The sequence below is a fragment of the Micromys minutus genome, assembly GCF_963924665.1.
Source record: "Micromys minutus genome assembly, chromosome: 2".
Lineage (NCBI taxonomy): Eukaryota > Metazoa > Chordata > Mammalia > Rodentia > Muridae > Micromys > Micromys minutus.
The window spans coordinates 84054214-84316199 of NC_137971.1; the positions used below are offsets into that span (position 1 = coordinate 84054214).

At 47.5% G+C, this 261986-nt stretch overlaps 3 protein-coding genes across 5 annotated transcripts in view; 1 reads left to right on the forward strand and 2 right to left on the reverse strand.

The window, feature by feature from the left end:
* Window positions 1-7540: 7540 nt before the first annotated feature.
* LOC308417683 (F-actin-monooxygenase MICAL2-like) lies at window positions 7541-56326 on the reverse strand (the record flags this gene model as incomplete). Its single annotated transcript, XM_080913019.1, has 13 exons — window positions 7541-7725; window positions 11396-11469; window positions 15854-15953; window positions 26572-26665; window positions 27665-27742; window positions 31097-31188; window positions 38243-39548; window positions 44073-44147; window positions 45215-45336; window positions 46049-46255; window positions 51716-51894; window positions 55247-55427; window positions 56248-56326. The coding sequence occupies 13 exons, from the start codon at window positions 56324-56326 to the stop codon at window positions 7541-7543; spliced, it is 2772 nt and encodes a 923-aa protein (XP_080769145.1).
* Window positions 56327-64624: 8298 nt separating this feature from the next.
* On the reverse strand, window positions 64625-188896 carry MICAL2 (microtubule associated monooxygenase, calponin and LIM domain containing 2). Of its 3 annotated transcripts, XM_080911586.1 has the most exons (29): window positions 188763-188896; window positions 179590-179668; window positions 145501-145851; window positions 144741-144877; window positions 144286-144623; window positions 113291-113498; window positions 109954-110070; window positions 107916-108017; window positions 106081-106236; window positions 102394-102494; window positions 98839-99096; window positions 97674-97789; window positions 96775-96901; window positions 96211-96301; window positions 95028-95175; window positions 93979-94178; window positions 93586-93692; window positions 87538-87606; window positions 84225-84368; window positions 82749-82874; window positions 81553-81771; window positions 81242-81343; window positions 79743-79868; window positions 73665-73772; window positions 72185-72371; window positions 70134-70222; window positions 68377-68479; window positions 65823-65878; window positions 64625-64870 (listed from the first exon to the last, which is right to left on the reverse strand). In XM_080911586.1, the coding sequence occupies exons 5-28, from the start codon at window positions 144547-144549 to the stop codon at window positions 65838-65840; spliced, it is 3309 nt and encodes a 1102-aa protein (XP_080767712.1). In that variant the 5' UTR covers window positions 144550-144623; window positions 144741-144877; window positions 145501-145851; window positions 179590-179668; window positions 188763-188896; the 3' UTR covers window positions 64625-64870; window positions 65823-65837. The 3 variants fall into 3 exon arrangements, with proteins under 3 accessions (XP_080767712.1, XP_080767713.1, XP_080767714.1); XM_080911587.1 differs by lacking the exon at window positions 73665-73772; XM_080911588.1 differs by lacking the exons at window positions 64625-64870; window positions 65823-65878; window positions 73665-73772; ... (2 more) ...; window positions 81553-81771; window positions 82749-82874 and having other exon boundaries at window positions 65888-68479.
* A 64284-nt stretch (window positions 188897-253180) lies between these two features.
* Window positions 253181-261986, forward strand: part of DKK3 (dickkopf WNT signaling pathway inhibitor 3) — a 40585-nt gene continuing 31779 nt past the window's right edge. The window contains exons 1-3 of the mRNA XM_080911395.1: window positions 253181-253243; window positions 253714-253949; window positions 260991-261128. Of these exons, the coding sequence (XP_080767521.1) occupies window positions 253737-253949; window positions 260991-261128 (351 nt within the window). The 5' untranslated portion in view covers window positions 253181-253243; window positions 253714-253736. The remainder of the gene's footprint in view (window positions 253244-253713; window positions 253950-260990; window positions 261129-261986) is intronic.

The following is a 261986-nucleotide window of genomic DNA, read 5'->3' on the forward strand; positions in this document are numbered from 1 at the left end:
AATTTGGCTAGGCTGGCCAGCCAGTGAGTCCCAGGGACTTACCTATCTCTACCTTCCCAGCACTGGGATTCAGGCACAGCCACCAAGCTTTTAAGGACAAAAAGGAAGTAGGTGTGGGTCACTGCCAGGCCAGTGTGGTGAGCAAGAACACATAGCCATGAAATATTGTGCTATTGTCGGTATGTGGTCTGTCATGAGACAAGAACTTGTCTTCCTTAGGGTTTATTGTATAATAGGGTCTCACACTGTGGCCTATCTGCTATCCCCTTTCCTCTGCCCCTTCTCAGATCAGTGTGACTTGGAAGCAGGATTTCTCTGTTGTGATAGAAATTGCTTCTTTTCATACCCCATCTCTGGACTTGGGCAGGCAGCAGGAGAAGGGAATGCCGGCACTAGGGTTTGCTGGAGAGATGCTAACGCTACTGAAGGCAGGGGCATTTCCTTTCATGGAGGAAAGCCAGATGGGTGTGAGATGGAACTAAGTGTGCAGGTGGCCTTTTTGGAAAATCCTGATGGGTGGGCTCAAAGCATTGCTGGCTCTCAGACAAGGATGGGGCAGGAGAGTCATCAGAGACCAGGCCAGAGATGACCCCAGAGCAGTTCATATGCAAATCATTTTGGGGGACAGTTCTGGAAGGAGTGTACCATCTGACCTGGGGTCCCCTACAGAAAACTGTCCCTTCTGACATGAGTCCCTTTCTGGCTCTGCTGTTGGGACTGAGACTCTGAATCTAACTACTAAGTTACGTGCGTGTCATTCTCATTTTTTAAACTTTTGAATTTGAGATTTATTTATGTTTTATGTATATGAGTGTTTTTGTACATGTATGTCTGTGTACCTTGTGCATGCCGGGTACCTATGGAGGCCATAGGAGGCCATCAGATTTCCCTAGAATTGGAGTTACAGATTTACAGATGGTTGTGAGCCACCATATGGGTGCTGAGACAAAAACCTCTGCAAAAGTAGTAACTGTCCTTAACCTCTGAGCTGTCTCTCCAGCCCTGCCATTCCCATTTAAAAACTAATGACTACATACAGCAGGAACCCTTGAGGGAGGCAGGAGGGAGGACCAGACATGTGTCACAGATGGAGACAGCAAGGACACACCAAGTTTCTGGGGCATTCAGTGAGCATCACTGAGCTGGAATGAAGAGTCCTAACTTAGCGGCCTCTCCCTTGGGAGCTGTGCTTAGAATGGATAAAGTCCATGAGGTGCTGGACTGTTTGAAACTTATTTTACTATGGTCTTGTTTGCACTCACATACATGCCAGAGCCACACACACACATACCTGTGCACGCATCAAATTACTGTGGGTATACTATTTATTCTTCTAGGATGGGGAAGGAGCTGAAGCCATGGGCCACCACTGCTCAGCACCAGGCTGTTGGCTCCGGTGTCACACGGGACCATGAGGGCTTCTCCAATGTCTTATATCTTCTCTTCATTCTGGAATGTCTTGCCTCTCTACACAGTCCTTTAAAAGTCTGTAAGAGCCATCTCTCCTCACCCTCAAACCCCAAACCCTCTCTCGGTTCCTCTCCTTTCCCATCCCTCTGTGCTCTTTAGCACCAGGATATGATCCTTCCGAATGTTTGTACTTATCATTGTATTTCATGGGGGAGGGGCGTGCAGCTGTGCATTCACGCAGGGATGCCACGGTGTCTTCCTCTAACGCCGTCAGCCTTGTTGCCGTGAGACAGGCTCTGTCACTGAATGTGAAATCTGCCCTTTTGGCTATGCCAGCTCTCTATCCCACAAGTACAGCCATGCCTGGCTTTTACATGGGTGCTGGGACTCAAACCCAGGTCTTCATGCTCACACAGCAAGCGCTCTTGCCCACTGAGTCACCCCTTCAGCACCCCTCTGGTACTGAAGAGGGTGTCTTGTGCATCCAGGCTGGCCTGGAACTCATCTTATGGCTCACCCCAAGCTCCCGACCCTCTTGTTTCCACCTCCCAGCTACTGGGACCACAGGTAAGGACCACCATGCCAGGTTAGGGCTGGCGCATGATTTCATGACACCTGCATCCTAACCCAGGTTCAGAGCTCCGTCAGCATGTGAGATAAACAAGAGTCATCTCCCTAGCCTAAGGGAGGGACATAGTCACTTGATATTGCTCTCTGCTAAGTTCACGCTAGAGAGCACAGTTCAGTTACAAACAAACCAACAATAGATATGGCAGCGTATTTTAAGTGAGCTCATGATTTATGTAGTATCCCGGGGAGCATGCTGGGCTGAGGGAAGCATAAAATACCGGCTTCAAGTGGCAGCTTGCTCTGTGTTCCCAGCTTTACCTTGACAGGGTGTGTGTTAGAATGCTGTTTAATAGGGCTGGAGAGAGATTCCCACCCAAACCAGGGAAAGTGCGGGTAACAAGAGGCAGGAGGCAGACTGGCATGCTGTGCAGGGCTGTGTGGCCCCCAGGTCTCTGCCCCAGACTCCTGACAGCTGAGTTGGGTTGTTTGAACCTGAACAATGGCGATTAGTTGAGAACCCGAGCCTCTCTCTGTGTCTCAGGCTCTTCCTCTGAAAATTCAGTCAATGCTTATCTTGATAAGTACTGCATTTTCAGAAGCAGACAGGATAAAACGTAGGGAGAGCTTATAGCACCCAACAGGTGGGACAAGCTGAATTCGATGGCTAAACGACTGGCTGTCATGATGGGAGTGGAGTGGGGGTGGGGGGTGAGGGATGGGGGTGGTCCAAGGGCTTTCCTGGTGAACTGTGTTGCAATGGCTTTTGCTTTTCCCCTCTCTCTCCCTCTTTCCCTCCCTCCCCCCTCTCTCCTCTTCTCCTCTTCCTCTCCCTCCACCACCACCTCTCACCCCCCTCCCCTCATCTTTCCCCTCCTTCCCCCACTCCACCCTCTTCTGCAAAAATGATCTGGGATAGGGAATGAGCCCAAATTACCCAGCCTGCCCCCCAAGGCTCGGGATGCTAGTTCAGGATCTGTAGCTAACAAGTATAGAAAGGCGGAGTCTGTCTGCAACCCAGAAACGTTGAGAAGGCACCTGGGCGCCCCCAGATTCCCAAACAAGGGCAGCCAAGTTCCTTCAGTGACTTCTGCCTCTTTACCTTACAGGTGAGCGCCTGCAAAGCACTGCTGACTGTGTGCATTCGCCATTGACAACCAATGAGAAAAACCAATGGTTTCAAACGGTGGGTCAGACAAAGCTTTCCCACGATGCAGGGGGCGGAACAGGGAGTGCCCCCAGGGCTGTGCGGTCAGTTTCCCTGGCTGTGGCCACTCAGGTATAACTGACATCCTATACGTTTACATGTGCTGAGGTGAAGAATAGAGACAAAACAAACGTGATCCTTAAAGACTGTGAGTGGGAGGAAGCAGCTAGCTCTGCTCAGAAGGGCGTGTCCCTGATGAATAAGTGCAATTCAAAACCAGCCTTCCCTGGGCAAAAAGATGAGAGGACAAGGCAGGCTGGGTAAGGATGGGCGCACCCCTCCCCTACAATGGGATTAAAAATAGCTTTCTTTGTTGGGAGAACACACCTGAGCTGAGCTCCCTCCACTTCCAACCAGAGGCCCAGCAGGTAAATCCCTCCAGGTGCCCAGTGTAATGAGAGGTCCCATGCTAATTCCCCGACTCCCACGTGAAATCAGGGCTTTGTCCGGGCTCTCCGAGAAGAAAGAGATGAAATGAACGCTACCCTCAGAGGGGCCGGGCAAGCCCACATGAATATGTTTTGATTCCTGAGACACAAAGCCATTTATCTGAGGGTTCATTTCGGTGCTTAGAGCCGTGCACATATGACACGTTTTCATTAACATGAATAGCCACCAATTGTCGCGGCAGATTAATCGTTCACGAGCGTGTCAGCATTGAGGTGAGATGATCAAGAGCAGGTGAAACAGGAGACCTTGCCCCACGTGAAACTTCTGAGGACAATCAGTGCCCCACACTGCATCTGCCCCTTACTCAGCCGCCCTCCAAAGCTCTCTCCATCTGAGCGGTGGGTGGAGCCACCCATCAGAGCGGACGGTGGAGCCCTGCCGCCTCTGCCCTGCTGAGGTGCTTTCTCTGATCAGCCGCCTGGGTGGGGCATGCTGCCATTTTCAGTTTGGAAGGAGAAGCCTATCAGTCTGACGATTGGGAAGAGAGACATCACTGAATTGTCATTCGCCGCCTCTCGCGCCCCGAAGTCCGGAATACATCCACTGCATCAGCTCATCCGAGTTGGCACCTACCACTTCCTTCCTCAGCGGTAATTAACATGCTGTAGTTCAGCATTGATTGATTCCAAGCAGCCTGCCGCTGCCAACAAGGAGGTCTAAAGAAAACGCTACAACCTGACAGGATTTTTCACAGCTTTAGTAACACGAATTTATTATTTCCAAACTACAGTAGTTGTAGAGAGAAGTCCTTATACTGAGGAGAGTAAATGAATTAAAAAAAAAATTTTTTTTTCTTTATGTTTTTCCTTGGGGATAGCAGTGGTTTCCTGAGTCATGTTTCTCTTTGGAGACGGAAAAGAAGGCAGGCAAGCCTCTTTCCTGCAGCCTAGCATCCAGCACCCCACAGGCATTCAGAGAATGCTGAAGAAGATGGACGGTTGGGGAGACCACACTTGAGAGCAAGTCTCGATCCAGCTTGGAGAAAATTCTGAGCTTGTGACTCTCAAAATCTGTCTGGCTTGATTCTGCAGCTGTGACAGTCTGTGACCTATGACCCAAGGCTGGAGCTTGGTGTCAGTTCATCCTGACTTTCTACCCTAAAGCTCAACACACACACACACACACACACACACACACGCACACACACAAGCCAAAACTAAACCAAACCAAAACAACCTCTTCAAGATGTGCCCTGTATATTTTGAGGGTCTGGACCATTACAGTAAGGAGGGAAGTCTTCTTAAGTAGCTCAACAACCACAGTATAATAGCCCAACAACAGGACCAAAAACCACCCTTTTCTGGCCATCTTGAAAGAATCCTTTTAATGCTAGTTATACCTACCAATTCTTTTTCACAGAGACAACCTAGGCACCATAAACTCAAACGTCCTCAGTTAAATACATATAGACATTAAGCAGTGTAGTTTCATCTCATTGGGAGAATGGAAACGGTATATATATTTTTCAGAATGATTCATCCTTGTACATCCAATATTCTCAATAAAAAAATTTTTTTTGAGACACGGTTTGTCTAACCCTGGCTGACATGGAACTCATTATGTAAATCTGGCTGTTCTTGAGACTCAAAAAATTCATCTGTCTCTGCCTCCTGAGTGCTGGGATCAAAGGTGTATGCCACCAGGCCAAAAAGGAAATACTACTTTTGTGATCTCAATATATGTCTGTTACTCTGCAAATCACTGCCTCAAACACTGAGGCATAATGTTGCTTATATGGTCATATTTTTGTTTTGAAAGGCCCTCTTCAAATGATAACCTAGGAGAATCAGAATCATGGGAAATCACATGACCCATGTCCACTAAACAGGAAAATAAATAAATACTAGCCAGAAGTGTCAGGCTTTGTAGGTAAGTAGACCAGTAAGAAAATGCTACCACTGTCCTCTCATAGTTGATTTGAATGCACTAGAAAACTTGATTCTAGAAAATAAATTTTTTTTAAGGGAAAAAAAGAAAGAAAGGAATAAAAGCAACCATTAGGGCCTTAGTGTCCCATAGAGGGTGGTACCTAACTACTCCTGAAAACACTGGATCACTGGGGGTCAGACAAGGTCTACATGCATCGAGATCTGGCTTATCCCCAGCCAGCTTGTCCATACAGACAGCATTTCAGATGGAAGTGATTAATAGGTGAACTTAGATTGAGAAAAACAAACAAACAAAAACCCAGTCACCATTTACAACCAACAGCTACAAAGCACCTCCGCTGACAAACGTTTAAGCAGTCATGGGAACGAGTGGCCACACACACACAGAGAACCCTCTGGTCTCCGCACTCTCTAGCAGCTTAACTCTTCTGAGGATCCCATAAAGGGAGAACAGTCGAATGCTCTACAACAATATATGTCACCACTCCAAATCCTGTCGCCTTTCATCCCTGTGTGCGCTGTCCAAATACCCAAGGAAGCCCAACATGCTTCCTTGGCATGCTCAAGCCACCCACGACTGTGTTTTGCACATTTTAAGTTTCTGTCTCTGTCTCCCTCCCTCAATCCCTCCCTCGCATGCTCTTGAGTGCACACACACACACACACACACACCCATGTATGCACATGATTCGATTTGGAGTTAGATAAATGGTGGGGCCACTGCCTGCCCTGGAAATCAGAACCGGTTTGTCTTTGTCACAAAGGCATGGGACACTTAAGAAGAGCACAGGTGAGTTTGGCGAAGCCCCTTCCCCTGGGGCCACGCTTTGTTTGTTTTTAGCAGACAGGTCTTGTTTTATCAATAAGTGAAAGCTTCCCTTCTGCCACCACCAACCTCCTCACTCGAAAAAGCACTTCAAAACCATTTGTTCCCTAAAAGCTCTTATTATGGCCCAGGGTTGGAAGCAGAGCACTGTGGGAACAGCAGGCTTCTCTAAGGCCGCGGATTTGGTGAAAACCTAGAATCCTGCTGGCACAGATTTAAAGTTTTATTTCCTTTTTTCTTTTTCAAAAAAAAAAATTAAATTAAGGCTCAAATGTTTTTGTTCAACCCTCGTTGCTTATGTATATTATATTAAGGCTTATAAATATACCTGGTAAATTAAATTCACCCTGGATTGAATTAACACCTGCTATATGAGTTATTGGCTTTATTTAATCAGTAATCTCAGGGTTTCTCCGCTTTCTCTGGAAACACAATTTAAATATTAAGCTAATCTCTAAACTGCTGCTGCTGTGGCCTGACATTTGGAAACTGGTCAGCCATGCAAAAAAGACAAATATGGTAGTATTAATGAAAAGGCATCTCTTAAAAGTCTTAAAGCATGTAACTCAATGAACAAAGAACTTTCCAGGGAGAAGACGGTGATGGGCATCTGCCTGGAGCAACTCCACTCAGGACTGGCCCTCGGGCACCGCCGAGTCCAAGGGTGTTCTCATGGCTCCATCAGAGTCTCTGGGAAAAATCCTTGGGGATCTGCAACAGATATAAGGCCTAAAAGGGATGGTTTGGTGTGTGTGTGTGTGTGTGTGTGTGTGTGTGTGTGTGTGTGTGTGAGAGAGAGAGAGAGAGAGAGAGAGAGAGAGAGAGAAAGAGAGAGAGAGTGTAAGAGAGTGTGTGTGTGTGTGAGTGTGTGTGTGTGAGTGTGAGTGTGTGTGTGTGTGTGTGTGTGTGAGTGAGTGTGTGTGTGTATGTGTATTTTGGTTTTTGGGTTTTTTGTTTTTTTGTTTTTGAGACAGGATCTTTTTGTATAACCAAGACTATCCTGGAACTCACAACACTCCTCTTGCTTCAGCTTTTCTCAGCAGGGATTACAGATGTGAGCTACCATATCAGCTCATATGAGGCAATATCATTATTTTTATTTTTATTTTTTTTAAGCAGTGGGGTCTAAATTCAGTGCCTGGGTGGGAAGGTGTGGTGTTCTCAGCTTTCTGGCTTCAGTGGAAGGGCACCTCAAGACCTACTGAGCTGACAGCCTCTGGAAAGTACAAAGTTTTCGAAGTGTTGGTCTTGGGTTCTTTCTTTGACACGCTGTTCCTCCAGGGAATCCACAAGCTTGTTTCTTTGCTCAATCACCTGTAGCATCTCCTCAAATATTTCTTGCTCCTCCTTTAGATCATTCTCATCTTTCTGGCCCTCTAAAGAAAAGAAGAATAATAAAAAAAAAAATCAATGCTTGAATAAGATTGGGGCCAAGGGAATTAGTTCTTAGTGTAGGAGTTCACAGTGGTTCCAGGTTTGTTGTGGCCTATGGTTACAAGAAAGTGAATTTAACACCAAGGTGCTACTCAAAAAGTCACAGAGAAAAGTAGGTGCTTTGTGTGGAAGTCAGTTCAGATTTCACCTTGAGAATGTGTGGACATTCTTGTGTGTGTGTGTGTGTGTGTGTGTGTGTGTATGTGTGTGTATATGTGTATGTTTGTATGTATGTGTGTATGTGTGTGTATATGTGTATGTTTGTATGTATGTGTGTATGTGTGTGTATGTTTGTATGTATGTGTGTGTATGTTTGTGTATATATGTGTGTATGTGTGTATATGTGTGTATGTATTGTGTATATGTGTGTATGTGTGTATATGTGTGTGTATGTGTGTATGTGTATGTATGTATGTGTGTATGTATATGTATATGTATTGTATGTGTGTATGTGTGTATATGTGTGTGTATTTGTGTATGTATGTGTGTATGTGTGTATGTATGTGTGTATGTATATGTATGTGTATGTGTATGTGTGTATGTGTGTATGTGTGTATGTGTGTATGTGTGCATGTATTGTGTATATGTGTGTATGTGTGTGTATGTATGTGTATATGTGTATGTATGTGTGTATGTGTGTATATGTATGTGTATATGTATGTGTGTATATATGTATATGTGTGTATGTATTGTGTATATGTGTGTATGTGTGTATATGTATGTGTATATGTGTATGTATGTGTGTATGTGTGTATATGTATGTGTATATGTGTGTATGTGTGTGTATATGTGTGTATGTGTGTATATGTGTGTGTATATGTGTGTGTATTTATGTATGTATGTGTGTATGTGTGTATGTATATGTATGTGTATGTGTGTATGTGTGTATGTGTGTATGTGTGTGTATATGTGTGTATGTATGTATGTGTATGTATGTTTGTGTGTATGTATATGTATATGTATATGTATGTGTGTGTATGTGTGTGTATATGTGTGTGTATATGTGTGTGTATGTATGTGTATTGTGTGTGTGTGTGTGTGTGTGTGTGTGTGTGTGTGTAGGGAGCAGGCACATGAGAGAAAGAGAACTTAAATGTAGCCACATCCTGTCAAGCTTCAACCTTCCCCCCTTCTGAGGAAGAAACTGAACAGAAAGCTATTTTCCTAAGCACACCAGAGCCGCAGCAAATCAAACTGCCATCGGGGCAGTGAGAGCAACACTTCTGTCATTTGTATATAATGAGAAGTTGTACCTTTTGTTTTGTTTTAAACATTCCATATACGTTTGTACGTGTGCATGTGCATGTGTGTGCACAATCTCCTGTATCCCAGGCTGGCCTCACACTTGGCAGATAGCTAAGACTGGTCTTGAATTCTTGGTTCTCCTGCTTCTCTGTCCAGTGACCTGGGATTACAGGCGAGCGCCACTATGGCTGACTTGTATACCTTTCTCAATAGTGCTATTTGGGTTTCTTAGACATACAAGTGGCTCAGCAGATAAAGATGCTTGCCACCAAGCATAATGGCCTTATTCAATTCCTAGGACCCACATAGTGGTAGGAGAGAAATGACTCCCACAAATTGTCCTCTGGATTCCACATAGGTTCTGTGAAATGCACGTTCCCTGTCCCCATGCATAAATAAATAAAAATGTAATTTTAAAAAAGATTTATTTATTTGTTATATGTAAGTGCCCTCTACACTGTCATTGTCTTCAGACACACCAGAAGAGGGCTTCAAACTCCATTATAGATGGTTATAAGCCACCACGTGGTTACTCAGAATTGAACTCAGGAACTCTGGAAGAGCAGTCAGTGGTCTTAATCACTGAGCCATCTCTCCAAATGTAATTTTAAAAACTATAATTAAAAAAATGTAATTAAAAAAAAGAAGGAATAGTCTGAGCCAGGTATGGTGGCACATGTTTGTAATCTCAGTACTTGAGAGGCTGGCAGGGGGCAGGGGGGGCTGCAGTTTTAGGCTAGCCTTAGCTACAGAGAGAGACTTTGTATTGGGAGTGCAGTAAATAATTTCCATGGGTGAAAGATGACTTTGTGGGCTCCTGCAAAATCAGAGCCAAACCTTCCCCTTGAGTTCATTATTTCTGTTTACTGAGACTTGGTTTTCAAATCTTAAACTGAGAGTAAAATACTTAACCCAAAATGAAGAGATCTGATATGTTATAGGCATGTCCAATACCTAACCCACCCAGTAAGGCTAGGATAATGCTGGTTTTGTGAGATCTAGAACTACCCTCGCTCCTTTAGACATGAAAGATGTCGGTGTAAGGAAGTCATCAGCAGCAGGGTGGGGGGGGGGTGTACACCTTTCATCCCAGCTCTTAGGGGGAAAAAGCGTGCGGGTCTCCAAGTTCAAAGCCAGCCTGCTCTACAGAGTGAGTTCAGGATGGCCAGGGCTACATGGGGAAACCCTGTCTCAAAAAACCAAAACAGAGGGAGAGAGGCAGGGGGAGGGGAGGGAGAGGGGGAGAGGGAGAAGAAGGGGGGAGAGGGGGGAGGGGAGAGAGGGAGATAGAACAAGCATGCACCTGGCCCACAAACCCACAGGTACATCACCAAGTGACTGCTCTTCTGGCTGGAGCCAATGAATTTATAAAGCTCTGGAGGGACAGCTGTCTCATACACAGATCCCTGTTACAGACCCACCCCATGACAGCAGGGAATATTCTTACTGCCATTTCTAGTGTCCAGCAAAGCCAGGCCTGACTTCCTTTGTTGCCCTCAACAACTTTTCCATCATCCTGAACTGTGATGACTGAGGTGACTACACGCTGAGCTCAACAAACCGCCCAGTGAGTAAGGGCTGGTCTTCGCCAAGTGCCCACCCACACTACCTTTGCAATAAATGTTTGCTAACTGAAGGGTTAACTAAGTAAATACATAGATTCTGCGCTTGCTGGGCATGGTGGTGCGTGCCTAGAACCCCAGCAGATGGGAAGCTGAGATGTATGGCTTTTATGTGAGAATTTCTCTCACAGGCTCATGCTTTTCAACATTTGGTCCCTACTGGGTGGCATTGTTTTGGAAGGTTTTTCTGGTATTTTGAGGGGTGGCGGGGACTTAATGAGATGCTGGGTCACTGTCAGGAGAGGTGAGGCTTACAGCTCTTCCCTGCTTCTTGTCAGATCCTGGCCTGCTAAAAGTTGGTATGTGCTTCGTGTTTCTCCCACCATAGACCCAGCCATCATGCCTTATGACCACGATGGATTGTATCCCCTCAAACTGTGAGACAGAAGAAACTTCTTCAGGCATTTGGTCACAGCCATGAGAAAGGTAATGGATATACAGAGACAAGGAGGCCAGCTTGGGATATGAAAGACTTCCTTAATAAAAAATAAACTTTAAAATTGAATTGATTTATTCCTAACATGTGGGATGAAGGAAATGTGACCCTCACAAGTCAGTGATGGCAACTGGGAATCTGCTGGGCCTCAGGATTGACAAGGAGCAGGCTGGCTTTATGTCTACCTCGGGCTCTCAGGCTGGTAGCTGTGCAAGGTAGAATGAATTCTTCACTCCTATCTGTAGCACGACTTGTTCAATTGTGAGGTGTGTGTGTCTTCAGCAGGGGCCACAAACATCCCATACTCACCATCCTTGAGCATTTTCTGTCGTAGTTTCTGCTCCAGTCTGCTCTGATGATCTTCTAGTTCTAGTTCTTGGGCCCTGAGTATGAGAAAATGTTCCATCCATTAACAGGAGAAGGTGCAGAAACATGAATGGAGGTCTCCACAGAGAGTGGCCAGCACAGCCTTGTTCCCCATTAAAATTGGCACCTTTTCATATGTCTAAACAGAAGGTACTGCCACTGCTGGGATCACCAGAGGTGTTCAGAAAGATGGCTGAAATGTGCTGGATTTCAGAGACCATGAGACAACTAGAGAGCTTGAAGGCCACCAAACGGCTCTTTAGGGTTTGCCTCTATGGGGAACAGCAGAGCACGGAATGGAGTTGAGTCCTCTTGGAAAGTCAGGTGAGAACCTGACTTTTGAGCCTGGGATGCTCCAACCATTTCCTACTACGTCAGTCACCAGATGCTGGTCCATGAATTGTTGGGGGGGGGGGGTGTCAAGAGGTGATAGTTTGGGTCACATGACCCTCAAGACTAGAGAAAGTAAAGGGTTGAGGGAGAAGCACTGAGGATCCCCCAAGAGCTTGACGGGCACAGAAACTAGAGGGTGAGGGAGAAGAGGGGGCTAGGGCCACTGCTCCTGGGTCACAGTGAGGCCAAGGATCAGGAATGGCCCCCTCCATTCCTTCTGTAGAAACTTTCTCTTCCAGACCTAACCTGTGTTTCCATGTGTCCTCGTGACAGTGTTGGTGTGACTCTACCTTGTTGTTGCCATTCGTTTTCTTACTTTGCTTCTTTGTTTTTGAGATGGGGCTTCATGTAGTGCAGGCTAGCCTCAAACTTGCTGTGTCACTAAGAATGACCTTGAACTTCTGCTCTTGCTGTCAACCTCCCCCCCCACATACACATATCTTTAGCCCAACATACAATGCTGGTACTTCCTTACTCCAACATACAATGCTGGTACTTCTTTACCCCAACCTACAATGCTGGCACTACACCTGTAGTGCTGGGGATTGAACCCAGGGCTTGGTGCATGCCAGGCAACCACTCTACCGGCTAAGCTATGTCTCCAGCCCTGATACTACTTTTACTCCTGTTTGGGCTAAAGTTCTACCTTATTACTGACACTGACCATCTCTGGGCCCTCCATAGAGGCTCAGAAGTGGTGGCAGCTCAGATGACAGGGAGAATTCTCTGCAGAAAGCTTAGTAACATGGAAGCTGCTATAGACTAAGCTTCAGTGTCGTGCTGAAGCCCTGTTGCTCCTGGGTGGTTGGCAGCCAATGGCTGAGCATCAGAGAGAGGTGAGCGCTGTCATGGTTGCCAGTCCTCTGATGGCTTGTCTCTGATGTTCCTGCACCTTGACTGAAACCCAGAGCTACATCACATCCGGAACTCCTCCTGCCCAAGTCTCCTTCCTCCTCTGTTTTTTATAAAGAATCAGAACTGGGGTCAGGGCCCAAGACTTTACCTCTACCCATCTCCTACTCTTTACCCTTTGGGTGTCATCCTCAAGGAACCCCACATACCACTTGTTAAAAAAGATGATGTCCTGGATTTTGGCACCAATGTTAGGGAAAAGATAAAGAGGGTGGGAGTGCAGGTAGAATTGGACCGTGGAGGTTTGGTGAGTCCTAGAAGTAAGGGGAATGCCCCTGAGGGAACCCATGTTGGGAATCCCTTCCCCCTAAGGGACCAGCCATACAACAGTATAGTACAGAACAGAGTTTATTCAGGTCATGGGGGAAGTTAAGAAGGTAGTAGAGGCAGAGAAAGCAAAGAAAGGAACAGAAAAGTAGAGGAGTAGAGGCCAGCCATGAGCACATGGGGGGGAGGGAATGGGGAGAGGAGGAGCAAGGGGGGGCAAGAGCACAAGAGAGCAAGAGAGAGTAAGAGAGAGAGGAGGGGCAAGCAGCCCCTTTTATAGTGTCAGGTAACTGGGGTGGAGCATACCTAGCTGTTGCCAGGTAACTGAGGGGTGGGGTTTACAGAATCCCAACCCCACTCATTCTGTCTTAACTTCACATCCTAAAGAGTCCGACTGGACATGTCAATATAAGACATCTCTCTTTGTTCGTACAGGTCTTTCTCCAACCAAAACCTATCCTCCAATATGCCTCTGTCCAGTGCACATACCCTGGTTGTCCTATTTGACTTCTTATGAAGGAGAAATATTCTCCTTGGCCAGTGTACTATAGAGAAGCTGCTGGCTCTGGCCTGCAGCCATAACTAGCCCCCTTCCTCCCAGAGATAGACTCTTGTCTCTGTCAGGGAACCCTTGATGGGCTTTCTTATTGCCACCACGCCTTGTGCTCACTTCTCTGCACCTCTCCAAATCTCCAAAGCGCTTCAATTCTAGGCTTGCATCTCCTTGCCAGGCTATGGCCTAGTTCTATAAAAATCAGATGAGTTCCTGGTATAAAGACGACGTTCTTGATACATCTCTTGGAAGGATTTTATAATGCAAACCTAGCCCCAAATGCAGACTATATAGCTGCACATAAGGACTTTGTAGTGAGGCAGATATGAACATGCTACTAAATTACTCTGAGGCTTATTATATTCATCAGCTAAACAATAGCCTAGAGGCAAATGATTGCTAGAGAGGATCCCCTGACCCTATGCCTGGCATTCCCTTCCACATGGATGGAGAGTTATGGCTGTAACTTTGGCCTCCTCCTCTAATCCATCCCAACTCTCAGGATGAGGATGTTCACCCTGCTTTTCCCTTCTCTCCCAGGCTCAGTCTACCTTCAGCAAGCATGTGTTCTCAATGCTTGGGTTTGCCTTGGATCTTAGTAAGATTTCATAGTGCTGACACCATTAATCCTTTAGGCTGCTGGTTCCTTGTTTGGTGGGAGGAGGGGCTGCCCTGTGTATTACAGGGAGAAAGCTTAACACCATTGGCTAGTTATCATTAGTTTTTCGGTCAGAGCCCCATGTGTGACAACCAAACACATTTTTCTGGTCATTGCTAAATAGCCTCTGGGGATATTGCTCCCCCAGCCTGAGATCCAAGGTCTAGGAAAAAGCCTTTCCTCTAAGGATTAAGCAGATCTACTTCCTTTTTAAAAAAGGATGTATTTGTTTTATTTATATGAGTATACTGTAGCTGTCAGACACACTAGAAGAGGGCATCGGATCCCATTATAGATGGTTGTGAGCCACCATGTGGTTGGGGGAGTTGAACTCAGGACCTGTGGAAGAGCAGTCAGTGCTCTTAACCACTGAGCCACCTCTCCGCCCCCACTTTCTTTTTTCATTAGGTAGACATAACCAATTCTGAGACTTGGCTACTGTAATGGGTTGAATAGGAAAGGCATGTCCACATCCTGAGCCCTGGAAATGGTGAATGTGATGTGTCTTAACAAGAGGTTTTTGCCGATGCAGTTAGGGACTTTGAGATGATCGATCACATTTGGAGTATATTATTGAGCTGAAAGCCCAATGAGAGAAGACTCTCTAAGAGACAGACACAGAAGAGACACAGCCACACAAGGAAGGCTGGGTAGGGACATAAGATGTCTGGTGACAGAGCTATTGCCAAAGAATGGTGGGAACCACAAGAAGTGGAAGAGGCAGGGAGGTAGTCCCTGCAAGAGCATCCGAGAGAATGGGGCTCCCTCAGCACCTCCGTGTGGACTTCTCACTTCCAGACTAAGGGAAAACGTGTTTATTGCTGTGAGTCATGTACTCCATCGTAACTAAGAAACCAGCTAGTCAGCCTGCCTGGGGTCTTACCCTCAGCTATTAGTCACTATTAACAATGAATGTAATATTTGAATGGCTTGCCTACTTCTCACCTGGGTCAGAATCCGGGCAGGGAAGAGTGAACCACCTCTAAAGTCCCAAGCTGACCTCTCAGGGGTGGAGTAAAAATGCAAACTCCCAGAATAATTCTAGAGCTCAGTGGTTTATACCCAGTACTTTTTCTCTCTCTCCAGAATGGTGGTGGGTATGGTCGTGCCCTTTGTCTGGTGCAGAACCGCATGATGAGTCGCCATCTTCTTTCTGAACATCTGAACAGGTCACCAGCCCTTTCTCCAGATGACACACAGACAAATCCAAGATAGCCAGGGTTCAGCCCTTCTTTTGTTAAAAGCACCAGGAAGTGGTCAGGCAGATTCCCCATCGTTCACACAGAGGGGCCAAGCACAGATTCCCCACTGATGGTGTGTGTGTGTGTGCGCGTGTATGCGTGTGACTGGAGCCCAGGAATGAACTGTCTGCCTTCTAGTCCTGACCTGCTACTGAAATCTGTTTTAGCCACTGAACTCCGTAGAGAGAGCAGACAACTAAAGAGACTCTCCACTAATGCCGGCATGATATGCAAGACACAAAAACACCAATTTGCCTCAATCACTGTTCCGTATGCACAAAGAAGAAAAACCCTGGGACTCCAGCCAAGGACGGTGAGCCACCCGCTCCTGCTACCCGGCTGTTAGCACTCACTGTCATCTGTGTTGCCTTACTTACATGATCAGGAGCTCCGACTCGTATCGCAGTAACTTATTCTTCTCCAGAACCAGCGTAAACCATTCCTGCAAAAGCTGGGCTTCGTCCTGTGTCCCTGAATCTGCTTAAGAAATCAATGGCAAATGGGTTAGATTGGCATTTCTCGCCCCATGATCAAACTGCTTCCGAGCCACTTTAGTGGGGCCATGTTTACGGCAAGCAGGGCTCAGCAGGAAGGAAGCTCCCGGCACCCTGTGGATGCCTCAAGGTTATGGGTATCGAAAATGAAACCCACCTGTGCCTGCTCTGGGGGGACAGTCCTGGGCACAGAGGGCATGACTACTTCAATGCCAAGGTTGCATACTCCTGGTGACTAAAGTCCTTACCTCAAAGGACTCATCTCCTGTCTACTAGTGTGTCCATGAAACTAATGTATGTTTCTGCATCAGAGAAGCCCTAGCTACCTCCGGGTGACCTTTGCTCTTCCTCTTCACCCTTCTGCAAATCAAACTCATAATGAGTGCCCAGGTGGGGAGTGGTCCCTTCCCAGACATTTGATTAAAGGCTGGTGATTGGCATTTTAATCCGCCCCCCCCACACCCAAAGAAAAGCCAAATGATGAAAAAATACAATTAGGATTGAATCTCATGAGAGATAAATTTGTATTCCTTTATTATTATAGCACAGATACTCCCTCTTATTGAACAGAGGCATGATTGTGTACCCTGTGTATGCCTGGTGCCCACAGAGACCAGAAGAGGTTAACAGATCCTCTGGAATTGCAGTTATAAACAATTGTTAGTTGCTGTGTGGTGCCAAAGGTCAAACTTGGGTTCTCTGGAAGAGTAGCCAGTACTTTTTAGTTATTGAGACCTCTCTCTAATGGTTTATACCAAAGTCAGGGGTTGAGTGATTGTTATATTAGCTATCTCAAGACATTTGGAGAGAGTTCTGTGTATCTACTGAAAAATATTACTGTCTGTTAAGTGACCAGATCTACTCAAAACACAAAGCAGCCTTCTGGAAATAGAGAGGAGGTGAAGAGACTCTCTCACCTTTGTTCTGTGATCCAGAGTTATACACTTGGTTTTTAAAAGCCCTGGTCATTGAAGTTCATATTCCTCACAAAGAAACTCTAGCTTCCCATGATAGAGATGGTATATGGCTGCTTCTTGTTTGGTTTAGGTAGTGAATCCTTTTCTAAATTCAGTTCCAGACTTTGTATGCATCTCTCTAAACACCACTTTGCTAAGCTGAATGTGGGAAGGAACACCCAATATCCCAGCACATGGAAGGCTGAGACAGGAAGATTGTCATGAGTTCAAAGCCAACACAAAAAGTTCCAGGCCAGTCTGGACTATGTACCAAGACACTGTCTCAGAAAATTAGCAACCAACCAATCAACTAACTAATAGAAATTAAATATCACCCTGTTTGTTTTTCTGTTATAGAAAAATCTTTTGACTACTTTACCCAACTGACAAGTTTCTATTTTAAAAACATCTCTGCATGTGTGAGTACATATGGGTGTGGTCTCTGCATGGGTGAGTACATATGCGTGTGGTTGCCCTAGGGGTCTAGAAGAGGAGCCTGAATGCCCTGTAGTTGAAGTTATAAATAGTTATGATGTGCACATTGGGAAATGAACTCCTGTGTCCTGCAAGAGTAGTTCATACTCTTAACCCTTCTTCTGTGGGGCACCTGTATACACACACACACACACACACACACACACACACAAAGTTTAAAATTAGTAAATTCTTTAAAAAGGAATCTAAATTCACAGCTCTTCTGCTTTATCATTTATCCAGAGTCAATTTCTTCTAGATGTTTGTTTAATGTTTCTATATTAAGAACCATTTTCCCCGATAGAGAAAATAGAAAAGCTGCGAGTTGGAAATGCTGTCTCTCCTTATCGTCTAACACGATACCATCTGCCACCAGCCCTGGGCTTCCCCTTCCTTGTCCCCAATCCAAAAGAAACAGCTTTAAAGCACTGTTTTACTGTTTGTAGAAAATCTTTCGGTTTTGTTTTTCAAATTCAGTCGCTCTGCTATACGGACCCGCCTGATCTACTTAGATTTTTAGATTTGTATCCTGGATGATTTGTCCCTATGTCCCTGCTTGTATTATTATGCCCTTCTGAAACTTCTGTCGTGGAGAGTGGAGACGTTCCCTAAATGTCACAGCGACGTCCTCCGACACGTGTGGGGCAAACACAAGAACTGAGCCTTTATCAGCAGAATAGTTGATGATCTTATTGGCTTTGGATCAATATTTTAAAGCCTCTGTTCTTTAATAGACAATGTCCCTTTGGGGAAATTTGTAGTTACAGCTTCTTGTAAAGGTTTACAGGTGTTGTGGTTTGAATATAAAATGTCCCTCAGAGGCTCACGTAGCTGAACACGTTTCCTCTAGATGTTTTGAGAGGTTGTAGAACCTGGTCGGCAAGGCTGGCTGGAGGAAGCGGTCACTGGGGGGCGGGCCTTGAGGCTCTACTTCCTGTTTTCTCTCTGCTTCCTGAATGTAGATTCAAAGTGACCAGTCTTCGCCTCTCAGCGGCCAGATCACCTCCTGTACAACAAGCGTGCCTTCCCCGCCATGATGCACTCAATCCCTCTGAAACTATAAATGCTTACGTTTATTTTGTCAAGGTATTTGATCATAGGAGAGTGACTAAGATACCGGGAAACCTGCTTTCTCAAAGTGTCAGGTACAGGGAGATCTGGTTTTTTGTTTTGTTTTGTTTTAAATTCCAGCAGTGCACTGAAGTGTTCGTCTCACAGTTTCCAGTTTCCGATTGTCCCCTCTCACATTCTGCCCTCGTGGGTCCTGTGAAGCACAGAGAGCGTTACTTCTCACTGTGGGTATAGTAGAGCGAGAAGGGCATGGACTTCCGGGTCAGTCAGGCTTGTGATAGTCTTCAAGTCCTCTCTTGTCTGCCTTGGTCTTTCCATGTTTTGAAACGAGGATGTTGACGATGCTACCTCATGTGTTGGTTAGAGATGCTAAATGAGACAGGCTCAGCACAATGTTCTGTACATAGTACCACTTTAGTGAATTGTCCCTTTGCAATACCCCCAGTCTGTCTCCCTGTGTCTAGGTGTACAGCTTCATCAGGGTTAGTTTTTATTCATCTTTAAAACTCAGCGAGGTGGTAAAACAAAACAAAACATAAAACTTTGTCTTCTAACAACTTGAAGCTACCATCAACTGCATCTTACTGATACTCCCTCCCTGTGCCCCTCCCCTGCTCATACAATGGAAATGCCCATAGTGGCATGGACCATCTACAAAGACATGAATGTATGGTGCCTATCCAGGTTCTTTGCTTTCCCATGTATACCATGCCACAGCCAAATCCCTTCCTCCTCAGAACAGTGACTCTTGACCTGGAGCAGCTAGAGGGCTGTGACCAGAAGGCAAAGTGGCTTCTGTCCACGAACAGGGCCTCTGTCAAGGCTCTTTGCTCCTGAACTCTTATCGTGGTTCTTCTTAGATACAGTAGAAAGATTCCACTTGCCATAGTGAAATCAATACATAGTGTCTGGATGTGATAGCCTCCCAGCTTTTGGGAGATAAAAACAAGAAGGTCACAGGTTCAAAGCCAGCCTCTGGGCTGCATGAGATTTTTGTTTGAAAAACCAAGCAACCAAAAAATCAACCAAACACACTAAAGATTAATACAAACCAATGTTCATTGTCATTTACATTGACCTAATTTTGCCCAAGTGTGCTCTAAAAACCACAGAGCAAATTATGTCATTCTCAACTGAAATTCAGTGACTCTCCACATCAACTTCAAGTGACCAAGCCTTGTTCTTTTAAATAATTAAACAAATGTACAATCTGTTTAAAGCCATGCTGGTTTTGTGTGTATTTTCTTCTTGAGGTACTGCCATTCCCCTGAGTGTGGATTGGTGTGTGTGTGTGTGTGTGTGTGTGTGTGTGTGTGTGTGTGTGTGTGTGTTCACCGAGGCTTGCTGGCATTAGAGTGGCTGTGGTGGAAAACCTTCCATGCACTGAGGGGGGGGGGCATCTTCCTCAGACTGCCTGTGGTTTCAGTCCTGCCCTTTGTACTCTGGTTTTTGTTTCTACACGGTAGGCAAGTGCTTTACCAATTTTACTGTGTCAACCCACGTGCTCTGACTTATCATGAGCTCTCAGCTCAGTTCACAAGGGATGGCTTCATAGAAGTCTCTTTTGGCCTCAGGCCCCAGTGTTTAGGGTATAACTGTCCCCCACAGCATACTTCAATAATGACCCACAGATGTTTGCTCTCGGGTTTGGGGCCTAAGTTCTATTGCTTAAAGACTTTTATAAAATCCCAAGTAGATATTACCCTTTTAATTACAATCACTTATGATTGTGTGCCCGCACACACCTGTGAGGGTCAGAAGATACTATGAGGGAGCCAGTTCTCTCCTTCCACCATGTGGGCCCTGGGGACAAAACTCAGATTGTCAGAACAAAATATGGTGGCAAGTATCTTAAGTCCCCCAAGCCAGCTCACTTGGCCATGGGTATTGAGGCTTTACAGATGATCTTTGCTTATATATTGAAAACCTCATATGGTTTTCCTTACTTAATTTTTAGCTTGGTGGCTATAAAAACCACACTGGATTGTCTCACTTTCCAATCAGTTGGATTCATGTTCCTTGAATTATTTTATCCTTTGGACCTCTGTCATATCTTTGTCTGCCCTGGTCATTTCTCCTACACTTATTTGTTTTATTAAAAAAAAAACAACTTAAGAAGAATATCTCAAAGAGGTCAGTGACCAACCTTTTGACATCATGACGGGATTGTTGTCATTTACATAGTTTACACTGGATGACTACGTGAGACACTCAACAAACAAGCAAACAACCGCCCGGCGTAAGTTTATGATTCGTGTTGGGCTGCATTTCTAGCTGTCCTCGGGCTCATGCAGACCATGGGCCATAAATTGGATCCCCCCCCCCTTGTCTCAGGATAGCCACTGAAGCTGGAAATGGAGGGGACATGCAACACATGGTTGCTGATATTTGCAAAGGAGGGAGGCTGTCTTCTGTGCCCTGTGGGCATATGCATGAGTGTGTCTCTGCCAAGGGTACAAAGCACAAGGTTTAAGCATCTTAAGCCCGGGCTTCTCCTGTGACTCTACAGGAAGAGAATCATGCACAGCTCAGAACCACACACTGTGCTGACTATACAATCCACTCAATTCTCTGTATAAAAAGTGATGTGCTCTTTATCCTGGGCTCCCTAGCTATGGCACTAGCTTTGATGTGTTATTGGAATGTACTGTCACACCCTGGGACCTGGGGACAGGCCTCTTGTGCCACCAAACTGCTCCTGCTGTGTGCAGGGTTAAAAAGCACAAGCCTTGCTTCTTAGAAGCATTGGACTTCAGCAATGGCTTCCATAGATTTGGGGAAAATCAGGCCACACCATTTGCTTGGTTCAGTAATTTTGGCTTTGAGTGACTCCTGGAAAACCTCTGTAAGAATCGGGTTCTTCTCTGACAATATCCTATTCGGATACAGGGTTAACACTACATTTGGCTCCACCCTTAAGGTCCACCTGTACTAGACAATCGTGGAGACTTCATTCCTCCCTTGATCTGCTCCCTGGAAGCACAGAACTCGGCCACGTGGGATGGCTGGCAGGGAGTGTAACGGACTCGCTGCTGTTCCATACAGAGACATGCAGAGGTTGTCCAAAGGACATCTGCTCCCCAGACCCCATTACCAAACGATGGCTGACTGTCAAACAGGCAGCTCTCCACACCACAGACTCTGTTTCAGTCAGTTGCTGTTGTGCTGGGAGTGACAATAAGAATCTACACTGGGGGCTGGAGAGTCGGTTCGATAGGTAGAAACACTTGTTATTTGGTGGCCAGAAACTCACAAGTGCCTATAACTTTAGCCCCAGCAAATCTAATTATCTCTTTTGACCTCCATAGGTACCTGTACACACACACACACACACACACACACACACACACACACACACACACACCTTAAAAGCCAAACCAAACCAAACCAAAAAAACAGGCGAGCTGATGTCACTTGTCTAACAACCTGATTTGGCACTAAAAAGCCATATGGTAGAAGGAGAGAACCAACTTCTGCAAGTTGCCTTCATTGTGCCATGACATGCTATAGCTTGTATGCCTTGCACATACATGAAATTTATTAGTACATCAATGTGATACAAAATTTCAAAATCTACATTGAAATCATTCTTCTTCTTGCCCCCTCCTTCTCTTTCCCCTTCCTTTTTTTTTTTTTTTTTTTTTTTTTTTTGTGAGATAGGTTTACCAAGGCTAGCCTTGAACTTCTCATCCTCCTACCTCAGCCCCTTGAGAGGATTACAGACTTGGGCACTAATCTTCCTTTAAGATTTGTATAGGTACAAGCATGTGTAATTTGTGGGTTATATGCATGTGAAAATCAGCTTAAGTTCATCTGGAGGGGAGAGTTAGTTATAAATGTATGTGAATGAATGGGTAAGGATATGGACTCAAGCTAAGGGAAGACCGGCCACCTGACTGGGTTTATGAGGATAAGAGAAACTCAAAAGGAAAGTGAAGAATTCATCCTTTTGAAGTTCTAAGATATGACAGGCCCGTTTATCAAATGCACCACTTAAATGATCCCTCCGTGTGTGTGTGTGTGTGTGTGTGTGTGTGTGTGTGTGTGTGTGTGTGTGTGCATGTATTGGGTCTTGGGGCTCACTAATATGGCTGAACTGACTGGTCAGCCAGCCCCAGGGCCCTCTTGCCTCTACCTCCCCAGTACCAGTATTGGGCTGCCACATCAAGAGTGTGGGGATTGAACTCTGGTCCTCATCTTCTTCTCCCTGCCCCACCCTTATCAGTTCCTCTTTTCTCTGTCTCTACCATCTCTAGAAGGAGGGTTTATTAGTCCCATTTTACAGATAGGAACATTTGACAGACTGGAAACTGCAGGATGCTGGTGATGTCGAGGTGCATTCAGGGACACCCGACTATCCCTGTGCTCTCTCCATAATCCTTTACTGGCCCAGAAAGTAGGAAATTGGGATTTCTTGGGTTCCTCAGCAGCAAAGATGAAAATCACGGAGTAGCAGACAAATTACTCCCCTCTTCTTGGCTGGGAGGGCCATGAAATCATTCATAATGTGTGTGCTGCTGCCCTCTGCTGGCAGCCTCTAACATCTGCACTGTCTTTGCTATCCCTGGGAAGGAGAAACTGGGGGCTGCTAGGCTGTGGGGAGACAGACCTCACTCACCCACCTTCCCTGAGAGTAAACCTTTCGTCCTCCGAGGCCCCACTTCTTCTGCATTTGATTTTACCTCTCTCCAGACGTGGTAAAACAGCTCAGACTCCACCAGGCTACCTAGATCTGCTTGGTAGTCTCTTGCAGGGGCATAGTGTGATCCTAGCATTTAATACTGTCTAGTGTCTCAACCCACACAAGTCCAAGTAGGTGACAAAGTCAGGTCTGACTGTTGACAGGAGGTGGGATGCAGGGCATCTGGGTCACTGAGTATGTGTGTGTGACTTGGGCATAGGGGATTATAGGGGTTCTGTGATGCCTTTGCCAAGATACCCACCACACGCATAGACATGTATGTCTTGATTTGACATCTGGGTAGATGGTTAGCTCTCAGCTTCACTGCTTTCTTTTCCTGAACAAATTGAGGGACGGGACCCTGTGCTGGGGTTGGGGGGACAACTCATTTCTGACCATTGAGGGACAAAAACTTAAAAGCGAAAATTACTGTCATGACAACAAAGAGCTCATTTCACTCAGAGTCAGGGTCCTTGGCCTGCACCCCCACCCTGCAGCCCTGCACAGTTCTCTAATTCAGTGGGCCTGATGAATAACTCCCAGGTACAAAAGACCCTTTGAGGATGCCCAGTCATTATAGAGGGGCCTCGCCTGTTACTCCTTGTTTGCAGGCCCGACTCTAAATTTGGTTATTCACAACCTTGATCGCTCAATATTATTGCCCAACTGTGATCATTGTCTAATTATCCTAATAATACCTATTAAATAGTTCTCATTAAATCACTAGAACGGGAGCAGCAGAGGCCAGCTCAAATACAACTTAACCCAATAAAGCATCGGTCATTCGCTGAGCAGCAGAGCAAACTCTTCAAGGGACTACATAGACCATGGAGCCACAGAGGGATAGGACCATTGATTGCACCAACAATAAGCTAGCGAGTCTTCATTTTGATGGCCTGGTTTGCAGTTTCCTCTCAGTTTCCTCTGAGGCTGGTCTCTGTGACCTGACTCTTCTTTCTTTCTTTCTTTCTTTCTTTCTTCTTTCTTCTTTCTTCTTTCTTTCTTTTCTTTTCTTTCTTTCTTTCTTCCTTTCTTTCTTTCTTTCTTTCTTTCTTTCTTTCTTTCTTTCTTTCTTTCTTTCTTTCTTTTGTTGCTAGCCCCTTGTTGGTTTCCATCTGTCACCTTCACAAGGGCATCTAGTGAGAAAAAGACCTATAAACCTAATAGGGTAATTAGTTTCCTGTGGAGAGAAAGGGAATGACCAGAATCCATCTTTTGGCTGGCCCCATTCACCTGTGACAACACTGAAAGCTGGCCTCGTTTCTGTAGGTATGGTTCCAAATAGCTTCCCCTTTGGAGACAGGAGGAGATGGTGAGAACAAGCTCTAAACCTTGGCTGTTCATAATTTAAAGTTTCTGGCAGTGAAGATGGCGGAGAAGATGGGTATTTCCTTTGTGGACAAGAATGTTCTGCAGAACATTGGGTAGCATCTGTTGATTGTCTCCAAGATGCCACGGGCACTTGAATTCTCAAAATGACCTGGTACTGTGAGGATTAGCTCACTTTCCTGGTGAGGGATCTCTGAGGTTGAGTGAGTCGTTTTCCAAGGACTATGCCCACCCAAAATAGGTAGCATGAAACCCAGGACCTCATCAAGAGCCTTAGGCAAGCACTGCCCCAGCCAAGTCACAGCCAAGTCACAGCCCTTCCCTACTCAGTCTTCATGAAGGGAAACAAATTCAAATACAGAGTTCATGTGTATGTGAGGGGGAAATCTCTCTCTCTCTCTCTCTCTCTCTCTTTCTCTCTCTCTCTCTCTCTCTCTCCCCTGTTTGTGTGTGTGTGTGTGTGTGTGTGTGTGTGTGTGTGTGTGTGTGTAGGCCAGAAGTCAACATTGGACCTCATTTCTCAGGTGCAGTCTACCTTGGTTTTTGGGTCTGGAGATGAACAGTTAAGCTAGGCTGGCTGGTCGGTGAGCCCCAGGGATTTGATCGTCCCCATTTGCCTCGGTCTGAGATTATAAGTGTGAGCCACCGCGCCTGTTGAGTTCTGGGGACCAAACTCGTGTTTTCACACCTGGCACCACAAGCCCCTGGTCAGCTGAATGACCTCCCTGTCCCAGCACAGGCTCTGTGACATCTGCAAGTCTCGGTTCCCACTGTGCCTCATATCGGCAATGCTTCAGTAACGGCACCTGAGACACACCCCCTTCGCTGGCTGCTTCTTTTCATTTCGTTTCCAGGTATCTCACTACAACATGAGGTTCCTAGAATGAATACTAGAGCTTATTTGAGTTGGAATGTTATCATACAAAACACCAAACAAGGGTGGTTCACTCCACCAGAATTCCTAAGAGGGGCTGGAGAGACACCAGTGACTCCATCCAAGATGTAAGGAACAGTCATCGTTGTAGCTAAGGGAGTCTGCTCCAGTTGATCCATTGCAGGCTTTCAGCAGAAGGAAATCTATGTGTGAGCCCGTTAAAAAAGGCACACACTGTGTTCTGGCTTCTGCTCCACTGTAAGCCCTGGCCTAGGACTTTTTTTTGAGAAATTGTGTGTGTGTGTGTGTGTGTGTGTGTGTGTGTGTGTGTGTGTGTGTGTGTGTTGTGTATGCTCCTGCACTTTCATGCATACAGAAGCCAGAAGTTGACATTGTGTCTCTTCCTGGTTCACTTTCTACTTTATTTCTTTGAGTCAAGATTTCTCATTGAACCCGTAGGTTATTATCTTAGCTACGCGGGTTGGCCAGCAGTGCCTGGGATCATCCTGTCTCAGCATCACCGGAACTAGGACTATAGATATGTGCTGCTGTGCCCAGATTTTAAAAGGATGCTGGGGACTTGAACCCAGGTCCTCATGCTTGCACAGCAAGAGCTTTACCCAATGAGACATCCCCTTAGAAACCAGGATTTGAACTCTGGGCTTTACCTCACAACACACATTGCTTGAACTTCATAACAAATATTCCTCCTGGATTTTTCACAGCCTCTGAGTTTCAAAGATCATTCATGCAGAGAGAAAGTTCAAAGGATGCCTGAGGGAGGGATTTCAGACCAAACCAGCCGTTTCATGTTTAAAGTGTGAGGCATGGGGCTAGAGAACTGACTCATCAGTTAAGATCAGTCGCTGTTTTTCCAAAGGACAAGGGGTTTGATTTCTAGCATCCACATGGCCCCTAGCAACCATCTGTAATTCCAGTTCCAGGGGAGAGACCCTCTTCTGACCTCTGTGAGCATTGCATTGAATGGTGCACAGACATACATGCAGGCATAAGACCCATATACACACAAAATAAAAATAAATACATCTTTTCCTAAAAAAGCATAAGGCAGTAGACTTAGTGCCATCTCTCTGGGTTGAGCTTTTCCCTGCAGGCGATGCATACCCTTCCTCAGTCTGCCCCACCATGTAAGTACAGTGCTACTCTCAGACTCTAGATCCAGACCTATACCCTGAGTGGTAGAGTGATACCCTACCTGCTTCTCCTCTCAGCACCTTCTCCAGCATCACGCCCTGGATCTCTGACATTCGCTGCCTCTCTTCCACCTCCTCTAGCTGTCTCTGGATGGCCTGTAAGACCAAGAGCACATGTCATGAGGGAGTTCTGTAGATGTGGGAGCATAGGAGGGGCTGAGCCTGCGACTAGCTGTCACCTGAGCTATTATTGCCCTGATTCACTTGGCAGAGAGGCTGAAGCTCCCCAGCTCTGGGGCTTGTTGCTTTTGTCCTCAGGATTAGTCACAGAGCACAGCATCTGTGTATGTGCAATTGATGTCCACAGAGGAGTCAAAACTGCCCACCATACTGGAGTCCTAGGTGAGAGGCTCCTGTGCTGGCCAAAGGGGCACAGTGGTGAAAGTGATAGAATGGTACATAGATTAACAGGTGTGATTGTTCTAAATCCTCATATGCTAATGCTAATGTGCAACTGTTCCTCAGACTAGGCTCGGAGTCCCTAGCAGTAAGGGACAATGTGTGCTGTGCCTTCTCATTTTATTCATCTGTGATAGTCAGACAGATCGGTGTGGACAGGTATGCTTGGAGCAAATCATCAAGTTGGGAAGTTTTAGGTACTTAGGCTTTCACCTAATCCTGAAATAGAGTCAGACCCCAGCAGAGACTGTCAAGGAGCTGGCCGATGACTTCCGTCCTCACTGAGGATAGACCAAGGTCACTGCTTTGGGGAATAAGAAGACAGCCGAGCCCATGTGCTACCCTCACCTTGCAGGGTATTAACCTTTGGATGGAAAGGTGGCTCAGATGGGCTGCTCATGCCAGAGCCCTACAGGGGACTGGGCCAGGACTTTCAGAATCCTCATGTTTGGTTCTCAGAGAAGGGCGGAGGCCTATCCCAAGCCCATCTCCCTGAGGGCAGGATGACTCCTGAAGGACTTTCATACCCTGGGGCTCCCACCATACCCTGGGGCTCCCACCATACCCTGGGGCTCCCACCATACCCTGGGGCTCCCACCATACCCTGGGGCTCCCACCATACCCTGGGGCTCCCACCATACCCTGGGGCTCCCACCATACTCTGGGGCTCCCACCTTTCCATATTTGCTTTCTGACCTGAGCCTTATGGAGTCTTTTCAATTCTTCTTGCTTAAGTACCGGCTTCTCCAGCCTCCTCCTTCTTCTTGGTGCCTTCTATACAAACCAACAGAAAAGGAAAATCATGACTAAGAAACAGGTAAAGTTTACCAACCCTCATAGCCTTCTGCCCTCTCCATACATGGCTCCAAGCCACTGCTCAGCTTCTAGCAGGAAGGACTCCAACGGGACTCTGTAGAGATGACAATGACCTGTGTCTGTACCATGTGAAACATGAATGGCACATCCACAAGTGGCATTGAGTTAAGCTGTGAAGATAAGATTTCATTTAAGTTTTGCATCAAAATTGTCACCACCACCACCACCACCACCACCACCATCATCATCATCATCATCATCAGCAGCAGCAGCAGCAGCAGCAGCAGCAGCAGCCCCAGAAACAGACTTATCCTTATTGAGACACGGTTACACAGTATATCCCTGACTGACCTGAGACTTGCTACGTGGACCAGGCTATTTTTGAACTCAGAGATCTACCTGCCTTTGCCTCCCAAGTGCTCCATCTCAGGGATGGAATTTTGTTCTTCTAGAATTTTTAGAATCCTTTAGATCTTTGGGGGGAAAGCTTGGCTTTTAGGTCCCAACATGGATCTTTATTTCTGGAGATGACCTCCAGGTAGACTGCTCAGGTTATGGCTTTTAACATGGGGGGGCGGGGCTCTGTTAATCAGCAAGGATCTTCAGAAGAAGCCTGGACCAGGGTGAGAGGTGCTGGGCCTCATGGGTGCTTTCTGCCCTGAGCCGATCTCACTCGGCCCACATGGAGATGTGGGTTGTTTATTTTACAAGCATCTCAGCACCATCCATCAAATGACCCCATGTTGTAAATTCTAGCATCTGTAAAGTATTGTGTGCCAGAAAAATGAACTAATTGTTTCACGGTGTCTCCTTTATTCCTCAGCTGGTGCATCTCTACAAATATGGACATCAAAATTTAGAAAGACAACCTGCCGGAATTGAAACAATTAGTAATGGGCAGAGCTATGAACTGAGCCCATGTATTTCCCCACAGACAATGCTGCCTTTCTTTATACCATATACTAGGCCATCAAGGACCACCCCACCCTCCGTGGTAGGGCTTATGGAGGTGTCACCTTCCTCAAAATGGGGACAATTGAATGCAAATTCTGGCATGTTGATTAATTTTCGGTGAACTTGATGCATTCTGGGGCATCTGGGAAGAGGAAACCTCAACTGAGAAAATGCTTCCAGCAGATGCCCTATAGGAGAGTCTGGAAGACATTTTTCCTGATTGATGATTGACATAGGATAGGACCCAGCTCACTGTGGGTAGTGCCACTCCTGGGCAGTTGGTACCGGATTGCGTAAGAAAACGTGCCGAGCAAGCCGGTAAGCAGTGTTTCTCCATGGCCTCTGCATCAGTTCCTGCCTCCAGGTCGGTGCTTTTAATTCTCGTCCCGACTGTCCTTCATGATAGATGGTAAGCTAGAAGCCGAGACAAACCCCTTCCTCCCCAAGTTGTTTTTGGTTATGGTGTTCATCACAGCAAACTAGGACATCTGGAGAGGGGCAGACCACATCAGTACCATTGCAGACTTCCAGAAGCATACCCCTCCTCACAGGGTTCAGCTCAGTGGCAGAGTGCTTGCTAAGCATGTGTGAAGTCCTGGATTTGATCCTCAATGTACACACGTGTGTGTGTGTGGGGGGGTGTTGAACAGAAGGTTGGGGCTAGAAACATATTTAAAGCATTTTCTAGCAAATACACAGGGACCCTTGTACATGCTTCTTTATTCTGTCCACTCCACAGTGATGCTGTAGAATGTCAAGGAAAGACGCTAAGGGCTGGGCAAGAAGATAGCCAGCACAGAGGAGGGAATTAGAATCAGCTGCCATAAGTCTCCTTCTTAGGCAACCTGCCTCCATCTTCCTGTGCACAGATTCATCTGCACAGGTTCTGTTGTGACCCTTGTCTGGGGACACATCTGAATGCAACCAAAGAAACAGAGAGCCCAGAGACCAAACGCCTTCCTTCTTTCCACTTGAAGGCTTTCTGGAAGAGGGGGGGCTCATCAGAATGGGGGTGATATGGGCATAATTTACCACCTTGCACTCTGAGGTGACAACTAGCCATGGGCTGGACCAGCAAGATGACAAGGAGCTGGTTGTGAGGTTCATTTGGGGTATTATGGACTTGATACTTCCTCAGGCCGGTGGTAGTCTAGTCTTTCTCCATGAGAGTAAAATCAGTGGGGGCTGGGATCTGTCTCATTTGAATATAGAATTAACCCAGGGTCATGTGAGGGGATGAGGGGCAGCAAGGAACCCCCAGAAATCAAGGTAACACAATTCACAAACAATCAATTTATGATGAGGATTCAATTAACTCATGAAGCCTACATAAAAAAAGAATCCTGCCCTCCCATCCTCCCATCTCTCTGTCTCTGTCTGTCTTTCTGTCTCTCTGTCTCTCTGTCTCTCTCTCTCTCTCTCTCTGTGTATGCATGCACACTCACTCGCTCACATGCACCTTAGAGAGTTGGAGAAACCTCCCACACGCACACAACTTGACTTAAACGGAAACCAAAGCTTCCCTTGCTAGATATAGAAAAGTCGAGTATGGATGCAGAAATTTGGTTCTTCCCTTCCCTCACTAGATCCTCTATGCTCCAAAAATATAAACAGCAGAACAGCGAGCTGCTCCTCGGTCCACCTCAGAAGCAGGTGAGGACCAGGCATTCAGCACTCCAGCCCTTCTAGTCCCATTGCTTGCAAAAACAATGGGCTTCCGTGGCAAACGTGTCTCTGTGTATTAGACATACGGACACATCTACAGACACGTGACATTGTGTTTTGTCTGCATTGGTATGAGAGCTCTGGAAAGTGCTCTCCAGATTTATTAACACCCACTAAGCAAAGGGGGTGGCTGCCTTCCCAGTGGCATGCAGGCTGCCCCGTCCACAGGAGGAGTGTTGGTGCGTCCCCATCTCTGTGTATCTGCATGACTTCGCTTCATAGCTCTGCATAAAATAAACATAACATTTTCCATGCAATCTGCCTCTAGTGCTTCTTAAATGAAGTTGTGCTTCCCTTGGGGAAATACACATCTGCTTGTTGAAATTTTTCAATGGTTTGCTTATTGGACCACATATTAAACCCACTTCAAGCACTGCATTTGCCAAATGGTTTCAAGTCAATATGTCTTCTTTTTTCCCCTTTCTCTGTGTGAGATGCTGGGGCTTTTGTCTTTAAGAAGACAAATCTTGGGGGGGGGGTGTTCCAGATATAAAGGAGGGCACTCGACGGATTGCAATGCGTCCTGAGCCTCTTTAGGACTTCTGCAGCTGGAGCCCACATTGGCTCTGATACCTGGATGGGTAAGGAGCCCCAGCCAGCTAAGGCACTGTATGGTGTTGCAAGTGATGTTACCTTTAACCCCGAGGAAAGTTGGGAATCAATGTCTTCTTCTGCAGAGGACGAGGTGGGAGAAGAGGTGGCTTCTGTCACTGGAGCTCCAGGACCTGAAACAAGAGCCGGAGAACTCACCAAACTGCTGGCTTCTTTTCCTGCTTCGAGCCTCACAGCTGCCTCCCCCCTCCCTCGCCCCATTTGCTTCCTGCGGCCCACCCCTCAGTGCACCTGCCAGGAGCTTGGGAAAGCAGTACCTCAGGCCCACTGAAAAGTTGGCCCTCCACGTTAATTACATTTCTGGATCCCTGCCAAGAGCTCTGCAGCTCTTCTCACATTCAAAACAAAGCAAAGCAAAACAAAACAAAACAAGGTATTATGCTGAAATCAAGAAAGTCCTTAAACACCCTTTACTGGGGGCAGGATCCTTGCCTACATCGCTTTTGAATCCGAAATCTATTATGAAAATGCATATCTGAAGTTAGCTGAGTTACCTAAACGATCCGGGTGAGGTTTGTTCTACAGAGTAATTGAATGCAAAAAAAAAAAAAAAAAAAAAAAGTCGGAGCCTGCTCTTAAACAAATCTCCCTTCTGCGGCTCACAGCATCTGGCACCCATTTTTACTACACGACATCTGCTCAGTGTAAAAGAGCTGGCGTCAGAATGTCTGGTCATAGAAAAAAAAAATCCCAAATGTAATCAGAAGCAAAAGGACCCTAAGCCTAAGGATTTTATCACATAGCCTCATGCAACATAAATATTTCATTAATTATGGCTAAACAAATGCCACTTTTATTTTCCTAACTTGCAGATATTATCACATCATGGAAGGGATGATTCAAATGCCAGGAAAAAGCAGTTTAAAGATAGGGACGGCCCAACAAAGCAGGGCCCATGGGGAGGCTAAAGCTGAGGAAGCCATGCCAAGCTCCAAACATGAACTGGATGGCCCAGGACCGGAACGCGCCCATATTGACCAAACACCTTTTGTGATCTGGCTGGGAATGAGGTGTGGTGGGCCTTCCAGGTGCCACGGGAGGCTTTCCATTTTCCCAGCAAGCACATCTGTCCCTGCACACACACCTGATGGTGTCCATGTTAATACCGGGATTAACCTTGCTGCTGGCTGCCCAGCAGAACCAGCAGTGATGGGAAGGCGTGCTACAGTGGCAGTTTGTGTCTGCATAGAACTGTGGAGTGGGTGGGGAGAAAGGAGGGAAGTAATTCCAAGTCAGCTAACATCCTCTCCAGCCTCCCTATAATTTTCAACTATTCACCCCAGTGGGAGCAGCCAAGTGTTACAAAATAAGGGTAATTTTAACCTTCAGCAACACATTTACATACACTGTTATTCGGAGCAAAATAATACAAAACATTCATAGAACAACCCAGCCTCTCAGGGGAGGGAGTTTGCTGTTTCCACTTTCATTTGCCAGATGGGAAAGCTCAGGTAAAGACAGAACCAGAGAGTGGCATCACTGAAAGTGGAGGTTCTGCTCTTGGGCAGAGATGCATCCAGCTTCTAGCCACTAAATTAGGGGCGGGGGTGGGGAGCCACTGAGTGCTCACTCAGTGTAGCAGCTGAGGAACCGATTTTACGCCCTACTGTCATGATTCCTACGTGCAGAATTACTGTGGAAGAGCAAAGACAATTAACCCAAGCCCCAGACAGTACCCGGTGTACGGGAGGTACCTATTGGGAACGGTTAGAATGTTTTGTTCACTACTTTTCTCATTGCGGTGACCATAGATCCGATACAGAACAACTTAAGGGCTGGAGATGAGCTGACACAGAACTTGTTTAGCGTGCAGGAGGCTCTGCATCAGATCCTCAGCACTGCCCTTGAGAGATGGGGGATGGGGGAACCACAACTTCAAGGTCATTTTTGGCTACATGGGGGGGGGGTTGAAGTCATTCCAGCTGAGACTGTCTAAAAAAAGAAAGAAGAAAGGAAGGAAGGAAGGAAGGAAGGAAGGAAGAAACAAAAGAAAAGAAAAGAAAAAGAAAAGCAATTTGAGGGAAGAAAGGGTTATTTTGCCCACAGCTTAAGGATGCTGTCCGTCATAGTGAGGAAGGTGTGTTGGAAGGCTGTTCACTCACCTCTCAGTGTAGTGGGGAGCAGAGAGAGAGATGAAGGCTGCCATGCACTCCTTGTTAGTCCCCTTTTATTTACCCGCTAGCTCAGCCCACTGATGGACCACCTTCAGGGTAGGTTTTCATTCCTCAGCTAACCCTCTCTAGAAACACCCTGACATTTCGTTGCTACTTCCTAATTTCGATACTGTTATTAATCACAATGTATATATTTTTGGAGATGGAGGGTTGACAGGGGAGTCATGACCCACAGGTTGAGAACCCCTGCTCTAATGCTTTCCCAGAGGGGCAATGCTCAGATTGTCCTTTGAGTAGCACACGCACTTGGGTGCTAGTAGCGATCACAGGGAGCTTTGACTTTGGTACCAGGGATAGACTAGCGGTGGAGTGACACTTATCAAAGACACACCCGAGAAGCAGAAAGCAAAGCCTTGGAAGGAACAGACTGATTTAAACACTATTCTCCTGTTTTTCAAACATTCTTTATTCCTCATTTAACATTAACAAAATAAAACCCAGGCACTTTGCAATATCATTCGTGAAGTCTATCAGTTTGTAAACAATGACTAGGTACACACACACACACACACACACACACACACACACTGGGGGGGGGGGGCGGAGGCACACAGATTAGTCTGATAAACAAGAGAAAATTCATCGATAAAAACAGACCCAGAAATGACTGATACAGTGAAATTAACAGTCAAGTATTTTAAATTATCATAAATATGCTGAATAAGTTAGAATACATTTAAGACACGAATACATTTAATAAAGTAGTAGTCTATAAAATGAACACTGCTATGGTTAACTACCTTCTTTCTTTCTTCATTTCATCTTTTCTCTTCCTTCCTCTTCCCTTTCTTTACTCCCCCTCCCTCCCTCCCCATCCTCCCTTCCTTCCTTCCTTTGGCTTGGTGCTGAGAATTAAGCCCAGGGGAATTAGACTTGTTCAGCTTGAGTACTATTGCAAAGCCACATCCTCAGCCCAGAAACTCACTCAAAGGAGCGAGGAATAGAATCAAATGCAGCTCACCAGAACTCGCAGGTGATGATGGAGGCTGGGGAGATGTTCAAAGGATATGACATTTCAGTTCAATTAGAAACAATATTAAGAGATCTATTATATAGTGTGGTGACTATTAGTGTTTGAATGGGAAATGTACCCCATAGGCCCTTGTGTTTGTACGGTTGATTCGAAGATGCTTTGGAACCTCTAGAAGGTAGAGCCTACTTGGAAGAAGAGGGCCACAGTGGTCATTGTTTCTGGCTCAAGTCACTCTGTTTCTTGCCTGTTGACATGATAAAAACATCAGCCGCTAGCCCCCACTGCCTGGCTAGACTCTGCTCTGAACAACTGTGTATTCCCTGCCATAAGAGCTCTAAAGAAGCACAAAACCCTGAGTTTGTATCCCCAGAACTCGCATAAAACCAGGTATATACATTTGTAATCCAGCGCTTCCAATGTGAGATGGGAGGCAGACACAGAATCCCTGAAGGTCTGAAGGCCAGCTAGCCTGGTGTACTCGGTGTGAAAAGCAACACAAAACAGAGATCCTAAAGCTGTAGAGACAACTCAGCAGTTAAAGGCACTGGCTGCTTTCCCAGAGGACTTGGGTTCAGCTCTTTAGTGCCCACGTGGCAGCTCACAAGTGTCTAACTCCAGCTCCATAGGCTCTGACCCCCTTTTTGGGTACTGCATGTACCCAAATACATGCACATATTTGTTGGCCCATATACATACATGCAAGCAAAACATGCACACACATAAAATAAGATTAAAATCCCAAAAGGTGCCCAGTTTTAAACAAGGCAGAGAATGAGGACCATCCCCCAATGTTGTTCTTCGATCTCCACTTGTGTGCCATGACTCTCTCAGAGGACCACATTCACATACATAATCATACCTCCCCCCCCACACACACTCACTCACTCACACACAGTGGGGGAGAGAATGAGGTAATAGGAAAGAAATATATTTTTGAACCCAAATGTTATAGAACCAAACCAATATAAAAACAACAGAAACAGCTCTAGTTAGGAGCGTTAGCTCTCCTCTTAGTGACTGGGAAGCTAGTGTAAGAGTTCCCACTAGGAGCATTTTTACACACATTTTAAAGATTAGTTTTTATTTTTATTTATATTATGCACAAATGCTCTGCTGAATGCACACCGGAATGGCAGAAGAGGGCATCGGATCCTGTATAAGCACCACTCGGGCGCTGGAACTGAACCCAGGACCTCTGGAAGAGCAACTAGTGCTCTTAACCACTGAGCCATCCCTCCAGTCCGAGCATGAAACACAGCACACTCCACACTATGGACACTCCACTCAACAACAGAATCCATAGAACAAAAACAACCTCCCACCCCATTGTGCATAGATGCTTCATTTTTTATTTATCTGTTGTTTGGTGTGTGTGTGTGTGTGTGTGTGTGTGTGTGTGTCCCATTGGTTTGGTTTGGCTTTTGAGACAGGGTATCAGTGCAGCCCAAGCTGGTCTCAGCCTTGAAGTCCTCCAGCCCAAGTACAGACTACAGGCATATGGTACCATGCTCTGGTATCTCCTAGACACCCGGACTGATGCTCTCACCTGTTTGGGATACTGCTACAGTGTGTGTGGGTGTGCAGGGCTATTGTGTGTTGACTCTGATTGCTTTGGGTATGTAAGTAGGTGTGCTACACCTGGATCTTATGGCAGCTCCCATTCCAGTGTTCAAGGGACCGTCATACTGAGTTCCCCAGCTCATTTATAATCCTGCTAATAGAAGGTCTCTTATGTTTTCCCCAACTCCATCCTCATTGGCCAGCATTTGCAGTTTCCTTGGTGGCTCTGATGACCAAGGTGAGAGGGAATTTTAGTTTTGACTGCATTTCCCCAATGGTTAAATACGTTGAACATTTTTGATGCATTTATTGGACATTTATTCATTTGCCCATTTGTTGGTTAGATTACTTGTTTGAGTGTTTAATGTTTTGAGTTCTTGATTCTGCTTATGAATATCTCCAATCAGATGAATAGTTGGCAAAGGTTTTCTTATACTGTTAAGAGGTTTTTTTTTTTGGGTTATGCAGGAGCTTTCTAATCAGATGAATAAATTCATCTTTATGAAAGGAGATTGAGTTCCCAGCTACTTTTTAAAGTTGTTTTTATTTAAAGATAAAGTCTCGCTATTAGCCCCAGCTTGCCTCAAACTCATACTCTTTTTTGCTTCTGATTCAGTCTTGTGATTATTAGGGTTGCAGGCATGCACAACTATACACCCTTTGGTTTTTAATAAGTGTATTATCTATCAAAAATATATTACATGGGGTTAGAGAGATTGGCCCAGTTAAAAACATTTCCTGTTGCTCTTGCAGAGGATCCAGGTTTGACTCCCAGGACCCACACAATGGCTCACAACCATTTGTAGCTCCAGTCCCAGGGGACCAAATAGCTTCTTCTGGCCTCTGTTGGCATCAGGCATACACACTGTATACAGATATACATGTAGGTAAAACATGTATATGCATAAGATAAAAAAATGAATAAATCTAAAAATTAAATATACATAAGCAATAAATAAAATTTGGTGGTGTGATTTTAAGAGAATTCTTGTATCTCAAGTTACCTATGCTTATTCCAAACTCCGCTGTAAATAAGTTCTCTTGTTAATTTATGCAGATGTTTAATTAGAGTGCAAACAAGATAATTAATTAATTGCTTGGAAACTGATTTTTCCCGGAGTTAAAAAAATTTTGAATTAGTTAAAAACATATAAAGAAAAACAGATTTTTTTAAAATACTGAAAATAATAGGATCACAGTTTGTTAGAAGCAATCAAATGAGCGACAAGAAGTCGCCATCTTGGGAGACAGCTCAGTGGGTGCTGTACAAATGTGAACACCTGGGTTAAAGTCCCCACATCAAAAGCTGCGCAGGGCTGTACCCACTCCTGCAATTCTGGCATTGTAGGGGAGTGGACAGGAGGATCATAGGCTTCTGGCTTCCAGCCTAGGTCCAGGTTTGGTGAGAGACCTGTCTTAAGGGAGTATGATGTCAGGGAGTAATCAACCAGGACACCTAGCAACCTCTTCTAGCTTAGACTGCACATAGATGCACACACATCAACAAACATGCACATGCACCACACATTCACATACCCATAGTGACAAAGAAAGAGATGCCATGTATGTGCTTAAACTATTCTTAAAGAAATACACTAAATTTTGGCAAAGTGCAGAAACATAACATGCTATGATTTTTGTTAGATATCTCTGTACTGTTTGATTACTCTGACTCTTTGGTATATTAATTAAATAATTAACAACAACCAGATTTAAATATAAAAGGTCTCTATTTTCATTGGTAATCAAACATACAGAAGAGTGGTTAGTAATCCAAAGGAAACAAAATTGTATATGTGTAAAAATGTCCAGTCCATCCATATGGGATAAATACATTCACCTACAAATATTTGCATATATAAAAATATTATATTGCATATATACTTATAAGTTAAACAGTCGAATGATGGTTCATTAAATGACAACATTGTCATAGAACATCCTTTCAAATCCCATTTATATAGACTCTGGTCATTTTATAATATCTAGAATATAAGGTTGATTTTTAAAAAATATACAATTGTATGTACATATCAGTAAAAATGTTCATATAGTCATACAGAAGGAAACTGGTAGGATTATTAATTTAACTCTCTATAATTTCATTTCTTTTTCAGATTTCTCTTACAAATTTTTCAAGTTTCCTTAACACTTCCCTTCAGTTACATTTCTTTTTGTGTGTGTTGGAGGAGGGAGGCACACATGTGGTGGTCTCAGGACAACTTGGGAGAGTAGGTATTCTTTCTCCAACCCTGCAGATCCTGGGGATGGAGCTCAGGTCGTCAGGCCTGGCAGAAAGAACCTTGAGACAAGCTGAGCCTTCTCACCAGAACCAATGCTTCACACTTTTGTCAGAATGAACTGGAGAAGTATATATCAAAGGGCGGTGTCTCTTAATCCAGTGAGATCACTAACTGCCCCGCATGCACTCTAGACTAGACTACTAGGAAAGTCACTTACGTGGATCTTGCCCTGTGGAAGAAGGATGTGCCACCTGCCCCATGGAGGTGCTGCCAAAAGGCTGTACCAGTTTCTCCAAGGATGGGACTCTGTTACCCAGTGGCCCTTTCTCCTTGGGGCTATTAAAGAGGTCCCCAATGTCCTTTCTTTGTTTGCATTCCTGGAGAAAACTCTCAAAGGATTTATCTTTGAGGCCAAGGGAGGGAGTATGTGAGGCTCCTTTCTTTGGACCGTGAGTGGCATCCTGCAAACTCACTTTCTCCAGGAGGGTAGGGACATCTTCAATCTTGCTGTGGGGTGGTAGGGATGTGGTTGCAAAGAACATCTTGGATGGACGGCTGGGCAAACTCCGGCTGCGGAGGATGGGGTCCGGAGGGCTAAGGTCTGAGGCCTGGGCAGCCTTAGATGTTGAAGAAGCCAGAGAGAAGAAGGCCGAAGCCTTCTTGGCCATATGTCTCCCTGGAGACTGCTGGTCCCCATCTTTACTAGAACCCAGTTTTCGGAGGCTAAAGGAACGAGTGAAATCATGTGGCTGGCCCCTAGGCAATGGTTTAGATTCTGGCTTAGGGCTGGTCTTCTTTCCAGCTTCAGAATTGGGGAGCAGAGACCTAAGGATGGCATTTGCAATGAGCTTCAAGGGTGACTTGGGTGGAGGCACTTCCCGTTCCTGAGGTGCCTTCACGGCTGGGGTATGCATCTCCCCGAGGGCCTTTTTCTGGGACAGCAGTTTTTCTTTCACAGCCTGAGAGAGGGTGGAGGAGCAGACTGGTTTCAGGCTTCTGCCTCGGCCATTCTCAGCACTTTCCTGGGAGAGCCGCCCCCCAGCCTTGTGCTCCTGGGAGTGGTCATTCCAGTCTAGTAACATGGTCTTCTGCTCCTCAGTGAGGACTAATTTCTTCAAGCCCAGCTTCCTTTGTTTGGACAGCTCTGGTCCATCTGTCTGTCCAGTCCTGGGATCTTCACTCAAGTCTCCTGGGTTCCTTGAAGCACCAAGAGCTGGGTTTTGATTGGTCAAATACTGGTCTTTCCCTGCAGTGGACGGAGAATCTTTGTGTATGTCTTTGGTATTTCCAAAAGCCTGTGCTGCCTGGCAGTCCTCTGAAGCTGAGATCTCCACAGGGCTTCTGAGGCCTTCTCCACCGGGGCTCACCAGGCAGTGTTCTGTGCTCTCAAGCATGGAGGTATGAGGCAGATACAGGGGAATTTCCTTTGCAACCCCTTGAGCCCTGGCACGTCTGAGGTAGATTGGAGTATGGCTGACATCATCTCTGGAGATCTTCGGAGAGTGGAGGTTGTAAGCTGGCACCTGTGGAGAGTGGGCAGAAATACTGGTTACTCAAAGCTCCTTGCCTTTGTTTGTCTGGGGAAGGTGTCAAAGCACACACCATTGGCTTTCCTTCTCCCGTTCCAAGATACTCAGCGTCAGAAGAAAGCTTTAGAAAGGTCACTCTTTGATCCAAGTGCTTGCAACTTGCTGGCATCTACCTGTAGTCCCTTAATATATTCTAATCAAAGACCACCCAAGGGTCTAAAACAGTGGTTCTCAACCTGTGGGTCACAACCCCTTGGGAGGGTTCACCTAAGACCAACAGAAAACACAGATGTTGACATTATGCTTTATAACAGTAGCAAAATTACAGTTATAAAGTAGCAATGACATAATTTTGTGGTTGGGGGAGTCAACCACCACACGAAGGACTGTATTACAGGTCCATGGCATCAGGAAGGTTGAGAACCACTGCTTTAGTGAAGCGTGTGGTCAGCTGGCTTTCCCATCTCCTGTGCAGGGACCTGGAGTGCACTTACCTGAGGAGGGGAATTATCTGTAGTATGTCCAGGTACACTGACTGAAGACAGTGAAGGTAGGGAAGATGAAGAAGAGGAAGATGGAGGAGGAGGAGGAGGAGGCTCCTTTGGAGGCGATGAAACTCTTTGGTTCATGAATGTTGTATCTATGAAGGAAATGACATATTCCATTGTTACCTTGTTTTCAGCATAAAAAGAGGAGACTGTGGGCGGATCCTCAGTCTTAGAAAGGAAGATGCTGGGGAAAGGCTCAGGGGTTCTTAGTGGCCATAGCTTGGGACTCAGCAGCAGGGCCCTGGAGAAGCCATGCAAGCTAGTGGTTCAGTGTCTGTAAGATCTCTCCCAGGAGATGAGAGCAGAACCCACAGAGTGCTTCTTGGAGACCGATATTCACTGCTAATGCTTCCCTGAAGTCATGGTGGGCAGGAGCTGGGATTGCGCTAAATCTCTCTGTCAATAAATCATGTTAAATTTCTTGCTACAAGATGTGAGACCATTAGCTGTAGGCATGGACAAGATAGAGGGCTTGGTCCTAATGAAATGGGCTCTTCCTCTCACACGAAGAAAGCCCCTAAAGGGCTCTCAGACAAGGTGGTTAGCTTGAGATTTTATGGGAACCCAAGGGAGGGACGTTATATTCATATCAACAGTTTGAATCACAGAATTAATGGGCCCTTGCCAAACTTCTGTGGCTTGGGGAATAGGCAGGAAGTAGTGTATCGCTTTAGAGGTATGTGAGAAAGGATGGTGGCTGACCTCTGGGGAGGAGCACAGTTTTGAACTGTGGGCAGCTAAAATCATCTGGTCCTGCAAGAGCAGGATTCTGACAATACATCCCGAGAGGTTATCTAGGCCCACGTATACTGACACTTCCTGTCCCTCTTCTCTTCCAACTCGGTAACCTTAAATCTGCAATATCAAATATTTTCTCTCCAGGATAGAGCATTTCAGATGACTTGTATTCAGCTAGATTCAGAAAAAGCACAGTCTTTCATGGGCAGCCTCTCTGCTTCAACCTCAGGCTATGACAAGCCTTTGTGGCCCACAGCAGCATTCCTTAGGTGCATCCTGGGACTGTGTGTCTCACTGGATTACTCTCTCACCCGGTACCCCAACTCCCTGCTTCAACTGGCTCAGGTGGCCCATTCAGATTTCTCTTTGGGGTGTCCAACCTCAGGTACTCAAAATATGCTTTTGTTACTCTGAGAAAACGTGAGGAACATAGTGACATAGAGTCAGGGATCTCTGGGGACACATATGTAAATGAAAAGCCAAGCCTAAGTGACCTCCACTTGAAAAGAGTTCCCTACATCATTCTAGGGCGGGGAGGCACTGGAGGGCTTGCAGCGTGCTTTCTTGCTCATTCTACACAAAGATGAACATGGTAGGCAGTGCATACCGGACGTGGGCTCTGAAAGGATGGTTGCTTTATACATGTGGTCCCTGGGCTCCCATAGGGTATCCCACCCTCGCCCCAGGATGTTTCTGAGGGAAAAGGTTACTGGGGAACATGGCTGCTGTGGAGGTGGGTAAGAGGGAGACCCTGGGAGAGAGGCCATCAGCTGCCAGGAACTGACACAAGGGAGGCGCTGGCCTCCAGCCCATTACCCACACCCCATCCCAGCCCACAACATAATGGTTCTGGCCTAAAAAGGCAAAACTTGTGAGTGAGTCGTTGTCTTGCTTCCTGCCCCCAGTTACTAAATTCCTGCCAAATTCCTTCTCCCCCTCTTTCTCGCCTCCTCAGTCTCCTCTCTCTGCCATCCGCTGAATCAGGCTCCTTAAGTAGCCTCCAAAGTCCCCTCAGCTCTACAAACTGTCCCTTTGTTCCTCTGAGGAGTCACAGGGAACCTTGTGACACAGAGTCAGGGACACCTTGAGCTACACACAAGCTAGACCGAAAAGCCTTGGGATCTATAAGTTCATGATGCAGAAGTCGCTCCCTCTCCTTCCCTTTATCCCAGGCTCCACCTTTGCTGCGAGGTCTCTGGTACGGGGTCCTGATACATTCTCTTAAAGTCAGAAGTTGTGGAGGGCTTGAGAAATAAGGCATTGCCCAAGGGCTAGGCATGACTCAAGTGAAAAGAGGCCCGCGAGGAGCTGAGAGATGGGAAATCTGTGAGACTGGTGATGTCTTCAAGCTTCTCTCAAAGATGGGAAAGGGACCCCCAGGACTCTGATCCCTTCACATGAGCAAGTTACCTCTAGTGTCCTTATCCAAAAGTGCCCAGCACCATGCAGACACATGCTAGCTTAGGATTCACATTTGTTTCCCTCTTCTTGCAGACAAACTATCGGGCAGATACCGCTAGAACCTTGGTCTGCTTCAGAGGCAGGGGTATACCTGCCCCAGCCAGGGTTTCTCTAACTCCTGGCTTAGGAGCTCATTCTTTGTCTCTCTCTACCCTCCTCTCTCATGCTTGCTGGGGAGCTCTGAGATGGCCCACCAGGCTGCTTTGTCCTCAATAGGCTCTCAGGTCCTTTTGTGCCAAAGGGCTTCAAAAGCGGGCCTGGGACAGGATTACAGTCTCTGTGTCCCCCTTGTGTGACCTCCTCTTTGTTTGTTTGTTTGTTTTTTTTTTTATCCTACTAACTGATAAACCTTCTGGAGCATAGGAGTTCTTGACTTTTGGGGTTGACATGATAATTGGGATTCTAGATATCACTTCTTCCTAGTATGAAGGACTCCATCTTCTCAAAGTCTTGGAGCGCCCTCTAGGGGCAGCATCCTGCAAGCCTGAACCCATATGCTGTTTCACTGGGCCTAATCCAACCATTCATTTTTCAAACTTCCTCCCTTCCTCCATTTCTTCCTCCCTCTCACACATAAACAAGAACTCCTTTGGACCTTGATAGGCCACAAAAACAACAGGCTCAAGCCCTGTCTGCACCTAGCATTACTGTGGCTTAAGACTCACACTCCATATTCTCCAGGCGTGTCCCCAAAGCCCACCTCTGAGTAGTAGAAGTCTGTCTTTGTTGCTTGACAACCTCCTATCTCACCCCATGCTGGGAACTTGCTGAGGACAGACTGAGCCCCCTGACACTGGTGGTACTCAGAACCACTGGGATGGCCTCAGCACCCAGGAGGACTGGCCCGAGCTTGGAAACCTTAGTTCCCTTTGTCACCTCACATTCCCCACCTGATGAATCTCAGATGATTCAGGTGTTATCTTAGCCTGTTCCCAGGTATGAGGGCCTGTTCTAGCTACAAAGGTGGGCCTTGGCTCAGGCAGACACATGAAAGGTGGTGAGTCTGGGGGTTGCTGGGAAATGACTCATTGGCCAGGAATCATGCTGACTCAGAAGGAGTGAGAATCAGAAGGAGGGAGAGCAGAGGCCCAAGGCCATGTTGGGTCAGGCTGGAGAGGGAACGTGTGGACTAGGGGAGGCAGAAGAGGGTGACGGGCACAGAGCAAGATGGAGCTCCAACTTCTCACTCAAGGCTTCTGGATGAATTCTGTTTGCTGTGTGGTTGTGTGTGTATGTGGTCATTATACCTCTTGCGGGAACTTTAAAACTCACCCGGGGCCAAGATCTGGTGAAAAGAATCTCTCTCTTTCTGTCTGTCTCTGTCTCTGTCTCTGTCTCTCTCTCTGTGTACATTTATGTGTGTTTATATTCATATTCTAGTGCAAGCTGCTATGTTCTTGCTATCTTTGGTCACAATGACATAGAACCAAGATGGGGTGCGGGGAATCTAGTCCTGTTCCTGGGACAGAACCAAGCACTTGGCTCTCAGTTTCCCCTCTTTCTCATTTCAGACTTTGAGCTCATGTCGGCTATGGCTCTGGTCTGGTGAAATAAATAGACTTTTAAGGTACTGGGATTTCAGATTAGAGAGAGAGGGATGGAGAAGTCCCAAATCCCTCTGGATTGGCAGTGATTCCGGTCAGCAGCAGAAATCAAATCAAGCCAACAGGTTTTCTTGCCTTCAGATCCCAGACTAGGCAAGAGAAGACACCATGTAAGGAATGGGTGCAACTGCCCTTACCCCACCCCCTTCCCCCCTGCCATGACTCACTGGACTGGAATTTTCTTCTCCAGTTCTGGTATTTGCTTGATGTTGGAGAATGGAGGCTGTGGGCCCGTTGCAGAGCTGCGGTGAAAAACAGAAAGGGGCAGGGAAGATGGGAGGGAGTAAGAGAATGTTAAATGTGTAGGAGAGGAATTTGTCTCCCATGGCTTACTCACCAAGTTAGCAGGCAATTGCTTAATATGGATGGAGATACTTCTTATCGTGGTGTAATTCTCACCCCCTCCCATCATTCATTCATTCATTCATTCATTCATTCATTCATTCACCCACTCACTCATTCTTACATTCTTCATCAAAAAATTATACAGGTAACCTGAGTTTGATCCCTGAAACCCAGATTAAATGCTAGGAGCAGGAAGGGTCGTCTTCCCCAGAGAAGAGCACATCAGTTAGTTGTCTAGTGCTGAAACTGGTCAGGCCTGGATACACATACAACTAACTATATAAACAAAACAGGTTATCTTTAAGAATATATCTGTATAATCCAAATCCATGTATGCAGTAACAATGAAAAATGAGGCCATGGACATGAAGGACGGGGGAGGGGGAAGGTTATATAGAAGGCTTTGGAGGGAGGACAGGGAAGGAGAAATGTAATTAGATAAAAAGAAAACTGGCCACAGAGGCGTGAGTCTGTAGCAACCGCAGTCCTACGGTGAGATGAAGGACCAATGGGTTGCTCACGGCCCACCCGGTCTGCACTGTACAGAGCAGCAGCAGAGGCCCCGCCTCAATAAAGTGAGAACCGACTTCCGAAAGTTCGGTTCTGGCAGCACTTTCTCAGAATCCTGTGTGCCTCCCCTCTGTGTGGGTCCCAGCACAGGCGGTGGCCCCTCTGCACCTGAGAACAGGTGTGGAATCCAGGGCATCCTGTTCCCGAGCTGGGCTCAGACGCACAGGCACTGAGCTTCCATCACAGAGAAAGGAGGGGCGTGGGTGCACGTGTGAGGGGCAGAAGGTAGAACTGGGAGGTATGGGGAGAAAAGAAACCACCCAGGAGGAGTCTGGGTGTGGGAGAATGAACAGGGGAGGTTTGAACACAGAGCTCTTTGGATCCTCACCAGTGAATGTTCTCTCAACTCATCTAAGCATCCCCTCCACCCTGACCCCCGACCCTGTGAGCTGACCTGGAGCACTGGCGTGCCAGCCACTACCTGGGTTTCCTTTCCCAGGACAAGATCCTCCAGCCCCTTAAAAGTCTCTGCTTTAAACTCGGTGGGATAGTGGAACTGGTGGCTCAGATGTCCCGCTGGTGGTAATAGGGCACTCAGGCACATTTTACCATAGTGAGGTCATAATATAAAGAGTCCTAGGTCAGAAGCCCAACTCCATGGATTCTGGGATGCTTGGGTTGAGACCTGTCCCTATAGGCTCAGGTATTTGAATGCTCGGTCCCCAGTTAGTGGCCTTGCTGGAGGAAGTGTGTGTGTCACTGAGAGGGCTGTGTTCTGAGAATGTATAGCCTTACCCTCCTTCCGGTTCACTTTATGTTTGCCATCAGAGAGGTGGGCTCTTGGCTGCTTGCTTTGCCTGTCTGCCTGCTCTCATGTTTCTGGAACTGTAAGCCCAAATAAACCCATCCTTTCCTAAGTTCATCCTGGCCACATGTTTTACCCAGATGTCAAGCTTGCCCCAGAGAAAGTGAGCAGAAATCACCACAGAGAAAGTGGTGAAATCACAGGGAAGGGTTTTAAACATCACTAAGGATGTACAAAGCAAGCACTTTGTGTTCTTGAGCCCATCTTTGGGTGCTGATGTGAGCTTTGGGTTTAATAGACAAAGATCTGTGTCAGAAGGCAAGAGGACAAAGTCCAGGTGTGGTCTGGTTAATCAGTGCTCTGTTCTGGCTCTGCCCAGTGACTAGAAGCATCTTAGTGCTCGAGAGGACAGACCACACCCTTCTGATGATCCTGGCAGCTGGGGGTGGGCTGTGTGTGATCTCAGCATGGTGACCTGTTTACCGTGCTCTGCTGCTCTGGAATCTAAGGGCTGACTGTAGGTTAGGACAGTGACTGGAAATTTGCCAGCTTCTTTGGGAGCCTGGAACAGGATGTTATAAAGGCTAAAAGTAAAGCCAGAACCGCTCTTTATGCCTTCGATCTTGGCAGGTGGGAGAGACGGAGTGGGTATTACTTGGTTCGACACAGATGCAGGGGTCTGGCCCAAAGCTTGGACAAAGAAAGAAGCAAATTCAAGCAGAAAGACCAGGTTTACCTTGCTCTGTATTACCCCGTGGGCCCAAGTGAGGAGCAGCATTTTTCTCTTCATTTTAAGATTATAATCATATCATTCTTTCTTCTGGACCTTCCCATATTTCTTTCCTTGCTCTTTTTCAAATTCATGGTCTCAGTTTTTTTCATTAATTATTGTTAATTAATTAACACACACACACACACACACTCTAAATATAACCTGCTGTTTGTATGTTATCGTATGTGTGTTTTCAGAGCTGACCATTTGGTATTGGACAATCAGTTCATGTGCTCTTCCCAGGGGACTCTGTTTCCTCCGCTCTCAGCATGCCTTAGTTGACTATGGTTCTTTGCGTAGGGTCGAGGCCCATGGGCTTCTCCCCGTCCACGCTGGCATGTTGATGTCCTAACTCAGCTTATGTTTAGGTAGTCATGTTGGTGAGACTTCATGGGTGTGGCATTTGACATGACTGGGAGACACAATCTCATTGAAAACACCCCGGTTCTCTGAGTCTTATAGTCTTTCTGCTTCCTCTGGATCCAGAACTTTTTATTAAAAGAATATGTCTGTCTGTCTGTCTGTCTGTCTCTCTCCCTCTATCCCCTCTTTTTCTTTCTATCTCTCCCTTAGTGTTTGCTATGGTCTCACTGTGTGGCACTGGCTAGCCTGTATCTTTCTGTGCAGACTAGGATGACCTCAGGCTAACAGCAACCCTTCTCCCTCTGGGATTACCAAATCCAGGGATTACAAGTGTGCACACCCACATCAGGCGAACAAACTTTCTAAGTAGCTTTTACAGCAATGGTTTATTGAGCAGTGTCAAACAGCACACAGCGCGGATGGCTCCCTTCTCTCTAGCTTGCTCTCTATGCATACTAAGGAACTTAGGTTTTCGCATGTAGGTTTTTTGTTAGTTTTAAAAAATGTGCATGAGTATTTGCTTGTATGTATGTTTGTGTACCATGTGCATGCCCGATGCCCTGAGAGGCCAAAAAGTGTGTCATATTCTACGGAGCTGGAGTTACTGGTATCTGTGAGCCACTATGTGGGTGCTGAGAACTGAACCTGGATCCTCTGCAAGTGTAGCAAGTGCTCTTAACTTCTGAGCCATCTCTCCAGACCTACTCTGTATTATTTTAAAGAGCTCACAGTGCACAACCTGTTTTTGGAGGAAAGGTGCAGAGGGCAGGCATTTAGCCAGGTACCTCTGATCTGATTTCATTGTTACACACGAGCAATGTTCTTCCTTCTCTACAACTGCTATCAAGTGACTGCTCAAAGATGAAGAATACCGATTGGCCTAGGCTAGAATAACTTGGGGACAGATTGGCCTCCTTAATCATACTGGTTTCTGTCCACAAATTTCACCAATTAGATATATCTGCTTAGTGGCTTGGACATGTGCTGGAGTGACTTCATGCCAGGAAGCTGCCCTGTGGTGATGCCCAAAGAACAGGCATGCTAACCTATATTGAAGCCCTTGAGACTCTTCTGCCTGATGTTGCTCTAAGCTCACAGAGCCTGGATCTAGGGTGGTAGAGGTTTGGGACTATGCCTTTTATACAAGATTTATATAAACCACTGAACTTGGTTCTCATGCTTTGGATTTTAAGTGTCCCCAAAGGGCTAGCACGTTAGAAGCTTGGTCCTTAGCCTGTAGTGCTGGGGGAGGTAGTAGGAGTTTTAGGAGATGGGGTCTAGTGCACTGAAGCTGGGAACCTGGGCTTGGAGCTTTGAGGCAAAGAGGGGATCCTTGCTCCTTTCTGGTTTTCTTTTCCCTTCTGAGATGTCATCAGGTGAGCAGTTTTCTCCACTGGGGTACATTGCCTCACCACAGGCTCAAAGGCAACCGGGCCGAGAGACCAGAGACTGACACCCCACCACAGCAAGCCCTTGCCTGCATCTGAGTTGTATATTTCAGCATCCCCCCACCAACCCCGCCCCAGCAATGGGAAACTAATCAAGACACAGAGGGTTTAAGGGACTGTTTTCTAGTTTCGGTGACACAAGGGTTTACATTGCTTCACACCCTCATCTTGGGAAGGTTCTAGGTTGAAGAACTTGGGGGGCATGGAAGATTCCTTAGCATACCAGGCAGTCCTGGGAATTTCTTGTTAGCTATGGTAAAATGTCCTAATGGAAGAAGGACCACCAAAGCCATTGTCTTTTTATATTTACTTGTGTTATAAAAGGGTAAAACCATGAACTTTTAATATTGTTGAGACTATCATAGACTATGGGACTTTTGAAGTTAGTCTAAATGTATTTTGTATTATGGTATGGCTAGGTATGGCCCCCACAAACTCATGTGTTTGAACAAGCCTATGGGGGCCAGGGAGTGGAATGTGGTGGCTTAAGTATGCTTTACCCAGGGGGAATTGGCATTATTAGAAGGTGTGGCCTTGTTGGAGGAAATGCATCACCGTGTGGATGGGCTTTGAGGTTGTATATGCTCAAGCTTCACCCAGTGTGGAAGAGACCCTCCTCCTAGATGCCTGTAGAAGAGAGTCTCCTGCTGCTGCATTTGGAGCTAGATGTAGAACTCTCAGCTCCTTCTAGAGCTCCACGTCTGCTCAGACACTGCCATGCCTCCTGACATGATGGTGATGGGTTGAACCTCTGAGATCGGAAACCAGCCCCAATTAAATGTTCTCCTTTATAAGATTAAAAAGGTGGAATAAAACTGGAAACAACCAAATAAAAAGTATGCCTAGAAAGATAGAGAGAGGGTTCATCTCCCCCTGGGGTTGTTGTGAATAACACTGCTGTGATTGGGGGCTGTGATGCAGTTGAACATCTTAGCTGGTGCACCCCCATGAGAACCACTCGTGAGGTTTGCCTTGTGCTGTTTGGGAAAGTGATGGGCTCCTATAATCACTGTGACACATGGCACTGCAGACCATCTGAAGGAGAGACTTACTAGCCATCAGGGTTTTCGAGAGTCCAGTCTGTAACCAGCTGGTGTCTATCACTCTTGGCCTGTGGTGCTTCAGAGCATCATGTGGTGGAGTGAACAGTTCCACTGGGAAGTGGGAAGAGTGGGAAGAAGAATCTGGGGCTAAGATGTGCCTATGAGAGATACACTCACAGTGACCTGCTTGCCCCAGATTCTTGTGGACCATTTAGTTACGGCCTCATTGACAAGTTAATCCACTAAAATCAGCACCATTCATGATTTAATTAACCGCCAATAGCTAGTGACCAAGACTGCAACACACGAACATTTGGCAGAGGTTGAGGGTAGAGGACATGTCATATCTTTTCTGCAGCATCTATATATATATATATATATATATATATATATATATATATATATATATATATATATATATATATATATATATATATATTCCATCTGCACTGGGGCTTGTCTTTCTATCATCATCATGACTGCTAAAGACAGAATCGGCAGACAAGTGGAAGTCAAATGATCTACCCATTTATCTATTTGCTCAGTAATTCATTGCAGAATAAAGCTGACTTTATTCTACTGTCAAGACCAAACTTCTCTAGGTTCTAAGGGCCAAATTTTGCTTCATGTAGTTAGGTCTTGGCTGGCATGCCCTTCCCTGCAAGCATAGGTACCTAAAAAATCAGACATTGGCAGCTATTGTTAAGGACATGACATCTCTCAACATCAATTATTTGACATAAATAGAAGCTTTCTGCAGAGATAAGCATTGTGCTGGTTAGAGGTTTGCAAACTTGACAGAAACCTAGACATATCTGGAAAAAAGGGAATTCCCCCCGGCCATCAGATTGGCCTGTGGGGGGTATTTTCTCAATTGCTGATTGATGTAGTAGAGCTCAGTCCACTGTGGGTGGTGCCATCCTTAGGCAGGTAGGCCTAGGCTGTATATGAAAGGTAGCTGAGTAAGCCAGGGGAAGAAGGCCAACAAACAGTGGTTCTCCATGGCCTCTGCTCCAGTTCCTGCCTTCAGGTTCCTGTCTTGAGTCTCTACCTTGGCTTCTCTCATTTATAGGTGATAACCTATAAGCCAAATAAACTCTTTCCTCCCCATGCATTTTTGCTCAGCATTTTATCATGGCAGCAGAGACACAAGCTCACATAAGCATTGAGAAAAGCTGTGTCAGCAGATACCTACAGACCAGTGAGAATAACCATCTCTGGGTTCCTTCATAACCCTGGCTGTTTAGAACATGCCCGGCTTTAGGAGTCTCTACCTCCTCAACTGGCTTTGTTATTCTGGATCTATAAGCTTTATATTTCATAAGACAAACTCATAATTCTGATCTACAGCTTCCAGGGAAGGTGTTTAACATCTCTCTGAGGAGAGAGGAAAATCAGAGAAAAGGGCGAACAGCAGGGAGACTTCCTTTCTGTCAGGGTTAGAATTAAAATTCGTGTCTTTTGTTTTGCTTGTTTTTGTTTTTGAGATAGGGTCTTGCTCCTGAAGCCCAGGTTGGTCTGGCTTCAAACACGTGACAACCCTCCTGCCTAACTCTCTGAGTTCTAGAGTTACAGGCATTAGCCACATGCTGCGGCTGTCCACTTCCTAGTTCTTAAAGGTTCACACTGAAGATTAAATTCAGAGTTTCCAAGGTTTGGAAATGTCTATACAAGTTTCTGTGTTTGTTTGTTTTGACCCAGGGCTTCCCAGGCTTGGTCTCCCGGGAAACCCCATACTGGTGAGATGAGCTGGAGAGTCTGCGCTTGGCCACCAGAGGGCAGTGCAGGACAAGCTGACCACCAGCTCTCACAGGCTGATTTAGGGAGGCAGATTTCTGTTACCATAGTTTTCTCTTGCCGGGATCCCCAGGAAATCAGAGGTCATCCTGATTTGCTCACACATTGCTGAATCAAGAGCTGGGCTACTAAAGGCAGGTTCTTAGGTGGTCTGAACTCAGTGAGTAGGGTCTCCAGCCCTGGCCGCATTGCTCATTGGCTAGAGACCACAGCTTACCCCACAGAATGAACTACGTGCTACTCACCTCTTAAGTCGAAAGGAGTCATTTGTAGAGAAGGTCCAGGTAGAAGCAGTACCTTCATTACCTTATAGGTAAATTTTGGATGCATCTCACCTACACCCGCATCTTCCACAACACACCCCAGTAATGTCTCCTGTGCCACCTTGAGAGGTGCTTGCTCAGCTGGTTCTAGGAGACTGACTTACTTAGGGTCACACAGCAGCCAGACCATTTTCCTACTTTCAGAAACTATGGGACGCTGGAGGGGCCCCTGAGACACAGGGGGACTGTTCCAGGCAAAGGAGACCTGGGTTCCTTATCTATGATAGCCAATGATACCCAGAACTACTAAATGTCTGTGAATCCAAAGCTTCTGGAGACAGAGTCCAGTCTGGTCCTCATCCATGTACACTTCTTTGTTTAGCAAAAATTCCATCCCCTGGGATTTGAGGGTCCATGCTCCCTCTCTGTGTCCCTGAATGAAGCCTGATGGACCATTTACTCACCAGGCATAGCTTGTGGCTCTCCGTGGTGCAGAGAGACTGGTTGGGTCAGGGTTTCCCGCAGGGAGATGTGCCGGGTTAGGGGCCGAGGTAGAGGGGGGTGTTCTGGAAGCTGGGGTCTTTCTTCACAGGCCTCTGCAAAGGGGGCCGTGATACTGCCAGAGTCGGATTCTGTATCAGAGCTGAAAGAAGGAAGAGGAGGGTGGCCCAGATGCTCTAGACATCCCTCTGCCCCTCCACATCCCATACCGGCTCATTAGCCCCTCTGACAGTCCTCGGGGCCTGGAGTAAAGATGTTAGCTTAGCTAGCTCTGTGCCTGGACCCAGACTTAGCTTTGTCAGACACTTAATTATGTTCCCTTAGATTTCTGTGTTAAAAGGGAAACCCTTAATTCCTCAGCACATGACTGCTTTTAGAGAGAGGACCATTAAGAGGTGATTGAGTTAAAATGAGGTGATTTTGGTGGGTCCTATGATTGATGCCCTTTTAAGAAGAATCCGGGACATAAATGCACACAGAAGATGATCACCATTGTAAACCGATGATGACATCTACAGGCCAGGGAGAGGCTTGAGACAGACCCTTTCCTAAGAGCACCCAAGAGAAGTCTCCCTTGCCACCCTTTCATCTCATAGTTATGTGACAGTTTGCCTTGATTCTGAAATATTCCATCCTGCAAGGAAGCTCCTTAAGCAGGAAGGCAATAACTCAAAATAGCTACAGGAAGTCCCTGAATCTGATTAGATTCACTAGACCCTTTCCTGCCAGAGTAAGCAATAAAAACTGAGAGTTCTTTTCAGAGAGAGCATGCAAGAAAGAGCTGAGTAGTCAAGACAACTCAGAAAAGCTTAGCTGCTTAGCTGCAAAAAAAAAAAAAAAAAAAAAGACTCTGAGACCAGTCCACTGGGAAGGAGCAGAAACCAGCCGAGCTGCACAAGAGAGGTTCCGACCTACCAGGGTGCCTGGAAAGAACTCTCTCCAACCTGCTGAGCCACCTGTAGGCTGTGCAGCATACTCCAGGCCCCCGGCTTTGTGAGCTGTCACCCATACTGGGGTGAGCTGTCTTTGAGTCATTTCTGCTCCTAAAGTAACCCCTCACCCATATTCCTATAGGTAGCACCAATAAAACTCCTGGTTCACCAAATTGGACTTCTGGGTTCCCTACCTGGAGTGACTAGATGTGTGTTACATCTCCCCAGAAAAAGTCTTGTCATACAGCATACCCCAGCCCCAGGAGTGAGAGAAGACGTTTCTACGAGGCTCCCAGGCTAGGGCATTTCTCCTTGACAGTCCCAGCAGGAAGAGTTGGACAGAAGTTGGACAGAAGGAAGTTTCTAATCCAGGCCTCCGGAGTCACCTTAATGAAGGCTATTCTGACCTTTCTTCCTCCCAAACCATGCCTCTAGGGCTGGGGATGCAGGGAGGTGGGAGGAGTGTCTGTCTAGCACACACAAAACTTCAGTCCTCAGCACTTCCTAAACAGTGTGGTGGCATGCATCTGTAATTTCAACACTTTGGATGTAGAGGCAGGGGCATCAAGGTTTGAAAATGATCCTCAGCTTTACAGTGAGTTCAAAGCCACCCTGGGCCACATGAGACTTCACCCCAAACCAAACCAAACCAAACCAAACCAAACCCACAACTAAGCAAGCTAAGCAAGAGCCCTGTTGCTTAGCTCTTGGGACCAAACAAACACATTTCTAGGGAACGAGTTCCTAAACCACACATTGTGCATGTAGCTTTCCTCAGTCAGCATGGCTCTGTTGAGGAGCATGTAAGAAAGAATAAAAGTGCAGACATTTAAGTTGTAGAAAAGGGGGCTTCCCAGAAACTGCAGACCTAATGTCCAACTGTGGACTCAGTGCCAGTTCAGAGACGCACCCCAGTCAAAAGCAGTGAGTCCAGCACAGAGTGCTGCACAGACATTTCACACTACTTGTATCCTCTTTGCCCTCAGATGCCTCTGGAAACATCTATCCAGTAATTCAAAGTCAAGACTGGGGAGATGGGCTGGAGAGGTGGCTCAGTGGTTAAGAGCACTGACTGCTCTTCCAGAGATCCTGAGTTCAAATCCCAGCACCCACATGGTGGCTCACAACCATCTGTAATGAGATCTGATGCCTTTTTCTGGTGTGTCTGAAGACAGCTACAGTGTACTCATATATAATAAATCTTAAAAAAATCTTAAAAAGTTTGGGGAGACACCCTGGTGTTCTCCTTCTCTAATGTTTAACCTATTAGCAAATTCATCACTGTTTTTCTATCCTGTGCCCTCCTCCGCCCCCCCCAGCTCCCACCAGGTCTTGTTGCCTCCACTCCCACCTCTTTGTCTTGCCTGCTGTACACTAAAGCCTGTAGATATCTAAAAATTGTCAATGATGTGTCATTTAGAACTTACCTCTCAATTTTTTCCCAGAATAAAATACAAATTCTTTACCTTCTTCATAGCCAATCAACCAGCCTGCCCTCTTTCCCTCCCTCTCTCCTTTCCTTCCTCTCTCCCTTTCTTCCTTCGGGTGCTGGGGATTGAGCCCGGTACATGCTATGTAAGTGCTCTACCATTGAACTACACCACAGCTTCCCAGAATAACCCCTCCTTCACCCTCTTTACAGCTTCTGGCCATACTGACCTTCCATTCTGTTTGTATAGCTAGATCCAGCTAGACTCACTGGGTGAGCCCAGTATGGCCAGCACTGTCTCAGAGGCCCTTTAGCCCCAGCCCACATGTGATGAGAGAGTAGCAGCTCACTCGCTCTGGGGCTGCTTTGGCTCTTGATCACTGACAGGCACCTTTCCTGGCCATCCAGTCTAAGGTTTCCACCCCAACCCTGTTTATAACACCTCCACTTTATTTCTCTGTGTGACACGTATGTGGTATTTATCTTGTTCAATGTTTCCTTGTTTCCCTGGCTGTCTACCCAGGTAGTGAGTGTGTCTGATAGTAAGGACCTCACCTGGTACATGAGTCACAGTTACACACTCAGAGTCTAGGCATGAAAAAGCAGTCTATACTGTTGGTTGCTTTTCTGTATGCACTCACAGTATGTGGGGACTGGAGAGGCCGGAAGGCTGCTCTTCTCATAACCACAGTTGGTGTGGATCGTGTGCTGGGTGCATAAGAACTGAGTTTTCCCCTCTGCCCTTCTTGGTCTCTCCATCACCATGTATCCATGTATCACCTCCTAGCATGGGAGGGCTCCAGAGCCCCTCCCCGTGACAGCTATCACTCATCTGAAGCCCTTAGTACATGGCAGAGGACTCCTGGGGGAAGACAGTGAGAGCCAGGGCCTTTCCCTGCTCCGAGAAAACAAGGAGTACACAGCCTTATAGGATTTACCGTGCACTACCAGTATTTGGCGTGTGGAAATTCACTGAGCCTTAGAGCTCCTTCAGAGGCAAGCCACTATTAGGGTTCCATTAAGAGACGAGGAAACAGGCTCAGAGAGTCCTTTTGCTGGAGTTTCTAGCAGAGAGAAAAGCAGGTCCCGGATGCAGCCTGCCCCATCCCTTTGCTCCGGCAGTCTGGGCATACCTGCTGTCCTCACTGGTAACCAGGACACGTACAGCCAGCACATCCTGTCCGACTGTATTCTCCCCAGGGCTGATCCTCACTGAAGTCCATTCAGACGGCTGGGGAGAGGTGGCTTCAGCTTCCACAAGTCTGGAGTTGGGCTCTGGGACACCCTTTGGCTTCTTGGGAGAGACGGGCTCATCTGCCAAGAAAATAGGGCCTATAGAGATAGCAGAATAAATGGTCCCTTTCAGGGCACTGGCTCTTTCAGGTGTCTGGGAAGGATGCCGGTCCACTCGGATGTTCAAGGACAGACCTTCTCATCCTCTGTGAGATTGTCAAGGGCCACCTTTCAGCCCAGCAAATGCTCCAAATGTTTAGGGCACTTGTGATGTGTGAAAGGCATAAATACACACCAATTCATTTAATCTGGAGGAAGATGCTGAGATACTCCCAGGATCCATTGCAGGCTCACAAGCCTCTGGATTGCTTTGTTCAAACTGCCTCTGCCAAGGTGTTATTAAACACAGGAGTGTCATCTTAGATCTTGCCTTAAAAAAATGGTTTCCACCAGGCATGGTAGTGCACACCTTTAATTCCAGAACTCAGGAGGCAGACACAGAGAATCTCAGTAAGTTTTTGAGGCCAGCCTGGTCTACACAGTGAGTTCCAGGTCAACCACAGCTATGTAGTAAGACCTTGTCTCAAATCAAAACCAAGACCCAAATAAAAACCCAAATTTTCCATGTGTGTGTGTGTGTGTGTGTGTGTGTGTGTGTGTGTGGTGTGTACAAATGTATGTATAAATGGCTTTAGATGTGTGTGGGTGCATATGTGCACACGGAGGCCTGAGGTTGACTTCTAGCCTCATCGTTGGTGCTCTTCACCTTATTCATTAAGGCAAGATCTCGCCATCAAACACAGAGTTCAGAGACATGGCTAGTCTTGCTAGCCAGTGCACTCTGGAAGTTGCCTGTCACCATCTTCTGAGGCTGTAATTACAAAGGGGTCATCGCTCTCACCTGGCATCTCTGTGGATTGCTGCTGACCTAAACTCAGCTCCTCCTGCTTCCATGGCAAGCTCTTTAACCACCGGGTCATCTCCACAGTCCCTTAGCTCTCATCTTACTGACCTTGTGACCCAGCCTGTCCAGTCCTTCCAGGAAAGGATCCTTTCAGCTCCCTTGTGCCGGTCCTGTCTATACACAGCCTCTGGTTTGGCCTGCTCCCATGATTCTCAATGACCCTGGCAGAATGGATTCCCAGATCTTCATCTGAAGCCTTGCAGCTTCTCCTGCATCTAGATGTGTCTTTCCTGCTGTTGACCTGACATCTCCATGTCAGTGTCTATCAGACACAGCACATGCAACAAGTCCTAGGTGAAGCCTTCATCTTCACCCTTCCCCAACACCTGCTCCACCCATCCCTGTGCCCAGTTCAGTCGGGAGCCCCCAGAAGCTAAGGTGGCTTAGGTTGGCACCATAATGGCATCTTTGATACCACCCTTTCTTTCATCTTTCACAAAGCTCTCTACCAGTGCCGATGGCCCTTCCTTCAAATGCACCAGGAATGAAGTCTCTGCTGTCACTTCCCTGGCTCTACTACATCTTGTCCAGATGATTAAAAAAAAAAATTATCTCCACCTGGCACCTGGACCCTCATCCCTTTCCTGCTGAGCCCTACCTCCCAACAGAATCAACACATAAAAATGTATGCTGGAGGATGCCATTCCTGCTCAAAATCCCTAAGAGGTCTCTCCTTTAATCTGCAGTTAGAGGAAGAGCCCATCTAACTTACCCCCACCATCTTCTCACCTGTCCCTTGGCTTGCTCTATTCCTGCTGTGTTACTGTGCTGTTCCCTCAGGACTTCAGGAGGCACCACCTCAGTCCCTCACGTTGCCCTTGAATCTGCTATTCCTGACCTTGTGCGCAGTGCTTATCGTGAGGAGCGCGGTCCCTGGACATCATTGCCTGCAAGCTTTGGTCACTTGTCACCTTCTCAGTGTTGAGTTGTTCTGCTAAATGCGGCTACACGCTCTGTTCCCCGTGATTACTCCCCACAGTGAATCTCGCCTCCTAATAAGCTGTTTAATTTCCTCTTTACTTTGTTGTTTCCTTCCAGGGCTAGGATGTGGGCAGCGCTTTGTTTTGCTTGTTGGAATCACTCCACATAAGGCGGGTGCTCATGAGGAGCCTGTGGAGTGGCTGAGTGCACGAGCCCGGCTCCAGCCCAGCCAGCGGCTGGTTGGTGAGCCTTCTCCTGTCACAGGGAAGCTGCCATCCAATTTCCTCTCTAGACTTAAAACCTCAGCTGGGCTGGGCTCCCCCAATCCACCCCCAATATGGCTCACTATCACCTCTCTTTCCCATGTTCTTGACTTTGCCTACTGGATCGGTTCCATCTGTACTTAATCTACAGAAGGTTCTATCTATCTCCAGCTCCATCACCTCTCATTTCTGGCCAGTCTTGGAAGAGCCAGGCAAGCTTTCTCTGACATGTTATGAATCTCCTATGATTCTGGCGAGACCTTTGCCTCTCTCCCTTCCTACTCCTAGAAAATTCCCGCTTGCTGACTCAAGCGTGCAGGTTTTTTTTTCTTGAGGTTCTCCCCTGGCCTGTGACTCCCCCTCTTCTCTACTTAGAGAGACACTTTCTCTCCCCGTATTTCCACTGTTCCATCTCAGCCCTTAAATGCTGTGTTCAAATACAATGTGAAAACAGGCAGACCCAATCTGCTGGCTCTTAGTCTGACCCCACCCCCCGGCGTGTGCAAACTTTCTTGTGTGCATGCACACCAATGCTTTTAGGCAAGTAGAACTGTGAAGGAAGGTGTCTGGGGACGATCACTGGCTACTTTGCTAAAGATGCTGGTGATGGTAGTGATTGCTGTGGTGATGGTAATGATGGTTTTGGTGATGGTGGTGGTAGCTGTGGTTTCAGTGATGGCGGTGAAAATAGTGGTGGGTTTGGTGGTAGTGATGTGTAGTTATGGTTTGCGTGGCAGTTGTGATGATGGTGGTAGTTTTGGTGATGATGGTGATGGTTTTGGTTATGATGGCTGTCATAAGAGCAGTGACAGCCTACTTTTATTGAGCACCTAATATATGCCAGGAATAGTTTGAGCACTGACTTGTACTAAGTCCATTATAATCCTTCAAGCAAAGCATTGAAGGATGTTCTTACTGAGATAATGGAAACATGGAGAGGCTAAGACTCCCACAGCTGGTTGCTAGGCTTTATGTCTGTGAACATGACAGAACCATTTGTTTGTTTGGATTTTGTAGTCCTTCTGAGAGTTGGCAGAATATACCTCTGCCCCAGCAATGTGATGCTTGTCTGCCTCAGACCACTGGATATTTGTGACCCAAGGCTCTGAGTGGCCTTGCCAGGTTGAATTGTCACTCATGTTCCTATTGAAAAACCTTGTTTCTGATGGCTGCTGCCCTGTCAGCCTGGATCCTTGGTGGAGGGTACACAGATGGACAGACAGACAGACAGACATGGAGCCCATCCTCAGGCATTCAGTTCAGAGAGTCATCCAGCAATCCCCAGACTCATGATGAGAAAACAGAAGAGGCCACACACCAAAGAGATTTCAGAGATGTGTCCAAGGTCCTGACTACCGGGGTGGCTTCTGATTCAGGGCATGAAGAAATTCCCCTGGGTGCCCCTCCCCACACCCCAGTTATGGACATAAGTTAAAAATGAAGCATGTGTGGAGGGAACTAAAGGAATCAGGATACAATTGAGAACATCTCCAGCCAGAGAGCTCTACAGAGGAAGAGCAAGGCAGGCAAGGAGACATGATGTTGCTGGACAAAGTGAAAGGCCAGTCTTACCAGTTCCCAGAAGCCAAGGCTACTGCTATGAGATTAGGGGTTGGGGTGCTAGAAATCATAACCTGGTTCCTCTCCTGATCCCATCCCACCCTTCCACCAGGTCTCAAACCTATTGGGAAGCTAGTTCAAGGCACCCTGGAGAATGGAGTTTGCAGGGTTTATACCTCCACAGCACAGGGCAGAGCGTGGGGGGGTGTGGGGGGTGGGGAGGTTGATAGCGCACACAGGCCACCTTAGACAGGTAGATGCCTATACTGTTATGCAGAGTGGCCTCCCCAGCCAGTCTCCCAGTAGACTATGATCAGTGGCGGTACATGAGGCACAAAGCACCAGCAGGGTGACAGAGAGTTTGATCAGACACTCCTTCAGTACATTACTAGGGGTGTTACAACTACTCGAGGAGGAAGATTTTTCCCGGCACTGTTCGTCCTTAGCAGGACATGTGTTCAAAGACTGCAGCTACTCCAGGTACTTTTGAGAGTGACTCATTACAGTATCATAATGGAAGCAGAGCATCCAGGGATGTTCAGAGATGAGTGTGTGGATGTGTAGCCCTGAGCCTCTGGGTATACTGTCCACCATGAAGTCTAGTCTCTCTGCCTTGCTGTGCTTTTCCCAGGTGTTCTACACCCACTGTTCACGTGTGTGTGTGCGTGTGCATGTATATGTGTTTGTACAGTTTCACCCTCTGCTGAATGAAACCATGCCAGATAGGTTACTAAGAGAGCCCTCTCTGGCCCCAGCCAAAGCCTAAACAAAGATATAGACACATTCAGCTAAATAAAGAAGAAGGGGATAGTATACCCTCCCAGATAGAAGGCATTCTTCTGCCCAGAGAGGAAGGGAACTAGGTTAAACTATCCTGTGGCTCTCAGTGGAGTGTGCCATTCCCATCCCAGACCCCACATTCTAAATCTTGAGTCAGACATCAAGGAAATGCCAGCCTTACATACATCCCGAGATCAGACACCAGTCCCCAGAGGAGGCTCCTTTAGGGCATCAGAGCCTTTTCATTGGGATAAGGGGTGGAGCACAATATCTTCCTTATTGTGTAGGCTCCCCAGGAGGAAGCAAGATGGGTAGTTGTGTACTGGCTGCAGGGTAAGGGCCATGGTCTTGGACTATGGTTCTCTTTTTCCACCTCTGCCCTGTCACTACCAGGCACTGTGTCTAGCCAGTTCAGCCTCCAGCGTTGGGTTTAGCCAGGACCAATGTCTACATTTCTCTGAGACTCTGTGTAATGTCCTGGCAGAAGTGAAGATAATCTGAGAGAGGCATATGTGCCCTTCCCTTTGACTGCTGCTGGGACAATGGATCCCAAGAAACTGGAATTTCCCTAGAATCTCACACCAAGGGAAGGAAAGTCTAGTGTTTGTCTCATGGAAAGAGTCTCCACATAGTGCTAACACCTCACAGATCATCATGCCAGAGAGACTACTGCCTAGACAATTGTAGGCGGGGCCACACCTCTGGCATCGTTACTTACTTTCCTATTTCTAGTTACCCTCTACTTAAACCTAGATCTCCATCAAGACCTCAAAGATGAACTTCAGCATATATTGGCTATGGGGTGGGGGGTACAGGGATGGGGGTGAGGTGGATAGTTTACTAGATGTCTACAGTTTTTCCTAATATAGCCACATATCATTCTGTTTTTCTTGAGTGCTTAATTGGCCTATTGAGGACAAGTGGCTGAGCCTGGTTTCTTAGGACTACTAGAGACCAGGCTTTGTCCCTATTAACTCTGGTAATGGATGACTAGGGGAGTGGCTGGGATTTCTGGAAGGTGGTTTCCCACCTCCCACAGCAATTTAGGGAGGCAGGAAGGAAGCCAGCGGGGGGGGGGGATTTATCCTCCTCTGGTTAGTGCTAGGCAACAAAGAATCTCCTTCTAGCATCCTTGGAACACAGGGAGTGGTAGGTGTTACCACAGGTCCATGATAGAGTCTACACCTGGATAGGCCTGATAAGGCAGATCTGACAGCACTTCTGGGCTTGCCACACAGTTGTGTGTCTGGCTGCTCCATCCAGGAGAGCCCTTTGCTGTAGCCTATCTTGGGTTTAATGAACCGAAGACAATAGTTAACTCCTTAGGCTCGCCCAGAGCCCAGATCATAATGTGGGATATTCCCCAGTCCACTTACTGTTTTCAAGTGTCACTTGGATTCCCATGCTAGAGACAGTGACATGAAAGAGGATGTGTGTGTTGCTTTGTGACACACTGCTGAATGTAACCTTGGTGTCAAAATTATCATGGGAACAGCTGTCAATCCAGGTGTATCCCTCTGGTGTTAGGGGGGGGTGGGCACCCAAACCTGCCTGCTGCTATATGGACCCTGCTTTGCCACATGCTTCATGCAGCGGTGACAGCCCTGAGAAGGCAAGGAAGGCACCAAATGGAAGCCTTGTGTAGGGGTGACACACAATGTCTCCATTCTGTTCCCTCAGGGCTCTGTCACTAACTATGGCTTGACCCCGGCAAGACCTTCCCAGTTGAACAAACTCTTCCATCCTCAGAGCAGATTCTAGATGAACCAGGTGTGGGTCCAGGATAAAGCAGACTGAAGTATAGCTTCAGGCTTCTGACATGAATAAGGAGAGACTGCTCTTTGCTGTCTGTCCTCTGCTGAGGGACATGGTTAACTAGGGAGACTGTTAGTTCAACATTGGCATTGAACTACTGGAGACACTTAAGGGATGTCTTTAAGACCCCCCCCATGTCTTAAAGATTGTGCCTCCAGCATACTCTGGGGCCACTGACCAGTGTCCATCCACCTTGTAAGGGTATCCAGAGCCTCAGCTTATCTATGTCAGAAGTCTTTCCAGAAGCAATCTCTCCAGATAGGTGCCATCCAGAGCTCAGCAGAACACCCAGCTGCACAGTTCCAGGCACTGACCTGGGTTGGCTAAATGATTCTACCCTTCCAAAACCCAGTGCCAGAGACTTCGTTAGCTCCTGGTGCACAGAAGAACCTCACTGTGGGGCACAGGGGGAATGAAATTCCAGGGGTCAAACCTGGGGTTTCAGGAGCCTACTTTGGGCCCTGGTACTCTCTGCTTCTTCACAGGAAATTATCACTGTAACTTACCTGTCTGCACCAGTGGTCTGTCTTAGGATCCTCTTTTATTTCTGGGCCAAAGGTCAGAGATCCTTTTTGATATGAAACCTTGGTCGTTATATTGCCTTTCAAGAAATAGACTGTCCCTGCGGTCAGTCCGATGCTGACATTTCTCCCTTACAATCAAGTAGGCAGGAGAACATTATTCATTAGGTTCCTTTGAAAGACAAGGGAGGACGTTTCTCCAAATGCTTCCTTTTTCTACTCCAGCCTCTACTTCTTGAATTTGTCTAAGTGGGAACTGTTTGTTCACAGCCTCTACTTATTTATCCTTGTGACACCGTGGGCGGTGCCTGGACAAACCCACTTTAGGTGAACCCTTTAGATGCCATGACAATGAGCTTCCGTGTTACTATATTTAAGTCAGTTTTTTCCCTCTAGTCTGACTGCCTCGTTAATATTTAAATATTTATAACTACATGATATTTACTTATTGATTGTGTTTTGAGACTAAGTCTCTCTACACATCTGTGGCTGTCTTGGAACTATGTAGACCAGACTGGCCTAGAACTCATGCTGTTTTAAAATGTAGATATTTGGAACTGGAGAGGTGGGTCAATCATTAATAACACCTATTTCTCTTCAAGAAGACCTGAATTTTGTTTCCAGCATTTACATCTGGCATCTACAACAACCTTTAGCTCCAACTCCAGGAGATCCAATACCCGCTTCTGGTATCCAAGGGCACTATACTTATGCATATAAACCCATACTCTGACACACACACACACACACACACACACACACACACACACACACACACAATTTAAAAACATTTAGAATGCAAATGGTCAAATTTGTTCCATGTTTTTCCTACATGAATTGGTTTTGTTAACAGTTCTACAACTCAGAATCACTACCTCATGATCTAACAAACATTTACCTGTATTTAGTACATATATAGCACAAACTTGCCCTGTTAGGAACTTCTTTTGGGGTGGGGAGAGGTTACTTTCTTGACTCAGGGTCTCATATAGCCAAGGTTTTTCTTGAACTTACTATGTTGCTGAAGATGACTTTGAACTCCTGGCCCTCATGTCTGCAGTTCCCTAGTACTTGCATTGCAGGGACAGTCACCTTGCCTGACTCGTGTAGGAACTTGTACTTAATATTTAATTCTATTAGACTACCTTAGAAATGTTAAGTCTTATAGCTTGGTGGTAGGGTGCATGCCTACCAATGTCTTGGATATGATCTCCCCATCACAAAAAAGTCAAGTCTTCAGTGTTTTTGGATAAAAAAATAATTCTACCAAATACCAATTATGTAGGATACAGTGGTCAAGTCAAATCAATCCAAGACACTCTCTGAGCAGATCTTGGAAAGCCAACCCAAACAGTTAATTACACTTATTCACTTAGAGGACTTTATCAGAGACTTAACATGAGACTTCAAGGCTTAGACTTTCATGATTAGTTGTATTTCCTAGCACACAGTAGGTGAGCAGCAAAATGAGGTAGATGGGTGAATGAGCAAGAACATAGAGTAGATGAATCAGAATTGAAATACACTATGGTATCAGGAAGGCACAAGGGTTTCTAGGGCCCTCTGCTATGTCTCTTGGGCCTAGAATAATGCCGCAGGCACCCACTGTTGCATACGTAAAGGAATTTGTCATCTGTCCATCCTCCACCTGAGTTTTAGTCTCCAATAGCTTTCCTTGAATGGAAGAGAAGGACATAGGGACCCTCGGTCATAACCTGAGGTGGGCCCGAAGGCAGACTTGGGCATCAACTGCTGAACTGAAGCCTGGAATCCCAGAATTGTTCTCTGGGAGATGCCAGGACTCTCATAGTACACAGGGGGGTTCTTCTGCCAGTATCGGAAGTCCAGCCACATCTGGTTTGGAAATGGCAGAAGCTCCTCCCTGGAGAGATGTGGCACAGGGTAGTCAATGGGGGACTCCAAGTCCTTCCCCTAAACAAAGTGGAGTTGGGCAGAGCCTGCTGGGCCCCATGCTCAGAGTGGCCGGGTGGGTGGAGCCTCCTACCACAGGGCTCCCGTGAATAGGCTTGCTGGTTCACTGTCTTCCGGAGACTGACACCTACTCCTTCTTCCTTATTATTTTCCCCATCACTTGGGTGGACCAATGAGAATCATGAAAAGACTCTTTCGGTAAAGCTCTCTTAGAGAGCCTTGGTAACACAGCCTGTTCCTTAGGCCACACTGGCTCTTTCCTCCTCTGCCCAGAGTCTAGAACAGCAAAGTACCACACATTTCAGGAAGAGACCCCAAAGCCTGGCACCAGAGTATTGGTGACATCTTTCCAAATATTACCCTTGGGTAATATTTCAGATTGCCCTGGCACAGCCCCCAGAGAGTCCCGGGTCACCACAAGTGCAAGCCCCACCAGCGGTTTAGGGGAGGATGGCTCCCCTAAACCGGTGCCTGTGTTTGAGGTTTTAGAAGCTTCCACGGCAAAGAAGAGAGGAAACGATGAGCTTTATAAAGAACCATATTTATTTTCATTTACAGCATCAAGTATCATAAATAAACCTAAACATCGTTTGCTGTGTGTGTAAAATACAGGGTTCCATGTTGGCACTGTAAATGAATTCTCTAGGGTCACAGACATGCCTTTGCCACGAGGTGGGGGAGGGGGACTGTCTAAAGAGGCCGAGAGCGGGGTTGGGGTGGGGCGGATGGGGGAGGCTCTCTTTGGTTGACATTTTAGAGAGGGAGATGCTGGAAGAGAAGAAAAGAGCAGAGGAGAGGACTTTGTACTGGCTGGGCTCTGTGCCAACGTGGCAAGCAAGTGCAGCATGCAGGCCGGGGCCGGGGCTGAAGAGCCGGGTAGCTCTAGCTGCATGTGAGATGGACCCTGACTGCGTCTGAAAATGTGGGGCTGGACTCACGTCTGCTCTCTGCTCTCTGTTGTGACCGCTTCTTGCAGCACATGATGGGACACTATACCCTTCCCAGAGATTGACAGTGGCTGGCCTGAGTTACTTCTGAAAGCCAGCCCTCCTCCTGTGACCACGCCCATCAGTGCTCTGATTAAAATGCTTAGGGACTTAAGGGCCCAGAGGCACGTGAGAGGCATAGCAACACCCTAGGACTAACTATGCCTCTGCTACTGTATTCACAGCACAGAGCATGGGTCAAGCTGGCCCAGGGGTCTGGGAACAAGTATTCTTTTAAAACTTCAAATGGAGTCACTTACGTTCCCAATAAAGGCATTGGTAATCTTTGTATTAGAATGGGTTGAAGAAGATATTCCTAGACATGTCTTTTTTTTCCTACTAAGTAGAAATGTCTTCTAAGGTGACAAGTGCCCTCAGTATTGTCCCACAATCATGGTGAACCCTCCCAAGAAGACCAAAGGCTTTGAAAGCGCAACTGAGAAAACATGCAAAGGGGCCAGCGCACAGTCCGGAGCAGGAGGAGAGGCATGGGGGCATGCACTTGTTGTGGACCCAGGCTGCTGGCTGGGCTCCAAAGAAGGGGAGGCAGAACGTGGTTCTCAAGCTGACACCCCACCCCATGCTGTTTACCATTCATGCCTCTAGGGAGTCTGTTAGTAGGCAAGACACTCACAGTTAGCACACCAGTACCACCGACGATGCAGAGGATGGGGTGTGGAAAGCAGGTTAGGGGTTAGTACCTCTCTCTGAAAATTGCCAAGAAAATCAGTCACCTTAGAGCAGAAGTGTCAGCCAAGAAGTGGGTGTAGGACTGGAAGGCTGAAACGCACTGGCGGCCGCAAAGTGAGATGGGAAAGAGAAAGACAGAAAGGAGGACTTAGCGAGGACCTAAAACAAATCCAAATCACAATAGGAAAGAACACTGGAGGTGAGGAACAGAGCAACCACTGTCCCTCATAAAGGACTGCCTGCTTAGGAGGGACAAACCTTCCTGGTGGTGGCCAGCTATTCATTTACAAGAGTAGATGCCCGGCGTCTGCATAGTAACAGAACGCCACGCTCATCCGCAAATGTTCCCAAGACCTTCTGCCCCCACTAGCCCCTCTGTCTCCAGTTTATTCTGGAGTCTCAGACTCACCCTTGAGGCAAATCTATCTCTTAGAGTATCTGTCTCCCAGGACCTTTCCCTGCTGTAGCCCACCAGGAAGGTTCAAGGTCTCAGAATATATAGATGTCTCAGCCCTGTGTAGACACACCCTACCTAACCAGAGTAATTCGAATCAGCCTCTGTATAGCTATAAATGATTTTTTTTTTTTTAAGGAGAGTTCACTCTAGCTTCCCAGAGCATTCCACAAAGCATCCCAGCCCACCCTGAGCTGGAGAAAAATCGCTATAACATGACCTCGAGAATTCATGTGACATAATGAAACATAATAGGACTTAAGGGCTCCTCCCATGCTTGGCCATTAACACCCCAGCTATACTTGGGACACATACAGTGTACGTCACCAACACTGGCAACAGTTCCAACAAGGTCAGAAGTGCTGGTTCCCACAGACTTGGCCACAGCCATGCCTGTCTTTCCCATGACTTCAGGGCAGAGTCTAGAAAGGCGCCCTTCTTTCCCCACCCCACAGATTGCTTATGTCAAAGCGTTTGAGACGCCTTGTCTTTAACCAGACCTTCCTAATCCTGAGAGGGCACGCTAGTGGTAGCAGCTCTAAATAGCTGTCTTGTGCCCAGTGACTTGTAGACACGTGAAGTACCTAGGAGGCTCTTCTCTCCCTCCAGTTGCTCAGCCTGCAGCTGAAGCTGAGCATCCCAGAAAGGGGTGGGGACAACTAAAGGCCCTTTCCAGAGGGGAAAACACTGTGGGCTTGGAGTCAGTCGAAGACCAGACACAATTCTTTTTCTGGGGCACTGGGAAAAGGGTTTCTGACTGTGTTGATGGGATATGCAAGGTAGCCAGGTGACTACACATTCAGGATGCCACCAGCACTGATCAGGGCCATGCTCCCCAGAGGCCAGTGAGTGCCCCGTTCAAAGAACATAAGGGAGAGGAAGCTGAACCATGCTGGACCTGAAGGGCTTTGTCTCAGCCTGCAGCCTGGGTTGGGGACTTAGCAGGGTCGAAAATGGCGCCATCTATAGTTTGCCCTCAGCATTGCATCAGCCTGATATGGCTACTCAGGATCAAGTGCCAATAGGGCCTTCATTGCAGTACGCATGCGTGGGGAGGAAAAAATCTGTTTGCAGTGTGGCAACCCTGTGGTTCTATGTCACTGGCTGGGGTCTGGTGGGCAAGAGGGAAAGTCTCTAAACTACGTTTTGATTTCGAAAAGTACGAGCAAGGTACCTCTCTCTCACCCCGAGGACAGATGGCCGGCACTGACACCCTGCTTGTGTGCTTTGATCAATTTTGATCTATTCTACCCCTGTGCTTACTTCTGTCAACCTCATCATGATGTTACATATCTGTGTCTTTGAAACAGACAAGCCCAGCACCCACTGGGGCCAGGTGGCATCTGTATATGTAAATCAAAAGGCATTGGTCACATGACAGCACCCTCTCTTTTGTGACTCTAGTCTCAGCTCATTAACTTTGCTGGCAGCAATGAATCTCAACTCACTGCCGCGTTCAGGGCCTCGTTAAACTGGTGATAACAGTTGAAACGGTTAGAAATATTGATACTTGTAGAAAAATAGTGCTTTCTTTTTGGCTTCTGAAAAGTTAAAAATTGAAATGTAAACCCAGAAATGTGGCTCACTTTGGTTTGAAGAAAAAAAAAAAAAAAGACAATAACAACACAAAGCTGTTAAAAAAACCAAACACATAAAAAAATCCTTCATGTTGTCCCTGGCTCTAGCACCACGAATAGATGCTCAACCCTGTCAAAATCAGGCAGAAGTGGCCCATGTGGGACTCTTTGGCTTGGAGCTAATTGGTTACACGTTGGCCAGAACCTGAGCAAACTCAAACATCGCAGTCTACACTCGGAAATGTTAGGGTACGGTGGGGCAGCATGTATCTCACTGCAGTTTCACTGGGATAAACCTGAGCAGCCAGCTTCGGATGCTCTCCAGGGACTCCTCGGACTCCCTGTACATGGCAGCCAGGACCTCGGAGAAAGCCCAGAGCAGCAGCAGCCCCAGGCTCAGGAGCTCAAACATGAAGCAGTAGTTGTGAGCATTATCTCTCACATGGTGGCCAGCAGCCTGTAGGAGTCCCTGCATCCACCTAAGCAGGCTCTGGGGCAGGTTGAGCAGGCCTCTTGTCAGTCTGAGAGGCCAGCTGAGTACCTTCCTAAAGAAGGAGGTGGAGATACCTGGGGGGCTGCCTTCTGGCGTGCTGATGGCCGCCACTGCACAAGAGCTTTCTGTGGGAACGTCTCTCCGAGGTGCTTCCTGCTCCTGCCACGTCCCTTCCTCCTGAGAAAGACAGCAAAGCGAGAGTCTCAGGAGGCTGCCTCCAGCACAGCAGACTGAGCTCCTGTTCTTGGTGTTGAATGTGAGCACAAATTGTTTTTAAGGGGGGGGAGGCGGCAAACTCACCAGGCCATTCTCTAGCCTTCGAAATATGCATGCCCGTTGACTTGCACGCTCACTTGTACTGATACTGTGTACTTGTACACAAATAATTATAAATAGGGATTATGATTTGTATGCAGATATATTCACTGTAGAAGTCTTCACGAGATAAATTATTAAATGGCATAAAGAAGTCCAACAGGCTGGAACTAATCAAATAGACTGCTGACTATGCATAAGGTAAATCTTTTAATAGCATTAGAAATTATACTCCTAATTTGGTGGCTCACCCCTTCAGTCACAGCTTTTGGGAGACAGAGGCAGGTAGATCTCAGTGACTTGGAGGTCAGCCAGGGCTAACTATTGAGTTCCAGGTCAGTCAGGTTTACATAGTTAAATCCTGTCTCAATTAAAAAAAAAAGTCTTACTTCTGAAATGTCAGTTCCCTACAGCGCTCCAATCCCTTCCCTGCCCCACCCCCACCTCTTGTTGAGTTAGAGTATGACTAAGTTGCTTAGACAGGTCTTAATGTTCATATGCACACCGGGTTTGCTTCAAGTTCTTGCTTCAATCTCCCAAGTGCTGAGATCACATAGGCGCTGGAGAGATGGCTCAGTGGTTAAAAAAACACTGGCTGCTCTTCCAGAGCACTTGGGTTTAATTCCTGGCACCCCCATGATGCCTCACAACCAGCTGTAATGCCAGTCCCTGAGGATCTGACACCCTCTTTAGTCCTCCATGGGTACCAGGCACACATGTGGTCCACAGGTACATGTGTAGGAAAACCACCCATTACACATAGACTAGAATGGAAAACAATTAAAAAAAGAGTCTCAGTATCACGGAAACCTGCTATTGATATACTGTTAGGGAAGAAGACACCTAGCAAGCTATGGAGGTGGGATCTATTCACACAGGGAAACATCTGGGAAGAAAGACAGTTCAATGTCAGGTTTTCCAAACGCCAGTAGTCATGAACAATTACCATAAGGTCAACTGGAGTCATAGTCATAGGTAATTTTACTGTCTTTATTTTTATTTACTTTCCCATTTTCTTATAGCGAGTCTAGGACTTATCATTAGGAATGCTCAAGTTAGGAGTTTATATTGGTGCTAGGTGATTCTTCAAATGGGAGAGAAGGTATTCCTGAGAGCTGCTGGGGTGGGGGGGGGGAGGAGAGCTACCAGTAAAGTCAGTGGCTGCTTTATAAGCCTAGGAAGGGACCTGAAATCCTCATGTAAGCAGTACCCAGTGGCTCTTGGGCACAGTTCAGCCTACAGCCCAGTCTTGACCCATGAGCAATCATTTCTCAGAGGAAGCCAGCCACCTATCAGGGAACTGTTGACTGAAACAGGGCTGGCCCCAGAGGCTGCTGAAGAGACTAGGGAAAAAACAGAACATTCTAGAAGGGAAGCAGGGACTGTTATTTGTTTGGGAGCAGTCTCTGTCCCTCCAAGGCTAGAGGAGTCTGTCTAATTCTGAGGTTGTCTTTAGAGACCTCATCAAGGGGGAGGGATCGCCCTCGCTCTCCCACCACTGTTGAAACCAACGTACCTCTCTTTGCTGATTCAGCTCCGCCCTTCTCTTCCGCTGTTTGCTGCTGGTTTTACAGTGAACAAAATGAGGCTTGCAGTAAAATTTGCCTGTGAGGAGAGACACACGCACAGGCAGTTTTTCTCTGTAGACAGAACCATTGGAACGAATGTTCATCCTTGTCCAGTCGGAATACAACAGCCATGGAAATAAGCCCAACACAGTTCAGTCATGAGCAGGGGCTTATCCACCTGCCCTAAAGTGGCTCCAAGACAGACAGAACCAGCAATGGAGAACTCCCTGAATGGGGCTAACACTACCAGGTAACTCCCGATCCAAACAAAAGTCAGATTTCTTCACAAGGTTAGCTGTCAGGGAAATAAATAGGTAGTTACTTGAATGTCAGACCCTCAGTATTTCTGGAATCTTGAGGGTCAGGACAGCCAGCCAGGAATGAGAGAAAAGACTCAGGCAAAGTGCATGCTGGGTAAAATGGCACTGCCTGGGACCACTGAGTATCTTTTAAAATAGCCTTCCTGTCAATTCTACAATAGTAGTAATGGTGATGGTAATAATAATAATAATAATAATAATAATAATAATAATAATAGTGAGAGAACATAATAAATACCCTATATAACTTAACTCATCAGCCCATATTCTTATGAGCTAAGAACTGTTATTTCTTTATTTGTTCTTCTGAGGCAGAGTCTCTATATATGCTCCAGCTGATCTGGAACTTAGAATCTTACTGTCTCTGCCTCTTGAGTGCTGAGATCACTGGTGTACAATGTCCATACGGGTCCTATTGTTATCCTCAGTTTTCATATGAGGAAGCTGAGGGACCAAGGCTTTAATAGCTCTAATGTTATGTGGTGAGTAAGTGCTACCATCTAAATCTACCCCAGTGCAGATAATTCTTTTGTTTGATTTGTTTGTGGGCTTTTTTGAGACAGGATCTCTCTGTGTGTCCTTAGCTGCCCTGGAACTCACACTGTAGACCAGGCTGGCCTTGAACTCAGAGATCTGCCTTCCTTTGCCTCCTGAGTGCTGGGATAAAAGCTATGTGCCACCACTTCCCCATGGTAGGACCGTTTGAAGGCTCACAACCATCTGTAATGAGGTCTGATGTTTTCTTCTGGCACACATGTGTATATATACAAAAGACTAAATAAAATCTTTCTTAAAAAGTGATCTCTCTATACAGTGGATATAATTCCTTGCTGACGAACTCTGGTAGGCCACTTACCCAAAGAGGTGCAACTATCAAGGCCAATTTTATAATTCGTATTTGTGTGTATGTGCAGGCAGGTATGCATGTGTGTGTGTGTGTAGATTAGATTATAACTTCAACTCTAGTTCTCCAGGTACCATTTACCTTGGTAAATGCTTCTGTTTTGAGATAGGGTTTCTTCCTGGAACACATGGAGTAGGCTAAGCTTACCAGCCAGAGAGTCCTGAGGGTCCACCTGAATCTTCCCAGTGCTGGGATTATGAACATGCACCGGCATACATTGCTTCTCTTTTTCTTTCTTTTCTATGTATTTGTTTTAAGACGGAAGCTCACCATGTAACCCAGGCTGGCCTCAAACTTCAGAGACCAACCTGACTTTGCTTCTCCAGTACTGGAATTAAAGGTGTGCACCACCACACCTGGCCCTACTTAAACAAAACAAAACACAGGTTCTGGGGACTGGACTCAAGCCCTCATGGATGCAAGACAAGCACTTAACTTAGGAACAATCTCCCTGCTTTGTGAAGATACCATCATCCATGAAGTTCTTACTACACCATTAACACTGGGCACGTCACACAGTTTGTCAGCTTTGAATAGCTTGGCCTCGGAGGCGCTGTGGGAAGTGGTGGGGCTGAATGAGATAGTGAGAGCCCTCAGCAGACAGGTGTCCCTGTGTCTGATGCACTGTAGGTACCAAAGGCTTCTGTTCTCTATGGTAGCATCTCAGAAGTTCCTGTTGGTAAGTGTTGGGTGTCCTAGAGCCCCTCCCCTCCCAGAACAAGTCACATCCGAGACCAAGGCGAGAGGCCAGTGCTTTCCTGGCTCCCAGGGTTACCTTCATCGCAGTCAAAGGCATAGGCGGCCAGGCGCAGGGTGGAGGCGCAGACGCTGCACCGAAAGCACTCGCGGTGGAAACAGTGGCCCTCGGCACTCAGACGCTCCATCACGTACACACGCTTCTTACAAAAGTAGCAGGTGTCCTTGCCACCCAGGCTTAGGGGGACCGTCTTCCTCAGGGACTCCTGTGGGCAGGAGAGAAGAGCAAAGTGCTAGGGCTGAATAAGTCTTCAAAGTTCAGGCCTAGGCTTGTTGAAATTCTTAAAAAAAAAAAAAAAAAGCACAAGGACTTCTGGGATCTTGGCTTTAGCTTATGTCACGGCAAAGAAGAGCATGGCACAGTGAGACACTCCCCACACGGCCTCCAGTCCTGCAGGGTCTCTTCCCGGGCTGATCTAAATGAGCGAACATCTTCCCCTAATATGTCTAGCTAGTGTTGCCTTCTTGAGTCCTAGAGGACAAATGTCACTGGGTACTACAGTGGTAATGTGTGACGATCACTGCTAGTTGTCTACTTGATAGGTTCTAGCATCACTTGGGAGACGGGCTTCTCTGTATGCTTGCGGTAGGTTACCTTGATTAGTTACCAGGTGGGAAGACCCACCCACTGTGAGTGGTACCATTCTCTCGATAGGTATGGATGGAACAGCGGTAAGCTTGAACTGATCTCTCTCTACTCCCTGACTGTGGATGCAGCTTGTCCAGCTGCTTCAAGTTCCTTGACTGTGCCTTAGACCGTGAGCTGAATAAACCCCCTGAAGCTGTGTTTGTCAGGGTACTTCATCACAGCCAAGACAGGGTGTGCTGGATGTCTTTGCCCCCTGCAGTGATTGGGGATCACAGGGAGTGATGGGGGAATTGAGTGAGGACTGGGTGTGACCTCAAACTATTCAAGAGTACAGAAGAGGGGTGTTCTCTTCTTACTTGCAATGGGGGAGGGAAGGGCTGGAGCAGACTAGTGCTGGGTCTTCTCAGCCTGTGCATAACCTCCATGACTTGACTTGTGATCAGCAGCTGCCAAGCCAGTCCCACCATCCCACCCTGCCCGAAGGAAAGCAAATCAACTGTCAGTGCCCAGTGTTGCTGATGGCAATATGCCACCTAGATGGAGGAGGGAGAGAGCCAGAGGGAAGACACACTCGAACTGCTACTCATGCCTCAGTTCCCAGGCCTGCTTAGGCTGACGATAAACGCTGAAGGTGGGGCCCTTGTCCAACAGCCCTGCAGAGCCTGGTGCTGAATGGATCCTCAAAGCCATGGACAGCAGAACACATGCCTTCCTTGGAAAATCAACCACAAGAACCCAGGTGAAGCTAGTCTTTGAGGAAATGAGGTTTTCCCCAGCCTCTGCTGGATCTAGCCGACTTTTTAACACCCTCTTGTTCCCTGAAAATGGTTCCTACTCAATCCTCCCATACTCTTGCCCAGAGAGTTGGGGCAAATATCTTGAGGTTGAGGCTGACAGTGCATTTCCTTACCAGGTCTGGAGAGGTGGCCTGGGTCTTAGGTCTGTGATCATTCAAGTACAGATTGACCAGAACTTCAGCTGCAGCCCCTATTCCGCTGGATACTTTCCCTACTGTCAGCTAACCAAGAGCAGAGGCGAGAAGGCAAGGAAACAGATAAAAGGAAAGGCAGTTAGCACCCAGCAGAAACACAGGGCAAGGAGGTAAAGGGTTCTGGCCCACAGGAAAGTGGAATCCCAGAGTCTCCAGAGGTAAACCAGACCACCAGGAGGAGATGCCAGAGTTATGAAAATGAACAGAAGGAAAGGAGTTAAAAGCTGGTGGTAGCCAAGGGAATAAAGTACCTACTTCTCCTCCTCTGGGTTATGTAGGGTTGTCAAATCACAGAGATAGAGCCAGGGCACAGTGACACATGCCTGGATTCTCAACACTCGGGAAGCTGAGGCAGGAGAATTGCTGTGAATTTGAGGCCAGCATGAGTGACATGGTATGATCTAGACTAACCTGGACTAATGAATGAGGTCCTGCCCCCAACTTAGAAAAACAAAACAAAACAAACAAACAAACAAACAAAACCAAGAAAAGAACCATAGACAATGGGATTATAGCCAGGCATTGAAGAAAAATACTTGTGGTTAATGGATCTATTTTTTAAAATTTTAAGATGCAACAATCTACATTTTCCTAATGAATAAACCAAGTCCGGAAACTCATTGCTTTATGCCACACCTTAGAACCAGTCTAGAACGGAGCTGGATCTTAGCCCTGCCCCATAATCTGCTCAGCAGTCAACTGCAGCATCCAGGAAGGCAGCTCTCTTGGAGAGATGGCTACAGACCAGCATCCTTGAACAGCTCAGATAGGAGGTGGAATAATCCCACTTCCAGGCCCGGCCAACCCTACTTTCCAAGCAGCACTGACAGACCACCCTGGCAAGGCTCTGTCTGGAGGTGAATAATGCATAACCCAAGAGACCAGAAGTACTGTTTGTGATCCCCAGGCTCTTGGAGGAAGCTTCAAGACCTTGCTGCCTTCCAAATTTAACCTCTGAGAGGAATGGCCAGAACTAGCAGCCAGGACACTTGTAAAAGCTGCCTCAAGTAATGAGTCTTCTGGGATAAAACCCTTCCATCCCAATCCAAAGCTGCTCTTGGAAGCCATGTCTAATCTGGTTGTTATCAGACTTGAGAACAAAGCAGGAGGTTCAGGGAACAACAACTAAGCCTGGAACCCCAGCTCCTGGAGCTGATCTTTGTACCCCAGCATCTAAAGCTAACTCTTCAGATCCCTGACAAAGCAGGGATCTTGGGGCAAACAGAAAGGGAGAAGAGAAGACTACAGAGACCCTCACACCTTTGGACATTCTAGAAGCTGTACCATTGAGAACAGTTTGGGATAGTCACTCAATGTGAGGAAGGTTTGGGGGTAGACTATAAGGAACATGGTTTCAAGCTGCTGGCAGGCAGAGCCTCTGAGAATCCTGTGCAAAGCCTCCATGACTTGACCTACAAGCACCTACTGCCAGTCCAGGCACTTCCCTGCCCCATCTCACCCCTGCCCACAGGTCCAGCATAGGAAAAAATAAGAATTTGCTTTGACATAGTCTCTTCCTACTTTTAGGAACCCATGCTAGTCAAGAAATCTGGTTTCTTCTTCCAGGAAGGTTCAGGTGTGTTGGCTCCACACAATAAGCCATTGTTTGTCTGATGTTCCTTCCTCCAGTAGGACTTCCAACCCTGCCCCTCGGATAGAGAGGTAAAGCACATGGTTAGCTTGAAGAAATAAAGAGGGAAGGGAGGCTAACTTTTCCCTGGGTACTGCTCACCCAGCCTCCTGTGATGTGAACTGGTTTCATACCAGTCTCCCAGAAAAGAGAAGAGGGGTGCCAAAACACCCACAGACTGTACCTGCCTGCTGATGGAGCTGAGATTTAGCCTGTCTTGTCTGAGACTAGAAATCCAAGTCTCTAATGAGACCTCAATAACTACTTAGCTAATAAGCACTTTATGCTACTGAACTTCTAAGCCATCCTGTCTTAGGGGAAAAATCACTGAAGCTTGCAGAGGACTTTGAGGGTGCTGGGAGTGTCCTCCAAATACACTGGGATAGTCACAGCCTGTTCCAGTTGTTCTAAGCAGCTGTTCAAGTAACCTGGCAGTTGGGTGGGGAGTTGGGAGACAGTAATATCCAAAATGAAGACCACACCCAGACTTTTCATTAAGAGCTAAATCAGTCGGCAGCAGGCCTTCCCTTCCAACTGCCCTTCCCACCTGCTGGGAACCATCCCAGATCACTGAGCCATAAACGGGACTTACAGAAGTCACAAGAAACTCAAAGAATGGAGACTTGCCTCAAAGGATGAGAAGGCTCTTGAAGGCTAGTCAGAACCAGCATGAAAGTGGGCATTACTCTGAAGATTGGGGTTACCTTCCTTCTAAAAATTATTTTAAATTTATTTTTATTATATGTGTATGAGGGTTTGCCTGCATGGGTGCATATGGACTGTGCACATGCCTGGTAATCTTGGAAGTGAGAAGAGGGTAGCAGATCCCCTGGAATTGGAGTTATAGATGGTTGTGAGCCACCAGGGCATTGAGAACTGAACCCAGGCCCTCTTAACTGAGCCAACTCTCTAGCTCCTTCTCTCTACTTCTTGACAGGAGAAGATGGCCGTGGCTCTGTGAGAGGAGACAATCCCCCAGTCTCTGCCTAGAGCCACATTTTCACCATCTGGGGGTTACCAGAGGGCCTGACTTCTGAAAAAAAGTGAAGTGCATAGCTTGTGCAGAGACTTGGAGAGAATTCATCCTGGGGGTAAACACAGCCCAAGAGCCATGAATTCTTAGCAGAAGATTCACATACACTGAAGAGTAAGACACATGTGTTTGTATGGATGAGGGGAATGTTGGTGAACTGTCTAGGAAGAATTTATTTAAATGTGAAACTGGACAGTTTGATGATTCAACCAAAAAACATTAAAATTAGCAATTTTAGACTACTCTAGGTCTGTTTATGCAATGCTTACATACCTTCCAATAGTCTTATAATTTTCAAGAATTTGAATATTTTTCACTCTTTGCTATTTCTTTTGAATTCAAATGATTTTTTTGGTGAATTGGACAGAATGAGTTCCAGAAGGTTGGCTGTTTGGGGCAGTGCATTATCTCACATGACCTCTGACTACAACCTCATGGATATATTAGCTCTCTTCCGTGAACCTTAGCTTCCCCAACTATGAAATGGGAAGATACTCCCAAGCTTTCAGGGTTGTAGAAGCATCCTGAAAGACCCTGGGTAGGGGCTGGAGAGGTGACGCTGAAGTTGAGTGCCTTACTCTTTCAGAGAACCCGAGTTTAGTCCCCAGTGCCCCCATCAGGTGACTCACAACCACCTTTAACTCCAGGTTCAGGGACTCCAATGCCTTTTTCTACAGGCACCCACAAACAACACACATGCACATAGACACACACAGACATTGACACAATACAAACAAATGACTTTGGGCAGAGCCTCACTAGTGCTGGCCACCTAGAGGTCCTCTGCAGGTCATCAAAGAGGCTGGAGCACATGTAGTTTTGAGTTCTGGCTTTTAGATACTCCCTTTCCCTCTCCCTCAAAACCAAACCAAAACAATAACAAAACAAACGACCCTCCCAGAAAACCTAATCAAACAACAACAACAACAACAAAACACCCAAAATACAATGAAACAAAAAAAAAAATCCAAATCACACATCTGTCTCATGATGGATGGCTTGGGTTAACCTGGGAGATGGAAAGGCAGAAGATCAAGCCCGCAGAAACAAGGGACAAAGGTCCAGAGGCAGGGCCACCTCAAAGCCAATCTCTTTTAGTCTCTATCCCCAGGTGTGGAGCTTCCCATGGACACAATTTGTGGGTTGGTATCTCCATCTGTTCAGAGAGATCACTGGACTGCGATTGAGAACCACGAACCCCGAGATTCTCCTTAAACCTTTCTATTTTTATCTGCCTCTGCCTCTGCTCAGTTCTCACAGACAAGACGGCCCTTCTTGCTCATTCCACTTTATGTTGCTCCATGTGTCTGTAGCACCCTAGGCTCCTTCTAGTGCTGTTAATCTCTCGCAGCAATTAGCGCCTTCCCTTGTGACATATGTGACTCATTTATACATCACATTAATATTGGTTCTCTCTCCTACTTCTCCTAGTGCAGTCTCCTTAGCATAGGGACTTAACTCTGTTTCATTGATACGTATGCCAAGAGTCTGAAGTATCTGATCTGAGTTTAATAAATACTCGTTGAGTGAATGAAGGTTCATTCAGTAGCTTAGTGAAAGACCTTGGTTAAAAACTGCCCAAGAGCCTGCTGAGAAAGGCTTTGGAAAGGGCTCTGTGATGATGTGACAGGGAGAAGCTTACTGTTGACAAGAGTTTGTCAGACCCAGGTTCTATCTCTTGCTATCACTTAGAAGATAGAGAGAACTTCTTGAGGGTAGAAGAAAATCAGGGACAAAGAGAGGGGGTGCTTTGGAAAGATCAGCTTTGAAAGGCCCAGGGAATAGAAGGGGGGCTAGGCAGTGAGACTCAAGGTAGCTCTAGCTGACTACTGGAGCCTTCCCGCCTCACCTCCATCATTCCAACAAGATCAAGGGTGGAGGTGATGTTTCCCATGGCAGGAAGTAGTTCCCTTGATAGAAACTCTCCTGAGACCTTGGTGATGGTGCTGGCAAAAATGCCTGTCTCCACCACAGTGTGAACCAGGATCTCCCTTTACACTGGGAGTGGGGAGAGCAGAGGCCCTGATTGGCCAGGGGGCTTAAAGGCAAACAGCCGACAGACTTGCTGATGCTGCCCAAGATACAGCAGTGTTGGTATCATGACTGTGACTGTTTTTCAGTAACACTGGAAATAGCAGTGTCTGTGTCATCTCCCCCTGGTCTTTGAGGGAGCTTTATGCCCATGGGGGGAACCCAGAGGGGGCTGGGTAATACAATTTCATCTTTATTTCTACACATATCTCCCTACAGATGTTCTGGGTATCAATGGGAACAGAACTCCCAGTTACAAGACAAGGGGCAACGAAGCTAGAGGTATACTGGCTCAACAGCACAGAAGCAAGCCAGGAGTCAGTGATCTTCAGATAGGGAGCATTCAGCCCTGCATGCTGACTTCTGCAGGAGACAGGCCAACAACAGACTATGGGTTCAGTGGAAACGTTTGGCTTGTCCCGGAGGTTAGAAATGTGCCCTGGATCCAAACTAAGTCTTGTTCATAGGACAGTTCACTCCCACGGAGTCACGGCTAGCTTCCCACCCTTCTCCCTCTGAGCTAGCTAGCTTCTATACCGCTACCGAAATCATCCTTCGATAACAGAGGGTGGATCTCTCAGGAGCCCACAGTAGGATAAAACTCAGTAACACGCTGACAGTGCCATGTGATACCCTCTGCACATCCTCACACACTGTCACCTCAAAGCTGGTGACATCAGACATTCTGCTCTCTCATTTCATGTCAGCCATGTCTGCCCACCTTTACATACACTGCTAATTCCTACCACACCCTAGCCCCACCCCTCTGTCTAGAAAACTATCCCTCTGGAACCTTCAACACAGGTCTCCTATCATGCCTCTCAACTCTCCCCAGGCTTCTTTCTGTTCCGATAATCTTGCCCAATACACATCTTGTGAAGCCTATGAATAGTACTGCATTAGGCTTACTGTGCCAAATCGTCATTTGCTTAGGTTGGGCACAATACATATCAGCAACTCCACATATTAAACGTGTGGTTATTCTTATGATGGGAGTGGTGTCTCTGTTCAGATGATAGCAAGGGGGTCTCAAGAGTCTCTTTATTTTCTCAGTGCCTGGGCGGGGCCTGGCATCTGGGTCCCCGATGAATGTTTTATGTGAGAGCGATGCTCACAGTGCAGGCTGGAGCTATTCATGCGCTAACACAAAGCCCAGACTGGATCTAGGGCTTTTGTACACTATCTAACAAACTGCCATCCCAGCCAAGCCAAGCTCCAGATGTTCGACTGTGCTGGCCAGAGGGAGCCCGAGAGAAACTCAGAACATGCAGGGGATAGGGAGGCGATGATCCAGGGAGACTACCTTTCTGGCAGGAGAGACAGAGTCGGCAGCGGGTGGAGAGGGAGCAGCAGCTGGATCAGGAGACGGAAGGCCAGAGGGAGGAGATGGAGGGCGAGCGTGAGGCACACGCTTAGATAGGAGTTTATCCTGAAAGGAGCAGAGACGGAATAAGACGGGATTATAGCCGTGGCAGGTGGGCCAGCTGTGCCTTTGACCCACGGAAGAGCAGACACTGAGGCCTGTGTCTCAGGGTGACACGGAAGTGTGTCTTTGGAGCCAAGTGGGATTATGTGGCTCCTGGCTGAACTGCATTCTGCTTCGGTTCCAGCTCCCTGAAAAATCCCGAGGAGACCCATTCTGCTCCTGCCTAGAGCTGCCCCAGACTGCGGTGCTCATGAGAAGAGCTTGGAATGAGGGAGCAGCTGTAGGCTTAGGAGGGGGGAAGCCTGAGCCAGCCGGGGCAGACTGCCATAGCAAGGCTTCTGCAGCTGTAGGCACATACTTGCTGGCCTCCTGGGGGCTGCTAGAACCCTGGCAATGGCCTGGAAGCCGGACATCCCTCTATGCATGGCTCCAGTGACAGCTGGTACAGGAGAGGAGGCTGGGCGAAGCTGGCAGAGATGTGTTCTAGAGACAGCTTGCTGAAGGAGGATTTCACAAGTATACTCCCACCCCACCTCCAGGGCTTCACTATTACACTTTCAGTTTCCCACTATGCAAACACCTTCTTTTTCTACCAGCTTCTAAATTAGTAGGCAGTCTGGAGGAAGCTGTACTTCCCGAGCTGAGGCAAAGTTTCTTGAATCCACTTAGCATTGCTGCTTTGTGAGCTGAGGTTGAGGCATAGCTTTGGCTCATTGTTCAGTGCCTCTCTGACTAGTAGGGACAGGCTGAAACGGCTCACTTTCACCTTTAAGGTATCCAGAGTCCAGCAGTCCCTTCTTGCAGTGACTCTGAGGAAGCTCAAAGTCTACTTAGAAATGATCTAAGCACACATGTATCCACATGCCACATGCATCCCAGGATAACTACTACCAATGTGACCAAGCACATCTGTGCATGACAGCATCATATTCCAATGTCAAAAGTTTGGATACATTTGACTGGGGTTGCTCCCTTTGATATAATGTTACTTGGTTTGACTGAAGGTTTCACTGGGTAGCTCTGGCTGACCTGAACCTCACTGTAAAGACCAGGCTGGCCTCAAACTCAGAGGGATCCATCTGCCTCTGCCTCCTGAGTGCTGGGATTAAAGGTATGTGTCACCACACTCAGCCCTACTAGGATATTAAAGGGCATGTTTTTGCTGGGTAATGGTTTCTTTTGACTTGGACTTATTTTCCGGTCTCCATTTTCCTTTCTCATAATGTGTCTACTATCTAAAAAACTATACACTTGGGTCTCTTAGATACAAGCTCAAATTTATCAACGGCTTTAAAAGTGAATTTCTGGCTGGTCCATGACTACCTGGTTAGACACCCAGCCCTGGTTCCTGGAGACTCAGAAAGCCCCTGGTTTACCTGTGGTAAATCCCCGTGTCCAAACATGGAGGCCAGGTGAGCTGCCTTCTCTTTAATGTTCTTTGTGTGAAATTCCCTGTTAGCCAAGTTCTGGGCCCTCTTCTGCAGCCAAGGTGAGAAAGGAGAAGGATAGTGACAGTGGCCATGAGGGTTGCCTCCAAGGAACAGGGGAAGGAGCAAGCCAGGCCTGTATCCTCACAAACAGGAGACAGAAGACAGACAGGAAACCAGAGGGGAAGGGACCCACTGTGGATAGCATGAGGAGCAGGTAGGATGGGACATGAACACAGGCAGGCAGAGAGGATGGTCACCTGAAGAACCTTTTCTTCTACTTGCTGCAGCCGCCGCAGCACCCCAGACAGGGCCAGTGCCCCTTGGCAGGTGGAAGGCAGGGTGGCGAGGTTTTCAGCCCCACCCAGTTGCAGGTCTGACTTGGCCCTGGCTCTCCAGGGTCTGCTGGGGCACCCGCCATTAGCAGGTACTTGATTGAGTTCTCTGAGCACCTGTCCTGTTGCCACCGTGGAGGAGAACTGAGAGAGAGGGGGAAGTCAGCTTCCTTCCCTTTATAGGCCCCCACCTCCATGAGGAACCACCATGGGGACCAGAGACAGAGGGCACAGCAGCAGGGGCCACCTTGAGAAAGGACCCAGAGTAGCCTGGGTGGGAGGAGGAGCTTCTGCACTTATATTGGTGTCCCCAACACCCAATGAGCACTACTCAGTCCTGGGCCTAAGAGTCCCCCAGACAAACTTCTGTAACCCCAGTTCCCATGAGTATTTATATTCTGAGACTGCCTAGGATGCCTTAAGGAAGGTCTGGCCCGTCCCTTTAAAGACTGATTTATCTGAGTACGCGTGAGTGTTTCTTACCCTCAGAGGATGGGTAAGCACACAAACACACCATTGCCACATTAGACCTGCACCAACAGCTCTCCTCCTCTACCCCGAGAGCAACACACAATTCCCGGTGCTGACCAGATGACCCTGGGACTTGTGGGTACTCATCCTGATTCTGCCCAGATTCCAAAGCCAGACATGGAATAAGCCATAGTCTCTCCACACAGGGCCCTGGCTGCTCAGATATCCGGAAAGGCTTCTACCATGCCTCAGCCTCACCTCTTCAGTGGGTGTACCCACAAGGCCCTCCAATTCCACTATTACTTTTCCAATAACTTGGAAACCAGCTTATTCACTAGCTCTCAGTACTAAAGCATGACATGGGAATTCCCCAAGGTGCCACACGGAGTTGCTTACTTCCCACTCCCCCCCCCCCCCCCAAGCAACAGCATCAAGAGAAATGATGGGATGGCTGGGGAATACCTGTGATGGTCTGAGGGACCAGCGGCATATACTTCAAGTAGACCTATGTGGTTTTCTTATCCATGGGGGTAGTACATTTTACATTCAGCCATATTTGGGAGCTAGAGGAAGCCATGGATCCCACCCCTTGGCTCAAAGTCCCCTCCCGTTGGCTTTACCAAAATTGTATCCGCTAGAAAGAGCCCTACCTGCCTTTTCAGAGGAGGCGGGAGCTTGGGAGTGGATTCCTCCAGCTTGGGGTAACGAGAGGTACCAGGAGGGCGAGAGGCAGAGCACAGGACAGGCTTACCTATGCCTGAGACCCGGTGGCAGTCCTGAGAGTAGAAAAGCAGGTCCATAGAGGCAGCCCCAGGAGACAGGAAATAAAAAGCAAGTGAGACCCAGGCATGGAGCAGGAGGACAAGAGAAACAGGGAAGGAGATGAAGGGTGGAGGAGCAGAGATGGGGCTGGCTAGGTTCCTGCAAGCCTGGCCCAGCTGGGAAACTGGATCCCTGGCTCTGTAAGCATGTGGATGGACAAGCCCTGTAGTCCCCTGCTCGGGGACAACGTGTGAATCCCACAGGCCTTGCTTTTGGCTCGAACACAGGGCTCTGGGCCATCACTGCCAGCCTACACCATGCTAGGATGTCCAGAACAGTCCTTTCAGAAACAGAACTTCTTGCCCATCCAGGACAGTAATGTCCAGGCCAAGTGGACAGAGGCCTCCCTAACACCAGGGCTTATAGGAAGTCAGGATCCCAGAAGGGACTGTTGAAACTATGTTTAGACAAAGGCAGGACTCAAGAAAATTTCCCTTTTGTAACAAAGCCACTTCCTGGGGAAGTTTAGTTATTCAGGAGAGATGTGGCTCACCCTAAGATCAAGGAGCCATTCATGTTTGCCTCTAAAGTTAACCAGTGAAGAGACTGTCCTCCACAAAAGAGCTAATTTTTGTCATGGGATTGGTGTCCTCCAAATGCCAAAGGAATCTGACCCCAGAGTTTTGTAATAATGACAATATATCATAATATGGCAACATGTGTCCAAGGCAAGTGAAGAGAGTAACCAGGATGTGAACACAGACCACAAGTGGGTGAGTCAGAAAGGACTCAGCAGTCTGAGGGACAGCAACAGGCTGCCCTGGTCAGGACCTGCTGGGACACGGGGAGGGGAGAGATACCAGGGAACACTGAGGAGGTTGGTCGCGCCTCTGGGGTGTACCACTCTGGACTGGGGCAGTGCTCTCCCACACAATCTCTCAATTCCAGCTGTCCCATCTCACAATCGCTACAAATCAGTTTGGGTGCAAAACCAAAATAGAAAATGGATTTAATTACTGCAAGATGAACACCGGCAAACTGTGGCTCATGGGTCTAATCCAAGGGCCTGTTCATGGAAATTGCTTTTACTGGAATGCTAACACACTTACTTGTTGAGGAATCCACAGTGGAGGATTAAATCCTCTAACAGGACAGTGTAACTCTAAAGTGGAAAAGAGCTGCTACCTGCCCCCAGGGAAAAGTCTGTTACCTTGTAACCAGGAGGCTGAAGAGTTTGTTGTTTGTTTGTTTGTTTGTTTGTTTTATTGTTGTTTGGTCAGGCCCAGATGGTGAACTTCAGCTGACTCTAGCCAGAAAGATTCTGCCACTAGAGGGCAGGTCCAGTGACCGTGTGATAGCTTTACCTGTTTTGGGGCTGAAGGGTTCCGAGTGTTCTCCTCAAACTTGGCGAGCAGCTGATTGGCCATGTACTTGACTTTGTTCTGACTGCCGCTTTCTTTAGCATACTCTTGATTGGAGCCCAAGCTGCGGCTGGAGAAGGCTGGCAGCTGCAAAGGTCAAAGCAGCACATTGGAATCCAGGTATCATCAGAACACAGGGCCCCTATGGAGTCAGCATGGCCAGCTTGGGGACCCAGCAGCTAAAAGTCTGACTTCTGACTCTTTCTCTCCCAACCCTGGGACCTCGGTGCTTTAGGTCTCTGAATTTGCCCCATCTACAAAATGGGAGTCATGCCCCACTTCAAGAAGTTATTTTTAAAAAAATCAGTTCTTATAGAGAAGTGTTACATAAAATAGTTTCCAAAATGCATCACTTGGCTGAGAAGTGGAGGGAGGGAGGGAGGGAGGGAGGGAGGGAGGGAGGGAGGGAGGGAGAGAGAGAGAGAGAGAGAGAGAGAGAGAGAGAGAGAGAGAGAGAGAGAGAGAGAGAGAGATATCAGTTGGGCTATCATAAGCACAGGCTTTAAGGCTTTTTTTCCTCTGCTGCTCTGAACTCCTCAAATCCACCCACAACTCCAACCTTTAAATAAAAAACAACTGAGAAATAACTTTAGATTTACACAGAAGGTACAAAGAAGCAGGGCTTGCTCTCGAGCACCCTTCCTCCAGCTGCCTTCGCTGTAGCTTCAGGAATAGTGGGGCGCTGCTGTCAGAGCTGGCTTAACGCTGTGATCTGGACCGGGGGCTGTTTAGATTTCGTCAGCTTTTCCGTTCCCACCCATCTTTGGTTCCAGGCTCCAACCCAGGATCACACATAGTCATCTTGTCTCCTACGTCTCCTCCAATCTCTGGCATTTCTCTATCTTCCTTGGCTCTTACACTTCTGAAGGGCACTTGGCAGCTATTTTATAAAAAGATCCTCAGTCTGTGTTGGTCTGATGTGTCCTCACACTGAGTCTGCACTGGAGGGTGTGTGGATTCAGAGCACAGGGGTGAGGGGCGCTGTGCACACATCCTGTGAGAATTCATGATGGAAACAAGGCTGTGAGGCTGGATGCAGACCTTCTTATGGTGGTTTAGAACACTGAGTTCCTTCCCATTCACCTGCTAATGCATAACATTTGAGATTTTCTAGTATTCCCTAATGTCTTTTCCTCTTCCGTCCCACACACCTCAGAACACAGAAGGGTACTGTGCCAAGTGAGGTGGTTGGCCATCTTAAGGAGACCACGAGTCTTCCCCACTGGGTCAGCGTTCTTGAGGTGGTAAAGATGCATTCATTCAGAAGAGACACATGAGGAGATGCGAGCTAAAGTTGACTGTTTTTGAAAAAAGGTCCCAAATAGAAATGACCCGGAGGAGGCTGTTGTATATGCACAGCACAGCCAAGTGTGTGACAAACACAAAATGGAGAGTTGTTTTAGTGCATGAAGTGTGCTTGCGCATGAATGTAGGCTTAAGGGGGAGGGGGTCCTGAGGGAACAATGCTTGCACCAAGTCAAAGTCAGCCAGCACAACGGGCCTGCATTCACTGATGCACCAACAATCTTTCTCAAGACCAGATTTGATTCGTTGAGTCCAGGGCCTGTATCTCTCTTTCATTTTTATTTTTTCAAAAAAAAATCATGTGTGTGTGTGTGTGTGTGTGTGTGTGTGTGTGTGTGTGTGTGTGTGTATGTGTGCGCGTGTGTGTGTGAGTGAGTGTGTGGGTGTGTAGGTGTGTGTGTGTGTGTGTGTGTGTGTGAGTGAGTGTGTGGGTGTATGACATGCACTGGGTTGCTGTGGAGGCCTGGAGAGGGCATTGGATCCCCTGGAGCTACAGTTTTAGGCAGTTGAGAGCTATCTTACATAGGTACTGGGAACTACACTGCATCTCTGGAAGAGCAGTGAGCTTTCTTGACTTCTCAGCCATTCCTCTATTCCCCAAAGCCACAATTCTTGATGGGATCACCCCAAAGCTCTGGGAACAGTTCAGAGGGGGGATAGTGAACATGTTCACGTTGTTCATATTTTTTTTTATCAGAAAATGAGGTAAAGAGTGGGCATCTGTGCTCTATCAGGGTGGGCTCCCGGCTTGACGGGCAGCTTACTTGCTGGGAGGTGGGACAAGTCTGAGCCATGAAGAATAATGTTTTATAAAATACAGCAAGAACGGCTCTTTAGCCACACAGAAGGGGCATGTCTTTTATGAGTTCTGTGAATCAAGCATCAGTGAGGTTTACAAATTATCCCGTGTGCCTCTGAGTCATCTCTGACATTAGCCAGCAGGCTAGCTAAAGCTGCCCCCTATGCCTCCCGACATATGCACGCTTCCTTTTACAGAATTAGGACGGCGTTGACAAAGCACGGGGCTGGGGAGATGGCGTCACTGGTGAAGTGACTGGCACACAAACATGAAGACTTGGGTCCCCCTAACACACACATAGAAAGCTGGGTGCAGTGTGGTACATGCCCATAGCCATGGCACTGGGAGGGGGAGGCAGGTGATCCCTGGGGCTCATGGGCTAGACAGCTAAGCCTACCGGAGAAGACATCACTTCCTTGTAAGACCCTGCCTCTGAAAAATAAGGTGGAAAGCCAACAGAAAAGACGCTTGGCGCCAATCTCTGACCTTTGCATGCACAGAAGGTACATGACTAGCCTCCAAGGTGCACACACAGGAACACATAAACAAAGTGCACATCGTATGTCTTTTTAAATTACTTCCTTATGCCCACTTTATGCTAACATTTTCAGGAGCAAGTTCTAGACTTTGACACACGGTCTCCTACAATTTTCTCCTTCCACCAGATGGAGGGACTCGAGAGCACCCAACATTTGTCTTTGGACTCCAAGTCCAAAAGGCAGTAAAAAATGCAGAGGGCCTGCTGCTACCTCTTTTCTACTTAGTGCAATTAAAAATTTCAATATTAATAAGCTATATTATATAGGTCATCGTATAAATCTACAAGCTCTGGAAAGTCTCAAGCAGTTCGGCTGTATCAGCACATTTGACAGACCGTGCCAGGGAGGTTTCGTCCTGCGAGGTTACACAGCTAGGAAGAAGCAAAGTGGGGATCGGAACACTGACTGCTTCTCTATCAGACTGAGCAAACTGAGCCTGGATCCCAGCGGCTCATGAGAGAAAACAACAACAACAACAACAACAACAACAACAACAAACAAAAACAAAACCATAAAACAAACAGGACAAGGGCTAGTGACATAGTCAAGCACACCCAAGCCACCGGTCCTCAGGACATGGACCTTTGAATCAGCTGAGCCCATGCACACAGACCTCTTCCATGTTGTTGAAGCCTTGCCGCCTCCTCTTGTTCATGTCATTCTCTTCAGTCTGGGTGTCTACCTGCAATGGCCAAGAAAACAAGGTGAGCTCAGGGCTGTGCGCAGTGTTTGAAATAAAAACACAGAAGGATGCTTGTTTGGAAACAGCCGCCAGCCTAATGGTAGACGTGAGAAATGATGGCGCACAACAAGGGCCAGCGTGGAGTTACAGTCGGCACAGTGGAGGGCGTTTCTACTTCATCTCAGAATCCCTGTGACACAGGCAGGGTAGGTGTCATCTTTGTCTCAGTGGCTTGGGCTCAGAGGGAGGGGCTTTAATCATGTGCCTACGGTCAGAACCAGGCCTGGTCTGGAGATGCCTTTTGTGTGAGCTGCCTTGTGGAAACTACCGGGCATTCTGTGTTCCCTGGGCCTCTGCATAGGTTTACCTGCACAAGGAGCATTCTTAGGAGTGAGCTGTCTAAGGCTTTGGTGTCAAATTAAACCTGCAATCCAGGTACCAGTATATGATTTAATTCAATTCAAATAAACATTAGATCCAACCTGAGGTCTAGAGATCAAACATCCAGCTTGCCAAGGCCAAGGGAGTCAGATTTTACTGACTCCCCCATTTGCTGTAACTTATTCATAGGCAAATTCCCTTGATACCTCACAGCTCACTTTCTGCTCCTGTAATCTGAACAATCTACCCAAGGTCTATGAAACTGGTCTAGACAGATGAGGAGGGCTGAAAGCTATCACCATGGCCTCGGTACGGATGGAGGCCGAACACAGTAGCTTCTTCACATGCATCTTTGATCCCACATCAAGTCCACTTCCTAAGGATAAACATCTTAACCGCCAGCTTCCAGTGGCTATTTCCCAGGGGGAGTCTGGAGTCAGGACCCACAGAACATGTGTCAGATCTTCAGGGATTTTCCTGCACTCTGACTTCCTCCATGGCATAGCCACATCCCAGCCTTCCAAACACCATATATGTAGGAAATGGTGCTATATGTTCACTGTAAACCCAGGCCTAACACCCATTCAGGCCTTAGCATGGCCTTGTCCCAGAAGCGCCCTTTCAGACCTGGCCATTCTGAAATAGCAGTCTCAGCACTGATCTACTATGTATTAATCAAGTGTAGTAAATGCCCCCACTCACACACACACACACACACACACACACACACACACACACACAGAGAGAGAGAGAGAGAGAGAGAGAGAGAGAGAGAGAGAGAGAGAGAGACTCACACATGCACAACACGAACACGCACATGCTTGTGCAAGCACACAATTGCCATATTCACCAACTCCATTAGAAAAACAACTATAGTTTAGTCATGGAAATTTGTTAAAAAAATTTGACCAGGGCGCCATAAAGCAACAGATCAGAGGGGCCCTGCCTTCCTTCAACATTTCCTTCAGCTTTTCATAAATCACTATTTTGTGAATGGAAATAATCTCAGCCTAAATGCTTGGGCAAACACCAAGAGAAACAGATGACCTTATTTTCAACAATGTTGGGTTTCAGAGACACAGGCTGGTTGGGCTCCCAGCTCCACCGACTGCGAACACCACTAAGGCCCAGAGACCAGAGCTGTAAAAGTACAGAATGTCCCATCAACAAGAATGCTCCGTGCATAATCTTAGAGTTTTCTTTGTATTTTTTTTCCACATTCAATGAGGACTTGGCTTTTCTCACAAAGAGCAATACATGCGACTCTCTCTTGTTCAGCCTAGGGTGGGACTATTTGGACAACTGGAGCCTGGCTAGACCCCATCCAGACATGTGACCCATGGGCTCACACAATGCATGCCACAGTGGTGGGCCCTGTCAGCAGCTCCTCAAAAGACCCCAAATCTTCTGGGAGAGTAAATTAAGTATAAGGGGGTAACCTCTGCTTCTTAGATGCCTCCACTAGGATTCCGGCAGATAAAATGCTTTCTACATGGGAAGGTAAGCAGTGCATGCACCCAAACAATGAGTACTTTCTCCACTAGAAAAACGCTATTGAGATGTAGGTAGAAACAAAAGCCTGAAAAGATTAAAATGTAAGGATTTGTTTATTTTTCTCACTGGAAATCAAAGATTGAAGACCTCTAACCCAGAGCCATTTTCTTCAGTGGTGTAGCAACTGTTATGTGGCCATGTTCCACCGAATAACCCCCACCTATGCTCCTGCAAGTGAGCCTGATTAAACTCAGTGGGACATGAACACGAACTCTGGTGTGAACACACACACACAGGAAACCCAAAGGGGGCTAGCTGGAAAGAAAATGGGTATCTGTGGCAATGGGGGTGTCAGGGGAAGCATATGATAAAAACATATTACCTACCTATATGAAACTACCAAAGAACAAATAAAATTACCTTTTACCAAAAGCCTCTAATCACTGTGGACTTTATTATACTTGAAAAAGAATCAGAAGCATAAGGAAAAAGCAAATATTTCTCATGGCCTGGCAGAGAGAACATGGGGATAAACAGATGACTTACTTTCTCTTCCTATTAATTTTCCAGCTCTTTCACCCCAGGAACCCTTTCTTATCGCGATGTTTCAAGGGTTTGGAAAAGCTGATGTGCCAAAAGCCATTTATTAAACCAAATGGCTTCCCTCTTTAAAAAATAACCAGCGGCACATATCTACTCGTCAGGTTATTAATGTGACTCGCAGAGGACAGCCATGTCCCCACACATCCTGAGTTGTTTGGCTCAAATCAAACAACCTTTATATTTAGTTAGCTCGTCTAGCCTACCCTGGAGGAATTTAATTCTGGCTCATAGGAAAAAGGATTGGTCATTGTAGGTAATGGCCCAGTTGAGTTGGATGTCAGCTATGACATATAAAATCAGGGCTAGAGTCACTAGCAAGAAAGCTTATCCTTCAAGGAATTGTGCGTTCGGGTGCTGTTCTGTGTCTAGAGGTCCATCAGAAAATCACCTACCTACTTTGATTTCAGTTCCCTCGCCTATAAGAGTCTTACTGTCTACTCATAAGCTGTTGTGAAGGTTGGTGAAATCACAGGATGTAAAATGCTTCTTAACGTATAAATTGGCTGCACAAGTATTAGTACTATTAGTAACAAAATTTTAAATATCTGACGTCTAGTTCTTGCTTTGATAGCACTTACATAACATTAAAATTGAATACCTCCAAATTCAAGTTTTCCTATCCATTTCATTACAAGGACACCATGATCTCTAGCTTCCTCCAAAAAAAAAAAAAAAAAAAAAAAAAGTATGTATGGGCAGGTTGGGTGGATTGGTGAGTGCCTGAGTGGATGCGTTATGGATGGATATATGGATGGGTGAATGGGTGCATAGATGGATGGATAGATGACTGGATAGGTGGGTAGGTGGATTGGTGGATGGATAGGTGCGTGAATTGATTGATGGATAGATGGGTAGGTAGATGGGTAGATGGATGAGTGGTGGATGGGTGGGTGGGTGAATGGGTAGATAGATTGGAGAAAGGGTGGGTGAATGGACTGATAGATAGTCAGGTAGATGGATGGGTAGATGGATAGACAAAGGGGTGGGTAGATGGATAAGTGAATGGGTGAATGGACTTATGGATAGATGAATAGGTAGATGGATGGGTGGTGAGCACACTAGATGGATAGAAGAAGCACCTTTTAAAACTCTCTTGGCCCTCTGAAAAAGTATCTGTGCAGAAAGATCAAGGGATTGGAGCAGCATCAGGACCACTTTGACTGCACACAGAAGAGTCAAGCTATATGGACTTTACCCCTACCAGGGACAAGTGCTGGCAGAGAACGACCAGGCAAAAGATGGAAAATCTCTGGGATAGCTAGCTGGCCTTTGATATGGGCATTCTAGGGCATGTGATGATTTTATTGGGTCTTACAAGAAATGAGCTCAAGGTAAAGAAACAACAGGTATCCTCATGTGCAAACAATTTAACAAGGACAATGACGGACTGTAGTGTCCATAAAAGCAGGCATCACCCAGGAGTAGAGGGTCTAGGAGAATCCAAAAAGGCACAGATGAGCAGGAGCATGTGCAGATCTGTATAAGAGACTGAAAACGTGGGTTCAGATGCCACCAACTTGCATGGTGACAAAAGTTCAGGAACTCCCAAGAACTTTTATCATATACCAAGAAGTGTTTAGATGCTGACCAGGATAACAGGCAGACTGTAGAAGTGGACCAAAGACTTCTAAAGAAGAAAACACCATCCCTGGTCTTCTTTTGCCAGGAATGGACCACCTAGTCTTTATTGTCTAGCAACCCTGACTGAAGTCCTGTTCCTCAAAGCAAGCATGTCCCCTAATGGAGAAAAGGCCTTCTAGTTTGCTTGAAGTTGGTACGTCTTGCTGAGATTTGAATGTTGTCAGTAGGATAGGAGAGGAGAAAGAAGAATTGAATCCTAAATGTGAAACCTGGAGTGAGGGAGATTGTTAAGACTGGCTCAGCAGGGCACAGAGAAGCCTCTGAGGAATAAGATGTAACACTGGATGGATGAGACAGATGGACATGTTAGGATATTTCTCTGGAAACTGGGGAGACATCAGGGGGAGATAGTGAGGAGGGCTGAATACAGGTGCCCTTATCAAGGTTGTAGGCATTGTGGGGCAGATGGACTATGGGATAGAATGATCCAGGTGTGGTCTAACCTACATTTGTATTCCCTGATTCCACAAGCTCCCATGCTGGTGGGGCACATGTCTGATGGTACCCATGTCTGTGTGGCATAACAGAGGAGCCAGCACAGATGGATAGGGATGCATGGATGGTTCTAAGCATCTTGTATGAGACCCAGCTTCTCATTGTCTCCCAACTAACATCCTTTTAGCATGTTCTATCACTAGATATACAACAAAGGCCTTTTTTATTAACAAGTCTAGAGCAGGGAACAATAGAGTATAACTCAGTAATGTGTGACCCTGGGCCAGCCACCTGACTTCTGTGGTCCCTGACTTGTACCTGTAAATGTGAACACGTTAAGCAAGGAGATCAAGATGCAAGATGCTTAAAATTATGAGTATCAGATTTTTGGCTTTTCTGAACCACATTGGATGGTGCAAACTGTCTTACACCACACAGTAAATTCAGAGGTGATGTGTCTAACTCATGGCTTGCAGGTTGTGAGAACATACACATTTACTTTGTGTGACTATAACACTCTGCTGTCACTTGCAAATTCTACATTCAAATGCATAACTGAGTTGCAAAAATTGTCATGAAAAGTCTCATCAGCTAGGTATGATAATGTATACTTTTAATGCCAGTAGAGAGGGGCAGAGGCAGGCAGATCTCTGCATTTGTGGTCAGCCTGGTCTACATAGTGAGAACCTGTCTCAAAAAAGTCTTATCATGTTTGAATTAAGTTCACAATTTTGTTTTAGACTATATTGATAGCTATCCTGGGGTACACGCCTACCTTCAGGCCACAGGTTAGATATTATGAATAAAATGATAATTGTTCAAGTGATAGAGTGAGCATTCCTCCATGGCTTCTACAGTTCCTGCCTCCAGATTCCTGCCCTGAGCTACTGCTCTGGTGTCCTTTGGTGATGGACAGTGACATCAATGATGATATCATTGTTTGGTTTACAAGTGTAAACCAAACAAACCCTCTCCCCCCCCCCCCCACCAAGTCTGTCTGGTCAGTGTTTAATCACAACAACAGAGATGCCGACTAGGACTGGACTCAAGGACAAGAACCTCACATCTGTGTAATTGTTCCCATTATTGAAACGACTAAAAAATCACAGCCTTAAAGTTAGGGGGGGATGATAGAGCATTGAGTGAACAAATTAATTTAATGAATGGAAATGTGAGAATATAGAATACTGCTATATATCCTTGCCTGATCTGAATGTTGGCCATACCCCTGATCTGAACTGTCTAATGACAGGAGAAATGAGCTTCAACCTACCATTCAGGGGATAGAGCTAACCTGGTTTCACTCTTAAGGAATGTACCCACTGAGCTATGTCTTTGGAGTTCTGATGTATGTAGTTTGTCAACATAAACAGACTTGGATATGACATTCTCCTTCCTGTAACAGGACACTGGCCTGAAACTTACCCGTGGGGTCCTCTTTCTGGGAAATGTGAGGTTGAGATAGTTATTCTGAATGAGTGTTTTGCCCAAGCCAAAGTCAGCATTTTCTCCATAGTTTTTACGCCAGGAATCTGTTGAGAAGTAAAAGCAACGTTGAAATTGGCATCCAAGACCACGTGGCAATGCTGTAACCCGTGGGTGCCGTTGTATCAGTACTCTTTGAAAATATTTCTCTTACCCCGACCTTTATAAAGCCTTAATGGTTAATGGGCATGGGGGGATCACTATATCTCTTCGGGGTCACCCTTGTTTGGCCTCTGAGTCAAATGGAAGGTGTCCGCAGAGTAGACAGCACCAGCCAGACTTGGGCTGGAGGGCAGAGATAACACTAGCTGCTGGACCAGTCTTCATGCTTACCCATGGGTCTCAGTGGGGTGCCCCGGAAGAGCTCATAGAACTTGGAGAGGTACATGACCATGCTGAGCTTGTCGGGCTCCTGGGTAGATGCCATCTCTTTGCCCGTGGTCACAGGCAGGATCCCAAACTCACGCTTGGCCACATCAAATGCCAATTGGTTGTTTTCCACAGCGTCATCTTCATTCAGCGAGTCAAAGTTGCTGGAGGATCAATATCAGGTGAAGTTCATGGTGAGTTAGGATGAATTGCTCCTAAGAAGCACTGTGGGGCGATAACTTTTCCACACCCACTGAGCTCCGACCTCAAGCCCAGGAACATGCCTTGCTTATGAAGGGACTGAATCAAACATGGACCATGATCATACCACTGACCAAGGCTGAAACCACCAGAAAATGATTTAACCCCTTTGGAAGATGTGGGAGTTACCTTAATTACTTCTCTTATTTATTTTTCATTTTTCTTTGCTATAGTAACAGGAACTTTTCTCAAACCAATCAAATCATATATATCATGTGAAGACAAGATTCCCATCTCCTTACAGTTAGATGATTTTGGTAGGTTTGTATCAGTGTTTTAGGAAGGGTCAGTGGAGTCTGTGTTGTTTTCTGTGCCAGTAAGTATTGCTCTTTGGACACCACAAAGGGTTTCTAGAATGTCATCTCACCTTCCAGTTGACCCTGCCATTTTACCAACACCCAAAGAAGCTCTAGAAGATTCCACAAATAATCTGATGAATATGGGTGTCAGAAAAATGCTTCTTTGGTTGAGTTAGGTCTCTCTTCTATTTCCTTTCTTGTGGGTGGGCTTTGAAGCACATACTCAAATTTCCAAAGTGTGGCTATTAGGGTCAGGGGCTGAGTGGAGAGGCATAACCTCTAATCTAGTACCGACTGTCCTGTACAAGGGACACCTGGCAAACAAGCTGCCATCCAAACAAGGACAAAAAGCAAGTTTCAGAAAACAACCCCAACAGAAACTTGCAAAGAGAAATACTGAGCTGGGGTGGGGGACTCTCCACCCAGAGAAGGCTGAGGAGGATTTATACTCACATCAGCTCTGGCCGGAAGCTGTGGATGATGGCACACAGTGCCAATCCGCTGCGCCAGGAGGTGGTCAGGTCAGTGACACTGACATGCTGGTAACCCTGGGTTTGCTGCTGGCACCAGGTTAAGAGCTTGTTAGGCCGGATGTCTGACTCTGAGGGGAAGATACAGGTGATGAGACAGTTCAGCCTGAGCATCAATCACTTGCTGCCATTAGGGCTGGGAACCAGGAAGAGTGAACGACATAAACGTAACCCTGGTGGCCACTGTACAGGACCTGGGTCAACCGGAAACACACTGTCTGACAGCATTGTCCCTAGAAATAATAGCTAGGATCAGAGTTGGAGGCTAAAAACATAGACCCTGCATCCTCTGGGTGATACCAAACGACTTGGGGTTGTCATAGGTAGAGGAGCTCATGACCAGGTTTGTTGTAAGCTAGCCTAGGAAGGAGGCCGCTCTGAAGAAAGTGTTTGGGGGTGTGTATTTGAGCTGGCTGTTGAAGAATGTTTAGAAATCAATCAGACAGAGGCATTCCAGGAAAACAGGATGAAGTGACAGCAGAGAATGTGGAGAGCCTGCCATGCTTGTATAAAAGTAAATACAGTAAAAGTTGCATCTGTACAAGCTATAAAAAACAGTTGTGTAACAGTTGTAAAACAGTTGTGTAACAGTAAAAGTTGTAAAACTGTAAACCGTGTTTTATAGCAGCGGGCCATGCAGTGTGTCCAGCGGAAGGAGGGAGAGGCTGGGCGAGGTAGCTGGAGTGTCCCTGGGTGGGAGAGGGGAGGGGCCAGAGAGAAGCTACTGGGGAGTTACTCATTGAACATCCCTCCCCTGCCTCTGTAGCCAGTGTGTGTCAGGATTAAGATTAGAAGAGGGGTAAAAGCTCGGGAATCTGTTGTCTGGTTGGGGAGACAGGACCCTCATTCCAGAAACAAGAGGCAAAGGAAAAGCATCCCTGTGGAACTGCCTACAGTGGGCTTTCCTGTGTTAAGTGCTGGCAACTAACTACATGCCCTCACCCTGGTAATCCTGCTCTTACAGATGTGGAAGCTGAGGGACAAAGAGGAGAGGCACCCATTAAGGTCCCACAGAGAATGGGGCAGAGCCAAGCCGGCTGTGGGTCTGAGCAAGCTTTACCCCCCCACCCCACCCCCCCGCCACAGCTTGTCTCAGGGCAACTCACCCCGCCTGGAGAGGCTGACAGATCTCCTCACCGAGCCCCACCTCTCGAGAGGGAAGCGGTCCACCTCTTTAGTGATGTACAGATGCTTCACCTATGAGCAGAAAAAGAATGCACACCTTCCCACCAGTCCCCAGATCCTGTGCCCCACACCAGACTCCCTGATATTACTTTCATCAGGTGTTGGCTGAATCCCCAGAACAAATGAAGTTCAGGCCTACGCATGGTAAGGAAGAGAGGAGCTATCTAGGAAAGTGGATTATTTTTGACACAGATATAATCAGTGTCACATTTGCACAGCGACAAAATAACACACGGAAACATATGCAAACATGCAAATCAACACAGATCCATGCAGCACCATATGTGGTCTGGTTCCCTCCTATAGGCTATAAAGAGTGCTGCCTCTATTGGACCCCTGGATCTTCCGGGGAAAGAATCAGCTCCACCCCTGGGCTAGCATGCTTTGGTGGCCACAGTTCCAGGAACGTGACAATTTATGAGACCATTCTTCTTCCTCTCTCAGGTCACTGCAGGGGCTTGAGACAGACTTGGGAGTGGACTTACCTGATGAGGCCTGACACAGTGCAAGTTGAGGTTTGGGTACCGAGTGGCTGGGTCCAATGTGTACTGCTCAAAATTTTTGTTGATGTTCTCATTGGTGGTCTGAGGTAACAGCCGGTAAAGACTCTCTCTGCCGGGATTCAGAGGGTAGGGGTCAGGGGTGGCCCTTGCTCCTACACTCCCCTCTTCCCTGGTCTCTCTGGGTGTGTTTGAATAGCCTAGCCCTCCCCTGCAATGTCTGACACATGCTAGAGAGCTACAAAATGTAGGGAGAGAGAAAAAGGGGAAGAGAGGCCAACTATGCAGGTGGTGGGGATGTGGTCACCTTTACCAGGCAGGAGGAGGCAGAAATGCAGGGCCAGCAGCTTAGTATCCTCTGGTTCAGCCAAAGCCTCCACCCAGCCACATTGCTACTGTGGCTTGCCCCTGTGGCTCACATCCAAGGCCATCAAATGCCTGTCTCCCATATCAGTTCGAACTCTCCCAAGTTAGCCATCTGTTCATGGTCTTGTGGCCAGAGCAAGGGCCTGGGCAAAAGCCAGGACCTTAACTGTAGAAGAGGCCTGGAAGGTTACAGAACCCTTATTCAGGACAGGGCACTGTGCAATGTCCTTGAAGACTTCCTTAAAATAAAGCCCTGGGGCCTTGAGTGGAAAAGAAAAGCTGTAGAGGCACAGTTTAGAACTAGCCATGTCAAGATTTGTCTCTACTCTCTAGGGTCTAAGGCACTGGACACAGAGAAACTCACTGAAGGAATTGGTTGGTGGCACAGAGTGTTCTTGGAGATCCTCAGATCCCATCAGACCACACATGGGAAGGAAGATCAGCTCAAAGCTGCTAGACAGCCAGCCTGGTTCTACTCCTGCTCGGGGCTGCTGGGGCCAGCTCTGAGCTCTACTCACCTTTCAGCTAGCAACTCCAGGGGAGGGGTGCCCTGGTCCCAGCTCTTCACCATCCATGCCGTGTCAAAGGCTGCCAGGAAGCCTCGGGCGCAGCCTGTGCCCATGGGCCAAAATGGCTGTAAAAGAACACATGGAAAATTCCCATAGACTCCAATGACTTCCAATCTTCTCTACCATTCTATCCGGCACTGGCACATTGCCAGCTCGGAGCCAGGGCAAGGGTGGAACCCTGCTGCTCACAGCCTACTGGAATCATGGGCAATTGTAACAAAAATGGGAAGGGTATAATGGCCCCACATAAAGCAATGCTACCCGGGGGCTTCGGAGGAGAGAGAAGGGAACCAGAAAATGCTTCGTGAAAGTGTGACCTTTATGATCATTGGAAAGCATGGGTGGGATTCTCATCTTCCATTTACAATGATCAGGGGCAAAAGCTTTGTGGGCTGGAAACTGCTGGGGCCTGCCAGAGCACTAAGCACTGGAGGAGGCTGAGGAAGGGAAGATTGGGAGGGAGACAGGAATAGAAGGGACGGGCCACAATAAGGGTGAACAAGAACTGGTCTGGTCAAGCTTGCCCATGATGTACCAAAAGCAGGCTTTACAATTTGACTCAGCTCTGCAGAAAACTTTGTAGATACTGTCGGTGTTCGTATTAAAGTGGGATGCTAAACCCCAAGTGGTTACTTATCTGAGGAACCTTGCATTTATGGGGGCAAGAGGGAAAACCAAGGCTTCAAGCACTGCACTTTGAAAATCTGCTGCCCTGCCCCCAGCCTCCCTCACACTCTGGAAGATCTATATGAAAACGCCACATAGGGCCACCCACATAGGTTAACAGGTCCCAGCCATGCTTAGGGGTCTATATGTTTTGAGAAATAAACAGTTCTGAGCTCCAGATCTTGGCTAGTTATTTTGTTTGTCGGTCTAGAAGCCACCCAGAAGAAGCTGGGGAAGGGAGAAAAAGCTTCCTCTACAACCCAGCTGACAGATTTCAAAATTCAGCCAAAAGGGCTGGCTAGCAGGCCAAGATGGCCTTGGCAGAGGTCTGCCTTTTGTCTTAGAACCTACCCTTCCCTGGGATGTTGGTGGCAGAGGCAGTGAGACTAAGTACAGATCCATGGATCTGAACTGCAGCATGAATTAAGGGATCTGGGGGCAGATGTACCTCGAGCAAGCTGTCGCCCACAAGGGCCACGAGGAGCTGGTGTGCCTGGCGCTCACGCATCAGGGCTGCGTTCTCTGAGGCATACATGCAGGTGAAGTCGAACATGGCCACGTCAGGCTGCCCGTTGTGATTTATGGCAAAGTCTAGGGATGGCAGCTGGTAATTGGTGGCAAAATCAGCGGCTTCTCTGGCATAGGAGAGCAGGTTGTCCTGGTTTACATTCTCTGCATGGAGTAGCATCTCTGTGTCAATGTAGTCCTGAGGAAGACCAGAGAACACATCAAACCCCCTCCTCTCCACAGGCCAAGCTTCAGGTCCCCTTTAGGCAAAAGGCCATGAGGATGGGTCTTTGAGTAGTGAGGCTACTTGAAACAGAAATAGAGGCTCTGGGAGATGAATTAGTCCTGGAAAGCATTTGCTGTGCGAATACGGGGACTTAAGTTCAAACCCCAGAAGAAGCCAGGCAGAACAGTGTGTGATTATAATCTCAGCGCCGGTACAGATAGGAGGATGCACACACACACACACACACACACACACACACACACAAACTTGCACACACGGGAACTCAAACTAGAAAACCAGAGCCAAGGAAATAGATACATGGTACAGCCATGACGGTTAGCACAGTTGTGATTAAGCACCCCGTTTGGCAAAAGAGAAATGTGATTTGGACTTTTCTTATCAGAAAACGAGGCACAGCAATTCCTTGGGGGAGGCAAGTGTTTCCTGGCACCGGGTGCTGAAAGAAGTGTCTCATGTAGGCATTTAGACAGAAGACACTGGGAACCGTAACCAACAGCGAGTGTGCTTGATAACAGTCTCTCCGGCAAACAAGGAGCACATTGCACATGGCTGGTTCTGGAAATAACTTCAAGTACAATACAGACACAAAGGAACAAGCCAGTAAATGTGATTTAATAATGGATGGGGAGGGGGACTGGAGAGATGTCTCAGAGGTTAAGAGCACCGACTGCTCTTCCAGAGGTCCTGAGTTCAATTCCTAGCAACCACATGGTGGCTCACAACCATCTGTAATGGGATCGGATGCCTTCTGATGCAATGACAGCACACTCACATTCACAAAATTAAAGAGAGAGAGAGAGAGAGAGAGAGAGAGAGAGAGAGAGAGAGAGAGAGAGAGAGAGAGAGAGAAAAGAAAAGATGGGGTTAAGCTACTGGGTCCAGATATGCTGTGGCTAGTGGTCAAACGAGACTAGAAAAAAAGGGTGAGTGCGTGCTATGCCACTCTCTGAAGTCCTATCCAAACTTGGCTGTTCACTTTTCTGGATGCTGAGGACACGAGTGGATTGGCTGTGAAAGTGGGCATTGTCTTGCTGCTGTGCTTGGACAATGAGGTAATTCCCTCCAGGGATGCAGCCAAAGAGTGTTGAGGCTGAAGAGAAAAGACTAAAAGATCTCCAAAGTCTATGCTGCCCATCTTTGGCAGACAAACTTAAAGGCCACCTTCGCCAAAGATGATGCAAAGGGTAAAATTCCACTGATAGAGTGCTCAGCAGCGTGCATGAAAAACTGGGATTCAGTCTCCAGCACCGATTAAAGCTGGGAGCGGCAACGCACAGCGATAATTTCAGTATGTGGGTGATGCAGGCAAAAGGATCAGGAGTTCAAGGTCATCCTCAGTTACAAAATGAGTTCAAGGCCAGCCTGGCATAGGTGGGACCCTGTCACAGACAGGGTCTGGGCGTGTTGTTTAGCTTGATTCTGAGTCTCCATCTTCACATTCACAGAGGCATAATTACAAGATCTCCTCCTTACAGATGGAGTGAGCTGAAATGCCTCATGCTGTGCCAGCACATAGGCAGGGATATTACCTGCCCCGACTGATTCAGAATGCCATGAATGAAGGTGTACAATGAGATGCCAACTGGACCCATGTAAGGTGCCGGTATAGGAGGTCTCAAGACATACAACCTCCTCTATAACTGAAGTGACCTTCTATTTGCATTTCCTGGGGAGCTATGATTTCAAATGCAACTTTTGGGAAGTCAAATACCGCCCCGCCCCCACAAGATCGTACCCAGCATTCATTTGCCCACCAGAAGACTGAAGAGGCTACTTCCACCTGAGGGAAAAAGAGGTCACCACACACCAGGCTGACCAGCCAGCTATGAGCTGGCAGACTTGGAAGCCCGGGGCTCATAACAGCTGGTATGTGTGAGGGTGGGCTAGGCTAGTTTCACCTGGCCCACCCACAGCCTCTGCCCATACCTACGCTCTCAGCAGAGGCCCCAGCCAAGGGGGAGGAGCCCAGGGGAGGCCTTGGTTACTCATGTTTCCAGGCCAGATGCCAGTACAAGCTGGCAAGAAGATAGGCACACTGTACTCTGGCAGGCAGCAGTGGCCTGGAGGCTGACCTGGGGCTGAGGGATCCTTATCATGAAGCAAGGATCTTGGGAACTCTATAAGGAAGATGCCTGACCAAAGCCCCCTCCTCCCTGCCTCCTCTTGCCTATTTTTATTCATCTACATGTATATGTGTATGTAAGCACATGCCTTATGCATGCAGTGCCTGTAGAGATCAGACGAGGACATGGATCTCCTGAGACTGAAGTTATAGTAGGTTGGAGTCAACTGATGTAGTGATGGTAACCAAACTGGGGTCCTCTAGAGAACAGCAAGTGCTCTTAACCTCCAAGTCATCTCTCCAGCGCTACCTTGTCCTCTCTTTATTCTTGACGATGTATACTCAGCCCGGGGCTCATACCTGCAGCCTAGGCACTTAGAAGGCTGAGGCAAGAGGGTCAAGAGTTCGTTGGTAGCCTGGGCTACACAGCAGGACATTAATTATCTCAGAACAAAAAAACAAATAAATTAAACAAGAAGCAAAGCCACACAGTGAAACGGGCTAGAAAAACAAGTGTCCGAACAAGGCCGGGTGTGGAAGAACCTGGAAAACTACTAACAACCAGGTTCTGTACTGCACATGGTGTGTCTGTGCTTATATACATGTGTGCATATACCTCAGATACCTCCACCCACTACACAGTCATGTCTCAAGAACCCTCTTCAGACAGGAGTTACTCCACTTCATAGATACAAGATTGAGAGTCAGAAAAGAAAAATCAGTATCTTGGTCACCATCCTGAGTTAGCTCAGGGCAGGGCTGTGTCTCTGTTCATCACTGACAGCGCACACAGTGAGTGCCCCCCCCCCCCATGGCAAAGGAGACACAGTATGAGAATCCTAAGTAATAGCATCTCTAGGTTCCACAAGGACAAAGAGTCCCCATCTCTAAGTTAATGTGACCTCCTAGTGAAGGCATGGGGCCAAATGAATGACATTTGAGGAAGGGAAAGATTCAGATGATCATATTCTGGGCACATCTCAGCAAAGGTCTCTCACCACATGTTTGAAACATATCTGTGTGTCTGGGAGGTCACATAATGCCAAAGGCAAGAAAGATGCAGGCAGTCTCTTCCTGCCTTGCATGGGTCCTGGCAGGACAGTTATCTTCTCTCACATCTGCAGATGCTGCCAGTCCATGTTGCCCAGGGGAAGACGGGTAAGAGATCACAGCCCACAGGTACATACATTAAGGATGACACCTTTGTCCAGCAGGCTCTGTTTCTTGGCTGTCATGACGAAGTAGTGGGTACTGTCCTTGTAGTAAACAATGTTCTCCAGATCAATCCCTGAAAGGAGAAACATTCAGACTCAGTTTACTAATCTGTACCTTGCTCAACTCCAGGTCTCATTATGTATGTGCAGAAGATTCGTATAAGATAAATTAAATAGTAAAGATACACCAGACTGTGGAAGGTAGAAGAGAGGACCAGAAGTCACCCAGGTCAAAGCAGCTACCATGTATGGTCCCACAAAGACATGTTCAAAAACAACACAACCAAACAACATACAGCAACCACAGGTATCCAGTATTCCTAAGTTAAATCTAGGCAGAAAGTGTTATGGGAAGTACTCGACAGGACCAGGGATGCTAAGCAAAACCCAACTTTGAACTCAACTGTAGGGCTCTGGCCCCATCTACAATATGCACCACAGAGCATCTCCACCATATCCTAGCTTGCAAGAGAAAACCCAGGTCAGTAGAACACTGTAAGGTTAGAGGCCTAATGGCATCATGGTGTGTGTGTGTGTGTGTGCACCTTTGTTTTGGTCAGAAGACAGCCAAGGGTATCATTTTTCAGGTACTTATTTTTTTGAGACAGTGTCTGCCTCCTTAAGACAGGGCTTATCACTAACCTAAAGATCACCGACAAGACTGGCCAGTCAGTAAGCCTCAGGGATGTTCCTGTCTCTACACCATAAAGATGGGATTACAAACATACCGCCATGCCCAACATTTTTTTGTGGGTCCCAGACCTTATTTTTCCACAGACAGAAAATCATTCATACATTAGGTTTCTGTATTTAAAAATCATGCTTACAAGATGATCATTTGGCTCTGTGTTCTCCAGGGGATTCAGGGAGGCTCAGCCACAGACACTGGCTTCACCTAAGAACTTAATACAAAGTCAAATTGGTCAGGGTTGCTGAATTAGAAACCTGGGGTAAGGCCTGCACCCCGAGGTTTAGCTCCCTGTGTGACTCTCATGCTTACTAGAGCCAAGACCCTCTGGCTCAGCTTATGTGAAGGGAAGTAACAGGCACAGTGACCTCAAAGCATCCACACAAGGTGTGCTGGGTAACCATAGCAACACCCTTATTATAACAGTAAAATAGGAAACAGCCATGCATGCAGAGGGCCCCCAAGAGATTCAAAGGAAATTTATTGCTGTCACTGATGTGAGACAATGACTTACAGGGGCAACAACAGCCAAGTCTAAAGGAAGCTCGTGAAAGCTTTGGAGAAACAAACGCAATGTCCTGTCGTAACCCCGATTTGATGGTCTGCGTATTTATTTTCTTTCTTTCTAAGGGGAAGGAAGGGCTGGAGAATTAAGTATTAAATCATTCAAATGATATTATACTCTGGAAAGGAAATATTAAAACTTGTAATAATAAATTGTGGAGGCTCAGAGGGACGTAAGATGGCAAATACCACTGTGACCGGCAAGAGGCAGAGCCTGGCTCAGCAACTCAGCTGGTTCCTAGAAGCGGAGCCTTTGAGGAAATGATTCAATGGAAAGTGTTACCCTAAGAGCAAACTCACAGAAAATGGACATCAGAGGCCAAGGCTTTAAGTGAATGTGTGTGTCTTTCTCTGTTACAAACATTCACGGTGGAACCAGCCATAGACAGCAATGTGAATGCCTATCTGTGGCTGTGAAATCAAAGCCCTTGCTGACAAACACTGAAACCGGAAAGTCCTGTCATCTCAGTGTATCATGAACACAATCCTTTTGGTTTCCCCCTTGTATATAGAAAACCACCCCCATCTCAAGGCAATACCAGAGCCACATGGTCTTCCACAGTCCTCAGGTTTGGATACGAAGAGATGCCACAGTCCTCCAAACCTACCATCAGGACTATAATTAAGATATAATACTGAATTAGAAAACAAGGAACATGGGCAATATTTAAAATGTACTAAGAAAAGGAGGAGGAGGAGAGGAAGAGGAAGAGGGGGGGAAGAGAAGGAGGAAGAAGAGGAAGCAGACAAAGAAGAAGAGGAAGAGGAAAAAGAAGAGAAAGAAGAGGAGGAAGAAGAGGAGGAGGAGAAAGAGCAGGAAGAGGAATAAGAAAAAGAGGAAGAAGAGAAAGAGGAGGAAGAAGAGAAAGAGGAAGAAGAGAAAGAGGAAGGAGGAGGAGGAAGAAGGAGGAGAAGGAAGAGGGATACGTTGATTAGAACTGGAGCCACGTGAAATGAACATGCGCTGGCTCTGAGGGAAAGTGTCTGTGAGCCAGTGCAGACTGGACAGAGCTCTGGTGGCTTTCACTTCTTTTATAGACAAGGTCTCCTATAGTTGAGGGTGACCTCAAGGTGCCTATGCAGCTGGTGATAGCCTTGATCTTCCTGCCTCCACCTTCCAAGTGCTGGGAGGACAAGCAAGTGCCATCGTGCCTGGCGAGGCTTAATTTAACATTATCATTGCACTGGCTTTTCAAGGGACAACGTGTATTTTGGGTAAGGTTATTAAAAAAGCCAATTCTTCTTTGTTTCTCCTTTACTCTCATAAGCATGTGTTGTTGCTCATTTACTGGCTATCTGGCCACACTGAATATAAGTCTTGGCTATCTGGCCGTATAGAATATAAGTCTTGGCTATCTGGCCACACAGAATATAAGTCTTGGCTTGCTGATCTGCCTCAGGCTATACACCAGTGTTTGGAATGTAGCATGCATTCAAAAGAATATCGGCAAAGCTATTGAGTCAATACCGTCTGTTCTATGAACCCATGGTTAGGTGACAACTGCTCTAAGAGCCTGGTGGGGTGGGAGTGGGGGTGGGGTCTTTGTCTTGTTTCCTAGGGAGGGGCAGCTTATGTCTGTATAAAGCACCTGGGACTCTTCTGGTTCTCCCCTCAGATTGTAAGCTCCCTCCTCAGTGTCCCTAACATCTCATGCTGACCTTGGGCACAGCTTTCCTGACTATCCTGTGTTACAGTGCTTTATGTAGATACCCTCTTTGGATAGGGGAAACTCCAGGAGGGGTGGGGCTAGCATTGTCATACTCTACAATAGACACTCTGTTCATGGTCACACATAAACCAAGTCTATTATCTATTTCCACACACAACAGCCAGAACATTCTCTCAAGATTCCTCTTGTCCTTGAAGGGCATCTGGACATTTACTGTATGGAGAGAAAAGCTTTGCTTCCTTCTCCAGTTCTAGCAACCATTGGAAGCATGCAGGCCTGTGAACAATTCAGAAATCTTGGACAAGGGACTAGGGAGATGGCTTAGTTAGAAAAGAAAGCATGATCTGCAAGTATTGCAGAATGGAATTTGAGCCCCAGAACCCATGATGTGGGGGAAGGCAGGCAGGCATGGCATTGTAGCTCCAGTGCTGGGGAGGCTGAGATAGATCCCTGGGGCTCACTGGACATTTAACCTAGCTTACTTGTCAAGAATTAGGCCTTTTCTCAACAACTGAGAAAGTGGACCCCATCTGAAGAAAGATGCTACAGGTTGCCCTCTGGCTACCACATATGTATGCATACATGCAAGCTCTCACACACACACATACACATGCTTATATACACCCAAACACACACTCAAATACACACACAACCACATATACACATGCTCATATATACTCAAACACACACACACACACACACAGTGAATAGGGTCTGGTTTAGAGACGAGGCTCTCACCTGTTTCCTCCTTCATGTCCTGGAAGAACTTCTGGTTGAAGATGAAGGCCACGCCACTGATCTCCTCCACCTTCGCCTCAGCTGTGCTGTTCCTGTTTATGAAGTTGGCAGTGATGGCGATGGCCAGCTTCCCTCGGAACTCCTTCCTCCTGAACCCTGCAGAAGGGAAAGGGTAGGTGTGTCGGTTCTCTAGATCGGGTGGGGACAGGGGCTCTGGGACAGGCAGGCGCCAGACTTGTGCCCATAAGAAGCATTTTGAAGTCAGTGGGGCTCTGTTCTTTTCTGTACCAGACCACACGCCCTGCTTACATATCCACAGACCGGTGGCCAAGGTGATCTGTGTGGCAGACATTTGGGGTGTGTCAGTGAACACACTCTGAAGGCTCTTGCGCACTGGGGTCCTACGTGATCCAAATGATTTTGCTAGCATTTCAAATGGACAAGAAAATCTTTTGAAAGATAGGATTTGACTGAACTCTCGTAAGACAAGGATAGTGACACATTTTCTTTATATCTTTATATCCTTGTTGTTATAGGTCATGTTGCATTGTTATCCCCCACTGATGAAGTCTCAACCCCTGGTGTATGTGACTTTTTTAGAAATGGGGTCATTATAAATGTGCTTAGTTAAGATGAGGTATACTGGAGTAGAACCTTTATTGTAATATGGCTGATGTATTTGTTCTCAGAGGAAGGTGGACACGTGTACACACTGAGGGACAAAGACAGAGTTGATGATGATACTTCCATAAGTCAAGAAATACCAAGTCCTAGCAAAGAAAACCAATACACCTGTTCCCAGTGTCTGGTACCTAGTATATGTGTTGGCTAGTTTTGTCTTGACATGAACCTAGGGCATCTCAACTGATGAGTAGCTCCCATCAGATTGGCCTGAAGGTACATGTGTGCATTTGTGCATGTATGCATGTATGCTTGTGTGCATGTGTGGTGGCATTTCATTGATCTGGGAGGGTCCAACCAATAGCAGACTGAGCACAGACACTGGGCTTTCAAATATCCAGACTCATATTTTTCCCAAACCACCAGAACAATCCCATAAACCATCCAAGTATTCACATTAGCAGCTTTGAAGTGTCTTGCCAGATATGGCTGGGAGAAGATGGGTGTGGGCATGAAGGGGTCAGTAGAGTCAGGGCAGAGTCTTGAAGACAGCAGAGGCCTGAATCGGAGGACCACACATTCAGAATTTTCTGAGATCAGTGTGTGTATGCTGTCCTCAGAGAATAAGTTTTCCCAGCTCTGTGTCTGCAACCTGTGAGCCCTGACAGGGGCAGACTCAGAAAGACACCACCGGTGACACGTGGTTTATCACCGTTGGTCTCAGACAACAATGTCAGTGTGAATGAGTGAAGCCTGTCCACTGGACTTAGAGAAGCATGGCTTTGAATCCTGACTAGCTGCCCGGCAGTGGGTGTGCTTAAGAGTTTCAAAGAAAGGTTTCTCCTGTTTGTAGGTAGAGTCCTGGATCATAATGGATGCCATTCAAATCTTGAGATGTTTGCCCTAGATGAAGTCAGATGAGAGTGCACTTTGGCTAACATGGCAGCTCAGTGAGTTTGTATTGACTTTTCTCACAGTATCCCCCCTTTCAAAGAGCATTCTCACAGATGAGCCCTCACCCATACATACTCTTGGCTGGATGCTCTGAAAGGGTTCTGCTACCCATAGTCTCATTTGGAGATGCTAAGGTCCAGTGAGAGGGAGAGTGGAATGGCTGCCCTCACACACTCAGCTGAAGCCTCTGCCATCTTCATCTTCCCTCTCAGCTTCCCCTCGTTTTCTCTCAGCCCTTGCCCCAGAAGAAAAAGCCTCACCTTCTAGCGTGTTCCTGTGGCCGTCTGCGCCAATGATGACGTCAAACTCAAAGTCAGACAGGGCATGGTCTGCTGGAAGGAATTCTGCCCGCCATCCGATTTCTACCAGGGCAGAGAGAATAGATGAGTTGACAGAGGCAGGCTGAGAGAGTGATGTTACCCCTCCCTGTTGGCCATGAGAAATGGACAATGACCCAGTGTAGCCTCCTGAAGAAAGGCCCAGGCATCAGACATATCTGGCTTTTTGACACTGTGACACGTGATGTTGTATACAATGCTCATGGTTGAGAACTGTGTAATGAAGTTTTTTTTTTTTTTTTTTTTTTAAAAAAAATGATAAATTCCCCTCTCAAATATTTGGATTAAGCTTACTATTTCTAATTGGCACAGTAATAATTATCCTGGGTATCATGTGGTCCCCAGGCTGCAGGTCAGGCATACATAGACAGTCCATATCCAGGTTCTCCATGGTAACCTCAGACTTTGTGTCAGTGTACTCCAGAACAAAGCCAAGAGATAGGATGTGCCTAGTATGGCTAACCTTTGCTAGGATGCTAACCCAAACCCATCTCCCATGCCCTGTGTTTGTATCTCATTAGATTCACCCATATTTGTCCCAATTCAATGGCTTCTCATCCCAGAGAGTGGGTGGGGTGGGGGGCTATTTTACATTTCTACTTCTTGCTCCGATGATCTGCTGTTTATAGAAACATACTCTCTGGGAAAGCCTGACTGGGTCCTCGGCGTTAGGACCAGCTGCCCAGTCGAGATGTTCCAACCATTAGGAGTACACAGTCTCTGAATGCCCCAAATGATAACATCTAACTACAGAAGCAATGAAAGCCTCCCTGGGTTATCAAATGTACAGGGCAGAGGCCAGGAAAAGTCATGGGTGTACTTTCCATGGGAAACTGCAAAGTCTTCAACACCCGCTGCCTCATAACTCAGCATTTCAAAGGCAGGAAGCAATCCTGACAAGATATCAAACCTTGATGGTCAAACCCCATGATGATGGTGTGTGAAGGAGATAAGAATGTATTTTCCTTTCCTCTAGCTTTTGCTTTCCAGATGGGTTATCTAGATGTAGCCCAGGCTAGTCTTTAAAGCATAGCTATCTTACCTCGGTGCTGGGATTACAGGTGTGCACCATCGTGTTCAGCTAAAATAATATTACCAAGAATCTGCCTAGACAAAAGCATCGTATGATCTATAAATTAAAACTCAGTAAGAATGCATGCACACTGCTGTGCTTCCTGCCATGATAACAGACTAAACCTTTGAACCACCAACCAGCCCTGATGAAATGCTTTCCTATATAAGAACAGCCATGGTCACTGAGCAGCGGTGGTGCACACTTTGATCTTGGCACTTGGGAGGCAGAGGCAGGTGGATCTCTCTATGAGTTTGAGGCCAGCCTGGTCTATAGAGTGAGTTTCAGGACAGCCTCTGGCTATACAGAAAAATCCTGTCTTGTAAACAAAACAAAACAAACAAGATAAAACAAACAAACAAAAACAAACAACCCCCCCCAAACAGACAAAATGGTTTTGGTGTCTCTTCACAGCAACAAACCCCTAAATAAGGCATATGTATGCCAAGGCTTATCTACAAGCTTTATGTACATCTGTTCTAGACATCTCAGTTTCATTACTGTATTTAAAGATATCTTGAGGGTACAGCAGGTGTAACTACCTGTGTGTGAACTGAAGCATGTGTGAACTTTATTACACTACCCGATGTGTCTTCTTTCCTGCAACTGACTGGACATCATTTGTCAAGGTTGCATCATCTTTGGGACTGAGTAACCAAATTATAGGCTTCATGGCTTGGTAATAATTCCGCCATCATCCCCACCCTTGTTGGGAGCTGGAAAAATAAGCCCAAAGCCACAGAAATGGTCAAAAAAGGTAAAGTATTTGTCAGTGGAAGTGTGCCAAGCAGCTCCCAGCAAAAAAATAACTTGCAGAGATAGCCTCTGGGACAGCTTCCCATTTGGAATATCCGCCCTCAAGGCAGAGAAAGAAAAATCATACTGTACTTTGGTTTTCTTGGTCTTCAGGAGGCTCTAGAACCCTCACAAATTCCACATTCACATGGATTTCCACTCCCAGCATCAGGGCCACCTTGAACAGGATGAGCTGCAGTTGTCGGATACCTGTGAGGAAGGAAAGGAGAGAGAGAACAGTCAGAAGTAATGGACCAGCAGCACCCGTGTGTAAGGGCCAGATAGGTGTGGCCCAGAGAGCTCAGAGCACAGCGGCCATGCCGGCTGAGCTTGTACCAGACCCTCCGAGGATTTTCACTTCTCACACAGTGGCCCTTGGGGACCCTTCTTATTCTCATTTACTAGAGGACCTATTGAGATTTGAGAAAGTCAAGCGACTGCTCAAGGCCACACAGACACAAAAGGTGGACTATGGGTGCCGTTCTGTCCCACCGGCAGCTTGGCTCTAGCTGCACTGTACTGCTCCGACCAGAGAGATCTGTCAGTCTTTCCTACATCCTTGCTGAGCCAGACTCTGGATCTGGTGAGGTGACGATAGAGAAGGAGACAGCGAGAGTCAAGAGCCACAAGGAGAGGCTCCTGGATGAGGCCTATGAAGCTTCTCCCTCGCCATTGGTAAGGAAATTCTCCCCAACAACTGGGCTCTCTGCTTCTTACCATTTCAAATGCCTCCAGTAAGTGCAGCCTTGTTTGTTCATCTCCACTCAGCACAAAGGGGCGTGTCCCCCACCCCCAAGCATTTGTCTACACAGCCAGAAGCTTTAAACTTGCTGTGGGCTTCTCTGTATTCCTGGGTCTTTAATATTCGATGAGTGCCTACAATGTGGCAGGTGGGAAGATGGGCATAGGCTTTCTCATGGAGGAAGCAGAGGAACAGAGTGAGGGGACCTAGGCTGAGACTGTGAGAGAGGGGTAAGTGGGAGCATCGGATTCCCTGAGGAGACTGAGGACCACAGAAGCTACAAGAGGCCAGGACACGGAGAAGCCTGGAAGCCTCTGGGTAAGATCTCTCCAGTGTGATGACGGAAAGGAAATAGGCAACCACCGGGAGGAGGATGAGTGGACACAGCCCACCCTTCCTCTTCTAGAACAAATCCTTTGAGCTAAAAAATAATAATGGGGTCTCCATAGGGGGTAGGGTCCAGGGTAAGGATCTGGAAGACTGGTGGTGGGGGCTGGGGGAGAAGAAGGAGAGAAATCTAAGAGGGAGCAGAGTTGGAGGGATGGGTAGCTGTGCTTCCATCCTGGGAGGCAAAGGAGGGGGAAAGAATGTACCGGCCAGGCCAGTGGCCTCTGTCCCTCAGGCATGGGACACAGCAACTGCTAAGAACCTACTGCTGGAAGCATAGTGGGGAGTGGAGAGTTCTCACACAGAGAACTCCTGAGCAATGCTGAACCTGAGGAGACAGCTGGCAATAGAGACTGCCCACCTCTCACGGCCAGGCAGCTGGGTTTACAGAACCTAGGCCACAACCTGCTGAGAAGACAGTTCTCCCATGGGAGGCTTGGACACATCTCACACTATCAAGGTTCTGGCTTCCAGCACACAGTAGGAGCTCTATGAGTCCCCCCACCTCCAATGTCCCAGGGCTGCCCTTGAGACACCACATCTCAGCACCATGCTCAGAGCCTTCATTTCCATTCTCGCTGACAGACCTCTGGGTGGGACAGAGCATCCCGCCAGCTCACGCTGTGGCTTTCTGGGCAAATACAAATTTCTTCCCGTTGAACTGGAATTTTCTCATCCCAAAGTGGGAATGAATTCTGGGGCTGCTGCTGGTAAATTCTTTTGTGTCTGAATGAATTACACCCGTAGCGGGTGGTAACTCTCTCCAGTTCCACACCCACACCCCACTCACTTCCCATCAGTTCTAGTCTTACACGGACATGGCTTTATGGACTCCCCCTCATCGACCCCCCATGGAAAAGTGTGGGGTTCCTTTGGGTCTGAGGACCATACATGGCAGCCCGCTTACTATATGTCACTGGCCACAAAAAGTACTTTAGTATCTATTACACAACAGACATGGCACCGCCATGTTACAAACCTGACCCCATGTAAACCTTAGCAATTCAAGGGGACAGAATTTTAATCCTGTCTTACAAGAGATAAAATTGAGGCCCATGGAAAGTAAGGAGTTTGAACCAAGTCAGGAGGAAATAAGAGAGACATGCTTTGTATCTAAATCCGTCAAACACTTGTGTCCCCGCGTGATCTGCCTGACTTGACTGTCATATGTCTGATAGCTGGAGACCTCTTCCCTTTGAAGCTGAGAGGAGGAGAGGTGCTGCCTCTCCCAAGGCCTCAAGATTCCACAAGTGACCTACCACACACAGGAGCTGTGCTCCACACAGGCATTCAGCCACACAGCACACAGGCCAGCATCTTCAGATGCTAGATTCCCAACTTCTGTTCCTACCTCCCTGGAGTCACATTATGTTGCCTTTTCTCTTGTCAGAGCTCTAAGGGACACTGGGGAGAGATCCGTCAGAGACATCCGATTACATCACTCCTCTGATCTACCACCTGCCCTGCTTCGCAGTACAATGCGCAAATTCCTCTGCACAAGGAGGCCTCAACCATCTGGCCCTGTTAGAGGTTTTGTGAGTTCTCTCTTTCAAATCCCTCCTGGGAGTGTGACTCACTCTAGTAAAGCATATTTTATTACTGACAACATCCAGTGAGCTCCCTGAGCACACAGTCTCTGCTACTTGCCTCTGGACTCTGTATTTCATTCATTCACTCAGCAGATGTTTATTGTTCCATCTATTATGTGTCAAGCCCGTAGACCCTGGAGACAGGTATTTTGGCAAGCAGCGCATGCCAGGGTCCATGACCAATGGAACACAGAGTCCAGAAAAGTCACAAAGCAGACCATCATGGTCTGAATGAGAAATGTCCTCGTAGGCTTATGTGTTTGACATTTGATCTCCATCCAGTGGTACCACTTTTAGGAGACTGTAGGACCTGTGGGAGATGTGGCCTAGCTGGGAGAAGTGGATTACAGAAGGAGAAGGGAGAGCTTGAAGTCTGTAGTTGGACCATTCTGCTGGGCCTCTCTCCATTTCCAGATGTGCCCAGATATGAGCAAGCAGCCATGAAGCTGTTTGCCTTTCCTACTTTGCTGCCATGAGGGGCTATATTCTTTCAAATCATGAGCTCAAACAAACGTCTCCTCAGGTTGATCCCCATGAAGAATTTGGTCTCAGTCAAAGAAAGGAACTAAGGTACAGTCCTCTAGATAACACCCGAGGGTTGGATGTCTGGATCATCCAAAGTCACATCTGGGACTCCTAGATGTGGTAAGATGGGTCCATGAACAATAAGACCTGGACCATCCCGAAGCGCCCCGCCCTGAGCCCCACTCACTGATGTGGTCGATGGAACCAGCACAGAATTTTCCATAGAACTTCTTTGCCCCCAAGCCTCGCAGGTCATGGATAGTGAAGGGCCAGAGGTGCAGCACATTGTTCCGGGAGAAGGTGTCCCTCTTCTCCACCACAACCACTTTGGCTCCCAGGTAGGCAAGTTCAATGGCAGTGCGCAAGCCACACGGTCCTCCTCCGACGATGAGACACTGTGGAGGGAAAGGAGAGAAACTTTGAGTGTCTAGGCAGTGCTGTCACAGAGGTGACACCAGGCACAGCACACTAGGCATCTGCCCAGTATGTCTTCCCTGTATGCTCATCATAGAAGAGACACTGTCCAAACCTAGGAGAACATGCAAAGGGATCTGGGGAGAAGGCACTGTAAGATGCACAGGTGGTTCTAGGCAAGGCTGGATCAAATCTGACCCCAGGCCTGGTATGCCACCTTTTACTGCCCTTTCTTGAATTGGGTCTGTGAAGTGCTGCTTTTCCTCATAGGTCTGTTGTCAATAGCATCACCCTTTGGGAAGTATATTGGGTTAGAGATGCAGTTCAGTTGTAGGAAGCTAGCCTAGTGTGTGCAGGCCCTGGACTTACCCATCCTCAGCACCACAAAACAAGTGCATAATGAGAGAGGAATGTGCTTCTGTGTTGTGAAAGCCTATGGAACATCATTCCTGTGGCCACAGGCTAGACAATAGTCCCTTGGGACCAAAAATCAAGCAACAAAAGAAAATATTGACCAAGTGGACTTCATCAAGATATAAACTCTTTGGTGCTGAGGCTGGAGAGATGAATCAGTGACCGAGAACATTCTCTGTCCTCTTAGAAGCCCCAAGTTCCATTCCCAACTCCCATGTTGGGTGGCTCACAAGCACCCCAGCTTGGGAATCTGACACCTCAAGTATCTTCATGTAGATGGTCTCCAATACAAATAAACATAAATCTCAAGACAAAACAAATGTTTCAAAACAGTGAAGAAGAATACGATCATGGTGGTGTATATCTGTGAGCCCAAGCTAGCCTGCCTCAGCTCCCAGCCCCAACCCATTCCCCGGCCTGTCAAAGGGAAGGAAGAAAAGAAAAAGACAAGCACTAATGAGAGAAAATATTTGCAAGCCACATAACTGGTAAGTTCTGGTAACATATCTAAACAGCTTAAAATAAAAAATAAATTAAAATACCCAAGTAAACCCTAGAGAAAAAAATTAAATAGCATCTCCTACAATAAAGATATACAAGGAATCAGAAAGTAGATAAAAAAGATCCCAGCACTATCAGTCATCAAAAAAATGCAAAACTAAACCATGGTGAACGGTTTCTCCCTTATTACTAGTAAAGGCTCTAATTTGATGGGGGTATAAATTAAGAACTGGAAATAGTCAAAACTCACATATTGCTAGTGCAAATGGTTTCAAATGGTCTGTTATAGTAATTCCTTAAACAGTTAAACATAGAGGTACCATAAGAGCTAACTGTCCCAATCCTAGGTACATACACTAAGAATTGAAAACATCTCCATGAACAGCCATCAGGAGTCTTCCGTGATTGCTCCCCACATTACTCAAGTGACCCCATGGCTTGCTGAGGGGGTAATCTAGCTTGCTACCTTGCTTTTGCTCTGGGGATCCCTGATAACTGGAAATACAGATGGGTTGTCACACTCAGCTGGCATTGATGTGGGTTTGGGGATCTAAACTCCAGAATAGGTGATTTGTACAGACAGAAAGATTGGTGGTGATAAGGTTAAAGGTGGCAGCAGGGATTGGGAAATTAGTGTTTCTGGATATATGGTTTCCTTTTGGAATGTTCTGGAATTAGGCAGTGGTGATAGTTATCTACTTTAGTAGGGTGAATCTTATAGTAGGTTGATTATTACATACAATATATACAATAAAATGGTGAGGCCTTATCTAAAAGAACGACTGCTGGAGACGAGTCAGCAGTTAAAAGCATTGACTGCTCTTCTGGAGAACCCAAGTTCAATTTCCGGCACCCACATGGTACCTCAATGGTCCAGGGACAACTCTACCTCCGGAGAATCTGATGCCCTCTTCTAGTTTCTATGGGCATTGCCCATATGTGGTACAGTATTAAACAAATAAAGACTGCAGGCTCAGTGGTATGTGATTGTAATCCCAGAACTCAGGCAGGGGGATAGCAAATTCTAGGTAAGGCCCAACAAACAAAAATTGTATGAGAAAAAGGTAATTAAGAAGTGTGGCACACACATGTAAATATTGGATTCTTTTTTTTTTAACAAAGTTTTAAATTTTATTATACATACCAATGCATGCATGTCTGTGCCTGGTATTCATAGAAACCAGGATAGGGCACCAGAGGCCCTGGAACTGGAGTTACAGATGGTTGGGGGGTACCTTGAGGGTGCTAGGAATTGAACCTGGATCTTCCCAGAGGACATTCAGTGCTCTTAACCACTGAGCTAGCTCTCTCTAGCCCTGAATATTGGGGTCTTATTACTGAAAACTAGTGCCTACTTCTAGAGACTCTCAGACCATGGGGGCACATTTAAACTTTGAAATAAGTAGAATGCCTTATAGTTCATTCTTTTTCATGCACAGAAAGGGAAAAGCCAATTCTGCTTGGTATATTTCAAGGGACACCAGAGGAGGGGCTGTCCATGTTATTCTCATCACCATTGACATCTTTATGACTACCCCCACCCCCATCCCCAACCTGTTCCCCCATCATCATTCACCGCAGCCCACATTTGTAGATCACTCACTCAGGTTCATGTGTTTGACTTCTCAAATTCAGGAACTGTTATTATTATTACAAGAGAACGTTTACTCTGACCATTTCCCAAATGAGGGAAGCAGAGCCCAAAGCCACAAGGTAACTAACTGGCCCATGGTGTCAGAAAGAAAGGGATGAAGCCAGGATCTAAACCTTGATGATCTCCCTCCCAAGCCTACTGTGCAGTTCTGCTTCTGGTTTGGTAGAAATGAAAAGAAAAACAAATGTCAGAGAGAAAACGGGGTGAAGGGGAGGAAAGGGGGAGAGCTGGTTTGCATCCAGATGCTGAGGGTCTTAAATGCGCTGGTCTCATTGGCACTGGGGCTATGGGTAAAGAAGAGTCAGACAGGATTTGTACAAGGTCTATGTCAAGTCACTGCATGTTGAAGAAGATCATGGAGGTCACCTCGTGTCCCCCTCTAGATAAGCATACAAATGTCTGATTTTCTGCATAGTCTCTGTGTTGCATAAGACCTGAGAGCATGGCAGTAGTCCAGCAGAGGCAGGAGTTCACAGGTAAGGGCGTGGGCGGGTGGAGGGGGTGGGGGATGGGCAGGTAGGTGTATACGAATAGGTGAAACTATTCAGCTAGGCAACAACCAAGGAGACCATCACCTGCTCGCTCCTCACTCACTGTTGGACGTTGCTGAGACATCTGGAAACTTCTCTCTACTTGGGATTAAATGTTATCTTAAAAACACATCCCCCCTTCTTGAGCATAAACTTCATTCTTTGGCTGTCTCACTCCCCTAGGCTGCCAAGGTCCCAGAGGAAGACCCAATCAGGCGTATCAGAAGCTCCCACACTATACAATCAGTAGTTTACTGGCTGGAACCAGCGAGAGAGTTTGTAGACACCGAGTCAGAGGAAATGAAGTCACTGCTGAGATTTGACTCACCCCCAGAGACTTTGGGGAGTGCGAGGTGGGGGTGGGGGGTGCTGGCTTCCTCTCTGGACAGAGGTGCCTGGAGACAACCTGCTTCCTCAGCCCAAATCTACACTTTATCTCACCCTCCACACAGCTTCTTGCTCCACATAGCCAGACAATGACGGTCATTTCAGAGCCTGCTCCAAACCCCACGCTTGTGAGGTTTGCTTTGGGGCGAGGTCTGAACTCATTACATGTCTTTGCAGTTACTGCATGCTTCCTGTTGGTGAGCTCTGTCACTCCATGGCCAAGGCTGGGCCAGCTGGAACATGTAGGGTGAAGAAGGGCAGGAAGGGGACACAAGACTTCTGCAGGTTCTGTTCACCATGCCTGACCAATTTCTGGTGTCCAGACAAGGCAGGAACACTCCTCTCCTCCAGCCAGGGGCTGTTGTACATAGAGTGTGCAAAATATTTGCCAGGTCTCATGTCCAGTCCTCTGGGCGGCACCTGGGTTTCCATCAGTGGATGCTTGGCTTTCCCATCATCCTAAGCTCTATTACATATTTTGGGCCTGAAATCTCAGAGAGACCAATCATACTGGGATCTTAATCAAAGCAAATGCCAATGGGCTTAGTTATATCAGGGGTAAAAAAATCCAGGCTGGCATAAGGGCCTGTTGGCTGGGGTTGTGGAGGCAGAACAGTTCCCCCTTGGACTGTGCTAGTTATGATCAGAATGAGGACTTTGTATCCTGACAAGGGGCCAAATACAGCGCAGCCATGTGTCTGGGCAGAGGAACAGCCCTGGTTTCCCACTGCCCACAGCCAGTGGATACTCTGGACAGGTATGATTCAGCGGACTGAACACAGAGGCAAAGGGCTCTCCCCTTTTCACAGACCTGGCCAGAAGCTACCTCTGAAAACAAACCTTAATAGAGTTTTTGGTTAAGACTGAGCCTCGGTCAGTAATGTGCTCACTGTACAAGCAGAACCTATGCTCACTGACAGAACCCACATTATCACTTGGCTCTGGGGACGTTGAGACAGGTGGGTCCCTGGGGCTCACTGACTCCTCAGCCTAGTTAAGATGGTGAGTCTCAGGACAGGGTTAATGTTTGCAGCATCTCACCCAGACGGAAGGAGCAGGGGTCTGCCAAAGCCACCAACATATATCATGGATGTCAGTATTATCTTTGCAGTGGGGTGACTGAATTATTGCTCACTGGGGAGCGGGCAGATCTACCACCAGCAGGCAAGAGACCCTATCTCAATAGACAAGGTAAATATCTCTTGAAGAGTGACATTCAAGGTTGTCCTCTGGCTTACACACACCAATGAGCAAACATGTACACATACCACACCCCCATAAACACACACACACACACACACACACACACACACACACACACACACACACACACACACACCGCCTGAAGGCTTTCCTGAATTAGACTGCACACTTTTCTCCTGCAGTCCCACTGCCTCACTCCTTACTGCTGTCCCTGAACAAAGCTCTCGTGTTATTGTTGGCTGGGCCTCAAGAACTGCCCCGTCCTCTGTGTTATCTGTGTGCCTGGAACATATCCACTCCCTGGTACGCACAGGAGGCCCAACGTGCAGCTGATGGATGAATGAACTTCCCACCCACTCCACGCCAACTCACTTCTGGCTTTCTGACCATGAGAGGGATGTTGGGTGCATGCCAGCAGCTTCCCACCCAGACAGAAGGAACAGGGGGCTGCCAAGGCCACCTACATCATGGACGGGGGTATTATCTGTGTACTCAGGTCATGTGAATTATTGCTCACTGGGGAGTGGGCAGATCTATCACCAGTAGGAAATCCACCGTAAAGATAAGTTTAGAAGAGCTCAGACCTGCACATTCTCGACAAGAGACAAACACCACATGGAGAAACAGACTATTCATCAAGGAGCTGGATGGGAGACAACAGCTAGTATACCTAGCCAAGATGTAAATGCTAGTAGGGGTGTCGGGGTGGGAGTGGGGGCTCACACAAAACTCTTGCTGCACTCCAGAGGGGCCCTGAAAGTATGACTCTTTAAAAATTTTCTTTATATATTTATGTGTGTGTGTGTGTGTGTGTGTGTGTGTGCTTTGCCTGTAAATGCCTATGGAGGACAGAAAAGGTTGTTGGATCTTTTGGAACCAGAGTTACAGACAGTTGCAGCCTGCCATGTGGGTGCTGGGAACTGAACCCAGATCCTTTGTGAGAGCAGCTAGTGCTCTTAACCACTGAACAATCTCTCCAACTCCATCTGCCATTTTTGCATGTACGTATTTGTGTGGTATGCATGGGTACGTAGGTATGTTTACAAGGATAGGCATGGGTACACATGTGTACACATGTGTGTGTGCCTGAAGTTGTAAAGTTGATACCTGGAGTTTTCCTCAGTCATTTTCTATATTATTCAAGTGAGCAGAGAGAGCTCAGATCCAGGTTAGTCTAGCCAGCTAGATCTGTAGATCCCTGCCTCTGAGCCTAGATTACAAATGGGCTACCACACCTAGCCAGCACACATGTGGCTTCCGGAGATCTGAACTCCAGGTCTTACATTGCATGGCATGTATTTCCTACACTGAGCCATTGCCCCAACCCAATTATTAACTTCTCAGTGGCATAGTGCACCTTCCAACCAGTCCTCCTCCCATCCATAGGGGATGCTGGGACCCAGCACAGAAAGTATAAGAGTCACTGAGTGGAGGCAGGGCTCAACAGTCTGCAGTTTTTGTTTCTGTTTCTGCTTCCTGTCTCCCTTCTCCTTGGGTGCAATGGGACCAAGGCTACTGTGAGATGCTATGTGACAATGGAAATGACCCACAGACGGAGGTCTGCCACTCATAGCCTTCTGACCACTGCTTTGGGTGAAATGAAGTTGAACACACTTCACAAACATTCTGCTGGCACTCCCTACTTGCTAGCCACCTCCCCAACTACTTCTTGTATTTCATCTTTGTAATCACCCTTTGCAAGTGTTTAGCATCACACCCACCTTGGAGGTGGAAAAATGGAGGCATAGAAAAGTAAAGTAAGGGCTGCAGAGATGGTTCAGCAGATAAGAGCGCTTGCTGGGCACACGAGAGGATCTGAGTTCAAATCCTCAGCACCCACATTACAAAAGAAATCTCAGTGTCGCTATGCTGTGACCCCAGCACTGTTGTGGGGGCAGAGACAGGAGGGTCACTGGAGCCTGATGATGGTAAGCTCCAGGCCCAATGAGAGACCCGAAGGAATAAAGTACAAACTGTTAGCACAAGACTCTTACACAGGGATACACGCCTGCAACACCTGCACACACGTATACACACATGTACATGCATGTAAACACACTCACACTTGTGCGTGCACGCGCACACATACACACACAGTGCCTCCTTATGTGAACAGTATGATTAGAGCTAAAGGCAGGGTCTGAGGATAGTTTCATTTGTAAATGTTCCGCCAGTCAGTTTTGAAAGGGTGAAAAAAAAATGGAGACAGAGAAGGCAAGAAATTCTTCTCAAGATCGTGTAACTAGTAAACGCTCACATTTGGATTTGAACCCAGGCCTATGCGCTCAATAGCTTGCCTTGAGAGTACAAAGCCTAGGTTATCAGGAACTTCATGGCGAGAATGGAGGGAGGCCATTTCCTTCCTTCCCCCTCACTGAGGACACATGAATGCAGCCAGAGTTCAACCCGTGTTCACAGGTCCTCTCTGCAGGGGAGGACAGGGCTGTGTCCAGCTAAGCTTCATGTGTTTCCCCAGGGTGGAAGTTCCCAGGACAGATGGGGCTTGAGCCTGTGCAGGTCCTGAAAACCACCCCTGCAGGTGTCTCAGCTGCAGTGTTTCCAGTCAGCACAATTCTATGGCAAGCTGGTGGCCTTGCTAGGTCTTCCTGGTAACAGTAGTCACCTGGGCATTCTGGCTCTCACGGGCAGAGCCCTGGTGTCAGTCTTACCGTTGTCCTTCAGGGTGGCTTACAGCCTCTGGCTGTTAGGACAAGAGACTTATCTGAACCCAGGCAGGAAGTCCATGGCTGTTACTGGAAGACTGCAAGCAAAACCAACCTGTTCATATTGTAGGGTCAAAAATGTTTGAAGCCCAGACATCCGCTTTATGTCTACAGGGCGGTAGCTCATGGTGGAGGCTGGAGGAGTTTATAGCCTCATTTTGCATAGTAACAAGTGGGGACCTCATGGGAGATGTGCCCACCAAGGAGTCCTTGGAAGACCTGGCTAAGGAAGGTTTGTCATAGACATGCTCCATTTTTGTCAAGGTGCTAAAACTTATTTGATTGGTAGAACCTTGCCCCATCAAACTCTCTGACCACTTCTGCTCTCCCACCCCACCCCAGTTTCACATAGCCCAATCTGGAATTGAATTTGAGATATAGTTCAAATATGACCTTAGATTCTCCTGCCTCCACCTCCACCAAATGCTGGAATTGGAGACTTGTGCCACCATACCCAGGTTAGGCAGTGCTAAGGACTGGACCTAGGACTTCATGTACACTAGACCAATGCTCTCTCAACAGAATGACATCCTCAGCCCCAGTTCTCTTGTATCTCATTCAAACCTAGCTCCTCCCAAATAACTCTTACATTCCACTTAGTGACCACAGTAGCTTTCTCCTGTCACCATGCTTCCTCTCAAGAAATACCTCCTCCAAGAGAAACACTCCATTCCCCCTCCCTCTCCCCTCATATGCTGGAATGTCCTGGTACCCTCCTCCTCTTATCAATAGCCTAAGTAGAGAGCACAGGCTCTGTTCCGGGAGTTTCCCTTGCAAACATCTTTCCCTTGGCCTTATGAGCATGCTCAAGCTGGTACTGGCCTGGAAATTGTTAGCATAGTCCTTATCTCTATGGCAGTATTCAGGCCTCGCAGCATCTTCCCACCTAAAGTATAAGGTCCCTGAAACCAGGGCACAAGTGCTACCTTAGCCTTGCCCCTGCTGGCAGAGGAAATTAACTGTGGCAGTCCCTGGGTGAAAATGTGACCTCTAGGGTCAGAGGTCAGACTCAAGGTCACCAAACTGCTATTACTTTTTCCAGGTCAGAGGCAGCATTTTCTAGGAGCAAGATGATGGGTTCTCTCTTCCGCTCTCCTGAGATGTGTGGGGATTTGTGGGACGGCTCTGAGGGTTGTGGACTTGTGCCCTTTGCCTCGGGAAACTGTGGAAGCACAGTTGGGGGTAGAGAAGAGCTGACACAAAGAATGCTCAGAGAAATTGGAGAAGGCACAGACTGGTGACTCTGGCCAAGGAAGGACCATATAGGAGAAGGAATGTGATTGGAGAACTGAGCTGGGGGAATTAGAGAGACAGAAGAAATGGTAAGACTAAGAAAGAGGGAGATGTCTGTGGACCAGTGCAGGGCCTGGACAGGGCTAGATTTGGGGACTGAGGGGCAGAGAAGTTGGACCTGGAGGGTCTTGGAGCAGGTAGGGTCTCCTTTTCTCCTTTTGCACGTAGTGGGTTTGGAATAGAACAGCATGAAGCTCTGCTTTTACTTCTAGAACAGACTAGAGAAACTAGAGAAGGAGAGCGCCCTCCCTGTGACATTTCGCTTAAACGGAATTTTCCACCCTGCCCCTTAGGTGTCAGACACCTCATCTTCCTGGCTCTACAAGAGCAGCAGGTTCAGGTTCACTCTGGGTAGGCTTCACCATCACACACATCCCTGAACTCCACTGGAGTCCAGAAGCAACCATGGCCCACCTGCATGGTGACATTTCTGTTTTAATCAGCATCTCACAGGTAACAGATTCACAGCCTGCTCCTAACCTGTTCCTCACCCCCACTCCCTACTGCTGTCTTGGGAACACATGGATGCCTCTAGCTGTGCACATGAGTGTGCTTTGTACACCCTTAACCTTTATCCTCACCCCTGCTCACCTCGTTGTCACAGCAAATCCACGACTCCCTTCAAGCACACCCAGATTGAACCAGTTTTTGTCTCCTCTGTTCAAGTCCCTCACATCCCTACCTGTGGCATCAGGGGTCCTGCCTGGTCTCCCTAGTCCCACCCTCATCTCTTCCTAGCCTCTCCCCTATGTAGCAGCCACAGCCGTCCTGAAGAGAGGCCTGGCCTCTCCCAGCTAACCACTGTTCACCGGCTCCTGTGGCTCTCAGAACAAGGTCAGAAGATCTCATCGGGACCTCCAGGCCCCCCGTGACCTTGTGTACAGTTTCCTTCTGACTTTGGTTTTTTACCAGCCTTCCTTCTCAGCTCTTCTGCGCATGGCCTCAGCATGCATACGTCCTTCTTGCCTGCTTCCCCTTCCCCATCCCTCATAATTTTTATAACCTAAAAGGGGCACCTATTATAGGACACCTACATGTCTGGTTATGTTTTCTACAGTATTTTACATGTTTATAAATATTCCAAGCATCTGCCTAAAAAAAAGAATTATACTTTATTTATGGTGTGTGTGTGTGTGTGTGTGTGTGTGTGTGTATGTGTGTGTGTGTGTGTGTGTGTGTGTGTGAGTGAGTGTATGATAGCATATATGTGGAGGTCAGAGGATAACAACTTTTGGGAATCAGTTCTCCCCTTTGACTCTTTGGGTCCTGGTGATTGAACTCAGGTTCTAGGCGGGCATCAAACACCTTTACCCTCTGAGCCATCTTGCCAGTTCCTCCAGAATCTGCTTTTTGTGTTTTTCCTATTGCAGGCTCTCCCTTCTTATTCTAACATCTCTATAGTACTTTTGGCAAAATGTGGACATTTTTGAAATAGAAAAAGATTCAAGAATCCTGGGTAACATCAAAATACTTGCCACAAAGATTCTGCCATTGGATTTTACTCTTCAAACACTCATCTATCTATTCATCATGTGTTCCCCACAGTAACATATCACCCATGAGTCTGTCCAGATATCTACTCCCCTCCCCACGTGTGCATTTATCTGCTCATATGTATTCCTTCACCCATGAGTCCTTATACCCACCTACCTATGCCTGCATCTACACATCCATCCATCCATACATTCATCTATCCACACATCCATCCATCCACACATCCATCCATCCATCCACACATCCATCTATCCACACATCCATCCATCCACACATCCATCCATCCATCCATCTATCCATCCATCCACACATCCATCCATCCACACATCCATCCACACGTCCATCCATCCACACATCCATCCATCCACACATCCATCCATCAACACATCCATCTATCCACACATCCATCCATCCATATATCTATTCAGCAACTTGTCTTACTTCTGGTGCATCTCAACTTCAGGATCTTTACATTTCTTCTCAGTTACTTCAGGACAAGAGTTCAGATGTCAATATTTATTTGAGATTTAAAATTTAAACCTTTTTGTGTATGAGTGTTTTGCTCGCACACATATATTTGTACACATATGTGTTCCTGTGATCATGGAGCCAGAGGAAGGCATCTTATTCCTTGGAACTGGAGTTATAGACAGTGGTGAGCCACCATGTAGCTGCTGGGAACTGAAACTGGGTCCTCTGGAAGAGCATCCAGTTCTCTTAATCACCACGCTATCTCTACAGCACCCCCCTTCTGAATTCTAAATCACATATTTCTCTTGATCAGATAGATGTTTTAAAGGTGCATTTTTACATAGACTGAAATCTACATCTTTTACATGTGTGCATGTATCCACACACTTGTGACTCAAACTTCATCTTGATTAGATCAATGACTTCCCCGTGCATTTCAGATATTATTCCTCAGGAGCTGTCTACTTTTTTGTTTGTTTTTATAGACAATATATTTTTGCTGGGACTTGGGATGCTCAGATTAGGCTAGCTTAGCTGGCCAGTAAATCCCAGGAATTCTCTTTTCCCCCATTTCTCTGGTACAGGGATTACAAATGCACCCAACCATGCCTGCTTGTTTTGTTTTTTGTTTGTTTAACTTGGGTGCTAAGACTGAACTGAGCTTTTTGCTTTTTATTTTTTTAAAAGAATTATTGGTTTTAAGTATGTGAGTACATTGTCACTGTCTTCAGACACAGCAGGAGAAAACATCACATCCCATTACAAATGATTATGAGCCACTATATGGCTGCTGGGATTTGAAGTCAGGACCTCTGGAAGAACAGTCAGTGCTCTTAACTGCTGAACCATCTCTCCGGCCCATATCCTTTGCTTTACATAATCATTTTCTCCATGTCAACAGGTTTTCTTCTGCATAGTTTTGTGAAACTTCAACCTTCTTGTTCTCAGTTCAGTATTTAGGGCCATCAACAAGAGACTCCTAACAAAGTGCAGGACTCTGGATGGATGCCCTTTCTCCCTTCAGGAGAGAAGTCATAAGTTCTTCTAAACTCCAAATGGGGAAGTCACGAGAATATCACATTTATTGAGAAAGAATGAGGGAAACAAATCCCTAAAATAGTGTAAGACACAGCCAAAGCTAAGACACCCAAAGTCAGTTAGAATCCAAGAAGCAGAGCTACAATATAGACATAGTGTAGGATCCAGAGGTGTTAGTTCATTTTTATCATCTTTCCCTTTTAGTAGTTATTAAGAGGTTCCCATAGCATAGCAATAGCTAAAATTTAGCCAAATGTAAGACCTTCCCATGCTTAGTCCATTTCACACTACACAGTCCAATATTGACAATGTTTTGCAGCTACAGCTGCTGAATAGTAGAGCTGAAAATGAACTCAGGCATCTGGTCCTGCGACCATGTATCTAACCATGGTGCAAAGACCACACATCTAACCATGCTGCAAAGACCATGCATCTAACCACTACACACAGATCATGTATTTAACCTAGTCATATTTAACCAAGGTCACTTGTTTAGCCATGATACAGAAACCATACACACACGTAACCTTTATACCTGGTCCCAGAGTTAGCCTATGTGTGTGCAGTTCTGCCTTAGAGAGGAGGTGGCAGACCAGGAGTCTGCACAGTCTCCATGGTACTGTGATGTGGTACACTTGAGTGATTTTTCAAGTCTGTCTATGCCATTACCCTGCAGACTTCTTAAGAGATACGTCTCTCATGAGCCTGGCACCACAAGGTGCTCAGAAGTCATTAGAAAGGAGGAGGGAACACTGCCTGCAGGTAGTGTTGCATATGTCCCACTGGTTCTGTCTCTGGAGAACCATGATGAATATACCCAGCTTGTCTCTCTTCATTGGCCATGAAGGGGAACACTTCACCTCCTCCCTCCTCCCTGAGGGGACAACTTTCTCCTGTGACTCACAGGAGTGCAGCCTAAAGTAACGTAGGAAAAACAAAGGCAATAGAAACACACAGAAACAAAGCAGGATCCTGGAAGGTTTTGCAACAGTCAAGTCAAGAGAGGGCTGGCATTCAGTCAGCCGGGACTGGGCTCTGGCATCCTCGGGATTCTTCATGGCTTAATCTCAGCTCCCCCCACTGCAGCCTGAAATAAATGTGCTTGTTGACACCGATCTCATACGTAAGCATTTCTACCAGACACATTTTTGAAATGGAATTATGAGGTGAGAAGGTTTACAAACATCAAACAGGGCCAAAATTCTGGGAGAAGAAGAGGAATCAGGGGGCCTTCAGGGAGACGACACCCCCAGGGCCAGCCTAGTTTGGTGTCTGGGAGAGCAGTGGACAGCCTCAAGTTCCAGCAGGAAAATTACAGCAACAGTTGGATGCTCCTTGCCTGCCAGACTTAGTGGGTTCTTGAAGGAGCCAATGGCATAGGTCACTAATCCAGTGTTAAAGGCTGAGCAGTGCTACCCAGTCCTTGCCCAGTGGGAAGAATTCCAGCCAGGGCTTTGAATGGCAGCTGTCAATCTACCTAGTGGCAAGCATTTCCACTCAACAGGTGCCACAGCCAGGGACCACTTGAGGTCAAGAGAGACATGTCTGAGCGCCTGACGTGCCTGCTGCAGAGCCTGCCTGAAGTACATTCACTCACAGAGGTTTTACAGGAGCCATGATGGAGCCAGGATGAACAAGTTGTTCCCAGTCCCACTTCACAGGAGAGAGATAACTGGGTCTCAGCTATATCAGACCTCACAGCCATGGGCTGTGGTTAGGGAACCAACGCACAAAATGGCTAAGCCTGTGCTCAAGGGAAACAAAAGAACTGCCATATGACTGTGGGCAGTTCAGCTCTGAAGCACGAACTCACCCAAGATGACACAGCTAGGCCAGGTGTGCGGGGACTAGGGCAGTAGAGCCAGGCTGATCTCTTGAGTTGAAGGCCAGCCCAGTCTACAGAGTGTGTTAAAGGGCAGCCATGGCTACACAGGGAAACCCTTATAGTGCAACAAACAAACAAAAAGATGACACGGCTATGCAACCAACGGTGGACAGGTCAGGGACTTACCGCCTGGTCCTTCTGATGCTTTATCAGACTTTTCCTTGCTGTTACCTGTCTCAAAGATGTAGGGTCAGCCAGGCATCTTTTATCTCCCTTGTGGAGACATGAGTACTCTACTGGTCCCATTGCAACCCAGGACCCCCCAAGGCTACGGGTCAGAATAATTCTGTTAGCAGACAGTTTTGTCCTAGCCTGTCATCGTCAGAAAGGCCATGAAGGTAATGGATGTGTATGAGACAAGGCCAGGTTTCCTCTGCCACCAACTCTGAGGTCAGCAAAAGCAAGACTACCATGCCCAGCAGCTGTCCTTGTGTCCTAGTGCAGAAGTGGAGCCAAAGAGAATAGGGCCAGTTCTGCCAGACAACATCTAGTCCAGAGCCCCAGTGGGTGGCTAGGAGGAGGTAGAAGGAACCCTCTGCTATGTGCCTCTCTTTGTCCTCATCCCTCCTCTGCCCAAGCCGGAGGTGCTAAGATTGCAGCACCAGGGGTTTCATGCTTCACTCTGGCACGTATGCAGAACAGAACACCCCAGAAACAGCAGACAGGGCAGAGAGGTGGGGCAGGCAGGCCACTGGCCACTCTGTGGCTTTGAGCACACAGTTCATTATGCAGGCTGTCAGGCTCTGGATTAGGGTGGTTCCTACCAACCAGAGTTGCTGTATGCATAGAGGGGATGTTCTACAGGACTGTTAACTAAGATACCTTGATAGCACTTGGGGCCCACCATGTAAAGATACTAAGAAAGGAGGCCCCCCTCTCCTCAGTTCTTTCTTCCTGGAAAGGAGTTCTTATATGACATGGGCATTTTGACATCCTAAGACAGTCTCATTTGGGGACATGGGCACAGTGTGTCCAGCAGGCTGGAAGCAGTCTTCATTGTTTAAAACAAGAAGTTCAGAGCATCATCAGGGTGGGTTACAGGGCGAGTGAGTTACTCTTGTTTCAGGGAGTCGCCTGGTGTCCTAACCTGTGGGTATGTCCACTGCCTAAGCTGTGAGAGGCCTCATATCAGGCCCAGTGCCTTTATTTATTTTTTGTAAAGGGCCAGTTAGCAATATTTTATACATTTCTCTGAACCCCTATTGCTAGCTTCCATATTCAGTGAATCCGTCCCTATAACCCTTTGCCTTAGGAGGTTTAAGAAGGTATTTAAGAGAGCTCTGTAGCCATCTGTAATACCTGAATTGCAAAGACTTCCCTGCTGGTCCTCCTAAATTGGCCATTATTCATTCTTATCCCAAGCTTAGTAATCCCCCAATTTTTCCCTATCTGCTTTGTTTCTCTTCTCTTTTCCTTAATTTTCTCAATCTTTCTCTTCCTTTCTTTCCTGTTCTTGGTGCTTATCACAATTCTACATCTGTTTCGTTTGTTCCTGTTGACCATTTCTCTCTGTCTCTTCCCAGAGAATATACGCTTTATGAATACCAGGGTCTTACCTCTCTATTCAATCCCCAAGGATGGAGATTATCTTTGATCTACAGCATAGACACATATATATTTGCCTATTGAGTAAATGAGTCCAGTCAAACCAGAGCTTTCATGGATGCTGGGCCTAACCAAAGTGCAATGGCCAGGATTTACGGAGATCCTGGGATCCCATCTTATTTGGTAAATATACCCAGCTATCTTACTAGGTGAGGCAGAGCTAATTCAGGAGGCAGGCACGATGTCATCTCCTTGCTTCAGTGAGGTCACTGCAGGTAAGGGCAAACCACTTCAAGATATTTATCTGAGAAACAGTAGGGCTAAGTTACAACCTAGATCTGTCCTGCTCTGGGGCAAAGCTACACTCCAGTACTCTTGCATAATTTTTCAATTTAGTCTGAACACAGATTATTGGTCACTGGAAAGGCTGAGAGGCAGAGATGTGTGGCAAAACAAACAGGTTGAGAGATACTACCATCCAAGAAAAATGTGGGTTTGTTAAACAGGGCATAGCCTTGGCTGAGAGAGTGGAAGGAATCAAACATACAATAAAGTATATATGTGTGGGGGGGTGTCAATTTTATAAATGTAGTACCTAGTCTTAGCTAGGGAAAACAAATTAAGGCATCTCAGCCAATGAGAGGTGTCAGCAAATCCCTTAGGTTTTCCAAGGGCAAAGCCATTACCCACTCGATGCACCTGGAGCTGTTGTCTGGGGGTGGGATGCGCAAATCTTGTACCCAAGCCACAGAAAGCAGCTGTTTACCAAGTCAATCATCCTTAGTTCTAGCTGGCCAGTCCCAGAGTATCTGCATGCAGACACCTCTCCCAGCAAAGACAGAGGAGGACATTGTAGGCAAGAGGGGTGCTGTGAGCTCTTTACACACCCTTTCCCAGACAGAGAACTCAGCCCCCTACAAGGAATGTAATCATGACCAACATTGTGTCTACTACAAAAGAAGCAAAGATTGTACTCAGAAGTTCTTGATAATTCCAAGTGGGTCAACTTACACCATAAAGTGCTTTATAATTTAAATGTTTTTGAAACTGTAACTAGATCATAGTGTCTAGACATCAGGAGGTTCCAACCATACAACACCTTCTCTTACTTTGAATGATTATCATGTGAGACCCGCCTACAGCCTGCCACAAAACGTTCTTTTCTCTTCCTGAGAATACCTTGAAGGGAATGTTACGTATCTAGAAGGCATCTCACAGCCTACTGGCAAATGTCTGGGTTTCTTCCACAAACGTCGTGCCTGAGCAGTCAGAGAACCTGCCCTCTGGAGCAGACCTTGGTGTCCTCTTAGATACGTGGAGAGTGTCCACATGGTAAATGGAGGACTTCCGGGCTCCAGGATTGTTCTGACATGGCTGCAAATATCTAGCACAGATAGGCAAACTTCTCTAGCTCAAAACGAGTATAAAAGTAGGTGAGGACATAGTTTAAGTTCTCCTGAACTATGACAGGAAAACAAGACATTTAGGTGTGTCCAGCCACACACCTGATGCCACACATCAGGAAAGAGGAAAAACACATCCCTCATACAGCCTACAGGTGCCCAGATCAGCTTTCTTCAAGGCATCCTGTTGGGTACCAGGGAAACAGAAATGCACAACTCACGTTTCCTGTCCACATTTCAGCACTGCAAGGGAACGCAAGTGCCTACGCAAAACAGAGCTCACTGGCCTTGTACACCAAGGACGGGGGAAACTTAGTCTTCCCTGGGTGGGAAGGAATGAAAGAACTAGAGGAGACCTAAAGAGGCCGAATGCACAAATGTGGGCCAAAGAGAAGTCTGGGAAGTCAAACCACAGAGTCTGAGTGGGCGTGGTCTCTGAGGGCTGTGAGCTGAGACTGCAGATCTAGAGGAAGGACGCATCTGAGGAAGTGGGACGGAAGCAGGAAGCAGGGTGTAGTATATACTTGGTTTTACCAAAGGTACTCCTGGGGGCATGGTGGCACAGCACCTGTAATTCCAGCGTTCAGGAAAGCTGAGGCAGGAGAATCACCAGTTTGAGAACCTCGTGATCTATACATTGAGATCCTATCTCAAGCACACCTACAGCGTGGGGCGCAGTTAAATGTGGTCTCTCGGGAGAAGTAAAGGAAGATGGAGGAATCAGTAGACCCTAGCCAGGGGTTTCGGGAAACTCGACTGTGCGGACAATGGGAGCCCCCACAGAGAATCAGCCCTAGCCCTCTGGAGAAAATGAAGGAACTTCACATACTTACAGCAGGACTATTTCAGACCCCCAGCAATGTAAATAACGGCATAGAGGCTTATCAGTATTTTAAGGTTTAGGCCTTTTGTTAGGCAGCCTCTAGACTGCTAACCTATTTAACCCTGATACCATGTCTCCGCTCCACTCTGGTCCACCTCTGTCTGCTCTGCTCTGGTCTGTCTGCTCACCTCCATGTCCTCTGATTAAGTCTTCCATCTTCCCAGCATCCCTCTCTCTGCCTGGAAGATCTGTCCTTCACTTCCTGTCCAGGTATTGGCCATCAGCCCTTTATTAAAGCCAATCAGATACAATCCTAGATTGTCTTAGGCAGGTGAGGAAAAAGAAATATTTACAAAATATGAGACCAGCAATGGGCCATAGAAATAACAACACTAGGATTCTGACAATATTAGTTCTTTGCTAGTACAGAATTAACAATCGAATGTACAGAGATACCCTGACACACACCGACAATACAATCCTGACAGGGAACACCCAGGCCTCTCTACTAACAGCTGCAAAACAGGGCTGACTCCTGCCTAAGGAAACGCAGAAGTCAGTCTTCAAAATCATATGCCACCATGCCTCCAGGAGCACCATGAGCAGCTGTCACTCCTGCCATTTTAGGCTGTGGGACCACGGGCCATGATCAGCACAGCTCTAGGGAGAGGATGGAGGTTGCCACCACCTCACTCAGTTACTTTGTTTCTGTCCCAGGGAGGAAAGGTACACTCTGGTCCAGTACAGATAGGAAAGGGCACCAACCAGAAGTGATCACCGAAGTACATAATTCAGAAAGAATTAGTATAGAGATATTTCCCCTGGATTGTGCAATCATTTCGGGAATCCAGGCTTTACAAACAGAGCACCAAAAAAATTAAGTAAAATCAACCAAACATAAAACTCCAGCTCCATGGGAATAGAATGCAGTAGTAATGTGCTAATGGGAAGAGGCTGGCGGTGTAACTGAGAGGTCAGGAAACAGGGCTCTCTCTTGGCTTGAGCAAGAGAGCAAAAGAGGGGGAAATGTTCCTCCATCAGCAGTCAGAGCACAAGGAAGGCTCTCATCTGCTCATCAGACCACTCGGACTCCCAAGGAGAGCTTGCCTGCTCGTGCTCCAAAAGACACGACCTCATCATGTAATTCTTGCTATACATATAAAGCCAAGGCATGTGGAAGGGCTTTGTAAGTTACAATGCTTTTCACAAGTGGGTCAGCTCCAGGAACCAATGAAGTGACATTTGTCACAGCCAGATTACCTTCCCATCCTGCCCCTTGAAAAGGGTTTCATTACATTTATTTTGTGTGTGTGTGTATGAGAGAGGGGCAGAGGGTAAAAGATGAGCATTATCATAGCACACACAATGTGGTCACAGGACAACTGGCCGGGGGTCAGTTCTCTTTGCAGTGTGGATCCTAGGAATCGAACTCAGGTCATTAAGCTTGGCATTGAGGGCCACCAAACTGCTTTGCTGGCCCACACCCTGTTTCTTACAAATGAGTGTCATTAAAACAAAAACAAAAATGAAAACAAAAAGCAACAGACCTACTTTTGAAGGGTTTATAGCTCACTTATGGAGTCTAGTCTGTTTTCAACTAAGCTGAAAGGAAAACAAAAAAGCTCCAGAGCTATATCTGACCCCTTCTCCTGCCCTATAAAGGCTGTTATGGGTTGTTTGGTTCCCTTTCTGAAACCCACTTCTTGAAAGCACTGAGGAGCTCTTTGCCACTTCCAAGGTTTCCAGGAATGGCGTAGAAAAGGGTGAATCCCATAAATTATAGCCATTCCTTGGGCTCTGTGGATGGCTCCCACCACCCTGAGTCAGAGGAAAGAGAACTCAGACAGCAGCAGGGGCCAGAGAACCCAACAAGGACAGCTTGACCAACTAAGTAATTCCGGGATCCCACAGCTGAGTACCTACTGGGTGCTCATCTAAAGCTATTAATGGGAAGTACAATAGAGAAGCATGGTGCTGTGTGGTTTCCTCCAGAACCCTGAGCTTCTCCTCTTTTTTATTTTATTTGTGAGCTGGGACATCGTTGTGTTGGGCAATGAAGAGTACAGCACAGGCCAGAGAGTCCAGGAGCTAGAATTAAACACCTGGCTAGAGCTGCAAGCTCGGGTGTTCCCTCCACTTCAGGCTCTGAGGCCTTATCTTGCCCATGGGATTTAAGAGACTGAACACACGATCAATGTTTCTTGTCTCTGCTTCTTCCCATTGCCTGGTTTTGCAAGCGTCAGAGGACCACATGGGAGGTGAAAAACTGGGTTGGAATAGAGAGAGGACAGGCAGGCTGGCAGGCAGGTACCTAGGATGCCGAGACCCTAGGCATCATTTTTAAGGAACAGCGCAGCCGCCAGCCAACTGGAACATGCATGCTCTCAGACTCTGAAAGTCAAGTTGAAATAGAGTATGTGCCGAAGGCCAAGACAGTTTCAGAAGTGAAAAAAAAATCCTCATACATGTCATCTGAGCCCAGTGACCACAACATCTTTTTTGATTAGGGTATTAATTAAGAAAAATAAAAAATCAGAGTCAGGATATGGTTTTCTAACAGCATGGAGCCCAGGCCCCACCCGTGGACTCTCCAGCATCCTGTACAAAGAAAGCATTCCATCATTTTAGCACCTTTCCTCAAGACAATAGGCTACATTGTCCCACCTAAGAATTGTTGGCCCGAAACCACAGAAGTAGAGTCAGCAAGTGTGGATGTGACTGGACACAGGCCCTGGGGACAAAGATGAATGGTTTTCCCAGGCCTGCTATCTGCTGGTCCAGATGCTGAACATAAGGGCTGGTCTTAGAATACATCGCCTCAAAGACTCTCTTCCAGGCATGGTGGAAGCAGAAGACCAACACACACATTTCCGATCTGGCGGGAGGGGGCAGGGCAGCCTCGGAGCCTAGTCTCACTGCTGCTGTAGGAAAAAGGAAGGCTGTTGATGGAGGCCTTGCCTAGTAACCAACTAGCCGAGGTGACCTTTGTACTAGGAAGGCCATCTATCAGTAGCACTTAGATGGCCATGGCTGAGATAATCCCTGAGAAGTGACAAGCCTGCAGAGGACACAGAGTATGCACTAGGAGGAAGAAAGAGGACAGTGACTTTAGAAATGGAACGGGCTGAAAAAAAAAACAAAAAACAAAAAACAAAAGGTTAACTGTTTTTTGCCCAACTCTGCAAGCCAAAATGGACTCGGAGTGTCTCAAAGACATACGCTTTATGGTTTTACAAGAGAACACGGGGTGGTGGATAGAACTGGGTCGGAAGGGTTTGCCTGGTGATGCCCTGTACTGTGTAGATTGTGTGTGGTGAGTGCATATGCTCTCAGAACTTAGAGGACAGGAGAGAAATTGTGATATCCTTGTCTAGACGGATAGTGCTTAGGAGCTTAGGGAGTGACCAGAGGTAAGCACTAGGTGACAGGGACAAGTCTTCCCAGGAGGGGCCCAGGCCATCCTGACCTTAGTGGCAGGGCTCGCTGGCTTCTTTCACTTCCCTGACCTAGAGGCAAGCTATGAAAGCAAGCCGCCTTCAGGGACACAGGAACACAGGTCACTATGAAGCTCTCAAGGTGTAACTCGAGGTCAGGAGCTACTCCTGTCTATCTCTAGTACCCCTAGGACGTCACAAGTTGTTCCAGGAGGAAATCAGATCAGGTGGCCCTGGACCCAGAAGTCCCCTGTGGCTTTGCAACTTAGTGAGTGAAAAGGCCCACTTCCATAAGAGACTCACACCCTCTGGCCCATCTCTAGTAAGGATTTATTTCTTTTTTCCTTTTTCTGTTGAAAATAAAGTTATTTCCATTCAATGCATTCTGATCACAGTTTCTCCTCTGTCATCTCCTCCCGGGTCTTCTCCACCTCCCTATAGCAAGGGTTTGAACTAATATTTGGCATCCAAATTGAGAAGCCCTATAAGGGTAAAATTATCAGCTACTTGACAACTTGGTACTAAAGAATGCAAACACACATAGTTAGTGTTTGCTAAAACAATAATACTTCAGATGTGTTTGTATTATGTCAGAGCTTTGATTAGAATGAAAGACCAGAGAGAGGGGGGAGGGAGAGAGAGAGGGAGAGAGAGAAAGGGAGAGATAGTGGGTAAGAGAGGGAGGTAGGGAGGGAATGAGAGGGAGAAGAGAGAGAGGGGGAGCGAGGGGGAGAGAGACAGAGAGACAGAGACAGAAAGAGAGTGAGAGAGAGGAGAAAAAGAAAAATATGGACTTTGGATGTGCGCTGTCATATGATGAACATGTCTTGAAATCATGCTGACTGAAATGGCCAAATGCAAAATGGCAAATGCTTAATTTCCTTCTCTGAAACATCCCAAATGGGAAAAATTACAGAGAGGGGGCAGGACAAGTGGAGCTGGGGTTACAGTTAGAGAGTAAAGAATTTCTAATTAGAGTGTTGGAAATTTGTAGAAATAGAACTTGGTGCTGGGTGGGTGAGTTCTATAATCTCAGAACTCTAGAGATGTAGGCAAGAGGATCAGGAGTTCAAGGCCAGCCCAGGATACACTGTGAGTTTGAAGCTATGTGAACTATGTGAGCTCCTGCCTTAAAACAGGCTGAATAACTGATCAATTAATGTCATGGGATTGGACCCTTAAAATGGTTGAGGTCCCACATGTTTTACCACCATTAAAACAGCCCAGTTCTCTAGTGTCTATAGATGGTCATGTTAAACAGACATCGCAGAAGGGTCACATTGGATCTGCATATGGAAAAGGACATGTGGTTGTGTGTCCCCCTGGGGCCTGGGTGACATCACTCAGTACTGATTTTTCAGTTCCACAAGAAGCCTTTTCTGAGTACAGAAACTACACGTGATGGCTACAGGCACAATCCTAAACAAAATATTTATACTTCCCCATCTCAGGCTCAGGGGAGATTGCAGAAGGGGGCAGGAAGTACGTAAGAGCCAGATGATAGGGTGAGCTGTGAAATACTATTCTCCAGACACAAACAGAATTATCACTATCACAATAACTAAAGCTACCTACACTCAGATTACATTAGACCCTGCAAGAATAAGTCAGAGCGGTGGGAGGCTCACAGGGCCCCACACTTTAGCTGAGCTGAGCTACAGGCTATTGATTCTGGGAGAACAGAAGGGATAGTGAACCACCCAGGACTTTGTCTCCTTGGATTAAATAAATAGCTGTCCCCTAGAGAGGGTACTCAGAATAGCATCTTTCCTTTACAGAATTTTGGGGACAGGCCTGAGGAAATAGCTTCTACCAGGTGTGTGTGTGTGTGTGTGTGTGTGTGTGTGTGTGTGTGTGTGTGTGTGTGATGTTTAAAGTTATTTCAACAATCTGGAGAGTACTTAGAGGTTAAGAACATTTGCTATTTTTCTATCCTTTTTTTTTTTTTTTTTTTTTTTTTTTTTTTTAGAGGATGCAAGTTCAGTTTTCAGCATCTACCTGGCAGATCACGAACACCTAAAACTCCAGTTCCATGGGACTCCGATGCCATCTTCTGGACCATTTGGGTATTACACACATGTGGCACACATACATACATGCAGGCAAACACTCCTCCACATAAAATAAAGTGTCTCTGTCATTCCACCATTTCCTTGTACTGTCCAGTGTGGCTCACATCATAGCTCTCTCAGGCAGCACTGGCTTAGAGGCTGGCCATCTCTGCCCGGGATTCCTGGTTTACCAAACTCGAGACTTTTCTATTTGTGGCTGCTTACAGTCACTTGCAGCTGCACACAGTTTTTTCTGACTCAGCAACAGAGAACAACTTAAAGGTTGAGCATGATGTACTTCCATGTATCTTGCCCCACAGAATTCCTTGCTATGGAAAATACCCATCCCCAAGGCTCCCTTTCCTTCCTTCCTTCCTTCCTTCCTTCCTTCCTTCCTTCCTTCCATCCTTCCTTCCTTCCATCCTTCCTTCCTTCCTTCCTTCCTTCCTTCCTTCCATCCTTCCTTCCTTCCTTCCATCCTTCCTTCCTTCCTTCCTTCCATCCTTCCTTCCTTCCTTCCATCCTTCCTTCTTTCCTTCCTTCCTTCCTTCCTTCCTTCCTTCCTTCCTTCCATCCTTCCTTCCTTCCTTCCATCCTTCCTTCCTTCCTTCCATCCTTCCTTCCTTCCTTCCATCCTTCCTTCCTTCCTTCCTTCCTTCCTTCCTTCCATCCTTCCTTCCTTCCTTCCTTCCTTCCATCCTTCCTTCCTTCCTTCCATCCTTCCTTCTTTCCTTCCTTCCTTCCTTCCTTTCATCCTTCCTTTCTTCCTTCTTTACTTCTTCCTTTCCTCCCTAACTTCCTTCTTTATTTTTATTGCCACTTTGTGAATTTCCCATTATGCACCCAATCGCATTCACCCCCCCTCCATATACATCCTCTGCCCTTGTAACCCCCCCCCAAGAAAACAAACAAACAAATATCGTTGAGGAAACCATGCTGTGTCACAGTAGTCACACAGTATACCTTGTTGCTCCAAACAGCTTTTCTTGCAGATGTTCATTGAGTCACTGGTCTGGTTAGAAGCCTCTGGCTTCTGCTATACTATGAATGCTGGATCCTCACTGGGACTCCTCTAAGATCATCAACAACAAAAATGACAGAGTCTCAAAAAGCAGGACAGACAGAAGACATGCAGCTCTTTCTGTGTGGGTAGCTTTCAACCTTCCATTCTTGCCTCCTGCCCTACACAGACATCCGTTTATTTGGATAATCTGGCCAGAGACTCCCTAGGGCTTTGTACAACCCTGGGTGGGCCAGGGACTGCAATAAGAGTTTGCTTTTCTCCAAGAAAAAGGAAGGCTGCTCTCCAGCCTTGCAGACCTATCATTTGGCTGATTTCCCACACCCCTTGGGAGCTCTATGAGTCTCAGATGCTAGCCAAGTCCCAGAAGTGGCTGCAATCACTGTTCCTGCCCCACACAGGAGAGATGCTCAGAGGCAAATGTGGACAGGGGCTGCAATAAAACAGATAGTTGGGATGGCTTCTGAAAACTCCTCATGCAGCCTCAGGAATACCACGGCTCACAAGGGATAGCTTCAGGGGAAAGCTACTTACCAACTTCAACATGCTTTTCTTTCTCTTTTGAGGCAGGGTTTCACTGTGTAGCCTTGGTTGGCCTAGAAATCTCTAAGGAAACTAGTTGACCTTGAGACTCTCCCTCCCAAGTGCTGGAATTAAAGGCATATGTTGGCATGCCTCACTTAAGAGATGTTAAGGATGAAACCCAGGGCTTCATGTAGGCTAGGCAAGCACTCTCCCAACTGAGCTACACCCTCGGCTCGGTGAGCTTTCTCTTTTTAAAAAAGTATACTTAAATGCAGTACTTATTCAGTATCTATGGGGTTCTAGTAAACCTCTATTGTTTTCCCACAGATTCCAAACTCTGTGATGTTCAAGTCCATTGAATAAAATGGGGTCTAATTCACATATGACCTGTGCAGATCTTCTTATGCACCCTAAGCTACCTCTAGGTCACTAATAACAGTACCAATGAAATGCAAGTGTTAGGAAAATGGTTGTTTTCATCTAGAGACAGACAAGGAAAAAAATACATCAGGACAAAGACACTTATTTTGAAGTATTTTTGATCCGTGGTTGGTTGAATCCATAGACACATAACTCAGTCATACATAGGGCTGACTATGTCTCCACAAAATAAATCACAAGTGGGCCCAGGTTGCCGACTTTGTATGAAGCTGATGCGAAGAGAGAGGGTTTTCCTCTCAGTAAAATGTTGTCAGGAAGTGACTATGGGCAGACTTCCCATGATTTTTTGAGACAGGTTAGGTGTTGCCATTAGCACGAGCTTCCATCGCCAGGCTGGTCCAGTAGCAGGCTCAGTGGGCTCTGGCCAGGTGAGTGGGCAGATCCTGAATTTGCCTCAACTAGTCCTTGCCCAGAGTTCAGCATTTCCCAGCCCTGAGCCAGAACCACCTCTGTGGCACCAGCTGCCTGTACCTGTCCATATTAGGCAAAGAGACACTTGACCTGCCGGCAGCCTCCCAGCATGACTTCAGACATCTGGAATGTCTGATAGGCTTATCCAAGCAGGAGATAACAGCTGGGTGCTCCCAATTTTACCCTTTCCACTCCTTAACTTCCTCCCCCACTCCCAGCTGCAGGCTACCCGGGTGGCTTCCCTAAGGTGGTGCAGGGGCTACACAGCATGGCGGGATCTATGTGGGGAGGTGGCCCTGAGGCAGCCACAGGCAAGGGTCACATGGGGGAGTACATGGTGTGGTTCACCAAGCCAGGTTGAGGTTCCCCAAATGTATGTACATCCCTTTAAATTTCCATCACGTTGGCTGTCCCCAATCTCTGATAGGGACAGCAGTCCATATGAGTCACTTTCTGCAAGTGTGTTTTTTATGCAAGGTGGACAATACCTACTGGCCTGCAATAATCACCTGTTGTTATAGAGCAAGTCCAGGAAGGTGCTAGAAGGAGTCCTGGACTGGGAGGTGGGGAGTCTAGTCCAGGGAGGTTGAGGTAAGGGTCCTCTGCCCATTGTCCTCTAGGGCATGTCTCTGAGTTCAGGACCCTTTCTTTGCAGCCTGGTCCTAAAAGCAGGAGGCCTTTTCTCCCACGTCTTCCTCCCACCCATCTCTCTGTCCGTCCATCCATTCATCTATTTATCCATCCAACCTACTCTCTTAGGCTCCTCCTGTGCCCTCCCCCTTTCTTTTCCACTACACAACCAATGTCTCTCTCTACATTGGCTTTCTTCTGTCTTCAGCTCTACAAGTCAGACTTCTACTTACCCGGCAAATGCCCGTACCATTCACCCCCTTTCAGGAAGAATTTCCAGACTATCCCAGGCCCCAGCCAGTTGGTCCTTTGTTTTCCCATATTCCTGCATACTGGGGTGCACACCCCTCTCGCAGCACTTGCGCTCTTAATGATTGTGAGGGTGTTTGCTGATTATTAACTATGCAGCAGGCAGCCTTCAAGGACTCCACAGGAAGTCTACATTTAACCCCAACAGTTCCTCTACGGAGTAGACACACTACTAATCATATCTGGCGGAGAAAAGCAGAGATAGTGAAGCAGCCTACAGAGCTATGGAAAGATTTATAGGTACCTAGATAAGCCTTGGTGCACAGCATTAGCTCAATAACACTTGTCTTGTGAATTATTAAACATGTAGGTGAATAAGGAAGTAATTACACTCCTGTATCCATTATATAAAGCTCAGGTGAGAACATTTTCTTTTTTAATGACAAAATCTCATGTAGTCCAAACTCACCCTGAATTTCTGGTCCTCCTGCCTCTACCTCCCTAGTACTAGGATTACAGGCATAGGCAACCACACATAACTTGAGAACTCTTCTTTTTTTATATAATAATAATTATTATTATTATAATTATTATCATGGGAAGGGGTGCATATGGAATGTGTGTGGAGGTCAGAAGATATCTTTGTGGAAGTTTCAACCACTTTCACATGGGTTTTGGGAACTGAACTCAGGTTGCCACACTTGCATAACAAGTCTTTATGCACTGACCCAACCCAGCATCTCCTGCAGTGTTTTTTCATTTGACAGTGTCTTTTGTAGCTCAGGCTGGCTTCGAACACTGTATAGAAGGTAGATTAACACCTTCTTAACCCTCTTTTCTGTTGGGTGCCTAGCTACAAGCACTTGCTTCTGGGGGAAAACCAAAAGAACCCAACCCTAGCCTGCTACTCACTGGCTTCCCCAAGACAGCTTTGGCTCTCAGCTGCCCACGCCCAGTTCCCCGAGAATCACCCACCAGATGAAGAGAACACTATTCTCTTCAGCTGTTCCCAGCATTACATAGGTGCATGGACTTGGTGGTGTGACAACTCCATACCAAATTAAATACTGCAAACTCATCTTGGGCCTGGCATAGGACCTACCCACCTGGATGTCACATCTGAGCCAGGTGTGGCCCTAGTGCCAAGGTGGTATCAATCGCAATAGAGTTCATATGGTTTGATCTTTGGCTCACCCCATTCTTAACCAGAGCCAAACCCAGGAAGCAAATTATGGCGTGCCTAATGAAACCCTCATAAATATTAATAGCTCACAAACAACGATCTCAGGTGAAATTATGCAATGCATACGGTGGGTGTCAGTGCTCGGGAGACCTGCTAGGTCACTGTCTACTGCTGCTCTTCTCCTTCTAACAGATTTTGGCCCCCCTGCCACTGCTACCAGCACGTGCAGGCCTGTGTGGCTAGAGGTTTGGAAGCAACCACGGTGCTTAGCACCTGGAGTTGGGAGGGCTAATAAGCCCCGATCAACTCCAGATGATATTGGATTATGTTCCTCCCGATACAGAGAAGGGGTCCAGACAAATTGCATTTGTTCCCACTCATGCCTGTGGCTAACTGGGAGCTTTAATTAAGCCCAGCATTCAACACACCTGCATTATCTGGAATTGTATTTCTGATCAACCACATGTTTGCTAAGGTCTAGTATTTCTTATCTGGATGATGCTAAGCATAAACTATTATGTCAAAGAAAACAAACACTCTGTATGAACAAGTCAGTGTCTGTCACGTAGGAGGGCAGGCGGGACCCATCTCTTGTGGTTTGGCTTGACTCATGAGAAGAACAGCAGCACAGCCTCTTGGAGCTGAGCATCCCATCACCCATGACTGAGTCTGGGGTGGGAGGGCCTAAGCAGAAATAAAGTAACCAATAAAAGTGGAAAACACCCGTGCTTGTCTGCACTCCCACAGTCCTGGGAAACAGCTCCACCTTCTTGTCAACCATTCGACGCTTGGAAGGGGATTGTCAATTACAGTAACCAGCTTTCCTGGATTGGATTATTATGAATCCAGAGGTGGGCCACTCAAAAACTCACTGTTGAACTGCGAGAGAAAGATGTGCCTTTTGGATCACAGACCTGTCGAGATGGGACTCGGACATCTCAAGAGGAGAGAAACTGATCACAGCATAGGGAAAGGGAGTGAAATATCCAGTGTGAATGGAAGGGGAGAGGATGGACCATCCCGTCTCCATGACTGAGTGTTTTTCCTGCTGGCCTGACTGGTCAGAGCTGGGTCTCCGAGCTCACAGTCTTAGTGTAGTTATCCAAGGCATTTCCAGACTCTTCTGCACCTCAGCACAGGCAGTTTTTGTAAGACGGGCTCTCGAAAACCGGAAAGCCCCCATTTTTCCTCACAAACCAGGCATAACAAGTCCTGGAGCTCTGAGCCACTCTGAATAGCACCACTAAGTAAAGATGCTCTCATTTCCTTTGTACCTAAAGTACCCACTGGGATCTGACAGCCACAAGGCGCAAGGACTCTGCTGCTTCAGGCCACTAGAACTTATAAAATAGGACTGGCCCAACAGGCCAGGCCACTCTCCGACTGCTGATTTTCTCAGAGCCAGCCGTGGTGGTGTGCACCAGCACACTTGGCAATGAAGATATGGATGCAGACAATCAGCAGTTCTTGGGCTACATGAGACCCTGTCTCAAAACAAAAGACACCATGTTGACCAGTGTTCCTCCCATGTCATGCTGGCTGACTCCCTCAGAAGTCACCTTTGGACCAGCCACCCAGGCAATGCCACTTCCTAATGAAACCGTTCTGCCAGACGGCTGTGATCCTAGCACTGAAGCAAAGGGGTTGACATGAGTTCCAAGCCACCTGAGACAACGGTTCTAAAAGTCCTCCATGAGAGCGCGTGTGTCAAATAGTAACCATACCACTTCTATGGTATCCTCCTTGGGGATGCAGGGACCATACACAGGGTCACTTTTTTAAAAAAAAGCCATCATATACAGTGACTAAAAAAGGTAACTTTAATGCTCCCCTGGCCCAATTCCCAGGAAGCCATGGACCAGGAAATTACAACTCTAAAGGGAGGCATTGGCGGCAGTAGCACTGGGGTGTCTGTCTTCTCCCCTTTCCTTTGCTATCCGGGTATCCTCTGCTTGAGGCTAGAGCACAGCAAGTTATTGGAGAAAAATGGGGTCAGGGGAAAGGGGCAGCCCCACTTCTTAAAGCTGAAGCACACATGGATTTTAGGACAGTCAGAATCCTTTCTGTCCTCTACACACTGGTGCGCCAGGCTCGGGAGCTTGGCAGCTGCCTCCCTGGGGCAGTGGAAAGCAGCCGTATCCCACGGTGGCCTCAGCCACCCCCCCTCACCAAAACAAAAACACAACAGGCTCCATTGCCATGGTGAGTTCAATCCGCTTGTCCTGGGATTGGCACAGAAGAGAATTCCATGGGCTCTGCTGAACTACCTCCCGAGAGGTCTAAATGCTGTGCACCCAACATTCACCTAAACACACAGCCTGAACCTGGACCAGCAATAGTTCTCCAGGGCCAGCAATGAATACCAGCTTTAGCAGCCTGTCAGGTGCTGGCATGTCAGAGCTGTGATGCTCTGGGCCCCAGGGTGACTGATGTTGCCAACAATAGACCACAGGGGACACAACCAGTATATGGAGAATTAACCACAAGTGTGCTCCTCCTGAGCAGGGATTCAGATCCTGGAGAAAGGTAAAGAGATATTAAGAAAAGACCAGAGGACTATCTCCCATTCCTAACTCTCCCTATCAGAGAGTCGGGCTGGGGAGATGGTCTGGTGAATACAAAGCTTGATATATGGACAGAAGATCTGAGCTCCAACTCCTAGAACCCATATAAAAATCCAGACGTAGAGACAGACACCTGTAAGCCCAGCATTGAGGGGACAGAGACGGGTGGATCCTAGGGGATTACTGGCTATCCAGGCTAGCTGAGAAGGCACAGGGGAAGATCCTGCCCTAAAGGAACAATGTGGAGAGCAGTAGGAAAAGATACCTGAAGTTGACCCCTGGCCTCCTCATCTGCACACACAGGCAAGTGCACCCACCCCTTCCCACTCGCCACACAACAAAAACGCACAGGAGTCATCCCAGAGTGTTTGCTCTTGGCAGAGAACTAAATGGCACGCAGGTAATGCGGTGCCTGAGCCGTGGAATCAGACAGAGCCAATGAGCATGCCTTCTAGAAGTTTGAACCCAGATAAAAACAATTGCTTTCTCTATCCAAACATCTATCTCTCCAAAGCTGTCCAAAGACCGATTGCAGGTGTTCACTGGGCTCACAGACAAAAGATACCTTGTATACAGAAGTTGCTCAATAAACAGCAGGGGCCCACAGGAGGTAAGCAGGGTTGTAGAGATGGGAAAGTAGTGAGTAGGTAACAGTTGCTTCACTCCCTCCATTTTACTTTGGTCCCCCCCCCCTTGGGGATGGTACAAAGGGCTAGTTGTGGTCAGGACAGTAGGATTGGCACTAAGGCAGTCTTTCTAGACAAAGGGAATCTTCCCCTGAGAACCACAACAGACACCCATAAGCACACCTATACATCTCTTAAAAACCTCAGAATGGCAAGAACAGTCACTCCCTGTCCCACAGGGTGAGGAGTGTCCAAAGGGTCCCCTTTACCTTAGTGTTCGAGCAGGCTTTTCCTCGCTTGTATTCCTTATGGGAGCCACGCTTATCCAGTTTGTGCCACAGGGCTTTGGCCTTCCAGGTGTTCACTTTGGACTTGAGCTGGGAGTAGAAGTTTCTATGGTCCAGCGGATCTAGGTCCAGGAGGCAGGTGAGGATGTTGAAGGCCTGGAGGGTCCCTTTGCACGTGGTAGCTTGCACAAAGTTCTCGAAGACCTGGCTGGCCTGCGCCTGCTTCTCATCCTCGTTCTCTCCCATGGTTCCGGAGCTGTGTGGAACAGTGACGCGGAGGGGTCAGCAGGAGTCAGCATAAAGTGCTGGGTAAATCACACCTGCGAAGGAAGCCATCGACAGGTGAACCTTATATCCTTAAAGGGACTAAAGGGCAGAACTCCATCCCTCATGTTTATCACTCCACATGGACCATATTTGGAGATGGTCCAAAGTACCTTCTAGCCTTGCTGGCAACCTTTCTCCTCAGCTCCAACTCCCTTTCTTGGCTGGAGAACTGCAGATTGCACAAAGCTATATAAATACACTCCGGAGAATGTCAACAGGAGCTAGGCAATCGCATAGTCAGATGGCTCTGGAAACAGTGAGTAAGAGAATGAAAAGGCCAGAAAGGATTTATGCCCTGTGGTTAAACCTACCATTCTTCATGCTGCGAATTGATTAACATAAATTCTCCATACCTATAATTATGTCAGTGCATAGGTAAACAAACAACCATGGCCCATCTTCCTCCAAGGCTCCATGATCATCTTTATTGATTAGCCTGGGATAGGACTTTCCCCTACACAGATGCCAAAAGGCAACCACTCAGCACTCCTGTTTCTGGAATGTGCCGGAAGCACACCGTCTACCTCAGTCAGACAACCAGAAGACAGACTTACATGGCCTTCTCTCTAGCAAAAGGAGCCCAATTCTGTGCAAGACCAAGCAGGAAACTGTTTAAACAAGCAAGAAGGGGAAACTCAATGGGGTGTTCATTCACAGTGCTGATATAGCTTGCTTGGGTTTGGGGCATCCCCCCCCTTGAGCCCTCTCTGTCTCTGTCTCTGTCTTTCTCTCTGTCTCTCTCTCTGTCTCTCTCTCTCTCCTTCCCTCCTTTCCTCCCCCCACCTCTCTCTGCACCTTTCTAACCTCAAGCATTTTTTAGTAAAATCATTTCAACTTTAAAGTAATGAAAAAAAAAGAAAAGCCACTTGCCTGAGGCAAAGCTATGTTTTGTCCTCAAAATGAATGGAGAGTAGCTCAGCCAGCATGGGGGGTTTGGGCTAGCCCATCTGTTGGGGTTCTGAGGAGCCGAGCAATGGGAGAATGGACTATTCGCAGAGTAAAAGGCCCCCAGGCGTCGTCACACCAGCCAGCCAGATGGGATCATTCATGGAGGGCACATCTGGATTGGAGGTTGGTTTCAAACTACCCAGAGCAGTCAGGAGGCTGTGTATCTTTTGCCTTAATCTCTCATTTATCTGCAACAGTTTTTGGTGCCTTGGCTGGCGTCAGCATCACCCTGGGTGCTGGGACAGAGATGGTTGATACAGAGACAGAACCCATCTGGGGAAGAGAACAGAAGAGTGGGAAGAGTATGGGGTGCTCAGAGAGGCAGGTGTCCCATTGGGCCTGGAGAAGCCCCCTGGGGATGCCATGGAGACACCGTTCAGGGGCTTGAGTCTAGAAAGGTGGGTACAGTTACAGCAACAGCAAAGTCAAGGCATTAGCAGTGCAAGCTCTCAGCAAAAGTGGCAGGTTGGGGGTTCTGAGACACATCATGGGGTGTCCCTCCAGGACAAGGGTCACGTGGGAGCCTGTCCTCCCCTACTGCCCACTGTGCCCAGCGCCGTTCTCACACGGAGATTAACTCCCATGCCTGTGCAAGGTCTTACCAGTTTGCATGCATTGACCAGGCCCATCCTCCAGGAGGGCCCACCTGGCTACCCAGATCCATGCCACCCAAGAAGATACAGAGATGGAGAGGGCTGGCAACACTGGTGCCCGCCCCTTGTGCTCCCTCAGCTCCTCTAAGATCCCCAGCACTTGCTTGGCATCTCTGGCATCAACACTGTGGTCTTCCATGTCTCATCTTTCTCTACTTGTCACACTGGCCACCCAGAAAGCATCAACAGAAAGCAGGACTCATCTTGGTCTCTGGGTGCCTGCACATTTCCAGACTCTCTATCTTTGGAACCAGAGCAGTGTGGCATTGACTGTGGAGGGGAGCTGGAAGACAAGCTCCCTCCCAGAATTCTAATGCAACCCCACAATCTCTCCTGAGGATGGGGTGGTGGTAGCACTGGAGTTACAGGATCAAGGGTGCAAAGCCCTCTCACTGCCCCATGACCTCACACAAGCCACTCAGGCCCCGGGCACATGTGTGACTGTGTGTAAAGCATGTGATGCCTACTGCATCCAAGTCCACTTTTCACTCCCAACTTCTCGTCTAGAAGTTAAACTTGCATACCATTGGCAAGTATCGAGCCAGATCTGTCTCCCAGATGCCAATTTACAAACTGGAAGAACTTGTCTCCTCCTGAAACCACTTAAATCCTGTACTTCAGTATAGGACAAGCAGAGGCAGTGCTGGGGGTCTGGGGGTGTGAGAATTCCCAGAACTGTCTCTTATCTAGGGTATGATAAGGAAAAGGGAGGTAAAGAGCCCATGGAGGAGTTAAGTTTGGCCTTGGACACAAACCTTACAGTACCAGCTTGAACATGCCTCCCCAGATCTAAACAGTTTCCACTTCTTAAAAGACTGCATGGCCAAGCCACACCAGTTTGTGGTGGCATTGTCACTTGGTGGGTATCCATTTTTGTGGGAACATCAGATCATTTATTTAGTTGGGAAAACAGTGCTTGCTGACTGTGTGATATGAGACAAGTCATTTTAGTTGGTCACCTCAGTTTTCTCATCTGTAAAATGAAGACAATACTTCTCACAACATAGAGTTTACAAGAGAGAAGAGCAATCAGGATTGGGATGTACTTAGTGTTTATTGACCTTGTAATTAGCACTAGTCTTTCAATGGCTCAAACATCAACTCAAAAGAAGCAGACTTCATGGCTTACTTAGACTGGCTCCCCAAAGCATTTGCCTAGCATGCCCAGATGCCGGGTTTGAGTCCCAGAACTAACCAAACAAACACAAAACAGACAAACAAACAAAAACAAACTCCAAAAAACAAAAGTCCCAAACCCTGCTAGACTATTTTCCTAAGTCAAGAACTTATATATACCTTAAAACTATTGGACAAAGTACATCCCAGTAATATCAGCTCTTGAGAGGCAGAAGTATGTCACATGTGTTAGGCCAGCCTGGGCTACATAGAAAGACCCTATCTTAGACAAAAACAAAGTCAAGAACATCAATTCAGAAGATTTGGGTCTGAGCTCACTTCTTAGTCATATAGTTCTGAACAAATCACCAAACTCGTGAGTTTTAAGTTCCCTGTCTGTCAAGGGGGAATCTCACCCAGGGAGTCTTGAAAGTGAGTTGGTAACACAGAGGGCCCACAGGCAGTGTTGGTCAGGGACATGGTGAGTCTGAGCTTTAAGCTTCCTTTTCTTAGAGACTTGTGGGGTTCATGACCTTTGGAGAGCACTCTTCCCAGCTCCAAACGACAAAGGCTAAAACGGTGAAAGCTGAGCTGCGCACGGTGGGCCAAGCCTGCAGGCCCACTGTTCTCCTGGTAAAAGCGGAGCGATTGGGCGGGAGTTCAAGGTAATCCGCAGCTACCGAGTAAGTTCCAGATTGGCCTGGGCTCCGTGAGGCCACTCAAAAACAAGAAGAATACATCAATCAGAAGCTCCCGGGTAGCTGGTTCTTGGTCGTCTGCCTTTTTAACCACCGCCCAGATGTTGCCTCGCTAGAGGTTGAGATGCAATACAAATAGAACCGACTAGCTAGAAATATGCAGGGTTTTGCATTTTTTTTTTTTTTTCTGGGAAGAAACAAGATGTGATGTGTCGCTTCCAAGAATAGCCTGAAGTAGTTTGGGCTTTGTTGACGGAGTCCCTTCTTTGTGGTTTTCCAGCTTCCCTGCCTATGTGACTTCATGAGTCACAAAGACATTCCCTTCCCTGCCTCTGACCATCAAAAATGAACATTCAGAGCCCTGGATTGCAGGTGACAGTTTAGTCATGAACTCAGCTCACAGCATCTTGCTCAGGGCAAGGTTTCATAGAGACCCTGAGCGCCTTCTCAATAGAGGTGGTGGGGACTCCTGAGCCAAGGCTGGCCTGTGTGTTCGTATTTAGAACTCCACTCCCGTGTGTTCTCTGAGCCTCACCACCTAACTCACGGTGAGTATTACTGTATGACAGTGTCTTGGAGGAAAAGGTGGCACTCCTGAAAACTTCTGGAGGCTGGGGGAGGGACATGGGTAGCCATGTCCAGGAGAGACACTCAACCTTCTACTGTATCTTTGGGCTTCACATGAAAGATCTGTTTTGAGGTCACTGGAACCTAAGAACAAAATCCTCATGTGGCTTTCATGCCAACCTGCCCTCCCCATCTCTCGGTTCTGCTGCAGAACTGGGTCTGGGAGGAGGTGTGTCTCAGCAATGACAAGGGTGTAGCCTATAGTCGGTGTAGATAAGAGAAGACTGCCAACCCAATTCGCTTCACCACAGCTACCTAAATCTCTAAGCTGGAGCAAAATCCAGCCAGGGAAACACTTCTCACTGGGCTAGGCTTCTGTGGAGCCCAGCAAAGACAGAAATCCCTAGTCCACAGCTTGCCTGAAATCTTAACCTCCCAAGGCCCTCCATCTGTCAGGGTACTATGGGCCAACATGAGCCAGGAGCAACTCCAAGCCAGACCTGGCAGCACAGGTCTATACATCTAGTTATTAGAAGCTAAGGCAGGAGGTGGCAGTTTCTGAAGTCCATTTGGGCTATAGAGTTAGTTCATGGCCAGCTTGGGCAGTTTAGTAAGACCCTGTCTTCAGGTGAAAAGAGAAATGGGGAGCTAGCTTGGTGAAAGAACTTTCTTGCAAGAGTAAGGGCCTGGATTCAGCTCCAGTTCTGGGGATGGGGAGGAACCGAGCTAGAAAGGGAAGGAAGGGCCATCCATGTCTCTGTGTCCATCAGCCACCTCTGTCTTAGTCACTTCTACAGGAGAATGTCCACCACCTCCTAGGTCTCCCAGCTGTGCCCTGGCCTCAGAGATCTCAGTTTGTCCCAGAGAGAGGCACTGTCTAGCCAAAGCTCTCCTTGCTCCCTGGTGTCTACCTAGAGCTCACTCATAGGAGGCAGAAGCCCTTACTAACCCTGCTGGGAACCTCTCTAGGAAGGGATCATGGGAAAGACACCCAAGGGTGTACTGTGACATTACCAACAGACCCATGGCTGCAGTGGGGCTGTCACCCCTTGCCCTAGGTGAGCTCTGGAGGACATTCCAGTCCACTGAAATCTTGCCCTTCCTTTCCCGTTCCTGCCTTACGATCCTGGCCACTTACTTGTTCTGGGTCTTCCAGCCCCCTTCCTCCCTCTTCAGTGGTGCCTGTGGTCAGGTTTGAAGTAGCCTCACACTTCACCACTCCCTGGCCTCCAACCTCAACTCTCTTGAGCCACACACAGTGCCAGGTACCAGGATGACCCATGGAGTCAGTCCCCCAGTCCACACCTTCTAGGGTCTTACTACGTATGTCCTGTGTCAGGAGATAACCACACCGGAGGTGGCAAGAAGAAGGAACAACAACTAGCCAGAAATATCTGAGGTCACTGTCTGCCAGGTACCTTCACCCAGGAGTCCTGGCAATCAACCTGTATGTTGTGCTCCCCCTGACCTCCCTCTCATTAAAAAAAAAAAAAACGAGCTCATCTCAAACATGTCCATGTCTATATAACTTTGTCATTTGTGGTAGCTATTTAACGTGTATTTATGTATCTGTGGGAGTGTGTATATCTATGAACATGTGTGTGTGTGTGTGTGTGTGTGTGTGTGTGTGTGAGAGAGAGAGAGAGAGAGAGAGAGAGAGAGAGAGAGAGAGAGATTGATTGATTCTTCCACAAGAACCTCTTTTTTAGGGCCTCCTAAGAAAATCCCCAAGTGAGGGGGATTAAGCCTCTTGACCCCTGCCAGGGTACTGAAGGCAACCCAAACCCATTCACATCCATATCGTCAGTCAATTTCCTGTGATTGACGGGGAAAATGGAGGTTCCAGGATAAGTAGCCTCATGAGAGCCTCAGGGGCAGATATAGAGCAGGCTGTGAGAGGAACCCAGCCCCGTTTCACAGTGTCACCCACACTCTCGGCCGCCATGGATGAATGCCATGTAACGGAAATAGCATGTGTACTTGCTTATGTTTTACCAACCAGCCCCTAATTACACTGGTTAAATGGTGTAGCCCGTGATGTTCTTGGGCACAGCTACGTAAGTTATAGCATCCTGAACAAGGAAGGATTAGTGAGTCTATCAAGTTCCCAAATTTTCAAGTAACTTCCTCCTGTTGATGTGCCCCAAATTCATCTGTCTTATTTAGCATAAGGGGTGGCCCCCTGCATCTCGCTTCCCCCAGTTATGCTCAGCTCAGGGTACCTATCAGGTCTCAGCCATCAGTGCCCACCAGGGTCACCAGAAAAAGAAGTGCAGTCCTGCACGAAGCTCTGCTTGTAAAAGAATTAGTGAGTCTCAAATCCCAACAAGGGAAGTTCCCTCCCAGCACAACTACTTCCTGGACCACAAAGCCCCTAAGGCCAGCGTGGCAGGGCCCCTTCCAAAGAGTCACATCCTTAGCCAGTCATGGTAGTTCATACCTGCAATGACTATACTCCAAATGCTAAGGGAGGAGGTTTCCACAAGTTCAAAGCCAGCTTCAGCTACATAGGGAGTTCTAGACCAGATGGAGCTATATAAGGAGATACTTTCTCAAATAGTAAAATACTATTCTCATTATATAGAATATATTTCTCAAATAGTAAAATACTTTCTCAAATAGTCTAAAAACTAACAATAACATCAACAACAGTAAAAACCCAGAGGGTCATGTTCTTCTGTGGCAGCATGGAATCAAAATGAGGATGCAGTTCACATCTGATATGATCTCCTCCAGTGGAAACCCATACATTTGGTCAGCCAAATAACAGACATCCCACAGCACACAGAGTCCACCTGTGCTACCAACACTTGGCATGCTGTTCTGCAGGTCTGTTGGCTGGTGACCATACATTGGGATCTCCCAGGAAAACTGTGAACCCAACCATCTAGATTACTAAAGCCTTGCTTGCTTGTCTCAAGGTGGAAAATGGGAGGCACCACAGCAAGTAAGTTCAGGGACAGAGGGAGAGTGTGGTTGGGCATGGCAGGGCATGCCTTTAATACCAGCAGCTGGGAGGCTGACAAGGGAGAGTCGTGCTCGAAGACAAGACTAGGCTACTTAACAAGGCTTGCAAGAAAACCTAAAAAGCAACCACAAAGGAAGTTATGTCTGTCACGTGTACATAATAAAGCCATCACTCCACAGAACATCTGGTGTGTGCTTACAGGACCCTAGCAGTGAATCTACCATGGAAATCTGTGTTTTTAGATAGACAGCAGATACATCCTATGGCAAGAAAGTTCAGAGACAGAAAGTAGAATGGAGTTGAGTATGGCGGGACATCCCTGTAACCCATAATCCTAGCACTCGAGAGGCAGGAGGATCTTGTTTCAAGGCCTGCCTTCAAGACCTATCTCAAAACAAAACAAAAAGCAACCAAACTAAAACAGAATAGAGGTTTTTCAGGGTCTGAGGGAGAAGAGATGTGAAGCTCTTAAGACACAGCATTTTGGTGTGGCCAATGATGATGCTTTGTGAATGAATGGTAGTGACAACTAGACCATGATGTGAATGTCCTCTGTGCCAACTGTACACTTACACACAGTTGAAATGGTAAGTTCAGGGTTACATATACATCACCACAGAAACAACAAACAATGAAGTCCATACAAGACAAAACCACAAAGACCACCACCCAAGAGTGGAGGCGCCATGGCCAGGGTGGAGAATGGGTAGCATCATTTACAGTGAAGTCCTTTTTTAAAACCATAGCAAACAAAACAAACTATTACACTAATGGAGGAAATACACTGGTCTTATTGAGTGAGATGCTATGATTTTAAACTTATTTTCTAAGTTATCTAGGTCTCTCTCATTCTTCCCTTCACATCTCATCTCAGCCCAAGAAGCTTCTGGAAGCTCACCTCTACCAAATTTCTATTGTTATCTTTTGTCCTTCTTCCAGGGGATCTCATGCTAAGATACTTCTTCCCATTTGCCACGCCTGAAATTTTCAATACTCCAGGGAAAATGGGGCTCGGGATCCTCTGTGTTAGTTTCCAAAGCCACCACAGGTCACCCTAGTCCAATCTCCTAGTCCCTGTGTTTCCTGTATAGTACCGTTGAGGCCTGCTCCACTACGCAGGAACCACTCATGCACGCATGAGTCGAATCCTGAAAGCAGCTGGATCAACCCAGAGCTGTACAGTTTCCAGTGTGTGCAAACAGAAGCAGTGTTATTGCAGCTCTGTCCCTGGACTAAGGTTCAACATATTTTTCATTGACTAGCAACCACTTTAGAGATACTACCTCTGGGTTCTCTGGATTCATTAGAATCTAAATATCATGCAAGGAAGCTTCTCATTCATAAGACATGATGTGGGCTCTATCACATGCCAGACTTTGCCACTCTTGGGTGGGCAGCAGCCCTGAGTACATCTTCAAGCTGTAACTCTTGTCCTTCCAGCCTCCTCTTCTCCAGACACATCTCACCCCAGGGTCTTCCCCAAATGAGTTGGGAACTTCCCACAGTTTCCACAGTACCCCATATCCATCTTGACTGCAGTCAGTTACCACGTTGACGTGTTTTACTCCCTGCTTCTAGCACCCAGCATAAGGCCCTCTCTACACAGTTTGTTGCACAGGAATGAAAGGGTGAGTGAGCACTCTCTGGGAAGATGATTGTTGGCATTTAATGAGCATCAGTGAAGTCACAGGCCATGTGTTAGGAACTTCAATGTGTGCCGAAGTAGTTAATTATTGTAACAAAGTATGGCATTGTTAGCTACTCAAGCCCATTTTTCAAAGGATTGAAAGTCAGCAGCTTACTGAAGGTCACAGGGCCTGAGTCAGCAAGCTTTCATTGGAGGCCCCATAGCCAAGTTCAAAACCATGTTCATGGGCACTATTCCCATAATGCTCCTACACAAAGCACGTGGAGCCACAGGTACTCAGACTACCTTGCCCACTAAGTCAAAGACGGGCTTTCCTGTAGACCTAGGATGCATAGTACTCTATGGTGCTCCCGCACATCCTTCCTTATCAACTCTAATATGCCAGGATCTGAGGTAAGGAGATCTCAATGAAGATTCAAGAGGACAGTGACTAACACATCCATAAACATTCAGTTGAGAGGTGACAGTTTAGTGATGGTGGGCATGGCAAAAATAAGCTATTTGATCTCCAGCCTGGTGGCTCCTTCTTCCCAGGCTGTTCCTTGCAGGGTGGTAACCAGGTACACCCTTAAGGAGCATTAGAGGACAGGACTTACAGCACTTAGAAGACTGACCTATAAGTGCCCCCACTTTACCCCAAGATCCTGTTTGCTTTTCTTTCCTTCCCAGATCACCATGGGCCTGGGAACTGCATGGTAAGGTAGTTTAAAGTCATAGAGAGAAAGAAGTCAGCTCCTTTCGGATGCCCACTTGGGAAAAAATAAAAAACAAACCCTTTATGACCATAATATGTTTTAGTCTTTATATGTATAAAAACAAACAAACAAACAAACAAACAAAGCAAACTTGTAATTTTGAAGCCGTTGAACATAGGGGTTTGTCTGTCAGGCAGAAATCGATATCTTAATAAATACAATAGGTGTCAAGGGGCATGCTAAATTTGGCCTGTGTCGTAAGCTAGCATTCCCTCCAACAAGAATGCAGACTGTGTGGGAACCTACACCCCTCTTATGCCACCATGTGCTGGCATGCTTTGAATCTGAAATGTTCCCACTGGCTTGTGGCTTGAGTGTGTGTTCCTTAAGTGTGCTATTTTAGGATTCTGTAGAACACTGAAGAGTGGGGGCCTGGTTGATAGAAGAAAGTCACCAAGAGTGAGTCTTTGAAGGTTATTCCCAGACTCTGATCCTGCTCTTTCTGCTTCCTGATCCTCTATGATGTGAATGCCATGGCCACATGGTCTCACCAACCATAGACAAAGTCTTTCATCCTCTCTGTCTCTCCACTTCTCAAGTATAAGCTACGACAAAACCTTCTGAAGGGGCTAGAGAGATGGCGCAGGAGTTAAGAGCACCAAATACTCTTCCAGAAGAGCTGGGTTCAGTTCCCAGCACTCACATGACAACTCACAACTCCAACATCTGACACCTTCACATAGACATACATGTGTGAAACAGGCAAAACCAAACCAAACCAAAACCCACCAATGTATATATAAATAAAAATAAATTATTTAAAAAAAAACCTTTTGAGATCATGAAACCAAAATGAATCTCTCCTCTCTTGAATTGGTTTTGCTGGGTATGTTTTGTCACAGAGATATTAAAAGAGATAATTTGCCTGTGAACCACAATTGTAATCCATATGGTAAAGTATCCCTAAAAGGGCAACAGTGACACTCCTGTGTTAGCAGTAACCAACATAAGGGACATAAGTAACCAACATAAGGGACATAAGGCCAGCTCAGTATGAGGGAAATTATGCCTGGTACTAGAAATCTAACCAACTATCTGGGGCTAGTGAGAACATGGCTCTTAGGAGGAGCCTACCACCGCCACTTTACTTAATTGATTTAATTCCTAACTACGTTCTCGAACGTATCCTTACATCCACAGGTAAGTGCGGCCCTCACTCCTCAGCAAAGAAGCTTCGTTCTGCAGCAGACAGAGACCATCCCAGAAAACCACAAGTCAAAATGCAGAGATCAACAGATTACCGGCTCTCTAGCCATGACGAATATACCTACAACACAACTCTTACACCCCAGGTTCATTGACCATCTTGGAAAACAGAGTGGGAAGACTGTAAGAGCCAGAGGACCAAGAAATCGGCTATGAGACTGTGTCTCTTAGAAATGACAGGGAAGCTACAGTCGATACCTCAACAACACGTCTGCCTAAACAAGACCTGAACAATTTCAACACCAGTAGACATGCTACTACGGAAGGAGGAAATTTCACAGGATCTCACCCCAACACATAAGAACTATAGGCAGGTAATGTCTGTGGAATGAAGAGGAATTAGTATTCTCCATGGATGAGCCTCTAACTCCTTCCCTAATAACATGTGGCCAGCTCTGAAGTCACAGACACAAAAGCAATATCAAATGGGTCCAGTGAGTTGTATTTCTATATTTATGCATATTTATATGCACAATAATAATCAAGAAAAAGAGACTACATTTGAGGGGGAGGAGGGGCATGGGAGAGGTTAGTGGGAGGGATGGGTGGGGCATGGGCAGGGTATGGGGGCATGGGAGGGAAGGGGTTAGTGAGGGGTGTATGGGAGGGGCATGGGAGGGGCCATCAGTTTCAGTGATGGCCCCCCCATGGCCTTACAAGTCTGTGTTATGGGGTCAAATGAAATGGGGTCTCTGAGTCACTCAACTCACTCTCGAGCAAGTCACAAACAACCCCGAATTCCTGTGAAAATGAAGAGACTTCTTGCAGGGTCTGGTTTCCCTGCCTTGCCTGGTACATGTCAGTGTAGACATCAGGCTTGGGAATGTCTCTCTCCTCCAGAGACCAGGCATTTTTTTTTCAAAGGCCTGGGGGCAGCCTTTCTGTGGCTGGTAGAGTCTTTCTATTCAGGGTGAATCTGTACATTTGGCTTGCTGAAGTTAGGCCCTGGGAATGAGACGCCCCATCCTCGGTTTGAAGGAGTGTGGGGATGCTGGAGAAGAGAATCAGATACCTGCCCCTGTTCACAGAGTGTGCGGCGCCACGTTTAGATGTGTTGGGGTGACCACAGGCTCCCTCTGCTCTGTCACTGACTCTTGGCATCTGATGGTCTATCCTACCAAGCTCCCGCATTTAGAAGAGCATATACCTCTTCACTCAGTCTCCCACCTCCTCCAAAGATTCATGGGCACACGGTTTGGGTTGCCTTCCGAGTTGTGAATTTATCATTAGACAGTCCCCCAACTGTCGCCAACTCAATCGTTGTTAGACTTAACCTTCCTTTCCCTGGAGAGACCAAATTATATCCTGTCCTTTCATTTCATAGTCACTGGCCCCTCGCAAGGTCACTTCCTCGTATCCCCCCTTCCCCTCCCCCACATTCTGGTTTCTGCTCGCATACCATGTGCCAGCCCCCCTCCTTCCATCACCACCCTCTCTCTATTCTAAGGCCACTTATCCAGCCTTATCTTGCTGGTCTGTGTGTGATTTCCATCTTTGGTAATGTCCTCTCTCTCAACTGCCTTTGAAAGAGAAAGTTCTGACCCTTGCCCTCTGGGACCTTAGCCCTCCTATCCTGCCAATGGCTGCATCCTGGTGACTCACTATTGAGAACCTGTGCCTCCCGCTTACCCAATAGAAACCTCACGTTTACCTGCACCTGTCTCCTTTCTACACTGGACCCTGGTGTCACATCCTTTGAGTCAATGGTCTTAGCGCTTATCCTGCAGGGCTGACTGGCTGAGTCCTGCCTCTTCCCCAGCCCTGTCCACAGTTCCGGTCCTTACCCATGGCTCAGGCTTCCATCCACTCACTAGAACCCTCAAAAATCCCCCTCATCATTACCTTTTCTGTGTCTAGACTCACCTTCCACCAAGCTTCCAGCCCTGATCTCAAGCTGTTGCTGAAGAGATTTATCAGAAATGCAGAAGACTTAGCCCGGTTACTGTTTGTTGTATACTTCAGCCCCCTCTGTCTGCAGTTCTCACCCCAACTCTTGGTCACTGGGTAAAACCTAGTTGTTACAGCTTAGATATAAAATTCCTCCAAAGGCTTGTGTTTGAACACTGGGTCTCTTGTGAGTGGCACTGTTTCATCGAAAGGTTATGGAACCTTTAGGAATTGGGGCTAGTTGGAGAACGTGAGTCAGGTGAGATGGAAAAAACTTCAGACCTATAGCCTGGTTCCCCTTCCTCCTCTATCCCTGGTCCACTAGTATGAACAAGCATTTGCTCTAAGTTTTTATAGCCACAGAGACACCCACCATCATGATAAACTGTATTCCCTTGAACTACAAGCCAACTTGAACCTCTCTTCCCTTAACTAGCCTGTATCAGGCATTTGGTCCTTGCAGTGAGAGAAGCAACTAACTCACCAGCAGAGGTAATGGAGCATCATGGATTACAATATAAGCTCTGGAGTCAGGCAGACTGGTGGCAAATCCTCAGTCGCCATTTACTAGGTATCTGAGCCAGGATGAGTTGCTTAATCTCTTTGAACCTCAGTTTTCTCATCCATAAAATGGGGATAATAACAGCCCTGCCCTGCTGGGCACCTTGAGGATAAAGTACCAAGATCCCTGGCCAGGTGGTATTTTTAGCAGCACTGTTCTTTGAAGACTACCTTGCCCTCCTCTTCCACCTACCCCTCACTGTGCCCTGTGGAATTTCACAGGGATGTTTCCCACACACGATTGCATTGATCTACTGAGGCCAGAGGCTGCCTGTTTCAATGCCTGGCATCCGTGCCTACGGATGCCTCCGGCAGGACTAGATGCTTGATAAAAACTACAAGAAGAAAAATCAAATCAGAAGCCTCCCATGACTTTCAGAGTATATGACGGCTTGTTTGGAAAGGAGCTGGGAGTCCCCACAGCTTTGGCGGCTCCCCATGTTCTCCTCAGTACCACAAGCCTTGTGTAGCATGTTCTTCTTCACCAGGCGCGGCTCCCGACGCCCCTTGGCTCACTCTGCAGCAGTCTGGTCAGTCCCCCATCAGGCCTCTGCTTGCCTCTCTTTTTCTGCCCCGCAGAGTCGACCTACGGCACTGGTCTACGAGGCACCTTGTCCTCTGGAAGCCACACAGCTAAAGAGCTGTGGCAAAGATGGCCACCGCGGTGCACGGCCACAGAGCTGCGGGATGAAGGGCCTGACTCCCAGCAGGCTGAGGAGAGAGCTGGAATGGCCAGAGGCTAAAGTTCCCTGTTCTATTTCTCTTTCTTTCCTCTGCATTCTTCTACCTCCTCAACTCTGGCCCAGAGTCACCAAGGCTGGGTAATGGTACAACTGACCCAAAATTAGCATCCGAGGCCACTCCCAAACAGAATCTCAGAGGATGAGGTCCCGGAGGTGAAATGCTTCTGACTCTCTAGGGACTTGCGCTGACCAGCTAGGGTTGAAGACCAGCAGCCACTGGGTTGCACCCATCTCTTTTACTGAGAACCTAAACAGTGCTAGAATCGCAGCAGGCCACCGGGAGAACAGGACACACATCGCTACTCTCTCTTCTGAAGGCCTGTTAGGCGGGGAGGTATCACACTAGGCAGAGACCAAGCTGCTGAATCTTCCTTCACCCCAGAATTCATTGCACCTCTATTCTTGCCCGAGTGACTGACGTGGAAACACGTTAAGGGACAGGTAGATGCCCTCCGCGTCTATCCTCTTCCCAGAGTGACGACTTCACTTCTGAGTGCCCTGCCGGCACAATAACCATGTTTAGAACTCAAGTAACCAGGCTGCATGTGCTGTTCCCTTTTCATTTTGTTTCTCAATTCACCCACTGATGAGTCGTCCCATCTTTTTATCCTTGAAATCTCAGTTGCAGGGTCATTATCGCCCTCATGTGTAGCTGACACGTGTTTATGAGTGAAGAGATATTTCCCAGTAAAACCAGGATGAATGGTACTATTTCTATCCCTACATTTTTTTTTTTAAAAAAAAAATTGGGCTGCACACTTTCTGTTTCAACGTGATTTTCTGATGCGCGAGTCCATGGCTTTGCTGCTGACACCATGCCTGATGTAACTAATGATATAAATGGCACTTCCTGGATCTCAGCAGTCAGGTGGCCCCCGTGAGCATGCTGAGGCCAGGGAAAGAGGCAGTACCTGTCTGTTCCTTCCATTCACTGTCTGCCCAGGGAGCCAGGCAGCTGGCCACACATTCCCTGTCATCCTTCTATGGGGCCCATGCCCATCATCCGGCCTTTATGAGCAGATGAGGTCATCTGCACAGACGAGTGGTCCCTTTCTGAGTCAGAAGGGGCTCTTGGGTGGCTTAAAGTCTACTAGCATGTCAGTATATTGGAAGGGCAGGATCTAGGGTATCCATGTGAAATCCTCTATGCAAGTCAATAGGCAGAGTGAGCACCCAATAAGGAGGGTCCTGTGACATGTGTGCAGCAGTAGGGCATCTTGTCCTGTGGGTTGAACAAGCAGAAACAGCTGCCGGAACTGACTCTGGCCTGCTTCTGCTGTGGCCGGCTCGTCCGGAGCCATGTAACTGCTATTGACATTGGTTTTAAGCCTTGAACGCAGGTGTTGAGATGTTTTGGCTCAAATATTAGCTGCCCTACCCTGCTACTTCCTAGGAAACTGCTTTTTATATAACTCCCTTTCCTTCAAAACCAAATGGGTTTCTTCTGAAGTACATGCTGGATCCTAGATAGCAGGTAGGCAACTTGGTCTGGGACCTGCTTACTTCCTTTATGCTTCTGTTGGAAGGAAGAGAACTTTGCTTGCCGTTCATCTACCCATTCATTCAATCATTCATTTATTCATCTAACCACACATTTATCCATACATACATTCACTCACTCATTCATTCAGCTTTCTAACCATACATTCATCCATTTACCCATTCATTCATTCATCCATCCAAACATTCATACATGCATCCATTTATTCATCCACACAGTCATCCATCTCTCTACCCATCAATTAATTTATACATTCATTCATGTGCACATCCATCCATTCTAGAAACACTAGTGATGCTGTGCCAGATAGTGTGCTAACAGTTCCCAGTCACAATCCCAGACAAGCAAGCCGATCATACACAGAGGAGCAGCTCAGCTCTGAGAAAGTCCTCTCTTCCTTCACCAAGGCTGAGGAGTACCCTGCCTATGGGAAAAGTGCTTATTGTTGTCAGCAGACATCATGAAGGTCTGATCAGGAGAGAGGAGTAAGGGGGGAGAGAGGAAGAGAGACAGACAGAGAAAGGCAGATGGAGACAGACAGACAGACAAAGGCAACAGTGATCCACTCCTTTTTCTGGACAGGGGAATGGAAGTCATTGAGAACTATTTTCTTCAAAGACTTACAAAGTCAATTAGGTTGTATAAACCAAAGTAGAAGGCTTTATCATCAGACGGGGTAGAATGCCCGCCTGGAATCCACTCACTGTGACCTGAGTCTGGAGGGGATTGCTATTTGAACAGGCCTTTTCATCCTCCCATGCCTAAGTACTTGAGTTTGAAAGTCAAGTAGCTACAAGGCTGGTTGCTAAGAGCAACAGTCTATGAAGGAGGAGCAACAACATTCTTGGGATCCTGTCTGACTTTTTGGGGGCATTCAGAGGCCATTGTCTCCTTAGCTTGGAGATGCTAGGGTAAATGAACCAAACTCAGCAAATATCTTGACATTTGCTGGGCTAAGGTAGCTCTCAGTGACCCCCCCCAAACTCCACCACAGCCCCAGGGAAAAGGGACCACTGAGGTGGGACCAAGGATGGATTTTCCATGGTAGGAGACATAATGCATTTGTGTTGGCTCTGAGAAGGTGCTAACCTCCATCCTTGGTCTTTGAGCTCACGCTCTGAAAGACACACACACTAAATAAGCAGCAGCTATCAGAAGCAATGCTCGGCTTCCTCATCATCAAGGCATGGTCCTCAGGGCCATGGAGCTAAGTCTAGATGCTCATGTCCAAGATCCCAGTCACATCAGGAAGAAGGCAAGTTCAAGGACACCTTGAGCTATCCAGTGAGACTGCTTTAAAACCACTGAGGGCAGGGGTTCTAGCTCAGAGAATTCGCATGGCATGTTCAAGGCCTTGGGTTCTGGAGTTCAATCCCAGGAACTGCAAAGAAAGTAAAAACAAACAAAAGTCCAGAAGCAACCATGCATCCCTTGAAAGGAAGCCATGAAAACCTTAGACTCCAAATCACTCCACAAGGGTTCAAATGTCAGTCTCTAAAATTGGTTTACTGGAGGTAGACCTCGGCAAGATATTGAGGGGGGAGATCCATGCCAGAGGGAAGAATTCTTAGAAGACTCCTTATTCTCCTTCCTCTCTCCACTTGAAGGATCTAGATTTTTCTTTAAGTCCTACCTTGTCCTGTGACTAATAATCTAATAATCTTTTTCCTGGGTAATTTTTTCTTATAAATGATTGTATATTTTTACTGACCTTCTTGTAAAAAAAAAAAAAAAAAAAAAAAGTTTCCTCACCCATGCCCCAGCTCCTGCGGAGTGACACCCTGTCTGGAATGTGGCAGTCCTGGGAGGGACAGTCTGCCATGAACTCACAAGGGTGTTTGCTCTCAATTTATCTGGCACGAGGAATCCAAGACATTTTAAATATGAACCTTCAGTGTGGGCTGACCTACTTCACTATCCTTCCTTTACCAACGACCACCCTCACTGCTTCGAGCCGCGAGAGAGCCAAAGAGTAGGAAACAAGCACAAACTGCCCGAGGCCCCACTCCAGAGTCTAAACACATGGAACTCCAGATGCAAGGAGAAGTCACATCTGGAAGGTTGATGCTGGCCTCCAGGGCCTCCCACTGTAGCATTTTGACACAGTCTAGTTCTAGATGGCTCAGCAGACACTGACCACTCTGTGTGCTTTCTGCTGAGGAGAAAACATGCTTACAGCCTTCTTCAGTCCCAAAGTGCAGAATGAGTCCCTTCCTTGGACAACGCTCTACCCGATCTGTCCCACAGTCTCATATTCATCCTCCAGTCCCCTTGGGATGGAGGGACAGGCAAGGAGCTGCATGTGAACCCGGGGCCCACTCAACAAAAGAAGCACAGTACAGAATCTCCCACTCCCGCCCTCCATCCTCACTAAAGGGGCAAGAGGAGTCCTCAGATGAGTGAGACACTGCTGTCTGCTTCACAGAGAGCATCACAGCATTGGAGCAGGCACCCACTTCTCACTGCAAGAGTCCCTCTGTGAGCCTGTGCAGGCTGCATTCAGTCCTGCCCCAGAACAAGACTGCTTTGCAAGCCAAGAGTTGTTATCTGAGCGACAAGCCCACAAGAGGCCACCAGGGCTGAAGCCGGGCAATTCCTTCACTTCCTGTCTTTAAATTCGACCTTCCACCCCAAGACACCCCATAAAACAGACTCCTGCTGAATCAGCATCGTTAGGTACAGAGTGCAAGTCAACAGAGTTCCGCCTCTCCACACTGCTGTGCCCAGGCTTCATTAGGCCTCAATAAACAAGGTGGGGCCCTACTAACACCTTAGACAGCCAAGTTCAGGGTCAAAGAGACAAGTAGAAGGCACAGAGTATGAACTCATGTGAGAAAGGAACGTGGCTTTGGGGAAAAGCCATTTAGGGAGTTATGGGGATATTCCTCCACTTGCAGTCCAGCCACTAGCTGGTTTCCTTGGATTATTTCAGTCTTGTCCCTATGTCTTGGGTTCCCTATTCACAAAAGTGAAGGTTGGGTTAGATGATCCGTAAATTCTTTCTAGCGTGAATACTCTACACAACTGCAAATCCTAGTGGATAGGTCCCCTCCCAAGTCTTTCTCCTTCCATTAGCTTCTAGCTAAGGTATGTCCTGTTTTACCAAATGCTGCACAAAATGTTCCCCTAAGCCCTAGCCACAAGGTCTGGTCACTCAGAATGTACTTTTTTTTTTTTTCAGTGGTTGGTTATCATGGAGTTTGAATCTAGGACCCTTGCCCATGCTAGGAAAGTACCACAGAGCTATATCCCAGACCTCTTCTGACTTTTTATTGAGATATGTTCTCACTAAATTGCCCAGAGTAGCTTTGAATTTATTGTAGCCACATCAGGCCTCAGGCTCCTGGGCAGCTGAGATCACAGGCCTGAGCCACCAGGTCCAAGGAAGCCATATTTTAAAGAACATAATTGTTAATCTCTATTCAATAACAGCAGAGTCTGGGAACATGGGACATTGGAAACATCTCCTTCTAGTCCCATGCCTGTCTACTGACCAGTCTCCTTAGAACTCCAGCATCACCTCCAAGTTTCAGTCCCCCATGCAGCCTGGCAGGAGACCAGAGCAAGAGCAGGATGCTCTTATCTGAACTTGGACATAACTCTGGGTGGATCCAGGAGGCATGGTAGAGCTATGGAGGCCAGGAGGGAAGTGCTTACAAAAGTTAAGCAATCCTCATAGGAGGAGGAGGAAGAGGAGGAGAAAGAGAAGGAAGAAGAGGAGGTAGAGCAAGAAGACAGTATAAGAGTGGGCACTGAGATTCCACTGGAGCCTAGGAAGCTCTTTTAAGGTACCCCCAACACCCTATGTGTCTGTTATTTTCTGCTTAAGAAGTCAAGGCAGAAGAATCAGCCTGACTTACCCAAAGTCCTGTAACTAAGCTGGGACCAGTGGATCACAGGTGGATCTCTGGATCTCAGCCTACTGTTCTTTCCATTCAACTCTGTTGACCTCACAAGTCTAATGAAGTCAACAGATCTGCTGCAGATGCTGAGAGAGGCAACCCTAGTGCCGCCCAGGGAATAAGTGGCCCAGGAGATATTATAACTGCGTCCCCACCTCATGGATTCCTTCCTGACTCCCCATGGTTCTCTTTTCTCTTGGAAAATTACATGCCCAGCTTTTGATGCACACATTTAATTCCAGTACTTAGGAGGCAGATGCAGGTGGTTCTCTGTGAGTTTGATGCTAGCTGTACTATATAGCAAATTCTAGGCCAGCCAGGACTACATAGTGAGACCCTGTTGCCAAGAAGTGTGTGTATGTGTATGTGTGTGTGTGTGTGTGTGTGTGTGTGTGTGTGTGTGTTTGTGTATGTACATATATTTACTTAACCCTCTCTCTCTGTGTATGTTTGTATATATATATATATATATATATATATATATATATATATATATATATATAGTTTTTTTTTTACCTAACTCTGTCTGTATATGTTTGTGTTTATACATATATATTTACTTAACTCTGTGTGTGTGTGTGTGTGTGTGTGTGTGTGCAAATGTACATACACCATAGCATACTTGTGTAGGTCAAAGGGCAATTTGTGGGGATCTGTTCCCTCCCAGTACCCCGTGATCCCGGGGATAGAACACAAACATCAAGCTTAGTAGCAGCACCTTTGTCTAGTGAGTGATCTGGCCATGGTTTTCTTTGTTCATTTTCTGGCACTCTTCACAAAAACATGGGAAGATCATAAGTCAGTGAGAAAGAGCTGGGCCTCTTTGTCTCTCCACAGACCCAAATAGATAAGATACCCACACTATCTTTTCTCCCTGGTCTCAAGGTCTAGAAAAAAGAGTGGGGTGGGGTGGGAGGAGGAGAGAGCAAAGACAGCAAATAAACCTACTAGAGATCTGACCTGTTTAGATCAAGAACATCACAAGTGGGCAATTTGAGTTCAGCTGAGGGTTTAGGACAACAAACAAAAGGATATGTCTTTAAAGAGCTGTTCAGCAACAGGAGGAGGATGCTCCAGGGAAGAGGCAAGGTCAAGGAATCAATTATTCAGAAACATGACCCAGTTTCTGGGGGTGAGGCTGGGTGAGAAGGGAGCTCACTGGTCACTCCACTGTGGCAAGAAACCCAAACATTTCATGGGGAAACGACTTGTTGACTGTCCAAGAAAATTCATTTATAGCTAAATGTCCCTTCCAGACCCTCTATGCTTTAGATATGGCTAGAGTTGAACAGAGAAGAGAGATCATAGAGTTATGAGCAGTGCTCCAGCTCAGCTCTCAAATGGGCAAGTTGCTGCCGGCCTAAAACAAGTCTCTCATCTGGACAATGGGGGCAAATTCACCTGCCTGATGGGGAAGATGGCATGGTCTTTGTAAATGGTAAGGTGCAATGTGAACTGAGAATTTAACCCGTAATCATGTAACACCACACACTTTCCCTGCCCTGAAGAAATGTGTAGTCTGGGAATGTTTTGGAAAATGACTCAAGGTAACTATTTGGCCAACATCACATTCTCTGTAATTTGGGCAAATTGTATGTTTCAGCTTGGCATGGGAGACAGAGCTGACGGGTGGAGCTCACATTAGAGCTTGCCTGGCCGTGTGTCAAGCCAGGACTGAATGAATGAGCCAGGAGAGACCCACAGTGCAATGTGGGAGGAGAACACATGGCCACTCAGAAACAAAACAAGACAATTCATGGGCTCATGAGAGGAGTGAGCTGGCCGAGAAAGGCAAACATGCCTCACCCCACACTTGGCTTAGACAATGCTGGAATTCACTGCTTGCTGCCAACCCTCCTCCATGGACACAGTCTGAGTGCTATGTATCTTGAGAAAAAGCATTTGTGTGTAGCGGGAGGTATCTCAGGCTGGCACACATTGGTCAATCTGGATCTCTTTGCCTGGATCTGTGCCTGATACTAAGAGATCAGAACTCTAAAGTTTTCCTCTGAGTCCAATCCACCTCTCAAACTATCCCCTGTGTGTCCTCAGTGCCCACCAAGCCAGCCTCTGAATGCATCAGCATGTCACCAGTGGTCACCTTAGCCTGAACTGCATAGACCCTGATGTTCTTCCCTGACCTTTACCTCTTCCTCCTTCAACAAAATCCAGTTTTTGTAAGTCCTAGATGTTCCTGTGAGAGAGGCTAGATCACCCCCCCCCATGTCCCTCCAGCTCAGGGCCCTAGGTAAGTGCCAACAAAGGCAGACAGAGGTCTCATAGTGTTCTCAAAATAGAGTTCAAAGAAGAGAAGCAAAGGAGGAGAAAGCAGGAACAGAAAAAAGTTCTTAGTGCTTGTCCATAGCCTATGGTCCTATTCTCCACTCTCCACTGGTTAGTTTTACAAACTGCAGAAAGTCTTTTCAGGCTGGGCCTCAGTTTCCTCATTTGATAATGAGGGGTTTGTTCTAAATAACCTCTCTATGATAAAGGTTTATATTACAGAAGCCAGATGAGCCCAGGACACAGAAGATCAGAGGCTTGGTCTTTATGTGTGTATGACCTGGAGGAAGTGCTCTGAAAGCTTGAGATCTGTCACATCAGACATGGCCACAGATGAGGGAATATAATACCACCATCTTTCATGTGGAGTTCTGTGTGGCAGAACTTCAGTGTTCATAAGCCCTACATGAACTCAGGCCTCAGATCCTTGAGCCAACGAATATCTAGTACCCACCTTCCCTGTGCTGGAGCTTCGTTCAGCTCAGATAAGAAGGTTGGATGGTAGCTCCGCACAATAGTCTTCCTCAGCCAGGAGGTGAGAGCCAAGTACAGATACCATACAGGTATGACTAAGGTACCCACAAAGCACCATGGGATGACAGAGATTTTACCAGCCCCTCCTGGGGGGGGAGAGCAAAGAAAGCTTCTTAGGGGAACAACATGTCTTGGATACGATGAACTGCTTCAGAACCATGAGAATGGAAATCGGAATGGAGGAGGGGCAGAAAAACGAGGCAGGACAGTGAGAAGTGGTGTGGGTGGTGAGGGGGAAGGCTTACAAGATGGCCAGTCAGGTATGTCTCCAAGGAGGATCACTTTGGGACTTTACACTATCTTTATACTAAGTTTGCTTTAGTCCACTGAGAAAGTGCCAGAACTTCTAGGCTCAAGACAGTATGACAGCAAGTTCAACTGGTATAACACTTAACAAGTCGCCAGTGCATAATCTGTCCCATTGCCTAAGGGGAAAAGGTCCCCAGAGGATAAATCAACAGAAAGCCACAGAATCAAACCAGCTGAGCATAGCTGTTCCCTAACCAAATTATTATGCTGCCTTCCGGTGACCACCCACAAGATTTGGTTACATCCTAATTGTTGCTGTAGAAATGTTTCCACACCTGCTTGGAAGAAAGAGCTCAGAGCTATAAAGTACTTCTGGTGATTTATTTTCACATTCAAAGAAAATCCAAATGTCTCCGAGACTTTAAGAGGATGAAATAGACACAGATGTGAAATCCGAGATCTACCAGGGATCTGTTCATGATTTGGAGAAGCAAAGAACCTGCTATCCCTCCCTCATACATGGATGTTCTTTCTAGCACATAAAGGGCATGTTTATAATATTAGGAGGAAGGATCCCCTGTCTAATTGCTCACACCACTCATGAAAGGAAATTCACTATTTATTGAGTGCTGGCCACACACAGAGTCAGCACTGCCAGGACCAGACATGCTTTATCCTAGCAGCTCCACACAGACTAGAGTTCCGAGGCTTCAAAGTTTGGGTAGCACCTGCCTTGGCCATACAACATGGCAGGGCTTGAGCCCAGGCTGACGTGTTCAACATTAGGGTCCTTCCATTCAAGCTGAGGTACCCTGAACATGAAAGGCTGATGCAGCTGTGAGGTTGGCAAGTTCTGAGAATAATCACCTGATTAGGAGTTCTATATATCACACCCATCATCATCCCAATTACCATGCCCACAGCCCTCAGAGCCTGTGCCAATTGATGAACAGGCTAGCCTGCCTTGGCTACATTCTATTAGCCTGAGCTGTAGGCTTGGTGCTAATGCCTCATGGGAGAAGTTGGAGCAGCCAGGGGCCTCAACACACCCAGCATGCTTCTCAAGGGAAGCTTCTAGGAACAGTAGGTAGGAGTGTTAGACATCCTGAATTTGGGAGTCTATGATCAGCCTAACCAGAAGCCTGGTATTACATCCTGCTCCCTAGAGCTCATGGGACCTATGAAGAGCAGCAGGGATGTAAGAGGCTCTTTGAGGGTCTGCTTGGGTTGCCTGCACAGTGGCAAGGAGGCAAATACGGCTGGGTCAGAGCAACCTGTCAGATTCCCAGAGGCCTCTGTATACTGTTATCTGACCACTCAAAAGACTAACCAGTCTACATTCTGACCAACAGTCAAACATGTTCTATATATCACACTGAAACAGAAGGTACTGGGCTTCATTGCTGTCAGGGGCCTAGGAGTCTCTATCTATACAATAAAGAGTTTAATATAACCAGTGATTCCCTTTCCAACTGTTTACGGACCCAGATGACTGTTAATAGAGTAGTCATGGAATTACCTGTGGAACAGGCTTTACTCTGGCTGGTTGCTATGTTCTGCATTGGCAAATCCTCCCACCTGCCCTGGAAAGAGCCAGGACTGTGTCATGTGTCATATGCTTGAACCAAAGTTCCAATTAACACTAACCACAGTAACCCTAGGATCCATGGTGGAGCAGCCTAAGTCCAGGCCCATACCTGTTCCTTGACACAAAGCCTCCTTTTGTGACCAGTCAGAATGAAGAAATGCTATCTCCCAGGAACCTGACATCATGCCAGGCAAAATCTAAGAAGCAGGAGGGCAGAAATTCAATGGTCTTCCTCTCTGATGTTCTCCACCTCTAGCTGCATAGTAGGGTCTTCCCTAAGGACTCTATGAACTTAGACTAGGCCTGGAATGTTCCTGGCACTCAGGAAATACTTGTTAAATAAAGGCGGGGGTGTGGCTCAGGAGGAGAGTTGTTTGCTTGGCATGAGCAAGGTTCGGGTTCAGTTTTCAACACCATTGGGAAAAGGGGGTGGGGACTGTGTGAATCCAGGACCTGGATATACCAGAGCATGGGCTGGCTCAGGAGCCACTTGGTATGACTTTAGTTGGAGACACCAAGGCAGGTTCAAACCAGGCATACAAATAATGACATTTCTACACCCCAGCCTTCCGGACAGAGGACAAAGGCTCAGATTTTGAACCAACTCTGGGATTTACTCCGGGTAGCCAGGACCTTCCGATTGAGCAAGAGAAATGCCTTCACTTAAACTTTTCCCAGTCAACCCCTGTGGGTCTACAATCTGGTTCCTTCACTTGAACATAGTGGTCTTTGGAAAACCAGTCTGAGCTTCAGTTTCTGATCTAAACTAATGCTAGGGGCTGTGACTGCATCTCAGTCGGTAGTGTGCTTCCCTGGTACCACCCGCACCACATAAAACTAGACATAGTGAGGTATACCCGTAATCCCAGCACTTGGGAACTAGAGGAAGGAGCTTCAGAAGTTCAAGGTCATCCTCAGCTACATAGTTTGAGGCCAGGCTAGTATCTATGAGTCTCTGTCTCAAAAAAAAAAATGTTTTTAGATGTATAATTAACTTGATTCTAGTACCCACTCCATCAGGACAGTTTGAAGGTTAAATGAGATAATGTGGTAAAGGACTTAGTCCAGCACTAGTCTTCAGCGTGTGCTTGGAGGTGGCATAGCTGTTACTGCCTCATTAGAGTGGGTGACAAGGGACACACCTGGAGCCTTTTGCCTGACATAATCCTTCCAGAAGACGAAGGAGGGGTCCTTGGGCAAACTACTTAACCTTTATGCTTCAGTCTCATGGTATATGGAAGATGGTTAACACTACAGAATAGAAGAGTTACCTTAGAATAGCAGCTGCCACTAAGCACGAGGTAAGACTGACTTGCCATTCTTCCTTATCTTCTCATTGCAGACTCCACCCCCATCTCCCATCCCTTAGCCCAAGATGCAGGGTGAGTATGTATGTAGTCTTCTCTGAAAAGCCCCAGGAAAGTCTGGTCTCCCTACATCAAGTCTTACCTTAGGCTGGGTGGGATAACCTGGGAGCTGCCTGCAGCTAGAGGGGACCACTAGAAAAGGGATTATGGTCCAGGAAGACTGTCTGTCAGTCAGCTGTTCTCCTCCTGGGGCTGGATTCTTCAGAGCCTCCTCTGGGCACCTTTGGACATACTCCCTTTTTACGTAAGCTCCTGTTCCTTAAACAGAGAATCTTGACAAACAATAGCCCCAAAACAGATGTTCGCTTTCTCACCACCGAATCTGCCCAGGAAGGAGAGCGAGCTGTCTGACCACAGCAAGACCCGGGCAGCAGAGGCAAAGCAAACAAAGGCAGCAGAGAGAGGTGGCCACTGAAAGCCCCTGGATTAGTACTCTCAGGATACAAGAAGCTGCTAGAACAAGACCGAGCAGCCCAGTCCTGCAGTCCCGGCTTCAGACTTCGCCGTAGTATTTGGAAAGTAGAAGAGAAAGATGGAAGGAAGCTAGAGTTGATTTTCATTGAATTCAGAGTGGCACCTCACCCTTCAAAATTAAAATAGCTATTTAATATAGCTCTTTGGAGGAGTAAGATAGAGGAGAAAAGGGGAGGAAGGGAAGAGAAACTGCATTGGAACACATGCCCTATTTACAGGACCTTGCCCAGCTGACACCTTTGTCTGGAGAGTGGGCTGATCATTTGGCCCCCTTTCCAGATGAGAGGACTGAGGCTTCCAGTGATCAATAGCCAAATTCGCCAGCCACATGGCTCCTGCCTCTGCCTCGCCAGGTCATGTTTTCATTCTAATTCCCCTGCCTGGAGTCTCCTCTCATGAATCATTTCTGCTGACACTAATCCTTGAGCTCAGAATGGCTGAAGGACATTGTTGTCCTGCTGTGCTCTCTCTTCCCTGACCAGGTGGCACAGGACGTGGCACCCCTCCAAAGGAAGGGACTGCCTGAAGGCAGACAGGAGAGGTGGCTTCAGCTCCTCCAGATGTGTTTCAGGGTAAGATGACTTCTCTCCACCTAAGAAGTTTTAATCCTGGGAGCTGATAAGTTCAGTGGTTTTGATGTTTGCCACCAAACCATGAGGACTTACAGGTTTGACCCCAGCACACACATGCAAATCAGACATAATGCCACAGACTTGTAATCCCAGTATTGTGGGAGCAGAGACAGGCAGATCCTGCGGTTCGCTGACCAATGAGCCTCACTTACTTGGCAAGCCCCAGGCCAGTTAGAGATCATATCTCAAAACACAAGAAGAATGACCCCAAGGCTTTTGCACAAGCACTCATCCATACATGCACACTCACACGCACATGCTCACTCGAGCTTGCACACACATACACACCGCCCCTGAACATTCACAGAAAGACGTTTAATCTCCTAGAGCTCTATGTGAGTCTCAGGGGACCACATGACCAAGCACACCTGCCAGAGTCCCATGGGGAGTTGGGAGTTTGTTTTTGTCCTTTGTTGTCTGTCTCAGGAGAGTCTGACTTACCAGGGAGAGACTGCAGCGCCTGGCGTGTGGCATTGAGCTCAACAAAGTTATCTTTGCTTGGTCTCACTGTCTCATTACCTTCCAGCCCAGCACCCAAAGATAATCTATTTTTCTATTTTTAGGTAGACTGACCGCAGCTTTCTAGTAGGCTCTTAACTCTCCCCAGGAACGGAAGTACTACCTTCAGGTGAGTTTTTAAAGGCTTTTTAAAGTTGTCAAAAAGATAAAATACCTAGCGTAACAGCAAAAACAAAGACTCAAAGCACACCAGCCCCCAACTCTTCTGCAGTATTAGCCAGCCTCATGAGCAAGCATGCTTAGCTGCCAGCCTCCCAGTTCTCATAAAGCCTAGCACCCTAGTGTACAGGGGTAACCCAGACAACCAGCTAGGGAAGGCCTGTCCAAACATAAACATTGCCTGACACAAAGGAATACATAGCCAAAGGCAGAGGTGGGAGCTTCCAACATTTGCTGGAGAAGGAAGTTGGAAACTATGGTCTGGAAAGATGTGAAAAGTCTCCTAGCATAGCAATTGGTAAGAGGCAAGCATTGGGGTAGGGTCTACACTGTAAGCTTTCAGGTCATCACTGGCCAACCCCCAGAGGATATGCACAGCTTAGAGCCTTCCTGACAGCCATGGGTGGTAGTAGCTACCCCCATTACAGGGACCCCTCAGGTAAGTATTCCATCCTTTTCCTTATTTCTCTCTGACACTCAAACAGTCAAAGAAACTGGCTTATCTTTCCCCATGGCCTGATTTGATTCACTCCTGCCGACTGGTGGGAACTGGTGATGGGGGTCATAGACTGGTGTTGGAGGAGGAAGCAGGGAAACCAAGCCGGGGCTGGGGCTCAGAAAGAAGAGGGAACAGGAGGAAAGGTGCTTCATGATGAGGCCCTAAGGGGCATCAGCTCTAAAACAAGTGGCGCCCTTCGCGGGGAGATGGTATCTACTGGAGGGAGAGCTAACTCTTGGCTGACCTTCTCCCTGCTGTGACCAGATTCCTGACAGAGGAAACAAGAAGAGGGAAGGATTTATTTTGGCTCGCAGTTTGAAGAAACCAGTCCGTCGTGGCGGAAACGCATGCCAGCTGAGAGTCCATTGGTGGTGGCAGGATATTTGTTGATATCTAGCTTATTACATCTTGGCAGATCAAAAAGCAGAAGGAGAAATCTCAGTCACAGGACCTACTGCCTACAGGGTCTGCCAGCCAGACCTCCAGTTCAAAAGGTTGTTCGGCCTCTCAGAACAGCACCACTACCTGGGTGCCAAGAGTTCAAACATACAGCCCTGTGGGAGGCATCTCACATGCAAACCATAACAAACTAACATGAGAAGATAAAGCTGCCATATGTCAGCCCTTTCTAGTGAGGCTGGAACTGGGCACAGAGCACTGTTCGCAGATCATTCCACCCAATGCTTCCAACATGTGAGCGGGCACCATATGCTCTCTTCACATGAGGACACAGAGACCAAGAAAGCTAAAGCATCTATACAAAGTCACATACCTTACAAGGAGGAGAATATGAGCCATGGTCAGGCACACTCCATTAGAGTCCCAGTCTCTGCGTGGCAGATGCTCAAAGCGTAAGCCTGGGAAAGAATGCTCCACTCTGGAAGCTCTGAACCAGGAACTGCTGGCTTCACCATGGAGGCAGAAGAAGAATGGATGGAAAAGAGTATAAAGAGCAGAAGTAGACAGGGCTGGAGCCAAGCCTGGAAGGAGGAGGATGGAAAAGGAAAGAGTTGCAGAGCCAAAGCAAAAAGCTGAAGTGGGCACTGCAGGTAGTGGGGCTGTAAATGCTAGTACAAGCAGGTCAGTATGGAAGCTGAAGCGTAGCGGTGTCCACCTGGGGCAGGAGGGATCTGAGCCTCTCCACTGAGAACAATTCTACTGGGACCTTTGTCACCTAGAGCCTGGAGGCCCTTCATCACCTGCTTTCTTTTGTAAACTATGGAGTGCGTTCAGAGGCGAGTACACTTCAAAACCCAGCAGCTTCTCTCGCCATGGCAAGATGAAAACTCAACTCCACAGCGGGTGTGTTTGAGCTTCCAGTCTGTGCTGCTCCACAGACCTGCCAGGGGTGGATTCAGGCCCAAGCTGAGAATCTAAAAGGTTGCTGCATGCATGCAAGGAGCCTCTATGCCCCAGTATACAAGGCTGCCGGGGAGAAGAAAGGGGTGCAGGCTCACAAAGCTGGAGGCTTGGAGTCCTCCCAGTAAGGGGTGGAGGGGTTCTTCTTACAGCAAACACTTCTTCGGGACCCTTCCATTGAGCTAAACTTTCCTACTGAGGGTCGCGGAACCATGGCACCCATTTCAAGGGCGGATTCAGCCACATTTTAGCTAACAACATAATTACCCGTTTTTTCCCCCAAGAAGGAAACATCCCCATTGTCTCTGCTTCAGTCCCCAGCATCCTCTGAGCCTCACACTCATGAAGTCTCTCCTCCTCTGTGAAGTCTGGGCCCCTTCCTGCCCCCTCCTTCTCCAACTGCAAAGTTCCCCAAAACTATCTCTAGGCCCCACTGTTTCTACTCCTTACTGGACCCTAAAAGGTAAATAGGGGTGGTCAATGATCAGTGTAGGCCAAGATTTTGGTGTATACTTGGTCTGAGAAAGACAGGTTCAGAGGGCAAAGGGCAGGAAGCAAAAGGTAAGAAGACATTAAGGTGTGCAGGTAGTCTACCCTCCTCCCCACCTTTTCTAGGAAAGGTTATGATATCATTCATTGTGGGTGTGGCCAGTCTGAGATGATGTCCCAAAGCCTCCTAGGATGAGTAGGGGCATACTATTCACTTCTTTTCACCTCAAGTGTTTGGGCGAATTAAATTTAGATACAGCCCAAATCTAGATATATCCCAGACTGGTCTTTAAGTTGCTGTAATTCTTCTGCCTCGGCCTGTTAAGTTGAACACCCATGCATGCCTCATGTACTTTAATAACAGTTGTTATTAGTTTTTTGTCATTTGTTTGTTTGTTTGTTTGTTTTTGAGACAGTCTGTAACCCAGGCTGACATAGAATTCACTGTGTAGCCCATGGGACCTTTGAACACACAACGCTACCACCGCAGTCTCCCAGGTGCTGGTGTTACAGTTGTGCACACAACATCTAACTTCTTCTTGACACCCTTCTGCTCATGAACACTCATGGGTCCTTACTGCCTAGAGCCAGACCCCAAAATGTTAAGGGACGTCTGCTGGACTCCTCATCCTTCTGTTGCTTCTCTTTTCTTAGATAAGAGCTCCAGGAGTGGAGATATGGGGCACTGCTTCGTCCTGCTACTGTTTTCCCTTGTTGTAAACCCAGAGCTTAGAGCACTGGCCGGCTTGCTTTAGAAGAATAGAGCTGTCTTGTGAATACCTGTAGAATGACTGGACAGACTTTAGAATGTCCTGGGAGGGCTGGGCATATAGCTCAGGTGGTAGAAAAAAAAATGCTGTCCAGCTTGCATGAAGCCCCGGGTTTGATCCTGAACAAATGTATAAAGTCAGGTACAGTGGTTCGTGCCTGGAATCCTAGCACTGCATTCAGAAGGCACAGGCAGGAAGATTAAGAGCTCAAGGTTATCTGTGGCTACCATAGCAAAGTTCAAGGCCAGCTTAAACACATGCATCTTGTCTAAAACAAAACAAACTGAAAATGTCGGGCCTTGGAGGTTCGATGGTAAGTGTGACTAGAGAGCCCCCCACCCTCTTGCTCCCCAGCTCTGTGGAGTTGCCTCAGTTGGAATAGATGGAGACTAAACTGTGGCTTGTCTTACTGGGCCCTAGGGATCTCTGGGTATCCTGCCCTGTCTTAAACAGAAGACATATGTCCGAAGTCACTTACCCACTCAGTCTTTGCTTAGTCCCACCATCCTACCGGCTCTTCCCCCATCCTCCAGTATGCGCAGAGGGAGAGATGCTCTCTGCTTCCTCCCACTTGCCATCTGCACTCCGCCTACCCCTCAAGATCCACATCAAACACTGCTGCCGCCTTCTCCTCTTTTAGGAAAATTTCCAGGGCTTCCCGGCCCATAGAAAACATTCCTGACACAAAGGTCTTCCCCACTCCTCCACTCCACCCCAGTCACCTGGCCTAGTCATGAACTTCCTGGTGACTGGGCTGAGGTTTCCTAAATCCCTTGATGCAACACGCTTGTTTACACACATTTGTGTCTTGTTTTCCTGGCACTGTGGACCTTCTGGGAAGAGCTGCCAGGCCTGGTGGATCCCACTGTCCTCATAGCACAAGGAACAGGCACACAGTAGGTACTCCATAAATGTTTCTCAATTCACTTCCCAATGTAAATAAGCCACCTTCCCATCGGCCCCTCCCTGGCCTGGCCTTTCACACACCCTGCATCTCTCCTGCCAGTCTAGCTGCTGCTTGCTTATCTGCATAGGCAGCTGTAGACCTGCATCTTCAAAGGCTCCTGGATAGGGCCCACCAGATGGTTTGCAAAGTGAGTGCTGATTCCTTCAGACACGGGAGCCTAACAGAGGAACCACCAGGATGGAAGTGGAGGTGACACACGTCAGAAACCAAAACTGGGGCCTCAGCTTGCTGAGTACCAGCTCTCAGCCAACCCACATCACAAGGACTGGCAGAACCTCCAGTGACCTTTTTCTTTTTCAGACAGGATCTCAATCTTATAGCCCAGGCTAAGATGAAACTCACTCTGTAGCACAAGCTAGGCTTGAACTCCCAGGGATCCTCCCCTATCACAGCCTACCCCCCCACATACACACCGTGCTCCCCTGAGCGTTGGGTTTATAGATGTGAGCCCACAAAGCCTGTTTTCCAGTTACCTCCGCTCTTCAGGGGAGATGAGAGTCAGGTGGGATGGAGGAAGCCATGTCTGGAAGATGCTGTATAGGGCCTGAGCTGGACTCTGCAGGACAGAATGACCTTTCTGCCTGCCTCTGCAAGGTCAGAAGGCTGAAGCAACCGCTGTGCACCTAAGCAGCTGAGTCCCAGGTGAGCAGGAGTCAACAGAGACCTGACTCAGATTTATAGGCCACACTCTTTCCACATAGCCTCATAAACTCTAATTAGCCAATCATACTCCCAGATTGATTACCTGACACTTTGGGAGGGAGAGAAAATACACTCTCAAGTCCAAAACCCTGGAAGCCCTTCAAAGACATTTTGCTTTCTCTTGGTCCTTGGCTCTTGTGCCAATCAAAGTGGTAAACTGTTCTGAGCTGCCTCCTGACAATGCTCTCCATGCATTTGCAAGCTGAAATTGTCATTCTCTTGGGTAATTGACAGCTGACTCCACACATGGCTGGGGCCACTTTAGCCTTATACAAGATGGACTTGCATTAGGGTAGGAGAAGAACTTATCCTCATGTGGAAAGACTTCAAAATACAGAATTCACTTGTGACAGGACAGAGGCAAAAAGCTGCCTCAGGTAGAAGCCTCAAGCCAACGGCTGCCATGAAGGCAGCTGGCCAGAGAGAGCGGGCAGTCCTGAGAGGTGCATGGACCCCGGTGGCGACTGACCAGGACTACCTAGCCTCTCTGAGACTTCCATCTTCCAGAAAAAGGAGGCAGCTCCCATGGTAACAGGACTGGCCTAATTCCCTAGTTCCCACAGCAACGGCAGAGCCAGCTAATGACCAGGACACAGGATGTGTGGAGGAAAAACAACCATTTCCTGTGAAATTTGTGGAGCAGAGAAAGGGAAGTTGGTATATGTGATTGAGGAAAACAGACCTTCCTAACAGCTCGGGGGAGAAAAGGCTGCAGGACCTAGACTGAGGAAGCAAGTGACTCATAAGTCTCAGAGATGTGATTCGAGCCTCCAGACTGAAGTGGGAGAGAGGCAAAGAAGGCAGACACATGAACTACCCTAAGGTGACGTGGGGCACTTAGACCACATAGGACTTGGTTTAGTTTTATGTGTTTCTCTTATTGTTGATTACTGTTTTCAGTTTTTCAGTGTTGGGGCCGTGTGCATGCTAGGGAAACACTTTAACACTGATCTAGTTCTCCAGCCCCATTTTGTTTTCAAAGGATGTCTAAACTTTTTATTGAGTTCAAGTCCTCCAGGCCAGAAAACCTCTAGCCTAGAGTACTGCACGCACATCCTCAGAGGAGGTGCATAATGGCCTTTGTAGCTGAGAGGCAGCCCAGACCTAAAAGCTGTCCTGGAGCCCTGTGGGAATTGGGTGCATATGATGCCAAAGTACAGGGAGAGCTGCAAGGGTCAGATCTCACCTGGCTGCCAGTAGGCACCTGGTCATAGGTAGGCAAAGGTTGAGGCCGGTGGGGCATTTGGAATCCATGTTCTCAAAGCAAGCTGGCTAAAGTGTGAGGTCCCCTAAAAGATGCTCTCTAGTACTACACCAGAGGGCTCTCTGATAACCCCTCGTGGTGGTGACCTGGAAGATGCTGTGGCCATGGCGTGCAAACCTGAAATGATCCACAGAGTAAGGCTGCCAGCATTTAAGGTGGTAGCGCATGCCTGCATCCCAACACTCGGGACTGCTGGTTCAAAACATCCTGTGCTGCACATTGAGACCATGTTTCAAGAAAAAAAAAACAAGACCAAGTCCAAATTTAACCAGAATGGGTAACAGTGAAAGGGCTCATGGGCTAAAGGCATCCACTACCAAGCCCGACAACCTGAGTTCAATTCCTGGGACCTCCATGGTAGAGAGAGGACCAACTCTGACAGGTTGTCCTCTGACCTATACACGTGCTCTATGGTAGGTACACCTACCCCCATACTACGCACAGATAAATTTAAAAAAATTAATTAACCAACATGATTGTTCAATTCACAGTCAAGACAATCTTTTTTTCCAACATGCCTATGGACCAACCTGAGAAAGACCATGAATTACCCAACTGAGTGCCTTTTCCGGTGATTCTAGGCTGTATCAAGTTGACAGTTAATTCTGACTACAGCAGGGCCAAATGAGATTCTGAAGAGAGCAAGATCATGAGTGTGGAACAGGTTCAGAAATGCTTTAACCATTTTTATTCTCCTTTTGTGTGCGCGCAAGAAGAATCAGAAGTAAGTGAAGGTGGCACAGGCCTCAGCGTGCAGGAGGCTGGGGTGGTACACGCCTCAGCGTGCAGGAGGCTGGGGTGGGAGGATCGAGGCCAGCCTAGTGTGCAGACCGAGTCAGTCTGAGGCCGGCCTGGAACTCATTGAGATCTTTACCCTCAGAGAGTACAAAATGAGATCCTTACTCTCAAAACAAACAAACAAACAAACAAACAAATAAAACAAGCAAAATTCAGGAATACAATAATGTCCCCAGTGAAATTAGGATTTTTCTCACCCTATGGCTCTGAGTCCAGTGATGTGCTGATGTCACCAAGAAGGCAAGCTTCTCACAGCTCTTTATTGACTATGGTAGGGCCCCAACTGAAACGCTCTTTAAAGGACCACTGTTTAAGGGCAAAAGTCACTTGGGGAACAATATAAATGGAAGTTTTGAAGGCAAGAGGAACTCGAATCCCATCTGTGCTTCAAGATTTCTTGGACTAATTCAAGAGTGGGCAAAAGAATGACCCGCCTTGTATATCAGGTACTGCTGAGCCCATTGCCCTACTCAATCCTCACGTGCATCCTGTGAGGGTGATGGTGTCAATTTTACCTGTGACAGCCTGCCTCCGGTAGACAGTGCATCAGAGGTCTTGAATGATCAGATCAGAGTGATGGATGAGCCAACCTGAGCTCTCACTGGGACAACTGGTGCTAAGAAGAGGGGTTGGGGAGAAGATGAAAGAAGGTGGAGGAGGGGAGAGAAATGGAGAGGAAGGAGAGGGGGAGGCAGAGGAAGGAAGAAGAAAGAGGATATTCTGTACCATACCCCAACCCCCTCAAAACCTCCAATGAATACTCAATTCTTTCCACTTGCAACTTGCAGGCACAATGTATACCATGACATAAACCCAGGGTGTCCCCACGACATATATGAGAGACAGGTGCCAGCGACCCTGCTCAAATGTCCAAGCTGTAAACACAGCAGGTTACCACGCTACCCACCCACAAGTTAGCACCAGCAGCAAGCTCGGCCTTCATCTCCTTTCCAGGCCAAGGCCCGGCAGGAAAGGAGACTCTGGTACTGTGAAGTCACAAAAGCAGGAGAATGGGCAGCATTTCAGATGAGATGCTGGGCTCTGCAAGCTCCTGAGCCCTACAGAAATGTTTCCTTCTGTAAGGCAGGCTGCTCCTTTGGAAGAGGGTTACCCTCAGGCTCCAATCCACCCCAGCTTTGCCGCTTTGACTTACCACAGGCAAACAGGAACCTCCTGGACTGTTTCTTGGGGTCAGGACCCTCTATGTCTGCATTTCCTCTCCTAAAAATGACCTGGAAGAAGGGAAGGAGGGGTGTAAGGAAGCAGGCTTTTTGTTTGTTTGTTTGTTTCCCTACAGAATACAAGCTGCAGGAAAAGATAGATGGACCATATTCTACAACCCTAACCAGGGAGTTTCATAATGGTTCCCTCGCTGTACTTGGAAAGGTGGGATTGCATATACAGACAGTGTAACCATAAAGAATATTGAGAGACAAAAGCCAGGGCACAGAGGAAGCCTGCCTTGGGGGCCTTGCCTTAATTGTTCTGCTCCGTTTTTAGGACACCCCTCCATACAGACAAAGAGTAGCCATTTAGTCAGCATTGAGTCCTTGGTGGGAGACCCAAGCTTCCTAAATTCACCTGGCCCAAGGATTAGGTGTGCCAGTCCCCTCTGGTGGCTTCCTCCTGCCTGCTGGATTTGCTCACATCCTACACATGGCACCTGTCCACACGCCTGCTCTTGCCTCTGCTCATTTCTGTTGAGGACATCCTAGTCATCCTCTGAGGTGCTTTGTGATTAATAAGCTGGCCCTGCCCCTTCCTCCTCCGAGAAGCTTCCTGGTCGGCCCCCACCGCGTGCATTCCATATCCTGGTGTCCAGGCAGCACCGGGCAGAAGAACAGCAACCAGATCTGGGCCCCAGCACAACAGCTGCACGCTGTGCTGGGCACTGGCAAGCCTGAGCCTCCAGCTGTTGGTCGCCACCCCAGCACCTATTTACAGCTCTCCTCTGTGACTCCCAACGGGCTCATGCTGGCGTGTTCCCTCAAGGTTCAGCCAATAGCCAACTGGAGACAACCGAGTCTGTATGGACAGTTGCCCCTCTCAGTTCAAATCTGGGTTTGTGAGCTGGGTGTAGTGGCATACGCCTTTAATCCCAGCACTTGGGGTGCAGAGGCACATGGATCTCTGTGAGTCTGAGGCCATCCTGTCCTAGATAGTGACTCCCAGGACATCCAAGCCTGCATAGTGAGACCCTGTCTCAACCAAACCAAACCAAACCAAACCAAACAAAACACAAAATAAAATCTGGTTTTCTCTCACAGCAATAGAAAACAAAGGTAGAAATTCTGTCCCCAGGACTCTGGAGATGTGTTCTGGTGTGGAAAGATCTTGAGGCCAAGGCTAGCCCTACGACATACTGTCTTTCCTGAATGAAGGCTGGAGCTTGGTTGAATGCCTGAAATTTCATCAGTCAGAAGGCTGAGGCAGGATAATTGCAAGCCAAGGCCCACCTATGCTACATGATAAGGCCCTGCCTCAAAAATTTAAAAAAAAAATAACAGATTGTTTGAGCCTCTTACTCTAAACACATAAACTCAAGGCAGGGTGAGAACTTCATAACCGAGACACCATAGGGCCCTGCCAACGTGACGTCCCACGGTTTTGTGACTCACACTCTCTGTTCTTCCTCCAGCAGAGAGGTCAGAATCATCTAAAGCCACACCAGTTGCTTTTCCTTGAGCACCCCAAGCCTCACCGGGGTCCAAAGGGAAAGATAAAACTCCCAGCTAATCTCCAAACAGCCTAAGGCTGCCTGCTCCATCCTGCAGGTGGCAAGAGGGGGCGTGAGGGAGGATTGCTGTTGCTATGGATACAAAAAAAATGTTCCTCTCATTCATACCATCTGTCGGGAGTCAGGATAGAAGACAAACTGTTGGTTGCCCTCACTCCCCTGGCCTACCTTTCTAACCAATTACAACTGTATGCTAAATTTAAATGCCACTCTGAAATCGGGACATATAAGGTCTCCGCCTGCATCCGAAGAGTTTCATAATGGGTAGAGCTGTAGAGCAATGAGGAAGTAGACTTGGAGGCAATCTAAGCTGTATTGTACAGTCACCACAATTAGAGATCTAAAAAATAAAGAAAAAGAAAAAGCTGTTCCTCTCTCTGGCTGAAGCTGAAGTTCCAGCAATGAACAGACATCTGCCCGGAGCTCTTGAAGAGAGGCAGCATCAACACCCCAGGGAGCAGCCATAAACAGGGAGCCCTCTCCAGGAAGCTACTGCTCGCCAGGGAAGAAGGGTCGGAAGTGAGGAGGAGGCTGCGGGAGAGTGAAGGGCAAAGAAGGATGGGGTGCCGAGAGGCTGGGTGGGACGGAGGGGGAGCCACAGAGCAGGGCTGGAGGAGTAGGCATACAGACAGGGGAAGCTCAGCTTGGGGAAAAACCATGAAGAACTAGCTGACTTTTACAGGGACCGAAGCTTGAGACCCTGAGGGGGCTTCTGGAGGCGCCCATTTATGTTGTTCATTGTGGAAATTGACTATTGAAAAAAAGGGAAGTGTTGGGATGCAGGCCTGTGCAGGCACCTTGTACAGACTTAAATTTCATCTCTACATCAGTCTCAAGATCGAGTTCAAACCTCAAGACGACTCTAACTACCTTACCTCTTCTTTATAGGCTTACATGGTAGTGTTCACGAACTTTGCAAGGCCACATGGCTAGGATTCGAACCCATGTGTGTCTCAGCATGCTTTGTTTGCGTATTTGTTTTTCCCTCTATCATCTGCATGGAGAACTTGTTCCTGGTGTTTAATCCCCAGTGCCTAGATATTTCATATCCTCCAGATCTAAAGCAAGGGAATTCTGACAAGAAGAGGAGCTGAAATATCCGAAGGAGGCAATCATTGATCCTGTGGGCCATTCCGGTCACTTCCTCACAGACAGAAGGAAAAGCGGAGCGTGTGGCAGGCAGAGGAATATGCCTACAGTATGTCCACAGGAGGCTGGGAACAGCAACCACCATTGTGAGAAGCGAGCCTAGGGACAGGGGCTGAGGGGAGAAACACACTTTGGGTTTTCACCAGTTCCTCTTGTATGGAGTGAGTGTTTTACCATGCTTCACATCCATGTATGCATGTTGTATAGTTCTATGTATCTGGATGTTTGTGACGGTGAATGCCACACATCCTTTGTGTGTGGGGGTGAGAACCATGCATCTATACATGTGTATTGGGGCAAGTACTATACCCCATTCTCTATCTCTCAATGTGTGTGTGTGTGTGCAAATGTGTGTATAGGGAGAGTACAGTGCATCTATATGTATGTATTGGTGAGTACCATGCATCCAATGTGCATGTGTTAGAATGAATATGTGCAAGTGTGTCCCTCCATGCTGTTTACCCTCTCCCTTGGCTGTCAACCCTCCCCTCCCCCCTACTTCCTCCAGGAAGAAACTCTTGCCTGTTACCATCTTTGCATCCAAGTATGAAAGGTTCAGCTGTCCCACACATGGAACTATCAACTCCATAAACACTGCACATGGCACCTTAGGATGAGTAGGCACCCAACGTAGGGTCAGCAGTCATATCCCCACAGACCTGGGTCTACTCTGCCCCAGCAAGCAGCTCTCTTTAGTGACTGAAAGATCTGAGTAACTTCTCCAGGCATGTCCTCCTCTTCCTTCTCTTCCTCCTCCTCCTCCACCACCTCCTCCTCTTCCCCTGCTCCTCGAGTGCCTGGCTCCCAGCACCCTGAGACCTGGATCCAGTGCTCACATGAGAGGCCGAGGCCAGCATTTAGTCTGTGAGCAAAGCAGCGGTCTCCATGGCTCAGCACAGTGAAATGAAGGTGGCAAGTCCAGGACAGAGTGTTCTAGACACTCACTCCTGTTTCTGGCATGTGCTAAGCTTCCGGGCTGGGTGTGTCCGAAACTTGGGCTTGAGACTGTTCCATTAACCTGGGGCTCTAACAGTGCAGGGGCCAGCAGCAACTGACTAGCTCCTTGCTAGTAAGCTCCTGCAGCCAGCTGAAAGGACATGAGCTCTGGACATACTATGGTACTGCTGTAACATTTCTAGGCCCCAAAAGAAGTGTAGGCAAGCTACAAAAGGAATGCCAGAGCCACGAGGTATGCAGGCAGCCACAGGGAAGTGGAGCCCTGGGGGAGGAAGGAGTACAGTCCTGGGTAGAAGCATTAATCTGAGTAAAGAGCACACTAAGAGGCTGGGGTTGCAGCCCAGCTGGGAATGTGCTTGCCTCTACACAGCAAACCCTCCTGAATGGAAACTCCAGCACTGTTTAAAATGGCCATGGTGCACATCTATAATCCCAGTACTCGGGGATTACTTGAAGGCAGGGGAATCGCAAACTCAAGTTCATTCACCTGTACATAATAAGTTCGAGGCCAGCCTGGTCTACATAAGGCCTTATCCTTAAAATAAAACAAAGCCTGGAGTGGCTTTAATCTCAGCACCTGGAGGGCACAGGCAGGCAGATGTCTGTGACAGAGGCCATCCTTGTCTATGTAGTTTCCAATGAGACAGAGCTGCATAATGAGACCCTATAAAAACCAAAACCCCCGAAATCTCCAACATGACAAACACAGTATTATCCATGTGCACACAGTGGCCTGCACACTCACTCAAGCAGAGAACCTGTCCCATGATGCCTACAGCAATGCTCAGAACAAGAGAATGGGAGAAAACTGACCACACCTGGTACCACATAGGGCTGTGTACTTGGAAAGGACGATTCTTCAAGATCTGACAGAAAAGGGAGTGTCCCAAAGCAGACTGCAGTGGCAGTTTATGGCCGGAGGGGCCCTGTCATTGTCCCTCCAGACGGCTTTAAAATCAGCCACCGGCAAACAGAGGATCAATGTTTTAGAAGGCGTGCCTTGTCATCAAGGACCAGGCATGTGTTTTACGTCTGTGGCACGTGCTAGTGTGAGGCGGGCCAAGGTACCCTACAATGAGCTGCACAGGTGTTTGTCTTTAAGGATTTTCCCAAGAGGTAGCGCAGGCTACTCGAGCCTGGAGCTTGGGGGCTGCCTGCTCTTCGGTCATCTCTGGTGGCTCAGCCTCCAGACAAACAAAATGAACCTAATATACAAACAATATTACGATCTGAGCAAAGTTCAGAATCCCAGTAGCTCTAAGGTACTGTCAATATACTGTAGCCAATCCATGTGATAAGCTCATGTTTGACTACACCCACTTAAGCTTGCCCACAGGTGCCCAAGTTCTAAAGAGAATGTAATATGAATTTCCTATCATTTTTACCATAAACATTTGAGGGAGGAAAACAAAGTAAAGAGTAATATTGTGCCCGGAAGTATACACCTATAATCCCAGCTCTCTGGGCGGAACTTAAGTTCAAAGCCTTCTTAGGCTCCAAAGCCTGCCTGGGCAACTTAGTATGATCCTCTCTTAAGATTCAAAACATTAAAGAGGGCAGGGGGTGTGGCTCAGAGGTTGAATAATTGATTAACATGCCTGAGAGGGCTCAGGCTATGGTCTCCAGTATAAAACCATCCAACCAACAACCCTACAAAGTAATAAGAAAGGGAAAATATCAACTCAAGGACTCACACAACTGGAGCATTAAAATGTGGTTCTATTTGCTGAAATTTTTAAATAAAAGATTAGCTGTAAGTAGTGGTACACATTTGCAATCCCAGCACCTGGGAGGTAGAGGCAGGAATGTTAAAGAGTTCGAGGCCATTGTCAACTACATATTGAGTTCAAGTCCAGCCTGAGCTACATAAGACCCGTTCTCAGAAAAGCTAAAGAAAGGGAATTAAGATAACAAAAGGAAAATTCTAAGTCTTCACAGGGAGGTATTGCTCAAAGAAGGGACAGGAAGGCAGTAAGGGGTCGGGAATGAGCCCTGTTCTCTACCTAGCCCAGTGTCAGAGTTAAAACTTGGTCTTGATGGAACCAAACTCAAAGCTTGAACAGAATGAGCTCAGCAGCTGTCAGCCACGTGTGATATGCAAGGCCAGCTGCTGCTGAGGGCACACACGTGGCCATCTGGGCTGCACACCACAGACCAAAGTGGCGAGGGTGAGGGTTGTAAATAATTCTCCTATGATTTCAGGATGCTTATGGTCTGACGTTCACTGCTCTGACAACCGCACGTGCATGAGCAAGTCACCATTCCAAACACGCACTGGCCACACGAGCCCCTGACAGTCCCTTCATTCAGAACATGCCCTTTGAGTGGCAGCTGTACCACTGAGCAGATGCTCTCGCCAAGCCTCTGCTGTGTGTCCGCTGTGTGCAGGCTTTGTTCCTGAGAATCCAGAGAGGGACTGAACTGGACTCGTCTCCAGGGGCTCGATGTATGCCTGGGAGAGATAAGCTCTTGAAACAGAGGTTAGTTGCTCATGGAGAGGAGGGGACCTTCTCCAGTTCATAACAGGCAGCAAGGCACTGGTGACCAAATACAGACTGTGCATGGATCCTCACTCCAACAGACAGCTGGAGATGCCATTCCCAACAAGCAGGCCTGTGTGCTTCTCTCGACATGGACAGGTGACACTATATGAAACTGCCGTCTCTGTCCTATGCAGTAATGACCACAGTGTTACAAGGGAAGGCTCTTTTTAAGTGATGTCTCCTGGACTGTGTAGAGAAAAACATGACATAAACAATGGCATCAGAAATCAGCTTTAAATGCTTCAGAAGAAAAATCCAGGGGGCCAGCAAAATGGCTCAGCAGATAAAGGTGCTTGCAGACAAGTCCAGTGACCTGAGTTCAATCTCAGGGACCCAGATACTTGAAGGAGAGAACCGACTCCCCCAAATTGTCTCTGACCTCTGCATAGGAACTGTGTCACACATGCCCATAAATGTACACACACATAATAAACAAACAAAAATAAATGGAAGTTTAAAACAAAAAAGAATGGAGAGAAAAGTAAAAAAGAAAGTCATGGAGTCAGCATAATGAAGCATCATGGGAATAGCTGGAGAAGCAGGGGAAGGGCAGATATATATATGAAAAATTATATATATACATAAACATAATTATATGTATGTTTATAAATATAATCTATATTATATATTTATATTTATATATTTGGTTGGCTGGGTTTAGCTTGTTTGTCTTGCTTAAGAGGGGTAGTTGGAGACAGGGTTTCTCTGTATAGCCTTATCTGTCCTGGAACTTGCTCTGTAGACAGACTGGCCTCAAACTCACAGAGATCCTCCTGCCTCCGTCTCCCAAGCGCTGGGATTAAAAGCTTGCACCACCACTGTTTCATAGGTTTTGTTTTCTAAGACGGTTGTAGCTGACCTAGAGCTCTTTTTCTATATACCACTTCTGCCTCACACTTTCAGCAATCCTCCTGCTTCTGTCTCCTCGAGGCTGGCGTTACCACATACCTACTCATAGAAGCTGGGATCATCGTGAGACTCCAGCAGTCTCTCTGTGATTCAGTTCTCTCAGCCATAAAATGGGTGTGGCCCCAACTTCTACTAAAGTAGGGGTGCTCATGAGGTAAAGAAGGAGCAGTCTCAGGATGTTCTTTCAGGCTCTTTGAAGGACAGGGGCTGTTAGTGCTCCACAGACTTGGGTTAGCTATGTTCAACCCAGGCTGGGTTTGCCCAGCCAAGCCGTTGACTGGGAAGGCAGAACCTCTACCAGTCAGCAGAGGAGAATCAGACCCGAGCCTGAAAAGCAAACTCAGATAGAGACGTGGGCATGGTGGGGAGACACCCCCACCCATCACAGGATGGAAGGATTGGGGCTGTTCTCTGCAGTTCCTAGGGATGGGGCTGTTCAAACTGTGGGTTCCCATTACCCAGCAAACAAAAGAAGCATATACCAAAGCTGGCCCCACCCCTACTGCAGAAAGAACAAGCCTGGAGTTCCTAAGGATCAAAGTTACTTCAAGGAATTCAGTTCGAGATGACTGGAAAAGCCAGGCCCGCAGAGGTAAAGCCAACAGGAGGAGGCTTTCCTCTAAATCAGCACGCAGTCAGTCCCTCTCACAAAGAACACTGCCAGAGCCCTCTGCATGGGACTCCACAGGGAGGAACAGTTCGCTGTTCATCCCGCACTTCCTGCTGTCTGTTCAAAGCACCTTGCACCTTGCGCCTTGAGAGATTCTGGGGATCCTCCGATCCCCAGAATCTCTTAAAGGCCAGGGGCTCCAGACACATGCACAGAGCTCCGTCCCGCAGCCACAGGGCAACTGGTGACAAGCAGTCACAGAGCCAGGAATGCGTTCCTGGTCTCCAAAACAGACAGGACATAACTCAAGCTTTTTGAAGAGTAACCACTGGGACCCAACCTGTGTCCTCATCTCTGTACCTGAAGAAGGCAGTACTGATCGCCCTTGAAATCCCTGGGACACCAATAGGGGCTATTGTGGTGGCCCACTTGTTAGGCCCACTGCCCCCGCGGAAGTTGTTGGCACTAAGAGGACACAGGTGCCAGAGAACTCACAGAGGCAAATGCGGAAGGCCAATTAGCCTCCGGCTTTTTTTTCTCTCCGGGTCTGTTCCTAAGGGATACTGACTTTATCCTCCTACTAAACCACCTAAGACATAGTGGACAGCGAAAGACCTTGCAAACGAAAGCTCTTTCCGCTTTAGAAGCCCAGGCCCAGAATAAACAATGTGGAAGGAGACACGAGAGTACTCTGGTTTCAACACGCCTCTTCCCGGTCCCGTACAAGCCCTTCCCAGCTCTGCCGGTGAGGGTGAGGCTGAGACTGAGGCTGGCCTGGGATAAATTAACCCCGCCCTCTCCGGACAGCTGCAGCAGGCTGAGGCGGCAAGGCAGACCCCAGCCCAGGGCCAGCTAGCCAGTGGCAGGGCAGATCTCCAGGGTGGGGTGCTCCTGGGCGGGGACAAGCACAGGCAGCCAGGGGCCACAGGATATAGAAAGGACAGCAGCGCTGGCCCCTCGGAGCGTCCCCACCGGCCAAGCAACCAGCCCGTGTTCCCGCCCGCCACTGGCCAGGCCACTGACATTTGGCCCAACTTCCTGTTAACAAGGAGAGAGAAGAGAGGCAGAAAAAATATAATAATAAAATAAAAATAAGCAAAGAGCTCTGTCAGAGGATGAGATAGGGTCGGGAGCCCAGATCGCACAGAGCAAAGTTTGAGGACATTCCCCTGAACGATGACAGGAGACCCTGCTGCTGAAGGACGACTACTCTGCGCTTGTGTGTTAAGGTTTCTGGGGTTAGAATGTCCATTTTTATTGGTAGAGAGCCCACGGCGCGCCCCGCAGGTGGGTCTGAGATCCGGGAAGGAACAGCCGCACCTGACCCTCCAGGGCGTCCAGTAGGGCGCAGAGTCCAGACGACACTGGCACTGTCCCCACCCTCTCCCGCGCACCCGGAGCCCACTCCCACTCAGTCTTACCGAAGGTCTCGCGGGCCTCCGGGCCTCAGGTCAGGGCCTGCCTTGCTTGGCCTCTATCTGAGGGCGCAGAGATCCGGGACCCCGCGGGCCGCCTGCCGAGCCCGGAGCTAGCGAGGCGGCCCGCCGCAGGCTGAGCCGGCCGGGTGCCTGTGGTTCTGCGAGCTGCGGAGGACTCGGTTAGGACACGCCCCCATCTGAGGCTCAGCCAATGACAGGGCTATCAAAGGCGAGGCTCCGCCCCAGGCCTGAGACGCACGGCCAATGGTCGTGCAGCGCGGAGCTCACCCCAACACCCTCCTAGTTAGTACCGGTCTGGGGACCGCTGTCACTACTGCAGCCTCGGACACACGTGGGCTGAAACCCTGCCCTAGCCGCTCCCACCCTGGCCACAGGTCGAAGACCCAGCCCTGAGCCGCTGCGGGACAAATACCCGGCCTTGGTGTTCTGGTGTCAAGGGAGAGGGAAAGGCTGGGCCTCACCAAGCTTGGCCTGAGCAGCTGGAAAGCCAGACTCACTGTCCACTTTTAGACTGGAAGGAGCATCGAAAGACTTCTAGGACTGCTTGGTCTTCTTGGGCCCTCGTTTTTTGCTTTTCTGCGTGCAGTCTTCCTTGCTTGGGTCCTCCCTTGAACCGGCCTTGCTTGTGCTAAAGCAGTGGGAAATGGGGTGGTGACACGGACCGATCGCGTTATCTGGGTCCATCGCAGTTTCTCTTTCTTGGCTGTCAAATGGCTAACCTCTATTTCTGATCGCTTTCACGAGTGACCACGCCTCTCACAGTTTCAGAGAAAATTACGAACGAATGGTTTGGGCCTGGAAGTCCTGAGAATTCACACGGACCCTGCGACAACAGAGACTAGGCAAATAGGATTCAAGTGGACTGACTCACCCCTGGGGCTTAGAGCCCATCACCCAGCTTGGCCCATTGCAGAGTTCATAAATGTTCTTGGAACTGGGCTGACCCAGGGGGAGGAAAGCAGGCAGGCTTGGGCTGCGAAGGCAAACAGTACCATGACTCCAGGCTGCTGGAATTCCCCGGGTACCACCCTCTGGAGAGCATGCCACTTGGCCAGGCAAGTGTGGGCAGCAACTCCTCCATCTCCAAACCTAGGGTCCGTTTTATTTTTATTTTTTTCTATACTCTTTGCTGTTTCGTCTTAGCCCTTGGGGTTTCTCAAGTTTGTCTCTTAGCATCCTTAGAATTCCCTCCACTTCTGCAGATGAGTTTTATCCCCAACACTCGACCCCACTCAGTCTGCAAAACTCATCACTGACTCTAAGAGGGACAGTACTGGGCTCTGGTGGGACTCCAATCATGACACCACCAATCAATGAACACCTTCCATGTATCATTTCATTTAAACTCAGACCTGACAGATCTTTTCGATATCATCATCATCTCCTTTCACAGATGGGGAACTGAGATCTGTAATAAAGAGCCATTTATCAAGATCATGTGCATATTGATGTGTCTGTATTCAAACCCAGAACTGATTCCAAGTCAACATACACAACCCTGGTGTGGGGCCTCTATAGCCATTACTGGGCCTCTGGGGACCCTGGACAGGTAAGATCTCTAAATGAACTGCCAATTGATCTGATCACACTGTAGAGCTCGCACATCTAGGGGGAGGAGACCCGGATGACCTGGCCCCGCCTTTTATGTAATAATGTAATAGAGGAAAAGCATGGTCTCTGTCCAGAGCTCCACTCCCATGGACAAGGCTCATAGCTACTTGCCTGAGCCCAGGCTAGGCAGTATGAAGCTAGAGATGGAGGTGAGTCACCCATTCATGTGACCATCTGTCACTCTGTAGCAGGTGACTGAGCAGACATAGGTGACCGTATAGGAACCCTATTCTGCCTTATTCTTTCTTTATTCAGCCTCATGGTCTTACACAACACAACATTCTGCCTTCCAGAACAAAACAAGTCTGACATGTTCAGGAGCACTGTGAGCCAACGACGTCTAGTAACGATAGCGCTGTTCGGCACAGAGCGTTCTCGAGACAAGACTTTGGTGTGTACTCTAGGCTGGTCTTGATCACCACGTGCTCCAGGCTGATCTCAAAACTCGGTTACCTTGCCTTGTCCTCCCAAATGTGGAGATTATGTGCAGGTAACATAAGTCTGGGCTAGGACAGAAGTTCTGACAGCTCAAATATGAGAATTTACCAATACTTCCCAGCATACTTTGTACCAGGCTTTTTGTCTCATGAGACTCCACCAAGAAACTCCTACTAGGGAGGTGCGGTGAACTGAGTTTTAACTCTGAAATAGGGCAAGCTGGACATTGATGGGGCTGACTGAGTAAAGGAATCAGGTAAGTTTGGTTTTTTGGAAGGCTTGGGATAGGGATGTCAAAACTCAGAACTCAAAGCTGTCAGAATAGGGTGACTAGCTAGATTGAGGGTACATCCAACTCTTCTGCAAAGAAAGCATTATACTATGTTAGGGAGAAATAGTATCTGGCTTCTTTCTTAACAGACGAATGAATGAATGAATGAATGAATGAATGATGCAGTAGTCCCGCATTTTGTATTTAACATTAGTCACTTCCCCATCCTGCTTTTCTAGGATGCAGCTTGAGGAGGTTGCCTGGGAGATACAGATGGCTACTTAGCATCAGAGGGAGGGAGAGAACGAAGACCCAGATTCAGCCCTAAAAATATCCTCATCTCTACCCGAAACAGTAGCCTGCGCAGCCTCAAAGCAGCCCCAGCTGGTGGCCCTGTCATTATCAGCATCCACCTGACCACTTCCAAGGGGGCTGCAGAGAGACCAGGACCGCCTCCCCTACTGCCACTCTCCCAGTATGCTAGAAACAAGGTGGAGCCTGGAGACTCACCCCGGGTGGGGACATTTTCCACTCTGGGGTCTTCCCCTTGCTTTCAAGTATTCCCCCAGCAGGGGTGACACTGTGAGTGTGTGGTTCCCAGGCTTTCTCTAGAGCTGACATCAAAGTGCCTTAGCTTTCAGGGGAAGAGGAAGGCTGGTCTCCACGGAGCCCAGTGACCTTGTGAAGTGATGAAAAGAGGCTGATGGGCCCCAGGCTGCCTTGACAGCTAGTTATCTTTGGAAGACTTTCTAAGCCAGGAAGTGGCAGCAGTGATGCCTCCCTTGGGCATACCCACTGGTGTCTGAGAAACAAGATCATGGCAGCTTGTCCAAGCCTCTTATCGTCCAGTAGGCTGCAGCAGTACCACTGTTCTTAGATACACATACCAGAATTCAAGGTCATCAGGGACCCATGAGGCCCAGCACACCTTCAAGGCTTTGCTGACACTGTGGGGAAGAAGAGGAGCCTGTCAGGGGGTTTCTAGTCAGGATGATTCTTGGAGCCCCACAGCACTTTGGGGGAACGTATGCACATGTGACAAAGTCAGTGCTGGGGTAGTCGAGAGATGCTGCAATAGGCAGAAAGTGGCACTCCAACTAGATGTGCCAATTGCAACAGATAAATGCAGTGTGGGTGTGCACAGGAGCTGAAAGAACACAGGGCCTCACAAAGGGTCCAGCCTCAGCCCCAAAGACTGAAGATATCAACATACCCCACCCCCTTTTCCTGAGTTTGTGTATTTGGGGCTCTTTTGTGATGTTTTTGTTTTGTTTTAGTTATTTGTTTGTTCTCCTGTAGTCCAGGCTGGCTTTGAACTGACCACAGAGCCAAGGATGGACCACCCCTCCCCCCCACACCTCTCAAGAGCTATGAGTACAGTCATGCATTGTTATGGTTGACTTCAACACAGATCTTCAAAGCCAACTGTAAAATTTAAGGGCATCATTGTGTTCCCCAGAGACACAAGAGCCAAAATAAGACCACCACACTCTGGGGACCCTCATGGTGTGCTGGGCTTCAGTTGTGGAAATGCATGTGATACCCATTCCAGAACATACTGTGGTAGCTGAATAAAACCTGGAGATAGTTCCCAACAGTGCTACCCAACTGTCCACACAGCAACTAAATGGGCCAAGGAAAAGAATCCTCTTCTCTCTTCTGGTCTACAAAGGAGACTCACATTCTGTCTGTCTGTCTGTCCATCACATATCCATCCCACAGCATATTTGTAAGTGGGGTCCCTGCCTGACGACTCCTTGGAGCCAGCACACAACAGTTACCTGACCGTCCGACTGTCCGACTGTCCTAAAGTCCGACTGTCCTAAAGTCTGACTGTCCAAGCCTGTGCTCCTGTGTTGTTTGATATAGTTTGAGTGTGCTTGTGAGTGTCCATGTGAGTTTGTGTGAGTGTGCAGGTGAGTGTGCTTGTGAGCGCATAAATGTGACTGCGGGTGCCGCAGCACTGTGGAAGTCAGGGGATAACTTCGGGTGCTCATCCCAGCCTTCCACAGTGTTTGAGACAGGTTTCTTGTTCGCTGCTCGGTATGCCTGGTCCGCCTGCTTCCTGTCTCACTGTAGGAGAGCTGGGTCACAAAGATGTGTCCCTGTGTCTGGCTGTATGCAGGTTCTAGGGATCTGAGTGCAGGTCTTCACATCGGACAACCCTGAGCCCTCAGTGCACACACAGCTTTCTTCACATGGATGCTAAGGATGTACCTAGAACAAAGTATCCCAGATCGGCCCAAACTTGTACCAACTCCCTGCCTCATCTTTCCCTGTGCGAGGATTATAGACACAAGTCACCATGGCCACATGTTTCTTATTTTCTTTGCTTCCCAGCTGCCATGAAGTGAACAGGACCCCTGGGCCACATGCTCCCTCCATGATGTGGTATGCAGCCACAGACCCAAAGCAGGAAAGCCAACCAGCTCTGAACCAAAACCATGAGCCCAGGCAAACCTTTCTTGCTTATCATTTTTCTCGGCTGTTCTTCTCAGTCACAGAACCCTGTCTGTCACACAGCTCATCCGAGCTCCCCAGATCAGACCTCCTGAGAGGAGTCACAGTACAGCATTCACCATGGTCACCCTAGTGGCCGGCATGCAGTAGATGACCACATGTTTAGTAGAGGACGACACTGAGGTAACAGCTTCTTACCATGGCTTCTGTGGTTGGGTAGCCACTCACTGCCCTAAAAAACAACAACAACAAAAAAAAAAAACAAAACAAAACAAAAAAACAAATAAACAAAAAAACTGGCTTTCTGAAAGGCAAATAATATAAACAATTAAACAAACAAGGGAGCTATGGATGTGGCTCAAAATAGTGCTTGTCTGGAGTGCATAATGCCCTTGGTTCAATCCCCAGAACCCGGAAGGAGGGAAGCCATTGAGTGAGACCTTTGTAGCCCCCATACACTGATTCTCTAATGGCCTGGACTCTACCCACAACTCTGGCCTGTGTGGTCTCTCAGAATAACTGTGTGCTTCTGACATCTCAAAAAGTCATGTCACCCTGACACTCTCCTCTACCGTCCGTTCTACATTCCTGTTCCACCCACACACCCGCACTCCAGATAAGCCTTTGGTGAATCTTGTAATGGATAAACGTTTTTAAACTGCAGTTCGTTCCTGCCCGCCTGCCTGCTTTCATTGTAATCTTTCTCCCAGGGCAGCTTAGATAGCAAGGGACTCCCTACAACAGCCCAGACCCTGGGAGTTCAGAAGGGACTGCTCCCTCTTTGTATCAGATCACCGTGGCCTACAGGAGGCATTCGTTCCAAGCAATTCCGCGCTTGGGTTTTCATCTAGAAAAGTCCACGCCTCTGCCCAGGACTTAGCGCGGCAGAAGAATGCTTGCTGCGCATGCTCAGGACCCAGGATTTCCTCCCCGCGGGGCAAGAGAGAGATAAACAGATAAAGAGAGCGGGAAATTTAGTTGCGTTTTGTTGTTGTTGCTGCTGCTGCTGTGACAAAAACCTACAAAAGCAACTTAAAGAAAGAAGATGTTATTTTGAGGTAATGGCTTAAGAAGGGGGTACAGTGCATCATGGGATGGGAGGGATGGCGGCATAGCTGTGGACGCATAGATGCTCACATTACAGCCACAATCAGGAAGCAAGAGAGTAGGCAGGAAGTTGGGCCCCCGGTGGCCCACTACCTCCAGCAATACTTCCAACTTCTCAAGGTTCCACAGCCTTTCAAAACAGCACCACCAATCGGAGACCACACAAGAATGTACGGGAGACAGAAGACATAATGTATTCAGAGCATAACAGTAGTGGAACCCACTTCCCTTCTTCCCCCACCCCCATAGAGAAGGGGGAATGGCAGGTCTGGCTAGCCCTCCAGCAGGAGTATATTGGGTCAGGATTTTACTTCAGTTGGGTAAAGCCTCTACTGGCTGGACGCCGGGCACAGGCAGTTCTTACTTTGGGTAGAATGAGATGCCGTGGGTCCATCAACATTCAGCAGCAGCATCCTCCAACCGGGAGGAAATAAAAGTCACAAGGAAGTAATGGCTGCTCCAATTGTGTGGCCAACAGTCAGGGGATCCCAGAACAAAGAAAAAGGACTTGGCGGGAGGGGGCTGTCTTCTAACAAGACTGTAGCTGTCCTTTGGAGCAAAGCAAGTTCATGCCAAAGGGATTCGCTCTGGTCAGTGAGAGAGGAGTGGTGTCTGCAAGCCAAACTATGGGAGTCGGGAAAGAGTCTAGCCAGGTGCTCACTGCCCCCACCCCTGCCAGATCTAAGATGTCCGCTTGGTGTTACCTCCCCTACCCCCGCCCTTCCTCCTCCCTACCCAGTGACTACTGTCACTCCCTCTCAGACTTTGCTTTAGGTCATCACCTAGAGAAGCTTCCTTATCACCTGGCTTGTGTTCTTCCGATCTACAAGGAGCCAGCTTCCCTTTCCTCCAACTTTCTAGTCTGAACTTTCTAGTGACTTCTAGAATCATGGTTGTCCCCAATAAAAGGAGCCAATTTTAAAAAAGGATAATTTTTAACATGTAGAAACTGTGTGTGTGTGTGTGTGTGTGTGTGTAAAATATATCTTTAATCCTAGCACTCAGGAGGTGGAGGTTGGTAGATCTCTCTGTGTTAGAGGTCAGGCTGGTCTGTCTATACTGTGAGTTCCTTACTGCCTAAAGCTACACAGTGAGACCCTGTCTCAAAAAGCAAACCAGCAAACAACAACAATGACTAAGCCATGTGTAGATGCTGAGCTCTGTATACAGGTCAGTTGGTAGAATGCTTGCCTAGCATGTATGAAGTCCTGGACTCAATACTCAGCACCACAGGAACCAGACCTACTGATGTATGTCTTAATCCCAGAACTTGGAAGTTCAAGTCATCCTCAGATGTGTTTATCACCCAGATATTTGGACCATAATATTTTAGTTGCTATAATTTGGATTTATAGTTTGTTCTTCAGAGGCCTTTATGTTGAAGATACTGTTGTTAGGAGTTGGCAGAGCCTTGAAGAGTCGGTGAAAATCTCAGGTCATTAGGGATGTGTTCTTGGTAAGACAGCAGCAATCCAGTGTGCAAGTGCTCTCTCTCTCTCTCTCTCTCTCTCTGTCTGTCTCTCTCTCTCTCTCTCTCTCCCTCCCTCCCTCCCTCCCTCTCTCTCTCTCTCTCTCTCTCTCTCTCTCTCTCTCTCTCTCTCTGTCTCTGTCTCTCTCCTGACTACTTTGAAATAAACAGCTTCCACTGCCATATAAGACAGCCTCAAAATGTTACCCCAGCTACATGACCAAAATCAACAGGACCAAAACTTCCAAAACAGTAAACCAAAATGAATGACAGGTATTTCCTTACAGCGACCAAGATGAAAAAGGTCTTCAGTGGATATGAATCAATTCATACTACCAGTACAGGTATCTGTGAAATGTAGAGACGGTGTGAAAACGTGGTTTAAAGTTTGGGTTTTGTAGTTAAATCAGCTTGAGTTGAAATCTTAAATACAGTTGCATGATCTAGTCACATAAAATGGGTACGGTACCCTGTCTAATGGGGTGGACATCAGCTTGGACAGTAAAACCCACAGAATATGGACCACTATTTTTGTGAGCATGATAAAATATACATTTAAAAAACATTCCACCCATTTCAAAGTACAAAACCCAGGAACACATCATAAATCCTTGAGGTTTCGCAACATTCAGAACTCTTATCTAGTTCCTGAACATTTTTATCACTCCAGGAGGAAACCCCGCCCCCACGGAGAGTCACTCCCTGCCCATTTCCTCCCAGCCTCTGACATCTGGCAAGCTGCTTTCCGGGTCTATGGAAAATCACTACCTTTCACCCTCATCTTTTTCTCTCCATCTTTGCTTTGGCTGGTGGCTTTAATCATGGCCGAATTTCCCTCATGGAGACAACGAAATCAAGCTTTAAAAAGAGAACAAACAGGAAAATAATAACAAAACTAAAAACCAAACATGTAGAAATCATTTCGCATATTCCCGTCTGAGACCACCCAGACTCCTGTAGCCCAGACTGACCTTGAACTTGCTATATGGCCGAGGGTGCATCACCACATCTGGCTCAAACATCTTCCGTGAACCATCTTCTGCATTCTTTATCTTGCTCACTAGAAGTCCTGTAGCCAAGTTCTTGCTGGAGTGAGACGACTTCCTAGTAGCTAAACCCATTTCCTAGTTCCAGCTCCTCTCTCTTTGTTTCCTATGCTGAAAGACCTGCCTTCCTCCACCCCCTCCCTTGTCCACCCAAGCTCCTGGCTATAGGAATCCGTTTCCCAATTCTTTCCTTAGGGGACCACGCCCCTTGCCTCTGCTTTCTCAGTTGTCTGGATTCTGGTGACTTCCAACTCTCCCCTAGAGTCTCTGGACCGCACGTCAGTCACCCTTGCTAATCTTAAGACTTCTGGATGTTTTAAATGTCTTCCCAAATTGGTAGTGTGGCAAGGTTAAACCCCCCCCCCCCCCCCCCCGTGCAGTAGCTTGAAGGTTCGAAGACCTGTTGAAGGTGATTAAATTTCAAATGACCTGATGTCCCTGTCACAGAAATGGGTTTGTTACCTCAAGACTGAGATGTTACACAAGTAAAGTCAGCTCCTTCTGCTCGGTCTTGCCCTCTCGCCTTCTGCCTCAGGATACAGGCAAGAAGGCCCTCACCAGATGCCGGCACTTGATCTTGGACTGCTCAGCTTCCAGAAATTTGAGTATAATTCGTGTCTCTATTAAGTGCCCAGCTTGTCCTGTTGAAGTGGTACAGAGACAAGATTTCAGAGTTGGCATATCCAAATTGGATTGACCAGTACCTACTTGATTACAAACCTGAGGATCCTCTCTCTCTCTCTCTTTTTTTTTTAACTTATTCTTTTTATTAGGATAATAAACCTTATCAACTATAATTCCTACAACACCCCTTCCTTGTCTCCCTCAGTTTCCATGGTCTTGACTCCCCAGAATCTACCCCGCTGAATGACCTCAGTTGTCTGTTCTTTTTATTCACAATGTCCTTCCCATAACTGGCAAGACTTACATCTTGTTACATGTTTATTTTGTGTGTCTGGTTATTCTGCCTGTGCATGAATGCATGCAGTGCCTGGAGGGGCCAGAAGAAGGAGTTGAATCCTCAAGGGCCGGAGTTACTGAACAGTTGTGACCTGCGGCAGGGAGAGGGCGCTGGAGACTGAACCCGGCTCCTCTCAAAGAGCAGCCAGTGCTCTAACCTGCTGAGCTATCTCCAGCTGCAGGAATTACACCTTAAGGGCTGGGGAGATGGCTCAATGCATAAAGGCTCTTGCTGCCAGTCCTGATGAGCTGAGTCCGCACCCCAGGAACCACAGGGTAGAAGAGAGAACTGACTCCAAAAGTTGTCCTCTGACCCCCACTCATACACACCCTGGGGCAAGCACCTCACCCCTTTAACAAAGCAAACCAATAAATATATAAATTAAGGTAATGTTTTCATTTTAAGAAATGAAAATGCAAAAGTGATTGAATACAGTGGTTCATCCGTCTAATGTCAGCAGTAAGGGGCAAGGAGTTGGGGCTTGCCTGTGCTATAGTAAGTTGGAGGCCAGACTGCCCTATATGAGACCCCATCTTTATTTTTAAAGAAACAGTAAGTAAGGGTTGGAGAGATGGCTCAGCAATTAAGAGCACTGGCTGTTCTTCCAGAGGTCCCAGGTTCAATTCCCAGCACCCACATAGCAGCTCACCACTGTCTGTAACTCAAGTTTTAGGAGCTCTGATCTGACACCCTCACACAGACATACATGTACGTAATAAAACTGATAGTGTGGTTCTATTTAAATGTGTACCCACTGGAAAACAGTCCTGGTCCAGGGATAAGCCAGTCAGCCATTTCCATTTTCTGTCAGAGCATGTGAAGCTGTCCTTGCTTTGTCTGAGCTCTGAGGACTCTAGGCCTCGCTGCACTGGTTCTAAAGAAGGAAGACAGAGCCAAGACCATGACTTTTTGTAAACATGGTGAGCCAGAACCACAGCTACTTGGAGAAAGAGGAAACCTCCCTTCATCCTCACAGATTTTATATTTTTAGAAATATTGCTTTTACTGTAATGGGTGCTTTGCCTGAACGTATGTATGTATACCTTTTACATACCATGCCTATAGAGACCAGAAGAGAACACTAGTCCTCCAGAGTTGGGGTACTGCTGCCATGCGCATGCTGGGAATTGAGCCGAGACCCTCTGGAAGAGCAGCTGGCTCTGTTCAACACTGGGCCATCTCTGCGAAGGCTCTCAAGACCCTCTCTCCACCCAGAGCTATACACCCCTCCTTTGTTGTTTAAATGTGATACAGAATAGAGCACCCCTTCTCTGATTTCTTTTATACTTTAGATAATGTAAATTGGATTGTCTAATTCCTTTGAGGGGGTGAGACAGTATCTAGCTAAGTAGCCCAGGCTGCCCTTGGACTCCTACTGATCCTTCTGCCTCGGGCTTCCAGCTGTTAGGATTATAGCTATGTGTAACCAGGCATGATGGGCTTTGTGGCACTTGCAAACCAAACTTGCTACTTATTATCAGCACTGAAGCTGATGTCTCTCCAGTTTTGCTGAGCATTAGAGTCACCCGGGGAAATTAAAATTCCCAATGTCAATCTGTCTGGAGATCTGGGAATGGGCCAAGCATCAGCAAATAAAAGAATAATAATTTTGAGACAGGGTCTCACATAACTCAGACTAGCTTTGAACTCAGTGTGTAGTCGAGAATGACCTTGGCCTCCGGATTGTCCCTCCCAAGTCCTGAGGTCACAGGAATGGCCGCTAGAGGAGCTTCTAGGGCACAGCAGAGTTAGGGAACCCCTGCTCCAAGCCAAATGAACTGCTTCCTCTGGGCTCCTTCATTCCTGACTTCTTCAGCCTCTCCCCTTCCCTACTGTTGCACTACCAGTATTGGAAAGGCAGATGCATGGCCTTCCCTGCCTTGCCCATGATAGAACCCAGAACAGTATGAGCTGCAGAGCAAACACATAAAAGATGGGGCCACATCATACTCTTGAACAACTTTTCTTTCAAGGCCCCTTGTCCCGGGTACCAGGTATAAGAGAGGCATTTACAAATAATCCAGGAACAAAAGAGGGGCAGCCTGTGCAAATACTCAACTGCCCATTACCTCCCCTCCCTCCGCTGGGAAATCTGATGGCAGTGGGGTTAGCAGGAGCTCATAAATGGGACTGTCCAATTCATCAAATGCAGTAATGTCAATATCTCTGTTTATTAATTCCTGCAGATGAGTCTGACACCCCTGGGTTCACTGAATTGTCTAAGAGGTGACCAGGAAGTGAGCCAGCATGGGGGTGACGGGTCTTCTCACTCTCCCTTGAAGGGGACACGGAAGGAAAGGAACAGAACTGGGAGGCAGGGGGCTGGTGTCTCAGGTTCTCGGCCACCTTCCTCAAGTGTGGTCAGACCGGGGAAGAAAGAACCTGGCCCAGAAAGAGGCTGATTTGAGAAGAACAGGAGGGTCAACAGAGACTGCCCGGAGGGGGCGGGGGAAGAAGAGGAGGCTGGGTCTCTTTCGTGATCGAGGAGCAGGCAGTGAGGAATGGGCGGCCATGTGTTCACCTCCGAGCACTCCTGGAGGCCTGTTTGCTTTGGGCCCGGCTTATTAACCGAAGTGAATTGTGGCTGGTGACTGGAGTTGACTCAGGGAAGCAGAGCAAAGACTTGTAAAGCCCCAGGCTTCTGCGGGCCTTGCCCCGCCCACAGTGCCAACAGGGCGGGGCAGGCGCTGTCTGCCACCTGAACAGAGCCTGTCAGCTGGAGTGCGGCCAGCTGCGAGCTTATTTTGTCTCATTCATCAGAGAGAACTTGTTTTTATTTTATGTGAGGTCTTTTTGCCCCAGGAGAAAGAAAAGCACTTCTTTATAAATAACACCACTTTTTTTTTTTTAAAGACAGGATCTTGCTATGTAGCCCAGGCCAGCCTGGAATACAAAGCAATTCTTCTGGGTGCTGGGTTGACAGGCGTGTAGCACCATGTAACAACACCACCTTATGACAGAACTCACTCACTGCAACAGGCCTACACTGGGTGAGCTCCTTTCGTTAGACACACATCTGCGCACACACACTCTTGTCAGCAGGCTGGGCGGACAGCCTCTGGGACCTTGACCTTCCTAGATGGTGAGGTGCTGAGCAAGGAGTAGCTAGTGTTAATGCCGTTCTTGAGACATCCCTCCTCTCTCTGGCTTTGTTCTCTGCCTGCCTCTTTCCTCCCTCCTCACTGGGCCACCAACATGTATTTATGGAGTTCTTCCAGCAGACAGGGAGGCCTGTGGGTACATCGGGGAGATAAACACTTGATTAAAGGAAACCCAACAGAGACAAGGCAAGCCTAACCGAGCCCCTGTCCCTGTCTGTGAATGTGCAGCTTTGCAGAAAAATACAAACATCCCACAGCTCTATGGCCAGGAGTCGCTCGGGTACCCAAATCTGTGGAGGATGCTCAAGTGTATTCTGTAAAATGATAGGGATATGTTTGCCTGTAACCTTTGCATATTCTCTTATTACATTTATTATATTATTGTGGCCTTTTGAGATGGAGTCTCATGTAACCAAGGCGGATCTCAAACTCACGATGTAGCTGAAGATGGATGGAGCTTAAAGCCCTGATTCTCTTTCCTCTAGCTCCTGAGCCCAGGGGTGTGTGTGTGTGTGTGTGTGTGTGTGTGTGTGTGTGTGTGTACTTTTGTGTGTACATGCCTGTACACATGCAAGATCAGTTGTCATCAGTGGTGTGGGTCTTCCATGTGGCTCCCCACTTTACCTTTTGAAACAGGGGCAGTCACTGAACCCAGAATTCACTGATCCACTGTATTCTTTGGGGGAATAATGAAGGGGGAGGGGGACTTTATTATTTGGAAAAGACATTTTAAAAACATTTATTTTAATTTTAGTTAAGTGCATGTTTATATGCACATGTGCACCTTAGGAGGGTGCTGGGAACAGAATTCCGGTCCTCTGCAAAAGAAGCAAGAGCCCTTAACTGCCGAGACCTCTCACTTCAACTTCCTCAGAATGATAGCCAGCCAAAATACAAATATTCTCTACAATATATAATAAATATATTGTATGTTATAAATTCCATGCCAAATTGGTTGAATCTGCGATGTGGAAGCCACAGATGTAGAGCCCCAAACTGCTTTCTCAACCTGCAGGCAGTGTTCTGATTGCCTCTCACTTAAATCACCAACCCTCCTGCCTTTCAGCATCTTCTGCTGCCAGATGTTCCGTCTGAAGCACATGTCAAGCTTCGAGCTGCCCTCCAGCCCCACAACATACCAGCCCTGATCATATTCTAGGCCTTTACTCACGCCACTCTCTTATCTTCTTATTTGGTCGCAAACTCCTATTCACCCTTCAAGGCCCCACTCCATACTTGCCTCCGACGAAAAGCTTCCTCCCACCGAGTTGTCCTTAAGGCTTTTGAATATACCTCAGTCTTAGCACCTATCATAGTGTGGCCATTTTCCTGTTTGTTATGCTGGGTAAGAACAGACTTTAATTATATTTGATTTCTCCATGCATGACTTATCCATGGTGACAAATGGACTCATGATTAGGAGTGACTTGACTGTTATATATGAGGAATGCAGAAAACATCTCTACCCTTTGCCCTCCAGCCCATGCCCAGCTTTTCAGGGAATACCATAGGCCAAGGGTGGTTTTTCCAATATTCCTGACATAAGACAACAAACTCACCACGACTCACGCAGCTGTACAGGGTCATGACTGTGACACTTTGTGACATTTACTTCACACACTTTTCATTTTCCCCTTTGAAGACAGAAGCATGCCTGGCATCATGGCACATGCCTATAATCCTAGCATTCAGGAGGCTGAGGCAGGAGAATCGGGAGTTCAAGGCCAACCCGGGCCACGTCTCAAAACCCAAAAATAAAACCAAATTAAACCAACAGGCATAAACACAACCCATCAGTTCATACTCTGAGCCCTGGAGGGCTCATTCCTTTCCTTCCAACTGGGCATTTGTACTGGTGCAGTGTTAGCATCTGCTCCGCAAAAGTATTCGTTCTAAACAATGTGCTGTAGCGTCCTCTCAGCTTTTAAACGTCACATACGCACGTGCTGTGCATGGAGCTACAGCTTGCCTCTCACTGTCATCCAGGCAGCTGCAGACTCACCTCTGGAATCTTTGCTCTATCTCGTTGTCCACCGTCTACGCTCGTGCTGACCCTCCAACACTGGGGCCTTGGTAGCAAGTCTTGATGGCTGTCCGTGTCAGCCTGTCCTTGTTCTGCAAAGTCACGTAAGCTCTTCCTTCGCCCTTCTTACCTTCCAAGGGAATTTTAGCATCAGCTTGTGAAGGCTTACAGAATCCCGTATCTCCGTTCACGTATTTGAGAGGGGGTCTCTCCGGATGGCACACCGGGTGTTGCTATCTGGGAACCTGATCCTGCTCCCCAGCTGTTTAGGATGTGGTAATGAACCTGAGCATCCTCCCACAGGATGGCAAAGAGTCTGAGAACGTCCTGTGGGACGGGAGGCAGGCTGCTCACACTCATGGTCAAAGTCAGCTAACTCAGAGATGACATGGACCCAGAATGCTCCCTGTTCCAGGTCCAAAAGCCTCCTATGGTAGATTCTGCTGGTCACCACCGTGTCTTCTTCCTGCTCCACACCTCTCAGTTTCCTTGCCATCCTGGTGCTGTAGACTGCCTCTGCAGCAGTCAAAACTATCCTGCCTTGGAAGACCATGCTTGATGAAACACTACAGTGACCCCAAGTATGGGCTCTGGGGGACTTCTTAGGCCTGTGTAGCCCAAAGCCTGCCTTGCCCTACAGACATAAAATAGTTGACTCCCATTTTAAAGGTAGCTTCCGGGGAAGCAATCTCACAACCCCTACAAGCTATGGAAAGAAATCTCCACGCAGGTCTCGGGGTTGCTTTCTCAAAGCCGCATGTCTTTGATATAAATATGCAGCCCTTAAAATCTGCCCTTGAGAGCTTTGCAGGGAAACTATTTATGTCTCCTCTTAGGCTTATGAAAAAATAATTATCATATATTATGACAGAGATGGCACCCAGAGTTAGTTTAGGACCTTCTGCCGGGCCCATTGCTGTCCCTTTAGTACCCAGCACATAGAGCACACCTGCCATAGCCCACACAGAGTTCACGAACACTGACGAGCCTCTGTCCTGCTGAGCCCTGGGTGCTGTGCTGAAGAGATACGAGCCCTCTGAACCCCCCACATAGAAGCAGGGCAGAGGGTTCCCACCTTGCCCATGAGAACATAGGCTCAGGGTATTGAAGCACTTCAACCCAACAAGCACAGCTTGTCTCTGATAGGACCGTGACCCAGGACCTACAGACCTGTGACCAAGCCCATTGCTGCTTGTTATAAAAGAGGGGAAAGGAGGGAGAGGGGGTGAAGGAGAATAAAGAGGGACAAGAAAGACAGAGCAAGGAAGAAAGGAGACAGAGGATATTGACAGACTAGAAGAATGAGATGGGAGGAAAGGAGAGAAAGAGGCTGTGGGAATTGGAAGGCCCAGGAATGTCAGAGAAAGGGTGATTTCCACTCTTTCCCAGGGTCTACAGACTGGTCTGTGATCACAGATCCCACAGTGTTGTCTGTCCAGGGTAACCTTATGTGTCATGGGGAGGAGGGGTGGAGAGGAAGGAAGTGGAAGAAAGGGAAGAGGAAGCAGAAGAGCCAAAGGAAGAAGAGGAGGGAAAAGAGAAGGAAGAAGGAGAGGAGGGAGAGGAGGAGGGAGAGGAGGAGGGAGAGGAGGAGGAGGAAGAGGAGGAAGAAGGAGAGGAGGAAGAAGAGGAGGAAGAGGAGGAGGAAGAGGAGGAAGAAGGAGAGGAGGGAGAGGAGGAGGGAGAGGAGGAGGAAGAGCAGGAGGACAACCACAGCCACTTTCAGCTAAGGATCCTTACTAAAGGCAGCCAGAATTCTTTAAGGCCCAATGGGTACAGGGGAGAATCCCAAGACCTCCAAGCCTCCAAGGTTTGTGGTGGGAACAGAAAAAAACACAGCAACCCTGTGACCAGTTGGCAGCCTAACAGAGGGACTAGGTTCAAGACCAAAGGAAAAGCTAGAGTGGGGCTTGGTCAACATAAATAAAGAAGCACTCTTTCCTAGGATTCCTGCAGGCGGCACCTGGGGTGATTTCTTCTGCTGAAGCACTCTCTTGCCTACTTGCGCCAGGGTGCACACAATTCCCTTCACCTTGATGAAATTGCAGCCTTGTACAAAGGTCGTGTTTGTTCAGTGGATGGATGAGACAGGAAGGGGAGCCTGTGCACAGGGTAGAGCTGGGTGTGGGGAGGCTCCGGCATGGAGGGACTGTCATTCCGGAGACTGGAGGGTCAGGTAAGCTGCTTGCTACAGAACTACCGAGGTGTTGCCTCTGCCAGGAAGGAAGCCTCTGGCCCTATGACTTCACTTTCCTCCCTCCTGCCTGGGCTCCTAGACGCCTTCCTCTTCTGATAGCTGCCTGAGAAGTTCCAAGAACTCTCAGCTCTCTGAGAAGTTCCAGCTCTCCCTCAAGCTCTGTGATATACCAGCATAATAGAATTCACCCATTTGCCCCTCCATAGGAAACAGGGCAGACAGGATGTTGATGCCAAAGCAAGCCAAAAACCAAGTCAGTATGGGTGGTATCTGACAGTTTCCCATTAGAACCCCCCAGTTGAAGGCCAGCCAGAACAGAAGAATGAGGAGGCTTCAGGCTCTCAGGAGAATTAGCTCCATGCCTTCAGGACCTGGCAGGTTTCTTGGCAGTAGCTCTGACAGGAAGAGGCCCTGACACTTGCCGAGCATACTTGCCCACAGGTGGGCAGGGGCATCTCACTTCGAAGAGAACTTCCTGTTTGAAACAGGAAGTGGTTTTGGATTCAGAACCAGGTCTGGCCTGAATAACAGCAAAAGATAAAGGAAGATAGTATGACCTCAGAGGTCTCAGCCAAGTGAGATCCAGGGGACTCCATCCTTGCAGGAAAAACCACGTGCGGTAGTTTAAGTATGAATGTAAGTAAGTAAGCCCCCATAGGCTCATATATTTAAATTCTTATTCACTAGTGGGTGGCACTATTTGATATAACTAGAAGGATGAGTAGGTGTGTGGCCTTGTTGGAGGAACTGTGTCACTAGGATGGGCTTTAAGGTTTCAAAAGCCCATACCAACTCTCTTGGTCTGTCTGTCTGTCTGTCTGTTTCTCTCTGTCTCTTGTCTCTCTCTGTGTCTCTCTCTTTGTGTCTCTCTTTGTCTCTGTCTCTGTCTCTGTCTCTCTCTCTCTCTCTCTCTCTCTCTCTCTCTAAGACACTATGAGTACTGAGGCAGAAGCCTGGTTGTCAGACTGAGCTGGGGGAAGGGGCTGGCCCAAAGGGGAACTTGGTCTGGAATTGAGCAATGACCACTGATCTTCTTTCCACAGCCCTGTTGGAGTTACTGCTGCTGGGGCCAACCTGGTGTCACCAGTCCACGAGACTGGGAGAAGCTAAACCACATAGTTGAAAACTTATGGGCTTGGCTGGGGCTGGCAGATAGACAACGTGTGTCCTCCTCACTAGACTAGGATCAGGTATGAGTCTTAACTGAACCTGTTGATAGTCTGAGTTTTCCCACTATGCTTTTGGAAGAGGGTACTTCCACCCACACCAAGAGGCCTTGAAAATTGAGGAATGTGTGGGTAGGAGTGATCCAGGCAGAGGAGTAAAAGGCAGGAGTTCATATATACCAGGTGACCATCTCTTCCATTCTGCCCTTAGTAGGCAGTGATCATCATGGTTTCTGCGGAAGTTCATGCCTCAATCAATGCCATCGATGTAATCTCCCATAAGCCTAGCCAGACACTAACCCAAGGTGATCCTATATTCTGCTAAGTAGACATTTAACACTATCACCCGAGGCAAGTGCCCTGCCAACTGAGCTACCCCCATCCCCCGCTGTACTTAAGTCTTGCATTAGTCACTTATTCATCACTGAGACAAAGTAACTAACGGAAGCAACTTAAGGAAGGAGGGGCTTTATTTGGCTTGCAGTTTAAGGGTATTCAGTCCATTATGATGGAGAAAGAGTGGCCCATGCTAACAGGATCATGTAGCCGCTGCTTGGTACAGGGATCAGACTACAGAGCAAAAGCTGAAACTATATAACCCTCAAGGCTGTCTGTCCAGAGGTCTGCTGCCTTAAGGAGATCCTATTTTCCACATCAACACTACCAGGGGGAGGACCAAGCATTTGAAACATGAGTCTTTAAGGAACATTTCACGTCCAGACTGCAATTAGTATAAAGTTCTCAGCAGTGGGTGGTTTGTAACTCAGCAATAGAGAGCAAGAGCAGGAATAGACTCCTTAAAACACAGGCCCCAGAGAAGCCATCATGAATGGGAGTCTAGTGACTGATGCTTCTGCAGGCAGCTGGCAGGGTCACTGGGAGTGGCTGGTCTGGGGTGGCCTCTCCAGACACACCTCTGCTTTGCAGCTCTGTTTGTCCTCAGCAGGCTAGCTCTTCTTATGGCAGTAGCAGGAATGTGGGATTGGGGGGAGGAGGGCAAGAAGGAGGAGGAAACAAAGCTTTTTAAGGCCTACCTGGACCTGGCCCCATCACCTCCACTAAAACCTGTCTGAAACAAACCCCCATACCTGCTTACATTCACTGGATAGGGAACAGCACCTGTCTCTTAATGGTGTTGCAAGATCACATGACAGAGGGTGTGGCTACTGGGGAGAGGGAGAACCAAGTGTAGTCATCATTCTGTTCGTCACAGAGATCCGAGGCTGTTAAGATACTGGCAGGGGCTTAAGAGACATGAATCATCCTTCTGTGTTGACTGACATTTCTGGACAATGCCAATCCAGGAATAGTCACTGTTTTTCACTATTTTAGCAACAATTTGTGTGTGGAGGAAGTAAAAGGACCATGAGAAAAAGTTTGGGGTGGCCAGCCCTAAGGGTTGGGACTCTAGATCTGTGGTCTCTGCACAGTGCTTTGTGGAGCCCCAGGACACTGTAGGGAATGGGTGCTTTGTGTCATTACCAGGAAATACGGGTCCCCACCCAGTTCAGAATGGGTCTATTTTCTCTTTCTTTCTTGGGTTTTTCTTTGAAGACAAGCTGTAAGGCTTTGAAAGATAAAGATTTGAAGTCTAGCAGACCAGACATCAACATCTCAAAAAAACCAAAACAAAACAAAAACAAAAAACAAAACAAAACACAAAAAGAGAGCAGTCTTACAAAGGTCCACTCTAAGGGATCAAGGAACTGAGTGTCCAAGCAAGTATTATAACCCCAAGCTGCCCTTTATCCAAGGCCAATTCTCCTGCCTTGCCGTCTCCCCCACCAGTGGATTCAGGCTACTGAGGTCACTGCAGCTTGGCACATGGAGGAAACTGAGGCATTCATAAGGGATGTTTTTAAAGTATCATCACTTCATTTTGCACTTCTCTAGGATATTATTTTTCTTGTTACTGTTTTCAAATACTTAACGAGAATGCTGAGTGCCAAATGGGACATCTATACCAACCTAGCCCTACCCCCTCATTTATTCCCCAAGGCTCATGGAACATCACAGAAGAGGATGGGGAGGAGCCCTGTCCCGTGCTGCCATCTGGACATGACATAGCGACTGTACTTGTGAACTTACAGCTGTTGTCATTACCTGCACAGGATCAAACCAGCCAGAGTTCCTCAGGCCCCGCACCTTACTGAAGAGCTATTCGCAGTTGATAGTTGCTGGGGAACCTCTCCAGTTGGAGGCAGTAGGTCTGGGCAGAGGGCCTTGAGGGTCAGATGAAGACTTCTGCATATGCTCCGTAGTTAGCACGACATGGTGCAAAGCAGCTGCCCCCACATGTTCCCGTTGCCATAGGCCTTCTGCACATTATACCACAATAATGGACTGTATATCCTCAAACAGTAATGTGAATCAATCTTCTGTAAGGGTGTGGCCACTGGTAGGTTTCTCAGGCTATAGTGGGTGAACCCACTATGTGTGTGTGTGTACGTGCGTGTGCATATGCATATGTATATGTATACTTAGTGGGTTATGACCAAAGATATGAAGTTGAGAGGGGAACCTGCTGAAAAGGATATGAGAAGCCACTAAAGATCCACTTCCTTCTTCTAGGCCATGGCTCCTAAGGGTTTCACAGTCTCCCCAAACAATGCCCCCAGCTAGGGACCAGTTGCTCAAGCATGTGAACCTATGAGGAAATATTTATTTACAATCCATAGTAGTCCCAAGCAAGAGGCTTCGAACTCTCGAACTCTAAATCTCAGTCCTTCGTGCATATCATAGAATACCATGCTCCCTATGAAGCTGAGTTATCCAGAGCCACAGACAACCCAGGACATCTTATTGGCAGCAAGAGGGCTTGGTGGTGGACTCTGAGAGCAGAGCTGGGCGCACTCTGTGTCTGGAAGGAGAGCCTGCTTCCTGGATGATGCCTGGTGCCTGGGCTTGCTTGGGAGCTATCTCTCCTCCTTCTCCCAGTGTGTTAATTCCATGTCTTCCCAAGTGAGTGTTTTTAGGACATGAGCTAATTATAGCGTCTCCTAAGTCTTTTGCAGTCTGTTTCCTGTTCAAGTACTGCATTAGTCACCAGCAAGAGTCTCCAACAATCTCTTGTCCCTGCCTGATCTCAAGCCACTGGGAACAAGGGGATGCTAGAGAGGCTAAGGGGCAGCTCCCAGTGGAGAGATAGGAAGAGGGTTTAGCCTCTGGCTGGAGGACACAAGGGAGAGTCTCCTGTGCCCCATCCTCTGTGGACCTCTTGGACCTGGAGTTTGCTCAGCTGCAGAGACTGTACAGCACCTCCAATCAGCTGCATAGTTTTGCTATTACTTGATGACCTATTTGCATCATTGCTGAGGATTTCCTCTCAAGCCATATACGGTGATTTCACTGCCTCACAGACCGAGGCTCCCTGCTGTAGCAGGGCTCGGGTCCTTCCCACATGCCCCATTCTTGCCTTTAATTTGGTTTGGGCAAAACAAACAAACAAACAAACCAACAAACCAACAAAGCCCTCATATGCAGACCTTCCCATGCACGGCTTGTCTGAGGATCTAACCAGTTGCATTTGACGGGAACTCCCTGCTTAGCTGACTTTTTGTGCCCACGGCTGCATGAGCAGCTCCTGCACCCAGGGACGAAGAGGAGACTCGGGGCCAGGGTTTGACAAAGCTCCCCAAACCCTTTTGTTTTTCTGTGTCTTCGTTCCTGCTGTCTCTGGCCTGGAACAAATACCCTGGACCATGTGTCAAGGTATCTGTTGCCAAGACTCTGTAAGGCCACTGTGCTGGTTACTTCTTGCTGTGACAACATGCTTGAGAAAACAAAACAAAACAAAACAAAAAAAAAAAACAAAAAAAAACTTGAAAGTGGGGTCCATTAATTTTATTGTAGCTCGCCCTATCATGACAGGCTGAGCTAGCTGGTCCAGCACATCAAGTCTTCAGTCAGGAAGCAAAGAGAGGTGAATCCTGGTGTTCAGTTAGCTTTCCCCCTTTCTGTGCAGTAGGAATGGTGCCATCCAACATTAGGGTGGGGGCTTCTCACCTCAATTAACAGAATCTAGGAAAATCCCTTGCAGACAGCACACCCAGGGAATTGTCTCTTCAATGACAATCAATATTACCCATCACGGCCACTGACATCTTCTGGCCCCCTGGACTGTTTGACCCACCTTTAGCAGTCCCTGGTGAAGGAGTGGATTGCAGGGCTTCAAACCCTGAGTCTCCAGGGACAGAGGAAGGACAGGAAGCTGCAAAGCACATCTTCAGGTGGCCACCATTCCAGAGACCTAAACTCATTCCAAATTGGCTTTACTACTCCCCACCCCACCCCCCAAAAGAGGACTTGTTCCTTGAACAAAACTTCTAGGAGCCATGGAGCTGACTCATTCCAAGCTGTCTCCTTCGGAACTTTGACTTCTGATGTCAACCTCAGGTAGGCCAGGTAGTAAGGGAGCACCTTACTGTACCAGGAAGCTTTCTAGAAATGCATACTAAAGAGGCGCCCGAGCTCACATTGCCCTCTTCTCCCATTTGGAGCTGACAGGAAAATGGGTACCTTGAGGTAGACAAGATGGAAGAAGTGGGTATGAGCCTCATTTGTCAAGCACTAACTTGGGCCCAGATGTCCCCGGGCTACTCCTGAGCCGTGGCGCATGCCAGCAATCTGGCCCAACTATTTTTATATTCATTTGGTTTCCATCCTAGGAAATTTGTTACAGACTGTCTGCCCACAGAGCATACACGATTACATCCTGGGAAGAGCAAGAGCCCAGAAGACGCCATCAGGAGTGACTGAGTCAGGCTTAGTCAAGGATACGCTTGCTTCAGCCAGGGCTGAGGACCAGGAGACCGAGTCCCAGGGGAATAGGATATTGAGGAGAAGGGGTCCGAGCTACCTTAGGGATAAAGTGATAGATTTTGAAACAAAGATCATCTGAAAAAGATGCCTTTAGCCAAGCTCCTCCTTCTCTTCCACCCTCCTCCTTCCTCCCCCTCCCTTCTCCTCTTCTCTCTTCTTCCTACCTCCACCTCTTCCTAAAAACAAAACAAAACATCAAACCCTTCCCTTAGCTCCTCTCCCACAGGAACCCACCAGGCAGCGGGGTTCAGTTTCTTCTAGAAACTTATTGTTCAGCTGCCCAACATAAAAGCAAAGGAGGATGGGAGAGATGGCTGGCTGGCCGTTTCCCCTGAACAAGGGGGGCCCTGAGAAGTATCCCCAAGCCTGCTAACCGATCTCCTCAGGTAAAGCTTTAGGCAATTCCCAGCCCCCAGCAGCTCTGCAGCTGGGTAAAGGATCACAAGGGCTCCTGGCAGGGAACTATTTACCAGGGAGAATGCCCCACGGGAAAGGATTTCTTCTTGATTACATAGACTATCTCCTGCTCTGTTTTTCCAACAGTGATTCACCCAGGAGTCATCAGAGCTGCTGATGGGGACCATGCCTGTGTTCCTGCCCTAGCTTTGATCAGGGTTATGTAACTCAGAGCTCAGAAACTGGCTCTGGCTCTTACATTCATCCCAAATCACAAGAAAACTACAGGCCTGATGGTGGCATTAGCATCAAAGCCTTTCACTTAAATATACAGATCTGGCATGGTAGTGTCTGTGAAAGCCTGTGATACCAGCCCTCGGGAGGCAGAGGGTGGAGGATAGCTGCAACTTCAAGCCATTTTCTTCTACTTGGTAGACTCTAAATCATCCAGGGCCACATAAAAGAACTGTAGTAGGGGCTGGAGAGATGGCTCAGTGGTTAAGAACACTGGCTGCTCTTCCAGAGATTCTAAGTTCAATTCCCAGCAACCACATGGTGGCTCACAACCATCTGTAATGAGATCTGATGCCCTCTTCTAGTGTGTCTGAAGACAGCTACAGTGTACTCCTCTAGATAAAATAATTCTTAAAAAAGAAAGAAAGAAAGAAAGAAAGAGAAAGAAAGAAAGAAGGACTGTTGTGATAAAATACCAAAGCAACTTATAAAAGGAAAAGTTTATTTGGACTTACAGCTCCAGAGAGAGAGAAGAGTCTATCATGGGCAACTGTGGCAGCAGACATAATGGTCAGCATGCCTTCATCCCAACTGTAGGCACAAGGCAGAGAGAATTAACTGGGAGGTGGAGAAGGGTTTAAACTCTCAGAGCTTGCCTGAGATAGTTCCTCCAGCAAGGCTACACCTCCAGGACCTCTCCAAATAACATCACCAACTGGATACCAAAGTATTCAAATACCCAAACCTATGGGGACACTTTTCATTCAAACTATCACAGAAACTTGTCTCAAGATAAAATAAAATAAAAATAAAAATAAAAGGCATCCAGTCACATTTAAACATGACTCTGAGTGACACTAGACCTTGAAGGAAAGTGCAAGGCTTTCAAAAAATTCTCACCCAACAGACCTCTACAGGGAATTGTTGGTTTGCCCTGTATTTACTAGGTATGTACTAGTCTGTGCAGATCATTAGCATCTCCATATGATGCTTTAAAACGTGGCTGTGCTTGAGGCTGAGGAAGGGTGAGAGTGGGGACAGACCAAGAAAGAGTGTGAGGAGTAGGAATTTCTGAGAACAAAGGCAAGAAGCTACAAGGAGTCAGTTCTACAGTGAACCTTGGCCAGTGGCAAGCCTGGGGTGAGGGGGTGGGGGTGGGGGCGAGGCCAGATGGGGCTGCAAGATGAGAGAGGCCTCCTTCCCAAGATCTTCAACATGGACGTCATTTTCAAAGCCAGTGGAAACCACAGAAGGGTTTGATTAGGAGAGCTGAGTCATTGAGGAGCCCAGCTCAAAGCGACAGAGCTCATCTTGGATAGCTTGGTGAGCATCCATGAAGAACTGTTTACTGAGGGCTGACCGCGGAGTATAGTACCGTCTGCATAAGGGCGATGAGGCAAGAGGGGCTGAGGGAAGAAACGGTTGCTGGGAGTCAAGGAAAGGTCACCTTGAATGGAACTGTGGCCTGGGATTATTATTAAACCACAAGGAGCCAAACTTTGGCTCTCTTCTCCCGGATGGATGGAATTGTCCAAGCCCACGCTAAGTCAGAGAGGTAAGAATGTGAAAATGTGGAGCTAGAATCTAGCTGAGGCCACAGCCTTTACTTTTCTTTTTCTCTTTCAGACATAAACAGGCCTCCTACTGAGACTGTTCTGTGGCTCTGGAACTAGCAGACTCCCAGGGCCCGGATTTCTCACCTGGGAAGTGAGTTTCTATATGAAGTGGGTATTAGTGGTCATACATCCTACTCCATTCCCTGACTCCTGCCTGGAAATCAGAGAGCCATGCTGCAGGCTTACACTGTGAAATTCCCCCCTCTGCTGTGTAGACTCTGGTCCCTCTCTTTAGAGACACCATTATGTTATCTGCTTCTGGTGCTAGGTGCTAGGTTATTTCTTCGCAGGTGAAATGAACCAATTCAAGCCAGATAGGTTATATATAGGCAGGTTTATTGGGAAGCTGCTCTCTGGTGAGTTCACTGGCCCTAAGATGGAGGCCAGGGGAGTCACTAGGTGGGTCAGGGGAGAAAGAGAGAAGAGGCACTCTTGCAGAGAGAGAGAGACACACACAGAGAGAGAGAGACAGAGACAGAGACAGACAGAGAGAGAGACAGAGAGACAGAGAGATTCAGAGACAGAGGCGGAGACAGAGAGACAGAAAGAAACAGAGAGAGAGAGGAAAAGACCAAAATGTCTGGATTATATAGGGAAGAGCCTCTGGGGGAAGGACAGCCCAGCCACTGGGCTAGAAAGTTCAAGGTTGGGGGCAGTGTTTGCCAGGTAGAGACTGAGGAATGCTGGGAGAACCTGGAGGCCAGGTCAGCTTTGATATGTAAAATATGCACCTCAGTCCCTTATCCTAGAGTCTGAAACCAAACAGAAATAACTGACAATCTTCCGGAGATGTATGTGAAAGACTCCTACAGAGGGGAGACCCTCACTGAAGTCTCGGGATAACACGACCCCCCAAGAACTCACGAGAGACCATCCTTGCTGCAATTACACTAGGTATTTTAATGAACCAGTGCACTGGGGTTGAGACTCATATCCCACACAGTGGCTGGGAGAGGGAGTTTTTAAATGAAAAAAAAAAAAAACAAAAAACAAAACACAACCAAGGGGGGGAGGGAGTACATCATTGGAGAATACCAAAAATACCAGTGAAGAATCATAAGGGAAATACCTGGTTTCTCAAAATTGCCTATAATGTGAAAATTACCAGTGAAGAATCTCGAGGGGAACATCTGGTATCTCAAGATTGTTTATGATGTGTTATTTAACTTTTATGTTTTTATGGTCAGTCAGTTCCTGGAGTAGAAGGATAGTATTGCAGAACTGGCTAACCTACATTTTTGGCTCTACTCTACCTGCTAGGGGTCTTCTACTTTACTTGTTAGGGGGTCAAGCTTTATCCTGGTCTTTCATTCCCCCACTTCTTCTAGTGCCTAGTTTTAATCATAGAACTAGATCTCAGTATCTTCGTGATATTGATTTTCTTGACTTTGTAAAGTGCTATATTGCTGGCGCAACATCAAAATCTGCACAGCACTCATTCTTTTTCTAACAAAAGCTACTAACTTATTAAGGATGCATGGTCCAAATGTAAGGAGAAAAAGCAAAATTAAAAGAGGCCCAACTAATGAGGAGATTAAAGTGGTCAGTCATGGGGATCTGTTAAACCATCCCTCAAACCATTCGTGTTGTTCTTCTCTGCCTCTTTTCCTTTTGTCTAGTCTTTCTCTCAGCTTACTCATAGAGTCTTTAATCACTCCTGAATGATCTACATAAAAGCAACAATCTTCTCTTAAGGCATAGCCCTCCATCTTTAAGGAACAGTAAGTCTAGTCCCTTTCTGTTTTGCAAGACCACCTTTGATAGGGAGGTCAGTGATTCTTCAAGCTTAGACATGGATTGTTCTAGGGCTCACAAATATTTATCTATTGTGGATCTCAATGAGTGAAAATATTGAGGGGTCTGTATTACTGCTGCTGTGCCCGTTCCCACACCTGTGGCTACTCCAAGTCCCAATATGACTGCTAACATCAACAAAATGGGTTCCCTACAGAAACGTCTCAGGTGCTTATCAAATTCATTTTCAAGAATCCCGGCAGGGTGATAATAAACCCGAGGGACCATCTGTATGAGTATATAATAGTCTTTGGTATCTCAAAGACAGAAGTAAATATACAAAGGGTTAATCCCAAACCACATTATAATGCTCACTGTTTATCAAGCATGGGTACCAAGAATCTATTAGTAGATGACTGTGGGTTCTTAAGGGTCTCATTACAAAGATGTCTATAAGCAGCTGGTGGGTTCCCTATGCAGGTCCCTTTTCCTGAGACCTTTGTAAGGGTTAACTTGTTCTTACTGTTCCAGACACAGGTGTCATGGTTGGTGGTGTTATTAAAGGTCCCAGACACCACAATGGCTTCATAATAAGGGGGTCCTGAGGAGAGGCAAAGCCAACAGGATTCAGTAAACTTTCTAAGCCTCCCCAACATCGAGCAGTGGCCCAGTCTCGGTCATCTCAGGGGCAAATGTAAAATCCTAGTCTCGCCAAGTGGCACCTTGCCTCTAGATTCCCACACCCAAACTTGCCTCCGGGTGAAAATATTTTAGGGACTTCTAGGGGGCATATTCTGAGGATCTGTGTCAGGAATGTCTCAGAAGTCCAGCTCAGCTACCAACTGACAGAAGTCAGGAGTGAGCGTAGGCTACCATGTGTATGGTGGGGCCACTTTGGAGGTGGACCAAGTCACCTCCCCAGTCTGTGAGGAAACTTGCCAAGTCAGTTTTTGAGGGACATGAATCTCTAACCAGATTTTAAACTCTGGACCTTTCAGGGGCTCTCTGAACCTCCCTTTCATCCTGTTCCTCCATCTCCTTAAAAGAAATCAGGAAAGGGATTCAGTGCCTGGTCTAAACTGTGGCCACTCCTCATCCGCATCAAAAGAAAACCAACTGATATTTATAAAGTGGCAAACTTACTAAGTTCTAAGAGTAGAACTGTCCCCCACCCCAGGAACTCCCATCATCCCACCCACAGCTTCCTTAAAAGGCAATGAGGTCCCCAGAGTTCCTGTCATCAGAAGGAAGAGTGATGTGGGAAAAGGGAGGCATTGTTACTAGGTAGCAGGCTGCTGTCTTGTGGTTGCCCTGGTGATAATGGTTTGTGTATGCAAGGAGTGGTAGTTTCTTGGCAAGCTTCTATATTAGCTGGCTGGGCTTTTTTAATGGTGCTGTATTCTCTGACCCGATGTCATAGGCAGTCAAAACTTCCCAGGGGATTAGCGTTTGTCTCCTTGAGGAGCTGCCATGAGTTGAAGACACAAATGTTGGGTATCCTTCATGACTTCCACAGCTGAAATTGTACTTCAGCCTCACTGCAAAGCTAACACTGGGCTTTATGTTCATTCACACAATAATCCACTTACTCAAAATCTATCCATCAACCATGTTATCCATCCATCCATCCATCCATCCATCTATCCATCCACCCATCTACATATTGATTCATTCAACTATCCATACCTTTACTCACTCATCTATCTATCCTCCTATCTATCCATCTTTTCGAGGATTTTAGGGGCCATTGTAACTTCCCCTAACATCTAGTTTATCTCAAAAGATCAGTATTCTAAGCTAGGGTTATGGGCTAAATTGAGTTCTCCCAAAATGGTATATCAGCATCTGCCTTAGTCAGGGTTTCTATTCCTGCACAACATCATGACCAAGAAGCAAGTTGGGGAGGAAAGGGTTTAATTCAGCTTACACTTTCCACATTGTTGTTCATCACTAAAGGAAATCAGGACTGGAACCCAAGCAGGTCAGGAAGCAGGAACTGATGCAGAGGCCATGGAGGGATGTTACTTACTGGCTTGCTCCCCTGGCTTACTCAGCTTGCTTTCTTATAGAACCCAGGTCTGCCAGCCCAGGGATGGCACCACCCACAATGGGCTGGGCTCTTCCCCCTTCATCACTAGTTGAGAAGATGCCTTATAGCTGGATCTCATGGAGGCATTTTCTCAACTGAAGCTCCTTTCTCTGTGATAACTCCAGCTTGTGTCAAGTTGACACACAAAACCAGCATCTTAACTCCTAGTACTTTGGAGAGCATGTGTTTTGAATGTGAAATGTAGCCCATAGGCTCCTGTGCTTGGATTCATGGTCTCCAGCAGGGGTTGCTGTTTTGGAAAGCGGTAGCACCTTTAGGAAATGGGCCTTGCTGGAAGAGGTACAACATTGGGGGCACTTTCTATCTGCATTATCTTTGCTTCCTAACTAAGGACACAATAGGGTCCTTGCTTCATGCTCCTGCCATTGTGGACTCTGTTACCTTGAACTGTAAGCTAACCACCCCCCCAACCCCATTCATAAGTTGCTTCTTGTTCAGTATTTCATTACAACAACTGGAAAGGTAGGTAACATAGAATACAACTATATTAATAAGTAAGGAGTTTACAAAAGGCATCTAGTTGAAATGAGGTCATTAAGGAGAGACTTAGTATATCTGCTATCCTTACGAAAGGGGACACTGAGAAGCAGACAGAGGTACACAAGGTAGATGTGAGTGTGACATCACAAGACATCACCTCAAGATGGAGAATTGAGATAGCAGCAAGGATTTGGGGCAGTGGCCAAGATAAGTCCAGTGCAGCCAGCAAGCCATCCCAGTGACCAAGAGGAAGTAGTCTAGTCTTCTAAAGTGTAGAAGGTACATTTCCGTGACTTTAGAGCACCAAGTGTGCCCAACTTGGTTGCAGCAGCATTAGGAAGTAACTAACAATTCAATTTCTTTGCCCACTCCTTGCCATGGAGCTGGAAGAACGCCTGTTCCTGGATAGAGCTGCGAGTTGCTCAAGTCCAGCTATACTAGTCTTAATGCTAATTCTGATTATCAATTTGACAGGATTTGGAATCACCTAGGAGATACACCCTGGGAGTGTCTATGATGGAGTTTCTATATTGGTTAACTGGAGTGGGAAGACCTACCACACACTACATGTGGGCAGCGCCATCCCTTAGGCTGTGGGCCTAGACTGAATAAGAAGGAGAGTGTGGGCTGGGTACCAGCATTCACCTCTCTGCCTACTGACGGTGGACATAATGGAACCTGTCATCTCACACCCTTGTCGCCTTGACTTCCCCACCATAATGGATGTATCCTTGCAACTGTGGGCCATAGCTCACACAGTTCCTTCCTTAGCTTTTGGGTATTTTGCTTGTTTGGTCAGACATTTTGCCCCAGCAATAAGAAAGTAACTAATCTGCTCTATAAGAGCCTAGGCAGAGTGCCTCAGAAACTTTGCTGAGCCACCATTTCAGAGAACCAGCAGGGTTCTCACTCCGATCCACTCCTGAATAGTGATTCCTGCCCACATGTCCACACACACAACACAAATAATTTAAGATAATAATAATAAATCTTTAAAAATTTCAGGTTGAGCATCAATGTGAGAAGAGGCCTTTGGTCCAGGGAGAGCATGTTTTTCCAGTGTAGGGGAATGCCAAGGCAATGGGGTGGAGAGGGTGATTAGGAAGGAGTGCACCTTCGTGAAGGCAAATGGAAGGGAAGGGAGAATAGGAACGGGGCGGGGAAAAGGGATAACATCTCAAATGTATCTAATAAAAAAAAAGAAAAAACTTCAGGTTGAGTTGCTGGCTTGAGGTTTATTAAAATTAATTAATTAATTAATAAAACATGATTCATGAATCTTAGTTTGAGATTAGAGCAGAATTTCCAACAGTTTCTGAAATGTCTCTAAATATCCTTGTGCCATTTAGCGCTATATATTTATGTGAAGCAGTATTCTCAGCACTGATTTAAAAAGGGCTGGAGAGATGGCTCAGTGGTTAAGAGCACTGACTTCTCTTCCAGGGGTCCTGAGTTCAATTCCCAGCAACCACATGGTGGTTCACAACCATCTGTAATGGGATCTGATGCCCTGTTCTGGTGTGTCTGAGGACAGCTACAGTGCATTCAAATATATAATATATAATACATATATATATATTTTAAAAAGTCAATTCAAAATATTGATTAACTCTAAAATGTGTTAAAGATGCTTGGATTCTGCAGCACCCAATACTTAGCATTGAAGTCTGTATGGAAAAACAAGTAAGTTTATCCACTTTATTAATATGCAAGTTTTCTTTCTTTTTTTGTGGTTAAAATTATATGCATACTAAAGAATTGCTGGGTTGGGGGTTTTGTTTTGTTTTAGATTTTGAAATAGAGTCTTTCATGACACCCAAGCTGGTCACCAACTTGCTATACAACCAAGAACGAACTTGGACATTTGATTCTTAGACATCCCTGTCCCATGTGCCAGATTGTGGGGATGCGAGCCACCATACACAGTTTATGTGGCTCTGGGTTCCACCCCAGAGCTTTGTGCATGCTGGCAAAGCATCCCACCAACCGGGCCATGCCCCAGCTCCCAAAGGACTGTCATCCTTTTAAATAACTGTCATCATGATTTCTTATCAGTGAATGTTTGATTGGCCCCTCTTATCTTGTAACACTGTACACCTGGGGTCATGTAAAAGTGTTTTAGAAGTAAGAAGCTTAAAATGGGAAATTTTCAGTAGCCTCTGCACAGACGACCACGTGCCTGGTTAGAACGATAGTGAGGCTTCCTGTGATTGCCATCGGAGCCTGCTCCCTGGTCCTAGTGTGCACCGAAGGGGATGCTGACCAGAATCTGGTGCTCTAGGCACAGATGAGGATGTACACAGGGATTGGGTGGGAAGGGAGTCCAACCTAGAGCACCTCACATCTCTGTCATTTAACACAATGGCCACATGTAGCAGCAGGTGTTAACCTCCTTGAGTTTTAGTGGTGAAAGGAAAGTTATTCCAAGGAGCACACAGCCTTTGGACATTTGCAGCAGGGATGGGGAAAGATCCCAAGTTGCCATGTACCCAGACACCTGCTGGGAGCTCAATCTTAGCCTGTGTGAGCCACAACAGTCAGATGCCCCCTCCTGACGCGGCTCTGACTGAAATAGACCAGATCACAGAGGTGCTATGGTCCTCATTACCACGGTCACAGTTATAAATGTTACAGAGTGAAACCACCGACCTTGGCTGAGAGTAAGTGCGACATCTCAAGGAGCTGGAAGCCAAGGTACAGGGCGTGCACTCCAGGATGGCAGGGGACAAGGTGCTCTGTGTTTACTGGGTCTTTGGTCCTCAAATTTCACAGGTTCCATGACACATACCTTCTGGACCAGCACCAGGGTCCACGGGACAGCCTGAACCTCTCTTATTGTTTATTCAACAGTGGCTGCCATGAGACTACCAGGTTAGTCCTTGTGCAACCACGCTGGGCAAAGTGGGTAAACCGAGGCACTGAGAGGTAGGTGCCCAAATTGGGACTCACAACATGGGAAAAATTGAGAAACGTGTACTTTGGGGTCCTCAAATGTGCCCAAACAGTGTCTGAGTGTAGGATATATGTACCTCAGGTTGCCCTTGAATGTGAGACCCTCCTGCCTGAGTCTCCAAGTAGTCAGATTATAGGTGTGTGTCAACCAGGCCTAGCTGGAACTCACTTTACAGTAGGAATACGTGCCTCCAAATAAAACTTTGCCTTTGTCTCTGTGAGGATCACATGAGCAAAGTCAACGACCATAGCCAGAGTCCTGGATCCTGCTAGTGGGCAGTGATAGAAAGAACTAGAATGGATCACACCCACCGTGTGCCCTTCTCTCACCCTTAGGACAGGGTCTCATGAAGTTCACACTAGCCTTAAACTTACTAAGTGGCAGAGGATGGCCTAAAACTCCTGAACCTCCTAAAGTGCTGAGTCAACAGACATGTTATATGCTGTGCCAAACAGGCATAGTTCTGATGTATGTATATACATATACACATATACATACACACACACACATACCTATACATATCATTATATGTGCAGCAGTGCCCTAAATGTCCCTCTGGCCTCCCAGTCCTCCAACTGCAGTGATTATTTTTAAGAGGGTTGATTGGTAAGTCTTAGGCCAGCCTGGGCTATGTATTAAGTCCCAGACTACATTGATATGCAAAAGGAAAGCCTGTCTCAAAAATAAATAATTAAATGGAGGTGGGGGTAAGCATTTCTCCTTTGTTAATTAACTGACTCTTTTTCTAGCTAAAAAAATCTAAATGGGAAAAGTGACCTAAACATTTGCTACAGTGTGTCAAAATCTACAAACTGCCAAGACTCACGGAGGTCTCTAAGACGTCACTCACTTACTAAGGGACAGTGACTCACTAGCACCCTTCTAAGGAGAGTGACTAGGATGACAATGACACACAAGAGACAGCCCAAAGACATGGGACACTTGTCCTGAACAGCACATGGAACTGCTTTCAGATCCTTGGGGGATTCCAAGGACAGGAGGGAAGGGCTTGTACACAGAAAGGCCCCCCAGTGGGAACACTGTAGGACGGCCACCTGGAGGTCATGGCCGCTGATCCCAAGGCAGAGCCAACAGCCAGGCCACCTGGACCTAGTGTGAGCTGGCCTGGATGGCTCTTTGTCCCTTCCCGGATGTGTGCAAGCACACTCACTCACTGAGCCGATGTATAAAGTTGAACATCGGAACACAGAGTCTGCCAGTGAACTTAGCAGACCTGGGTTGGTGCAGAGGTCAAATTGTTATAGCTTATTGAGTGAATGGATGTTTGGATATTTCCAGAAGCAGGAAGCTCAGCACCTTACAGACCATCCTCTGCTACATCTGGATGAAAACCAGCAGATATGACTCCCACTGTCAGGACGCTCTGTTGAATGGAGGGGACAGAGAGAGAGACATGTGCATGGCACACACATGAACACACATGGAGAGACAGACATGCACATACATATACACATGTGTGCACATACAGACACACACACACTCATGAAAAATGAGATGAGTCATTAACATCTTTCAGGAAACCTATGAAGTACATGGTTGAATGGTCCACCCTCCCCCCTGTGGTGTTTGAATGGGACCAGAGCTCCCCGAACACAGTGACCTAGGAGCTCCCCTTCTTTCCACCTGCTTCCCAGGCTGGTTACATAACTGCTTGGCCTGTGTTCAGAGCCCAGCTCAGCACAGGGCTTGTAAAATCTTCCCTCACTCCATGAAATGCCAGTGATTTCACAGCCAGGCAGTCCTGCTCTTGTAAAGTCCCCACACCAGCAGCCTTGCATCTAAAAGTGGCCTGGAGATTGAGAGATTGATGTCAGACTGTGATATTGATGTCAGACCCGCTCCAGAGCCAAGAACCAAGTGGCTTCCAGGTTTGCACACAATGTCAGCCTCTCTGGAGGGAAGGGCCTGGTTGCCTGTCTACTGGAAGCCAAGGAACTGGGACTACATTTGTTTGTCCTTTCTTCTTCCATTTTAACATGTGATCTGATATGTGCTTGCTTATGTATTGTGTATATATGTTTGCATGCATTTTGGGCACGTGTGTTGGGGGGTGAGCATGCATGTGTGTGCCTATGCATAGGAAGACCTGAAGCTGATGTTAGGAACATCCTTGGTCATTCTCCCACCTTACTTAACAAGGCAAAGGTTCTCAGTCAACTCAGAGCTGCCCACTATGGCTAATCCAGCTGGCCAGCTTGCTCTGGGGAGTCCCTGTCCTTACATCCAAGGCTGGAATTATGGGTAGGCTGCCACACCCATTTGGCAATTATGTGAAGTCTGGGGATATGAACCCAAGTCCACAAACCCTTAAACTAGTGAGTCCTCTCTTCAGCCTTTGGACCACATTTGTGTTCAATGCTGTTTAAGCTCTTGGGGTCTTTGCTGCTGTGATGAGTCATTATGGGCACAGGAACTCTTGTGAAGGAAAACATTTAATTGGGGCTGGCTTACAGTTTCAGAGTTTGGTGTATTGTCATCACGGCATGAACAATGGCAGCCTCCAGGTAGACGAGGGAGAGATAGCTGAGAGTTCAGGATCTGGACCCTCAAGAGACAGAAAATGAATGCCTTGCTGGGCTTGGCTTGAGCACCTGAAATCTCAAACCCCACCCCTTAGTGATGAGCTTCCTCCAGCAAAGCCATACAGACGCCAGCAAGGCCACACCCCCTATTAGTACCTCTCCCTATGGGGGCATTTCCTTTCAAATCTGTTGGAGTACATTGTGATGTACATATATCTCCAGTAGGTTCACACACACACACACACACACACACACACACACACACACACACACAGACAGACATGCAACCTTCTAGTGACAGAAAGTAGATTTATAGTTACCTGGAGTTAAAGAGCGTGTGGCTGATAAATATTCTAAAACTAGATTATGGAAATGGCCACATAGCCTTAAGATATTATTGTTGTTGTTGTTTTAAGTTATGTGTGTGCCCGCAGTGCTCGTGAAGGACAGAAAATGGCGGACGATCCCCCTGAAGCTGGAGTTGCAGGCAGTTGTGAGCCACCTGCTGTGGGTGCTGGGAACCAAATTCTAATTATCTGCAAGAACCGTGCTTGCTCTCAACCACTGAGCTATCTTTCCAGGCCACAGACTTATTTGAACAGTCACTGAACTCTGTACTTACAAAAGGTGGATTTTATACATCAGGCAAGTTAAACTCAATAAACTACAAGGAAGTTATATTTCTTATCTTGAGCCAAGTAATTTACGCTAAGGGCATCATTAAAAATATTTACAAAAAATTCTGTAAACTCATAACAATGTATTTTTTCAGAGTTAATGAAAAAACTAGATGATTAGAAATAATGCATTATTAAGAAAGGGTAAGACTTCTAAACAGCCATTAAAACCAGTATTTGCAAGGAATTTTATTTTTTTTGAAGGATCTGGGTTACTCCCTAGGATACAATACCAAGTTGTTCTTATGGTTAAATTACACTAAGAGTAAAATGAATTTACATACACACGTTTGTGTATGAGCACATATGTGTTCCTGTGTGTGCGCATGTGTGTGAGGGTGAGTGCATATCCACATGTGTGTTCGTGGAGGCCAAAGGTCACCACTGAGCTTCTTCCTTCATTTTTCTCTACACTGTTTTTTTTTGAGACAGGGTCTCTAATTGAACCTAGAGCTCACAGAGTTGGCCAGACTGTCTGTCCATCAAGGCCCATGGTTCTTCCTGACTCCGCCTCCCCAGCGCTGGAATTGAAGGCACTCACCACCATGTCTGACTTTTACTTGGGTGCTGGAAATCAAACTGAAGTCCTGGTGCGTCCTCAGCACGCACTTTACCAACTAAGCTGTCTCTGTGGCTCCCATCTTTAAACAGCTGAATCTGTCCTGTGAATACACGATCCATATATAGTACAATCAGATGCGTGTATGCAAACATTGTTTTCCATCTGGACATCTTTAAAGAGTATCCTGCTGCTGGAAGCTCTCCCATATGGAAGGAGGTGGGGAGTGTCCATAGACCCTCACCTGATGCTTTAACTCTCCTCCCACCTGCACCTCTCAGGCATTTATATGCAATTCTGCCTTAGTTGTGTGTGGACAAGAGTTTAGGGAAATGCTCAAGAGTATAGGGTGTGGAAGAGTCACCGAGTGGCACTTTATCTATGTGGCTATGGGATGTTGTCACCCTAGCAGGTGGAGAGTTTCCAGCGTGGCCGCTCTGGGGCCATCCGTACTCTGGTCAGTAACACCTCACCCACTTCTGTAAGTAAGCCCGATGAACTCCTTGCTTCTCCATGACGAGCTTCAGTGAGCTGGTCTTCTGTTTGTTGTTGGGAGTCTTAGGAGGAAGGGGAAATATGTAGTTTATGTCTCCCTGGGAAAGAAATTCTCATAACACCAGCATGCTCAGAATTTGCCATTTCTCTTGCCTCTACCTGTCTTGGATTATAGGAGTGCATAAGTGTGTGTGTGTCTGTGTGTGTGTGTGTGTAAATATATACATATATATATATATATGTATGTGTGTATTGTGTTTGCGTGTGTGTGTGTGTGTGTGTGTGTATATATATACATAATATATAACAACATATGTTATTTTCATTTGTTGATTATACTACAATAGATATGTAAAAACCCAACCAGTGATTTGAGGCTACTTTTATTTCTGGAGCGTACTTCATCTCTAAAATATAAACACCATTTGTGTCAACAAAAGATATTGTCAAGTTTTAAAAATAAACTACATCTAACGTCCAGACATGGAGTGTTAGACTGGTTTCTCGGAACATGTGCTCGAGCCAAGGACAGCCCAGTTTCACCTAAGGGTCATTGGGTGACTTCCAGCTGTTATTAAGCACAAATTCACAGCTAACACCCACCCCCTGAAGAATCCAAGTGTGGGTGTGTGTTGTTTTTTGACAGAGGGTCTCATTCTGTAGCCCAGACTTGCCTGTAAGTCACTTTGCAGGCTAGGAAGTAACTATGGGAGGTGGTGGGTATGTTTTGGGGAGACCGGCTGCCACAGGCCTGCTTTCAGGATAGGGCACTCCGAGGGCAGGAGAACAGCTAGAGAGGTGCAGGGCTAGGGGCAGCTTCAGGGATGAATGAATGAGATGAGAGGGGTCAAATGCAGGTTTGGCCACTGGACGTATGGCCACTCCTGGAAAAGGTGGACATAGATGGTGGCTCAAACACACATGAGCCATGCTTCTGCCAACAGCACACGCGTTCCATCTCCCCAGCCCAGTAGTCCTTTGGGTAAGGCAAATGAACAGGATCACCATCCCAGAAGCTCAAGGATCGGGCTTAAACAGTCCCCTTAGTCCCTCCCATGGATCAAGTCTTCTCTCTGCAGGAGCAAAAGCCTTGCTCCCGGTGCCAGCCTCCATCTGACCTCTGACCCCACTCATGCATGTAGAACAGGGGGCACACCTGTGCCTCAGCTTGTACCCATTCCTGAGTATCACTGTGAAGTTGGGTCAAGGGGAGTTCTACCAAGCATGTCCCTATACATTAAAACGTCCACCTCGTGAGTAGTTCTCCCTAGATGCAGAATCGTTGAACCATGCCCCTCCTGAGCTCTGGAACATGAGTTACAAGTGTCCTCCTTCCAAGATCCATGAACCCAATCTACCTCCAGGTAACATTCGAGGGGCCAGGAACAGACTAATAACCCCAGCCATGCCCACAAGCCCCACCTAGCCCACTAGTGGCTATGTTCTTGCATACTTTCCTGCCCAGCTCAGACCTTGCTCAGCCATCTGCTCCAGGGTGGGGCAGAGACCTGTGTGGTGATGTGAACAGGGTGAGGCCCAGGGAGGTTGACTGGAGTCAGGCTCCTTGGGCTCAGACTGGAGGTGGCTCGCTAGGCTCAGACCTGCCAATTAATGGCAGGGGAGATGAAAGGGGAACGCTCCTGTAAGCAGTCTTGCAGCCTAGCAAGATAAAAGCCAAACCAAGTCCTGTTTTATGGCCTCCAGAATGGGAGGCTTCTAAGTGTTCTTTATTATGGCAGTAGGAGCTTGTAACCACAGAGACCGAGAAGCCTCTGAGGCTGCCTGCCAGCTTTGCCCTCCTCTGCTGGCTTTGACAGTCACAAGTCCTCATTTTCCCCACCCAGGGACCTAGGCTAATTACCTTAGACCTCTGTCGCAGGCCCCACCCACTCTGTTACAGGCCCCACCCACTCTGTTACAGGCTCTACCCACTTTGTTACAGGCCCCACCCACTCTGTCACAGGCTCCACCCACTCTGTCACAGGCTCCACCCACTCCTGGTCTAGAAACTGCACACCTGGTCTTCTCTAGGCCAGGAGCCTCACAAACTGCTTCTATATGTGTTTCTACTTCCAGCCAGAGCCAGGGAGCTCTGGACGCTGTAGGCAGACAGAACAGCGGTGTGAGGCCGGGGGTGACTAAGTGGGAGGGACAGAGGGATGACCTGTCATAGTCTGACCCTTGCTCTCAGATGTGACTCTGTGTGCAGCATGCCCTGCCTTTATTTCTTAGTGAGTGTCTGTCCTTAAAAGGATAGAGACTCCGAGCACAAGGGTTTGTGTTAGTTTCCTTTGGTTGCTATAACTCCCCAAAGTTAGTGGCTTAAAGCCATGAGAATTTATATCATTCTGGACGGTCCAGTCTTATCAAGTTGACGTGAAGGGCAGCCCCACCAATTTCCATCACCTTCCCTTTCTTGGACCTAGGCCCAGGCATTTATCCCCAAACATAGCCACCTCGATTGCAACCTCTGTACCCTGACTCACCTGCATTCTCCTTATAAGGGCCTTCGTGATGAGATGGACACACCCAGGCAATCCCAGGATGGCGTCCCTTCGATCTGTAAGCACAGTCCCTCAGCCACCTGCCGAAAGAAAGCAGGGTTGTCATACCGGCACAGATAGTCCGAGGACTGCTTAAGTGTGAAATGTCCCCTGTAGGCTCAAGTGTATCAACACTGTTTCCCCAGCTGCCCGCACTGTCTTTGGGGAGTTGTAGAACCTTTGGGACCAGAGACATGGCTGGCCAAGGTAAAGGATGGGGTGGGAGTGGGGATGGGGGCAGCCTTTGAGGGCTACAGCCTGGTCCCGCTTCAGAATCTACATGTGGCTTCTTGACCTAGGCGCCCGCCACGTGTGAAACTGCTGCCCCATTTCCCCGAAAGTGTGGAGGAAGACACTTCTGTTGACCTGCCCTCCCAACCCTTTTCGAACAGTGAGCCAAAAGAAAACTTTCTCTCTGAGGTTCACTAGTTGGACTGTCATGACACCTGCCCCTGGGCTCTTTTTGCACCCTGGGACATCCCCAGTACCCAGAGCACTGCAAACTCACCACAACGACACACAAAGTGAGGGGTAAAAGGAGAGCTTGCTGGCACAGATGAACGTAATATTTCATGTGGCAGTCAGCTGGGGTTATTCATCGTCAGCACCCTCTGGATGGTTTGTGTGTGTGAGCTCATCTCATCTAATCTGCTACAGTGTTTGGTTGTTCAGTTAGGGCCTCACATAGCCCAGGCTGGCCTTGAATTGAGTATGTGGCAGAGGATAACCTTGAACTCCTACCTCCACCCACGGTGCATATGTGGCTAAGGATGAAGCTCGGGGTGTCCTGCGTGTGAGTGTTCTACCAACTGGGCCATACCTCTCACCCTCCCCAACAGCTCTGTGAGGCACATTTGGTTATTATCTGTGGTGTACAATGAGGAAGCCGAGTGAAACTGCAATACAGCCTCCCTTTTATCCACGCTGGCTGTTGTGTATCTCTCGTCTCAGAGCATCTCGATGGCGGGGGTCGGGGTGGGAGAGCAGTGATGAGGGGGTACGCCGCGAAACAGAGTAAGGTCCCCGGCTGGGGGTGGGGGGGATTCTGGGAGATTTAGTGACTCCGTGGTGGTGGTTTCTTATTGCTCTCTGGGTGTCCTTTATTAATGAGATCAGGACCCTGTGTCCCCGATGACCCCAGATGTTTAGGTTTCTACTATGACACCGGGCTTCTGCAAAGAACTTTCCTCCCTGGTGCCCCCGTCCCCTTACAGAAGTTCCCAGTCTCCTGCCTGCCTGAGACAGAACATAGCCTCTGACTGAAGATAGGTGTGACCACTCTGTCTCTCGAAGAGTGAGAGAGGAGTGAACCCCAGACCTTCCCTAGGGCTCAAGTCACAGTGGCTGTTCTCCTGAGAACTGCACCCTGACTACTTCAGCCCATCTATAGCTGCTCTTGGTCTGGGTGTCAGCCTAGTCCCTTCACCAGCTTCCTCTCCGGGGTCCACATACGTCCCATCTTCACTGGGTACCTCTCTCCTTGCTCCCCACGACCACGCACACACAGGCTATGAGAAGCCCACACTGTCGCCTGGCCTTCAGCTGCCCTCCTCTTTGGGGTAAGAGCGTGCTCCCAGCAGGGAGAAGGCCCCATCCGCTCTCTCGCATCTTAACCTTTGTGGTTGCAGCCAAGAGCAGACACTTGTGCCGGCCAGCACAGTGGGCCATCACATTTTCTGTGCTGGCCAGCACATTTTTCTAGGTCAATGTCAGATCAGGAAAATCCAATACCACATGTCCCAACGTTTTATTTGAAAACAGAGCGGTTGCTTTCCAAAATAAATAGTGTTTACAGGCAAGGTCTGGAGGAGTATCTACAAGAGCTTCCTGGCTTTTCCGCTGCCAGCCTGGGGTCAGTTCCATCTCTCAAGCCTTGGAGGTGCTGGTTGGAGGGAAAACACACGGAGGAGAGGTCCCCTTTGCTGCACCGTCCCCAGCCTTCCTCCTTCTGTCACCAACACAACTGGTCTCCAAGGTTTGTCAACCCCCCACACACACCCTGCCACCCCCAAACCATCTGCCTTACCCAACTGCAGCAAAGTGGCCTAGTTTCTGACACTCCTTCCCCTGGGTTTCCCCACTCTGCGACTGGACCGCTCTGCACTAGGTCAGCTCAGGCCCTCCCTCCTAATCTCCCAATGTCTCCCCATCTTACATTGTTCTGCCCAGTGCCACCACACCATGAAGCTGCTTTCCCCCCATTATCTCTGTTGTTCCAAAACCCATGCAGGCCCTCTCATATAAACTTCGTAAGCATGGTGTCTGTCCTGGGGTCCTGTTCCACAGGGCCACATACAATCCCAGATGGGACCTAACAATGGGTTTGAATTGATCATGTCCCATATCTTACCTTCCACCTAGATGGCCATCTCCTTCTGGACAAGAATCAAGCCTTGTGCTTCCTATGAGCCAGACATACGTCCCCATGGTGACAGCGCAGCCTGGGGGTCCATAGGCTACAGAACTGAGCTGGGGGACTCACCTGTTGTTGTTTGGTAGTAACTGTGGAAGCTGGCGATCCTGTCTGCACGGCATAGATGCACTGTCTCAGCTGGAGTGAGACAAGGTGGCTTGCCCAAAGCTTCAGCCACGGGGAGTAGCGGATTCAAGCATTTGGACTGGGCCCTGCCTGATCCCACCTCTCAGAACCCTGCAGGAACCACATCTGCGGAAGGTAGTGTTAGAGCGTCAAGTGCACTCCGGCACGAAAACACAACCCTGTCAGTGGGAGACTACGTGGGTTCTGGGTTCATGTTGCCTAATAGTGACTGTCTATGCACATTTCTGTGCTGGCCCAGTAGCAGCTACCAGCCACATGTGTCTGGAATGGAACTAAGAAACTGGATCTTTTCACTTCAGCAATGTTGGTATTGAATAGGGTTTTGCTATGTATCCCAGGCTGCGTTCAAACTCACAACAATTCTCCGGCCTTGGTCTCCCAAGTGCTGGAATGAAAGGGATGTGCCAATGCACCTGGTGGGAACTTGGAGATGTAGTTCAGTTGGAAGAGCGCTGATCTGGCACGTGCCCTGGCTTCCATGCCCAGCATTGCTCACGCCAGCTATGCTGACACAAATCTGTCACCCCAGCAGGAGAGAGGCAGGAGATGAGACGTTTAAGATCGTTCTCTGATACCTGGCAAGTTAGTTCAAGGACAGCCTGGAATATAGGATCTCAAAGGATTTTTTTTTTTATTAAATAGCCATATATGCCTCACACCTGCCACCATATGGGTTCACCTCCCATATGTTTGTGGGAAGCTAGTGTGGGAGTCACCACTGCAGAATAATGAGGCTCCTCATCACCAGAGGCTGTTCAAGGAGCTGAGTCCCAGAGCCCCTGCTTCCTGGGTGCATCAGTTTTCAATGAGGGCCAGCTTTCTCACCTGCTCCAGGTCTAGAACACCTCCAGAGGAATGATAAGGGTGCGAATAACTTTGTCGGCTCTTGCATGGCACCTCCGACACGCATGTACGCATGCACGCATGCACGAACGAACACGCACACATCCACCCACACTTAAAAGGGGAACCCAGAGCCCAGTTTTCACTGAGCGCTGGACAGCAGTAATGAGCAAAGCTTTCTTGGCCTTTATTACAGACAACAGGGCCCCTGTTATAGCAGGCCAAAGCCCACTGGATTTGTTGGCAAGGCAGCACTCTTTCAGATCCCCTTCTTCACATTCGCTGGGGCCACCTTCTGATTGAGAGGCACACAGGCAATTGTTGTGGGCATCAGTTTGGCGCCATCTCCTGGACATCTTGCAAAATGCAAGTGGCTACAAACCCAAACTGCAGGAGAAAGGGGGACATGCTGCCGCTCTATCAGTGGGTGGGCCTAGAATGGGAACATTCCAGAACCAAGGCTTTTAGGATCCTGGTCACTCCTGTTACACAAACTTCCAGGCTATGTTTACATGGAGAAACTAGACATGTTTGTGGGCCTGCAGGGGTTGGTGGGAGCAGGTGGAGGGAGTGCTTCTCATGTGGTCCCAAGGATAAGTGACCATTGTGGCATGTGCTGAAGTGTCCTCTTTGAGAATAAACCCCGGGTGTGAGCAGGGAGGAGTGAGGCACTAGTGTAGAGGTGTCAGTCAGCCCCCACCTGTTCAGCCCACCAGAGGTTATTACTAATAAATAACTATTTATTATTGTTATTATTTTAATGAATAAATAAGAGTGTGGCTGCTTTTATCCAGAGCATCTAGTAGATGCCTAAGGCTACAGTGGATACAGGAAGAGGGAAACCCAGATGAGATGATGATGATGATGATGGTGTGTGTGTGTGTGTGTGTGTGTGTGTGTGTGTGTGTGTGTGTATACATTTGCCATGGAGTGTAGGATCAAATCAGAGGGCAACTTTAGGGAGTTGTTTCTCCTTCTACTGTGTGTTCTTGGGATTGAACTCAGGTCCTTACACTCGGGAGGCATGTTCTCTTACCCTCTGAGCCATCTCATTTGCCTGAGGTAAGAATCTTGCTTCATGACCTAGCGACATTCCTTCTCTCCGTGGGCCTCATTTTCCCCGTCAGAGTGTGGAACTGTGGTCTCTATCAACTCTGGCTTAATTACTCTGAGCATTAAGAACCTGAAGATAGCTAGAGGGATGGCTCATGGGTAGAGGCATTTCCTGCCAAGCCTGACTTGTAGCTTCAGACCCAACACCCACGAGATAAGGAGAGAACCAGCTCCCACAAGCTGTCCTCTGACCACCACATACAAGCTGTAGTCTGTGCCCCCCAACTCAAAATAAACACATAAGGTGTAATCATAAAAAGGAACTGGAAGTCTGGGTAGTGGTGGCTTTAATCCCAGCACTTGGGAGGCAGAGGCAGGTGGATCTCTGAGTTCAAGGCCAGCCTGGTCTGCAAAGTGAGTTCCAGAACAGCCAAGATGGGAAAAAAAAAAAAAAAGGCATGATTTGTTGTCCGGGGAGTGTGTGAACAGGGCGTGTGGATGAGGGAACATCCCTGATGCACACTTGTGAAAAGGGCACCTTCACTTGTTGCTCTGAGGTTCTCAGAAGAGACTGGTAGGTAGGTGAAGGACCCCAATGGAAGGTTTACTGTAGGACTGGATCCCAGAGGCTTATGGGATAGGGTCACTGGGTCAGCCTCAAACATTTTTCTACAGCATCTAGAGAAGATGCCCAGATAGGTTCTGATGCTAATCTTCTTTATCCTTTAAAATTCCAGAGAGTGGCTCAGTCTAAAGTTCTGGCTTGATAACAGGAGGGTCTGACTGGGGGGGGGGGGGGGCTCTGGGACCTCTGTTTTTTTCTTTTTAATAACAGTCATTTTTAAGAGCCAGGTGTAGTGGTGTGTGCTTGGAATCACAGCACCGCCGCAGAGACGGGCAGGTGTCAGGCTCACGGGCCAGCCAGCCTAGACTGGTTCTAGTGAACCCAGGGAGTTCCAGGTCAATGAGCAATCTGTCTCAGAAACCAAGGAGAGCAAATGCCTGAGGAAAGATGTCTGAAGCTGCAGCCTCCATACCTGTGTGTGCATGCACGTGTGTGTGTGTGTGTGTGTGTGTGTGTGTGTGTGTGTGTGTGTGTGCTCTCAAAGCCTTACTGGGGAGTGGAGTTAAATATCTCATTACTCTTTTGTTTATCTTTGTCTCTATTTTAGCCCAGGATACCCTCCAGTTCACCGTCCTACTGTCTCTCAAGCACTGGAATTACCCCGGTGCACCACAACGTCTAGCTCTGAATTCTATTTTAATAACATGTTAAAATGCCAAGACATCAGATCTGTTGGATGAAACAAAGTACATTATCCAAATTAATTTTACCTGCTTCTTTTGTTTATTTTGATGTAGCTGTTAGAAGAAGGAACACAGATGACTTAAGTGTCCCCTGCCTATGATGACTGTCATCTTTATATCAGACAGAGATGTGTTGTACTTATGAGTCCCCACTGAGAAGGAGAGAAAGAGAACAGTTCTGGGTGCCTCTGGGACTTCCAATGTTCTGGGAAACTGCCACCCTACTTTACCTTCCTAGTACCCTGTTGGGGTGGTGGGAGACAGCAACGGGAGAGACCAATAGACAGCCAAACAGAGCTAAGGTAAGGAGTGGCCACCCATCTGCCTTCCCAATACAGACAGCCAGGTTCTTCAGCTTCCCAGCTTGGGCATGGTCTTGTCTCTTGTGAAATCAACTCTTCTTCTAGGCTCTCTGCCCTTGAGTGCCAGCCACACGCCCGTCTTCCCCCCTCCTTCAACAACCATGTAGCTGTGCCCCAATAGTCTTTAAGGAAGTCTTTTGAGTCAGGCAGCTGAGCCTGTTGGAGCTAGGTTCAGTCCAAATGTCTCCCAGTCTCGGAATGAAAGTCCCAAGTCCAAAATTTCCTCCCCAGTCTAATGGAAGCTGCTCGCGAAAGTAATAATGAGACCACAAGGGGGCGCTGTTCCCACAGTCCTCCACCCCTAACTAGCCCCACCCTCTTCCAGAAACCCCAGGCTATATTTGCGCCCAGCATAAACAATTTCAGCTTTGAGAAAAGGCTCTGGATGAGTTGTTGGGCTATTTTTTTTCTGTTAGCCTTCAGTTGCCAAAGGTTGTTCTACTTTGAAAAATGCTCCTCGGAGTGCATACTTAAATGTTAAGCAGCTTTTAGACCCAGGGCCAAGTCCTGCTCCAAACGAATGCTGTACCCAGAGGCGTGTCTAATACTCTGGAGAAGAGCACCCAAATCACACAAACAGCCTGTGGGTGTTCACAGGTGTAAGCACGAAGGGCAGAGGAAGGACAACGATGACCCCCACAGATTAGCCCATGCAGTGTTTTCCTTACTGAGGGATGTTGGTTGGTTGGTTGGTTGGTTGGTTTGAGATGAGATTTTATCACATAGTCCAGGCTGGCCTCGAACTCACAAGCTTCCAGTCCCCAGCCTCCTAAATGCCTAGACCACGGGCACCTACCCACACCTCACTCATCTATAGGATTTTTAGTTTTTGAATATTTAAAGCTTGCAAAGAAGTAAAAATAGGCAACAGCCAGGTGAGCTTTAAGATGCAACCACTGCTTATGGTTGTGGCCAAGGGTGAAAAGGACCCCCCCACTTCTGGAACATGGCTTGAGAATGAGAGACCAGGTCTGAATTAAGGTGAAACTCACGGTAAGGAGCCGACTTGTTTACAGCTGCATGCTACTGTACAACAGGTTTTGGTGTGGGTTTTTTGTTTTTAATTTTCTCTATGTCCAGAGTGTCCTTAGACTCTTCTGCTTGTGGTGGAACAGCAGTGGCATCTGATGCTCCCAAAGAGCTCCGTCCACCTTATCCCTTTCGGCACCTTTATACCCCCAAAAACAGGGCAGAAAAGAGAGAGCCAAAGCACAGAGACGGAACTAGACTCACATTAGAGCACACAGTATGTCTACAGAGATAAGGCTTAAGCCAAGTGCAGCAGCTGGCACCTGTGCCGTTCCAATTTGGGAGGCTGAGGCCAGAGGACTAGGAGTTAATTCCTGGGTTATGTTGTATGACTCTGTTTCTTACTTCCTTTTAAAAGATTTGTTTACTTTATATATGAGTGCTCATTCTGCGTTCACACCTTCAAGCCAGAAGAGAGTGTCAGATCCCATCACAGATGGTTGTGAGTCACAACATAGTTGCTGGGAATTGAACTCAGGACCTCTGGAAGAGCAACCGGTGCTCTTAACCACGGAGCCGTCTCTCCAGCCCCATGACTCCGTTACAAAACCCACAATATTATGCACTGAGCTGGGTCAATGGTTCAGTAGGTGAGGTGCTTTCCCTGCAAGTGTCAGTACCTGAGTTCAGATCCCCAGAACCCATGTAAAAAGTGGGGTGATGTGATCTGTACCTCGACACTGAGAGGAGGACTCGGAAGCAGATGGATCCCTAAAGCATGGTCACCAGCTAGTCTAGCCTACTCAGTGAGGTCCATGTTTACCAAACTTCGTCTCAAAACAAGACAACTAACAGCCTCTGACCTCCCTGTGCATGCAGATAGATACACCCCACACACAATGCAGTTACACCGACAACTACACACATTACATCACAATACACACACACACACACACACACACACACACACACGCACACACATTAAATAATAGCATTTGGTACTCCCGTAACAATTCTATGCAATAATCTAGAGTTGTGTTTCAGGTACACCTCGTGAAAAAATTAGAAATCATTAAAAAGGGGCTGGGGACCCAGGTGAACAGTGGTACACACCCGTGATCCCAGAACTCAGGACCTGAAGACAGGATTATTAGAAGTTCAAGGTTATCCGCAGTTATATAGTGAGTTTGAAGGCAGTCTGGGGTACATGAAACCCAATCTCAAAATAATAGTAATAATAATATTGAGGTGACAGTTAAAGGTGGCCTGGGAAGAATGTCACTTTATTCAGTGAGGAAGCTGCTGATATGGCGCTCCAGTAAATGACCCCTATGTGTGCTCACACAGGTAGCCTACTTAAACTCGGTGGGTCATGCATGTATGAGGAAGGGACAGACTTGTAAATAAGGATTTCAACAGGAGAGGTGGATAGAAAGAGTAATTTGAGTGAGAAGGAATATAATTATATATAATTATATTTAATATATAAATTAGTATATAAATTACATTAAATTGTATATAAACATTTATGTAACAGTCAAAAAATAAAAAATAAACTAAGGGTCAGAAAAATGGTTCAGCACGTAAAGACATCTGCCACCAAGGCTAGTGACCTGACTTTGATCCCTGGGACTCATAGCGTGGAAGAGGACATGGTTCCAAAGGTTTTCCTCACCTCAACGTGCTAATACATGTGTGTGTGCAGACAAAAAAAAAGTTTAAAAAATAAATTTAAAGCATAGCAGTGAAAAACCAAGAACAAATGCATAAATAAAAACCGTCAAAGGATGCTTGCACACATATAGCGGAAGTAACTGCAGAGTCTGTTGTTGCTGAGACAAGGACCTCGACCCTCTTATCTCTTACATCTCCAGGCTGAGTATGAGGACACCTCTGTTGTGCTCCACACACTCACCCGATGACTAAACAACATGACACAGACCCCTAAATAAATACAGTCCGTCCCCAAGACACACAATTAAAATCCTGCTCAAGTCACTGCCATTTCCATCACCCACACAGACAAATAGTTTCTCTGGCAGCCTGGAGGAGAGAAGGCCCCCAAGCCCAAGCATCTTTTTCTCTGGTTGCAGAGAAGGCAAAGGCTTCTTACAGCAGCCAGGGTGAAGGCAGGCTTTGAACAGTGCTGGTCCCTACAGCATGTCTAGTGTTCAGCTCTTCCGTTCAGAGAAGATGCTTTTCCCACTCAGTCAGGATGACTAAGCCTGAGGCCCGAAAAATACATCGCAGGTGGTTCAGATAGAGTGTGTAGTCATGTGACAGTTCAGCACCAAAACTTTGTGGTGGCTGACTGGGAAATCTATCCCACAAGCACAGGCATTTGAACACTTGATCTCTGGTTGTTGGCACTGTTTGGAGAGGTTTAGGGGGTGTGGCCTTGCTGGAGGAAGTATGACCTCCAGCTAGGAGTGGGCTTGGAGAGTCTGTAGTCTCACCCAGGTCTGGTTGACTCTCTCTGCTCTGGGTCAGCAGTTGAGAAATGATGTCTCAGCATCCCACTCCTGACACACAGCTAGCTACCACTTGCAGCCACATCTCCCCACGATGATGGACTCTCACCCTCTCAAACATCAAGCCAAAATAAACGCTTTTCTCTACGAGTTGCCTCGGCTACGGTGCTGTGTCACAGCAATAGACATGGGGTGAGCACACACTTAACATGAAAGTGTTTAGGAGCTGGAGAGATGACTCGGGAGTTGAGAGTGTATGCTGCTCTTATATAAGACCCAAGTTCATTTCCCAGCACCCTGTTTGGTGGCTCACAACCACTAGTAACTCAGGCTCTAGGGACCCGATGCCCTCTTCTGGTCTCCATAGGCACTTACATGCATTTGGTGGATTCTTAAGAGGTGGAGCTCAGGTCATGCCAAAAGGATACCTTGGAAGGGATGAATTCGAGTCTGTCAGCGAGTTAGTTCTCAGGAGGCTGGTTTGTTGTAAAGTGAGGCTTTTCCAACAGAGCTGCTCTCTTATGCTAGATCTGTGACTGTTTCTCTCTCGTAGTGTGACACACATCCAGGAAACCCTTGCCAACACACCGGTATCATGTTATTCGGACCCCCCAACCACCAGTATTGTCAGCCGAACAAACCTCTGGTTTGCAGTGTCTGGCTTCAGTTATAGCAACATAAAATATACCAGACCAGTGGGGAAGCCAGGGTAAGACGAGACAGAAGCTCGACAGACAGAGCAAGATTAGCACGTAAACAACCAGTTCTAGGCAGCTTACAATAAACTATTGCAAACTTAAGTGTCCAGAGCCATTAACAGTGTGGGTGCTCCCCACATTTTAACTGCGGCTGGATAATCAAGTGAATTGTCTGGAGGCATAGTACATCTTCCCTGCCTACACAGAGAGAATTGTGTTACACACACTTGCCACAAATCCTTCCAAGTTAAAACATTGCAAATAACTTCATTCATTCTAAAGACCCTTCATGCCGTCCATCCTGGGTCCAGATGACAGGCTGGTGCCCTGTAATGAGGGTTAAACACACGCTCCCTGCTCTCAAGTGACTCGATATGAGTGCGCCAGAAGTCATTTTCTTCTTCGGTGCATCTCGGTTGGAACTCTCTATTGGTGGAAAGAGTGGCGGCCATATTTATTGAGCCCCTGCTATTAGCCAGAGACAACGAGAAGAATTTTGTGTGGATCATTTCACTGGATCTTTGTAAATACCTTTAGGACCCTTATAATCATTAATGCAGGTCTATTATTGATTATTATTATTAATAATAAGGAACTGGGGGATAAAGGATTATAATCTTCTCAAGGTCATGCTGGATCTGAAGTCGAGCAGTGTGGGTTCAAATCCCCTGGTGCCTTCGGCAGCTGCTGCAGCAGCAGCAACAGCAAAGCTACAATGAATATTTATTCAGATGTCTTTTATAATGTATTTGTGTGGAGGTGGGGCGGGTATAGGTATGTGTGTATGTCACGTGTATGCGGGTGCCTCAGGCAGCCAGAAGAGGGCTTTGGATCTCCTGGAGCCAGTTACAGGTCGTTGTAATCTGTCCAGCACCAGTGCCAGGAACAAACTCAAGTTCTCTGCAACAACAGTGAGTCTAGCTGAAATAGCAAACTCTGGTTTAGTGAGAGGCCCTGTCTCAACAAAACAGAGGAAGAGGGATAGAGAAAGACAACCAAGGTCAACATATGACCTCCAATGTGTGTGTACAAGTGGGCATACACAGCCTTCCATAAGAACATATGTAAAGTGAGTTTCTGCTAAATTCATGATTCCAGAAGGAAGACTGGGGAGCCTAAATGCTCTCTTATTTCTCTGTCTTGAAGAAGACAAAACAAACAAAACCCACCCACCTAAATTCTTCTCTTGGAATCAGAATGTCTAATGTTCGTTTCTGGTCCATGATTTTGACCTAGAAGATGATTAAAAGCCCACAGTGACCAGTTTGCCTATTGTAAAGAGGGAGCCAGTGAGAGGTTAACACTCCGTCTCCTCTTAAGTTCCATCCTCCCAACAATGCGTTGATCACCTTGTGGTTCTTGTGAGCTCCGGAATCTCTGAGCTACACTTCACTGAACTGTATCTTAACCTCCCACGGGGTCAGACAGAGCTCCAGGGAGACTCCAGCCACACACTAACCTGTGGTCTTTGAGAGCGGGACTTTCAGTTGGAAGGACAGGAAGGAATTCGGAATCACAGAGGCTCAAAGAGACTGTGGGGAGCTGGAAAGACAGTTCAGTTGTTAACTCACTTTTGATGTGTGCATGCATGTGGCCCAGCATGTGTGTGTGCATGTGTGAAGACATAAGGACTTGAGTCTGTATCCTCAGCGCCCACAGAGAAAGCTGAGCAAGAAGGGCTGGAGATGATGACTCAGTGGCACAGCTGGCTACCCTTGCCGAGGGCTTAGTTCCTGGTGTCTACATGGTGGCTTACAACCATCTGTCCCTATACTTTCATAGGCTTCATTACCCTTTCTGTTCTCCTCGGGAACCAGGCACACACGTGGTAGCTATAAATACATACGTACAAGTAGGCAAAGCATTCATACACATAAAATAAAAAGTAAATTTCAAAAGTAGTGAAGCAAGGCAGGGTAAGTCTAACCCATTCTGGGGATTGCAGGGGTGCGGGAGCGGTCCTCAGAGTTCACTAGCCAGATAGTGAGCTCCAGGTTTATCTCAGTGAGAGATACTGAACAATAATAATAGCAGTTAGCAAGGGATATATCTGAAGTTGACCTCTGTCTTACACACGCACATTTACCCACAGTGACCCACTTCCTCCAGCAAGGCACCTCCTCCTAAGTGGTCCACAACCTTTTAAAACAGTACCACCAAATGGGGCAAAGAGCTCAAATCATGAGCCTATCAGAGGCAGCAGGATGGCGGTGCGCCTATGCAGCGGTGGTGGGGGTCCTATGCAGGGGTGGTGGTGCGCCTATGCAGCGGTGGTGGGGGTTCTATGCAGGATGGCGGTGCGCCTATGCAGCGGTGGTGGGGGTCCTATGCAGGGGTGGTGGTGCGCCTATGCAGAGGAGGTGGAAAGGTTCACCACCTGGACTGCACAGTGAGACCCTGTGGCAGAACCTTCCCCAATGAATAAAGATTTCAGGGGACCAATCACTGGGCGAGGAGTAGGCGGGACTTCCGGGTCAGAGAGAAGAGGAGGAGAGGCCGAGGAAAGGACTTGCTTTTGGACAAGGGACAGGTGGAGGCCAAAATGTAGGTAGGGGAGCCCCCACCCCCGATTCAGGTGGGTGGATCTGTTGGGATCGGCTACTGGAGGACTAACTTAGAATAGCTTACAAATTAGGATGCTAGCTGCTGAGCCCAGTGGTTGTGTTACCTGTTGATTCTAAACTAAGATTGTGTGGCGTTTTCCTTCACGCGGCGACTCAACCGGGTTCCAGAAAGAAAGATACAACGGCAAAGTGTGGGTTTTTGAGAAGTGCACCCCAGGTGTGTGAATTTGAATGTGTGGGGTTGGTATGCAGGGACCTGTCATTGGAACTTAGCAGGTCGGGTGGAGAGATTTCGGAGTTTCAGGTCAGAGAGTCTGCTGAGAGGAGAACAGGCCAGGCCCACTGGCGCCCTGCCCGTGGCGGTAGTATGGGATGGTGCCATTTTTTATTATCTCACACAACAAGGTTCTGTCTCAGCCAACCAACCAATCAACCATACAAGCTAACAAGAAACATCCAAGGATGATAAGGGATTCTGGCTAAAGCCATCTAACACATTCATTGCTCAACTGAGATCTTGGTGATTAGGCATCACTGGTTGGGGAAAGGGTGGAGGATGTCTCACATTCACTGCCTCCACTAAGTTACCCCCTAGCAGAGTGTCTCAGACGCTCCTGCTCTGTGACTGCAGACGCGAGAACAGTGTGGGCAGGGCGGACACGTGGCTGAGACAGGCTGGGTTGTTTTGCCTGAGTTCCGACATGAACTGATGCAGCCCAGAACCAAATGTATTCATTTATTCCATGGTTCTTGGGCAGTGCCGTGAGCCAGTTCCTGCTAAATGCCAGCCCCCAGAGACTAACCAGATGGTGCCTGGGATGTCTGGAAGCACCCAAAGACAGGGTTAGGAACCGACAGGAGGTGACTCATGTGGAGACACACGTGGAGCCTAGGTGGGTGCTGAGTGAGCAAACCCAGGGTCTCTCAAACCAGAATGATAGAGAAGCCAGGCAAAGGAGATACCAGGAGAAGAGAAAGTGAGCTTTGGGGGAGCTTTGGAGTGCTGTCACAGAAAGAAGCCAGCCTCTGTGTCCTCCCTGCTCCTTATTTCTAAATTGCTTGTTTCACTTCCTTTCAGCTTGCTTTGATTTGTTAGTTTGTTTTGAAACAATGTCTCTCTGTGTATCTGGCCCCAGGCTCCCCTCGATTTGGAAAACATCGGAATCCAGCCTCTACCAGGGGAGGCACCCTGTCTTAGAGTTTCATTACTGTGAAGAGACCAAGGGAACTCTTAGAAAGGACAGCATTCAATTGGGGCTGGCTTACAGTTTCAGAGGCTTCGCCCATTATCATTATAACAGGAAGCGTGGCAGTGTGCAGGGAGACGTGGTGCTGGAAGGAGCCAAGAGTTCTACAACCTGATCTGCAGGCAGCAAGGAGACTGATTCCACACTGGATGGAGCTTAAGCTTTGGAGACTTTAAAGCCCACCTCCACAGTGGCACACTCCCTCCAACACGGCCACACCTCCTCCATCAAGGCCACACCTCTCCAACAAGGCCACACCCCTCCAACAAGGCCACACCTCTCCAACAAGGCCACACCCCTCCAACAAGGCCACGCCCCCGAGTAGTGCCATTCCCTGTGGGCCGAGCATTCAAACACATGAATCCATGGGGGCCAAAACTATTCAAACCACCACACATCCCTTGTCTCATTCCAACTTCCAGAGCTTCTGTTTATCCATAGATAAGAATCTGCTGGTAGGCTGAGTGTGGTAGCACATACTTTCGCTCCTAGCACTTGGAAAACTGAGGCAGGAGTTCAAGACCAGCCTGGTATACGTAGCTAGTTGCAGGCTGGCTACCTAGTGAGGCCCTGTCTCAAAAAATAATATTAAAATAAGAGAAACCTGAGCTGCTCGCCTCCCTGTGTTCCATGCTGGTGACAGTGTCTGTCTTGTTTTGATTGCTGGTACTACCACGTCTTACATGGCCATCAGACTCCATCTTCTCTGGCTTTCCAACATGGACTGAAGACCAACAGTTCCTGAAGAATCCTCCAGGCCTTCAGCACCTGACTGGGGTTGCTAGAGCACACAGCGGACTGAGCAGCCTGGTTGGGTTCTCAGTACCTCCAACATGCCACTGGCCACTGTTGGATGATCCAGCCTTTGTAAACCAGTCTTGTGAAGGTCTTTTCACAACATATTCATTCTATTGGCTCTGTTCCTCTATGGAGCCCTGTCTAATAAACACTCCCCACAGGAGAGAACATGGGTATTGACTTTGAGCGTCTGGTTTATTTCACGTACTGAGATAATGTTTAGCTCCATGCATTTTCCTGAAAATAGATGATTTATTTGCTTCTTGTGCCTGAATAACTGTATATTTGTAGACTACATTTTCTTTGCTTTTAAATCGACTGCTAGGCACTAAGCTGGCTATAGTGAATGCTGTAAAGACTAAGTTGATACTTAGGAGTGACATAGATGAACCACACAAAATTCCATTATTACATTTCCCCCCTGCAAGACACAGTCTCATTATGTAGCTCTTGTTATGAAAAGGATAAAGAGAGTGGGTGGGGTATGTTCTATAGAAGTGTGGTGAGGTGTGAGGGGAAGGGGGTGCCTCTGGTGGGCCCATGTCAGGGCATCCCTTTCCGCTGAGGGACCAGCCACACAACAGTATGGTATAGAATACTGTGGTATAGAGTTTATTCAGGGCATGGGGAGTGGAGTTAAGAGGGTAGTAGGGGCAGAGAGAGAGGAGGCCAGTCATGAGCATGTGGAGAGAGAAGGGGGAAGGGAATAGGGAGAGAAGGGACAAAGGGGTAAGAAAGCAAGAGCAAGAGAATAGGGAGGGGACAAGCAGCCCCTTTTATAGTGCCAGGTAACTGTGGGGTGGAGTTTAGACAGAATCCTAACAGCTCAAGCTGGCCTTGAACTTGCTGAGTAGACCAAACTGGCCTCAGCCTCTCATAGGTCTTCATGCCTCTGCCTCTTACATGCCGGGATTAAAAGTGTGTGGTCACTGTGCCGAGGCCATTTCAAATTTTTTGAGGACCTCTAGGAGCCTTCTTGAAATAGCTCTAGCTGGAGACTTTTCTCCTGGCTTCTCTGGGCCTGGATTGAGAGGAAGGACTGTTTGCCGTGCGTGACTCTTAAGGGATCATGGCCTTGTTTTCTGTTGTCAATACTGGGCCCAGGGCTTTTGCGTATGACTCCCTATGAACCTGATCCCCTGTGAGGCACCAGGCCACTAATCTCGGACTGTGGGCTTCCTAACCTAAGCTTGAAGCAGCATTAGCACATATCTCAGAGGCTATGTAACCTTCCAGCAGCACCACGGGCTAGGAAACCTTCAACACATTTGCTGTTTTGTGTGTGGGTCTAAGTGCTGGGGTTTTGGGCAAGCATGGCCATGCCTTGTTCAGGAATAGCAGCCTTAACTCTGAGAGCCCCAGCAACAGCACCCAGGACTGCATGGGAGCAGGTTTTGCATGCAAAAGTTGTTTATTATGTGAACTTCTGACCCGGCTATCCTGGCAGCTCTGCACTGGGAGGCAGATAAAAGGTTTGCCTGCGCAAACAAAATGGGCTGTCTGCCGGACCCTCCGTGGCTCTTTGTGGTCCTAGCACATTTACTGTGGACACTCCCTTGCCGGCCTTCCCCCCCAAGCTTGGCTGGGTCCACACAAAGGGGCCCTGTTCCTGCCCATGCCTATTTGTGATAAAAGGCTTAAAGCCCTGCCAGCCAGGCCTGGTAATGATGTTGCTGATGACTGTATAATCATACTCAGGGCTCCCCAGGGCTTCCTAGGAGCCAGGCACTTTGCTGCTCGCTTTGAGGAACTATTTCTTACAACAGACCCAGGAGAGAGATTGAGTTCCTGCCCTCCTTTTGTAAGGGACGCCAACAGAGCTCAGAGAAGTGGAGAAAACTGGCAGGTCACCTGGGAGAAGAGGAAGGAGTGTGGCTTTGGACCATACTTTTGTAAGTGAGTGACAGTGTTAGGGACTAGGGAAATGGCTCAGTGGGTGAAGGGCTTGATCCCTGACACCTGAATTTAAAAAAAAAAAAATCCGGAGCCTGGTAGTGCACACTTGTAATCCGAGCACTGGGGAGGAGGGGCAGGTGGATCCCTGGGGCTGCATAGTCAACCAGCTCAGTCTAATCATTAAGCTCCGGGCCAATGAGAGACTTTGTATCAAACATTATGGTGGATTGTTCCAGATGAGTGAACTGGGGTTGGTCCTTCAACCTCCAAATCCACCACCCAAATGCACCACGCAAGCATGCTCACTCCACCTCGAAATGCAGTGTCTCCTGGGCAAGTTTCTTCTTTTGAAGGCAGGCTTTGTTGTTCTTTTGTAACAAAGGAGAAACCATATTTCAAAAAGTAAAAGTTTAGGGTTATGCACACTGGCTTATTCAAGATTAGGAGTCTAGAAGGCTTTGCAGGATAACATCTGGGGCCTGGTTGCCAAATCCCTGTCTGAGAAGGATTCCTGGGGTGCTTTGTCCTAACACACACACACACACACACACACACACACACACACACTTGAAAACTTTGTCTTAGCTTTGCTTCCTATGGGTGACAAAATACAACTGCAAACGCAAATTATAGGAGAAAGGGTTTATCTGGTTATGCTCTGCTATTGTAGGGAAATCAAAGTAGTGAGAATGTGAAACAGCTAGGATATCACATCCACAGCAGGCCAATCACCTCCACAGTTAAGAGCAGAGAGTGATGAACCTGAGAGTGCATACTGGTGTTCAGCTCTCTTGCTTGGCTCATTCAGTCCAGGACCCTTACCTACAGAAAGGCGCCACCCACAAGTAGACAGGTCTTCCAAACTTGGCTAATGAAATCAAGAACACCCTGCCCTAGACATAGCCAGAGACCAACCTCCCAAGTGATTCTGAGTTGTGTCACATCGACTACTAAAACCAACCATCTCAAGCTCACATCCATACATTTTCTGTCTTTAGTGGCCAGTGCAGTAGCTTTGAGCATATGGGCTCCAAAGTCACATGCCCACTGCCAAGATCAAGGCACAGAATCTTCCAGTGTGTTCTAGCTTCATCCTCAACTCCTTCTCGCCCCAGACTGACAACAGGGCATTTGTTTGCAGGCCCAAGAGTGTGACTTTTCTAGTGCAACCTGCTTCTTGAAACCTAGCTTCTTTCCCTTAGTGTTATGTATCTGAGATGTGTCCAGATTGTATGTACAATGTAAGAGTTTATTCCTTTCAGCTGATGACTGGCAAGAATCTTAATGTCACAAAACCCACGGGAGCCACCTCCACGTTTCTGGAAACACCTACCAGGTGAACAGTGGCTGCCTCAATATCTTCAAGAAGGCTCTGCCATTCCGGTGGTGGTGGCAGTGCTGTGACTAGAAGTTAAGACTGATTCTGAGCTACACAAGCATTTCCTAGAGGCCTCCCTAGTGGTGTGACTGATAGCATCATTATATCAATACTGGGCTAGGTGCCCAGGCATGGGGTGCTAACCTGCTTATCTTGTGGGAGAACCTGCAGGAGGCGAGAAGGTCCAGTCCTCGAAGAATCTGAACCCAGCACTGTCACGATCTCTGTCCATCCCTCTTCCCACTTCTCCAGCAGTTTCCAAGAACATCAGGAGGGCAGGTGGTACTGCTGTGTGTGAACAAGCTAATCCAGAAGCTGTGGGAGAAGCTGATGAAAGGAGAGGCCTAGTGATAATAGGATGCTTTGCAAGGATGCTCTCCTGTGCTCTCTGGAGCCAGACTGGACCACAACATGAGGGGAATCCCACGGCACACTGACTGTCAGCACTTCTAAACGCAGCAAGCAGGCACCTGGATGTATCAGCAAACATCTAGACAAGTCATATGGTTCCTATTCAGCCAGCACTTTAAAATAAACAAGCAAACAAGTCAAACAAAGTGTCCTAGAGAAGAAATAAACACACATTCAGACCCCAAGAGGTCGAGGGGAGGGGACTGGGTGAATACAGTGTCAGTGTTTTTTCCCTATAGTTACCTGACAGCTCAGGGGTAACCTTGAACTCCCCACTCTCTTGCCTCCACCTCCTAAGAGTAGAGATAGTAAGTGTTTCAAATATTCTTTCCCCGGGAGACGTGAACATCGTTTTCTCTCTCCCTGTAAGACCCTGATGACAAAGTAAAGTGGGATTTCATCAAAGCTTACCCTGGGGGCAAGCAGTGGGACTATCTGGGCTTCCTCCTGGAGCATGGGTGAGAGGCTACCTGCAGCAGTGTGGAGATTTCTAAGCGGTCACACCAGGAAGTTTTTATCCAGTGTGGATGACGGCTTCCCCATAACCCTCCATGGTCTGCGGGATAGCACCTCTGACAGTCTCTGCAACTGGGGCAGAATTGTGTACAGCTGGCCGGGAAGAGCAGGGGAGGGTGGCTGGAATCACAAAGGAGCAGCTATTCGACTTCAGGCTTCTCCACAGGGACTCAACAGGCCTGCTCCCTCTGGTCTTTCGAAAGCAGGCTGCTTTGCTTGGAGGACTGGGTTCTACAGTAATAACTATTCACCACCAGGCTCTGCCACACTTCTTTCTGTGAAGTAGTTCCACCAAAATACTCCTCCGGCTTGTTGGTCATCTCCCATTTCAGACACATGCGGTAACACAGGAAGGCCACGGATCCACCTGCTAGCTGAAGAAACGAGGCAACCAGCCCCAAGGTTCTCCCTCCTGTGCTGTGCCAAAGGATGCTAGCCAGGAATCAGGGCCTATGGGTCTCTTTTGCACCACCCATGGAAACTTGGCAAAAGAAACAGATATTTTGGATATTCAGTGGCTGTTACTCATGGAAACCATGAATCCACGTAGACAGTCTTTCCAAGGGCAGATGGAGTTTCCATTCAGAAAAATCTTGGCATCATTTTTTTTTTTCTGAACTATTTTATATTACAGGCAGGATCAGGGAAGGCTCCGTCAAACTGTGTGTATGGCACTGCCAAGCAGAGGCTAGCTAATAAAAGGAGGCTGCTCTTGGTGAGTTGTCTCTGTTCAGCAGGACCAGATGAGCCTGCTTCTTAGAATCTCAAGGGAGGACAGAAAACTCCTGTGAATAAATAGATGAAGAGAATCATCTCTGTAAAATGAAAGCAAGCAAGCCAGGCAGTTCACACTTGTAATGCAGGCGTTTGGCAGGTGGAAATGGGATGATCTGGGAGTCAGCCACTTTTGCCGTTTGTGAACTGGAAGCTAGCCTTGGTCCTATGAGGCTGCCTCAAATCAGTAAACAGCGGAGACAGGAAGAACAGAGGGGAATAAAGTACACGCCAAACGGAGCAGGCTACACGCAAATACAACATTTGTTGATGGGGGTGAGCATCTGAGAGGACCCTGGAACAATCCTCCAGCGACTTGAAGAATCTTAGGACATATATCTCAGCTGGATCTCAGAAAAATTCACACACACACACACACACACACACACACACACACACACACACACAAACCCAAAAAAACAAAAACAAAAACAAAACCTAAAACAAACAAAAAAACAAAAAAAAACAGAGCCAAGGGTCTGGGCGGTGTCTCCTGTTCTCACTTCTCTCTCAGACTCATCAGTGTCTTGGGTTTCTCTCTTTCTCGTTTGGATGGTCTCTTCAGCCTCAAGTCCAAGAGAGAAGAAAATGGGTCTAGCTTGTCCATCCTCAGTTTAATGGAATGAGGTGGTCACCCATGGCAACCTGCCCCCTACCCTGTTGCTATGAGGTGGGACAGGGATGGTGGTCCTTTACATACTTTATGAGGAGTCAGCTTTGACCTTTGTTTCACCTGCCCTCCCCACCCTACCTTGTCTATTTATCTGTTCTTCATGGCACTGTGGCCTCACAGGCTTGAATTTATTTCACATGTCCCTGTGGCCACTCTGAAATGGATTGAAGGTGGCTGCAGGAACAAGTCTATGTGTAATCTTACTTTTTCATTTAAGTCATAAAAACAACTGCCAGAGACGTTTTTTCTCTATCTATAACCCCACCCATTTTATTCCAACTTATTGGGAGGAGAAGAATTTATTGGGTTACACGTCTGAATCACAGTGGATCACTAAAAGAAGTCAGGACCAAACCCAGGATTAGCACTGCCCACAGTGGGATGGACCCTCCCACATCAACTGTCAATCAAGAAGATAGACTCATAAATTTGCCAGGGGGTCAATTTGATGGTAACAGTTCCTCCTGGGTTGAAGTTCCCTCTTCCCAGATGACTCTAGAGAGTGTCAAGTCAACAAAACTAAGCAGCACACACACACATAACACACACACAACACAGTGCTGTTGGATCTATCTGGAGATTCGGAAAATATATGACGAGCATACTTAACTATGTACAAATGCATTCTCCATAACACACTTTACAAAATAAAACAATTTCGACAAAGCACATTAACCTTATGAGCTATTTCAACTTATATTCACCATAATCTCTTTGAGATGGAGAGGGCCAAGTGGCGCCGTGTGCCTACAAGCCTTTTATTTGGAAGTTAGAGGCAGGAGAATTAGAATTAAACACCTCACTTACATAGAGCCTGGCCTTACATATATAACCATATTAGAAATCGGGAAAAAAGATGTAGTGTGTTTTCTGCTGCCTCCCACTCAGAAGCAGGCTACACATTGATGCCTGCATTATACCTGTATTTGTTGCTATTTGCAAGAACTCATAAATAGTATCTGCTATTATTTTGTGTATTAAAAATATGCACATACAGTAACCTGTGAATTCCTTTTTGCAAACTGCCTCTCCCAACGTTAGTTACATCATGTTCCTGAGACTTAGCAACATTGTTGCCTATGAATGTCATTCACCCTATTATGAATGGCAACTCAGCATTGAGCTGTGTGTGAGGGACCTCTCCTCCTCAGAAGTGCCCTAAGATCTTTGGATGCTCAACAGAGCACACAGAGCTTTGATGAGCAGCACTGTACAGGTCTCTTGGGCTCGTATTTCCAAAAACGGACAGCAAGACGCAGAGCTGCCGAGCAACATCTGACTCTCTAGGAAATTTCTAGTGAGTGACAAGCGTGCTGGGTCCACGTCTTCATCCACGAAATGAGATGTTTATGTCACTCACAAAGTGAGTGGGTTCTCCAAAGCTCTCTGAGAGAAGACAGACAAATAAATAAAACCACACTCCCTGTGGTGGTTTGAATGAGAGATGTCCATGACAGTATTTGAACTCTTGGTCCCTAGTTAGTAGAAGTAGGTTGCTGTGGGGTGGGCCTTGAGATTATATGATACTTACCTAATTACAGTGTTTTCTCTCTGCCTCATGTTTGTGGCTAAAGATATGGATCCTCAGCTTCTTCTTTCCTGCTGCTTTGGTCTCGCCAGTTGAGAATAAGAACACTACCAAAATTTTAAACCAAATTTGAAGCAAACTTTAAGTCCTGGCCAGGTTGATGAACTCTGGCCAGATCCATCTCTGGGTTCCAAGAGTCACATTTCTCAGGAGTTTAAAAAGGCAAAACCAACAATTTACCACATTTCCCATCAGGGACAATCAGGGACAATCATAATCCTGATGTATTTCCTGCCCCTGTACCGGCTGCTCACACATGATCAGCAGGTCTGGTGCAGATGGGACGAACATAGGACAAACGGGAACTTATTCTTACCTATAAATATAACCCTTAACCTGCAAGATATATATATTTTTCCTGTGTTGGTCTCCTGTCAACCTGGGCAAAAATGTAACTGCAAGTGTGGCGCTTCAGAAGGTTCATTTTGCAAAACTTAACAGACCTGTGCAGATCTGTCCCCTCTCCATTCCAGCCCCTGGCCCTCATCCCTTCATCTCACAAAAGCTATCTAGACAGGGACTCTTCTACCAGTCTCCAGAGTAACTGAGCTTTCTTCACCCCTATCCAAGCTCTTCAGCATGTCTGGACTAGGGTGGTGTCCATTGCCTGTGGCTTGCTCGATGCCTCTGCTATCAGCCTGGAGCTATTTGCTAGATGGGCTCAAAGCTAGGCAGATAGAGACCTTACAGTTGAGTCATGTACGGTTTCATTTCTTTTTGTGATACTTTTGTTATTAAATGAAACTATTTATCTGCAAAACAATCCTGCAAAGACTGTGATCACATAATTGATATTCCCCCCCCCCCTTATGAGAAAGCACAGCCCTCCGGTTGCCATTAGGAACAGGCTTTGTAGTTTGGTCAGCGGTAGACCTGAGGTGGGAGACAGGGCTTACCTGGGGAGATTCCTTAGCACTTTACAGCCACGTAGAGGGTAAAGTGAGAGAGTGCATATTTTTAATACACAAAATAATAGCAGATATACTATTTATGAGTTCTTGCAAATTTAAAAAAAACTTGGCCTCTTGCAGTTCCTCACCCAACACACACACACACACACACACACACACACACACACCCTCCAGATCAGCTTTCATCTCTGTTGGTGAGTGAACACTGAGCCACAGTGACCGACAGGGCATCCAGAAGCTCAGCAGGAGGTTCCTTGCACAGGGTCAGTCATCTCCAGAAAGCTCATAGAAGGCTAAGCTGGGCCTGCCAGACACCCAGGAGGGTAGAGCAAAGCATGCTGGGGAGGGAACACGGATTCCGTGAGTGTCTACTTAGAGGCCTAGAAGTTGAAGAATGGCTCTGCGTCCATACTTGGCCAGAGGCAGATCTGTAGTCGTTGACTGAGTGTAACTTAGGTTCTCTGAGTCTCTGTTCCCATTCTCTGCCTATACAACACTGACAGATCTCTCTCTCTCTCTCTGTCTCTCTCTCTCTCTCTCTCTCTCTCTCTCTCTCTCTCTCTCTCTCTCAGCAGTTGCCTAGTAGGAAGAAGGCCCCAGAGAAGCTTCCTTAGACTGCTATGGATTCACATGTAGGGACATGACACAGAGGTCACCATCTCAAACGCTTCCTATGTTTTCCCAGGGAAACTGCTCATCTTCTCCCAAGCCACCCCAGATACATCCCAGACGAAGTGTAGCAAAGAAGCGTAGTGTTTAAAAGTGGTAGATGCTCTGGAGGCGGTTTCCTGGGTTCACATTCCCATCTCACTCCTTGGTAGTGTGGGACCTTAGGAAAGAAAGGGTCCTTGCTTGAGACCAAAAGTAGCAGCATTTGAGATCAAAAGGCTGTTGAGGATTCAATGAGTAAAACGGAGTAAATAAAAATAAATGCATGAATAATGCTTGCCCGATAACCATGTCACTGTCACCGGTGTACCAGCAGCTATTGTGATAACCACACTACCCCACTTTGTTTCTCAGGGGTTAGGTGTGTAGGCCTGAGGCCCTGCAGATACAGCAGAGCTCCTGGTTCCTAGTGGGTAGGCAGGGGAGGGGGCGCTGGTGAAGAGACTCCAAGAAGTCAGTGACCTGGGAGCAACTGTGCTAGCCACTCCAGAGGACAGATGAGGCATGGTCCAGTTTGGCTTTCTATTGCTGTGATAAAGATCATGATGAAAAGCCACTCAGGGAGGAAAGGGTTCGTTATGTCTCAAAGGAAACCAGGCCTGGAACCTCAGGAACTGAAGTAAAGGAAACAGAGGAAGGCACTTTACTGCCCTTTTCTCCTCTAGCTTGCTCAGCCACTTTCCTTACACAGCCTAGGCCCAACTTTCTGTGGGTGGCATCACCCATAGTGGCTGGGATCTCCTTCATCAATTAGCAGTTAAGGAAACGCCACATAGATATACCCACATGCCAAGCCAATGGAGGCAGTTTCTCAACTGAGCTGCTCTTTTCCCAGGTGCCTCTAATTTGTGTCCAGTTGACAAAAAATTAGCCAGCACAGGGAAAGGTGGGGAGATGCTGAGGGAGGGGGAGGGGAGGGGAGAGGAGGAGGGCGAAGGGGGAGGGGGAAGAGGGAGGTCAGGAAAGCCGACGAGGATGATATAATCAAAGAAGTGGGAGAAAGGTTTTCAGAAGCACATTTTATAAGTTCCCCTTTTCTAGGCACCGAGGAGACCCTGTCAACAGACAAGGTTGCTATCTCAAGTTACACAGCCTGTTTCCGAGCCCCGACCCCTCTTTATGCATCGTGCATATTAAGTGGGAATTACACGAACAGCTATAGCCTGCAGCATACATCAAGCTATGTCACAGATCATTCTAGTCTGGCAGGACTTGTTGATTGTCGGTCCTACCCACTCTGCATGTCGCCCGTCTAGGGGCTTGCTGACATTCTTTTGTCCCACTCTCACGGCCAAAAGTGGATTTTCCTGGCTGAGGACCGTCTAGATTATCCTGTGATGGCTGAAGGGCTGGGATTCCATCCCTTAGGACTGTGTCCAAGGCAGAGGCAGGCGGGCTTAGAGCTAGCAGGATGAAACTCAAGAAGGCTGTAAGATATTGTAGAAACCTGGGCTATCGCGGAGGCAGGGGGCTTGCCAGGAAGAGGATAGATCCCTACTGATTGGGCCTCCCAAGATTTAGAGACAAGCGTGAGCTGTGAGGTCGCAGGCGGCCTGGAGAGCGATTGGCTGTGCGTCCGCCCCTCCCGCGGGACGGAGGCGTGGTGGACTGGGGGCCGCAGGCTGCTGGCTCTCTGGGTACCAGCGCTTCTGCATCCCGCCGCGCACAGTGCAGTGCGGATTCTGCTCCCGCTGCTCTGTGGCAACCCTGCGACCAGTCGTGACCAGATCCAGCTGGCAGCTCAGCTTTGTTCTTTCCAAGTGGGTGAGCGCTGGTCACTGTCGTGGTTAGCCCAGCTGGGTCTCCCTTAAGTAGAGGTGGGGGGGATTTATGTATTTGTATAGCGAGGTGAGAGGAGGATGATCCAGCCCTGTTGGTGGCTAGGAGAGGTTAGAGCCTGAGATGAGACTCGAACCCATAGCTCAGCTAATGTATCCTAGTCCCTGCAAGAAGTTTGCAATTAAGAGTAGAAGACTTCGGTTGCTTGGTTCTGGAGCTGGGTTTTCTATTAGGGTGTTAAACGGAGCTTCCCCTTGGTACTAGAAACGTGGTTGGGGGCTTGGGGTGCAGGGAGTAGCTCGGTTGGAGTGGAGTAGCAGTCACCACTGTTTCTAGCAGGGATTGAGTCTGGGAGGGGGCTGGGTCTCTCTCCATCTGGGGGCGGGCAGAGTGGCGGGGCGGGACCGGCAGGAGGGGTGGTCCTGCAGTCTTTGATAGCGTTCCGGGACACACAGGCGGCGGCCAGCGCGGAGCAAACATGCAGTGGCTCGGGGGTATTTTGCTGTGTATGCTGCTGGCGGCGGCGGTCCCCACTGCCCCCTCTCCGGCCCCGACGGCCACTTGGACTCCGGCGGAGCCGGGCCCGGCTCTCAACTACCCTCAGGAGGAAGCTACGCTCAATGAGATGTTTCGAGAGGTGGAGGAGCTGATGGAAGACACTCAGCACAAACTGCGCAGCGCGGTGGAGGAGGTGGGTGCACCCTGAGGGCGCCTGGCTCCAGATCGAGAAAGGGAGTGGGCCTGGGGGAGGCGATGTTTCCAGCGGTGGTGGCTGCAGTGGCCAAAAACCTGGCTTTGTGCGGAGCTGGAAAGGGCCCGACAGCAAACGTGGGGTGCTTAGAGTGTAGCGCTGAGTGATTCTTACTTTTAGCTGGTTCTGTCTGCTTGCCTAAAGGTCTAGATGCATGCATCCCTGTCTACCAAGGGAGGCTTGGTGGAATTCTTCCTGGGGAGTTGGAGTCACCACATCACAGATGGCCTCAGGTACTCAGCTGGCTGTTCCCTGTTGGAGCTGAGCTGAGGTTGGGGCCACTCTGGTGTCCCAGAACTGTAGATTTGCAGAGGCTGGGGCAGCAAGCTTCAAGCAGCTTCAAGTTCCAACGTGTCCTTTGGGCATTGAGCCTGTACCATCTTCCCCAAGAACCAGGATGCTAGTCTCGGGGGTGGGGGTGGGGTGGGGGAAGAGCCTTGATCTCTGCTGGCAATCTGTCTGGCTCCTTTAAATGTGTTGTGGGGCAGCGAGTGAGTGGTCCAAAGGGAAGGAGTAAGAATGTAAGCAGCAAAACCCTATTCATCTACAGTGCGTTTTGGAGACGGAGGTTCAGACTCTCTGCCACTCAACAGTAGGTGAACCGTGGTCAATCATTTAGCAGCCCGACCTCAGTTTCCTGTGAGACTTAGCCGAAAATTGCCAAAAATGTGGTACCTGGCAGATGAGAGGCAGACTTTGATTCCAGGGCCCAACACTTTGCATGCCCCCGCCCCCCCCCCCATTTCCTAAGGGCCCCAACCATGTTGATAACTGCCTGAATCCTCTTGGTCAGCATGTGGCTAGCCGTCCATGGCACTTAGTGAGATGGGCATTTGGATTGGAATGTAGTGAACCAGGCAAGTGGGTTGGGCTCTTATCCTTGCTGTTGTGGTAACCGGTTTAGGTAGTTTTAAATGTTGGCCACTGTCTGCTGGGATAGGTTGATTTCACCTCAGCCTTGTGTAGCTTGGATATATTTTGCCCTCCATCCCCCAAGGCATCCTGATGAGCATTGCAGGGAACCCTGGATTGGGAGGCAAGGACACAACAGCCATATATGAGCATGTTTCCTGAACTTATGGAGCAGTTTGCATGTAAAGAGATTGAAGGGAGGGGTCAGCTTGACCCCAGCAGCCCGCAACTCTGTGGCTCTAGATTTCATGGAGCTCCTAGTCAAGCTCCTAGTCATTCTTGCTCAAGTCAGGGCTCCTGCTGTCCTTACCTGGTTTGTAGGACTTTCCCGAATGCACATGGATTCCCAGGAATGCTGACAACAGCACTTCCATGTTTTAGCTCTCCGGGGAGTGCCCACCACAGTTCAGAAGGTTTGTAGCAGGACTCTCCAGTATCAGCATCCAATGAGGGCTGCTTCGCTTCTATGGCCACAGTGCAGTTTGGGACCCCATCAGACCTTAGCACCATGCTTTTCCCACGAAAATCTTTATCATGGCTCCACTGCTGCCCATCTGGACACATCTCCGCTTAACTTGTGCAGATTGGCTGAAAACCAAAGACATTGATCGCCACATCTGACCAAGTCAGTGACCTTTACCCTAGATTGCCCTCATGGTCCGTGAAGATGGGGGTCCTAGGCAGTGGGGACCAACTGTCTCTCATTCAGTCCCAGAACTGCCCTTTCTTAGTGATAGGATTCAGGGTCTGAACTGGAGAAAATCTTTGACTTACCTCTGGATCAAAGAGAGGAAAAGCAAATTACTTGGTCAAAAAATTGATATAAGAAAAGCAGGTAGATATAGACCAAGTGTCTTCCTCATGAGGTCATTATGAATAAGAAGGACTATTGGGTCTCAGGAAATAATGACCATTTTTACTGTGGCCACACTTAATAGAAGTCTCAGCCCTTGGGAGGCTGAAGCAGAAAGGTTATGGGTTTGAAGCCTGCCTCTGCTACATAGTGAGACTGTCTATTATAAACCAAAAATAAACAAAGAGAACCAAGCAGCAGTGGCGTGAATAACATACTACTCACCAAGATGTGGTAGATTCTCAGTGGAACCCATTTCAAAATGTCTTGGGCTCTGACCGTAGCTCAGCAGCTGAACCCAGCATGCTTAAGCCTCTGAATTTGAGTCTGATTTCCAGTGCTGAAACAGGGTAGGAAGAAAGAGGAAAGAAAAACTCAGAGTTTTAAAAGCCAGACGTAAAATAATGTGTGTTTTTAATAGGTTGTGGCTATTGGCTTTTTAAGAATAACTTTTATTTTTATTTATTATTGTCTATATGCACTATGTGTGTGCATTTGTGTGTGAATGTGGGTATGTGTGAGAGCATGTACACATATCTGTGTGCCACAGTGAATGTGTGGAAATCAGAGGACAACTTTGTGGAGTTAATTCTTTCCTGTCACCTTTGTGTGGGTTCCAGGAGTTGACTTTAGGCTGTGGGGCTTACACAGTGAGCATCTTTACTCTCTGAGCCCTCTACCAGCCCAGCTTTTTTTTTTTTTAAAGAAACTTCTAGAAAGCCCCCTAAATATCATAAACACAGGACAGTTGCTGTTTAGCTGCTATTCAGGAGAAGGAGGAAGGACCAGAGCCAGAAGCAGTTAATGTTTACATAGTTGCATCATGAATCTGCTTTTAAGCAACTTCCTGGCATTTTATTTTTCCAGCTGCCTCAGGCTGCTCTTGTCTCTTAGGGGACAAAGTAGCTGATTTTCTAGGATTATCTTTAGAGATAGCAAATCCTCCAAGGTCTTCCATCTGAGAAGTTCCTGGTTTTCTTGGTTCATTATCCCATGTCCTTAAGAAGTATATGTTAAGGACAAAGTCACTTTATCCCCCCATCCTCATTACCACTCTATGGTGTATTTGAAATGTTTTAGTATATATGATAATGTGTGTGTGTGTGCGTGCGCGCATGCGCCCCACTGCATACATGTAGAGGTCTGAGAACAATTCAGGGAATTGGCTTTCTTTCCCATGTGAGTGCTGGGGACTGAGTCCGGGTTTGGTGGCATACCTTTACCCATGCTCCCCTCCCAGAATGTAACCGGCATATTATAGAGGATTCCTATATATCCTATATATAGTCTGCTGAGTCCCGGGAAGCTCCCCAGTACCAAGCCTGGACTGATCTGTGCAGTTTTCCGACTGTGCTCCTTTAATACGCGAGGATTTGACGGGCTGCGAATGCCATTTTTAACAGCATCCACATTCTTCTGCTGTGAAGCAACTACTGCTTCAGGCTTAAGTCTCTCTTGCTGGTGGCAGGAATCGCTGTGGTTGAAGATTCCATGGTAAACTGTACTTTGAGTTTATGGTTTCACTCAATAGTCCTTAGCTCATTTGTGTGGATGTAGCCACTGGCAGGGAGGGGGTGGGGTTTGAGAGGGACTGCTTAGCCATCAGTATCCTGGAGATTTGGGGACTTGCCAGCTATCTGAAAGCCAGACTCTACAATTCCAGTTCCAGTGGAATTTAGAGCACATTAAGACAGACTTTTTTCTGGCCACACCCTCTATAATGCCTTGCTTTCCTTGTTTCCAGCTAAACCTTTCTCTTTTACTAAACATGCTAGGTCCCTTTCTTTAAAGATTCCATTTCCTTCCCATCCGTTCTGTCTGGTCCTGGATTCTTCTTTTTCTTCTCCACTTTGTCATTATGGGAGCTTTTCAGACGCTGGCTGTTGGCTGCGTGCCTCTCCCATTTCTCCCAAGCTGGCTTCTTCACCATCTGCTTCCTTACAGGCTGCTAACCCTACAACAGGTGCCGTACTGATGCTCAGACCGGAAGTTCCTTCATTCTCATGCCTGCTGAACAAAGTGGGGAGCATCCTCGTTGTACATGTATCCGATCTGTGGTTTACTTTGTCTGACTGCAGAGCCCTGGCCCATCCTCCCATGCTGTCCTGTGATGCTGCTTTAGGCAGCTGGTTATCTAGTTCAGTGCTTATCTTGGTCCTTCTAGATTTTACTTGCTAAAATCTACCAGATTGCTACCAGAAGGCCCCATTTTCCGGACTTGATTCTGGCCAGTCCCCTGACTCCACTCTCTGCCAACATTGGTCTGTAAATTATTTCACACCTGGTATAGAATCTGCTATAGCTCCTAGTTACCAGGAGCAGGAGAAGGAAATCTTCCTGGTTATCCAAAAAGGCAACGATGTGTGGAGACCTGCCTCTAGAAATGACAATTTGGTACACCTAGGAAGGGACCCAGGTACTTATTTAAGATATTGAATGACTTTGATGTCTCTGGTTAGAAATGGGTCAGCATCTATATTGGATATTCATACATGTCTGTTGATGCATTACATAATTTCCTCCTGCGCCCAGCCTGGTCCCTCTGTTCCAGCTCACAGCATGTGCATACTTGTTTGTTGAGGATGCTCCAGCTTTGCCTCTGAACTCTCTCGCATTCTCCTCTATCCAAATCCTCTCATCCTTCGGGACCAGCCCAATCACACTTACTCTTCTTTTCTTCCTTAAACCCCTCAGTCGCCAGTAGACACCATCACAGGGGAAGGACCACAGTCATCTTTAAACTGGTTTGTGTGGGACTCTTCCCAAAATGTGTAAATCACTGGGAAATAAGGAGTCTTGGGCTGTTCCAAAGATTTCTGTTTCAAAGGCGTGTTACTTGACATCAGAAAGACCTAAATTTTAATCCAAGCTTTGCCATTTGCCTGTTGGCTATGATAGCCTCTGCCAGGGTTGTTTTTTTTCACCCCTAACAAGGAGAGTGAACACCACCTTCCCTACGGGGAGTGCTGTGGATATGCAGAGGGCCAGGTGGCCACACACATGAGTAAGACTAGAATTTTACAAGGATGCAGTGGTGGTTCCACGGGCAGTACTGTTGTACCTTCGCAATGTCAGCCCAATGGGACTGAGGCAGGCACCCAAGGGTGTTGGGTGAACTGTGTGTGCTTCTGTGTGTTTGTGTGCCTCTGTTCTTATCAGCGTGACCTTCTGAGCGGGGAGCTGGGATCGGGTGTTATGGGATTTTAGGGAATGCGAGCAGGGTGCTGTGGCTCACAGAAACACTCGGGAGGTGGAAACGGGGAGTTAAAAGCCAGCCTCTGGTATGTAGCGAGTCAGAGGCCAGTCACATGAGACAAGTCAAAAGAGGAGAAAGAAAGAAGGAAAGGAAGGAAGGAAAGAAAGAAGGAAGGAAGGAAGGAAAGGAGGAAGGGAGGGAAGGAGAGAGGGAAGGAGGGAGAGATAGAGAAAGTGATTGTTTTCTGTAGAAAAAATGCATTTTGAGGTTTGTTTTTCAGAATCAAAAACATGTTAGAGCACTCGAAGCACCTTCTACACAGTGTACTGCCACTGAGGCACAGATGGGAAGGAGACACCTCTTAGGTTTTTGTGGATGCCTCTCTCAGGGTTGAAGAGACCTTATGGTAGAGGAAGCTTCACTATTCCCTTAAGCAGGACTCCCCACTGGGACTTGCATTTGAGATTTCTAGAGGCAGCATGTGGTGGTAGGCTCTGTAGTCTGTGACCTGGGCTGTCCTTGTGTCTGTGGAGCTGTGGAATGGTCATTCTGTCACCTGCCCACTCACCAGGGCTGGAGATATGATAGATCCAGAAAGAAAAGCTGAGTGAGTGTAAACTTGTGTCACTGCTGTTTGTGACACAGGTGTCAGTGAGGCTCCCAGGACCAGAAGATTTGAGGGTGTGGCTTCAGAAGCCTACACCAAAGGAGGGCTGATAAATGTTTCTGAAGGACTAGAAGTCATGTGGGTCCAGGAACCCATCTATTGATCCCATAGAAGGCCCACCCAGAGTCACTCAAAGATGGGGTGGGGAAGGGAACTCCTGAAGGAAACTCCGTCTGAGTTTCAGTCTTCCTACATTCACCAGATCGTGCAACAAGAATTTAGCAGCAAATTGTTTAGTTGGGAGTCAAACCCCAGAAAAATTTTGCAGGAATTAAAGAAAACCAGCAGAGGCTAGGCCCTGAAAAGAAACCTGCTTGGACACTTGTGGTTTAACCCCACAGAGACCCACAAAGAGACTTGTCTTACAAGTGGGATAGTTGGGGTGCTTCTTCCCCATCCTGTTGTTCATTGGAGATGTTAGTGCTTGAGGCATCCAAAGATGGAGCACATTTCTATGGCCAGAGACAGACTGGGGTGCTGGCTGGCTGTGTGGGAATTTAATGCAGGTGACCTCTGGCTCATGCCACCAAGGCCTGGGTAAGGACCAATGATGAAATTTTAACTGAAGACCACACTGGGCATCTTGGGAATTCCTCTAGATTCTGTGAGCCTCAGTTTCCCTACTTGTAAAATGGGGATATTAACATTCATTTCCTAGGAGGTTGTAGTACTAAAAGGAAAAGAAAGACTGACAAGGGTGATGCAAAGCCACACATATCAAAGAGATCATCAAGAAGCAGATCAAAAAAGCAGAAGTGGAGGCTGGAGAGATGGCTCAGTGGTTAAGAGCACTGACTGCTCTTCCAGAGGTCCTGAGTTCAAATCCCAGCAACACATGGTGGCTCACAACCATCTGTAATGAGCTCTGATGTCCTCTTCTGGTGTGTCTGAAGACAGCGACAGTGTACTCACATGTATAAAACAGATAAACAAACAAATCTTATAACACCCAGAAGTGGGGGAAGAGTTGGAGTATGTGTGCATGTGTGTTGAGTGTGTGGTGGATCAGAACAAATGTTCAGATATCAGTTTCCCCTTCATCTTGTTGAGGCAAGATGTCTCTGCTGCTCTGTGGGCTCCCTGATGATTCTCTGCTTCCCACACCCCTGAAGCCGTGCTGGGTATGACATCTTACCCTTTTCCATGGGTTCCAGGGATAAGGTCTTTAGGCTTGCTGGATAAGGTAAACATTCTGAGGCATGTAGAATGCTTGAAACTCATGTCTAATGGCCGCCCAGTGGCTTGCCACTGTCCCCAATCTTTGCACCTACAGAAGAGGGGAAGAGAAGATGGCCCCTTTTCTTCACCTCAGTCATAACTAACAGAAACAATTTCGCTTCTTCCGTTTGCCAGATGGAGGCGGAAGAAGCAGCCTCTAGAACGTCCTCTGAGGTGAACCTGTCAGGTTTACCTGACACCTATCACAATGAGACCAACACAGACACCAGGGTGGGAAATAACACAGTCCATGTACACCAGGAAGTTCACAAGGTAAGAGGCTGTGACACGGCCGTGTCTCCTTCCTACAGGCAGTCCCAGTGGAAAAAAGGGGGGCTTGTTGACAGGTACGATACCAAGCCACAAATGTTTAAATGCCAGTTATAAAAAAAGCAGACAAAACCCCAAAGGATGGGAGGGTGCTGTTCACGGGGGAGAGGCATGTGTCGGGCACTAAATGGCTTCTGCACTGACTATATGATGTACTGCAGCTAAGCTTTCTTCTCGGATGGGAAGGAGGCACTGGCCTCAGGTTTCCATGGGTGCCTGTGTCAGCGTTAAAGAGACCTTATGGTGGGTGGGGCTTCACTCAGGGGCAGCACATTAGTGACACAGCTCACCCTAAGGAGGGAAACCTTGAGCTGGATATGGTGGGGTACACCTTTAATCCCAACAATAAGGGAAGGAGAGGCAGCCACAGGACACCCAGTACAACACAGAGAGGTCTCGGAAAACAAAAACAAAAGGGAACATTTTTTAAATATAGGTTCTCACACTGTAGACCAGGCTGGCCTTGAACTCAGGTTTACCTGCCTTGCCATCTTCTGAGTGCTGGGACTCTAGGCATATGCCACTGTGACCTACAGGTAATGACCAAGGGGAGAGCTGCTACCAGCACTGGCTCTCAAGGGGTTCCATGGAGCACCAGCCTGTACAGAGCTTCAGGAGGGAGGAGGTAAGAGGGAGGAGGGTAGTGACAATGAAATAAGTTCAGAAAATGTTGCATATAGTCTTTTCCTAGAGACAAAGAAGTGTGCTGTGGGATAACCGAGGGCCTGGGACAGGATTAAATTATAAAAAATAAAATGAAAAAGACACTATTCCTTTTCATAGGGATGGAATTTCTAGGTG

Bases quoted from the DNA above. Each gene is read 5' to 3' on its own strand.
- MICAL2 (XM_080911586.1), bottom strand. From the start codon at position 144,549: ATGGGAGAGAACGAGGATGAGAAGCAGGCGCAGGCCAGCCAGGTCTTC. The intron at 110,071-113,290 runs GTGAGTGGGGCT...CCTTCCTCACAG, and splicing joins TGGTTCCATCGACCACATCA to GTATCCGACAACTGCAGCTC. The intron at 65,879-68,376 runs GTATCTCCACCT...TGCGGCCGCCAG, and splicing joins GCCAGAAGGCAGCCCCCCAG to TGCGTTTCAGCCTTCCAGTC.